This window comes from Erpetoichthys calabaricus, chromosome 3, assembly GCF_900747795.2.
Source record: "Erpetoichthys calabaricus chromosome 3, fErpCal1.3, whole genome shotgun sequence".
NCBI classification, from domain to species: domain Eukaryota; kingdom Metazoa; phylum Chordata; class Cladistia; order Polypteriformes; family Polypteridae; genus Erpetoichthys; species Erpetoichthys calabaricus.
The window spans coordinates 121,034,656-121,323,013 of NC_041396.2; the positions used below are offsets into that span (position 1 = coordinate 121,034,656).

General features: G+C 40.5%; 1 protein-coding gene across 1 annotated transcript; it reads right to left on the reverse strand.

Moving 5' to 3' along the window:
- Positions 1–42,252: 42,252 nt before the first annotated feature.
- Positions 42,253–167,984, reverse strand: LOC127527084 (cation channel sperm-associated auxiliary subunit epsilon-like). The gene is made up of 9 exons (XM_051924702.1): positions 167,313–167,984; positions 159,085–159,541; positions 132,519–132,591; positions 116,549–116,627; positions 97,540–97,592; positions 96,488–96,541; positions 76,695–76,794; positions 69,322–69,417; positions 42,253–42,414 (listed from the first exon to the last, which is right to left on the reverse strand). The coding sequence occupies exons 1-9, from the start codon at positions 167,724–167,726 to the stop codon at positions 42,253–42,255; spliced, it is 1,488 nt and encodes a 495-aa protein (XP_051780662.1). The 5' UTR covers positions 167,727–167,984.
- Between the last annotated feature and the right edge of the window lie 120,374 nt (positions 167,985–288,358).

Below are 288,358 nucleotides of genomic sequence, written 5' to 3' on the forward strand. Positions count from 1 at the left end.
GCAGCAAACATACAAGCCATAAAAACCTGGACACAAATAAATGCACATACACAGGCTTGGTCTGCAATAGAAGTAAAATCCTGTAGTACTTCTTTATATTCCCTGCTCTGCTCTACAATATATGAAAGTTATCGCAAATATACTAATAACCCAATTGTGCTTTACTCACTCAGAATATGGAATCAAATTAGGAAGCATTTTAAGATGGAAAATCTTTTATCAGTGGCACCTCTGCAAGGGAACCACCTCTTTCAACCTTCGCAAGTATATCCAGTTTTTAATACCTGGAAAACTTTTGGGATTAAAATGCTCAGAGATCTTTATATAGACAACATATTTACATCTTTTGAACAATTACGTTCAAAATTTAACCTCCCAGCTACACATTTCTTTTACTATCTTCAAATTAGAAATTTTGTTAAACAGAAATTGCCCGATTTCCCCCACCTTGCACCCTCCACAATGCTGGAAAAAATACTGCTCAATTCCGAGGAAACAAACACTATTTCCGCAATATATAAAATCTTATTAGAGTCCCTACCTTTCAAAGATCCAAGAGGACATTGGGAAGAAGATCTCTCAATCAATATATCAGAAAAGGAGTGGAAGGTAGCAAAGCAGAGAATTCACTCGAGTTCTATATGCGCAAAGCATAGAATTATTCAACTAAAAATTATATATCGTGCCCATCTGTCTCGCTTAAAACTGTCCAAAATGTTTCCAGGCCAGGATCCGACCTGCGAGCGCTGCAACCAAGCTCCTGCCTCACTGGGTCACATGTTCTGGGCCTGCACCAAACTAACATCATTTTGGACAAAAATTTTTAAGTGCCTCTCAGACAGCCTTAGTATCACAATCCCTCCTAACCCACTAACAGCTGTGTTTGGTGTCCTTCCAGATGGACTTGAATTGGAGAAGGACAAGCAAACGGTAATTGCATTCACTACACTCTTGGCACGCAGACTTATTTTGTTAAATTGGAAGAATCCTAATTCTCCTCTTATAAGTCAGTGGGAAACCGATGTTTTATATTATTTGAAATTGGAAAAAATCAAATTTTCAGTTAGAGGATCTGTACAAAATTTTTTCAAAACTTGGCAGGATTTAATCAATATTATTTTAGAATAAGAGAATTAACTATTATTGCATTTAACTCCCTTCTCCATCTCTTATTTATATAGATATTTACTTCTCCCCTTCTTTTGTCTAATGTTGCCTTATTAAAAAGCTTAAAGAAATTTTCCTTTAGCTAAGCTCTCCTTCTCAGGGGTGGGGTTTGATTTGTTTTCAAATTTGTTGGGTTATAAATTGATCCGTTTGTATGGAATGATTACAATGAAAATTAATAAAATAAAAATATTAAAAAAAAAAAATGCTGTCCTAGTGATCTGATTAATATGCGATTTAAAATTCAGATTACAATCAACGGTTACCCCTAAGCTTTTTACCTCCGATTTGACTTTTAATCCTAATGCATCCAGTTTATTTCTAATAGCCTCATTGTATCCATTATTGCCAATCACTAAGATTTTGGTTTTTTCTTTATTTAATTTGAGAAAGTTACTATTCATCCATTCTGAGATACAAGTTAGACATTGTGTTAGCGAATCAAGAGCTTTGGGGTCATCAGGTGCTATTGATAAATACAGCTGTGTGTCATCAGCATAGCTGTGGTAGCTCACGTTGTGCCCTGAGATAATCTGACCTAATGCAAGCATGTAGATTGAGAAGAGCAGTGGACCCAGGATAGAGCCTTGTGGAACACCATATAGAATATCATGTGTCTTTGAGTTATAATTACCACAACTAACAAAGAATTTTCTCCCTGCCAGGTAGGATTCAAACCAATTTAAGACACTGCCAGAGAGGCCCACCCATTGACTAAGGCGATTCTTAAGAATATTATGATCAATGGTGTCAAATGCAGCACTCAGATCTAAGAGGATGAGAACAGATAAATGGCCTCTGTCTGCATTTACCCGCAAGTCATTTACTACTTTAACGAGTGCAGTTTCTGTGCTGTGATTTGTTCTAAAACCTGACTGAAATTTATCAAGAATAGCATGTTTATTGAGGTGCTCATTTAACTGTATAATGACTGCCTTCTCTAGAATTTTACTTAAGAAAGGCAGGTTAGAGATGGGTCTATAATTTTCAAGAGCAGAGGGATCGAGATTATTTTTCTTAAGTAGGGGTTTAACTACCGCAGTCTTAAGACAGTCTGGGAAGACCCCCGTATCTAATGACGAGTTTACTATGTCAAGAACATTATCACTAAGCACGCCCTATACTTCTTTGAAAAAATTTGTTGGTATTGGGTCAAGGGCACAGGTGGAGGGTTTCATTTGAGAAATTATTTTATGTAAATCAGGTAAATCTATCCTAGTGAAAGACTTTAATTTGTTTATTATGGGGTACTGGGGTTTAGGAGGATCCTTAGTGTTGGGGAGATATACTATGTTATTTCTAATATCATTAATTTTTTGATTGAAAAATACAGCGATAGCCTCACAGGTTTTACTGGAAGTACTTAGGAGGCATTCCTTTGAGTTACCTGGGTTTAACAGATGATCAATTGTTGAGAATAAGACTCTGGGATTACTAGCATTGTTATTTATAATCTTAGAGAAATAGCAGCGCCTCTCAAGACGGACTGTGTTATTGTATTCTGTTATTTTAACTTTTAATATTTCATAGTCAATAGTTAGTTTAGTTTTCCTCCATTTACGCTCAGCTCTACGGCATGTTCTCTTTAAATCAGACACTCTTTGGGTCTTCCATGGTATAACAATGCTAGAAGATTTTTTAACTGTCTTTTCAGGTGCAACTAAGTCAACAGCAGCCCTCACTTTAGTATTAAATCTTTCCACCTTACTATTTACATTCTCCTCGCTATTATAGTTGGCACTATAAACGGACTGATTGGTTAGAATGTTTGAAAGTTTTAAAGCTGCTGATGAGTCAAAGAAGCGTTTTTTAACAATATGCTTCTCATGAGTGTTTTCTATCATTATTTCTATATTAAATAGTAGAAGAAAATGGTCTGATAGACCCGTATCAATGACCTGCTTTATATCAACTTTTAGTCCTTTAGTAATTACTAAGTCTAACGTATGACCTGCTTTATGTGTAGGCTGATTAACGAGCTGTCTCAAATCAAAAGAGTCCAGGAGGTTCATAAATTCTTTTACTTTCTGGTCACATTGATTATCTATATGAAAATTAAAGTCGCCGACTATTAAGAGTGTGTCATAGTTCGTAATTAAGATTGACATCAAGTCAGAGAATTCCTCAAAGAAAGACGCGTTGAATTTTGGAGGTCTATACATGGATAATACTAGAACGTGAGAATCTCCCTGAATAATAATGGCGAGATACTCAAAAGACTTGAATTTACCAAAACTGATAATTTTACATTTTAACCTGCTTGAGTAAATGTTTGCTAGTCCTCCACCCCTCTTTCCTTGGCAATCAGCACGAGTAAAACTGTAATCCGGAGGCGCAGATTCGATTAAAACAGCTGCGCCATCTGAGCTAAGCCACGTTTCACTTAGTGCAATAAAATCTATTTTTTTATCACTAATAAGATCGTTGATAAAAAACGTCTTGTTAGTTAAAGCTCTAACATTTAATAGAGCCATATTCAATGTTTCGGAGGAGCAGAGATGAATACTATGTGCGTTATTGATATATATATTGATATATGGAACAGGAAGCAGATCATAGAATGGTTGAAAATAGTTTACTGTCAAATAATGCAAAGAGTACGCGACACGTCTTTCCCCCTTATTCTTGGCTCATCAGGCGTACACACTCACTGCACTCGCTTACGGTAATCGAACCTCTGACGTCAGCGCTAGAGGGGCTTCGCAGCGGTGAAGTATTGCTTTTAAATTTTAATTAAGAAGAAAAGAAAACCTTTTTAAATTAAGTCTTAAAAAGAGGTGTAAAGATATTGACAATAAGCTACGCAAACCCACCAAGAAATGCAATCGTTTAAATCAAGGCGCGAGTCGAAAAACACCATCCCATAATATTAGTTAACAATTAACACATTTCTATATGTATTGTAAGCATACAATACAACTGATAATATGTTGCGCTTATTTATCTGGTGTACCGACATTTTTGCGCGTTTAACGTCTGAAATCTAACGTGGTTTGTGCCCTTCAGAATGAAAACAGTTTCCATTTACCTTTTTAATAAAAGGCGAGCTTTTAAGCCTGAGAAATCACCCCGTAAATGCACACGTTTAATTGCACATGTGTTAATATGTATCCTTACACAGTATTAAAAGACACTCAAAAATTAACGTCATTTACCTTCGTTCCCGCGTTTGACTCGTGCTGTAAATCTCTTCCTTGTTTTTAGTTCACGTGATTACGTAGGAGGCGTGATGACGCGATACGTGACTCCACCTCCTCCATTAGAGTATATGGACAAAAAAGAGGTTCCAGTTATGACCATTACGCGTAGAATTTCAAAATGAAACCTGCCTAACTTTTGTAAGTAAGCTGTAAGGAATGAGCCTGCCAAATTTCAGCCTTCCACCTACACGGGAAGTTCGAGAATTAATGATGAGTCAGTCAGTCAGTCAGTCAGTCAGTCAGTGAGTCAGTGAGGGCTTTGCCTTTTATTAATATGTATAGATATATATACACACATACAGACACATATATATATACATATACATATTTACATATCTACATATATATACACATATATACATATCTACATACATACACATATATCTATATCTATCTATCTATCTATCTATCTATCTATCTATCTATCTATCTATCTATCTATCTATCTCTGTATCTCTGTCTATCTATCTATCTCTGTATCTATCTATATCTATCTATCTATCTATCTATCTATCTATCTATCTATCTATCTATCTATCTATCTATCTATCTATCTATCTATCTATCTATCTATCTATCTACATCCCCGTGCTTTGCAGCGGCGAAGTACTGCTTTTAAATTTTTATTAAGAAGAAAACCTTTTTAAATTGAGTGAAAATCTACCAATAACAATTTGTTAAGGATCTGTTTTTTTGTGAAGCTGACTTCACACAGCCTCTCCGCTGTTTTATAAACAAACGTCATATAAGGTCTTCCTTTTTCGTTGCTTTGCCAACGGAAGCAGCCTTTTTATTTAATCCTGTTTTTACAATTGTTCTGTTTGTATATCACGTTGTCAGTTCAGCACTCCAGTTGTAATATGACCAAGCTGTGCAAGCACACTCTTGAGAATGCAACGTATAGTTGTACAGGAGAAAAGCAATCTTGCCTGAAATCAATGGCAACCTTTTGTAGGTCTATGAACTTAATTTAAACTTTAGGTTTACACGGTGCTTTCTTTCCAAAGTACCTGCACTCATGAATATGTCTGTATGCGTCAGTCGCTCAAATCCCCGCGGTTCGCACCGGCGAAGTTCTGCTTTTAAATTTTTATTAAGAAGAAAAGAAAACCTTTTAAAATTGAGGGAAGATATACCAATAACAGTTTGTTAAGGATCTGTTTTTTTTGTGAAGCTGCCTTCACTCGAGTGATCACTTCGAGCTTTAAGCCTGAGAAATCACCCCGTAAATGCACACGTTTAATTGCACATCTGTCAATATGTATGCCTGCAAAGTATTAAAAGACACTCAACAATTACACAGTATTAAAAGACACTCAACAATTAATGTCATTTACCTTCGTTCCCGCATTTGACTCGTGCTGTAAATCTCTTCCTTGTTTTCACTTCACGTGATTACGTAGGAGGCGTAATACGTGATGACGCGATACGTGACTCCGCCTCCTCCATTAGAGTATATGGACAAAAAACAGGTTCCAGTTATGACCATTACGCGTAGAATTTCGAAATGAAACCTGCCTAACTTTTGTAAGTAAGCTGTAAGGAATGAGCCTGCCAAATTTCAGCCTTCTACCTACACGGGAAGTTGGAGAATTAGTGATGAGTGAGTCAGTCAGTCAGTCAGTCAGTCAGTGAGGGCTTTGCCTTTTATTAGTATAGATTCTGCTCAATCCCAACAAGATGAATTCAGATGTAGGACACTTGTATATGTATTATAACAAAATGGCATATCCTCTTCCCTTACACCTCACTTTTATAACAGTTGTTCACAGCATAGTGCTAAAATGATTTTACAGCCTGGGAAAGGAAGACTGAGCCAAAATCTCCGGATACTGATTACTTTATGGATGGACATCTGGGACAACAATTTGGTTTACGGTCTGGGAAAAGATAGATTAAAGAATTTGAGCAAAATTCATCCATCATATTGACAGCCAGCCAATCAGGTGCATGCAACAATCATTTGTTGTGAAACCACGGCATGAAACTTTACAATAAATATGCCTTATTTTGAAAGCAACGTCAGAAGAAGAGAAACAGCAATGACAGAAGAGGGACGTCAGAGAACAAAACAAAGACACGTATGACCAGTTTTCATCCAATCGTCAGTTAACAGAATTTTCATGAACATCGATTGCTAAATCAAATGCCGCCTGGAACATTCATCCTTGACATCACTGATTCCTTGTCATCTGCAACTTTTTCGTAAGCTTTTTTCTAAAGACTATATATATATATCCAGACTTTTATATCAGTCTTATTTTCTATTATTCTTTTTTCCAGTGGTATTATTATTATCCCTGTAATAAATACCATGCTGCTTTTAACTTTCTATGCTTTGTCTTAATATCTATAGAGTGATTGAAGTAATAAGTTAGATTTCTTTGAGCACCTGGTGCAGCCAGAGATTTGCCATTACCTCTGTGCTGCGAGGTTTATTAAGGCAGCGAGTGAGAGCTCCACTCAATAGTAAGGAACAGTACATAAAGTAAGGTATTCTTGGGTGATAAATGGCCTATAGTCAAGGATGCCGAGCCTTTGTATATTTAAATGTATTCTTGTAGACCAAAAGTAATATTTAGGTCTGAGATATCATTAAAACATTGTATGTTGTTCATGCCAATAATGAGTAAGTCTCTTGAAGTGCTGAGTGACAGGCTGCATTACAGTAATCCCTCCTCCATCGCGGGGGTTGCGTTCCAGAGCCACCCGCGAAATAAGAAAATCCGCGAAGTAGAAACCATATGTTTATATGGTTATTTTTATATTGTCATGCTTGGGTCACAGATTTGCGCAGAAACACAGGAGGTTGTAGAGAGACAGGAACGTTATTCAAACACTGCAAACAAACATTTGTCTCTTTTTCAAAAGTTTAAACTGTGCTCCATGACAAGACAGAGATGACAGTTCTGTCTCACAATTAAAAGAATGCAAACATATCTTCCTCTTCAAAGGAGTGTGCGTCAGGAGCAGAGACTGTCATAAAGACAGAGAAAGCAAACAAATCAATAGGGCTGTTTGGCTTTTATGTATGCAAAGCACCGCGGCACAAAGCTGTTGAAGGCGGCAGCTCACACCCCCTCCGTCAGGAGCAGGGAGAGAGAGAGAGAGAGAGAGAGAGAGAGAGAGAGAGAGACAGAGAAAAACAAACATACAAAAATCAATACGTGCCCTTCGAGCTTTTAAGTATGCGAAGCACCGTGCAGCATGTCGCTTCACTAAGCAGCTGCACAGAAGGTAGCAACGTGAAGATAATCTTTCAGCATTTTTAGACGAGCGTCCGTATCGTCTAGGTGTGCGAACAGCCCCCCTGCTCACACCCCCTACATCAGGATCAGAGAAAGCGCAAGAGAGAGAAAGAGAAAAGTAAGTTGGGTAGCTTCTCAGCCATCTGCCAATAGCGTCCCTTGTATGAAATCAACTGGGCAAACCAACTGAGGAAGCATGTACCAGAAATTAAAAGACCCATTGTCCTCAGAAATCCGCAAACCAGCAAAAAAATCCGCGATATATATTTAAATATGCTTACATATAAAATCCGCGATAGAGTAAAGCCACGAAAGGCGAAGCGCGATATAGCGAGGGATCACTGTATTCCTAAAGCATTTGTGTGGTTTAAAGTTCTAAAGGTTAATCAGCGTGTGTGTGTCATTCATGGGGCACTGTTGTGGTTAGGGTCTGTGTGTATGCGTATAGCTATGTATGTGTGTGTTCATCTTAAAGTGCAACAGTAGACCAGCCCAATAACGAACTTGACGCGTACTCTTACCCTTGAGTAAACAGGTAAAGTGTAAGTAGAGGGAAATACTACAATAATATACTGCCATATCACTAAGGGAGGGGTATCACCTTTTTATATTATATCTATTGTGACAGACGACCGGCTATGGACTCCGGTCGCCACCCCCAGGCCGCTAGGAGGAGCCCTCCGGACAGCATATTTGTGCCCCGAGTTCCAGCAGGGCCTCATGGACTTTGTAGTGTTGTGACACAGCCCTGCTGGATACCTTGGGGGCCGCCAGGAGTCGCTGTAGGGGGGCTAGTGGGCTCTGGCATGCCCTATAACCCGGGAGTACATCTCAGTCACGTGACTGGAAGAAGCGACATGCTCCCGGGATGAAAAAAAGGACTGTTTGCCCTGACCCGGAAGGAAAACGGACTTGTGGGTTTGGCTTGGAACCACTTCCGGGTCGGGGGCTATAAAAGGACTATGGGTAAGCCCAGACATTGAGCTGAGCTGGGAGGAAGGTGGGCTAAGTGTCTGGGCGAGGAGGATTGTGTTAGTTACTTGAGAGAATTGTTTATTGTGTTTATGAGTGTGTGGAGGAGAGTGCTTGGTGCACTACTGTACAATAATAAAATAAAATATTGTTGTACTTTCACCTGGTCATCAGAGTGGTACCTGAGGGTTCGAGAGGTGGACAAACGCTTCATCTGCTACACTGGCGTAGTCGGCAGGAGACTCTGGCCGTCCGTTGGCAGAAACCTGCATTTAAAAATAAATTTCGTTGTGGCAGAGAACCCTAAGAAGGTCCCTCTAGTAACTGCGGAGGTGAAAACTCCACCCGCGACCAAGAGCGCTGCAGCTGTGAGCCATCCTCTACAGCAGGCTAAGTATGGGGAAGAAAACTGGGAAGAAAGCTGGAGTTGTCCAGAAGACTTCGGTCCCAGACCCAGTGGAGACGCTGTGGACTTACCTGACGGGCAGTGAGGAAGACCGGGAGCAGCTTAAGGCCACGCAAATCCGAGCAGGGCAGCAGTCGGAACGTTGCCGGATGGCAACTCCCGAAGATTACTACAGGGAGTTGGAGCGTGATCGCCAACGTTCCGAGGTATGTGCTGGAGCAATGCCCAAAACGCCGGGAGTATTTGTTTCCTGTTTTGCAGGGGCCTGTCTGCACGAAGCGGACAAAGAGCACGCCCGCCTCACACCTAGACAAGATGGCCGCGAAGAAAAGAAAGCAAGCCAGTCTAGGCATCCGCGGAAAGGAAGTCCATTGGCTGAGGATGTCCACGTGACCTCGCGCGCCGGCAACCAGGAAGAAGAGCAGTTGGGAGCCATCGGCGAGGCGAATACTTCCCCGACGCGTCTGCGCTCCCTGAAGGGGAAGGGGACCGCGAGCGAAGCAGCGCCAACAATAGATGAAGGTAAAGAGGGGCGGGAAGTGACTGTAGTGTCTGCAGTCAAAGCAAAAAAGGCAGACCGCAGCCAGCCGCGAGAGGCTACCCGTTCCTCTAAAGACTCCAAATCCCAGGAGCCCTTGCGAAGCCCAGCAGAGCACGTGCCAGGAGTGGACGTGCTCATTGGTTCCCGGTCGGCAGGTAAACAACATAAGGAAATGTACATACCTACGGCCGAATTAACTGAATATATGACTGTACGGGATCTCGAAGAGGTACTCGAGCCCGTACTGGGTTTCTTTCAGGGGATCGAGGACCTGAGGAGACGGTTGGAGGAGCTGGGAGCCACGGTCGAAGCACCGCTGAGGAGACTGCATGAATACCTTCGGCGGTTACAACAACAACAACAACATTTATTTATATAGCACATTTTCATACAAAAAGTAGCTCAAAGTGCTTTACATAATGAAGAAAAGAAGAATAAAAGACAAATAAGAAATTCAAATAAGACAACCTTAGTTAACATAAAAAGGAGTAAGGTCCGATGGCCAGGGTGGACAGAAAAAACAAAAAAAAACTCCAGAAGGCTGGAGAAAAAAATAAAATCTGTAGGGGTTCCAGGCCACGAGACCGCCCAGTCCCCTTTGGGCATTCTACCTAACATAAATGAAATAGTCCTCTTTGTAGTTAGGGTTCTCACGGAGTCACTTTATGCTGATGGTTATACAGACTTCTGGCTTTTAATCCATCCATCATTGTTGGAACATCATGGTGCTTTGGGTAGATGGTGGTGGCACAAGCCACCACCAATAGGACACCGGAAAAGGAAACAGAAGAGAGAGTAGGGGTTAGTACAAATTTTGAATGAATAGTTATTATAATGAATTGGATATACAGAGTATCAGGATTAAATTACAGTGAAGTTATGAGAAGGCCATGTTAAAGTAATGTGTTTTCAGTAGTTTTTTAAAGAGCTCCACTGTATTAGCCTGGCGAATTCCTACTGGCAGGCTATTCCAGATTTTAGGTGCATAACAGCAGAAGGCCGCCTCACCACTTCTTTTAAGTTTTGCTCTTGGAATTCTAAGGAGACACTCAGTTGAGGATCTGAGGTTGCGATTTGGAATATAAGGTGTCAGACATTCCGATATATAAGACGGGGCGAGATTATTTAAAGCTTTATAAACCATAAGCAGAATTTTAAAGTCAATTCTGAATGACACAGGTAACCAGTGTAGTGACATCAAAACTGGAGAAATGTGTTCAGATTTTCTTTTCCTGGTAAGGATTCTAGCAGCTGCATTCTGCACTAACTGCAAACGATTGATGTCTTTTTTGGGTAGTCCTGAGAGGAGTGCATTACAGTAATCTAGCCGACTAAAGACAAACACATGAACTAATTTCTCTGCATCTTTCGATGATATAAGAGGTCTAACTTTTGCTATGTTCCTTAGGTGAAAAAATGCTGTCCTAGTGATTTTATTAATATGCGATTTAAAATTCAGATTACAATCAACGGTTACCCCTAAGCTTTTTACCTCCGATTTGACTTTTAATCCTAATGCATCCAGTTTATTTCTAATAGCCTCATTGTATCCATTATTGCCAATCACTAAGATTTCGGTTTTTTCTTTATTTAATTTGAGAAAGTTACTATTCATCCATTCTGAGATACAGGTTAGACATTGTGTTAGCGAATCAAGAGATTTGGGGTCATCAGGTGCTATTGATAAATACAGCTGTGTGTCATCAGCATAGCTGTGGTAGCTCACGTTATGTCCCGAGATAATCTGACCTAATGGAAGCATGTAGATTGAGAAGAGCAGCGGACCCAGGATAGAGCCTTGTGGAACACCATATAGAATATCATGTGTCTTTGAGTTATAATTACCACAACTAACAAAGAATTTTCTCCCTGCCAGGTAGGATTCAAACCAGTTTAAGACACTGCCAGAGAGGCCCACCCATTGACTAAGGCGATTCTTAAGAATATTATGATCAATAGTGTCAAATGCGGCACTCAAATCTAAGAGGATGAGAACAGATAAATGGCCTCTGTCTGCATTTACCCGCAAGTCATTTACTACTTTAACGAGTGCAGTTTCTGTGCTGTGATTTGTTCTAAAACCTGACTGAAATTTATCAAGAATAGCATGTTTATTGAGGTGCTCATTTAACTGCATAATGACTGCCTTCTCTAGAATTTTACTTAAGAAAGGCAGGTTAGAGATGGGTCTATAATTTTCAAGAGCAGAGGGGTCGAGATTATTTTTCTTAAGTAGGGGTTTAATTACCGCAGTCTTAAGACAGTCTGGGAAGACCCCCGTATCTAATGACGAATTTACTATGTCAAGAACATTATCAATAAGCACACCCGATACTTCTTTGAAAAAATTTGTTGGTATTGGGTCAAGGGCACAGGTGGATGGTTTCATTTGAGAAATTATTTTATGTAAATCAGGTAAATCTATCCTAGTGAAAGACTCTAATTTATTTATTATGGAGTACTGGGGTTTCGGGGGATCCTTAGTGTTGGGGAGATATACTATGTTAATTCTAATATCATTAATTTTTTGATTGAAAAATACAGCGATAGCCTCACAGGTTTTACTGGAAGTACTTAGGAGGCATTCCTTTGAGTTACCTGGGTTTAACAGATGATCAATTGTCGAAAATAAGACTCTGGGATTACTAGCATTGTTATTTATAATCTTAGAGAAATAGCAGCGCCTCTCAAGACGGACTGTGTTATTGTATTCTGTTATTTTAACTTTTAATATCTCATAGTCAATAGTTAGTTTAGTCTTCCTCCATTTACGCTCAGCTCTACGGCATGTTCTCTTTAAATCAGACACTCTTTGGGTCTTCCAAGGTATAACAATGCTAGAAGATTTTTTAACTGTCTTTTCAGGTGCAACTATGTCAACAGCAGCCCTCACTTTAGTATTAAATCTTTCCACCTTACTATTTACATTCTCCTCGCTATTATAGTTGGCACTATAAACGGACTGATTGGTTAGAATGTTTGTAAGTTTTAAAGTTGCTGATGAGTCAAAGAAGCGTTTTTTAACAATATGCTTCTCATGAGTGTTTTCTATCATTATTTCTATATTAAAAAGTAGAAGAAAATGGTCTGAAAGACCCGTATCAATGACCTGCTTTATATCAACTTTTAGTCCTTTAGTAATTACTAAGTCTAACGTATGACCTGCTTTATGTGTAGGCTGATTAACGAGCTGTCTCAAATCAAAAGAGTCCATGAGGTTCATAAATTCTTTTACTTTTTGGTCACATTGATTATCTACATGAAAATTAAAGTCGCCGACTATTAAGAGTGTGTCATAGTTCGTAATTAAGATTGACATCAAGTCAGAGAATTCCTCAAAGAAAGACGCGTTGAATTTAGGAGGTCTATACACGGATAATACTAGAACGTGAGAATCTCCCTGAATAACAATGGCGAGATACTCAAAAGACTTGAACTTACCAAAACTGATATTTTTACATTTTAACCTGCTAGAGTAAATGTATGCTAGCCCTCCACCTCTCTTTCCTTGGCGATCAGCACGAGTAAAACTGTAATCCGGAGGCGCAGATTCGATTAAAACAGCTGCGCCATCTGAGCTAAGCCACGTTTCACTTAGTGCAATAAAATCTATTTTTTTTTCACTAATAATGTCGTTGATAAAAAACGTCTTGTTAGTTAAAGCTCTAATATTTAATAGTGCCATATTCAATGTTTCGGAGGAGCAGAGATGAATACTATGTGCGTTATTGATATAGGGAACCGGAATTAAGTTATTTTTATTAGCGCCGCTCTGTGTGTATTTTTTGTTTAATCTATGATCTGTTTTTACAGTTTTAATACATTGTTCATCTAAAGTAGTAACTTTAATTAAATTATTGGCGTTTATGCCGTATTGCCTAGATTTTCTATGTGCATTAAGATTGGTTATTACAGTATTTATGTTGCGCACTTTTATGGAAGATTTTTTTAAACAATTATCATGACCAAACACAGGAGTGGCATTTCGGAAGGGGTTAAAAGCAGAGATAGATAGTCAAGATAAACGAATTACCTTCGATATGTTTTCGGAGAGGACCCGGGCGCCGAAGCTGTTCGGATGCAGGCCATCTCGCTTGAAGAAACGCGGTCTTTCCCAAAAGAGGTCCCAGTTGTTAATGAACCCGATGTCTTGATTCTTGCAGAAGCCCTGCAGCCAGTTGTTTAAACCAAGCAGACGACTGTAATACTCGTTTGATCGTCTGACGAGAGGGAGTGGACCCGAGATGAATATCTTTGCCGATGGGGTCCTCTCCTTTGTGTCTTTAATTAATGCAGTGAAGTCTGCCTTGAGGATCTCCGACTGTCGGTGCCTTATGTCGTTTACGCCAGCATGTATAACAACGGCTCCAACTGCCCTGTTCTTGTAGATCGCCGGTGCACGTCTCGTCACATCTCGGACACGAGCACCGGGAAAACAAGAAACAAAAGATTTTCTATTAGGGCAAGTGATATTGAGGTTCCTAACAATAGAATCACCTACCACAATTACATCACCAGGAGCTGAAGGCGAACTGGGGACGCTTAGAGGGTCAAACCGGTTCTGGGATACGATGCTTGCCTGTGCCGATGGAGGTGTTCTGGCCTTGAACCCCCGCCTGCATAGCTGAAATACACCGAGGTCATCATCGGTGTCGCTCCTACGAGGCGCGGGGGTGAAGGTGACTTGCGCGGCACAACGCGGGGTTGATGTTACGCCGATAACAGATGGCGAGGACGGTTTATCCAACAGCCGAGCCTTCAGATCTCTGAGGTATCTTCGTCTGGACAGAAGATTCTGAATCTGTTCATCGAGTGCCTGGAGTTCCTCGACTACAGTTGCAATGCGATTCACCTCACTGTCGGCCATTGTCCGCTTCTGCTTTGCTTCCGCTTCCGCTTCGTGCCCTAGGAAAAATGAGAGAGAGAGAGAAGGTGAGGTTAGGCCGTGAAGCCCCGGCCTCGATTGATTCGGCGGTGCAGGTGAGTGAAATCTGCGCCGTATATCATAAGGGGACGCAGTGTGAATCGGCACTGCGTTTAATAAGTAGCGGCTGCCAAAGCACTGTGATGCCGACATTAGAATGTGGTACAATGACGGAGTGGTTGGGCAGCAATCCGATAGAACCGGGGCGGCGATATCAGACGCCGCTCCGGGATAACGCGGACCGTAAGAGCCCGACCCGCGTGATAAGGGGGTTGCCGTTGGTTACTGGAGGGGCGGAGGAAGTGCCAATCGAACCGGGGCAGCTGGATAGTGCTGTTACCCGGAGCGATGTGGTACTAATGACGCCGCCTCCAATAATATACAGGACAACGGGCGTGCAAACAGCAAAGAGGCTCTCTCTTTTCCATAGAGAGCCTCACGCTGTGCACAAGCCCCAGAGAAAGCAGGAGATCCCCGAATTAAAAAGAGGGTCTCCTGACAAAGTAAAGAAAAGGGCGGAGAGCAGCAAAGCGGCCGTTAAACCCTCCTTGGCGGAGGACAGGGTGGAGCTGACGGAATTCCCGAGGTGTTTCCGGTCTCGGGAGGAGAAGCCAACAGGAGGACGTCGGCGGTGCTACAACTGCCGGCAACCGGGCCACATGTGGCGTAGTTGTCCCCGGAGGACAGGGGAGCGGTGGAATTGCAGATACACCGTTCCCCCAAGGTTCGCTGGGGGATCTAGACAGCAGAACCACGGCCCGGATCTCGCGTCCTCCTGGAGGAGGACGTCCCTCGCGGGAATCAACGCTCCGCCCCACTGGTCGTCGCTAAGGGGGAGGGACTGTGACAGACGACCGGCTATGGACTCCGGTCGCCACCCCCAGGCCGCTAGGAGGAGCCCTCCGGACAGCATATTTGTGCCCCGAGTTCCAGCAGGGCCTCATGGACTTTGTAGTGTTGTGACACAGCCCTGCTGGATACCTTGGGGGCCGCCAGGAGTCGCTGTAGGGGGGCTAGTGGGCTCTGGCATGCCCTATAACCCGGGAGTACATCTCAGTCACGTGACTGGAAGAAGCGACGTGCTCCCGGGATGAAGAAAAGGACTGTTTGCCCTGACCCGGAAGGAAAACGGACTTGTGGGTTTGGCTTGGAACCACTTCCGGGTCGGGGGCTATAAAAGGACTATGGGTAAGCCCAGACATTGAGCTGAGCTGGGAGGAAGGTGGGCTAAGTGTCTGGGCGAGGAGGATTGTGTTAGTTACTTGAGAGAATTGTTTATTGTGTTTATGAGTGTGTGGAGGAGAGTGCTTGGTGCACTACTGTACAATAATAAAATAAAATATTGTTGTACTTTCACCTGGTCATCAGAGTGGTACCTGAGGGTTCGAGAGGTGGACAAACGCTTCATCTGCTACACTATATAGGTTCAAGTTCCTTAAGACACCACAATTACAAAAGAACTTATTCCAACCAGGGAGCTAGCGCCTTCTGCTGGATACACTAAGTTAAGAAGGGAGGTGATGATTAGTGAGCATCAGTATGGTTTCATGCCAGGAAAGAGCACCAGAGATGTGATGTTTCCTCTGAGGGTGTTGATGGAGAGGTATAGAGAAAGCCAGAACCAGTTGCATTGCATCTTTGTGGACCTGGAGAAAGCATATGACAAGGTGCCTTGAGAGGAGTTATGGTATTGTATGAGGAAGTCGGGAGTGGCAGAGAAGTTTGTAATAGTTGTACAGGATATGTATGAGGGAAGTGTGAAAGTGGTGAGGTCTGCCGTAGGAATGACAGATGCATTCAACACGGAGGTGGGATTACATCAAGAATCGGCTCTGAGCCTTTTCTTATTTGCAATGGTAATGGACAGGTTGACAGACGAGATAAGACAGCAGTCCCTATGGAGCATATGTTTCCTGACTACATTGTGATCTGTACCGAGAGTAGGGAGCAGGTTGAGGAGACCCTGGAGAGGTGGAGATATGTTCTAGTTAGGGGAGGAATGAAGGTCAGTAGGAACAAGACAGAATACATGTGTGTAAGTGTGAGGGAGGTCAGTGGAGTGGTGAGGATGCAGGGAGTACAGTTGGCGAAGGTGGATGAGTTTAAATACTTGGGATCAACAGTGCAAAGTAATGGGGATTGTGGAGGAGAGGTGAGAAAGAGAGAGCAGGCAGGGATGAATGGGTGGAGAAGAGTGTCAGGAGTAATTTGAGTAATTTGGAACAGACGGGTATCAGCAAGAGTGAAAGGGAAGGTCTACAGGATGGTAGTGTGACCAGCTATGTTTTATAGGATAGTATTAGGAATGAGTACATTAGAGGGACAGCTCAGGTTGGAGGGGTTGGAGACAAAGTCAGAGAGGTGAGATTTATTGGAAAGTGATCATATCCTTTTGTTGCTTCCTCATAGAATTCCAGCATGTTAGTAAAACATGTCCTCCTTTTTCTGAACCAATGCTGACTGTTCAGAAAAACTTCTGTACTTGCCATGTGCTGCTTTTATCCTTAATAGCTTCTTCCATTAATTTATCTGTGATACATGTTAAGGTTACTGGCCTATAGTTGCTTGGAACTACCCGGTCACCCTTTTTACATAACAGGATAATATTTGCCTTGTTCCAGTCCTTTGGAATCTCTCCAGTGCACAGTGACTTCCTGAAAATATGTGTCAAGGATACATGTATGTACTCGCTAGCCTCCTTAAGATGTCGAGGGAAAATATTATCTGGCCCTGGCGATTTGTTTGATTGCAGCCTACTTAATCTGAGCAGTACTTCTTCCTCTACAATTTCCAAATCCTTTAGTACCTCGTTTATTGCTTTTGAGGTTATCCACTTCCTCACTTGTGAAGACATCCGAAAATGCAAGTTTAGAGCATCTGTTATTTCATTGTCTGTATCTTTTAATTCGCCGTTACTATTTCTGATGCACTTGACCACATCCTTGACTGTTCTTTGACTACTAAAGCAAAGTACCATGATGTTCCAACAGTGAAGAATTAAAAGCCAGAAGTCTGCATGTCCATCATCATCAAGTTCTTCCGTGAGAACCCTAGACACAAGAGGACTATTTCATTTATGTTAGGTAGAATGCCCAGAGGGGACTGGGTGGTCTCGTGGCCTGGAACCCCTGCAGATTTTATTTTTTTCTCCAGCCGTCTGGAGTTTTTTTTTGTTTTTTCTGTCCACCCTGGCCATCAGACCTTACTCTTTTTTTAATATTAACTAATATTGTCTTATTTTAATTTCTTATGTTGTTATATTTTTTTTTATTTACTGTTCTTCATTATGTAAAGCACTTTGAGCTACTTTTTTGTATGAAAATGTGCTATACAAATAAATATTATTATTATTATTATTATTAAAATACTGAAAGAATCTCAGGGTCTTCTTTCGCCTTATCTGCTATATTCCTCTCCAACTGTCTTTTAGCCTCCCTGATATCCTTCTTAATGGTTGCCCTCATGTTCTCATACGCTCTACAATTCGCTTTGCAGTTATTAGTCTTACTAGCAAAATACCCACGCTTCGCAGCGAAGTAGTGTGTTAAAGAGGTTATGTAAACATATATATATATATACATATACATATATACATATATATACATATCTACATATACACATATCTACATATACATATATATACATACTAGCAAAATACCCGCGCTTCGCAGCGGAGAAGTAATGTGTTAAAGAGGTTATGAAAAAAAAAGGAAACATTTTAAAAATAACGTAACATGATTGTCAATGTAATTGTGTTGTCATTGTTATGAGTGTTGCTGTCTTTAATATATATAATATACACACACACAAACATATATATACATATACATATATATATACATATCTACATATACACATATCTACATATATATATACATATACACATCCACATATATATACATATATATATATATATATATATATATATATATATACACACATATCAACATATATATACACACATACATAAACACACACATATACATACACACACACATATATATATATATATATATATATATATATATATATATATATATATACACATATACATATATATATATACATATATATATATATATATATATATATATATATATATATATATACACACACAGACAAATATATATATATATAAATATTTACATATCTACATATATACACATCTAGATATATATACATATATATATACATATGTACATATATATATATATGTAATTGTGTCGTCATTGTTATGAGTGTTGCTGTCATATATATATATATATATATAGCAAAATACCCGCACTTCGCAGCGGAGAAGTACTGTGTTAAAGAGGTTATGTAAACATATATATATACATATACATATATACATATATATACATATCTACATATACAGATATCTCCATATAGCAAAATACCCGCACTTCGCAGCGGAGAAGTAGTGTGTTAAAGAGGTTATGTAACTATATATATACATAAACATATATACATATATATATACATATCTACATATACACATATCTACATATACATACGTATATATACATATACACATCCACATATACATATATATATACATATACAAATTTACATATCTACATATATATATATAAATATAGACATACATATATACATACATACATTCACATATTATATATATATATATATATATATACTGTATATATACATATCTACTTATTAGCTCCTGTATTTAGGATATAGCGGGTTGGATAATGGATGGATGGACATCTGTATGCATAGCCGTATTTGCCCGTTTTCATTTTTTTTCTTTCTTCAGTAATATTTCAGTAAACCCGGAGCTTGTCAGTTCAAATCCTGGTACTGACACCACTGTGTGACCCTGAGGAAGTCACTTCACCTGCCTGTGCTGCAAAAAACAAAAGTAATGTAACAAACTGTACCTCAGATGTTGTAAGTTGCTGGAATAAAGGCATAAGTAAAATAGATAAATATGTATTATACACATAGGAACTGTTGATTTATTTTCAGTTAAGTCATCTGCAGCAAACTTTTATAAATGAGGGTTTCTCATTTTTAGATAGTGCAAACTGTTTCTTCTTCATTGACGTTTTCTCTTGGAGAGCTTTTTTCTTTTCATTGAAAATTAAAGCAGCAGCTGCCAAAATATGTAGCCTTCTTATTAATTTTTCAACATTGTGTAAAATAAATGTATAAAGTAACATAAAAGGTTTAAATACTGGTTATCCTTTTACACTAAAATATTACTAAAGAGATACAAAAAAAGTAAAATGGATATGTTCTTTTTCTTTAAGGAGATTAAATATTACTGAAGAAAGAAAAAAAAAAATTAAACAGCCAAATGGGGCTATGCATACGAACTTAAAAGGTTTAAATAAAACAGAAATATATATTTTATTTTTACTTGCTTAACTTGTGGAGGGTGTATCCTGTAGCAAAGCCCTAACTTTTTTCGTGAAAGCCCGTTTCAGTCAATAAGTCTTAAAAAAACGTGTAAAGATATTGACAATAAGCTAAGCAAACCCAGGAAGACATGGAATCGTTTAAATCAAGTATCATTACATCTTCCTTTCTTAAAGAGAAGTAAGTCAGTACTTATAAGCTTACATATTTATATATAGACATACATACATATATATATATATATATATATATATATATATATCCGAAGCCGTGCAAGCACACTCTTGAGAATGCAACGTATAGTTGTACAGAAGAAAAGCAATGTTGCCTCAAATGAATGGCAACCTTTTGTAGGTCTATGAACTTAATTTAAACTTTAGGTTTACACGGTGCTTTCTTTCCGAAGTACCTGCACTCATGAATATGTCTGTATGTGTCAGTCGGTCAAATCCACGCGCTTCGCACCGGCGAAGTACCGCTTTTAAATTTTTATTAAGAAGAAAATAAAACCTTTTTAAATTGAGGGAAAGTATACTAATAACAGTTTGTTAAGGATCTGTTTTTTTGTGAAGCTGCCTTTACTCGAGTGATCACTTCGACCTGACTTGGTGGCCAACTATAAGCGTTACCTGGTAGGTAACCACCCATACAATCAGGTTGTGAATCAGACTACGAATGCCGTGAATGTAATTACACACTCACTGCACTTGCTTACGGTAATCGAACCTCGGACGTCAGCGCTAGAGGGGCTTAGCAGCGGTGAAGTATTGCTTTTAAATTTTAATTAAGAACAAAAGAAAACCTCAGAGGTTCGATTCCAGTAAGGGAGTGAAGTGAGTGGCTGGTTACCTACCAGGTAACGCTTATGGTTGGACAGCAAGTGACGTAACATCAGCCACGGTGCCTTCAGTTGTGAGAAGCAGATCATAGAATGATTGAAAATAGTTTTGCATTTACCTTTTTAGTAAAAGGCGAGCTTTTAAGCCTGAGAAATCACCCCGTAAATGCACACGTTTAATTGCACATGTGTTAATATGTATGCTTACACAGTATTAAAAGACACTCAAAAATTAACGTCATTTACCTTCGTTCCCGCGTTTGACTCGTGCTGTAAATCTCTTCCTTGTTTTTAGTTCACGTGATTACGTAGGAGGCGTGATGACGTGATACGTGACTCCACCTCCTCCATTAGAGTATGTGACTCCGCCTCCTCCATTAGAGTATATGGACAAAAAACATGTTCCAGTTATGACCATTACGCGTAGAATTTCGAAATGAAACCTGCCTAACTTTTGTAAGTAAGCTGTAAGGAATGAGCCTGCCAAATTTCAGCCTTCCACCTACACGGGAAGTTCGAGAATTAGTGATGAGTCAGTCAGTCAGTCAGTCAGTCAGTGAGGGTTTTGCCTTTTATTAATATGTATAGATATATATACATATACACATCCACATATATATATATATATATATATATATATATATATACATATACACACATATCAACATATATATACACATACATATACACACATACATACACACACACATACACATATATACATATACACATACATACATAGTGCGTTGTAACACGGGCTGTGATTGTTACATGGGAGGGAGACGACAAATCACAGCTTCCCGCCTTCTAATCGGGCCTGTGATTGGTGCTTTGACGGATGCCCAGATCCCACAGTATCTCCCCTTAGGAGAGGCATTAGGCAAGTGTAATTGAATAGCGGTGCTGCAAGTTTAGCTTTACACCTGTTTTTAAGGCTTATTGACTGAAAGGGGCTTTCATGAAAAAAGTTAGGGCTTTGCTACAGGATACACCCTCCACAAGTTAAGGAAGTAAAAATAAAGGTATGTATTTCTGTTTTATTTAAACCTTTTAAGTTTGTATGCGGGCGGTATGGTGGCGCAGTGAAAGGTGCCAGTTAGGAGACCCGGGTTCGCTTCCCTGCGTGGAGTTTGAATGTTCTCCCCGTGTCTGTCTGGGTTTCCTCCGGGTACTCCGGTTTCCTCCCACAGTCCAAAGACATGCAGGTTAGGTGCATTGGCAATTCTAAATTGCCCGTGGTGTGTGGGTGTGTGCGCCCTGCGGTGGGCTGGCACCTTGCCCGGGGTTTGTTTCCTGCCTTGTGCCCTGTGTTGGCAGGGATTGGCTCCTGTATTTAGGATATAGCGGGTTGGATAATGGATGGATGGACATTTGTATGCATAGCCCCATTTGCCCATTTTCGTTTTTTTTCTTTCTTCAGTAATATTTCAGCAAACCCGGAGCTTGTCAGTTCAAATCCTGATACTGACACCACTGTGTGACCCTGAGGAAATCACTTCACCTGCCTGTGCTGCAATAAACAAAAGTAATGTAACAAATTGTACCTCAGATGTTGCAAGTTGCTGGAATAAAGGCATAAGTCAAATAGATAAATATGTATTATACACATAGGAACTATTCATTTATTTTCAGTTAAGTCATCTGCAGCAAACCTTTATAAATGAGGGTTTCTCCTTTTTAGATAGTGCAAACTGTTTCTTCTTCATTGAGGTTTTCTCTTGGAGAGGTTTTTTCATTTCATTGAAAATTAAAGCAGCAGCTGCCAAAATATGTAGCTTTCTTATTAATTTTTCAACATTGTGTAAAATAACTTTATAAAGTAACATAAAAGGTTTAAATACTGGTTATCCTTTTACACTAAAATATTACTAAAGAGATACAAAAAAAGTAAAATGCATATGTTGTTTTTCTTTAAGGAGATTAAATATTACTGAAGAAAGAAAAAAAAACTAAAACAGCCAAATGGGGCTATGCATATGAACTTAAAAGGTTTAAATAAAACAGAAATATATACTTTATTTTTACTTCCTTAACTTGTGGAGGGTGTATCCTGTAGCAAAGCACTAAGTTTTTTCGTGAAAGCCCGTTTCAGTCAATAAGTCTTAAAAAGAGGTGTAAAGATATTGACAATAAGCTACGCAAACCCACTAAGACATGGAATCATTTAAATCAAGGCGCGAGTCGAAAAACACCATCCCATACTATTAGTTAACGATTAACACATTTCTATATGTATTGTAAGCATACAATACAACTAATAATATGTTGCGCTTATTTATCTGGTGTACCGACATTTTTGCGCGTTTAATGGCTGAAATCCAACGTGGTTTGTGCCCTTCAGAATGAAAACAGTTTGCATTTACCTTTTTATTAAAAGGCAAGCTTTTAAGCCTGAGAAATCACCTCGTAAATGCACACATTTAATTGCACATGTGTTAATATGTATGCTTACACAGTATTAAAAGACACTCAACAATTAACGTCATTTACCTTCGTTCCCGCGTTTGAATCGTGCTGTAAATCTCTTCCTTGTTTTCAGTTCATGTGATTACGTAGGAGGCGTGATGACGCGATACGTGACTCCGCCTCCTCCATTAGAGTATATGGACAAAAAAGAGGTTCCAGTTATGACCATTACGCGTAGAATTTCGAAATGAAACCTGCCAAACTTTTGTAAGTAAGCTGTAAGGAATGAGCCTGCCAAATTTCAGCCTTCCACCTTCATGGGAAGTTGGAGAATTAGTGATGAGTGAGTGAGTGAGTGAGTGAGTGAGTGAGTGAGTGAGTGAGTGAGTGAGTGAGTGAGTGAGTGAGTGAGTGAGTGAGTCAGTCAGTCAGTCAGTCAGTCAGGGCTTTGCCTTTTATTAGTATAGATATGCCTTATAAGCAGTTTTTTCCTTTACAGCTTCTTTTTTAAATCTTCATTAATCCACTGTGGAGTTTTTTTAAATTTCCTATTAAATGTCCTGCATTACATTATGTTACAGTCTGTTCTACTTAGACTTTTTTGCATCTGGTCAAAATTTGCCCTACTATTCAACTTAACAATTTATTCTTTGCATCTGCACTCTTACAAAATACTTAGAATTGTATTATATTATGGTCACTTGACCCTAGTGGTTCAATCACTTCTACACCCTCAATTCTATCCTGATTATTACAAAATACTAAATCTAAACAGGCTTCACCCCGTGTTGGTGCTTTAACATACTGTGTTAAAAAACAGTCACTGATTACTTGTAAAAACTCCTGCTCTTGTGCTCTTCCATCTGCAAGGTTATCCCAGTTAATATTTGGATAAGTCTCCCATGACTATAATATCTCCCTGTAAACTTACCTTTTTAATGTTACTTAAAAGATGTGTGTTGAAATTACTATCTGAATTGGGTGGTCTATAACACACTCCTAAAATAAGACTTCTTTCCCTAATATTTTCCAGGCAAAGCCACATGTCCTCACTAAGATGGGGCTCATCATCCAACTGAAGAGGACTTATATTTACAGTCATATGAAAAAGTTTGGGAACCCCTCTCGGCCTGCATAATAGTTTACTTTCAACAAAAAAGATAACAGTGGTATATCTTTCATTTCCTAGGAACATCTGAGTACTGGGGTGTCTTCTGAACAAAGATTTTTAGTGAAGCAGTATTTAGTTGTATGAAATTAAATCAAATGTGAAAAACTGGCTGTGCAAAAATTTGGGTACCCTTGTAATTTTGCTGATTTGAATGCATGTAACTGCTTAATACTAGTTACTTGTAACACCAAATTCGTTGGTTTAGCTTGTTAAGTCATGAACTTCATAGACAGGTGTGTCCAATCATGAGAAAAGGTATTTAAGGTGGTCAATTGCAAGTTGTGCTTCCTTTTGACTCTACTCTGAAGAGTGACAGCATGGGATCCCCAAAGCAACTCTCAAAAGATCTGAAAACAAAGTTTGGTCAGTATCATGGTTTAGGGGAAGGCTACAAAAAGCTATTTCAGTGGTTTAAACTGTCAGTTTCAACTGTAAGGAATGTAATCAGGAAATGAAAGGCCACAGGCACAGTTGCTGTTAAACCCAGGTCTGGCAGGCCAAGAAAAATACAGGAGTGGCTATGTGTAGGATTGTGAGAATGGTTACAGACAACCCACAGATCACCTCCAAAGACCTGCAAGAACATCTTGCTGCAGATGGTGTATCTGTACATCGTTCTACAATTCAGCTCAATTTGCACAAAGAACATCTGTATGGCAGGGTGATGAGAAAGAAGCCCTTTCTGCACTCATGTCACAAACAGAGTCGCTTGTTGTATGCAAATGCTCATTTACACAAGCCAGATTCATTCTGGAGCAAAGTGCTTTGAACTGATGAGACAAACATTTAGTTATTTGGTCATAACAAAAAGCGCTTTGCGTGGCAGAAGAAGAACACCGCATTCCAAGAAAAACACCTGCTACCTACTGTCAAATTTGGTGGAGGTTCCATCATGCTGTGGGACTGTGTGGCTAGTTCAGGGACTGGGTCCCTTGTTAAAGTCGAGGGTCGGATGAATTCAACCCAATATCAACAAATTCTTCAGGATAATGTTCAAGCATCAGTCACAAAGTTGAAGTTATGCAGGGGTTGGATATTCCAACAAGACTATGACCCAAAACACAGTTCGAAATCTACAAAGGCATTCATGCAGAGGGAGAAGTACAATGTTCTGGAATGGCCGTCACAGTCCCCTGACTTGAATATCCTCGAAAATCTATGGAATGATTTGAAGCAGCGGATCCTCCCTGCGTGAAGTTTGCATGTTCTCCCCGTGTCTGCGTGGGTTTCCTCCGGGCACTCCGGTTTCCTCCCACAGTCCAAAGACATGCAGGTTAGGTGGATTGGCGATTCTAAATTGGCCCTAGTGTGTGCTTGGTGTGTGATTGTGTTTGTGTGTGTCCTGCGGTGGGTTGGCACCCTGCCCGGGATTGGTTCCTGCCTTGTGCCCTGTGTTGGCTGGGATTGGCTCCAGCAGACCCCCGTGACCCTGTGTTCAGATTCAGCGGGTTGGAAAATGGATGGATGGATGGATGGATTTGAAGCAGGCTGTCCATGCTCGGCAGCCATCAAATTTAACTGAACTGGAGAGATTTTGCATGGAAGAATGGTCAAAAATACCTCCATCTAGAATCCAGACACTTATCATAGGCTATAGGAGGCGTCTAGAGGATTTTAAATTTGCAAAAGGAGGCTGAACTAAGTATTGATGTAATACCTCTGTTGGGTTGCCCAAATTTATGCACCTGTCTAATTTTGTTATGATGCATATTGCATATTTTTTGTTAATCCAATAAACTTAATGTCACTGCTGAAATACTACTGTTTCCCTAAGGCATGTCATATATTAAAAGGAAGTTGCTACTTTGAAAGCTCAGCCAATAATAAACAAAACTCCAAAGAATTAAGAGCGGTTCCCAAACTTTTTCATATGACTGTAAATTCTGTTTGGCATAAACAGCAACCCCACTTCCTTTTCTGTTCACTCATCACTTATTTTACACTCATCCCCATCTTTGTTATTTAGCCAGGTTTCCGTTGTTTCTATAATATCATAATTATGTTCTGCTGCATAGCTCCAGCTCACTTACCTTATTTTTACCTTATATCATTGCACATGAAGAAATGCATTAAAGTATGTATTAAACATGTGAGGGCACGGTGGCACAGTAGTAGCAATGAGCTGGTGCCCCATCCAGGGATTATTCCTGCCTCCCGCTAGAAGTTGTAATCCTTTGCTCTCTTGACACAACCTGTGCCACTGTGATACCACACACAAATACAATAAACAGGTTAAAATCTGAGTGGTTCATTAAGGGTAACAATGATAAAGCAGCTATGGTATTTGGAATAGATTGGTCATTCCGTGCACTGTTATACTGTTACAGAATGATTAAAATCTAGAGAATTAGATTTGTAAACGATATGCAATTAATTTTGGTGTATTTGATAAATCCCACATCATGGATGTGAATCTAAAAAAAAAAGACCACACAGAAATAGTAGCACTGCTTTGACGTTGGGTGCCGCCTGCTTGCAAAACCAAACAGAAACATGCAAACACATGGTGCAAGGCTGCCGTGAAAATGTGCGTAGCTTTATGCCAAGTTAGTTTTTGTACATCTCGAAGTGAACATGGGTATGCACCATTTACAGTACTGTGCAAAAGTTGTAGGCAGGTGTGAAAAAATGCTGTAAACAAAGAATGCTTTCAAAAATGGAAGTGTTAATCATTTATTTTCATCAATCAACAAAATGCAGTGAATGAACAAAAGATAAATCTAAATTAAATCAATATTTGGTGTGACCACCCTTTGCCTTCAAAACAGCATCAATTCTTCTAGGTACACTTGCACACAGTTTTTGAAGGAACTTGGCTGGTAGGTTGTTCCAAACACCTTGGAGAACTAATCACAGATCTTCTGTGGATGTAGGCTTCCTCACATCCTTCTGTCTCTTCATGTAATCCCAGACACACTTGATGTTGAGATCAGGGCTCTGTGGGGGCCATACCATCACTTCTAGGACTTCTTGTTCTTCTTTACGCTGAAGATAGTTCTTAATGACTTTGGCTGTATGTTTGGGGTCATTGTCCTGCTGCAGAATAAATTTGGGGCCAATCATATGCCTCCCTGATGGTATTGCATGATGGATAAGTATCTGCCTGTATTTCTCAGCATTGAGAACATCATTAATCCTGACCAAATCTCCAACTCCATTTGCAGAAATGCAGCCCCAAACGTTCAAGGAACCTCCACCATGCTTCACTGTTGCCTGCAGACATTCATTATTGTACCGCTCTCCAGCCCTTCGATGAACAAACTGCCTTCTGCTACAGCCAAATATTTCACATTTTGACTCATCAGTCCAGAGCACCTGCTGCCATTTTTCTGCACCCCAGTTCGTATGTTTTCGTGCATACTTGAGTCGCTTGGCCTTGTTTCCACATCGGAGGTATGGCTTTTTGGCTGCAACTCTTCCATGAAGACCACTTCTGGCCAGACTTCTCCGGACAGTAGATGGGTGTACCTGGGTCCCACTGGTTTCTGCCAGTTCTGAGCTGATGGCACTGCTGGACATCTTCCGATTTTGAAGGGTAATAAGCTTGATTTGTCTTTCATCTGCTGCACTAAGTTTCCTTGGCCAACCACTGCATCTATGATCCTCAACGTTGCCCGTTTCTTTGTGCTTCTTCAAAAGAGCTTGAACAGCACATCTTGAAACCCCAGTCTGCTTTGAAATCTTTGTCTGGGAGAGACCTTGCTGATGCAGTAGAATTACCTTGTGTTTTGTTGTTGTGCTCAATCTTGCCATGACATGAAACTGTCTTCCACAACCTCACCTTGGTAGCAGAGTTTGGCTGTTCCTCATCCAGTTTTAAGCCTCCTACACAGCTGTTTCTGTTTCAGTTAATGACTGTGTTTCAACCTACGTGTGACATTGATGATCATTAGCACCTGTTTGGTATAATTGGTTGATCATACACCTGACTATAATCCTACAAAATCCATGACTTTGTGCAAGTGTACCTATAAGAATTGATGCTGGTTTGAAGGCAAAAGGTAGTAACACCAAATATTGATTTGATTTAGATTTTTATTTTGTCCGCTCACTTTGCATTTTGTAAATCGAGAACAATAAATAATCATTATTTATATTTCTGAAAGCATTCTTTGTCTACAGCATTTTTTCACACCTGCCTAAAACTTTTGCACAGTACTGTATATATTAGGCCCCTGGCAAGCCTGAAATAAATATGCCAGTCAGAAAATGGATGAAACAAATATAGGCATGTTCATCACAATCCAAAGATAAAATTTGAAGCCTCTGTTCATTTATTGCAGTTGTGTATTAAAAAGCAAACAATTTCAGCATGTATACCACAGGTTGAAAACTGCTATTTTAACCCATTTACCTACATCAAGATTTTGGAGCAGTCAAAGAATATAATGTATTCCTTTTGCAAGAAAAATGCATACAAAATATAAAAAGATTGAATGTGCATTAACTTTTTATTCAGTAGATAATTGTTTTGTAGGTATACCGTATGATAAAAGCTGCAAAGAAAGTGACACATCAACATCAAAATCCACATACCATTTTCATAGTAATATATATTTAAATATGTTGTAAATAAATTATAAATCACTGCCTGGTTTTTAAATATACACGACAATATGGGCTTACCGTTGAATGTGAACTAACATTTTAGTTTTTCTAATCCCTCTACTACTATTAATACATATTGTTGAGTAACAGATTTCCTTTAGTTTCCAACAAAGCATCTATCATTTTTTACACACACATATAGAATATTCACAGTATGATCCTACACACTTTATTCATTATTTTTAACTATGACTAAATATTACTATATAAGACACATTCTGTTGGAAAAACAGTCAGATGATTCCTTCCCCCTCTTCTTTAATGAAGTAACTAGATATATTGTTGAGGGCTGGACAAAAGATATTCACTTTTTGATGAAAGGCACCCTACAGTGTTATTGCTAGAGATGTAAACATTTTATTATGCTAAATACATTTTGTCACAACTAAATATGGTATGTCAGTGGCACATGCAGGAAACACGTAACCAACAACTCCACCCCATGTGCAAGTAAGAGATACCAGTATTAGGTCAAATTAATAGATTTTACAATTAAGCAACCCTTAAAATAGGCATTTAAAAATTAACAAGTGACAGTAGCATGCAGTTAAGAAATCTCTTCATCTTTTTCATTTTCTGGCAAGGCCCGAGTTACATTTTCAGGGCCTATCTTCATAAACCAATAATAAGAGAAAACACCTGGAATGATCATAAATACTATTGGCCAGAGAAGAAGATTTGGTTTGTGGAACCTGCAAATGACACAGAAGAAATCAGTTTAAAACATAATACATCTACACCTGCTATATGAGGTCTTGATTATAAGATGTCCAAAAAAATTACAATGAAGTGATGGTAGTGGTAGTAATGCTGTTGCTTCACAGTGACTAACCTAAGTTCATTATCCATCAGGATATTTCTATATTGTATTATTAAAATGTTCTTTTGGGTTTCCCCTAGTCAGTTCTTCTCAACCAGTCTAAATACATGCTATTACAGCATATGGACTGGCAACTTTAAACTGTTCTAATGCATGTTGATCGTGAGTTTAGTTCTCACCTTGTCTAGAATGCATTGTGCTTTGTGGTGACTTATGATTCCTATGTAAAAATGCATCTTTATCTGATTTGTAATTGGAAGGTAATTATCATAGTAATCTCATGCATATTGGCACTGCCAAAGATTCCTAAACATTATAACCTTAGATCATGATGAAATAGAAATAGAAATTTTGTTAAAAATGCAGAAAAGTATATCTGAAAGTAAAATGATAGATAGATAGATAGATAGATAGATAGATAGATAGATAGATAGATAGATAGATAGATAGATAGATAGATAGATAGATAGATAGATAGATAGATAGATAGATAGATAGATAGATAGATAGATAGATGCACTTCATCCTTCAAAAAACCAGTTAGCCTGCTACTGGTCTCTGTTTCGTTTAGAGGTTCTGTCAAAGGCAGGAGGTTGTCATGACCTTATGCATCTCATCTGTCCCATAAATAAAACAATATTTCAGTTGGTTAAAAGGTTTATTTGAATGACAGGAATACTGGAGTCACCCAAAGCAAAGTTACAGTCAGAAGCAGGTAGAGTCAATAAATGCTGCTGTTAGAGTATGAAACAGTCCTCCAACAAGTTATTGGACAATCTATATGCAAGGATTTATTAAAGAAAATTTCACACCTGTAACGCCTACCACTTGAAACAATGTAATTTCAATCTTAAAGTGATTGCTCTATTTTAATAATACTTTCCCCTATTTTGATGTAACAATTGTCATAATCCTAGTTGTGGAGAGATGCCCTAATAGCACTTTACAAATACTGTATACTTTACAAAAAGTTGAAATTCTTCAATTTGAAATTTTTCCCATGTTTAATTACCTTCGAGCTCCATATGTCTCCACAGCAATTTCCACTGTCAGGTTGCAAAAGCTGAAAAGAAATGGTTAACTTGAATTTAGAGAAAAACATGTTATTATAAAACTAGGGTTATTTAAAACAGAGCAGTGATTGTAACTGGCAGTGCGTGCACAGCAAAAGTGAGACACTTAGAGTTTTAGATTTAACTTGCCATTTATAATCCCAACCTTCATAATTCATGGCCCAGCCATGTTGCTTCAAGAAGGATAGCCATTGGTAGGAGAAGTAATACACTGAGTGATTCCTAAACACAGACAAATACCGGTGTGACCTGGATTAACTCTGGGAGATGGAAAATGTGGTCACAAGTGTGCAGGAAAACTTGACAAAGAGGCACTCATTGTTATGCAATAAACCAATAAATCACAAGTTAATTTCAAGATCAGCTGCTGGTGAAATTAAGTTCTCCATTACTTGCTGCTTGCATTCCCAACATCCTTTGTTTGCATCCCAGCCATGTGTCTCAAGAGATGACAGCCACAGGGAGTGAAAGCAGCTTCCAGAGCAATTCTACAGCAGACTTAAAATGAAAATGATTGAGAACATCCAATAAACCTGCCAAATGACAGATATCAATCATCCAAAAAACCTGGGTACAGAATCTAGCTTTTGGGACATAGAATGTTACTTTTCTTGTGGGGGAACAGCCAGAACAGCTTGAATATTATCAGATATATATACAGTAGTTGGACTTGTCTCTAAGAACAGCATTAACTCTGCAATCAAAATTGTCAATCAAAGGTGGTCTTTATTATACTCTGAAATTGTCCCATGGGAGAAACTGCAGGCAGGTGTGGGGATACTCACAAGCCTACAAATGGGTTCTGTACAGTTGCTATTTATTCCAGCAGACAACAGGATGTTCTCAAAAGCATTTTCAAGTTGTAGAGGGGAAATATTTAACTGTATGTGGATATGCACCACATAACTAATAGAGCATTAAGCCTTGTGGTGGATTGCCGGCTTTCGATTCCAGTTCTCACCCCCAGGCCGCCAGGAGGAGCTCTCCCAACAGCGTGAACGTTCCCCGAGTTCCAGCAGGGCCTCATGGACTATGTAGTTTTTATACGCAGCCCTGCTGGATACCTTGGGGGCCACCAGGAGTCGCTGTAGGGGGACTCGGAGGCTCTTATGTGCCCTATAACCCGGGAGTACGTCATGGTCACGTGACAGGAAGATACGATGTGCTCCCGGGTTGAAGAAAAGGACTGTTTACCCTCACCCGGAAGGGATAAGGAACTGTGGATGGATTGGACAGGAGCACCTCCGGGTCAGGGTGTATAAAAGGACGATGGGAAATCCCAGACACTGAGCTGAGCTGGGTGGAAGGGTGGCAACGCGTCTGGGAGTGTGGAGGATTATTGTTATTATTATTATTATTGAGTATTGTGGAGAGGAGGGTGCTTTGTGCACAATTATTATTATAATTATAATTATAATTAATAAACCATTATTTGGACTTTTACCTGGTGTCTGACGTCTAGTCTGAGGGTTCAAGGGGTCACGGAGACCTCAATCTTTCACAGTTGGCGTAGTCTCGGCAGGATTCTCTGGCCGTCGGATTTGGCAGAGGACCTGAATTTAAATAAATTTTACTGTGGACAGAACCCTGAGAAGACGACGTCGTGACACGCAGTAACATCGCCTGAACCTACCTTCACCACGTCTGATATGGGGAAGAAGAAGGACAAGCAGAGCGACATCGCCAGCGGGAGAGCCACGCTCGTAATGGCTGACGCCCGGGAGGAGCTACGGAACAGCTGCTCAACTCGGGAGAAACCTCCATGTACAGACGATCGCTCTAAGGTACGTGCCGGGAATTTAACAAATAATCCATTTGAAATAACTCACTTTGTCCCGTGCATGTACCTTGGAAAAGATCACTTGGAGGCTCCGCGGGAAAGCGGGGATATTCCCGAAGATAGTGACACGCTCCTGTTCGAGCCAATGAGCAGTAAAGGCAACTTCCGCATGTCGACAGTCGGCGAGGAACACGTGATCGACCCTGGTGTGTTCTGGGAACGAGGAGGTCCGCGTCCCGCTGTTTGTGCCTTCGTCTCTGAAGAGACGGACTTGGACTTCCAGAAGGGAATGTGGGAGGCGATCGAAGCACTGCTCACCCCACAAGAAGGTAAGGAGGACCGAGAAATGGCTGATCGGTCTGCCAACAAATTAAAAAAGACAGACCGCAGTCCGCCGAAAAAGGCAACCCGGTCCTCAGATGAAAAAAACTCCAAATCCCAGAAGCCTCCGCGAAGCCCGTCAGAGCACGTGCCGACAGCGGGCGTGCTCATTGGCTCCCAGCCGGGAGGTTTGGCTAGTGATGGCTTATGCCTGCCTCCGGCTGAATTAAATAACTTTTTTGAGGTGCACGAGCTGGAGAAGTTGCTTCAGCCCATGCACAGTTTCTTACAGATTGTGGCAACAATACAGAAGATTGTTGGAGAGTTGGGAGCAGCAGCTGAAGCGCCGTTAAAAAAGCTGGATGAATACCTACGGCGGTTTGGTAGAGAGCGTCCCGTGTTATATGATTTGGCGGTACAAGTAGGAAATGCCGGTACCGTATATAATGAAATAGGGACGCAGTGTGAAATGGGCCCGCATTTGATAAGTAGCGGGTGCCAAACCACTGCGAGCCCTACACGAGAGTGTGGGATAAGGACAGAAGGGGCGGAGGAAGCGCCAATCAAACCGGAGCAGTTGGAAGGTACTGTCTCTCGGGGCGATAAGGTGCTGAAGATGCCGCCTCCTTCTAATAAAAAATCAAAGGGTGTTCAGACAGAAAAAGGGCTCTCTTTTACTAATAGAGAGACCCAAACTGTGGATATACCCCAGATTAAAAGGGTGGTTCAGGGAAATAAAATCTGTGCCGTACAGCATAAAGGAACACAGTGTGATCCGGCACCGTGTTTAATTAGTAGCGGGTGTCAAAGCACTGTGAACCCGACAATAGATTGTGGAATGGTGACTGAGTGGTCGGGTGAAGGTCCGATCGAACCGGGACAGCGGTATGGGACGGCTTCCCGGAGCGATACGGACCTCGAGACCCCGACCCACGTGATGAGGGAGTTGTCGCTCGTTACTGGAGGGGCGAAGGAAGTGCCGATCAAACCGGGGCAGCTGAAAAGTGCTGTTACCCAGGGCGAGGTGGTACTAATGACGCCGCCTCCTATAATGCGTAAAACAACGGGCGTGCAAACAGCAAAGAGGCTCTCTCTTCTCCATAGAGAGCCTCACGCTGTGCACAAGCCCCAGAATAAGCAGGAGACCCACAAACTGAAACACGGGTCTCCTGACAAGACAGAGAGAAGGGCTGAGAGCAGCAAACTGGCCGTAAAACCCTCCTTGGCGGAGGAAAGGGTGGAGCAAACATTGACGGAGTTCCCGAGATGTTTCTGGTCTCGCAGAGGGGGACAACCAGGAGGACATCGGCGGTGCTACAACTGCCGGCAACCGGGTCACGTGTGGCGTAGTTGTCCCCGGAGGACAGGGGAGCGGTGGGATAGCAGATACACCGTTCACCCAAGGTTCGCTGAGGGATCTAGACAACGGAACCACAGTCCAGATACCGCGTTCTCCTGGAGGAGGACGTCCCTCGCGGGGCTGGTCGCTTCGCCCCAGTTGGCTTCGCTAAGGGGGGGGAATTGTGGTGGATTGCCGGCTTTCGATTCTGGTTCTCACCCCCAGGCCGCCAGGAGGAGCTCTCCCAACAACGTGAACGTTCCCCGAGTTCCAGCAGGGCCTCATGGACTATGTAGTTTTTATACGCAGCCCTGCTGGATACCTTGGGGGCCACCAGGAGTCGCTGTAGGGGGACTCGGAGGCTCTTATGTGCCCTATAACCCGGGAGTACGTCATGGTCACGTGACAGGAAGATACGATGTGCTCCCGGGTTGAAGAAAAGGACTGTTTACCCTCACCCGGAAGGGATAAGGAACTGTGGACGGATTGGACAGGAGCACCTCCGGGTCAGGGTGTATAAAAGGACGATGGGAAATCCCAGACACTGAGCTGAGCTGGGTGGAAGGGTGGCAACGCGTCTGGGAGTGTGGAGGATTATTGTTATTATTATTATTATTGAGTATTGTGGAGAGGAGGGTGCTTTGTGCACAATTATTATTATAATTATAATTAATAAACCATTATTTGGACTTTTACCTGGTGTCTGAGGGTTCAAGGGGTCACGGAGACCTCAATCTTTCACAGCCTTTAAAGTGATCTTGGATTCGGTGCTTGGGAGATACCATCTACTGATTTTGTAGTCCTACTGGGAATTGGGGAATGTTGGAGCTTGCTTAAGATCTCAGTAGTGGAGGCAAAGTTAAGGAGCTGTAGCCAAAAGGTTGATTCTGCTTGTTAAGTGCTAGCAGGAGGGTCTACGGATATGACTGAGAGGTACACGCAGGACCAAAAGGTGGCAGCTGCAGTAGTGGCTGAATTAAAGGTCTGTGTGTTGTTAGGGTTTTTTTGTAATGAGGCTGAAAACGTATGTTATGACTCAGAAAGGATAGGTGAACTGTTGCCCAAAAAGAATAGTGAAACATTAATCTTAACTGAGGATATCATTGAGAGGTAAAAGGTGCACTTTAAGGATCTCCTTGACCTGTTAATTACCACTCATATTACAACAGCGCAGATGAGCAGAGAGCTGAGGAGACTTCGTGCCAGCAAAGCAAAGGGTCCAGATGGAGTATCGCCACGACTGCTGAAGGTCTGTGCATCAGAGCTGGGGGGTCCTCTACAGCGCATCTTCAACCTGAGCCTGGAACAGGGGAGAGTCCCGAGGCTTTGCAAAACATCTTGCATCACCCCAGTCCCAAAGGTATCACGTCCTAGTGAGCTGAATGACTTCCGGCCTGTTGCTCTGACATCACATGAGATGAAGACCATGGAGAGGCTGCTGCTTCACCACCTGAAGTCACAGGTTCAACACGCCCTCGACTCACTGCAGTTTGCATATCAGGAGAAGGTGGGAGCGGAGGATGCCATCATCTATATGCTACACTGATCCCTCTCCCACTTGGACAGAGGCAGTGGTGCTGAAAGAATTATGTTTCTTGACTTCTCTAGCGCCTTCAACACAATCCAACCTCTGTTCCTTAGGGACAAGCTGACAGAGATGGGAGTAGATTCATACCTGGTGGCATGGATCGTGGACTATCTTAAAGACAGACCTCAGTATATGCGTCTTGGGAACTGCACATCTGACATTGTGGTCAGCAACACAGGAGCGCCACAAGGGACTGTACTTTCTCCGGTCCTGTTCAGCCTATATACATCGGACTTCCAATACAACTCGGAGTCCTGCCACGTGCAAAAGTTCGCTGATGACACTGCTATCGTGGGCTGCATCAGGAGTGGGCAGGAGGAGGAGTATAGGGACCTAATCAATGACTTTGTTAAATGGTGCGACTCAAACCACCAATACCTGAACACCAGCAAAACCAAGGAGCTGGTGGTGGACTTCAGGAGGCCCAGACCCCTCATGGACCCCGTGATCATCAGAGGTGACTGTGTGCAGACCTATAAATACCTGGGAGTGCAGCTGGATGATAAATTAGACTGGACTGCCAATACTGATGCTCTGTGTAAGAAAGAAGGCTGGTGTCCTTCAACATCTGCAATAAGATGCTGGAGATGTTCTATCAAACGGTTGTGGCGAGCGCCCTCTTCTAAGCGGTGGTATGCTAGGGAGGCAGCATTAAGAAGAAAGATGCCTCACGCCTGGACAAACTGGTGAGGAATGCAGGCTCTATTGTTGGCATGGAGCTGGACAGTTTGACATCTGTGGCAGAGCGACGGGCGCTAAGCAGGCTCCTATTAATTATGGAGAATCCACTGCGTCCACTAAACAGTGTCATCTCCAGATGGAAGAGCAGCTTCAGCGACAGACTGCTGTCACTCTCCTGCTCCACTGACAGACTGAGAAGATCGTTCATCCTCCAAACTATGCAACTCTTCAATTCCACCCGGGGGGTAAACATTAACATTATACATAGTTATTGTCTGATAGTAATGCAGGTAAAAACAATCTTTAATTTAATATTGATTTTTTGTATCAGTATGCTGCTGTTGGAGTATGTGAATTTCCCCTTGGGATTGATAAAGTGTCTGTCTGTCTGTCTGTCTGTCTGTCTGTCTATCTATCTATCTATCTATCTATCTATCTATCTATCTATCTAGGGACCTGATCTATCTCAGTGGCTTAGGTTGCTATGATAATTAAAAAGTCCTGTAGTGTCAACATTGTGAGTAGGCAAGATTAAATCAGAAATGCTGAAAGTACTGGACATTATAGGGGTGGATTAGCAAATCGTTACAGGAAAAGTGTCTCAGAACTGCCAGACATGGGTGGTGTAATACAGACTGACATTATCCATTATTATGATATTGCTAAAACACAGATCCTGGCTTAAAAGCTAGGGAAAGAAACTTTTTAATGAAAGCTAAAATGTCTCAGTTTGCTAGATGGGGCCCCTCTGTTAAACGCAGATTCTTTGGTTTTCTGATAAGATGATCAATCACAGACCAAGTTAATCTCAGGTATAGCTCTCAGAGGTATAAACTGGAAGCCCAAGTTTTAAAAAGAACCATAAATCAAGGATGAGCAACAACCCAGCCACAGGGGATGCACAAACCAATGTGTTTCTTTATGTCAGTTCCATGCACGGATAAATGAGGAGACATACATCAGGAAGGGCATCTGGTGAAAAATTTGCCAGATCAATATGTGGACAAAAATACAGATTTCCTTACCAGATCAGTTGAGGTGCGGGTTAACAACAGCCACAACCAGTACTGTTAACCAACATCAGGGGTTGGTGGAAATTGGGCTACTGTTAGCCAAAGAAGGAGAAGAAAAGGAGAGAGGTGTGTCTGGAGGCAGAAGGAGAGGAGGAAGGAAAAGAGACTGGAGCTGAGGGTAGGAACTTTGAAGGTTGGCAGTATGACTGGTAAGGGGAGAGAGTTAGCTGATGTGATGGAGAGAAGAAAGATCGATATATTGTGCGTGCTAAAGACTAAATGGAAGGGGAGTAAGGCCAGGTGGATCGGAGGTGGATTCAAATTGTTCTATCATGGTATGGATGGAAGGAGAAATGGGGTAGAGGTTGTTTTGAAGGAACAGTATGTCAAGAGTGTTTGAGATGAAAAGAGTGTCAAGACAGAGTGATGATTATGAAGATGGAAATTGAAGGTGAGATGATGAATGCTGTTAGTATATATGCCCCACAAGTTGGGCGTGCGATGGATGAGATAGAAGATTTCTAGAGTGAGTTAGATGAAGTGATGGACAGTGTACTCAAGGGACAGACAGTGGAGATTGGAACAGATTTCAGTGGACATGACGGTGAAGGGAAGAGAAGGGATGAGAAGGTGATGAGTAGGTATGGTGTCAAGGAGAGGAATGAAAAGGGTCAGATGACAGTCGATTTTGCTGTGGTGAATATGTATTTTAAGAAGAGGGAGGAACATAGGGTGACGTACAAGAGTGGAGGAGGATGCACACAGGTAGATTATATCCTATGCAGGAGGATCACTGTGAAGGAGATTGAAGACTACAAAGTGATGGCAAGGAAAAGTGTAGTTAGGCAACATAGGATGGTGGTCTGTGGGATAATGTTGGAGATCAAGAACAGGAGGAGAGTGAAGCCAAGGATCAAATGGTGAAAGTTGAAAAAAGGAAGACTGCACGGTTGAGTTCAGGTAGGAGGTAAGACAGGCACTGGGTGGCAGTGAAGAGTTGCCATAGCAGGGCAACTACAGCAGAAGTGTGATATCTGAACAGATGAAGGAGGAAAAGGAAACCTGGTAGTGGAATGGGGAAGTTCAGGAGAGTATACAGAGGAAGAGGTTGGTGAAGAAGAAGTGGGATAGTCAGAGAGATGCAGAAAGTAGACAAAAGTACAAGGAGATAAGGCATAAGGTGAAGTGAAGAGAGAGGTGGCGAAGGCTAAAGAAAAGGTGTATGATGAGTTGTATGAGAGGCTGGACACTAAGGAGGGAGAAAAGGGAAACATGTGCAGCAGGTTAGGGTGATAAAGGACAAAGATGGAAATGTACTCACAAGCGAGGAGAGTGTGTTGAGCATCTGCTCAATGAAAGAAAGAAAGCGTACTTTGAGAAGCTAATAAATGAAGAGTATAAGAGAGAAATAAGGTTGGATGATGTGGAGATAATGAATCAGGAAGTGCAATGGATTAGCAAGGAGGAAGTAAGGACAGCTATGAAGAGGATGAAGAATGGAAAGGCCTTTGGTCCAGATTACATACCCGTGGAAGCATAGAGGTGTTTAGGAGAGATGGTCGTGGATTTTTTTAAACGGATTGTTTAATGGAATCTTTGAAAGTGAGAGGATGCCTGCGGAGTGGAGAAGAAGTATACTGGTACCGATTTTTAAGAATAAGGAGGATGTGCACAGCTTTAGTAACTATAGGGGGATAAAATTGATGAGCCACAGCATTAAGTTATGGGAAAGAGTAATGGAAGCTAGGTTAAGAAGGGTGTGATGATTAGTGAGCAGCAGTATGATTTCATACCTGGAAAGTGCACCACAGATGCAATGTTTGCTCTGAGGGTGTTGATGGAGAAGTAAAGAGAAGGCCAGAAGGAGTTGCATTGCATCTTTGTGGACCTAGAGAAAGCATATGACATGGTGCCTCAAGAGGACTTGTGGTATTGTATGAGGAAATCAGGAGTGGCAAAGAAGTATCTAAGAGTTGTACAGGATATGTACAAGGGAAGTGTGACAGTGGTGAGGCCTGCAGTAGGAGTGATGGATGCATTCAACATGGAGGTGGGATTACATCAAGAATCGGCTCTGAGCCCTTTCTTATTTGCAATGGTGAGGGACAGGTTGACAGACGAGATAAGACAGCAGTCCCTATGGAGCATATGTTTCCTGACTACATTGTGATCTGTACCGAGAGTAGGGAGCAGGTTGAGGAGACCCTGGAGAGGTGGAGATATGTTCTAGTTAGGGGAGGAATGAAGATCAGTAGGAACAAGACAGAATACATGTGTTTAAATGAGAGGGAGGTCAGTGGAATAGTGAGGATGCTGGGAGTAGAGATGGCAAAGGTGGATGATTTTAAATACTTAGGATCAACAGTACAGAGTAACAGGGATTGTGGAAAAGAGGTGAAAAAGAGCATGCAGGCAGGGTGGACGGGGTGGTGAAGAGTGTCAGGAGTAATTTGTGACAGATGGGTATCAGCAAGATTGAAAGGGAAGGTCTACAGGACAGTAGTGAGACCAGCTATGTTTTATGGGTTGGAGACGGAGACACTGACCAAAAAACAGGAGACAGGGCTGAAGGTGACAGAGTTAAAGATGTTAAGATTTGCACTGGGTGTGATGAGGATGGACAGGATTAGAAATTAGTACATTAAAGGGTCAGCTCAGGTTGGACAGTTTGGAGACAAATTCAGAGAGGCGAGATTGCATTGGTTTGGATATGTGCAGAGGAGTGATGCTGGGTACATTGGGAAATGAATGCTAAGGATAGAGCTGCCCTGCAAGCAGAATAGAGTAGGGCCTAAGAGAAGGTTTATGGATGTTTTTAGAGAGGACATGCAGATGATGGATGTCACAGAGCAAGATGCAGAGGACAGGAAGATATGTAAAAAGATGATCTGTTGTGGAAACCCCCTAACGGGAGCAGCCAAAAGAAGAAGAAGAAATCAAGGATGAGTAACACTGATAGACAGAACTTTTCACCAGTAGTCAACCAAGAGGATGGGCTTATGTACATCCACGAAGCCAATGAGAAGACCTCTATTCCTTCCTTTAGAAACCCTTGTAAGACTTAACTAATTGTGTCCCCTATCAAGCTTACTGCTTGATCTAGCTGTAACTTCTGCTGTATAGCAGTGACAGTAGTGCTTATAGGGAGTGGCCGTTAAAGTTAAAGCAATCTCTTCTACTCCAAAAGGTAACTGGGGGTGAACTGAAAAAATGAAAGACCGTCTGTAACAAAAGTTTGGATGAGAGATGCCATTAATTTAAATTTTGGTAAAAACAATAAGTACCCAAGCAGAGGAAGGCCATATATGAGAGGCCACACATTTGCCTTGCTAACAAAAAGGGCTAACTGATCACCAATTCACCCAGCAGGTGCAATTTTCTTAGCTACTGAGGATACTGTGTTTGTAAAACCTTCTAAGAGAAATTGCAGTGCTGCCTGCAACCAGAAGAAAGAAAGTGCACTGAAAAATTCTTCCATGTGTGTGTAGAGAAAGCCGACCACGAAAGGAACAAAGCATGCTCATCTCCACCATAAGTGCTACTTTAATTCTGAGAACTTATAAATTGTACTTTAACAGAAGCAAGCTAATCTATAATGGTATTGGTGACACTGTAACATGAAAACCTTCTGAATAATTAGTTATGGCTCTTAGGAGTTTCTTATCCTAAATTCAGTTTGGGTAGTGGAAAGACCGGGAAGAGAGCTTATTCCGGGTGTTACCTCCCCTGGATCACCAGATGGCAGCCCCCCTAGGTTTCAGCGTTGTCTCAGACTCCCAGAGGGCTCCATGGGAGTTGGAGTTTGCCGCAGCCCTGTTGGGTTCTGTGGGTGCCGCCAGGGGTTGCTGCAGGAACTGCTGAGCCCTTTGTTGCAGCATGTCTGCCACACCTGAAAATTCTGCCAGAAGAAGATCACACAGACACCTGGAGTACTTCCAGGTGGCCTATAAAAGGAGCAAGCAGCCACTAATATGGGAGCCAGAGTCGGGAAGTGGAGGACAAAGCTTGCCAGTAGGAGTGGAGGTGGAAGGAAAATGGAGAGAGAGAGAGAGATGAGAGAAAGAAGAAATGTGTGTACTGTGTCTGTGTTTTAACTGTGCTGTACAAGTGAGAAGCAGGGGAAGGTGTGTCCTACAAGGAAAAAGTAAAAAAATAAAAATGCTAAAAATGTGTGTGCAGAACTTGTGCCCTGAGTCTATCTGTCAGGTTTGGGCGGCAGGAGCGCATTCTGCAGGCCACAGGGTTATGTTGATTTTCAAGTCTAATGTTGCTTTACCACAAACATCTGTATATGTGAATGTGTCCAGTAATGGGATGACACCTCATCCAGGGGTGCCAGGACATGTTGCATCCTCCTGTGACTTGAAACTAGAATAAGAGAGTTTATTAAAAAAAGAAATAAAAATCCAAATATTTATACAGCCATGTTTGCTTACCATTAACCCAGGTACTGATCTACAACAAACAACTATGGAAGCACAAAGTAATAAAAATCTAGTGTGTGTACAAGATTGGAATGTTTTCATCTAGAGGACTGTGATTGTAAAATATTTTATGCCAAAGCTCACTGCTTATATAAAGGAGATTGACTATTCTGCCCATTTTTAAGCCAATGATGAAATTGGGCCTCTACTTGTACAGCTAAACATGATGTTATATTGAGATCAATTAAGGTATGGAATTTATTACTGTGCACAAAACATTATTTTTAGGACAATTCTATAACTTAAAGAAAGCAAAATAATGCCAAAGTAGAAATTTGTGCTTAGGACTACCTGTAGTTTGGATCTAGAATCTTGATGATAAAAACATAAATGGCATTGTGATCTTTTGGCCAAGTCAAATAGTTGTAGCCACTGCTATTCAGAATTTCATAAGGTTTAGTTAAGTTTCCAAAGGAGCCAGGTGTCAGCTCAAAGCAGCTTCTGTAATTCTGAGAAAAAAAGAACAATGTAAATTATTTCTATAGACTGCAAAAGTTAAAAATGATTAAAATCAGATGGCAGTTATTAAATTATTTATATAATTAATTAATAATTACAGGTCAGCTTCATTCTCTAGGTGTGAGTAAGGAGGACTCCTTTTTTTGCAAATTGTCTCAAAATATTATTTTTTATTTACAATACATACATTCATATATACAGAGGTGGGTAATAACGAGTTACAAGTACTCCGTAACATTTACTTGAGTAACTTTTAAAAAAAATTGTACTTCTAAGAGTAGTTTTACCGCACCTTACTTTTTACTTTTACTTTTACTTGAGTACATTTGTGAAGAAGCAATGCTACTCTTACTCCGCTACATTGGGCAACACTCGAATCGTTACTTTTTTTCCATTACAGTAATCCCTCGCTATATCGCACTTCGACTTTCGCGGCTTCACTTTATCGCGGATTTTATATGTAAGCATATTTAAATATATATCGCAGATTTTTCGTTGGTTCGTGGGTTTCAGTGGACAATGGGTCTTTTAATTTCTGGTACATGCTTCCTCAGTTGGTTTGCTCAGTTGATTTCATACAAGGGACGCTATTGGCAGATGGCTGAGAAGCTACCCAATCAGAGCACGTATTATGTATTAAATAAAACTCCTCAAATATATTGTGAGCATGGGGGCTGTTCGCACCCCTAGAGGATACGACCGCTCCTCAAAAAACGCTGAAAGATTACCTTCACATTGCTCCCTTCCTTGCTGGGCTTACTTGTGGCTGCTTTGTCAAGCGACATGCTTCCCGCACGGTGGTTCGCATACTTAAAAGATCAAACAGCACCTATTGATTTTTGATTGTTTGCTTTTCTCTCTCTCTCTCTCTCTCTCTCTCTTGCTCTGACATTCTCTGCTCCTGACAGAGGGGGTGTGAGCAGGGGGGCTGTTCGCACCCCTAGACGATATGGACGCTCGTCTAAAAATGCTGAAAGATTACTTTCACATTGCTCCCTTCCTTGCAGCTGCTTTGTCAAGTGACATGCTTCCCGCATGGTGCTTCACATACTTAGAATCTCGAACGGCACCTATTGGTTTTTGATTGTTTGCTTTTCTCTCTCTCTCTCTCTCTCTGACATTCTCTGCTCCTGACGCGCACTCCTTTGAAGAGGAAGATATGTTTGCATTCTTTTAATTGTGAGACGGAACTGTCATCTCTGTCTTGTCATGGAGCACGTTTAAACTTTTGAAAAAGAGATAAATGTTTGTTTGCAGTGTTTGAATAAAGTTCCTGTCTCTCTACAACCTCCTGTGTTTCTGTGCAAATTTGTGACCCAAGCATGACAATATAAAAATAACCATATAAACATATGGTTTCTACTTCGCGGATTTTCACCTTTTGCGGGGGGTTCTGGAACGCAACCCCCACAATCGAGGAGAGATTACTGTATATCTCTTATATACAGTATATTTCTCTTCTGGTTCGTCCTGCTACCTGTTCAAAAGCGGTCCCGCCCACACGCAGCTGACACAGCATTTCTCGATTGCTATTTATCCTCTTCCAAACCCTTCCCCACGCTGCCTGTGGCTCCTCTTCAAAACCGGTCCCACCCATACGCAGCCGACACGGAATTTCTCAATTCCTATTCCTGCTCTTCCAAACCCTTCTCCACACTGCCTGAGGCCTCCCATACACCCCCACACCGCTTTTCTCAATTCCTATTCCTCCTTCACACTATCGCGTTCCCCGCTCCTCTCTCATGACCCCATTGGTGTCACGTCACCACCCTATATCTAGCCTAACCACGTGACCTTTCACTTCAGCCATGTGTGCGCCTGGGAGTCTGTTCCGTAGCCTGCTACAGAAAGGTACTCTGTCGACCATTGGCATTGGTTTCGCTCCTTCGTATTTTCGTTATACTGCAACGGTTGTTTTCTAAGCCTTTGTTATAAAATGAACGACAGTATCTTCTCTGTCGATGGGTTTTTGTACAACGTCATCTCTATTCCGGGATCCAGCAACTGCCTGTTCCTATCAGTGGGTTATTTCTTGACACAAACGGTTGACAAAGGCAATGCACTCTCACTACAACATAGGGCAGTAGATTTCGTTGCATCACATTGGGACAGATGCGTCTTTCAAGAAGTATTTATTTCTTTTTGATTTCTGAATTCCTTTCTTACCGTTTTCCATTCCTATTCTTACACCGCTGTATGCTATGGCGGGCATCGGCTAGTACGCTATATTTTTGCCAGAGAGAAGCCACCAGTGGATCTACTGCATGACTGTTTCACCAATCAGACACAGCAACAATAATCACAAGACTCCATTTCACCAATCAGACGTAGCAACAATAATCACAAGACTCCATTTCACCAATCAGACGTAGCAACAATAATCACAAGACTCTGTTTCAGCAATCAGACTTAGCAACAATAATCACATGGCTCTGTTTCACAAATCAGACGTAGCCATGCAGTCACATGACCACACACAAACTATGGCAGCATAGCGGCAGAAACTCCTCACAGACAGCGGACAGGGAAAGAAAGAATACATGAAAAATGAGAGCCAGCTCCTGCTGAAGTTTAACCATGACTTCACTGAGTGAAGAACAAGCACGTTTTAACCAAACATGCACAGACACAGACAGTCAAGGTAAAGTGAAATTAAGTAGTTTGCACTGTTCAAACATACATGTTACCTACTGTAGGTATTGGCTTCAAAAGCTTTGTTGTGAAAAACTGAGATTTGGAACTTTGTGTTATTTGTGCATCTTTATTTTGTAAAGATGTTACTTATTTTTACTCATTTTTTATTTTATTATTTGGAAATAGCAGAATGTGCACATTATTTTATATTTTTGTCTGTCTTATTACAACATTTCTAAAAAATCAATCATTTATTATGTTCAGTTATTCAGTACTTGAGTAGTCTTTTCACCAAATACTTTTTTACTCTTACTTGAGTAATTTTTTGAATCACTACTTTTTACTTCCACTTGAGTAATATTATTTTGAAGTAATGCTATTCTTACTTGAGTACAATTTTTGGCTACTCTACCCACCTCTGCATATATATTTATATAATTTTAAAAATTACCTATTAGTGACAATTTTGCATTTTACTCATCTGAAGCTAAAAGCACACCATTACCTCAGTGTTATATGACTGTGGCTACATGCCCCTTTGAACTTATGCAAGAGAAGTAAAAATCACTGAGGATGCAGAGGTGTAGCTAGGGTTTTCAGCATCTGGGGACAACTGAAGATTTCGCGCCCCCTCCTGTTTGCCAAAATGCAATGGGGAAGGGAAAGAAAATTTAAAAATGGCGCCCCCTGGATGCTGCGCCCGGGGACAGATGATCCCCCTTGCCACCCCCGGCTACGCCACTGTGAGGATGATAAAGCAATCTGAAGTAAATACTGTAGATGGCTGTAATTTTTGCAACTATTTACAGCCCCCTTGTGTATACACATATTCTGCAGAGAGTGTTAAAATATGTAATGTTACATTATTGGACATTAAAATCAGTGAAGAACCCAAAACCATAAATTACTACACAAATTTGAGGCCCATCATTTGGGATTCACCCCCATAAACTACCCTACCGTACAGGAAGCTGCAGCCACTTTTCCTGCCCCTGTGACCAGCTGGCCACAAATAGTGGCCACTCCTCCATTTCCTAGCTCTCCTAAATGTCCATAGCACATTGTACCAAATTTAGAAAGAAAACAAATATCTACATCAGTTTCCAGCACTGGACATAAATTGGTCAAGAACAGTGTTGGAGAACATTACTTTGAAAAGTAATTTGGTTATATTACTTGTTTACGGAGGTAGGTCATTGCCATTGTCCGAGTACCATAAATTTTGCAAGTGCAAGTTGCATTTTGACTACATTTTACAAGTGCAAGTTACATTTTTAGCACATTTTGTAAGTGATAGTTACATTTTTGCGATCACATGCATTTTGGCAGCGTTCTGACATTGCATCGCTGACAAAATTTTTTGAGAGTGGAAGCAGCAAGGAAAAGGCAGGACTTTGTTCTTCTAGCCAATAGGGGTAGTCAATGCTAACCAGCTAATCCTGAGACACGCCTCCTTCCCCACCTCCAAACAGGAAAGCACATCTTTGACGCAGATGCATGATATAAAACATGGATTTGCTGCAGGTGCTGTATCCAACGCAGTTCCCCCTGGCAAAAATGTCAAAATCAAACCTCAAAAATCAGTGATGTTTCATAATCAGGGCTTGTACTAATATCAATATTAGACCATGCCCTTATCTACACATCATTGAAAGGTCAAACTTCTATGTTCTTAAAAAAAGGAAAAAAATAATTCAACTTTGCTCAGCCGCAGCAAGGAACCCATGACAAGGCACGTTTCTGCGGCTCATTCACAGATGACAATTGTACATTCAATGCTCAATTCTTTTAAGAAGCAGAGATTAGAATATGAACAAAGGGTCATGGAGATGTGTCATTATGCATAAAATGTGTATCATTTTACAGCGTTTTCTAAAACTTTTTTTGTTTCGGGACCTTTGTTCTCAAGTGTACAGCACACATCCTCCCAAATACAGATGATCACTAGTGGTGGGGAACAGGTAATATTAGCTTGTGATGTTTCACATTCAAATCTGATCAATTGCAAGTGTACAAATCTGTTCGTCACATGCCAGGAACAAGCAATCATTTTAATTATTTTTTTGAATTGAAAATAAAGTGTGGACCAAAACTGATGGTAGGTCATCAGATTTGGTCCCACCTATAATTTAATGTAGTACTAAGGAATAAGAAGTCAGTTGATACAAATTTTTATATGATTCTTTCCAGTCATTCCCCCAGTCTGCTGCTTGGAAATTGAACACTGGACAGCTAAAATTGTGCCACATTTAAACTGATTGTAAGAGGTTTTTTGTACCACTTTCCAATTTACTGTGCCCCTTCATCCAATCCATTGGGATGGGCACTCATTTCCATAGCCTGAGCACAGCTATAGAAATGAGTGCCCTTTATTGCTTGCATGATGAATACTAGAATTATACAAATGCCCAAAGTTTATTTTAGAAGATTGAATGAAGTCTTCTATATTACTGTCATGTCTACTGTGCCTTTTTGTCCCATCCACTCGAGGAGATACTTATTTCCTCAGGTGGGCCTTTGTGTGCCCCCTTGTCTTCGGCTTTCAGATTGAACACTGGTCACCTAAAATGATTTAAAATGTATTTTATAAGCTTGCTGAAATTGTACTACTTTTACTTTCAGTTCTACTGTGCCCCATTGTCCTATCCACTCGAAGGGACACTTTTCTACAACTGAGCCTTTGCTGTAGAAATGTGCACCCCCTGACTGCTGCTTACAAAATAAACACTAGACAGCTAAAATTGCTCAAAATGTATTTGAACAATTTTATATCACTTTCATTTCTACTGTGGCCCTCTGTCCCTTCCTGTTGAGGAGACATTAATTTTCATGGCTAGAGCCATGAACAAATACGTACAAATACGAGTCCCTAACTGCTGCTTTAAAATGAATGCTGGAATTGCAAAATTTTCCAAAGTCTCTTTTAAAAGTTCACAGGCACCCTTAATTATCACTTTCTTTTTCATTGTATCCCTCTATTCTGTCAGCTGGTAGGGATACTTATTGCAATGGCCGGAGGTAGCCTTTAGAATCCTATTTCTGTTCTGAAAAATCAAACTACAATATTGAACATCAAACTCTTCCAGAGTCTTTTTTTTAACTATGTCAAATTCTCTTAAATACAAAGAAAGGTGAGACAACTTTTTCCAAGATATATGCCGCTGTAGAGTAACAAAGAAGTCAAACTGATTAGGAAATCTTTTGATGACAGTTTGTTTAAATATATACTGAGTAAAATATCATTTTTCATCATCCTCACATTTCCAATTTGATATTACAGGATATATATTACAGGATATATATTACAAATATACATTTAAATTATAACCGCTGACAATTACTTATATATAAACATTTCCCCTGCAGTGGGTTGGCACCCTGCCCGGGATTGGTTCCCTGTGTTGGCTGGGATTGGCTCCAGCAGACCCCCATGACTCTGTGTTCGGATTCAGTGGGTTGGAAAATGGATGGATGGATATACATTTCCCAACAAACAACTTCAATGTGTACACATACTAGGAATTAAATACACAGATTCTGAAGTTTACATGAATGTTGAAGGAAAAAATGTGTGTTAGGTTCTATTCTATGGAGTTTTCATAACTTATTCATTATATCTTTTAAGGTTTCTTGATATCTTTTATAATCAGCTTTTTAAAATACTTTTTGAATTTTACTGCCACTTCATAGAATTAGAAACTTGACATCAACTCCCAACTTGTTCATTGTCAGTGTAAGCCTTTTTACATTTTTCCTGTGTCCATTAAGACAATTTCTGAGTTTCACTACCCATCTGAAAGACTTGGCATCTAGTTAGGTTCAGGTTTAAACTGTAATACAGTGAACATGTGTGACTGTGGCAAGCACTAGACTGGCATTTCTCGTTTTTTGTCTTCTAGTCCATGCCTGTGAACATCTTTTGCAGAAGGGGGGCTTGCATAGAGGATGGATACTACCAATTTTTAAGGCATTTTAAAACTAGTTACTAAAGATTTTTTGTATGTGTTTTGCAGTGTCTCATGTTGCAAGTGTTGGATCCATAGAGGAAGTCAACTTAAATAAATTTAAATAAATAAATTTAATATATTTTTTTTAGTTCCGGCGCCGCCGAGAGTGGCAGCGTTTTCAGCAGCTCCTTGTATGACTGTATGTGTATGTGTACTTTTCTACTTTTATTTTTCTCCTTTTTTTTTTTTTTTTTTTTATTGATCACTCCTATCACTTTATTTTATGTGGATTCGTTCCCTGGACACACTTACTTGTACAACGTGGGCATGGATTTTTACACACCGAGACTCGTCTATTCAAGTACTCAACTTCGAGCGCTGAAAACAAATGCCAGTGCCAGTGTGGTTCCCTATTTACCCGACGAGGTAAGAAGGCGGTATCGTGGCAGCAGAGACCGACACTAAGCTAAAAATGAAGCGGCTTGCGTGAAAGTGGTGTTTTAAGCCTTCGGTGCCTTCTGTGATTCTGGGAAATGTGAACTCAATCTCAAATAAGATCGACGAACTGGCTGCGCTGATGAAAAATGTCAGAACCTACAGAGAATGCAGTTTGTTGTGCTTTTGTGAAACGTGGCTAACTACCACCATCCCAGATGCTAACGTGGAACTACCCGGGTTTAGCACAGTTAGAGCGGACAGAGATGCAAGTACCTGCGGGAAGCACAAAGGAGGAGGACTCACTCTCTATGTTAATACACGGTGGTGTAACTCTGGACATGTTAACGTCAAAGTCTCCACTTGCTGCAGGGACATCGAACTGTTGGCCGTAAGTTTGCGTCCCTATTACTTTCCCAGAGAGTTTGGACACGTCATTGTTGTCATCGTGTACATCCCTCCTCGGGTGGACGTGGAGACAGCGAGTGACATCATCCATTCTGCTGTTGCTAAGTTACAAACGCAGCACCCTGAGGTGCTTGTGCTAATCGCTGGAGACTTTAACCATGTGACGCTGGACAAAACATTACCTGCCTTCTCCCAGTATGTGGACTGTAACACCCGGGGAAATAAGACTATTGACTTACTGAATGCAAACACTAAAGACGCATACAGCGCCACCCCGCTGCCTGCTCTTGGGAAAGCAGATCATAACCTGGTTTTGCTTCAGCCTTACTACAAACCAAAAGTGAGGGTCCTACCTACAACCACACGATCATTCAGGAAGTGGACCCCGGAGGCAAAGAAGGCTCTGAGAGAATGTTTTGGAACTACAGACTGGGATATCCTGCAGGGATCACATAGTGAGAACATTGAGGAAGTTGTTGACTGCACTACTGACTACATCAACTTCTGTATGGACATTGTAGTTCCAGTAAGAACTGTACGCTGCTATGCTAATAACAAGCCATGGATTACAAGTGACATCAAGGGCCTTTTGAGCCAGAAGAAAGGGGCTTTTAAAGGCGGTGATCAGCATGAGCTCAAGCATGTGCAGAAGGAACTCCGAGTCCAGCTCAGGGCAGCGAAGGAGCAGTACAGGAGAAAGCTGGAGCAGAAGTTGCAGAAAAACAGCATGAAGGAAGTGTGGGATGGGATGAAGATCATCACTGGCTGCAGCTCGAAGCGGGGTACCACCACCGAGAGAGACGTGAAGAGAGCAAACCAAATGAACAACTTCTTTAACAGGTTGACCACCCTAACCCACTCTCACTCTCACCTTGGAGTACTGCACCCTCCACACATCCTTCTGCTGATACCAGCATAGGAGAGACATCCCCACCCATAATTACAACAGCGCAAGTCAGCAGAGAGCTGAGGAGACTTTGTGCCAGCAAAGCAGCAGGTCCAGATAGAGTATCGCCACGTCTGCTGAAGATCTGTGCATCGGAGCTGGGGGGTCCTCTACAGCACATCTTCAACCTGAGTCTGGAACAGGGGAGAGTCCTGAGGCTTTGGAAAACATCTTCCATCACCCAAGTCCCAAAGGTATCACGTCCTAGTGAGCTGAATGACTTCCGGCCTGTTGGTCTGACATCACGTGATGAAGACCATGGATAGGCTGCTGCTTCACCACCTGAGGCCACAGGTTCAACACGCCCTTGACCCTCTGCAGTTTGCATATCAGGAGAAGGTGGGAGCGGAGGATGCCATCATCTATATGCTACATCAATCCCTCTCCCACTTGGACAGAGGCAGTGGTGCTGTAAGAATTATGTTTCTAGACTTCTCTAGCGCCTTCAACACAATCCAACCTCTGCTCCTTAGGGACAAGCTGACAGAGATGGGAGTAGATTCATACCTGGCGGCATGGATCGTGGACTATCTTAAAGACAGACCTCAGTATATGCGTCTTGGGAACTGCACATCTGACATTGTGGTCAGCAACACAGGAGCGCCACAAGGGACTGTACTTTCTCCGGTCCTGTTCAGCCTATATACATCGGACTTCCAATACAACTCGGAGTCCTGCCACGTGCAAAAGTTCGCTGATGACACTGCTATCGTGGGCTACATTAGGAGTGGGCAGGAGGAGGAGTATAGGGACCTAATCAATGACTTTGTTAAATGGTGCGACTCAAACCACCTACACCGGAACACCAGCAAAACCAAGGAGCTGGTGGTGGATTTTAGGAGGCCCAGACCCCTCATGGACCCCGTGATCATCAGAGGTGACTGTGTGCAGACCTATAAATACCTGGGAATGCAACTGGATGATAAATTAGACTGGACTGCCAATATTGATGCTCTGTGTAAGAAAGGACAGAGCCGGTTATACTTCCTTAGAAGGCTGGCGTCCTTCAACATCTGCAATAAGATGCTGCAGATGTTCTATCAGACGGTTGTGGCGAGTGCCCTCTTCTAAGTGGTGGTGTGCTGGGGAGGCAGCATTAAGAAGAAAGACGCCTCACGGCTGGACAAACTGGTGAGGAAGGCAGGCTCTATTGTTGGCATGGAGCTAGACAGTTTGACATCTGTGGCAGAGCGACGGGCACTCAGCAGGCTCCTATCAATTATGGAAAATCCACTGCATCCACTAAACAGTGTCATGTCCAGACAGAAGAGCAGCTTCAGCGACAGACTGCTGTCACTGTCCTGCTCCACTGACAGACTGAGAAGATCGTTCCTCCCCCAAACTATGCAACTCTTCAATTCCACCCGGGGGATGGGGGGGAATATTAACATTATACAAAGTTATTGTCTGTTTTTTACCTGCATTATTATCAATCTTTAATTTAATATTGTTTTTTGTATCAGTAAGGTGCTGCTGGAGTATGTGAATTTCCCCTTGGGATTAATAAAGTATCTATCTATCTATCTATCTATCTATCTATCTATCTATCTATCTATCTATCTATCTATCTATCTATCTATCTATCTATCTATCTATCTATCTAAAGAAAGCATACATTTTGAGGAGTTGTTTGCAGTGTTTTACATTGCACCATATTTTTCATTACTGTGTGAATATAATTTTTCAAGGGGATGACATCTACTATCTTAAAATGTAGAAGCAGGGCAAGAAGAGAAATATGAAGGTTGTTTCATTAGTTGAGGAGACAAAGGAAATTTACAGTATAAGAAAGTTCATGCCAAGAATATATAAAACTACTGATATTGTTTCACAAAGATATTACTGGCCTGGTTTGTACGTCGACATTAAAATTGATTAGATTTTCTGGTCATTCTAATCATTGTTTTTAATTAAAAGACTATAATAGTAAAACAGATTCAATAAAATGTTTAACTTATGGGTTGCAGTTATAGAAAAGTAGATTCTTAACGTTCACGATTTGCATATATTCAAAAGATAAGCAAAATGACACCTTTTATTGGCTAAGTAAAAAGATTACAATATGCAAGCTTTCGAGGCAACTCAGGCCCCTTCTTGCCTGAAGAAGAGGCAACTCTGGGTTGCTATTATAGAAAAGTAGATTCTTAATGTTCATGATTTGCATATATTCAAATATTCAAGGCCCTTCTGGGGCCTGAGTTGCCTCAAAAGCCTGCATATTGTAATCTTTTTAGTTAGCCAATAAAAGGTGTCATTTTGCTTGACTTTTCACTACATTCATAATGGCTAACACGGTACAACACCCTAGTACTACATATATTCAAAGATAATCATGAGCATATGTGAAAATAACCATTATAACACAGTGCTTGTTAGTATAGCAAGGGTTAAATTACAAAAAGACCCATGCCTGTATATTTTTATTTTTCTTATCAAGCTGGAAACCACCAACCTTAATTCTATACTTTCTTACTCTTGTTTTATTTCTTTTATTGTATGTATAGTTCGTGGATACAGCTGACTCGAATTGTATGATTGATTTGGCTTAATATGGACTCTGCTTTGACTGGGAACAGCTGAGTCTGTGGATCACGGGACGAGACCTACGAACATTTCTTTGTGACCTTCTCCATCACTATGTGCCTGCCCGCCCACTAAGGTCCTCTGATTCTGGCAATCTTGTTGTACCCCACACTAATCTACACTCCATGGGTGACAGGGCCTTCAGCTGTATAGCGCCCAGACTCTGGAATGACCTACCAAAATTAATCAGGTCAGCTGACTCCATGAATTCTTTTAAAAAACAACTCAAAACTCATCTGTTCAGGAAGGCTTTTAGCTCTACTTGACTTTATTACCCTTCTCTCAGTTTACTTCTCTGTCAAGATGCTCATGTAACCTGTATGTGTGTGTGCTAGACCATCAATTATGTTGTCTGTTTTTTTTTTCAGAATTCACTGTCTTAATCTTCTTTATTTATGTAGATAGATAGATAGATAGATAGATAGATAGATAGATAGATAGATAGATAGATAGATAGATAGATAGATAGATAGATAGATAGATAGATAGATAGATAGATAGATAGATAGATAGATAGATAGATAGATAGATAGATAGATAGATAGATAGATACTTTATTAATCCCAATGGGAAATTCACATTCTTCAGCAGCAGCATACTGATACAATAAATAATATTAAATTAAAGAATGATAATAATACAGGTGAAAAAAAAAAAAAAAACAGACAATAACTATGTATAATGTTAAATATTAACGTTTACCCCCCCTGGTGGAATTAAAGAGTCGCATAGTTTGGGGGAGGAACGATCTCCTCAATCTGTCTGTGGAGCAGGACAGTGACAGCAGTCTGTCGCTGAAGCTGCTCTTCTGTCTGGAGATGACATTATTTAGTGGATGCAGTGGATTCTCCATAATTGATAGGAGCCTGCTCAGCGCCCTTCGCTCTGCCACAGATGTTAAACTGTCCAGCTCCATGCCAACAATAGAGCCTGCCTTCCTCACCAGTTTGTCCAGGCGTGAGGCGTCTTTCCTCTTAATGCTGCCTCCCCAGCACACCACTGCGTAGAAGAGGGCGCTCGCCACAACTGTTTGATAGAACATCTGCAGCATCTTATTGCAGATGTTGAAGGAAGCCAGTATAACCGGCTTTGTCCTTTCTTGCACAGCGCATCAGTATTGGCAGTCCATTCTAATTTATCATCCAGCTGCACTCCCAGATATTTATAGGTCTGCACCATCTGCACACAGTCACCTTTGATGATCACTGGGTCTATGAGGGGTCTGGGCCTCCTAAAATCCACCACCAGCTCCTTGGTTTTGCTGGTGTTCAGGTGTAGGTGGTTTGAGTCGGACCATTTAACAAAGTCATTGATTAGGTCCCTATACTCCTCCTCCAGCCCATTCCTGATACAGCCCACGATAGCAGTGTCATCAGCGAACTTTTGCACATGGCAGGACTCCGAGTTGTATTGGAAGTCCGATGTATATAGGCTGAACAGGACCGGAGAAAGTACAGTCCCTTGTGGCGCTCCTGTGTTGCTGACCACAATGTCAGACGTGCAGTTCCCAAGACGCACATACTGAGGTCTGTCTTTAAGATAGTCCACGATCCATGCCACTAGGTATGAATCTAATCCCATCTCTGTCAGCTTGTCTGGTTTGTACAATGCTATATACTGTATACGCTGCCGTTCTTTACTATATTCTGTAAGTGCCTTGAGCATGGGAAAGGTGCTATATAAATAAAATGTATTATTATTATTATTATTATGAGTGAAGGTCACGCATGTAGAGACAAGCAGAACCCCCCTTTTTTCCAGGTGGCAAATGTGAGCTGAGGACTAGAGATAATGGTGGCAGGAACTGGACAGGTTCAAGGTGGGGAGAGGGCCTGCCATGTGGGCATGATGGATAAGAGAGAGTGCTACGTTCATTAGTAAGTATTGGTGGACTAATTATAGGCAAGACCAAGACAATGGGAAGTTGAAGTCAGATAGTGAGTGAGGTAAACCTTTGATAAGAACTGTAATAAATGAAAGGTAGCTGAATTGCTAATTTCTGAGTTCATCTGACCTGAGACTGTACATCACACAATAAAGGTCTCCGTGTGCCTTCTTTGATCAACGTGTTTCTAGCACAACAGATTCTTGGTGACCCCTGATGTGTTAGCAAAAAGCTGCTTTGATGATCTGGAGGTGGGGCGGGGATCTACGAGACAGACACAGATGGTGGCCACATAAGAAGGTAAGTGATATTTTGCTAAGAATTGTTTGTGTAAGTTTTAAAGAGATTCCGCCTCTCTGTCTGAAGCACCATGATAGCCTTTCTAATAAAGAACAAAAAGACGAGGAAGGACTGAAGGATGGGAATGCAGAATTGAACCAGAGAGTCGACTGTGAAGCCGCACAAGCTGAAAGTGTGTTACTGAATGACTGTGAATCTGTGAGTGTGTGTAAAGAAAAACTGAGAACTCAAGTTTTCAGAACTGGTGGCTACTGCTTTGCCTTGTGAGGGCAAATATCTGAACTGACCAGTTGCAAGACCTGCTACTGCTCTGTTGTGACAACCACGGGGGTCTGTACATGTGGGCAAAAAATTGCTAGAGTATCATTTTTGGTGCAATCAGACCACTCTTCCAGTAAATTGTGCTTGGGCCAACAAGTTGCAGGAGGCTGCTGTGCTCGAGCCGATCTTGTTAGAGAGTGTGCTGGAGGTGTGTGTGTGCTGAATCCTTATTGTGTTGAGGCCCCTCTGTACTACGTTCTTTCAGGATCATCAGTGAAAAAAACGTTTGTCATTAGTAGTATGGTCTGGAGAGGGCTGAATCGAGACAGGTGGTGTGAATGAGATAGTGTGAAACTGACTAGTGCAGGGAAAGCGCAGGGAAACATAGACAAGAATAGGGCTAGTGTAGTAGCTTTAGAAAAATAGATAGGTGAGCATAGGATAGAATAGGGGTTATGGATAGAATACGGGTTATGGAGTATGCAAGGAAACAGTAATTAATTGACAGAATGTAGATTCTGCACAGATATAAATGTAGCTTTGCATGTAGGGTTGAGTATACATATACTGTGTCATAGGCTTGAATAAAATATAATTTTGTATGCAAGCAAGTGTCAGTGTAGCCCTAATAATGAGCATGAACTGATGGTATAGGGTTTTAGGTTAATAATCATTAGATTACAAAAGCACCTTGGTGAAGTGTAGGCACATATATACAATATCTTAAATGCCCCATCATAAGGAATGATTGAGTGCATAAGCACCACTGTCTCTCAGTGGTAGTAAAATAAACCACAAGATCAGAGACAAGTGTGAGTGTGGATAAGCTCTGGGACCCAAGTAGTGGGTAATGAGAGATGCAGTAAAGTAATTAAGCACATGACAGGTGTGAGTGGGATTTTGTAATCAAGTCTTTTTCATGGAGACACATTGAGAGATTTTTTGTTGGGACAGTGTCGCTATTTGGAGGGTATAGAAATTAAAAGTATGAAAGCCAAAGTAGTTCAAATACAATGAGCATAAATTGCAAAAATTATATTTATACTGTATATGAAAAAGAAAAATAGCAATTAAGAAGATTTGAGTAAAGCGGATAACACTGATATTGTAACCAGAGTGCATTTAGAAGGGATAGGTGTGTGGTGATTGCTCACAGTCAGTATAAGAAAGATCAGAGAGGGAGAATACACTGCAAAAATGCATCTGCAAAAACCTGAGGGAAGAAAAAAAAATCAAATGTGAGTTGTTTTGCTTGTATTCAGCAAAATCTGCCAAAGGAGTAACAAAGTTTAGTTTACAAGATTTCTTAAAGTAAATTTGATGGCATGATTTAAATACTTTCACTTGGCTAAAGGTTCATTTTTGTAATGTACTAGGATTTCATAAAATTATCAAGAAGCATAACTGAAACAAGCATAAGAAAATTTAAGTGCGAGCATATGGGAATTGGAAAAGTATTTTAAGCAGAATTTGGATAATAAAATGTAAGAGGTGTGTTGAAAGAGTTAACTCGTTCCAAATATTGGTGTTTCATGTTGGTCCCTATTGAAGAACAATTTGAGCCATATTTACAGTTTGCAGAGCAAAACAGCCTTGAGGGAGGAAGTAGGAGGAATGCACTAAAAGAAAAATTAAGCGATAGAAAAATTTGTGAGTATATAGACTATGTGTGTATGTGTAAATGTATGTATTTTTGTGGGAAAAGAATATAATCATATGGGACAAAAAGTATCGTATTTGGTTTTGGAGGTACCTGACGTTTGTATGTGTCTGTGCTGAACTAATTCAGTGTGTGTGTGCGTTTCTACTACATGCAAGCTATGAGGAGCAAAACAGGCCATAAATCATATATTTTTGTATGAAAACAATTGGTTTGCATGTGAATGCTATCGATTTGCGTGCATACTTAATTGGTTTGCATGTGTATAATACTGGTTTCATTCATATGAACCATATTGGTTCTTGTCCGTATATTATCGGTTTGTGCGTGAATTATATCCATATATATATATGTATATATGCATAGCACTGGTTTGCATATGAACTATATTGATTTGCGTGTTGTGTAAGAAACAGCCAGACACACAACGAAGGTTTGGGGCAGTCACCCATATAGTTTCTCTGACTGCAAAAGGCTTAGATGGAGCGTACAATGTGTACAGGCTAGAGTTCAAAAACAGAACTTAATATGTAAATATGGAGGATGAGGGGTTTTTATAGGTGGTTCACAGGAAGTGACGTCCTTGGGGCTGGGACAGGAAGTGACGTCCTTGGGGCTGGGACAGTAAAGATTTCTTGTGTTTGGGAAAAGAGAGGTTTAGTGCACCCCGCCGCCCCCTGGCCTGGCATGGAATTGCCATTTTCTGGTCCCTTTGGTTGTCTCCCAAGCACACGTGTGTGACAGTGTGTATATCACTGGTTCCAGTACGTTTGTTATTGGTTTGTGAGTGAACAGCATCAGTTTATGATGTTATCGGTTTGAACAATATTGGCTTGCATTCTGTGCCGGTCTAACAATGGATTTCTGTATGCATTATATTGATTTCATGCCCATCTTATACTGGTTTCATGTGGGTAACATGTCAGTTTTGCGCTTGAACTCTATTGGTTGAATGTCTGTACTATGTCGGTATCGCGTATGAAACATACTGGTTATGCATACACACCCATTGCAACTTTGTGTATGAACTATATTGGTTCTGTGTGAAAACTATATTGGTTGTTCATGTGATCTTCGGCAGCAATGGGAGGGGCAAGAAATAGGAACTCAAGGGCCGGAAGAGTCATGGAGTATGAAGAGAATCAAACAGGAGACGGATCTGCGTTAAAACAATGCTGCATTTTCTTTTTCACACAATATGTTTGTGAAAGGACTTGGTGGTAATTATTACTGTTTAACAGAATCTACCCTTGAGTCTGTAATGAACACAAGGCTGAAGTTAGGTACGTATTTGGCCATCTTCTTATTCGCTTCCAGGTCCATGTTTGCTTGCAACCAGCCACTGTACTTTTTCACACAACTTTTGAAACCAGTTATTTATTCCGAAGGCAAAATATCCTAAATTTATGACTGACACCTTTATCCAACATACAACATTTAGATACTACTGGTTACATTTCTTTTGCCCTGTGCCCCTGCACCACACAAACATCCATCCATCCATCCATTTTCCAACCCGCTGAATCCGAACACAGGGTCACGGGGGTCTGCTGGAGCCAATCCCAGCTAACACAGGGCGCAAGGCAGGGAACCAATCCCAGGCAGGGCGCCAACCCACCGCAGATCACACAAACAGGTGATGTGATTTGCTCATGGCCACACAGTGTCAGTATCAGGACTTGAACCTGCAAACTCAGGGTTTAAAAGTGCAAAGTCTTAACCACCCCGCCACAATGCTTGCACATCTACATGTGTATATTAATTGGCATAATATAAAGTTGTCCAGAACAGATTCCTTTGCTAAAGTTGAGTTCAAGTCCAAAATCTGGAATATTTATTTTTTTCAAATAATGGATCAGTTTGCAGATTAATGTACACACTGTAGAATATTTTGCCTTGCTGTTAATATAGAAGAAGAAGCTGGTTTGTGAATAAGTAGCTGACTGCATGCATGTATGTAGCTAGAAGTGAATAAAAAGCCTGCTGAATGTGTACCTAACTTCAGTCCCGTGATCACTTCAGATGTTAAAAATAATTACCAAGCCCTTTCACAAACATACAGTGGCATGAAAAAGTATTCAATCCCATTGGAAGCCATAAGAATTTTCTGCAAGACAAAAGATATGTACATGTATTTATTCATTATTAATTTATTTCAGTTTGTCTTTTCAGCTACTTTAATAGTTTTGTTTAGTTTACTTCAGCCATGGAAATTAGTATTCCCTCCAGGAGATGGGACTGAAGGTCACAGCAGACATGAAAGTGATTTAAAAGACTTTCTATAACCTTTTAAAATACATTTGGAAGAATTTTAGCTGTCCAGTGTTCATTGCCAGCAGTAGTCAGGGGGGACACATTTCTACATCTCTGCTCCAGCCGTGGAAATGCATGTCCCACCCAGTGATACAGTGGGATACAAGGATACAGTGGCATAGTGGAAAAGAAAATGATATAGAAGACTACCTACAATCTTTTCAAATCAATGTAAAAAAACACTCCAGTGGAAGGGATAGGTGACTGCCAAGTTGTCTGCCTGCCTAAGAAAAAGTAATCTCAGACGGAAGAGCACTGGAATTGTCAGCTTGAAGGGTCCTTTCATTGTATAGGCAGGGTCACCACTGATTTAGCTGTGGAATGACCAGTAGGGCAGAGGCAGCTTGATGGCTGAGGTCTCCAGGAATCTGAGCAAATCTGAATTGTATTATGTGATATCATCTACTCTTGTATTTTGCTCAGTACTTGTAATATTACTATTGTACTACCATAATGTATTGAAGATTACTTGTGTTCTATTCTGTATATTGTATTGTATTTAACCTTTTTTTTGACACCCACTGCATGAACAACCTACCTGGAAATGAATGTCCCCTCCAGTGGATATGTTGCAGTGGCATAGTAGAGAAGAAAATGATATAGAAGACTACCTACAATCTTTTAAAATCAATTTTACATAGTTAACCTCTCCAGTGTTTATTTTGTAAGCAGCAATCAGAGGGCACGCAATTCTATGGCTCTGCTCTAGCCATGGAAATCAGTGTCCCCTCCAGTGGATGGGATGGAGGGGTACATTAAACATGAAATTGATATAAAAGGCTTTCTACAGACTCTTAAAATAAATTCTGAACATTTTTAGCTCTTCAGTGTTCATTTTGCAAGCAGAAGACAGGGGGCACATATTTCTACAGAAAAGGCCAAACTGTGGCAATGAGTGTACCCGCTGGCGGAATGGACGAAATAGCACACTTGATATGAAAATGTTATAGAAGACTGACTGATAGGCTTATTAATATTATCCATATTACTAACCGAGAATGGTAAACCGGATGGACGCAGGGACATCCGGCCATGGGCCGTAGCCGCAAAAGACGTACTGCGCAAGCGCCCCCACAAAACCCCCCTTCCAAGCAACGGACACCGGATGCAAAGCAACGTAAAATAAGAAATGAGGCGCCCATAGCACACAGAAAAAAGGAGTCAGACGCGAAACGGAACACACACAAAGAAGAGTATTGAGACCCACGACACACAAATGAGGCAACGCCCCCTAGCACAAAAAAAAAAAAAAAGAAGTCAGACGCGAGCGCCACACAAACCCATTGGACACAAAACGGGACAGACTACGGACATAGCACATGAAACATACACAAAAAGCAGGATTCGGACCCACGACCACACTAACATAAATAAGAAATGAGACACAAAGCACCATTACTAAACGAACCGTCCGTATTAAATATACGTCATCTGAACACATTCAAATTGTGCAGCATAGGTCGATCTCATTACACTGATGCACTATTAACCGTTCAACCACAGAGAAGGCTCCATATTAATAGTGAGTGCGATGCTGCCTCCTTTACATTCATATCCTGCATATCTACAGAAGCTTCGAACTGACGAAGTACCTGAAAGTAGAAACTTTATGAACTGCATTACATCCTACAATAGTTCATTTGCTTTTGCATCTAATGGCATCCACTCACTTACTCAACACCATTGATAAACTTCTACAAACGTTGATGATTAATAATATTCCCTTTGGAGGAATGGTACTTTTATTAGGAGGAGATTTTACACAGTGCTTAGCTATTGTTTCACATGTCATGCGCTCGGCTATTCTTCAGTCCACCTTAAAATACACAGACAATTGGCATTGCTTTCAAAAGAGTTACGGAGATATTTGGAACAACAATCTCATTACACCAAATACCCCTTTTAACACAACAAACTATATTCTGTCCAAAAAATATTAATGTTGATCACATTAATAACCAGGTCATTTCATTACTTCCTGGAGTGGCACAGCTCGGACCCACGACCACACTAACATAAATAAGAAATGAGACACAAAGCCCCATTACTAAACGAACCGTCCGTATTAAATATACATCATATGAACACATTCAAATTGTGCAGTATAGGTCGATCTCATTACCCTGATGCACTATTAACCGTTCAACCACAGAAAAGGCTCCATATTAACAGTGACTACAATCCTCCTTATTACTTATCCATATTTCTAACGCTGAAGAACAAACAAGTCATGAATTCACGCTCGAGTGACGGGACCAAACACACGAACCCGCATAAAAAAAAACAATACAGGTCGGTCGACTAACCGACATACAAAAACGGGCAAGGCTCAATACAAACAATTAACCCCATAAACTGCAATGGGCTTCTCACACAGCACAGGCAAATCGATTACAGCTCCAGAATAGCACGTCCCAAGTCCTGCACATACAACGACGCGCCTCTCAAACAGCACAGACAAAACATACACGTCAAGGACATAAACGACAGACACCTGCTAAACGATTGCGCCAGTTGGCTCACAACGCGTTCAATAATGAGTCCACTATTCATGAAAATTCATTGGGATTAATGAATGTCATTTGCAATCATTGTCATTCACTTAACTTCCCTAAAGAAACAACTGGCAATACAAGTAATGAATTTACACGTTATTGTCAAAAGGGTCAAATTTGACTGCCTCCTTTACATTCATGTCCTGCATATCTACAGAAGCTTCTAACTAACGCAGTACCTGAAAGTAAAAACTTTATGAACTTCGTTAGATCCTACAATAGTTCATTTGCTTTTGCATCTAATGGCATCCAGTCACTTACTCAACACCATTCATAAACTTCTACAAACGTTGATGAATAATAATATTCCCTTTGGAAGAAAGGTTCTTTTATTAGGAGGAGATTTTACACAGTGCTTAGCTATTGTTCCACATGCCATGCACTCGGCTATTCTTCAATCCACCTTAAAATACGCAGACAATTGGCATTGCTTTCAAAAGAGTTACGGAAATATTTGGAACAACTATCTCATTACACCAAATACCCCTTTTAACACAACGAACTATATTATGTCCAAAAAATATTAATGTTGATCACATTAATAACCAGGTCATTTCATTACTTCCTGGAGTGGCACAGCTCTTTCTAAGCTCTGACAAAGTTGACTCTGATGACGACAATGACCATTTTAATTTCCCCTTAGAATATTTGAACACTATTAACCCAGCCAGATTACCACAACACAATCTTAACCTTAAAAATGGAACAATAATCATGCTATTAAGAAACCTTAACACTAAACAGGGTTTATGCAATGGTACACGTTTAGTCGTCAACACCATGCCACACAATGTTATTAAAGCAAAACTTCTTACAGGATCACATGCTAACAATACTGTTCTAATTCCTACAATTACCTTACAACTTCTGACCTGGAATTACCTTTTACACTTAAATGGCGACAGTTCCCCATTAGACCTGCCTTGACCATGACCATCAACAAATCACAAAGTTAGCATCTACCTCTCTGACCCCGTTTTTGGACATGGACAACTTTATTTGCTTCCTATATGCGTCATCTACACCTTCACACTATGCTATATCTCATTCATACATCACGCTCTTTGTAAATTCACAACACCAGGGGTTGGCGAGCGAAGCGAGCAGGGGGCGGAGCCCCCTAGTTAATTACTACCCAGTGTTCATTTTGCATGAGATCACAGTAGATAAGGGATGCTATAGGTTGTTTTCTACAAGTTTTAAATACATTTGATCAGTTTTCCATGAATCAATCTCCCATGAATAACTGTGTATACGAGTTTTATAGAATAATGACACCTGCAGTGAAAATTAGATTACTCCCCAATTTAAAGGGGTGAAGGGGTGGTCATGACAGGGAAGGGATTCTGTTCTATTGATAGAACTTAAAGTATTTCAATCAAACAGTTTTAATCACTAATATGAAAGATGTAAAATATGAGTTCAAAAACAAACCCACTGTTGTGGATTTTTTGTCCTCTTTTTATCCCCAGGATCAAATGCCTCCTTAAATGCTCAAGAGCAAGGGATCAATTATAGCATGAAAGTGGATTACTATATTTATTTTAACAATTTCTCTTTTAGATGCCTTTATAGAGAGTTATTGGGTGTCAAGTAATGAATTATCATTATAATTGATTTTACTAAATCTTATTTTCTGTTTTTCTTTGTTGATGAGCTCCTTTTGAAGAATTTATTTCTAACAGAACATATAGTAAGCATAGAAAATGACTGAAAATACAACTAGCAAGTGGCATTCTTCAATACCATTTTTACAAAGTTTACTGTCTAAAATCCATCATTCCAGAGCACACTGATAAAATGACAATAACGTGTAAAACACCTGTGCATGAGGAAGCAGCAGGAAGACAGCAGCATGTGCATGTTTACCAACAGACAGGATACGTTAAATCAAAAGAGAAGGTGTATGCAAAGGTGCGCAAACAATAGCTGCAACAATCACACCTTAGTGTGCCTGTACCAGTTCAGAAGGGACACTGATTTCCATGGGGCACAGATATCTTCATAACATGTACTGAATTGGATACAATAACTGTTCGGCCTGAGACAACTTTATTATGCAGCTTTTAGTGTTCCTTATTTTAAGCCAAAAAATAAGAATAGCTTCCCCTGTTAAAAAACAGTGTTTTGAGCCATGCCTCGTTTAACTTATAAGCTAAATTATTTCAAGCAAATGTAACATTACAAAAGCCCAGAGACTTAAAAAAATACCAAAAAAGGTAATGTATTAACACAATTTTTTACTAGGGGGCTCTGGAATTATTACATATGCATAATAGAACTATTTTACATTACAGTGAGTAATTAACCATAGTAAAAATTAGTAAAATGTAATAAATTGAAAATTATGTTTCATGTTGCATTAGAGGTATTTGTTGCATTACTGTATATGTTTTTGTTCTGTTTGGCTTTGAAATTAACATACAAATACTTTTTAAACTTACACTTTTACTGTAAAACTTCAGTAAAAACAATATTTGGAATTAACTTTTCATCAATATAACATTGAATTTTGATTCCGTTTTTGAAGTTACATCATGACAACGCAATGTATAACTGCCCGTTAGTGAATATCATTTCTTTCTCTCTAATAAATAAACCGACTTTTTTGAATGTTTGTCCCTGTGATTTGTTAATTGTCATAGCAAAAGCTATTCTAACAGGAAACTGTAAATGTCTTAATATGAAAGGCATATCAAGATCTCCTTTGGTGTCTAATGTTATCTGCGGAAGATATACTATGTTATCTTTCTTGTCGCCTGTTAAAATTTTACATGTCAGAATTGTTTGACCAATTTTTAATACAACTAATCTTGTCCTATTGCATAGCCCATCACTCATCCATAAATTATGCAATAACATTACGATACATCCTTCTTTCAACAGTAATTCGGCCGGTGGAGTAGATATTCTACAGGATATTGTAAGCTGATGTTTTCATCTTCCACAACATCACCACCAACTGTTTCAGCATAGTCTATTGATATGCATTTAACCAATGTGGTGTGTGACCGATCGACAATTTTCACGTTAATTCATTTTAATTCATCATTTCTTTGTGCTACGATTGCCTGTGTACTCATTTCTTCTGTTGATAACCCTTTGGCATGAAAGTCTTCAATAAGATTTGGATATAACAAGTCTTCTTTTATTTATTCTTTTCATTTAAAGTGAGGAAAACGTAAAAAATTATAACAGCTGAGAGAGCAGAAACTGTGTCTGACAAAAGCATTCACACAAATGAGAGTTGAGAGGACCGTGGATGTGGGCCATTAACCTGAAATGGTTTGGAGGAGGGTGGGACCTGACAAAATCTCTTTTAAATAGTCTTGCCTCATGGAACTTGAAAAAAATCTCTTGGCAATAGTCTTGTCTCGTCTCAGGATTTTCTTTTATAATAGAGCAGGGGTGGGCAAATTCAGTCCTGGAGGGTTGCAGTGGCTGCAGGTTTTTGTTCCAACCCAATTGCTTAATAAAAAGCACTTATTGCTCAAGTAACACTTCTGCTTCACTTTAGTTGTCTCACTCGTTAAGATTTTGAACCCTTATTGCTTATTTTAGTCTTAAACAGCTGTAGTCTCGGTTTTTGATTGCTCCTTATTAGCAATAAGATGCAAATGACAAAAGAAACCAGCATTTCTCCATTTAGCTTGTTCTTGTTTCCATTTACACCTGTGTGTATTTATCATGCACTATTGGGTTTAATTAAATACTTGGAAGGAAAGTGAAGAGAAAAAAGTGAAGTACTGAGAATAACTCATCTGTTTTAGACTTCAAATCATTTGGATGATATCCTTAGAAAGGAAAAAAATCTAGGATATGAGAATAACTTGACATGACAGAGTTAAAGCACTAGCAAGCCATGAAATTAAATAATTGACAAGGATTTTTTTTTTAATTAAGCAACTGGGTTGGAACAGAAACCTGCAACCACTGCGGCCCTCCAGGACTAAATCTGCCCACCCGAGATTAAGTAATACAGGTATTTTTCCTTCACTAAAGTAAGTCTTCCCCTCCTCAAACCGCCACCTTACCGTGGTGGAGGGGTTTGCGTGTCCCAATAATCATAGGAGCTCTGTTGTCTGGGGCTTTATGCCCCTGGTAGGGCCACCCAAGGCAAACTGGTCCTAGGTGAGGGATGAGACAAAGTGTGGTTCAACAGACCTCCTATGACGAATAAAAAATTTGGACAGCGTTTTCCCTCGCCCGGATGCGGGTCACCGGGGCCCCCCTCCAATGTCTCAGGAGGGGGAAGCAGTGCAGTGTCAACACTGTATATGGTGGGGATGGTGCGCTGCTGACCTCGACTCGGGACGTTGTGGGTCGGTGGGGGGAGTACTTCGAAGACCTCCTCAATCCCATTAACATGCCTTCCAATGAGGAAGCAGAGCCTGGGGATTCGGAGGTGGGCTTCCCCATCTCTGGGACTGAGGTCAACGAGGTGGTCAAAAAACTCCTTGGTGGCAGGGCCCTGGGGGTGGATGAGATACGCCCGGAGTTCCTCAAGGCTCTGAATGTTGTAGGGCTGTCTTGGTTGACACGTCTCTACAACATCGCATGGACATCAGGGACAGTGCCTCTGGATTGGCAGACAGGGGTGGTAGTCCCCCTCTTTAAGAAGGGGGACCGGAGGGTGTGTTCCAAGTACAGAGGGATCAAACTCCTCAGCCTCCCTGGAAAAGTCTATGCTGGGGTCCTGGAGAGGCAGGTCCATCAGATAGTCGAACCTCGGATTCAGGAGGAACAGTGTGGTTTTCGTCCTAGTCGTGGAACAGTGGACCAGCTCTACACCCTTGGCAGAGTCCTGGAGGGTGCATGGGAGTTTGCCCAACCAGTCTACATGTGTTTTGTGGACTTGGAAAAGGCGTTCGACCATGTCCTTCGGGAAATCCTGTGGGGGGTGCTCCAGGAGTACAGGGTACCGGTCCCCTTGGAAAGGGCTGTTGGGTCCATGTACAACCGGTGTCAGAGCTTGGTCTGCATTGCCGGCAGTAAGTTGAACCCGTTTCCAGTGAGAGTTGGACTCCGCCAGGGCTGCTCTTTGTCACCGATTCTGTTCATAACTTTTATGGACAGAATTTCTAGGCGCAGCCAGGGAATTGAGGGGGTCCGGTTTGGTGGGCTCAGGATTGGGTCACTGCTTTTTGCAGATGATGTTGTCCTGTTTGCTTCGTCAGGCCATGATCTTCAGCTCTCTCTGGATCGGTTCGCAGCTGAGTGTGAAGCGGCTGGGATGGGAATCAGCACCTCCAAATCTGAGACCATGGTCCTCAGCCGGAAAAGGGTGGAGTGCCCTCTCAGGGTTGGGAGCGAGATCCTGCCTCAAGTGAAGGAGTTCAAGTATCTCGGGGTCTTGTTCACGAGTGAGGGAAGAATGGAGTGTGAGATTGACAGGCAGATCGGTGCGGAGTCTGCAGTGATGCGGGCTCTGTATCAGTCTGTCGTGGTGAAAAAGGAGCTGAGCCATAAGGCAAAGCTCTCAATTTACCAGTCGATCTATGTTCCTACCCTCACCTATGGTCATGAGCTATGGGTAGTGACCGAAAGAACGAGATCGCGAATACAAGCGATTGAAATGAGTTTCCTCCGCAGGGTGTCTGGGCTCTCCCTTAAAGATAGGGTGAGAAGCTCAGTCATCCGGGAGGGGCTCAGAGTAGAGCCGCTGCTCCCCCGCATCGAGAGGAGTCAGATGAGGTGGCTCGGGCATCTGATCAGGATGCCTCCTGGACGCCTCCCTTGTGAGGTGTTCTGGGCACGTCCAACCGGGAGGAGGCCCCAGGGAAGACCCAGGACACGCTGGAGGGACTATGTCTCCCGGCTGGCCTGGGAACGCCTCGGGATTCTCCCGGAAGAGCTAGAAGAAGTAGCCGGGGAGAGGGAAGTCTGGGCATCTCTGCTCAAGCTGCTGCCCCCGCGACCCGACCTCGGATAATGGGAAGAGGATGGATGGATGGATGGATGGATGGATGGATGGATGGATGGATGGATGGATAAAGTAAGTCTTGCATTACGTTTCATGTTACTTTAAAAAGTAATCTGACTATGTAACATGCGTTACTTTTAATGTGTTATCCCGAGCATTGCTCAGCAATGGTGAAGGTGGCATACAGTTTGAAGAAAGATGGAAAACAAACCACTTTTGTAGAGTTACTTTCAGCTTGTACGTACTTTTGAAATTAAAACCTCTTTAAAGTTCTAAGTCAGGTCTGGTCAGGTTGCGGAGCATGCACTGAAGTGACCATCTATCTGCCGCAACCAGATGTTACGTGGGCATCCCCTTGGCCTGGTCCAGCTGCTCAGGTCCTCAGCAATGAGGATCCTGTGAGCTGGATCAAATGCGGGGAATCACACCACATGGCCATAGTGCTGTAACTGCCATAACCTAATAAAGTGGCCGGTGAGTGCATATTCCTTGTCGGAACTTTTTTCATCCAAAGAAAATGTTAATCTCACATTCTTATGAATAAAGAAAATCTTTTATAAAAATATTTTTGCAAATAGACCTTGTTTAAATCCTTATTATTAGCAAAGTTGATTCTAGGTATTTGCTTCCATTACAACCTCTGCTTTGTTTTTGATCTACCATCTATATAGATTGTGAATGATGTCATTCTCTGACAAATAATAAAAAATCTAATTTTGAGTTAGTCATCAAAGCCATGACACTCCTACATTGTGCTGCATTTGATTATTCTTTGGAACAGTTTAATAGGCTTCAGATGATCGTTCAGGTTTTTCAATGAATGGAAGCAGCCCACATTAAGAAGAACAACACTTTCTGAAGGCATACAAAAGCTTCCATCACTGGACTATGCAGATGTAAGTTTTGTTTTCAATAAACACAGTATGGATACTTTCTGACTTTACTTATATACAATATAATTGTCTGACAGTCTGTTGTCACCAAGTCAAAATTTCAGTTAAGCTACAACAGGCATTATAAGGGAATATTCTTCAATTATTTTCTTACATGTGGTCCCCAGACTTTGTCAGTTTGATCAGGTGAAAAGGCCTCAGTTAAAGAAATCATGGAATCCCAAGTTTGTGCTTCTTGAAGGCACTGAACCTGTTAAACATTAAATGATAACAAAAGAGTGTGTTAATTTGTTTGTAGTGGATAATAAAAAAATATTTAGTCTGAACTCAGTTTAGGTCTAATTTCAAGTTATGAGATTTGTCTTGAAATTAGATTCAAACCAATGCAATTAAATAATTAAAGTCCACCTAGAGACAGTATCTTATGACTCAGTCATCCAAATTGCGACACTCCCACATCGTACTGCACCTGATTATTATTTGGAACACTTTAGGAGGCTTTAGACAACAATTGTTTTGCTAAGGTTTTTGAATTGATGGAAACAGCGCCCACTGATAGAACCACACTTCCTGAAGGCAAACAAAAGGCATACAAAGATGCCATCATATACAGTGCTGTGAAAGAGTATTTTGCCCCCTTCCTGATTTCTTATATGTTTGCATGTTTGTCACACTTAAATGTTTCAGATCATCAAACAAATTTAAACATTAGACAAAGATAACCCAAGTAAACACAAAATGCAGTTTTTAAGTGATGATTTTATTTATTAAGGAAAAAAACTATCCAAACCTATATGGCCCTATGTGAAAAAGTAATTGCCCCCTAAACCTAATAACTGGTTGTGCCACCCTTAGCGGCAACAACTGCAATCAAGTGTTTACGATAACTGGCAATGAGTCTTTCACATCACTGTGGAGGAATTTTGGTCCACTCTTCTTTGCAGAATTATTTTAATTCATCCACATTGGAGGATTTCCAAGCATGAACCGCTTTTTTAAGGTCATGTCACAGCATCTCAATTGGTTTCAAGTCCGGACTTTGACTAGGCCACTCCAAAACCTTCATTTTGATTTTTTTAAGCCATTCAGAGATGGATTTGCTGGTGTGTTTTGGATCATTGTCCTGTTGCAGAACCCAAGTGCGCTTCAGCTTGAAGACATTCTCCTTCAGAATTTTTTGGTAGAGAGCAGAATTCATGGTTCCATCAATCACAACAAGTCTTCAAGGTCTTGAAGCAGCAAAGCAGCCCCAGACCATCACACCACCACCACCACCATGTTTGGCTGTTGGTATGATGTTCTTTTTCTGAAATGCTGTGTTACTTTCATGTCAGATGTAACGGGATGCAAACCTTCCAAAAAGTTCAACTTTTTTTTTTGTCAGTCCACAGAATATTTTCCAAAAAGTCTTGGGAATCATCCAGATTTTTTTGGCAAAAGTGAGACAAGCCTTTATGTTCTTTTTGGTCAGCAGTGGTTTTCACCTTGGAACTCTGCCATGCATGCTATTTTTGCCCAGTCTCTTTCTTATGGTTGAGTCATGAACACTGACCTTAACAGAGGCAAGTGAGTCCTGCAGTTCTTTAAATGTTGTTCTGAGTTCTTTTGTGACCTCTTGGATGAGTCATCACTGTACTCTTGGGGTCATTTTTGTAGGCCAGCCAATCCTGGGAAGGTTCACCACTGCTCCATGTTTTCTCCATTTGTGGATAATGGCTCTCACCATGGTTCACTGGAGTCCTAAAGCTTTAGAAATAGCTTTGTAACCTTTTCCAGACTGATAGATGTCAATTACTTTGTTTCTCATCTTTTCCTGAATTTCTTAAGATCACTGCGTGATGTCTTCCTTTTTGGAATATTTTGGCCTATTTTACTTTGTCTGAATGGTTCTATTTAAGGTCTGGCAGTAATCAGGCCTGGGTGTGGCTAGAGAAATTAAACTCAGCTTTCCAAAAAATTTGATTAACCACAGTTACTTCATGATTTAACAAGGGGGGCAATTACTTTTTCACATAGGGCCATGTAGGTTTGGATATTTTTTTTCCTTAATAAATAAAATCATCACTTAAAAACTACATTTTGTGTTTACTTGGGTTATCTTTGTCTAATATTTAAATTTGTTTGATGATCTGAAAAATTTAAGTGTGACAAACATGCAAAAAATAAGAAATCAGGAAGGGGGCAAATACTTTTTCACAGCACTGTACAAACAGATTTGAAGACATAACATTTGCTTTGGAACTCCTTTAAATTCCCATTATCTGGAAAATACTGTCACTAACAGAGTTTGTTCAACTTTGTATTACAGACATTTAAGTTTTATCCTGTTTACATTAACATAGTGTTTGTATTTCCAGCCACAGGGAAACAAGAACTTTCAAAAACATAATTGGAAGGATATCCTTGGGAAATAAATAAACATAATACTGCAACAATAAATACTCCCCAGTATGGGTATGAAGTGACTTACACCTTAAAATCTCAAAGATTTAAACCTATTTTCTTCTCTCTAATAACCAGATTTCCTATTGCATACAAGTTCTTGCCTTCTATATTGTCCTGCATCTCCCAACGCTGCTTTTGTTTAACTCTTGCTGGGGGTGATCATTTAAAAGTCACTGCAAGTTACTTTAATGACTAAAGTCGCTCCTGGTGTCTCTTCACCTCTTAACCCTTACATACGTACACTTAATAGAAGTAATATCTTTTTCCCTATTGTACCTGACACTCCCATCAATTTGTGAAGCTTAGCATAAATAGCCTGGTATTCCCCTGAATCCCCAACTTTCACAAACTGACTATAATACAAGGCTCAACGGTCACAGTTTGGAAGATGATATTGAGGACCCCATATCTGGCCTTAGTTTGCCATTCCAGTACTCAATGTCATGATCAGACTTTCATTTTTGGTTTATTATAATTTCTTTTTTGTTTTTAGGATTTTAGGGGGCAAGGAATCTTGCTGTCACATCTGTTTTTTGCTCTATGTGATGCAATGCTTATTATTTTTTTAATGTGGGCAGCCATTTTGAGGGTTATTGATAGTTGCTATGCTGCTGCTACTGTATGTATGGTCAACCAGAGTGGTCGGATGCATGACATCACTGGGTCAAAAATATAAAAGGTTAGTGTGGTGCACTTCCTGGTTTTCCTTTCCTTTGTTATTTTGTAAAGCTCTGCATAAAGGATAAGTTCAGTATTTTTCAAGTCAAAGTTACTTCTTCACAATCAAGTATATATTATTTTTTCACATGAAATTGCCTATTAAAGTGATGCATATTTTATAAATTATACAAAATAAATAGCATGTTCTTTCACTTTATAATGGAGCATATGGATACAGGGGTCGAATTATGAAGATGGCTTTAACATTTACTGAATACATCCATTTTTCAAACCAAAAATGTTATCAAGTATTGATCCATGTCTTGAGATTACACACATATTGCAAAACATCGTATCCATGTTGTCTCAAGAAGGTAAAAAGAAAAAAAGTTAAACAATGTTGTGAGAGTCCACCATTTTACAAGGAGACCGGAGTCAGTGTTGTGCAAGTTCACACCTCATAAGAACTAGCTCAAAGTTCAGTTCACACAGATTAAAATGAATAAATTCACGTTCATAGTTCACTGTTTCAATTTTAAACTAGTTCATGTTCAGTTCATTTTGTATTTTTTAAGGAGTGATAATAAATGACCCATGACTTTACTTTTTTCAATTTTGCATGCCTTATATTAGGCTATTATAGTGTTCTTGAATAAAATATAATAATTATGAAGACATTTTTATTTAAATACACTTTATTGAGTTATACCCAGCAACAAACACGTATAATTATATATGCTATTCTCCCGGTGAAAAAAAGAAATTAAATAGATGCAAGTATACATAAAAATTACCACTCTATTTCCAACCGTGTGACACAAATGGTGACTGTGGAACCAGCGTGCAGGTGAACTAACCTATTACACTGCCGGTCAAAATTTGCGTAACATATTGCATGTCCAATGGGGAAAAATATAAAGTGGCCTCGTGAACTACAACGTTTTCTTAAAAGTGAAAGTGGACCACGTGCTTGTGTCATTGGGGGTGCAGCTTAAGCACAAGCAGGCAGACACAGACAGTGCCTATTTGATTCTACTTTATTTTTTCCGAATAGAAATAAATGGCAAAACATTTGTACGAAATAAATATTCATAAAAATCCACTATTTGTGCTTATCCGAATACCGGATTCGGATTCGGCTCCACCCCTACATTACAGGGTAAGTCAAAGCGTTTAACCTATACCTAAACCAGATCCAGAATCTCACATAAAACTGAACTAGCTCACTTTCAAGTTCTTCACTTGCAAATTTGTTACATTAAGTTCACTAACAATGAACTTGCTTTTTTAAACTAGTGCATGCACAACACTAACCAGATTTGTGTCTCACTTCCCCAAGTGTGTCTTCCTCTGCGGCAGCCTTTCAGGCCAGTAAGACTGTTCTTGCTGCAGCCTATGGAAGGGTGAGGAGGTACTTGACTTTAGAAGTGTGGATTCACCTTGAAAAGTCATCACCATATACTGTTATTGGCATTATTGTCAGAGGGGGACATTTTTTATACACTGGGTGGTTCCATTAGGCACCCATTGTTGGGACTGGGGTGAGAAGTTAAAAGGCAAATTTCCTGGGTAATCCCGTTACTGATTGTTGTCATGGCTGTCTGCAGGATGTACTGTAGGTATTTGCTGCCTTGCAAAGGAGTCACCGCTTTGAAGTTTTTGGCTGGTTGAGTATACAAACAATACAAATTTGTGATAACAGAACTGCTCCTTCCTTGGAGGATGTTTGCATTTACCTGTCTTGGAAATTAACATGTCTGACAATGTTGGTTTCTAATCAGCATATCTGTACTCATTAATGGTTGGTAACAATACATTTTGTTAACTTGTGTTTTCATTAATTGTTAAACCCAGGAAATTTAGATGTGCCATTGTTTAAACCGATTGTCCAGGACTGACAACGGCAGGGACTGAAGGAGATTTAAACTTCTGGGCAGGAGAAGGCGAGAGGGAACGATTCACTGAGAATGCTGCCAAGATGCAGAGAGTACAGGAGCTCGCAGGCAGATGAGGGTACCTGGCTGGCACGACATGAGGCACAAGGACGGCAACACTTACTAAAAGGGAGGAATACAGACAGCTCCACAAGGAGATGCCGGTTGTGGGTCCAGTGAGAGAGGGAAGCCGCATGAAAGGACCAAGCAAAGCTGGTAGACAAGGCGTGCCTAGGTCACAGAAACACAAGGAGCCCAGAGTGGAAAAAAAGGAACGACAAAGAGATGCTGACAGGCATTCAACGATTTGACAAAACTTCTGTTGGGAAACGAGTGTCCGGTGAACAGAGTGCATCCGTGGACAGTTGAACGATTAAGTGTTGGGGTAACACAGTGCGCAAACAGGACTCTGCAGCACTAAAGGTTGTATCCTCCAATTCTTGTTTTTAACGGACTTTTAGAGTGTGGACTGTGTGCTTTCCTTTTTTAAAAAAAGGAATTTCGTACCTGATATTGTTAGATTTTTTTGTTATGTACGTTTATCTTTTGAATTTACTTTATTGTCTTGTGTAATAGAAGTTACTGTTGCTTTTCCTGAAATTACTGTTGTGTCTTTTATTGTGTGTTTACTCACCGCCCAATTTAAAGAACCTTGTGTGCTATTTTCTGTAAATCTCAAGAGTTTCCAGTCTCTTAATAAAACTGGGTGGTGTTAGATTTTCTGTGAGTATGACACCTGTCATATTATTGAACAGCCCAGTTGTGAACTGCTGTTTATGTTCTGTAGACAAATATTAACTAAAACAGGTACACTAACAATCACTTATTCTTTCAATGTCTGTAAGCTTATTTATTTGGCAAAGATACTCCCTGCTGTTGCTGGAATGATAACACACATATGTGCTTCAGAGAGAGGAGAGTGTGAATGCACGTAGCATTCAATCAAGAACTAAACCTACATTATTGGCATCCATTCAACAATTTAACCCACTTAATCAAAAGCTGGGTTGTGGGGCAGCTGGAACTTACACCAGCAAGTGTTGGGTGCAATGCAGGAACAATACCTAGAAAGTGTGCCAGTCCAAAACAGGCGAAACAAACACACACACAGGCCAATTTAGCAACACCTTTTCACCTATTTTTATTCAGGTTTAAGTTTAGTAAGTTCAGTACAGATAGTTTAGCAAAGGCAGAGCCGTCGTTTCTGCCTCACAGTACCAGGGTCTGCATGAGCTTTACATGTTCTCCATATATACATGCTCATAATATACCTAGGAAAATGTGATGTGCAGGTGTCTTTTATTAAAAATAAGGCTTTTATTAAAAATACAATCCAGTGTAATTAGTTAATTTCAGATTTACTGTTATTTGTATAAAGTACAATGAAACTTACATGGCTCCTTTCACTACGCAGCCACTTGGTGCAAATCTCACTCTGTAGACTCCAAAATAGCAACACAGTATGTAATGGGCGAAAAGTCTATCCTGTTACAGTAAAAATAATTATATGATTTGAGCGTGTATCTGTTGTTTGTGACAATCCATGGAAGAACATAACCACTGAAGAAACAGAATTGCAGAAGCAAAAGCAGGATTATAAGCAGAGCACTTGAAGCATGTTTGGGGTTATTATAGCTCCACCCATTATGGCAGCTGTGAACAGTGAAATGAAGAGGGAATACATTCTAACTCAAGAAAAAAAGTTCAAAGAATCTGTGAAAAAAGAATTATTTCTAGTTTCCTTTCATTATCACTAGGATATCTCAAAAATATGGAAGACATGTTTTCTTAAACTGAAACTTTTTTTTGCTTCAAAGCAGATGTCTTTGGCAGGTTTTACAGCTTTTGCCTATGGACTCTTGCACCATTCAGCCCCATTGTAAGATGCAAGAACAGACAAGGTATTCGTAAAATTTATAAAAAAAAACTTTATAACATAATTTTTCGGTCAATATAATATATACAATGACTGTGAACAAATAACTTTGACTTGAAAAATACCAAACTTACCTTTTAATGAATTATTACTGCCTCTTGACTAAGAATTTAAGTTTAATATTTTGGCTGTGGTTACTGTTTTTCAAATTTCTGTACCTGTCTATGATTTTTGTTACATGTATTGAGCCTTGGTTATTCGTTTCTCAACAGCTTGTTACTTTGGTTTCTATACACATCCTGGTTTCAATTAAAATCCGTGGCTGCACCTTGTAGTTAGCACACTCATCATTTAGGATTTTTTGGACCAGTTTTGCAGGCATATCCCATTCCTGTCACATACCCTGAGTTAATTGTCACATGATAATATTCAATTTTTACAATTTTAAACAATTAAAAAATTAAATGATAAAAAGTAACTACTACTAAAAAGATTTATTCAGACCTTCCAGTATCCAAAACAGAAACAAAACAAACAACAAAACAAAACAGCATGAGTCAAATTTTAATTCATTCTCCTGAATGCATAAAATGTACAGCAGTTGGCTACTACCTCCTTCATTGTGGCATTGTAGAAGAAGTCTCTACGCCCATTCTTTTCCCATACTACAAAATTAGCATCGACATGTTTTACGAAAGTATCACCATCATATCTGCACATGAAAAACAAAGAAAAATGATTACATCCAATACAAGAAATGAAAACTAGTCACAAAAACAATTCAAGTACTATAATAATTTAAAACTGCAGGTAATCTTCCAAAGGATATCACCTTTGTATACATCTAAGCTTCTACTCTTTGGCCACTTAATACTGAAATGAAAATCATAATAGGCTTTTGATGCAGTTTTTCCCTATAAACTCTTTTGGACCATTTAGATAGATACTGTAGATTTAGTAATACATTTCTCTAGTGCCCATCCCATTCCGAAAACACTTCACCAAAATCATAATACAATAATGAGAAAAAAAGCACAGAAAAGTATAAAATAAACACTGGATACAAAAATAACATCAACATTAAACACCAAATCAAAGAAAATACAGGAAACACAAAGCATCAAATTAAACTTGAGTAAAAATTCAAACAACTACAAGAAAGCCATCAAGAACAGCATTATTCATCATGCAATCAATGTATCATCTTTAGCATCTAGGCATAGAGAGTGAACTGAGAGTTAAGTTATTGTGAATTTATTCAGCTGATCTAATTTATTTAGACATTTAAAACACTAAAAAGCAGACAGCTAAGGACAGTGCCTTGATAATTGTAAAAAGCTCTGCTTTATTGAAAGAGAAGCAAATATCAATGTAGTGTTACCAACAGATAAGCCCAATGTGCAGACCAAAACCAATATGTGACCATGATAGTGAGAAGAAAAATTTGACATGCTGCACCAAGTCAAACTAGTCTAACAGGATCAAACTAGTCCAACAGGGGCAGGAATTCAATTGTAAGCTTACATGAAAGCCAATGTGGATATTAAAGTTCAATTTAAATTATTTTTTTGCAAAACACTGTTCACTGAGTGCTCTCAAAATCACCCACAAGTTTTCTGGAAGAGATAACTGAGTCAGTAGTTCAGTAAGACCAATATATAAGAGAATGATACTGTTATATATGTGCACTGTGTCATAAGTGAATAACAGGGTTCGATTATGCAGCCATGTGCTGCAGGTCTACATTTGTCAGAAGACAGTTTGATTGCTTTGGCTTGAGGGGTTCTGGAAGAAAATAAAAATGGAGTTTGGTGTTGCACAAAAGGGTCATCAGTCTCTCTCTTTCAAACATAATAGATAAGTATTGCAGGACTTGGATTTTGTCAGCAATTTTCTTTTGAAGTTCAGATCAGACCTAAGAATTACAGCCAAACTGCCACTGTGCCCTCAACTGGTGGTAGCTGCAAAGAAAACATGCTCAGAGGAAGTCATTTAATTTAGAGTTTTAAACTCTTCAATTTTTTGCCATCTTTGTATTAAACATAGCATACTGTGACAATAATTATTTCAGACAATACCAGTGCTTTACTACAAGTAGTGTCAAGGAAGGCAATATTAGTGGCTGAGAGTTCATTTGACACAGATCCATATCTGGAATTTGTTTCCAAATAACCTAAATATGGTACACTGCCAGTGTTGTGATTAAAGTCCTGAGCAGCATGGAATACTTCAGAACAAACAATGCCAATTTACTGATTAGCAACTTCCCATCAAGGTTTTTTTTAAATATTCCAGTTTGACCATTGGCTTTGGACAAAATATTTAACATAGGGATATTCATTGCAAAAGTACAGAAGTATAGTGGGAAGTAGTTAACCAAGAAATAGTAAAGCTGAAAAAAGGCAGAGCAACATGGTGGGGAGGGTTTAGTGGGAGAGCACAGGGTGAGTGCTAACAGCAATGCAGCTGGAAGAAACAAAAACCAATGCTATTGGCGATTTGATCTATTAAATATATGGGAAAATAATATACAGATGCAGCCATGAAAAAGATGTGGTTCAACCTTTAGTCACAGTATTTTATGTGCAGGCTACTGTGTTACGTGCTCGGCCAGCAAAAATGAACAAAAGGTGGCACTTAACTTTCATCACTGTTAGTGAGCCATTGCTTTATTTAATGTACTTTGTATACACTGAAATTTATTCAATAGAAAATTTTACAGCTACAAGGTCACTTGCTATAGTTATTTTGGAAAATGCTTTTAAGTGTATGTTCTACCTATACTGAGTTTATATACTTTATAAAAAGCTATGTTTTACATTTTGTCTGAATATTTGTGTTTTTTATCCCAGTGGAAACACACTTATTTTGTAAAAACCTCTTAAAGAAATATAACATGGAATTGCCAATTTAAAATAATGGATATCTATAAGGATCTAAATAGTGTATACCTGTATAGAGAGTAGATACTTGCCTAAAGTATTAATGCTAATTTACTTTCTTTGCAAACATGATGCTGGCTCACTCAGGTATTACTTTTCAAAGAGAAAGTTGTCATTATATGAAAACATAGCACAGAGGTTTAACTGATTATCTTCTGTTCCAAAAAGTTAGGATTTGACTCTCGTATGAAATAACCGTTTTTCTCCTAAAATATAAGTATTTCTTCTTTTAACAAAATATTAACCAAACAAGCATTTTAAGAGTAAAACTGAATAACATGAACACTATGTAGATTTTTGGCTTTAAAGTCATATTGTATCTACTGTATTTAAAATCAACAACAGCAAAGTCCATACAATTTAAAAACTAAAGAAACTAAATTATAACAGTGTTTATGATACATTAAGTAGCAGTTATCAATATCTAACAATTCAAACTTATTGCATTTTGTGTTTTCAAAGCCTTCACTCTCTAACAATTACACATTTTTAAACAGTTGTCCAAATTTCTCTATCATGGCCATTGACTTGGCATAAGCATTCAGTGTGGAATGATAAGCAACAACATAAACAACAACTATTATTATTATTATTATTATTATTATAATTATTATTAATAATAATAATAATAATACCCTGTTCATGGATTGTTACAGCCTTGCGCCCAAGACTTACTGGGATGGACTGCATTTTCTGATGACCCTGTTTTGGACAAGGGGATTTGGAAGTTGGATAAAGGAATGGATAATAATAATTATTATACTGGGAAAGCATGGGAAACAGAGACTCAAAAAAGATCAGCATGACAACAGGACTGCAATTTTAGGCTTTGAATGCATTGTTAATGGCTTTTTTAGTTTAAAGTACAAAAGTATCTCTCAAATAGGCTTACATTGAAGCTTGCTTTCTATTCACTTCAAAGTGTTAGTAATAACACTTGACAGATGTGGAAGAGGAACTTGGGGGTAAGGGCCTATACATGAATCATTGTTTGGGATCCATCTGGCTGTACTGAGGGAACTACTGAAAACTACAACATAATGTCAAATTTTAGGAGTACCTTAGACTTGAGCAGCCAATCCATAAGAACAGTATGAGCATGAGCTGAGGGTGAGAGTAAGAATTAGGTAAAAGCATTTAACTAGCATTCTATTCTGGCGTGCAAATTACAGAGAATCTCTTATCAGTAATTCAAAGAAAAGTTTATCAAAAGTCACTTTTGTCCAAAGTGACAGGTAACTTATTGGCAAGAATTTGCAAACATCTGAATCCAGGGTTTTTCAACATCAGGCTTCTGAATCATATAAGTGCAAAGAAAATAAGTAGCACATCGCTACTGGCAAAATTCAGTTTACATGCCAAGCCCCGTGTGTTCTCTGCATGGAGTTTGCACATTCTTTCCAAGCTTATATGGGTTTCCTTCTTTTAACTTCTTATATTCATTGCTTTAAGAACCCAGCCACAGGGAATGCACAAACCAGTGTGTTTCATCGTGCCGGTCCCAAGCCCGGATGAATGGGGAGGGTTACATCAGGAAGGACATCCAGTGTAAAATTTTGCCAAATCAATATGCGGACATGCGGTGGGTTGGCACTCTGCCCGGGATTGGTTCCTGCCTTGTGCCCTGTGTTGACTGGGATTGGCTCCAGCAGACCCCCGTGACCCTGTGTTCAGATTCAGCGGGTTGGAAAATGGATGGATGGATGGATATGCGGACAACAATACAAATTTCCATACCAGATCAGTCGAGTCCTGGGTTAACAACGACCACCACCAGTACTATTAGTCAACAGGGTGCTGGAGGAAATTGGGCTACTGTTGGCCGAAGAAGAAGAAGGAGAAGAAGAGGGGGGAGATGTGTCCGGAGGCAGGAGGAGAGGAGGAAGGTAAAGAGAGTGGAACTGAGGTCAGGAACTTTGAATGTTGGAAGTATGACTGGTGAGGGGAGAGAGTTAGCCGATATGATGGAGAGAAGTAAGGTTGGTATATTATGCGTGCAAGAGACTAAATAGAAGGGGAGTAAGGCCAGGTGGATCAGAGGTGGATTCAAATTGTTCTATCATGGTGTGGATAGAAGGAGAAATGGAGTAGGGGTTATTCTGAAGGAACAGTATGTCAAGAGTGTTTTGGAGGTGAAAAGAGTGTCAGACAGAGTAATGACTATGAAGCTGGAAATTGGAGGTGTGATGATGAATGTTGTTTGTGCATATGCCCTTCAAGTTGGGTGTGCAATGGATGAGAGAGATTTTTGGAGTGAGCTGGATGAAGTGATGAACAGTGTACCCAAGGGACAGAAAGTGGTGATTGTAGCGGATTTCAATGGACATTTAGGTGAAGGATACAGAGGAGACAAGGAGGTAATGGATAGGTATGGTGTCAGAGAGAGGAATGAAGAAGGTCAGAGGATAGTGGATTTTGCCAAAAGGATGGACATGGCTGTGGTGAATACATATTTTAAGAAGAGGGAGGAACATAGGGTTAGGTACAAGAGGGGAGGAACATGCACACAGGCAGATTACATCCTATGCAGAAGAGTCAATCTGAAGGAGATTGAATACTGCAAAGTGGTGGCAGGGGAAAGTGTAGTTAAGCAGCATAGGATGGTGGTCTGTAGGATGACGTTGGAGATCAAGAAGAGGAAGAGAGTGAGGGCAGAGCCAAGGATCAAATGGTGGAAGTTGAAAAAGGAAGACTGCAAGGTTGAGTTTAGGGAGAAGGTGAGACAGGCACTGTAGTGAAGAATTCACTACACTGTACTGATGTAGTGAAGAATTACCAGACAGTTGGGAAACTACAGTAGATGTAGTAAGGGTGACAGCAAGAAGGGTGGTTGGCATGACATCTACACAGAGGAAGGAGGAGAAGGAAACCTGGTGGTGGAATGGGGAATTACTGGAGATTATTCAGAGGAACAGGATGGCAAAGAAGAAGTGGGATAGTCAGAGAGATGCAGAAAGTAGACAAGAGTACAAGGAGATAAGGCACAAGGTGATGAGAGAGGTGGTGAAGGCTAAAGAAAAGGCGCATGATGAGTTGTATGAGAGGCTGGACACTAATGAGGGAGAAAAGAATCTGTACCGATTGGGGGAAAGATGTGCAGCAGGTTAGGGTGATAAAGGATAAATGTCAGAGGGTACACTTTTACATTTTTTTGTGCACTGGGTGGTTCCATTAGGCACCCATTGTTGAGACTGGGGGGTGAGAAGTTAAAAGGCTGTCTGCAGGATGTATTTATTTGCTGTACTGCAAAGGAGTCACCACTTTGAAGTTTATGGCTGGTTGAGATTTACAAACAATACCACGTGTGATAACAGAACTGCTGCTTCCTTGGAGGATGTCTGTATTTACCTGACTTGGAAATATTGGTTTCTAATCAGCATATCTGTACTTATTCATGACTGGTAACAATTCCTTTTTTTAACTTGTGTTTTCATTAATTGTTAAACCCCGGAAATGTAGATGTACCATTGTTTAATCTGATTGTCCAGAACTGATAATGACAGGGACTGAATTAGATAAAAACTCCTGGCAGCAGAAGGCGGAGAGGGAAGAGTCCACAGGAAACACTGCCAAGACACTCGGACAGGGCACAGGGGCTCGCAGGCAGACAAGTATACCTGGCTGGCACGACGTGAGGCACAAGGACGGCAACAATTACTTCCAGGGAGGAAGAGACAGCTCCACAAGGAGACACCAGTTGTGGGTCCAGCGAAAGAGGGAAGCTGCATGAGAGGACCAAGCGAAGCTGACAGATGAGGAATGAGGCGTGCCTAGGTCCCAGCCACACAAGGAGCCCAGAGTGGAAGAAAAAGGAACAACGAAGAGACGCTGACAGGGAGTCAACAATTTGACACAGCTTCTGCCGGGGAACAGAGTGCATCCATGGGCAGTTGAACAATTAAGTGTTGGGGTAACACAGTGCCCAAACTGGACTCTGCACCACTAAAGGTTGTATCCTCCAATTCTTGTTTTTAACGGACTTTTAGAGGGTGGACTGTGTATTTTCCTTTTAAAAAAAGGGAAATTGATTCCTGATATGTTTAGTTTTTGTTATGTTCGTTCATCTTTTTAATGTACCTTATATTGTTTTGTGTAATAGAACCTACTGTTGCTTTTTTCTAAAATTACTGTTGTGTCTTTCATTGTGTGTTTACTCACCGCCCAATTTAAAGAAACCTGTGTGCTATTATTGGTAAATTTCAGGAGTTCCCAGTCTCTTAATAAAACTGGGTGGTGTAGTCGGGTAGTTTAATAGTGTTTAAGTTAGATTACCTATAAGTGTGACCAGACACCTGTGACATAAAGATGGTAACGTACTCACAAGCGAGGAGAGTGTGTTGAGCAGATGAAAAGAGTACTTTGAGAGGCTGATGAATGAAGAGAACAAGAGAGAGAAGAGGTTGGATGATGTGAAGACAGTGAATCAGGAAGTGCAACAGATTAGCAAGGAGGAAGTAAGGACAGCTTTGAAGAGGATGAAGAATGGAAAATCCGTTGGTCCAGATGACACACCTGTGGAAGCATGGAGGTGTTTAGAAGAGATGGCAGTGGAGTTTTTAACCAGATTGATTAATGGAATCTTGAAAATTGAGAGGATGCCTGAGGAGTGGAAAAGAAGTGTACTGGTACCAATATTTAAGAATAAAAGAGATGTGCAGGACTGTAGTAATTACAGGGGGATAAAATTGATGAGCCACAGTATGAAGTTATGGGAAAGAGTAGTGGAAGCTAGGTTAAGAAGTGAGGTGATGATTAGTGAGCAGCAGTATGGTTTCATGCCAACAAAGAGCACCACAGATATGATGTTTGCTCTGAGGGTGTTGATGGAAAAGTATAGAGAAGGCCAGAAGGAGTTGCATTGCGTCTTTGTGGACCTGGAGAAAGCATATGACAGGTTGCCTCAAGAGGAGTTGTGGTATTGTATGAAGAAGTCAGGAGTGGCAGAGAAGTATGTAAGAGTTGTACAGGATATGTGCAGGGGAAGTGTGACAGTGGTGAGGTCTGCGGTAGGAGTGACGGATGCATTCAAGGTGGAGGTGGGTTTACATCAGGCATCAGCTCTGAGCCCCTTCTTATTTGTAATGGTGATGGACAGGTTGACAGACGAGATTAGACAGGAGTCCCCGTGGACTATGATGTTTGGTGATGACATTATGATCTGTAGCGATAGTAGGGAGCAGGTTGAGGAGATCCTGGAGAGGTGGAAATATACTCTAGAGAGGAGAGGAATGAAGGTCAGTAGGAACAAGACAGAATACATGTGTGTAAATGAGAGGGAGGTCAGTGGAATGGTGAGGATGCAAGGAGTAGAGTTGGCGAAGGTGGATGAGTTTAAATACTTGGGATCAACAGTACAGAGTAATGGGGATTGTGGAAGAGAGGTTTAAAAGAGAGTGCAAGCAGGATGGAATGGGTGGAGAAGAGTATCAGGAGTGATTTGTGGCAGGTGAATATCAGCAAGAGTGAAAGGGAAGGTCTACAGGACGGTAGTGAGACCAGCTATGTTATATGGGTTGGAGACAGTGACACTGACCAGAAAGCAGGAGACAGAGCTGGAGGTAGCAGAGTTAAAGATGCTAAGATTTGCATTGGGCGTGACAAGGATGGATAGGATTAGAAATGAGTACATTAGAGGGTCAGCTCGAGTTGGACGGTTGGGAGACAAAGTCAGAGAGGCGAGATTGCGCTGGTTTGGACATGTGCAGAGGAGAAAAGCTGAGTATATTGGGAGAAGGATAGAGGAAGGCCTAAGAGAAGGTTCATGGATGTGGTGAGAGAGGACATACAGATGGGTGTAACAGAACAAGATACAGAGGACAGAAAGATATGGAAGAAGATGATCTGCTGTGGCGATCCGTAACTGGAGCAGCCAAAAGAAGAATAAGATATTCATTGTTTGAAGGAATGAAATACTGCGTTAAGAGATTATTTAGTTTGTGCAAAAATATGAATGGTATATACATTATATGGATAAATATATAAAATATTGAGTTCATGTGTTTCAGACACACCCATTGACAGGTGCAAAGAACCAAGTACATAGCTATGCAATATATTTTAACAAACATTGTTAAAAGAATAGGTTGTACTATAGACCTCAATGACTTCAAACATGGCGCTGTCATACAATGCCAGTATGTGAAATGTCTGCTATGATAAATCTGCCCTGCTCAACTGTTTGTGTGATTGGTGTTATTATTGAGGGGTGTCTATCAACAACAGCTCTTCCACAAAGTTGTAGACCATGTAAATACACAGAGTGGACCTGGCAAGTGCTGAAATACATAGCGTTTAAAAATCACCAATCCTCTGTTACATCACTCACAACAGAGTTCCAAACTGCCTCTGGGACATCACTGCAAGAACTGTGTGTTGAGAGCTTTATGAAATAGATTTCCATGGCCTAGCAACTGCACACAAGTCTAAGACTTCCTAAACATTGTCTGGAGTGATGTAAAACATGTCAAGTTTGGACTCTGAAGCAGAGGAAGCGTGCTCTGTGTAGTGATGAATCACATTTCACTATCTAACAGTCTGATGGATGAATCTGAGTTTGGTAGTTGAAAGAAGAAGGCTACCTTACAGACTGCATAGTGCTTTCTGTAACATTTAGTGGAGAAGGGATAAAGGTATTGAGCTGTTTATTCAGGGTTTGGGTTAGGGCCCTTGTTTCCAGTGAAAGGTACACTTAATATTACAGCACACAAAGACATTTTAAACAATTGTGAACTGCCAACTATATGCCAACACCTTGTGAGAGACATTTTTCGTTTCAGCATGACAGTACCCCTGTCTACAAAGTCAGATCCATAAAGACATGGTTTGATGAATTTAGTGTGGAGGAACTTGAGTGGCCTACACAGCTCAACCTTATTTGAACACTTCAGGGATAAATTGGAGCACCAAGTGTGAGCCATATATTCTCATTCAACATTGGTACATGACCTTAAAATGTTGTTTTGGCTGAATGGGCACAAATTCCCACAAACATACTCTCTCATTCAACATTGGTACATGACCTTAAAAACGTTGTTTTGGCTGAATGGGCACAAATTCCCATAAACATACTCCAAAAACTTATGGAAAGCATATAGTGTAGGCTTCTATAGGCAGAAAGCAGCAGAGCAATTTATTATTATTGGAAAGTCCAACAAACTCATATTAGGGGTTTCCAAACACTTTTGGTCATATACTGTGTTTTTTTCTGTTTTAAGAGCAACCCTAAATTCCACCTGCAACACTCCCAAATAAAATCCATTGAAATTCAAGGAAATGTACAAAAAAAGGTCAAGGAATAAACACATAATTTTGAATTTCTTATTTTGCTGTTGTTCTGACCATTGTGTTCTTATATCATTTTCAGTTACAGGAAAAATGTTTTACAGTGTTTCTATTATACATTACAGCTATCTGCTACATGTTATGCTTGTATTACATTTTGTAGTAACTTACATGTCTAGCAATGGGAGAAAAGGAACCTTGGCATGAATCCTGAAAATACAGTCATGCCTAGTCCAGTCAAAGGTGGTTTCCTAAATATAAAGAAATAATATGGCATGTCATATTATATTCAAGAAGGTGCCTTCACTAGTCCTAGTTATCTTTGTATGGCATTTACTATAACTCTAATGAGTCAGTATATAGTGAAATTAATTTTCAAATTTTACTGCTTACCTCTAAAGAACCCAATTCAGAATGCTTTCAAAATAGGGGGTAAGTTACAACATTGCTGATGCTTTCAACATAAAATGGCTTTCAAGAATCACAAAATATATAAAATTAGCCTTCAGTATTTCCATTTTCACCATCAATACTTTATCACCATATTCATAGGAGATGATTTGTTAAATCTCACACAAATTACAAGTGTAAAATTACATGACACCAAAGCGCTATTGATTACTATACTCCTGGGTCTAAAATTCAATTTTTTCTGTCGTGTGAAGTGAATTTTGAGGTAAGTATTAAGAGACTAAAGGAATGTGAGCAGGTCTACAAAATATATTCTCAAAGGTATGGAAAAAGAAAAAGCTGAGGGATGTTGATTAACTGAAGAAATTTCACTTTGAATCATTTTTAGTGTTAACTCTGTCATTGTCAAGAAGAAAAAGTTTGGCACTACCAAGACACCAAGATTCTAATCAGGCTTTCTTATCAAAGTCTGTTTGCCACTATAGGAGGGCAACAAGAAGAAATTAATTACTTAAGAAAATTCTGTTAAAGAAAACTTCTCTTAAAATCTTAAAGGATAAGTTCAGCATTTTTAAATTTGAAGTTATTTCTTCACAAACATTATATATATATAATAAACTGTGTTCTAAAGTTAACCACTTTCTATAAAATTGAAAAATATCTTGCCTGCTCTGGCACTTTACTTTGAAGAGTACTGGGCACGGAGGAAAAGCTTAAAAACATTAGCAAATATGTCTATTTTTCAAGCCAAGACAGTATGGATCTATGGTTTCTGTGTGTCCAGTGGATGTTTGTGACAACAAAATGTATCAGGAAATAATCATTTTATTGCATATTCAAGCATTTTTCTCATGGCAACCATACAATTCCTATTTACTTGCACAACTTCTCATGTAAAAATGGAAGTACAGGTAAATCAAAACAAAAACAACATTGAGGTCCAAAACGTTTACTTTGATTTGTTCTTTTGAGAGTAGTACTAGGGTGTTGTACTGTGTTAGCCATTATTAATGTAGTGAGAAGTCAAGCAACATGACCCTAACCCTAACCCTAAATAAAAAAGATTACAATATGCAAGCTTTCGAGGCAACACAGGTCCCTTCTTCAGGCAATTTGTAACCTTGATTACAATGATTACATCTTGCCTGAAGATGGAGCCTGAGTTAAAAGCTTGCATATTGTGATCTTTTGTGATCTTGCATATTGTGATCTTGACTGTCTATGTCTATTCCTAACCCCTTCCGTAATGCTAATGCTTTGCTAGGACATGATAATTCTTTAACAAAGTCTTCTGCAAAAGTGCACTGCATTACTACTCTAATAACTAATCTCAATGCACGTAAAAAATCTAGGCAGTGCGACATAAACACTAATAATTTAATTACAGTTACACCTGTAGATGTACAATGTATTAAATCTATAAAAACAGATTATAGATTAAATAAAAAATATGCACAGAGCGGTGCTAATAAAAATAACTTAATTTCTATTTCAAATACCCATGACACACATAGAATTCAGCTCTGCTCCTCCGAAACATTAAATATGGTCCTATTTAATGTTAGAGCATTAACCAACAAGATGTTTTTCATAAACGATCTTATTAGTGATAGAAAAATTGATTTTATTGTACTAAGTGAAACGTGGCTTTGCTCAGATGGTACGGCTGTTTTAATCAAATCTGCGCCTCCGAATTACAGTTTTACTCGTGCGGATCACCAGGAAAAGAAAGGCGGCGGCTTAGCAAACATTTACTTGTGCCGGTTAAAGTGTAAAGATGTCAGTTTTGGTAAATTTAAGTCCTTTGAGTATCTTGCCGTTGTTATTCATGGAGATTCTCACTTTCTAGTATTATCCGTGTATAGACCTCCTAAATTTAATGCGTCTTTCTTTGAGGAATTCTCAGACTTGTTGTCAATCATAATTACGAACTATGACACACTTCTAATAGTCGGCGACTTTAACTTTCATATCGATACTCAGTGTGACCCGAAAGTAAAGGAATTCATGAACCTCCTGGACTCTTTTGATTTGAGACAGCTCGTTAATCAACCTACACATAAAGCTGGTCATTCGTTAGACTTAGTAATTACCAAAGGTCTAAAAGCTGATGTAAAGCAGATCATTGATATTGGTCTATCAGACCATTTTCTTTTACTATTTAATATAGAAATATTGATAGAAATATTCATGAGAAGCATATTGTTAAAAAACGCTTCTTTGATTCATCAGCAGCTTTAAAATTTACAAACATTCTAAGCAACCAGTCCGTTAATAGTGCTAAATACAATAGCGAGGATAATGTAAAAAGTAAGGTAGAAAAATTTAATACTAAGGTGAGAGCTGCTGTTGACATAGTTGCACCTGAAAAGACAGTTAAAAAAATCTTCTAGCATTGTTATACCATGGAAGAACCCAAAGAGTGTCTGATTCAAAGAGAACATGCCGGAGAGCTGAGCGTAAATGGAGAAAAACTAAACTAACTATCCACTATAAGATATTGAAGGTTAAAATAACAGAATACAATAACACAGTCTGTCTTGAGAGGTGCTGCTATTTCTCCAAGATTATAAATAACAATGCTAGTAATCCCAGAATCTTATTCTCTACGATTGATCGTCTGCTAAACCCAGGTAACTCAAAGGAATGCCTCCAAAATACTTCCAGTGAAACTTGTGAGGCTATTGCTGTATTTTTCAATCAAAAAATTAATGATATTAGAAATAATATAGTATATCTCCCCAACATTGCGGATCCTCTTAAGCCCCAGTACTCCGTTATAAACAAATTAAACTCTTTCACCAGGATAGATTTACCTGACTTACATAAAATAATTTCTCAACTGAGACCCTCCACCTGTGCCCTTGACCCAATACCAACAAGTTTTTTCAAAGAAGTATTGGGTGTGCTAATTGATAGTATTCTTGACATTGTAAACTCGTCATTAGATACGGGGGTCTTCCCAGACTGTCTCAAGACTGCTGTAGTTAAACCCCTACTCAAGAAACATAATCTTGACCCCTCTGCTTTGAAAATTTTAGACCCATTTCTAACCTGCCTTTCTTAAGTAAAATTTTAGAGAAGACAGTCATTATGCAGCTAAATGACCACCTCAATAAACATGCTATTCATGATAAGTTTCAGTCGGGTTTTAGAACAAATCACAGTACAGAAACTGCACTCGTTAAAGTTGTAAATGACTTGCAGGTAAATGCAGACAGAGGCCATTTATCTGTTCTCATCCTCTTAGATCTGAGTGCCGCATTTGACACCATTGATCACAATATTCTTAGAAATCTCCTTAGTCAATGAGTGGGCCTTTCTGGCATTGTCTTAAATTGGTTTGAATCCTACCTGGCAGGTAGAAAATTCCTTGTTAGTTGTGGTAATTACAACTCAAAGACACATGATATTCTATATGGTGTTCCACAAAGCTCTATCCTAGGTCCGCTGCTCTTTTAGATCTACATGCTTCCGTTAGGTCAGACTATCTCGGGGCATAACGTGAGCTACCACAGCTATGTTGATGACACGCAGCTGTATTTATCAATAGCGCCTGACGACCCCGACTCTGTTGTTTCACTAACACAATGTCTTACTTGTGTTTCTAAATGGATGAATATTAATTTTCTCAAGCTAAATAAAGAGAAAACAGAAATTTTAATGATTGACAATAATGGACATAATGAGGTTATTAGAAACAAACTTGATGCATTAGGATTAAAGTCAAGACGGATGTAAAGAATTTAGGGGTAACTGTTGACTGTAACCTGAATTTTAAATCGCATATTAATCAGATCACTAGGACAACATTTTTTCAATTAAGAAACATAGCAAAAGTTAGACCTCTTATATCATTGAAAGATGCACAGAAATTAGTTCACGCTTTTGTTTTCAGTCGACTAGATTACTGTAACACACTCCTCTCAGGACTACCCAAAAAAGAAATAAATCGTTTGCAACTAGTGCAGAATGCAGCTGCTAGAATCCTAACTAGGAAAAGAAAATCCGAGCACATTTCTTCAGTTTCGATGTCACTACACTGGTTACCTGTGTCATTCAGAATTGACTTAAAATACTGCTTATTGTTTACAAAGCCTTAAATAATCTCGCTCCATCTTATATATCGGAATGTCTGACACCTTATATTCCAAATCTTAACCTAAGATCCTCAAATGAGTGTCTGCTTAGAATTCCAAGAGCTAAACTTAAAAGAAGTGGTGAGGTGGCCTTCTGCTGTTATGCACCTAAAATCTGGAATAGCTTGCCAATGGGAATTCGCCAGGCTAACACAGTGGAGCACTTTAAAAAACTACTAAAAACAATACTTTAACATGGCTTTCTCATAACTTCAATTTAGTTTAATCCTGATGCTCTGTATATTCAATTAATTATCGTAACTATTCATGGTGGCTCTAAAATCCGTACTAACCCCTACTCTCTCTTCTGTTTCTTTTCCCGGTTTTCTCTGGTGGTGACCTGCGCCACCACCACCTAATCAAAGTACCATGATGTTCCTACATTGACGGATTAAAAGCCAGAAGTCTACATGACCATCATCATCAAGTCCTTCCTTGAGAACCCTAAAATACAAAGAGGACTGTTCATTTATATTAGGTAGAATGCCCAGAGGGGGCTGGGCGGTCTCATTGTCTGGTACCCCTGCATATTTTATTTTTTTCTCCAGCCATCTGGAGTTTTTTTTTTGTTTTTTCTGTCCTCCCTGGCCATTGGACCTTACTCTTATTCTAAGTTAATTAGTGTTGTCTTATTTTAATTCTTACTTTGTCTTTTTTTCTCTTTTCTTCATCATGTAAAGCACTTTGAGCTACATTATTTGTATGAAAATGTGCTATATAAATAAATGTTGTTGTTGTTGTTGTTTTTAGTTAGCCAATAAAAGGTGTAATTTTGCTTGACTTCATTTGAAAGGAAACCACCCCTCTGAAAAGTTGGTGTGCAGGACAACTAAGTGCTAGGCTTTCATACATAGCTGGTCTTTAATGGCTAAATCTCACAATACTGGTGTTTTTTTCTGTTCAAAAATGACATGTATAAACTACTTTAAAAGGCGTGTGTAATCACAAGATACAGATCAATACCTGACTATCTTGGCTTGTGTTTGGCAAGTTTTTAAGTTTTTCCTCCATGCCACGCAGACTATAATGTAAAGTGTCAGTGCAGGCATGATATTTTTTTTTAATTTAGAGAAACTTTAGCACACAATTTTGAGTGGTAAATGCATCTATAAGCATGTTTGTGAAGAAATGACTCAAACTCAAAGAAATTTGTCTAGAAGAAAAACTATTGTAACAATAGCTCCTTCTTGCGCCCGTCCCGGCACAGACTCACATGGAGGCACGTATAAAAATCAAAATAAAGATTTATTTTTCTTCACTTGTGGGGCATGTTTTCCCTGTGAACCTCACAGGCAATACACAGTCCCAAACAAGCACTGACCAAAACACGCCCTTCTGGCACCACCACTCCTCCTTTGAAGCTTCATCCTGTCCTCCCGACTCTAGCCACTAAGTGGTGGTGGCTGGCCCCTTTTATAGCCCACCCGGAAATGTTCCAGGTACTTGACCACCTGGTCCCAATTGCACTTCTGGGTGGGGCTGAAGATTTGTCCAGCCGGGCTGTGGAATTCAGGCAGCGCCCCCTAGCGGCCACACCAGCTCCCAACCAGGCTGTGGAGGACTCTATCTCCCATGGAACCCTGTGGGAGGTTGGGGAATCACCATCGGCCAGGGAGACTGCCACCAAGCGTCCTTGGGAAGGTATTGAGCTGCCCATGGCTGCTCCCTCAGAACATATGCAGCAGTGGCGTCCTGGCCGGGCATGGGACCCGGCCACCCGTCACACTGTATAACACTTGCGGTATTTTCTGAAATCTGCCCTTAGCAAGATTAAATAAATTTTTAAGCTACATTTTAGCACAATTTAGAACATAGGGTGGATTCTGAAAGCATTCAGACTTCTCCCCTTTTCTTCACATTTTGTGTGTTGCAGATTTCATTTTAAATGGATAAATTTGCCAATTTTGGCAATCAGTGTACACTCAACAATTCATAATGATAAAGTGAAAAACATGGGATTAGAGAAACTCTAGTAAATTAAACATCGATTTTAAGATGAAGTTTACAATGTTCTACTTTAATGACAAAATAAACTACGAGATTGAAGTGTAAATTTTGATATTAAAGTCATTTTGACATATTTTTCTTCATTGTGTTCATAATTTTGTTTCTTTTCTCTGTGCCCTAATATGTGACACTTTGATGGTGGGCTGCAATTTGCCTTTTCACCTCGTCTTTGACATCTGACCACTTCTTTTTTGTTTCAGGGACTATGCGACTTTGTGAACTTGACATTTTGAGTGCACACTCCATCCATTTCCTTTTGCTGCTCATACCACTGCCTAAGCCACCAAAACATATGTTTTTCCTTGCCTCCACTTCACTGAGTGGACCTCCACTTTCTTTTTCCCCATGCTTTTGCCATTCTTTTCACAAAATGCTGAATAAGGAGCTATTTAAATTGATTTATATATTGAAAGGGCCAGAATTCTGGGAGGAGTTGGAGTGGGTGGCAGGTGCATGCACATGTGTTACATTTCACGCTGACTGGGATTTACGGAGCGGAAGTTTGTGGAAGCTGGCTTACGCATGGTTTTGTGCATGTGACTTTTTTAAGCATACACACATTTTCACTTTTGTCCGTATGCCATGTTTTACTGTGAATTCTACACACGGCATTATACATGAGGCCCCAAAGCACCAGAACAGGAGGAGAAAACCAATATGCATAAACACATAAACACATGCATAAATCTCCCTGCGTCATCATAGGGGAAAAAGTGACAGTGGGGATCTTGAATGAAAAAGTGGAAGAGAAAGTGAACAGTGGAAATAACTCCTAAAATATTGCCAATCCCTCCCATTCTGTTATGCTTCCTATATGCAACCAAACAAATGATTAGCACAATTAGAAAGCACTGCAAAAACATAAAGGAGTTTCATGGTAGGGAAAATATGATATTGACACCTGGCACATTGAATGCAACAGCAGACATAGCACTCCAAGTAAAACCTATTCTGTCATCCCCACTGATCCATACTGTGATAAACATATAATGCAAAGGCCTTGAAAAATTAACAGTAGATGCCTGAAAGAGAAGAATTTTGAAAAAATAAACAATAATCTACAGTAAAATAGAACTACATTATAATACAGATGTCCAGCACTAGACTACATCCAGACCATCTATTTATATTATTAGTCTCAATTTCCAAAATGGTGCCACTTGGACATATTGAGGATTTTTGAAGGTCCCCAAGGATTACTGTGTGTAAAAATGTCCAGGATATCATTAGCAGGGTCAGAACTACAATGAAGGTAGACAGACACAAGGTCATATCCAGTTAGGCATGAAATCAGAGTCAAAGTAGAAGGGATAACCAAAAGGGGACATCATACTAAAGTCAAAGTCAGAAACATGCTTCTTCACTTGTTAAGAAGCCAAGCTAATAAAACAGAAGTCATTTCAAGAAAGGTTTTATTCACCGAGGGATAAAGATGTGTGAGATTGCTGCCATATTTATACCAGAAATTCAAATGATTTCACTGATAGTGACATTTATTGTCACTTGACGACACCTAAAATGCTGTCAAGTAAATAAAGAAAAATAAGATAGTAACAAATGAGCCGAATTAAAATGACACCCATTCTAAAAATTAATGATAAAATTGACGTCCACATGACAAAAAACCCTAAAGGATACTTTATACCAGGACCTTAAAGGCTAGAAAAAAACGTATATGAAGCCTGAATCATAACAGACATGGTTTTGAAGAGAAAAGATAAATGACTTTGCTGGAGTACCACCATAGAAACAAAAAATAAACTTTGAAGCAGGTATACATTTTTACTTTTTTGGACAAAAAGAAAATACTCACAATTATGTCATTTATGGGATAATGAAGGTATATCCTTAAAAAGAAAAGAGCAAATGATTAAAGGATGAAACACAATATGAAAATATAAACATATTGTTGTGATGTGAAATTTTGCATACAAGTTGATAAATATTTTGTATGTCTTTATTTGTAACTTAGACAAAGCAATGTAATTAGTGTTACATTATAGATAATAACAGCAATGGTTTGATGGTTTAAGAACCCCTTCCCCCCTTTTAGGAATGAGTCTCTTTGTAATTTTACGACAGGGTTGGGGGAAGTGCCTCAAACAACATTGGCTAATATTTCTCTGCAGGACTCCCAGTCAACCCCAACAGGAAAGCCAGACTGCCCAACTGCCAAGTTTTACCTTAACACATGGTTTGGAGGGCAGGTGTGAAGGTGTTCTATCCCCCCACTGGTCTGAAATATGGCTGTTTGGAAGTGGCTTGCATCAGAAGCCTTTAAGTACCATGACATCCTATTGGCTCTAGGGGTTGGACAGAAAACCTATAAATTTGCTTGCTTTACCCCACTCTCTCTCTCTTACCAAATTAATGAAAGACCGTCTCACACCATGAACTGAAAAGGACAACACAATGAAGAGCACAGCTTGGCAGCTATATTGAGACAGGCATGCGGCCTGTTCTGAAGAAAGCTGACCACAAATGTGGGCTTAACTAGAGACATTTTAAGTAACTAATATGTCTGTGTGCCGCCTAAAACTACACATCAACATTTATCAGGTTGTATGGTTGCCAATATTCAAATGTACCTTTCATATTGTTATTATTTATGAATATTATCAATAATACATTATTTAAATTGTAACTTAACTCCTGCTTGTATTTTACTACACCTAATTGCCTGAGGTTATAGATGTAGAAGGGAAGGTGGGGAGAAGTTATATGTTACAGTACCTTATAAACAGTGGTAAGTCTGGAAGATTTGAGGTATTCTGACAAAGGCTACATATTAATAATACAAAAGGAGACCAAGACAAAACACATATACATGCACACGCATATACATTTGCAGCTTTAAAATCTGGCCATGACATTGCCTTGGGTGGGCGACAGAATGCTGTTATTAGACAAATGTACTCACAATGGTAGTATGTGCTAGGAATAGAGCTGGTTACAACATTGAAAGCAAATTCATTAAAATATTATCTGAAGTTGAACCAGTACAAAAAACATGTGAGCCATTTACTTTTCATCCTTCAAGTGCAATAGTTGTCATTTCACTCTGCCCTCTAGCCCTTAGGAAGGGGAGAGAGAGGAAATACTGTCTGAGTAAAGTAAAAGTCAATAAACTCTATTGCTATGTAAGCAGCAAGCAGATGACTAAAAAGGTTTAAAGAAAAAGCCACGATCCAGGAGAAGAAAACAAGTTAGACCTTATTAAAGAAAACTCCATATTCTTATGCGAGTTACACATGGGGAAATAAGTCTTTTGCTTAGTAAGTAACACATAATAAATGAGCACACAAATAAACACAGAGGTAAATGTAATTAATGTTATTTTATGTTGATTTGAGCAACCTTGCTATGTCATGTTTTAATAGATTGGTACATGAAAATGATATTGCTAATTATAAATTTCTGTTAATTTGAGGGGCAAAGATTAAGAAAATGTCACTCAAATCATAGCTAATCAACAGAGGTCAAACCCAGGGAAATCATATCAAAAAAAAGGAAAGTCACAAATAAGCACTTTTAGGTACTAACTGATATATTTAATTGGTCAGCCAATATAAGACTACATTTTTCATATTATTTATCAACATACTATATTCTGAAACTGTCTCACCCTGGAATAAAATAATTTGTCAAATTTGTTCTTTCACATTTCAGCTCCCATCGCCTAAAAAGAAAAAAGAAAAGTTATAGGTTGAAACAAAATTAAAGCTTGGACATATACTTGTCAGCTCAGCACAACATTGTCTACATCATGAAGCAGAAATTTATATTTTCTCCAGTAAAACACTTCTTTGGAATGCTTAGTTTGACCCACATAATGCATAGGGAAATGAATCATACTCAGATGTACATCCCATGATTATTTGTGGTACGTTTCACACATCAAGGCTCTGGGGCAGTGGTCCAGCATAAAAGAGAAGTAGAGTTTTATAGGTTTCATACCACCAGCAGTATTTATGTATTTATATTAGTTTGCAGTATTTATGTATTTATATTATTTTATCATTATTAATCCCCTTGTAACTTCAGCGAACCATTATGAAATTTCAATTTAATTTTTATCTGCAACATGCACTACAAAAGCCATTAACCAATTCACAGTGGGCAGTCAGTTTCTCTTCCACTCTGTATTTTGGTTATTAATTTGGGGGCCCGTTAAGCTATGCCAATTTAAATTGACAGGTACCTTATATGACCATATTTGACCCTCGGTCCTATGATACAGATGAAACCTTTTTTTTTTGTTTATAATAATAATAATAATAATAATTCATTACATTTGTTTTTTTCCAGTCTATTATGCTAAAACTTTTATTCAACAGATGCCTATAATATGCTTTGAAAAATCTGAAAGCCAATATTAATGAATCATGTCCACATTGAGGAGAATAAATGTTGGCAATAAAATACTTGTGGATTTAAACACTACCATTTGACATTTCTTTCACTTTTATCTAAGCTGTTAGACAGGTGGGACAGTAATAAGTGGCATACCTTTCAAAAGCTCTATGTTTTGTGTATGATGACAATGGAATGGGAAGTGTATGGAAATTAAGTTTGCCTGTGTCTGAGTTTGATCCAAGAAGTATTCATCCAAAGAGAAATTAAGCTGGGAAAATTTGTGAACAGAACCATGGAATAAAGCACAACAGAAAAAAGTACCTCTGAACACGAAGATGTCTTCCTTTTGGACAACCAATATTGAAATACTTAACCTGGTGAAGAGAGATGAAAGTGAGTGTTAATGCAAAACCTTACATTAAAAAATCCCAAAATTCCTTGCCTCCACACACTGATGCACACACCGATGATTAACATGTTCCATCAAGAAATATTATTCTGATCTTGTGTCATTTTATTATTGCAAGCATCTCTTCACTTTCATAATAAGATAAAAGGTGATCAGAATCAGATTTGTGTTTATTCTTGGCATAATTAGTGTGAAAATGCTTTACCCTGAACTACTAGACATTTAAGTGTTGACATGTCGTAATGAACTATATACAGCAAGTTTTGTTGCTATCCATCCATTCATCCATTTTCCAACCCGCTGAATCCGAACACAGGGTCACGGGGGTCTGCTGGAGCCAATCCCAGCCAACACAGGGCACAAGGCAGGAACCAATCCTGGGCAGGGTGCCAACCCACCGCAGGACACACACAAACACACCCACACACCAAGCACACACTAGGGCCAATTTAGAATCACCAATCCACCTAACCTGCATGTCTTTGGACTGTGGGAGAAAACCGGAGCTCCCGGAGGAAACTTTTGTTGCTATACATATATTAATTTTTATGTACTAGTATTCTCCGGAATATTCTGGTATTCCCTATGAATCTTGTCTGGAAGAGCCACCATAGTTTTTTTAGGCAGGACCAGGAAACAACTGAAACACTGGCAGGTGTTTTATCCAATTCAGTTCCTCCTAAGTTTCATGACCAGGACTTGCACAGAAATGACTATGCCCTTCTCATTTTAAGGTCCAAATTTTATTCTTTAAAAAAAAAAAAAAAAAGTTATTTGCATTTACGAACGGTCCACACGCAGCATTGAGGAACCTGCCAGAACATGCGTTTCTGCAGCTCAATCATAGATGACAATTGAGCACGTAATTGTTGTTGATTCTGTTAAGAGACCAGGGGGCTCTGCTGGGTTTGGTTTACCAGATATACAATTTAAAGAGATTTTAAGTTTCATGGGAATTGTTACATAGGCATTATTTTCACTTTTACTTTAAAACTTTTGTAAAAACAATACTTGACCTTTATTTACAGCCCTGGCGTGGTTACATCTCTTTCTCACAGGATGTATAACGCTGCTCGCGTTGTGAAGGGGGTGCGGCTGAACACACGCAAGGAGAAGTGGTCGGATCATCTGCTGCTTTCTGCTGCTGGTGAGCTGCGTGTTTTGCTTGTCACTTGTCGTTGTTTTAAGAGCTGGGAGCACATGAAGCATGTCTGCCAACAGCAATCCAACAACTGCTAGGTTAGATGTCTGTGGACTTATTTTAAATGATGTCTCACTGCCTTGTCTTGCGTGACGTTGTAAAAACAATACTTGTCCTTTATTTCCAGCCCCATGCGTGGTTAAATCTCTTTCTTGAAGGATGTATAACGCTGCTCGCATTTTCAAGAGGGGGGGGCTGGTTGCGGCTGAACACATGCTAAGGAGATGCCACCGGATCATCTGCTGTCTTTCTGCTGCTGTCGCGTTGCCCGTCGATCATTTTAAAGCATGTACAGTAGCTGTCCTTTTGCCACTTCGCATCTCTGCCACTCTTGTTGTGAAGTAGGGGGTTAGGGTGGCTGAACACACGCAAGGAGAAGCGGTCGGATCACCTGCTGGGCTTCTGCTGCTGGCAAGCTGCGTGTTTTGCTTGTCATTTGTCGTTGTTTTAAGAGCTGGGAGCAAGTTGAAGTGTCTCTCACAGGACTTCAAATTGTCTTCCGAGAAGATCACGTCTCGTCTCCCTAGTCTCCCTCCCAAAGATTTTTTTTTATAATAGATAGATAAGAATATGAATGAAGAATCACGCATGTGTGCCTTTATACATAAAACATACCATTTTACAGCTTTTTCTAAAACATTTTTTTGCTCAATAGCTTAGTTCTCTTTTGTACAACATGCATCCTCCTAAGTGCAAACAATCGCTAGTGGAGGGGAAACAGAACAATTAACCTTTGATATCCCGAATTCAAATCTGATCAATTGCGAGAGTGAGATGGGTGCAGGTGCAGCTCCATTGGACAATCAATTGAATTGCAGGTTTCTGTCACTTGGTTTAAATAATTTGAGTCTGATAACCGTCCCCTAACCTGAATCTTAACCATCATTGGAAGTAGGCATTATCACTGCCATATAATGTGAAGCGACAACCTTCTTAATGGCATAGAGCATTTTGGTGAGAGTTTGCATTTGTTTGTCACATGCCATCAAGGTTTGAAGCCTTATAAAGATAGCCAGTAAAGCTTAATAATTAAAATGCCCTTTTATTACTTGTAATATTTTCAATGCATATATGTTAATAATTTCCACTTTTTTTTCCGATATGAAGTTTTAATCTCTATGAAACACAAAGTGTTATTAAATACAATAAACCCATGTCAATTTAGAGGTTCATACTCTGATAAACTTCAGTAAGCCTCCTTTTGTTGCTAATATTTTGTTCTCGAAAAGCATTATAGATGTGAATAACTTAGGAAAGACATTAATACAAAAATGTCACTCCTTAATTTTTGTTAAGTTTATTAAGTTAAGAAAACCAAGTTCTTACTAGCATATCATTTAATATTAATCACATTTGAAAATGCATAAAGTAAATTCTAACTGAAGTGTAATGACACCAGGATTATGTGTGGTTCAGTTACTCAGATAATTTACAAATTTAAACATAAAAGGGCACACACACTGACAGATGTGTAAAACATCTTATATCTCGAATAAATGAGGAAAAGGAAGTCAGAGTCAAATAATTTACTGTGGTTATTAACAGTGTAATATGAGCGCTATATAGCGCCCGACCCGGCACAGACTCAGGCAGAGGCACGTACTTAATAAACAGTCTTTTATTTCTTCTTCAGCCGTGGGGCACGCCTTCCCCGTGTCCCACAGGCCCAACACAGTCCCAAAACACTCACAAACCACACTTCTTCTCTCCACCTCAGCACCACCACTCCTCCTCAGGCTTAGTCGTCCTCCTCCTCCTCCCGACTCTGGCTCTCTCGAGTGGTGGTGGCTGGCCTTTTTTATACCCCACCCGGAAGCGTTCCAGGTGCTTGATTACCTGGTCCTAATTGAACTTCCGGGTGGGGCTGACGAGTCGACCAGCTGGGCTGCAGACGTCATGCAGCTCCCCCTAGCGGCCATCCAAGCCCCCAACCAGGCTGTGGAGGACTCCATCTCCCATGGAGCCCTGCGCCAGGTTGGGGAATCATCGTCCACCAGGGAGGCTGCCACCAAGCGTCCCGGGAGAGGTATTGAGCTGCCCATCGTGGCTCCCCCGGAACAGATGCAGCAGGGGCGTCCCTGCCGGGCATGGGACCCGGCTGTCCTTCACATGGCCCCTCCCTCAGATGAGGCTTCTGGGGCTCATCGGCCTGCCCCATGAGGGCCGGTCCTCTCCAGGATAGGGAGTCGGCATTCTTGGCTCCGCTTCTGCGGCCTGTGAAAATATAATCAACAGGTCTGGGGGTGCTGCCCCGACGTCCCTGCCACTCAGACGTCCTCACTGGACAACACCTCCAGACGTGGCCACCGCAGCCGCAGATATAGCACGCCCGACCCCCTCCAGTTCGACCCTTGCGGGCGTGGAAGCAGGCAGGAAACTCCTGCCCCTTAGCCCGCTCTGCGGAGGGCTTGCAAAGGTTCCGCCCCTCTGCAGCGTAGCCCTCCCGCTGCGTTAAACCAATAGGCTTATGCTGCACCTTGTTAGGAGTCCCTGACCTCTTTGTCCGGGTCCTCCTCTTTCTTTTGGGTGTAATGACGGTCTGAGTCCCCCTATGGGAAGAGGGGAGACCCCGTGCCGTCTGCACCCCTTTAGACGGCCGTAAGTCAGACGCGGGCAGTCGGGGCGGAGTCGTTTGGCAGCCGGCGTTCACCAGCTGCCTCTCCTCACGCTCTTCTGCCACGCCGTCTGTCATCACGGCAGCATCCTGTGTTGAGGGCGGAGCGGCCTGGCAAGCAGTACTAATCATCCCTGCTGCCGCTGCGCACCGCCTACCTTTCTGTCCGACCCAGGCGTCACCTACCTGCGTCGCTGCGTCCTGCAGGCTGGAGGGTGACGACCCACATGTCCGAAGCCAATCAAACAGTGCTCCGCACGGGCCGCCGAGCTTCTTCTCCAGCCCCTCCTTTGACTCCTGCAGGACCTGAAAGATTTTGAACAAAGACTGCAGGGCGAGGACAACGGATTGTACCTCCCCTGTAGCCCAGAAAAAGTTAATAGTTTCGGTCGGCAGTGGACTCAGGCTCCCCTTGTCCCCTTCCGCTGACCATGAGCCATCAAGGCCCTGCGGCATCTCCGCAGGCCTGTTCGGGTAATCTAGAGGCTCGGGGAGAAGGTCCGTCGGCCCCGCCTGCGACCTTTCCTCGGTGGGCAACTGACACACGCCCTCCCCCCCTTCACCTGTTTCCAAAAGGAGCTCCTGCTCCTTGGGCGGCGACACCACGTCGGGAAACTCGTCCGGGCTCTCCTCCTTCAGCTGTTTACTCAGCTCGAAGAGAAGACACAGCCCGGCCTCGCTCTCTCCCGAGGTCTCTCCGCCGTCACGCCACAGACAGACCTCATCCGGCCAGCAACGGGTGCTTCGCCCCTCGGCGCCTAGAAGGTAGGCTGATGCGTCACCTACCTCCGGCTGCAACCCGTGGTGTTGGTTGGCATGGCAGCGTCTGGCTTCTGTGCCTGCCCGGCTTTCTTTTTCCCCATTCTGAGCGGTGCCTGCAGCAGCTCCTTGGCAGCCTCAGTTGCGCTCTCTCGCTGTGCTGCGCGTGCCGGCTTGCGGCCGCTGCCGCGTGTGCGCGCCTCGTTGCGCTGTGCTCTTTCCTCTGGGCAGTGTGTCCTTGCCTGTAGCTGCGACGGGAGCGTGCTCTCCGAGCAGCTGAGTCGAGCACATGCCTCGCGCTGTTGTAGGTCGCTATGCCGGGTCTCTTCTTGAATATAGGTGCAGATTCCGGTCCAAATGGACGGGCCGGGATCCTGCCGGCTACGCCACTATAATATGAGCGCTATATAGCACCCGACCCGGCACAGACTCAGGCAGAGGCATGTACTTAATAAACAGTCTTTTATTCTTCTTCAGCTGTGGGGCATGCCTTCCCCGTGTCCCACAGGCCCAACACAGTCCCAGAACACTCACAAACCACACTTCTTCTCTCCACCTCAGCACCACCACCACCACTCCTCCTCCTCAGGCTTAGTCCTCCTCCTCCTCCAGACTCTGGCGTCCCGGGAGAGGTATTGAGCTGCCCATCATGGCTCCCCCAGAACAGATGCAGCAGGGGCGTCCCTGCCGGGCATGGGATCCGGCTGTCCTTCACAACAGACAAACAGGTCATCATTTTTGATTTAATGTATTAATAAAGAATAAGAAACAATTCATACATCTTTTAAAACATAAAAATAAAGGGAGAACCAAAATTGATAGGTAGGCCATCAGATTTGGTCCCCATTATGATTTAATGCAGTGGTAAGGAATATGAAATGAACTGATACATGTTTTAAAGCATTCAAGTGTCTCATAATATAAAAGCAATACACCTTCACTTTAATTCTTTTCTTTAACCTAACAATAAAGATGGGACATAAACTGATATGTATCAATAATGATTTTTTTTAATGATTTTTAATCCTTCATTTGCAATACACAATTTCTTGTATTAGGAATTTGACATTTTTCGCATACCACAACTTATCTTCTACAGAGTTTGAGGGTCAGAGTGCAGGGCCAGCTATTTATACAGTGCCCCTGGAGCAATTGCAGGCAAAGTACCATTACTTCTGTCATTGCTAGGATTCAAACTGGCAACCTTCCATTTGCCAGTCCAGATCCTTTAGCCAACAAAAAAACATTTTTTATATTATCTTTGTCTTTCATAATACAGTATATAAAGAACAAACTATCACTTTCTTTTTTTGCACTGAAAATAAAGGGGGGACAAAAACTAATAGATAGGTTATCAAATTTGGACCCCCTTGTAATTTAATGTAGCAGTAAGGAATATGAAATCAACCCAGCCATAGGGGATGCACAAACTAGTGTGTTTCTTCATGCCAGTCCCAAGTCCAGATAAATGGGGAGTGTTACATCGAGTCCCGGGTTAACAATGGTCACCACTGTTAGCCAACATGGTGCTTGCGGAAATTGGGCTACAGTTGCCCGAAGAAGGAGAAGAAGAGGGGGTAGACTTGTCTGGAAGAAAGAGGAGAGGAAGAAGGTAAAAAGAGTGGAACTGAGGGTAGGAACTTTGAATGTTGGCAGTATGACTGGTAAGGGAAGAGAGTTAGCTGATATGATGGGGAGAAGGAAGGTTAAAATATTGTACATGCAAGAGACTAAATGGAAGGGGATTAAGGCCAGGTGGATCAGAAGTGGATTCAAATTGTTCTATCATGCTGTGCATGGGAGGAGAAAAGGGGTTGGAGTTATTCTGAAGGAACAGTATGTCAAGAGTGTTTTGGAAGTGAAAAGAGTGTCAGACAGAGTAATGATTATGAAGCTGGAAATTGGAAGTGTGATGAAGTGATGGATAGTGTATCCATGGTACAGAAAGTGGTGATTGGACCAGATATCAATGGACATGTTGGTGAAGGGAACAGAGGAGACCAGGAGGTGATGGGTAGGTATGGTGTCAAGGACAAGAATGAAGAAGGTCAGATGATAGTGGATATTGCGAAAAAGATGGGCATGGCTGTGGTGAATATGTATTTTATGAACAGGGAAGAAAATAGGGTGACGTACAAGAGTGGAGGAAGATGCACACAGGTAGATTATATCCTATGCAGAAGAGTCAATCTGAAGGAGACTGAAGACTGCAAAGTGGTGGCAGGGGAAAGTGTAGTTAGGCAGCATAGGATGGTGGTCTGTAGGATGACATTGGGGATCGAAAAGAGGAGGAGAGTGAAGCCAAGGATCAAATGGTGGAAGTTGAAAAATGGAAGACTGCAAGGTTGAGTTCAGGTAGGAGGTAAGACAGACACTGGGTGGCAGTGAAGAGTTACCAGACAGCTGGGCAACTACAGCAGAAGTAGTAAGGCTGACAGTAAGAAGTGTGCTTGGTGTGACATCTGGACAGAGGAAGGAGGAAATGGAAACCTGGTGGTGGAATGGGAAAGTACAGGAGAGTATACAGAGGAAGAAGATGACGAAGAAGAAGTGGGATAGTCAGAGAGATGCAGAAAGTAGACAAAAGTACAAGGAGATAAGGTGCAAGGTGAAGAGAGAGGTGGTGAAGGCTAAAGAAAAGGCGTATGATAAGTTGTATGAGAGGTTGGACACTAAGGAGGAAGAAAAGGACCCGTAACGATTGGCTAGACAGAGGGACCGAGCTGGGAAAGATGTGCAGCAGGTTAGGGTGATAAAGGATAAAGATGGGAACATACTCACAAGCGAGGAGGGTGTGTTGAGAGGATGGAAAGAGTACTTTGAGAGGCTGATGAATGAAGAGAATGAGAGAGAGAGAAGGTTGGATGATGTTGAGATAGTGAATCAGGAAGTGCAACGGATTAGCAAGGAGGAAGTAAGGACAGCTATGAAGAGGATGAAGAATGGAAAGGCCATTGGTCCAGATGACATACCTGTGGAAGCATGAAGGTGTTTAGGAGAGATGGCAGTGGAGTGTTTAACCAGATTGCTTAACACTAGAATTACCAGAGCCTACGAAAAAACTCGTAGATCCGGCCCACCTTAAATCGCTTCTTAAAACCGTTCTCACCTCTCTGCCAGCGTCTTTTGTCATCTAAATGTACTGATAAAGACATGCTGCCAGCAGCTGGCTATTCCATCCCCCCACTGACTTAGAATGTAAACGAACTTTTCCCAGCTCATGCCTTGATTGATTATCTGGGAGTGAGTGGAGTTTTAGAATGGAAATAATAAATCGCTATTTGGAACACACGCATTTCATGTGTGTTGCGTTTCTGCAGTAATCTGTGTAAACACATTTTTAAAAGAGAAACGTTTTTTATATTCTAGTAACAAATGACAAAATGTAGGCATAAACTATATAATGTATGAAGCCTGAAGTCCAAATATCAAAGAAACACTTTCACAAAAGGTACAAAAAAAAAAAGCAGCCACCAAAAAAAGCTGCCTTAGTGTGGGACATTGACACCTATTTACTATGATTGTCGCCGTGGCGCAACAGTATCAGTTGCTGACTGGCAATCAGAAGGTCATGAGTTCGATCCTATATGACTCCCTTATGAGAAGTGAAGTGTTCTTATTTTTACTATTTTAGAATAAAAAGATACATTTGATTTCAGTCTGTAACAGCCGGTGTAATTTATGATATTTGCAAAGGTTAGCTTTGTTTTTTTGTTTTTTTATTCACTTTTCATTGTCTCAGTCGTGTTCAGGATCCTTCCCTAACCCATGTAAAAGTATAATAAAACAAGTGCACTTTTATTCAAGAATATAACCGAAGAAAAAAGAAAGCAAGTTACAGTAGGCGGTTGATATGACAGCTTGCGTGGTGCAATGCTAAGAACTGCTGATTTCCATTCCGTGCTATATAACTGTTAACTGTTAACATTTGAATCTGATGATTGCATATAGCGCTGTCTTATTCAGTGTGCGCAAGAACATGCAGGTGGCCAGTTGCTGAGTGCTACAACGCACATTTTAAAAAAGAAAGAGACAAATATATGGGAAGAAATCATTTTATGACGCGAATAGTACCAATCAGAAAACATCGTCGAAGTAATGCAATATTATTTGAAAACGAACAGCGTCAGGTTGGGTGTGAAGTTATACTGGCGCTGTTTGAGTCAGATCAGAAGCTGAATAAGCTGAACAAGCTCCTGTTCTGACTCTAAGTAAAAAGTATGAATTAATTAACAGAAATAACCGCGATCGACATTTTAAACAACGATTTACAGTGCATACCAATTTATAAATTTTATGTCCGTTTTCAGTAGTAAGCTGCTCTTTTGGGGGGTGGGGGTGGGGGTGTTAGAGCGTGTGAGCTTATTCAGTGCTGAAAACGGCAAATATAGGAGTGAGTAAGATCGAACCGGGAAATCTTGATCACACTTGGTTTGCGTCTGTACTTGCGCTGTTTCTTAGAGTCAGATCGGGGGTGGGGATGCTAGAGCGCGTGAGCTTATTCAATTCTGCTGGATCAACGCATATGTTGATCTTTTTTTCTTTCAGTAATAGCGCCAACATATCCACACCCGATCTGATGCTGTTCGTTTTCAAATAATATCTGCATGTCCTGGAGTACAAAAGAAACAGCATACAGCAACATGTGGGGACTGGCAAGATCGGGAAAAAAAATACACATTCACTGATTACAAACGCAAGATGTTATGCGAATGAATATGAATAATATGAATAATGTTGCATCCGTGCCACAAAGATTTCCGAAATGTACTATACAGGTCATAAAACGAATAATTCCAAATATCATATATACCTACGTCTGTGTTTTTTTGTTGTTTTGACATCATTCACCATAAGGTGCACTCTAATTCAGCATGAGCAGGAACACTCAATAAAACCGAATAAAAAAATCAAGTGACGGTGAGATACGAAGAAGGCAGATTCGCCAGTGTTTGTGTGTCAGCTTTTATCCCTCCAGATGAGAGAATGTCCAGTTCCATTGTCTCAAAACACCACTCACATCTCCAGTTATTCCGTTTCAAATAAAAAATAACAGTGTCAGATCCCTGGGGGGTAGTATGTATCGTGATCGTGATTTAGGGAGAATAAAAGTAAAAAAAAAAAACGGTAACTTTTACAAGTCCTATAAATGCACACCATGTGTTACAGACGCAAACCAAATGTATGCGTGTACTGTATAATATTAACAAAAAGAGGAGCTCACTACTGAAAACGGCAAATATAGGAGTGAGTGGGGATCGAACCGGGGACTCTCAATTACAAGTCAGCAAATTTTTCCGCTACGCCACGGAAGCTATTGTATCAGTCTTGAACCTTTTGTGGAAGTGTTTTTACTTGATCTTTGGACTTCAGGCTTCATACATTATATAGTTTATGCCTACATTTTGTCATTTACTACTAAAATACGTTTCTGTTTTAAAAATGTGTTTACACAGATTGCTGTAGAAATGGAACACACATGAACTGTGTGTGTTCCAAATAGTGATCTATTATTTCCACACTAAAACTCTAGCAGTTCAGTCACTCCCAGATAATCAAACAAGGCAAGAGCTGGGAAAACTTAGTGAACGCTCTGCGACGGTGGGGGATGGAATAGCCGGCTGCTTGCTGGCTCGTCTTAATCGGCACATTTAGAAGACAAAAGAGAGCTGCGAATGGTTTTAAGGTGGGCCGGATCGACGAGTTTTTTCGTAGACTCTGGTAATTCTAGTGTTAATGGAATCTTGGAAAGTAAGAGGATGCCTGAGGAGTGGAGAAGAAGTGCACTGGTACCGATTTTTAAGAATAAGGGGGATGTGCAGAGCTGTAGTAACTACAGAGAGATTAAATTGATGAGCCACAGCATGAAGTTATGGGAAAGAGTAGTGGAAGCTAGGTTAAGAAGGAAGGTGATGATTAGTGAGCACAAAGGAGTTGCATTGTGTCTTTGTGGACCTGGAGAAAGCATAGGTCAGGGTGCCTCAAGAAGAGTTGTGGTATTGTATGAGGAAGTCGGGAGTGCAGAGAAGTATGCAAGAGTTGCACAGAATATGTACGAGGGAAGTGTGACAGTGGTGAAGTCTGTGGTAGGAGTGACAGATGCATTCAATGTGGTGGTGGGATTACATCAGGGATCGGCTCTGAGCCCTTTCTTATTTGCAATGTTGATGGACAGGTTGACAGACGAGATTAGACAGGAGTCCCCCTGGACTATGATGTTTGGTTATGACACTGTGATCTGTAGTGAGAGTAGGGAGCAGGTTGAGGAGACCCTGGAAAGTTGGAGATATGCTCTAGAGGGAAGAGGAATGAAGGTCAGGAGGAACAAGACAGAATGTGTGTGTGTGAATGAGAGGAAGGTCAGTGGAATGGTGAGGATTCAGGGAGTAGGGTTGGCGAAGGTGGATGAGTTTAAATACTTGGGATCAACAGTATAGAGTAACGGGGATTGTGGAAGAGAGGTGAAAAAGAGAGTGCAGGCAGGGTGGAATGGGTGGAGAAGAAATTCCGAAGTAATTTGTGACAGATGGTTATCAGCAAGAGTGAAAGGAAGGTCTACAGAACGGCAGTGAGACCAGCTATGTTATATGGGTTGGAGACGGTGGCACTTACCAGAAAGGAGGAGACAGACCTGGAGGTAGCAGAATTAAATATGCTAAGATTTGCATTGGGAGTGACGAGGATAGACAGGATTAGAAATGAGTATATTAGAGAGTTTGCTCAAGTTAGACAGTTGGGAGACAAAGTCAGAGAGACGAGATTGCATTGATTTGGACATGTGCAGAGGAGAGATGCTGAGTATAATGGGAAAAGGATGCTAAGGATAGAGCTGCCAGGCAAGAGGAAAAGAGGAAGGCCTAAGAGAAGGTTTATGGATGTGGTGAGAGAAGACATGCAAGTGATGGGTGTGACAGAACAAGATAGAGAGGACAGGAAAATATGGAACAAGATGATCTGCTGTGGCAACCCCTAACGGAAGCAGCCGAAACGAGAAGAAGTAAGGAATATGAAATCAACTGAGATGTGCTTGATACAATTCTTGTATCTCATAATATCAAAATGACCAACTTTCATGATTAGTTTGAACTGGAAATAAATGGTGGTAGGTCAAGTGTTGTAAGCAGTTTGAATTCACTCCAAATCAATCTCCAAAAGACAAATACAGTAATACACCCCTCCTAATTAAAATCTGGTGTTTTGGATTAACATGGAAAGAAATATTAAATAATAAAGCAGTTTTTGGAGACCAACAACATTAGCGTAACATTTATAATGTAGACATAATTCTCATTCTCTCACAGTTCTCACAAGGTGCAAATGATTGACATATTAATTCTTTTAAAAAACAACTCAAAACTCATCTGTTCAGGAAGGCTTTTAGCTCTACTTGACTTTATTACCCTTCTCTCAGTTTACTTCTCTGTCAAGATGCTCATGTAACCTGTATGTGTGTGTGCTAGACCATCAATTATGTTTGTCTGTTAGGCTTTTTTTTTCTCTGAATTCACTGTCGTAATCTTCTTTATTTATCTGGTTTGTACAATGCTATATACTGTATACCCTGCCGTTCTTTCTTATATTCTGTAAATGCCTTGAGCATGGGAAAGGCACTATATAAATCCATCCATCCTCTTCCGCTTATCCGAGGTCGGGTCGCGGGGGCAGCAGCTTGAGCAGAGGTGCCCAGACTTCCCTTTCTCCGGCCACTTCTTCTAGCTCTTCCGGGAGAATCCCAAGGCGTTGCCAGGCCAGCCGGGAGACATAGTCCCTCCGGTGTGTCCTGGGTCTTCCCCGGGGCCTCCTCCCGGTTGGATGTGCCCGGAACACCTCACCAGGGAGGCGTCCAGGAGGCATCCTGATCAGATGCCCGAGCCACCTCATCTGACTCCTCTCGATGCGCAGGAGCAGCGGCTCTACTCTGAGCCCCTCCCGGATGACTGAGCTTCTCACCCTATTTTTAAGGGAGAGCCAAGACACCCTGCGGAGGAAACTCATTTCAGCCGCTTGTATTCGCGATCTCGTTCTCTCGGTCACTACCCACAGCTCATGACCATAGGTGAGGGTAGGAACATAGATCGACTGGTAAATTGAGAGCTTTGCCTTATGGCTCAGCTCCTTTTTCACCACGACAGACCGATGCAGAGCCCGCATCACTGTGGACGCGGCACCGATCCGCCTGTCGATCTCACGCTCCATTCTTTCCTCACTCGTGAACAAGATCCCGAGATACTTGAACTCCTCCACTTGAGGCAGGATCTCGTTCCCAACCCTGAGAGGGCACGCCATCCTTTTCCGGCTGAGGACCATGATCTCGGATTTGGAGGTGCTGATTCCCATCCCAGCTGCTTCACACTCAGCTGCGAACCAATCCAGAGAGAGCTGAAGATCACGGCCTGATGAAGCAAACAGGACAACATCATCTGCAAAAAGCAGTGACCCAATCCTGAGTCTACCAAACCGGACCCCCTCAACACCCTGGCTGCGCCTAGAAATTCTGTCCATAAAAGTTATGAACAGAATCGGTGACAAAGGGCAGCCCTTTGAAAACGGGTTCGACTTACTGTCGGCAATGCGGACCAAGCTCTGACACCGGTTGTACAGGGACCGAACAGCCCTTATCAGGGGGTCCGGTACCCCATACTCCCGGAGCACCCCTTACAGGATTCCCAGATGAACACAGTCGAACGCCTTTTCCAAGTCCACAAAACACATGTAGACTGGTTGGGCTAACTCCCATGCACCCTCCAGGACTCTGCTAAGGGTGTAGAGCTGGTCCACTGTTCCGCGACCAGGACAAAAACCACATTGTTCCTCCTGAATCCGAGGTTCGACTATCCGACGGACCCTCCTCTCCAGAACCCCCAAATAGACTTTTCTAGGGAGGCTGAGGAGTGTGATCCCTCTGTAGTTGGAACACACCCTTCGGTCCCCCTTCTTAAAAAGAGGGACCACCACCCCGGTCTGCCAATCCAGAGGCACTGTCCCTGATGTCCATGCGATGTTGCAGAGATGTGTCAACCAAGACAGCCCTACAACATCCAGAGCCTTGAGTAACTCCGGGCGTATCTCATCCACCCCCGGGGCCCTGCCACCAAGGAGTTTTTTGACCACCTCGGTGACCTCAGTCCCAGAGATGGGGGAGCCCACCTCCGAGTCCCCAGGCTCTGCTTCCTCATTGGAAGGCATGTTAGTGGGATTGAGGAGGTCTTCGAAGTACTCCCCCCACTGACCCACAACGTCCCGAGTCGAGGTCAGCAGCGCACCATCCCCACGATATACAGTGTTGACACTGCACTGCTTCCCTCTCCTGAGACGCCGGACGGTGGACCAGAATCTCCTCGAAGCCGTCCGAAAGTCGTTCTCCATGGCCTCCCCAAACTCCTCCCATGCCCGAGTTTTTGCCTCAGCAACCACTGAAGCCGCATTCCGCTTGGCCTGCCGGTACCTATCAGCTGCCTCCAGAGTCCCACAGGACAAAAGGGACCGGTAGGACTCCTTCTTCAGCTTGACGGCATCCCTCACCGCTGGTGTCCACCAACGGGTTCGGGGATTGCCGCCACGACAGGCACCGACCACCTTATGGCCACAGCTCCGGTCAGCCGCCTCAACAATAGAGGCACGGAACATGGCCCATTTGGACTCAATGTCCCCCACCTTCCTCGAGACGTGGTCGAAGTTCTGCTGGAGGTGGGAGTTGAAGCTACTTCTGACAGGGGGCTCTGCCAGACGTTCCCAGCAGACCCTCACAACACGTTTGGGCCTACCAGGCCTGACCGGTATCCTACCCCACCATCGAAGCCTACTCACCACCAGGTGGTGATCAGTTGACAGCTCTGCCCCTTTCTTCACCCGAGTGTCCAAGACATGTGGCCGCAAGTCCGATGACACGACCACAAAGTCGATCATCGAACTGAGGCCTAGGGTGTCCTGGTGCCAAGTGCACATATGAACACCCTTATGCTTGAACATGGTGTTCGTTATGGACAATCCGTGACAAGCACAGAAGTCCAATAACAAAACACCACTCGGGTTCAGATTGGGGAGGCCATTCCTCCCAATCACACCCTTCCAGGTCTCACTGTCATTGCCCACGTGAGCATTGAAGTCTCCCAGCAGTACGAGGGAGTCCCCAGAAGGTATGCCCTCTAGCACCCCCTCCAGGGACTCCAAAAAGGGTGGGTACTCCGAACTGCTGTTCACTGCATACACACAAACAACAGTTAGGACCCATCCCCCCACCCAAAGGCGGAGGGAGGCTACCCTCCCGTCCACCGGAGTAAACCCCAATGTACAGGCTCCAAGTCGGGGGGCAATAAGTATGCCCACACTTGCTCGGAGCCTCTCACTGGGGGCAACTCCAGAGTGGTAGAGAGTCCAGCCCCTCTCAAGGAGATTGGTTCCAGAGTCCAAGCTGTGCGTCGAGGTGAGCCTGACTATATCTAGTCGGAACCTCTCAACCTCACGCACTAGCTCAGGCTCCTTCCCCTTCAGAGAGGTGACATTCCACGTCCCAAGAGCCAGCTTCTGTAGCTGAGGATCGGACCGCCAAGGTCCCCGCCTTCGGCCACCACCCAACTCACACTGCACCCGACCTCCTTGGCCCCTCCCATAAGTGGTGAGCCCATGGGAAGGGGGACCCACGTTGCCTCTTCGGGCTTTGCCCGGCCGAGCCCCATGGGTGCAAGCCTGGCCACCAGGCCCTCACCATCGAGCCCCACCTCCAGGCCTGGCTCCAGAGGGGGGCCCCGGTGACCCGCGTCCAGGCGAGGGAAAACGCCGTCCAAATTTTTTGTTCATCATAGGTCTTTAGAACCACACTTTGTTTCATCCCTCACCTAGGACCAGTTTGCATTGGGTGACCCTAACAGGGGCATAAAGCCCCCTCCTCGAACCGCCACCTTATCGTGGTGAAGGGGTTTGCGTGTCCCAATGATCCTAGGAGCACTATATAAATAAAATGTATTATTATTATTATGTATGGAAAAAATATGAGAAATGATGGTGCATTTTCATGATTATGCTTTCATGGCTACCTTTAGAAGGCTTCAAACTTCTGATCAGATGATAAGGTTCGAATTCAGAACATCACAGGTTAATCATCCTGTTCCCCTTGTCACACTTGTGCACATAGCAGCCAGCTAAAGGGCTCAAACGTTAATTCCATGCCGGGCCGTTTGGTGGCAGAGTACACTAATCCTTTCTCTTTTATCTCTGCAGATCAAAAATGGGAAATTCTGCCTGGTACCAAGGACAGTACTTCTGGTTCCGGACTCAATGACTCCACGTCTGACTCAGATGACATCATTTCCGGTTCCAGGTTCGATGATGTTACTTTTGGTTCTAGGCCAGATGATGCCACTACCCCTTACCAATGTTAAAAACCGCCATAATTCTCCTGTTTGTCAGTTCTGTATTGGACTCTTGTCTGTTAAGACCTTTAATTCCTACTTTGCCATTTTTTAGGCCAAATTTCAAGTATATGGGGAGGCTGCCCCTGATCATTTGTACTTGGGAGGATATGTGCTATACGCCTGAGAACTAAGCTACCGAGATGAAAAATGTTTTAGAAAAAGCTATATATATGTATATTTTGTATATAAAGGCACATCTGCTTGATTCTTCAATCATATTCTGATCTCTACACTTTAAAAAGAACTGAGCATTGTACATGCAATTGTCACTTGTGTATGAGCCAAAGAAACGCGCATTCTCGTTTCCCAACGCTGCAAGCGGAACATTCGTAAATGTGAATAACTTTTTTTTTTATATTAAGGTAATACAATTTGGACCTTGCAATGATCAATACAGAAGGATATGGTCTAGTACTGATTTCTGTGCAAGTCCTGATTTCGAAATGTCACTGATTTTGAGGTTTGATTGACTTATTTGCCAGTAGGAAAGAGATGGACTGAATTGGAAACAACATCTGTTGAGAAAAGATTAGTGTTTTATTTACTTATTTTTATGGCTAGAATGAAGGGAGGATTGAAGCCCAGATCAAAAGAAGCTGTCTCAGCTAAACCCAGTAGAAATATGTTGAAAGGTTTCTGTGCCTGACGAGTTGGTGGAAGTTTTTGGCAAGTGGATTGATTATTAATACTTCCTTAAAGTTTAGCTGGCTGACCTGTGACAGATAGGTACTGGTGAGCTGTGCATTTCCAAACTTTGGTGACCCTAGCATTTTTTTTTTCAAAAATGACAGGTTATGTTATAATTTCTTCTGGATTGCTTTTCATTGATATAAGGACAGTAACAAACTGGACGTGTTATCGCTGTGTTGACCTATATGTGTAACAGATTTGTGTCTATAAATGTTTGATGTAATGCCTATGTCTGTTTCTTTCTCTGCAACCTTCTTTAAACTCAAAACATCATTAACATTACTGTTCTTTAGATTATCATTACTATTTTCAGATTATCATTTTGGGGAGCCCCTAAAAGTACAGTTCAACAGCAACATGGATTGCACTAATTCAAAAGAAACTGTTGCGATATGGCCTTTGCTGTTTCATAAATTTGTGTCGTGTGATCTTAAAGTTCTGAAACCATGCCAAACATTACCAGAAAGAAAAATAATTGTTGTCAGACCATAAAAGTATAGCATTGAATTCTAAACATATGGCCTTTTCATTTATTTACTAAATTTAGAAAATATACAGTACTGTGCAAAAGGGTAAAGTACCCAATTAGATAATTCACAAAAATATTTCTCTTAGATGGTTATTTTATGTGTTCTGGATTAGTGTGCCAATGGAAGGTAAAAATGTTTCTTTTGCAAAAATTAAAGCAATACAATAAGATATCTGAATTTACTTAAAGAAAGAAACTAACATAGTAATATACCAGTTTCCAGTTAACAAAGTGAGGTTTTTGTAGGCATATAACCCAGTGCTTAATTAATGAAATATATAAGCCAGTGATAAATATCGATGTGTAGGATGTACTACGAGTAAAGTGATTAACTTTTAACAGAAACACATGTGTAAAAGAAAAAAAAAAGACTGGTCAATAAACAACCATACTGAAAGGGCAAATTGCAATAGATGTAGCATTTTAAACCTTCAAATTTTATACCACGAGCAAATCAAGAAAACACAAGGTGGTCATTCTCCATCATTATTTCAGCAAATGAGAAACAAAATCAGAAGGTACCCAGCACTTCTATCAGCAGCCAATGGTACACATCCATCCACAGTCCAGAGAAGACTAAAAAGCCATTTCTCTGAAATGGTAATAAAGCCAGACAATTTAACTACTTTACAGGCAAAACACAAGGATTAAGTTTCAGAAAAATGGCAGCAGATGCTTTGGACTGATGAGTGAAATTTAAAACTTTTTGTTCTAACAGAAGGCAGATAGTCCACCAAAGACCTGGAGAATGGCTGTAGGATACAGTGAAGTAAGGTGGAAGTTTCTTGCAGGCTTGGGGATGAATTTCCACAGACAGATTTGCTGATTTGATCACAATTGATTGTCCTTTCACTGCTGAGAAATATAAGTCTGTACACTGGGAGAGCTGGAGATAATGTCCTTTGTATTCTGGGGCTTATCAGACCTGCAGTAAAAAGCATTCACTTTATCAGGCAGCTGGTGATTTACTGCAATATGGAGGGATGGTTTCCAATAATTTTTAATATTTGTAGTTGTTTCCAAACTGATGCATGGGCATTGGCTAAAAACTGATTTTTCAGCTTTTCAGAGTAATTCTTTTTAGCCAATCTGATTTCTTTTGTCAGTGTGTCATTTGCTTTTCTAAAGAGAGTTCAATCCCCACTTCTACAGGCCAGCTACCTTAGCTTGATGAAGATTCTGGAGTTTTGCAGTGAACCATGGTTTACTATTGTTAAATTTTAATCACGTCATGGTGGAGAAACATATATCTTCACAAAAGATAACATAAGATATTACTGTATCTTCTAGTTCATCTAAGTTAGCAGTAATATCTTCAAAGACACCCCAGTCAATATGCTCAAAGCAGACTTGCAGCTTCAGTAAATACATTGGCATAAAATCAAGCTTTTGATTGCTTAGAGCTCTGGCACACACAAATTTTTAATGATGCCAGTTAAACTTAACTTGAGTATTTAATTGAACTGTCCAAGTGACTGTAATTACATTTTCAGGATGACTTTCAGAGGGGATATAAAATATAGATAAAAACATCCACAGTCTAAACTTACTCAGTGGTAGTCCACAGCTCATGGCACCCATTCACATAATAACTGACTCTAAAAGCAACCCACCAATAAACCAAAAGTCTATTAATTAAACAGGAAGTGACTTCAGATCCATTTGTTAAGCAAAGTAGTAAAAACACCAAAAAAGACACTTATGAAGCACTACTTACCCTGTTTTCTGGTAAAGAACAAGTTATTCCAGAAATGCTGGGTACTATTTCAAAGCTGACTATGCCAGTTGTTTGGTTTCTTAAAAAGGATGACAAATATACACAGCAGTTAAGTATGAGCAGTACAGTTTATAAGGAGGTTACATTTTATCAATATCATCAGTTAAACTACGCTCTTATGTAAAACGTTTCATGTCTATTTACTGTACCTACTTGTAATGCAATCTACATTTTCATCCATATCACCTGGATATTAGGCTGATTAACAATTCTAAGCTAGCCTGCTGTGAATGAAGGGTTGTGTGACAGTTTGTCTTGTTATGCACTAGCACCTTTTCTAGGGCTTATACAAGTGTTGCAACCCAGGGCCTTTAGGATATTTCTCAGTCCATGCAACCTTTAATTTGAACTGTTTTTGTTAAAAGTAATACCATGGAATCATTTTTTTCTTGTACTGTTTCTTAACTACAGACAGCACTTGAGTCAGCCTATCAGTCACCTGATTGTAGCAGATTCCACATCATCTGTATATGTCTGTCTGTCTTAATATATATTGTTATATACAGACAGTGTGCAATCTGTTACAGCTGAGAGACTTATAGGTCAAATTCAGATTAACTTTCTTTGAAACAAAGTCATTCATTCCTCTTTATCTTAAATATCTTCCCATGTTTTCTACCAGAATCAGTGGGCAAAAATTTCATTTGTTTCACAGCATGAGATTTCTCTCAAAGGTAAACTAAAAAAGCAGCTTTCATTCTAACATAGCAGAGCAAACATACATTTTGAAGCCATTGACTTCCCCAACTACACACCGAATCAATTCTGAAGATATTACTTGATTAGTGCACTCATGAGTAGCGCTATAATACTGTTGCCTAACAACTACAATGCCCTGGGTTACAGTCTAGCATAGGTGCACTGTTTGCGGTGTTTTTTTGTTTCCTTGATTTCTAAAGCCAGGTTAAGCTTGTTTGGGACTCTACAGGCACTGTTTGATTTAGTATAAATGTGCGAATTTTTATTCATAGGCTTCTGAGGATCACCTGTCAGTTTGCAAAGCCCCAGAGTGGAAGGGGGCACCATCACTAAGTATGTTATCTCTGTTTCCCTCCATAGAAAACACTAAATGAGGGTAACTTAGCCCTGCTAAAAATTCTCCTGGAAACCCTGCCCTTTCCAGTCAAGCCCTATAAATATTGATGTACTCAGAAGGAGTGGTGTCAGAGGATAAGCAGACATCCTACATGATGGATGTCCCTAAAACTTATCTGCTCGACAGAGCCTTGACACTAGAGAAGCCTAATAGGGTACTAGGCAGTTACTATACCACCAAGCATCTGTTCTAGTTGTATTTATTGGACTCTGAATTTAACAGGATCACCCACTTCCCCCAACTTTTCAAACAGACTCCTCCATTCATTTGCCCATTGACAGAATTAATGAATGAACTCTAAGATTAAAAGTTTAGAACATTTCTATGTCAATTTAACCAGAGGTTACTTAACACATTAAAAACAGAAGAAAGTAAAAAAAAGCACAGAAGGCATAGTAAATATGTACTACAACTGGAACTGGACCCATTGCATGAAGATAATAAATGTCACCTGTGTACCTCAGAACTACAAGGTTCAAACGAGACAGGAACTAAAATGGCTCCAAAATGAATCAACATTAGTGACTTATTAGGAAAGTAGAAATAATATTCAGTGACAAAAACTGTAGCAACATTAAACCTGACATGAAAATAGAGAATACTAAACTCTAAAGTGAGTACACCAAATTAAAATTTTCCTTATGCACATTTTTAGACAGGGAACACCTCCAAACAATGCAGTGCATTTGAGATAAAGTAGTTGGAAAAGGTCATCAAAAAGGAAAGAACCTGGCAGAGCAGAAATTGTCAGTAGCCTCCATAGCCCGTTATAAATATAACCAGTTGTGTGGGTGACCTTAATGCAAGCTGGATACAACAGGAAAGGATTAAACCCAGCTTTTTAAGCTCTAACTGATGTTTTTGTCTTTGAGCTCCATCAGCTTTTCATTTATGGAGGGTACCTTCTCTTCCACCATATTAATCTGTTTTTCGTGATGGCCTGTAGCTTTTGTTAGTTTTAATGCCAAGCTCAGCCTAAAAGCTCAACTGAATGGAGTAATTTGTGACTTCCAGAAGGTCAGTTGTAATGGCCCTGACATTGCCAAGAAGTATTTCTATGTTAAAGCCACAAGCCCCAGCAGTCACACCTTCCTCCATGCTGGTGGGGGGTGGATTTTTTTTGTTGAGCTAGAGACCTGTTTGTGTGTTCTTCTCACCAGTTAGCAATGGAGTATACACTTTATACAGAGATGTTTTTTCCTTTGTAACTTCCTGTTTAGCTCCTAAATTAGCCTATTTAATTTTCATACTGCTCCTAAATTGTTGGACAGCGGAGAGAACAATTGGCTGTACCCTCCCCACTCTGGAACAAATCTACACCTCCCAATGCCGCAAAAAAGCAATAGACATTTCACAGGATGCATCACATCCCGGTCATTGCCTCTTCCAGCTTTTGCTATCGGGCAAGAGATATAGAGCAATGAAAACCACAACAAACTGCCTTAAAAACAGATTTTATCCAAAAGCAATCATTGCTAAGATGATGGCGCTCCCCAGAGGTTGATGTTGCGGAGCTCTCCAAGTTAACTTATTTCTTTTTCCTCTTCTCCTTCTTACTTTTTTGTGTTCTCTAGGATCGGGCGACCTTATTACAACTGAGAGAGTGCAGCCATATTGGACTTTTCAACGCGATCTTGCTGGAATCCCACCCTGAGCTAGCATGCTATGCTGACTCGACGCCAGGCCGGCCCCCGACAGGGAGCTCTTCTGAGAACTGGCCGAAGCGGAGGCGTGGCAGACAGGGAGGAGCTCACCGAAGGCTCTGGAGCTTGGTTAGAAATGGAAGGCTAACCCTCCCAGTCATATTGTTTGCAAACGTTCAGTCTCTGGAAAATAAAATGGATGGGCTCCACGCCTGTATTTCCACATAGAGGGACATTCAGGACTGCTCCATATTGTGTTTCTGCGAAATCTGGCTGAGGGAGAGGACACCCGATGAGGCCATAACACCAGACGGCTACACGGTCTTCAGGGAGGCTCGATGCGCTGCGGACAGCGGTAAGACTCGCGGTGGAGGAACGTCCGCCTTCATTAAACAATCATGGTGTACCGTCTGTAAGACCATTTCTAAATCCTGTTCTGAAAATGTGGAATCTGACTTTGAAGTTAAGGCCATTTTACCTGCCCAGAGAACTGCAATACATCATTGTGAGTGTCATGTATATCCCTCCCTCTGCTAAGGAGGAGGCTGCACTGAAGGAGCTACACGATATGATCCACGAGCATGAAAATTCATATCCTGGCACCACTGTTATCATTCTGGAAGATTTTAACCATTGCAATCTACGGAAAAACATGCCTAAACAGTTTGTGACCTTCCCCACTCGGGGAAATAAAACACTGGACCACTGCTACAGCAACATCAGAAATGCCTTTTCAGCTGAACCAAAACCTAATTTTGGAAAGCCTGATCACCTGGCGAGCCGGCTTAAACCAGTTTACAACAAAAGGCTCCAGACAAAGCCAGTCATAGCCAGGAATGTTAACACCTGGACTGATGATTCAAAAGTTAAGTCTGCAGGGCTGCTTTGAGGCCACAGACTGGAGCACTTTCAAAAAGGCCACTAACAATATCCATGAATACACAGAGACTGTGAGTGACTACATTAGCTGGTGCACATCCATATGTGCCCCTCTCAGGACTGTGCGTATGTTCCCCAACCAAAAACCCTGGTTTAATGGGGACATAAAACAGAAAATCAGGAAGCGATGGGAGGCCTTCAAGTCAGAAGATCAAGTGGAGTATAAGAGAGCCCAGTACGAGTTGCAGAAGTCCATCAGAGCAGCAAAAAGGGATCACTCACAAAAACTTGAAGGCTACTACCTCAACCACAACACACACAGCATGTAGCAGGTAATTCAATCTGTCACAAACTACAGGAGAACCACAACAACCACAGACGCCCGAGATGCCATCCTTCCAGACAGCCTTAACACCTTCTATGCCAGGTTCGACAGGCTGAACACAGATACACCCTCAAAGGCCCCCTGTGACCCCACGGACACTGCCTTTCAGGTGACACACACACAGGTCCTGAAAGCTCTGAAGAAGGTGAACCCCCACAAGGCTGTGGGACCCAATGAAGTTCCTCCGGAATGACCTCATCCTCAACACAGACAAGACCAAAGAAATAATACTGGACTTCAGGAAGAATCCTCCCCCTCTACAGCCTCTTATCATCAAAGGGACTGAGGTGGAGAGGGCCGACAGCCACAGATTCCTGGGACTGCAGGTTACATCAGACCTGAGCTGGACTCTTAACACCACAGCCACAGTGAAAAAAGCCCAGCAAAGGCTTTATTTCATTAGGCTGCTCAGGAAAGCCGGCCTGAACCATCGCCCTCTCACCCAGGCCAACAGAGGACTGATAGAGAGCTTTCTCACCACAGGCATTATTGTCTGGTATGGGAACAACACACAGGCAGAGAGAAAGGCTTTGCAAAGAGTCAAAGACTGCGGAGAGGATCATAGGGAAAAAACTTCCTTCTATGGACTCTATGTACGCACATCACTGTCGGAAAAGAGCTGAGGGAATTATCAGGGACTCACTCCATCCAGCTCACTCTCTGCTCAGACACAAAAACTGTATGTACAACTTGAGACACAGCAGAGCAAACGACATCATCACTCACAGAACAAGGTTCTTCAATAGCTTCTTCCCCGCCACAGTCAGACTGATGGCAAAACAAAATTACTGAACATGTGCAATAACCCCACACTACCTCACTTCACTTGTCATGTAAATGACGAGTGATAAATGTGCAATATTTTAACTGTGCAATATCTGCAATATAATTGTATTTTTTGTGTAGATATTATCACCTTTTTTATAGTGTTGGTATAATTCATATTATTCATTAAATTGTTTTATTGTTTATTTTTTTTAAATGTTTACTATGACTCTGAAAGAGCTCTGCACAAGAATTCCAGTGTGCTTTGACTGTTGGTTTTATGCACAAATGGCAAATAAAGAACCTTGAACCTTGAAGCCCTGAACTCAAATTAAACTGCTCCATATCATTCTCTCAATATGCAATATAGACCTTAAGTCAGTCAGTGCAATTTGTACATTTAACCAGTGCAATATGTATATAAATGGGGAGGGTTACGTCAGGAAGAGAATCCGGTGTAAAATTTTGCCAAATTAATATGCGGACAATACATATTTCCATACCGGATTGGTCGAGTCTTGGGTTAACAACAATCTCCACCAGTACTGTTAGTCAACAGGATGCTGGCGGAAATTGGGCTACTGTTGTCCGAAGAAGAAGAAGGAGTAGAAGAGGGGGGAGATGTGTCCGGAGGCAGGAGGAAGATAAAGAGAGTGGAACTGAGGTTAGGAACTTTGAATGTTGGCAGTATGACTGGTAAGGGGAGAGAGTTAGCAGATATGATGGAGAGAAGGAAGGTTGATATATTGTGCGTGCACGAGACTAAATGGAAGGGGAGTAAGGCCAGGTGGATCGGAGGTGGATTCAAATTGTTCTATCATGGTGTGGATAGGAGGAGAAATGGAGTAGGGATTATTCTGAAGGAACAGTATGTCAAGAGAGTTCTGGAGGTGAGTGTCAGACAGAGTAATGATTAAACAGCTGGAACTTGGAGGTGTGATGATGAATGTTGTTAGTGCAAATGCTGTGCAAGTTGGGTGTGCAGTGGATGAGAAAGAAGATTTTTGGAGTGAGTTGGATGAAGTGATGAACAGTGTACCCAAGGGACAGAAAGTGGTGATTGTAGCGGATTTCAATGGACTTGTTGGTGAAGGAAACAGAGGAGACGAGGAGGTGATGGGTAGGTATGGTGTCAAGGAGAGGAATGAAGAAGGTCAGAGGATAGTGGATTTTACCAAAAGAATGGACATGGCTGTGGTGAATACATATTTTACATATTAATGGTGGAATTTGAAAAAGGAAGACTGCAAGGTTGAGTTTAGGGAGAAAGTAAGACAGGCACTGGTGGTAGTGAAGAATTACCAGACAGTTGGGAAACTACAGCAGATGTAGTAAGGATGACAGCAAGAAGTGTGCTTGGTGTGACATCTGGACAGAGGAAGGAGGAAAAGGAAACCTGGTAGTGGAATGGGGAAGTACAGGAGAGTATACAGAGGAAGAGGATGGCAAAGAAGAAGTGGGATAGTCAGAGAGATGCAGAAAGTAGAAAGGAGTAAAAGGAGATAAGGCGCAAGGTGAAGAGAGAGGTGGTGAAGGCTAAAGAAAAGGCGCATGATGAGTTGTATGAGAGGTTGGACACTAAGGAGGGAGAAAAGAACCTGTACCGATTGGCTAGACAGAGGGACCGAGTTGGGAAAGATGTGCAGCAGGTTAGGGTAATAAAGGATAAAGATGGAAACGTACTCACAAGCGAGGAGAGTGTGTTGAGCAGATAGAAAGAGTACTTTGAGAGGCTTATGAATGAAGAGAATGAGAGAGAGAAAAGGTTGGATGATGAGGAGATAGTGAATCAGGAAGTGCGACGGATTAGCAAGGAGGAAGTAAGGACAGCTATGAAGAGGATGAAGAATGGAAAAGCCGTTGGTCCAAATGACTTACCTGTGGAAGCATGGAGGTGTTTAGGGGAGATGGCAGTGGAGTGTTTAACCAGATTGTTTAATGGAATCTTGGAAAGTGACAGGATGCCTGAGGAGTGGAGAAGAAATGTACTGGTGCCGATATTTAAGAATAAGGGGGATGTGCAGGACTGTAGTAACTACAAGGAGATAAAATTGATGAACCACAGCATGAAGTTATGGGAAAGAGTAGTGGAAGCTAGGTTAAGAAGTGAGGTGATGATTAGTGAGCAGCAGTATGGTTTCATGCCAGGAAAGAGCACCACAGATGCAATGTTTGCTCTGAGGGTGTTGATGGAGAAGTATAGAGAAGGCCAGAAGGAGTTGCATTGCGTTTTTGTGGACCTGGAGAAAGCATATGACAGGGTGCCTCGAGAGGAGTTGTGGTATTGTATGAGGAAGTCAGGAGTGGCAGAGAAGTATGTAAGACTTGTACAGGATATATACGAGGGAAGTATGACTGTGGTGAGTGATGGATGCATTCAAGGTGGAGGTGGGATTACATCAGGGATCGGCTTTGAGCCCCTTCTTATTTGCAATGGTGATGGACAGGTTGACAAACGAGATTAGACAGAAGTCCTCATGGACTATGATGTTTGCTGATGACATTGTGATCTATAGCGATAGTAGGGAGCAGGTGGAGGAGACCCTGGAGAGGTAGAGATATGCTCTAGAGAGGAGAGCAACGAAGGTCTGTAGGAACAAGACAGAATACATGTGTGTAAATGAGATGGAGGTCAGTGGAATGGTGAGGATGCAAGGAGTAGAGTTGGCAAAGGTGGATGAGTTTAAATACTTGGGATCAGCAGCACAGAGTAATGGGGATTGTGGAAGAGAGGTGAAAAAGAGAGTGCAGGCAAGGTGGAATGGGTGGAGAAGAGTGTCAGGAGTGATTTGTGACAGACGAATATCAGCAAGAGTGAAAGGGAAGGTCTACAGGACGGTAGTGAGACCAGCTATGTTAATTGAGTTGGAGACGGTGGTACTGACCAGAAAGCAGGAGACAGAGCTGGAGGTGGCAGAGTTAAAGATGCTAAGATTTGCATTGGGTGTGATGAGGATGGACAGGATTAGAAATGAGTACATTAGAGGGTCAGAGTATATTGGGAGAAGGATGCTAAGGATAGAGCTGCCAGGCAAGAGAAAAAGAGGAAGGCCTAAGAGAAGGTTTATGGATGTGGTGAGAGAGGACATACAGATGGGTGTAACAGAACAAGATACAGAGGACAGAAAGGTATGGAAGAAGATGATCCGCTGTGGTAACCCCTAACGGGAGCAGCCGAAAGAAGAAGAAGAATATGTATATGAAAGTATCATTTGTATATATTTGTAATGCACTCATTACTATTCTTTACTTGTTTTTTAACTCTTATGACTCAGCTTCAATTTCGTTGTTCCTTTGTAAAAGTGACAATGACAATAAAGATTTATCTTATCTTATATGTTAAACACTTTAATACCTGCCCCACATCTACCTCTACTCTTAAAAGCTGATCCTAATTTATCTGATTTAGGCTCTGCTGCATCTGCTCAAAATTTGCCTAACTAAAATTAAATTTACCTGTTTCATTTCTGAATAAGCACACTGTGAAATGTGTTCTATAATGGTCACTAGATCCTAATGGCTCAATTACTTTTATTCCCAGAATCCTAACCTGATTATTACAGAATACTAAATCTTAACAGGCTTCCCCCTAGTTGGTGTTTAAAATACAATGTTTACAAAGTCACTGATTACCTCCAAAAACCTGTGCTCCAAGGCTAAATCAAAACAAGAACAAGTCAGAGATCAAAGGAATGGTCATCATAGGTTTTAGGTATTGTACATTCAAATTCCTGTTCTAATATCCATTAATATAAAACTTAGATTCACATTAGCAACATTAGTTACAAAGTTAGAACTGTACCCTTTTGATTTGCTTTCAACCCTATTTCTTATAAAAAATTATCTATATGTATGGAATGATTACAATAAAATTAATAAAAAAAAAAAAAAAAGAACTGTACCCTCCTCACTATTCCACCAACAAAGCAAATCATGTCCATCTGAAAATTCATATTGGAATGAATGGGTGGGATTATGTGATAACATGGGTATCAGATAGTTCAAGCGTAGAGAGCTCCATTCACATTTTGAACAGAATCCAGAGTGATGAGATAAAACAGTTATATATAATCACCAAGTCAATGTTACTTTGAGGAAATTCAGTGAATAGAATTGAGCTTGTTATCCTGAATGACCTGTTGTTGTGAAAATTCTTCTAATATACTAAATAACAGCTACTCCAGGCAGAATAATTCTCTGAATGCTGATTATATTAAACAGACTAAAGAGTTGTGCCTGCTGTCTAAAGTATTAAGAAAGTAGAAAAAAAGGATTTCTTACATGAGCTCTGAATAATTCTTCACATTTTCGTAGTTGTAAGGGGGCCACAGTGTTACAGTCTGAAAAAAAAAAATATTATCTCTCTCTCTAAATATATATATATATATATATATATATATATATATATATATATATATATATATATATATATATATAATTTCATAATTCACAGCAACTTCTTGACACAGCACCCATACATCAAACCTCACGTATTTCAAAAAAAGGTCAAGGAGAACAGCTCATAATCAAAAAAACTGGTTTCTTACTTTGATAAAAAGAGATGGTGCCTGTTAATTTCTATTAGTATATCCCCATACTACTTCTAGCAATTCATACTTCTAATGGAGATTAATAATTTAACATTTTGATTGTTTAATTGTCATTTGCAGAATGAAACAGATATTTAAAAGTAAAGAAATAGCTTTTGGGTGGCGCAGTGGTAGCGCTGCTGCCTCGCAGTAAGGAGACCTGGGTTCGCTTCCCAGGTCCTTCTTGCGTGGAGTTTGCATGTTCTCCCTGTGTCTGCGTGGGTTTTCTCCCACAGTCCTTGTTGTATTTAATGAAGACTTTTTTCTATTGGATTTTAATCTCCACTTCACTTCTGTTTACAGAGATCGGTTTGTAGCGTGCATTGTTGCAATGTTACTTTTCTTGGTTGTTTATTAAATTACGGATTTTTCAAATGTTCATGTGTTTCCGTGTTTTTCTGTGTGCTTAAAACTCATTAAAAAAAGTGTTTACAGTGAGCAGTTCGTAAGGCTATTGCATGAATTCTTGCAATGTTACTTTTCTCTGTTCAAGGTTTTCTCAGTGTTATTCAATGTTTTTACATTTAGTTTACTATTACACTGTGCATTCTATGGTATAATTAACTATTTTTGTGCTTAAAAATCTTTAAAAAAATATATTTACATTCAGTTCGTACGGTCTGGAATGAATTAATTGTATTTACATGCAATCCTATGGGGGAAATTTCTTCGGGTCACAACCAAATTGGGTTATGACCAGAGTTTTGGAACGAATTATGGTCGTGACCCAAGGTTCCACTGTATTATCCAGGTTGTATTATTTTGTAACACTCATTGTACTTTATTTTTTTTGGGCATATTATATTTAATACATGAATAAAATGTTATGGCTTTGTTTATTTGCCTGGGGTTACAGATGTAAAAAAATACTAAAATATTATAATACAATAGCATCCAATCCTGACAGTAAGGTATGATTATGGGATTTAGGGCATTTTGTTATTGTCTACATAAAAAAAGAATCCGAAAGGGAAAATAGTGTCACCTTAGGACCCTACTATGACATAATAATATATTATATCAAGACAAGCAATGTTCCCTCTAAGGTGTATACATTTGCTAATGTGTACAACATTGTCCAGTAGCACACAAAGTTAGTTTGGAAATCCACTTCTCACGAGTTGCTTAAAGTTTATAAAGGAGGGATAACACAAAGGTAAAGCTTGGCTAGAAAACTCATACCTAGAAAACAATTATTAAAACCTGGTATGGCTAGAAAGCTCATTGGCAAATCCTTTGAAAACAAACATTAAAGTGACCCAGTTAGTTTTTTTTCTTTTGTTGGGCAAGTATTCATTTTGAAGTAACAATATCAAATTTATCCAAAAATTAAGATTCAAATACTCACAAAAAATGTGAGTATGATCTTTTGAAAGTAACAATATATTTTAATATATCTATATGTAGGTTAAATATTCTGGGTGTTATATATACTGCTGTATGCTGTTTCTTTATTTTTAAAAAATTGTTACTGTTAATCTGCGGTGGGTTGGTGCCCTGCCCAGGATTTGTTCCTGCCTTGCGCCCTGTGTTGGCTGGGATTGGCTCCAGAAGACCCCTGTGACTCTGTATTTGGATTCAGTGGGTTGGAAAATGGATGGATGGATGGATGGAGGTTAATGTTAATATTTTATTTTTTTTTGCTTGCAGTGCATCAACAAAGCATGAAGTGCTTCTGGCTAATGCCCAATTGCTTAAATAAGCAGGTGAAACCCACAGCCTTCAAAATAATGTAACACTTGAAAATGCTACCTCTTTGTAAATTTTTCAATCAGTCTCATAAAAAATGCAGTTGATGGAAATAGATTTGCCTACTGTGGGTTACAGCAAAAAAGTAATTTGATTAACCTCAAAAGTCAGCTTCAACCTAAGATAAAGGTGACATAAGAAAATTCATGTTTGTTAAACAGTTATGGGGATTTGGGCTCAGGTCAGACTCAAGTAACAAATTTAATGACTTTGAACATGACTCGAAAAAATCAAAGAGACTTCCAACTTGACTTTTACTTGAACAGCAATGACTTCCACTTGGACTTTGACTTCCACCTTGTGACTCATGAAGAGTTGATGTCTCCAGGCTGGCTTATACTTGACGCACCTACATGGGATGCAAGGCCTGTGTCACAAAAATGATGACAGACATCCACAAGTGGCTGGTGTACACTGGGTTCTCACCACATGATACGCTATATATCCAAAATGGTGAATTTATATGAGAGGGTGTTTACGTCAGAGGAAGAATGGTGAATAAAGGACTGAATATGATGCAATAGGTCATCAAAGTGCAAAACAGTCCTGCAAAAATATCTGAGAATATTATGCTTGCCCTTCTTTACCACATTTGTGGTAGTAGTAATAATTGTCATAACTATTCTTCCATCAGCAGAGTCTCACTTCCTATGCTGTGATATTGCTCAGTAGGCGAAATTGTCCAAAAACTGTCACCTATTGAGTAAGAAACTATCAATGTGTCAATTAAACGGGCACCAGAAGTATGACTGTATTTTGGTTACTTTGCATTGCGGTCATCACATCGGTTCAACATGGTAAGTATTAACAAGCCCTAAGTTAAACTCATTTGCACGTCATTGTTTAAATGAAAGCAAGCACAAAGGGCTGGAAACATGCTCCCAAGGATTATCATCCTAATTTACAAAGACTACTGTATTATCAAAAGAAAGTATAAATCATGTAGGATAAAATCACAGATGGAAATGTTAACAACCTTGAACTTTGTTTACCATTTGAGGCTACGCAAAGAGCAGTAAGTTTGGTTTATGTAATAATTAATATTAACAAACCAAAGATAAGTAAGAGCTAAACTGTAGATTGGTAATTGTGAAATTAAAAATTAAATTTGGTTTGTAATTTGTTCTTTGTTTTCCTTCATGTTTTGATTACTGCCTTTATGTTTGCCACTTTCATGTTTTGAACACCCTAACTAACCTGGTAGACATCAGAGACAGTTTTATTAACCTCTATGTTTTTATTGTTACTAGCCAACCCGCGGCGTAGCATACGCCGCATAATTATGTATTGATGGGTGAACACTTCCTGAAAGACACAGTTGTCCAAATGGGGTTGGTTTTGAGGATACGACTGTAGGTGAATGAAAAGATGTAACTCTGGAGAGGGCAACATACAATACAACATTTTACACGCTGCATACAGTGATTCACATCGAAGTATAGACACTGCTAAGACCATGGAATACCCCTCGCAAACTGTTTTACATGCTGCATACAGCGATTCGCATCCGCAACATGATTTTTCTTAGATGGTCCTGTCACATCCACCCTCGCACTCGAAGCATACACACTGTCTGGTCATGTACCCGGTCGCAAGAGAAACTCACAGAGACCCGCCCACCAACTCTAAGACCATGGCGTGTAAAACAGTTTACGATGGTGGACGCGGTCGTGCGTCATAACCAAAAAGAATACAGTGGAACCTTGGTTCACGACCATAATTCATTCCAAAACTCTGGTCGTAAACCGATTTGGTCGTGAACTGAAGCAATTTCTCCCATAGGATTGTATGTAAATACAATTAATCAGTTCCAGACTGTATGAACTGTATGTAAATATATATTTTAAGTTTTTAAGCACAAATATAGTTAATTTAACCATAGAATGCACAGCGTAATAGTAAACTAAATGTAAAAACATTGAATAACACTGAGAAAACCTTGAACAACAGAGAAAACTAACACTGCAATAGTTTGCGTTATAGCGCTACCAACCGCTGGCTAAAAACACTTTTTTTTAATGAGTTTTAAGCACAGGGAAAAAAATGAACCATTTGAAAAAATCCGTAATTTAATAAACCACCAAGAAAAGTAACATTGCAACAATGCACACTACGAACCGATCGCTGTAAACAGAAGTGAAAACAAAATCAAGCCCAGTGCATTCTTTAACTGCCTTCCTACCTTATGAGTCCAGCCCCCTCTCTCTCGCCCTGCCTGTGTGTGTGCGTCTGTATCTCTCTCGCACTGCCTGTGTGTGTGCAGGTCTCTCTCTCGGGCTGCCTGTGTGTGTGCGTCTGTATCTCTCTCGGGCTGCCTGTGTGTGTGCGGGTCTCTCTCTCGGGCTGCCTGTGTGTGTGCGTCTGTCTCTCTCTGGCACTGCCTGTGTGTGTGCGCGTCTCTCTCTCACTCTGCCTGTGTGTGCCTCTGTCTCTCTCTGGCGCTGCCTGTGTGTGTGCGCGGCTCTCTCTCTCTGGCTGCCTGTGTGTGTGTGTCTGTCTCTCTCTGGTGCTGCCTGTGTGTGTGCGTGGCTCTCTCTCTGGCGCTGCCTGTGTGTGTGCGCGGCTCTCTCTCGCGCTGCCTGTGTGTGTGCGTGGCTCTCTCTCTGGCACTGCCTGTGTGTGTGTGCGGCTCTCTCTCTGGTGCTACCTGTGTGTGTGCGTGGCTCTCTCTCGTGCTGCCTGTGTGTGTGCCTTTGTGTCTCTCTGGCGCTGCCTGTGTGTGTGCACGGCTCTCTCTGGCGCTGCCTGTGTGTGTGCGCGGCTCTCTCTCTCGCGCTGCCTGTGTGTGTGCGCAGCTCTCTCTCTCGTGCTGCCTGTGTGTGTGCCTGTCTCTCTCTCGCACTGCCTGTGTGTGTGCGCGGCTCTCTCTCTGGCGCTGCCTGTGTGTGTGCCTCTGTCTCTCTCTGGCGCTGCCTGTGTGTGTGCGCGGCTCTCTCTCTGGCGCTGCCTGTGTGTGTGCGTCTGTCTCTCTCTGGCGCTGCCTGTGTGTGTGCGCGGCTCTCTCTCGCGCTGCCTGTGTGTGTGCCTCTGTCTCTCTCTGGCACTGCCTGTGTGTGTGTGCGGCTCTCTCTCTGGTGCTACCTGTGTGTGTGCGTGGCTCTCTCTCGTGCTGCCTGTGTGTGTGCCTTTGTGTCTCTCTGGCGCTGCCTGTGTGTGTGCACGGCTCTCTCTGGCGCTGCCTGTGTGTGTGCGCGGCTCTCTCTCTCGCGCTGCCTGTGTGTGTGCGCAGCTCTCTCTCTCGTGCTGCCTGTGTGTGTGCCTGTCTCTCTCTCGCACTGCCTGTGTGTGTGCGCGGCTCTCTCTCTGGCGCTGCCTGTGTGTGTGCCTCTGTCTCTCTCTGGCGCTGCCTGTGTGTGTGCGCGGCTCTCTCTCTGGCGCTGCCTGTGTGTGTGCGTCTGTCTCTCTCTGGCGCTGCCTGTGTGTGTGCGCGGCTCTCTCTCTCGGGCTGCCTGTGTGTGTGCATCTGTCTCTCTCTGGTGCTGCCTGTGTGTGTGCGCAGCTCTCTCTCTCGTGCTGCCTGTGTGTGTGCTTCTGTCTCTCTCTGGCGCTGCCTGTGTGTGTACGCGGCTCTCTCTCACGCTGCCTCTGTGTGAACCGAGGTTCCACTGAGGTTGACTAATGAAAAGTCAATGTGGCTCAGAGGTACATGTGGAGTCTAGCAGAGACAAACGTGAATGACGCCCGGTGTTGTGAGTTGCTGCATCCGAGTTGGTGGGCGTGGCTCTGTGAGTTGTCGTCGTATCCAATGGTCTTAGAGTTGGTGGGCGTGGCCGTCTTGCGTACTTTCCATGGGTGGCTACTTGTCGGCGGCTTAGTGAATTATATATATAGATTCTGATTACATCAATTCAATGCCATTCTGCTTATGTGTTTTTCATTGTAGATTTTTTTTGCAAGGGTGCAGCCATTTTCTGCTTATACTTGCTATAATGTTGTGTGGTTGCTAAATAAGACTCACAACATCATAGCATTACAATATTTATTAGATAGCCATAAACATTAACTAACTTTAAGCACGTAAAGGAGAGTTATTGCAAAAGACTAGTGCTCCAGAAATAAATCAAATTATGGAAAAACTCTCTTTCTTGTTTCGTTTTTACTTTGGATTTTTGTGAATATATTCTAATGAATAATATTTGTCTGGAACCTTGCTAACAACCATTACAATTCCTCAGGTTTGCTCTTTAGTGATCATTGCTACTCAAAATATAAATCTATCCAAAAGATCATTTAATAAATCCTACTGAACATGACACAAGAAGTCACAACTGACCAAGAAGTGTAAAATTTCACCTGATAGGTATTTGTTGTTTTATTTTGTTATATTCTATATTGGGAAATTCTGTCTTTCTCTCTTTGGAAATCAATGATAAAGTTGATACCTACATAACCTTCCACAGTCTTTCTCATGGTACACTGGCAACAGGAATCACTTACCACATTTTTAATGTAATATTGATTTTGTGTTCTGAAACTTGTGCTGGTCTCCATATGAAGCATATCCTTCTTATTGTTAAATATTTTAATTTCAAGTCCTGCACTCCTCACATATGAAATCTCAGCCCAAAAGGACACCATTTCTGACTTATCAAGATAAAAGACAAAGGCATCACTGCTGTAGTGAAAATAAACATATGGACACAGTAGTATCCCTGAGGAAAAAGAGTTTTTGATCTCATTCTTCAGAGGGTATATTTTAGTCTCAATTATACCACGAAGAGGTTCAATGAAACTAATATAATTATCTGATCTCACATAGACAATCAAAGGAGGTGTAGAATCAGCCCATTTAAGAAGTTCATACAGCTCTGTCATGCCATACTTGCAGTGATAAAATCTGTTTGTAGTTGACTTTACCAGAATGTTCATTGAAGAATCTGTAGAAAAAGAACAAAATAAAAAGTAACAAAGTCAATTTGTGTCTGCTTCAGTGAAAACTATTGTATATGTTGTCTTAAGGGTGAATGTAGGTGTGAAGATTAATGTGCTATGTGATGAAATGGTGCCACATTCTGGAGAAGGTTCCCTCAACAAAATCTGGCTTCATGGATCCTTTTATTAGTGGAGAAGGATAAGTAGAGAATTGGTTATGAATCTGTAGCTAAAGGTTTAACGTGTGACCATTCTGATCTTGAGTTTTATTTCATCTTACATTGTTTTACTTAAGACGGGAGAATGGGGCCATGAACAGACACAGCAGAAGCAAGCTGACAGGGAGAATACAGATGAAGTAATAATAATAATTCTTTGCATTTATATAGCACTTTTCTCACTACTCAAAGTGCTCAGCAATTGCAGATTAAGGGCCTCGCTCAAGGGCCCAACAGAGCAGAGTCCCTATTGACATTTACGGGATTCGAACCGGCAACCTTACAATTGCCAGTGCAGATCTCTAGCCTCAGAGCCACAGATAGGGACAAGGTGAAAACAGATAAGGGAAAACAAATCCAACCGCTCAAGAAGTAGTAGTAGTAGTAGTAGTAGTTGTTATTTATATAGCACCCTTCACAGACAAGGGTCACAGAGCGCTGAACAGCAATACAATACAAAGCATAACAAATAAAACAGAACATAAACATTACCAATAAGATAACAAACAAAGAGGAACTACTCAGCACTGATTAAAAGCCTGTTTAAAAAGAAATGTTTTCAGTGTTTTTTAAAAGAATCAACAGACTCAGCTGCGCGCAGTCCATAAGGCAGGCTATTACACAGTCTTGGTGCTACGGCTGCATTTTGGACTAATTGAAGACGTGAGATAGAGGACTTGCTCAGACCCGTATAAATAGCATTACAGTAACCAAGTCGTTAGGAAACAAAAGAATGAACAAGCATCTCCAATTCTGACTTTGAAACAGCAGTTCTTAGTTTAGAAAGATTTTTTTAAATGAAAGAAACACGCACGGCTGACTGATCTTACATATGAGTCTAGCATCAAGGAATGGTCAAAGATGTAGACTCGACTTAATAGCAGGACAGACAGAAGATAATTTTAAGATAATCTCAGAATGGAAATCAGGAGGAGCAACAATTAGTACCTCAGTCTTTCCTGAATTCAACTGCAGGTAATTACTGCTGAACCAGTCAATAACCTGACACAGACAATCAACCAAAGTGACCAAAGTATTAATTTGATTGTGTTTAAAAGAGAAATAAAGCTGTACATCATCTTCATAGAGATGATATGAGGTATCCTTAAAAGAATTAAGAATCTGTGATAAGGGAATAATATATAATGAAAAAAGTACAGGTCCAAGAACCGAGCCCTGTGGCACTCCACATGTCAAAGGAGCAGAGTCGGATGAAAAGCCAGACAAATAAGAGGAGAACCAGTCCAAAGCACAGCCAGAGACACATAACAGCTCTAATCTATTAATAAAGATTTGATGGTTCATTGTATCAAAAGCTGTGGTAAGGTCTAACAGTACAAGCACAAAGTACTGGCCTGCATCAGCAGCAATTAATAGATTATTGAAAATGTTAAGAAGAGCTGTTTCTGTAAAAAAACCGAAAACCAGATTGAAAAGAATCAAAGAATCACTGCTCCTCTAAGAAAGCACAAAGAAAGGCTAAGAAGGCTATCAAAAGGTGCTGGTGTGCACCCTGTTGGGTGATGGTCAGTCAATATATGGTCACGGGCTGTTGTCTGCTTTTAGAGTTTCCCCATGTTAGCAAAGAATGAATCCCATGTTTGACAAGTGTATGTTCCAAAGACTGTGAGAACAGTTTATTATTGTGAGTGTCAGCAGATATTAATTAAGATATTAAGAAGCTAAGTGTATTGAGAGACTGAGACGTACTGGAAATTGGAGACTGTGACTTACTGACATCATCCTTGCAAGTTTAAGTGCTGAGAGTTTTGTGTTCTGAGGTGTGAGTTAAATAAAACATAAATCTTGCTCGTGAAAATTTTGCTTTTTTTTTTGGTTGCAGCTAAAGAACACTGCACAAATTTTTAAAGCTTTTTTCAATTTTCAAGATTCAATGCTTTATTGTTATGTGTGCAAGTACAGGTACCGAGTACAATTAAATACACCACAGACAAAATAAATTCAAAAAGTGGCAGAAAATGTAAGTGCAAGATAGCAATAGTGGAGGTGACAAGAGAACTGATTATTCATGTAGGGAGCCAAGTGCCTGTGATATTGTGTGCTGTTTTCATCACATGCTGTGGAGCTTTACGATCCTTAACTAAGCAGATGCTGTACCAGGATGTAATGCATCCTGTGAAGATGGATTCCACTGTACACCTGTAGAATCTGAACAGGGTTGTAGATGACATCTGGGCCTTCCTCATTTTCCAGAGGAAGTAAAGGCATTGTTGGGCTTTCTTAACTACTGCTGCAATGTGACTTGACCATTTAAGGCCATCAGTGACGGTCACCTTAAACAACCTGAAGCTGCTAATCTGTTCCACAGCCTCCCCTCAGATGTAAATGGGATGATGCACTCTCACCTGCTTGCGGAAATCCATGATCATTGAGGGTGAGGTTGCTGTCCTGGCAACATTCTGTGAGGAGTCTGACCCCCCTCTCTGTAAGCCATCTCATCGTCCTTGCTGATCAGGCTAATTATGGTGTTGTCATCAGCAAACTTAAGGATGGTATTAAAGATGCACTTAGCCATCCAGTCAAAGGTAAAGAGAGAGTAAAGCAGGGGACTCAGCAGGCTGCCCTGTGGGGTTCCAGTGTTGATGATGACGATGGACAAGTTTTTTCCACCAATACGCACATGCTAAGGTCTGCCAATGAGGAAGTCCAGGACTCAGTTAGTGAAGAGCTGAGTCACAGACACAGGAATTTAGCAATGAGCTGGGATGGGATGACGGTTTTAAATGCAGAATTGTAGTCCACAAACAGCAGCCTGGCTTAACAGTTCTTGTTGTCTAGGTGAGAACAGAGTAGTATGAAGTACTATGGAAATGGCATCCTCAGTGGATCTGTTGCAACGGTAGGCAAACTGAAGGGGGTCCAAAGTGTTCCAGCACCAGCCTATCAAAGTGCTTCATGGCTATGGAAGTAAGTGCCAATGGGCAGTAATCATTAAGACAGTCTGTGTTATTTTTCTTTGGTACAGGAATGATAGATGTGTTTTTGAAGCAGGTGGGAGCAGGTGAAACTCTCAAATATGTATTAAAAATGTCCGTAAACACAGCAGCTAGCTAGATGCAACATGTTATTAAAATGCGACCTGCAACTCTGTCTGGGATGGCTGCTTTGCAGATGATGACTCAGGAGAAAGTCCTCCGCACATCATCCTTGGAAATCCTCAAGCTTGAGTCTTGCGGTGCTGTGGGCTGAGTCAGTGAGCTCGAATTGGGTGAAAAACATGTTCAGCTCATCGAGGAGTGAAGCGGTGCTAGTTGTAGCCACATGTGTCCTGGATTTGTAATCCGTAACTGGATGCCCTGCCTGAGAGTTCAGTTTGTGAGCACACTGGGGCTTTGCATGTGTAATGGCTTTCCAAAGATCATAAGTAGTTATATGCCTGGTGTTTCTGTCAAAATGATTTATGACCTTTAAGCCCCGCCCCCTCTGGGCTGTCATTAAGCCCCGCCCCCTTTGAAACTGTCAAGGGGTTTTTAATGGATGTCTGCCCCTTCCTTGAATCCGTCCCCCACCCATCTCCCGAGGACAAGTCTAGGCATGTCAGGGTCGTCGACATGTGCCCAGGTATGAAGGACCTGCCTCTACCTCGGCTCCCGGTCAGGCAGGCCCTGATGACTGGCCCCTTTCACTTCCTTGCTCACTCCTCCCGATGACAGGCCCAGAGCATGTTCCAGCTGGAGCAATCTACCTTATAGCCTTTCCTGCCTCTACTGTTTTGGGTAAGAACTCCTGTATCTATCTATTACTTTAAATATCTAAACTTTGGTTTAGCACTTGTAAACCCTTTTTTATTTTATCTAAGTCAAGCAGAGAAAGACCCCAGACAGTCTTTGTGCTGTCCATGCTGTTAGCAGGAACGGGTTTCCCCCACAGTTGAGGTATGAGAGCGGAGCAAGCAGTCTCTGTGTGTGATGCCCCAGGGGGCCGAAGCTCCAGGCGTACAAGCCGGCAAGTGGCTCTCTCTGTCTACACAGCAGAGTACCTGGGTCTCTAAAAAGCTGACAGTCTCTGCGCCCCTGTGAGCAGGCACGTGTCAAGAGCTGTAAAACCCCTCCTGCTGCGTTCTGCACAAGCATCCTTATCAGCAGCTGGGTATAGCTGCAAACACTATGAGCCCGGAGCTCCGCTAGATACAGCCACAGGCTGGGAAACTGACAGCCCCCTAACCCCTCCCTGCTGTGTTGTGTTGCGCACTCGAGTACGTACTGTTTAGGGGCTGAGTTCTGCGCAGGCACTAACTGTCCTATAGCTGTAGGATATACCGCTGGGGAAGCCTTTGTGAGTTCGTTTGCAATCTCACACCCCCAACCCCTTGATGGCTGCCCTTCTGTCCATGATATGTAAAGGTTGTACACAGTTAAAAGGATTTTAAAAATCATACGCAGTTAAATAATAGACAACAGGGACCTTTTATAGCCATTTGAGACGTATAAAAAATCTATCCTTGCCTTTATAATTTATATAAAACAATCCCTTTTTTCATACCCTTTTAAATATAGTTTGATATAAGCCTTGTAAAAATCACACAGACGTATGCAACAGTTCCCTTTTAAATTGCGTATAAAAAGCTATCCTCGGGTGTATAATTTATATAAAACGGTATTTCCAATACATATATCAGCTGGCCCTAAGGAAACATATTGTGGAAGCAAGCGTTTAATTGTCTAAACTTTAGATTGCCTTCAACATGCAGTCATTCTGGGGATAGAGAAAGGCGCTTTAAAACAATCTTTGGCAATCCACGCTTTCTAAAGCACATCGCCAACAGCTCTGGCAGCCTGAAGCTAAGGGGGTGGGAGTTCACACTTCAGCTGTTAGTCCGGCTCAATCCTTATGATGATACAAAAGATGTTCATACATAATTACTTTAACATAAGTTCGTATCTTCCAGGTTCAGTTTAAAACTAACTAACTTAAAGTGAGGCCAGACATTTGCTAAAAGAAATCTACACATAACAAAGGCTCCTTTTTTAAAAATATCAGACTTTTTGGTGTCCGGCCAAAGGTTTAGATGTAATTATTGTTCATACAGACCATTCTGCACAGAGCATCGACAGTCAATATAACGGTAAGACCTATTCATGATTATTATAAGCGTTAAACGGGCATGTTTTAAAACGGAGGGGCTGAATCCTTATATTTTATCCTTAATATTTCCAAGTTGATTCTCCGGTAATTCCCTTTTAAAAATGAAATTTGTTTACAATGTGTTTGAGTACTTGTGTAGGAGCGTGAGCGCGCTCGTGTGTGTGTATAAATTGTAGCATTTTAAATTTCTATCTACAGTAATCCCTCGCTACTTCGCGGTTCACTTTTCGCGGATTCGCGACTTCGCGGATTTTATATGTAAGCATATCTAAATATATAACGCGGATTTTTCGCTGCTTCTCGGGTTTCTGCGGACAATGGGTCTTTTTACTTCTGGTATTTGCTTCCTCAGTTGGTTTGCCCAGTTCATTTCATACAAGAGATGCTATTGGCGGATGGCTGAGAAGCTACCCAATCAGAGCACGCAGTTAAGTTCCTGTGTGCTGCTGATTGGCTCAGCGACGGAGTGCTGCATTAAGCAGGACGTCTCATCTCACTCATTCAGCATTAACGTGCTCTTGCTACTGCATTCAGGGGATTATCACCTTCATCATCATCATTTTTACTGCGCAGCATATTCATCACCATCATCATGTCATATATAGCTACGTGTACTTCGCTATACAGTAAGTGTAAACTTATCTATCGATTTCATATTGCTTAGCAGTTGTCCCTGTTATTAATAGAGTAAAGGGTGGGTTGTAAACAATACAGGGAGGGTTTAAAAACATCCAAATACATGTTAAATAATTAAATAAATATGGTGTCCCTACTTCGCGGAAATTCAGTTATCGCGGTCGGCCTTGGAACCTATCTCCCGCGATAAGTGAGGGATTACTGTATCTGCATGTACGACGATTAATGTACAATGTTCATAGGACTGAAGCAAACAATATTAGTTTTTTTTTCTCTTACCGAAACGGACTTTACAATCAATTAAGTTTTGTCTCGGCGTCTGAAAATTCAAACTTGTTCTCTCTTCTGAGAATATTCAGGCCTGGTTTAAAAGTGCAGGCCGGTTGTGTAATAGCTCGGACACCCTGAACAGGGACCCAGGAATTTATATCACGGCGAATGCTTAATAGACATAATGCAGTTGCGGAGCACAAATGTTTATCAGAAGCGGGATTTGAAACCACACTGGCATCTGTCCCTTGGATTTTAAATCCAAAGCCTTAAACAGATCGGACCTCTGGGGATAGAGAAATGCGTTTTAAAGCACTCTTTGGCAAAGCCTTTGGGAACAATTCACACCTCACAGGCAACAGTTGTGACCAGGCTCAGGCCAGATCATGATCTTTAAACCCAGGTCAGATCATTCGGGGGTCAGTGTTTTCTGTACGGAACCGCCTGTTTTTAAAAGTCTGAGATAATGAAACATTTTTTTTTTTTGCCTTATAAACTTTAATTTGGATAGCCGGTTGGAGACAGCCTCCAAGGATGAACAGGGACCAGGACCTTACTGCAACTGTGTTTTCATTCCTCTAAATGAAGTGTAATTATTTTAATACAGCCTAATAGTCCCAAAGTTCGGATGATTTTTAGACGTATCAAGTGTATTGTTGAATAATGGGGTAAATGAATAGTATAAGATGTACCTGTATGTATGAGATTATATCTTAATACACAGGGAACCTGAGACCTGGTTGTCTGTTTTTATTTGCGTCTTTGAAAAGTTTGTATGTATACATTTTTCTGTGGTACCTGTTTATTTTTTCATAAAGGTCAGGTATCTTTGTAAGACGCTCGTATAAAGTTTAACTTTTGCCTCGGCGCTCAAGTCACTACGTTCGAGTATGAATTTCATTTGTTTATCCAGTTCACGTTCTGTAGCGCTTAAAAGGTCGGGGTAAGCCGGGGCTTTGTTGCCATTGAACCATTTGCTGTTGAGGGACCAGGCACATCTTTTGCGTATATTCATATTTATCCTCTCGAACCTATTAAACTAGTAATGAAAGGAATGGCCGCACTTATGATGATTTTTAATTTTTTGCTTAGCTCATTTCTATAACAGAGGAGCCTTTTGACAAAGGAAAACTCTGTAAATACACTTGTGCATTTAAACTGAGATTTATAAGAAAGCAGGTTTCTACCTTAACCTGGTTACACACCTTATCCCAGTTTTGTACGTGCATTTAAAAGCACTCACTGTTACACTAGCACAAAATGTTGATATTTTCTGTCTACTCAAAAACTAAAATTAATTCTATTAACACAGGTGATAATTAAAAAGTTAAAAACAGAAAAGCCCAATTATGATTTTTGTTTTGTCATTGGGAGGGTCCTAGGGTGACGCTTCTCCCCTTTATACTCTTTCTTACGTAGACCTTAACACATATTCTTACCAAAATAGTTAATCACTTCCCAATTCCTGCAACCTCAGGTAATTAGACAGAGCTCCATAACAGGCAGGAGAAAAAGAAAAGTATTATAGGTCAAATACACAGTGCCATAAAACAAAAGAAAAATAAAGTGTGAACACCACACAACCTGGTATTGCTAGATGTTTCGTTTTTTTCCAGGTGACCCATTTTTGTGTTGTTTGAGGTATCAGCCATAAGTCAAGATCTTTTTTAGTCTTTTTTGATCAGCTTTTATACTGATTTTATAAAGCTAATTTAGGTATGATGCGGTCATCCTGTCTCCAAGACAACTTTATCTTTATTACATTTAAATTTCTTGTCTCTGAAAATTCATTCATAGCTCATACGCTTCTGCTCTTAGAGCCAGGAGACTATAGTGCGATGTTTTGTTTAACTAGAGGCAAGGGTTGCGCTCTTCTGCACATCCGAAGTTCATTGAACTAAAATCATGTTTTTAAAATCAGCAGCTTTAGCTCATGCTAGTGACCTCATAAATGGAAGCCAACAGCTCAGCACGCTTGTATACCTCACAAAATAGCAGAGCTAATTACTCTTTCTGCTTAAACTAATTATCAAATATTCAGGTAATTCTTAATTAAACACTAAAGCATTAGTGAACAAAATACATTTTCAGTAGCCAAGTAAAATGACCAGTTGCTTTAACATGAAAATAAAGCATCTTTAGAAAATAAAGCATCTAAAAGCATCTTCATAAAGGTCCAATTTTAAAACATTATTAGAAAAATCCTTGTTTCCAAAAGAGTTTTGCCCATTTTTCCAACAGGTTTCTTGACTGATCTTTGGAATCATCAGTGCCTTTATGATCACATCCACAACAAACATAGCATAAAACTTAATTTCTGTACTGTACTCATTTTAAATGATAATAGCCAGTATGAAGTCCCTAAAGGAACTGGAGACATCCGATATCTTCTATCATATATCTTTTTTTTGCAAGCCCGAGTAATTCAGATTCTGCTCACAACACAAATGTACGGTTATTTTTCTCAAATAGCCAAATCTTTGTCATGCTAATCATGAAAAAAAATAAATAAATAAAAATCAGATTTTATTCTCATTACAGTTTATTTGCATATTTTATTATACCTACTTAACTTTTATCGACATTTATCTTATCTCTATATTTATTTTTCTAGTATCAGAAAGTAGTTTAAGTTAATTTGTTTTGGGTTCAATAGATGTATTTTTCATATTTTCGATTCTTGTTTTCTTTTTTTCACATCTTCACGCCCCCTAGGTGGGGCCCGCCCCGCAGTTTGAGAACCACTGTTGTAGGGGGTTATTTGTAAAACACTCTGTGGCACTTCAACCTAAATTAGATTCCCTCGGTTATTCAGCTGTCCACCGGTGTTCCATTTTTGTTATAAATTGTATTTAGTCTCTCTTTATTTACTAAACATTTTATACGATGATTAGAAAACAGTTATCTTGTTCAGGCTTTAATTTAAATCAGCATTTTCATCAACAGGTTATAACCACTTGGTACTCAGGGTGCTTTGTATAATACAAAGTTTTAGAAATTCTGTTAACGCTTGGTAATAGCCTTCCATTTTACATCAGTTATGAGCCCCTGAAAAATAAGAATGGTTATAGTATGTTATATGAGACTATACACTACAGGGCTGACGATTAGGCTTATTTTGGACACGTTAGGCAAATCAGGAAGGAAAATGTTTTAGTGAATAGTTACATAATATCTATTATAGGTGTTAACACAAGGATTAAAATTTTACTAAAACTGTGAGGTTTATTCTTTCTTTTAGGTAGTCTAGGTTACACAGGACATATATTGTTTTTGAAAATGACCAATAAAGTACCATTTGATTTTTAAACCCTAACCCCACAGAGTGGCTCTAAGAGCAGAAGCGTATGAGCTATGAATGAATTTTCAGAGACAAGAAATTTAAATGTAATAAAGGTAAAGTTGTCTTGGAGACAGGATGACCGCGTCATACCTAGATTAGCTTTATAAAATCAGTATAAAAGCTGATCAAAAAAAAGACTAAAAGAAAGATCTTGACTTATGGCTGATACCTCAAACAACACAAAAATGGGTCACCTAGAAAAAAACAAAACATCTAGCAATACCAGCTTGTGTGGTGTTCACACTTTATTTTTCTTTTGTTTTATGGCACTGTGTATTTGACCTATAATACTTTTCTTTTTCTCCTGCCTGTTATGGAGCTCTGTCTAATTACCTGAGGTTGCAGGAATTGGGAAGTGATTAACTATTTTGGTAAGAATATGTGTTAAGGTCTACGTAAGAAAGAGTATAAAGGGGAGAAGTGTCACCCTAGGACCCTCCCAATGACAAAACAAAAATCATAATTGGGCTTTTCTGTTTTTAACTTTTTAATTATCACCTGTGTTAATAGAATTAATTTTAGTTTTTGAGTAGACAGAAAATATCAACATTTTGTGCTAGTGTAACAGTGAGTGCTTTTAAATGCACGTACAAAACTGGGATAAGGTGTGTAACCAGGTTAAGGTAGAAACCTGCTTTCTTATAAATCTCAGTTTAAATGCACAAGTGTATTTACAGAGTTTTCCTTTGTCAAAAGGCTCCTATGTTATAGAAATGAGCTAAGCAAAAAATTAAAAATCATCATAAGTGCGGCCATTCCTTTCATTACTAGTTTAATAGGTTCGAGAGGATAAATATGAATATACGCAAAAGATGTGCCTGGTCCCTCAACAGCAAATGGTTCAATGGCGACAAAGCCCCGGCTTACCCCGACCTTTTAAGCGCTACAGAACGTGAACTGGATAAACAAATGAAATTCATACTCGAACGTAGTGACTTGAGCGCCGAGGCAAAAGTTAAACTTTATACGAGCGTCTTACAAAGATACCTGACCTTTATGAAAAAATAAACAGGTACCACAGAAAAATGAATACATACAAACTTTTTAAAGACGCAAATAAAAACAGACAACCAGGTCTCAGGTTCCCTGTGTATTAAGATATAATCTCATACATACAGGTACATCTTATACTATTCATTTACCCCATTATTCAACAATACACTTGATACGTCTAAAAATCATCCGAACTTTGGGACTATTAGGCTGTATTAAAATAATTACACTTCATTTAGAGGAATGAAAACACAGTTGCAGTAAGGTCCTGGTCCCTGTTCATCCTTGGAGGCTGTCTCCAACCGGCTATCCAAATTAAAGTTTATAAGGCAAAAAAAAAAAAAATGTTTCATTATCTCAGACTTTTAAAAACAGGCAGTTCCGTACAGAAAACACTGACCCCCGAATGATCTGACCTGGGTTTAAAGATCATGATCTGGCCTGAGCCTGGTCACAACTGTTGCCTGTGAGGTGTGAATTGTTCCCAAAGGCTTTGCCAAAGAGTGCTTTAAAACATAGTTCTCTATCCCCAGAGGTCCGATCTGTTTAAGGTTTTGGATTTAAGATCCAAGGGACAGATGCCAGCGTGGTTTCAAATCCCGCTTCTGATAAACATTTGTGCTCCGCAACTGCATTATGTCTATTAAGCATTCGCCGTGATATAAATTCCTGGGTCCCTGTTCAGGGTGTCCGAGCTATTACACAACCGGCCTGCACTTTTAAACCAGGCCTGAATATTCTCAGAAGAGAGAACAAGTTTGAATTTTCAGACGCCGAGATAAAACTTAATTGATTGTAAAGTCCGTTTCGGTAAGAGAAAAAAAAACTAATATTGTTTGCTTCAGTCCTATGAACATTGTACATTAATCGTCGTACATGTAGATACAGTAATCCCTCACTTATCGCGAGAGATAGGTTCCAAGGCCGACCGTGATAACTGAATTTCCGCGAAGTAGGGACACCATATTTATTTAATTATTTAACGTGTATTTGGACGTTTTTAAACCCTCCCTGTATTGTTTACAACCCACCCTTTACTCTATTAATAACAGGGACAACTGCTAAGCAATATGAAATCGGTAGATAAGTTTACACTTACTGTATAGCGAAGTACACATAGCTATATATGACGTGATGATGGTGATGAATATGCTGCGCAGTAAAAATGATGACGATGAAGGTGATAATCCCCTGAATGCAGTAGCAAGAGCACGTTAATGCTGAATGAGTGAGATGAGACTTCCTGCTTAATGCAGCACTCCATCACTGAGCCAATCAGCAGCACACAGGAACTTAACTGCGTGCTCTGATTGGGTAGATTCTCAGCCATCCGTCAATAGCATCTCTTGTATGAAATGAACTGGGCAAACCGACTGAGGAAGCAAATACCAGAAGTAAAAAGACCCATTGTCCGCAGAAACCCGAGAAGCAGCAAAAAATCCGCGTTATATATTTAGATATGCTGACATATAAAATCCGCGAAGTCGTGAATCTGCGAAAAGTGAACTGCGAAGTAGCGAGGGATTACTGTAGATAGATAGAAATATAAAATGCTACAATTTATACACACACACAAGCGCGCTCATGCTCCTACACAAGTACTCAAACACATTGTAAACAAATTTCATTTTTAAAAGGGAATTACCGGAGAATCAACTTGGAAATATTAAGGATAAAATATAAGGATTCAGCCCCTCCGTTTTAAAACATGCCCGTTTAACGCTTATAATAATCATGAATAGGTCTTACCGTTATATTGACTGTCGGTGCTCTGTGCAGAATGGTCTGTATGAACAATAATTACATCTAAACCTTTGGCCGGACACTAAAAGTCTGGTATTTTTAAAAAAAGGAGCCTTTGTTATGTGTAGATTACTTTTAGCAAATGTCTGGCCTCACTTTAAGTTCGTTTTAAACTGAACCTGGAAGATACGAACTTATGTTAAAGTAATTATGTATGAACATCTTTTGTATCATCATAAGGATTGAGCCGGACTAACAGCTGAAGTGTGAACTCCCACCCCCTTAGCTTCAGGCTGCCGGAGCTGGTGGCGATGTGCTTTAGAAAGCGTGGATTGCCAAAGATTGTTTTAAAGCGCCTTTCTCTATCCCCAGAATGACTGCATGTTGAAGGCAATCTAAAGTTTAGACAATTAAACGCTTGCTTCCACAATATGTTTCCTTAGGGCCAGCTGATATATGTATTGGAAATACTGTTTTATATAAATTATACACCCGAGGATAGCTTTTTATACGCAATTTAAAAGGGAACTATTGCAAACGTCTGTGTGATTTTTACAAGGCTTATATCAAACTATATTTAAAAGGGTATGAAAAAAGGGATTGTTTTATATAAATTATAAAGCCAAGGATAGATTTTTTATACGTCTCAAATGGCTATAAAAGGTCCCTGTTGTCTATTATTTAACTGCGTATGATTTTTAAAATCCTTTTAACTGTGTACATCCTTTACATATCATGGACAGGGCAGCCATCAAGGGGTTGGGGGTGTGAGATTGCAAACGAACTCAAAGGCTTCCCCAGCGGTATATTCTACAGCTATGGGACAGTTAGTGCCTGCGCAGAACTCAGCCCCTAAACAGTACGTACTCGAGTGCGCACGCACAACACAGCAGGGAGGGGTTAGGGGGCTGTCAGTTTCCCAGCCTGTGGCTGTATCTAGCGGAGCTCCGGGCTCATAGTGTTTGCAGCTATACCCAGCTGCTGATAAGGATGCTTGTGCAGAACGCAGCAGGAGGGGTTTTACAGCTCTTGACACGTGCCTGCTCGCAGGGGCGCAGAGACTGTCAGCTTTTTAGAGACCCAGGTACTCTGCTGTGTAGACAGAGAGAGCCACTTGCCGGCTTGTACGCCTGGAGCTTCGGCCCCCTGGGGCATCACACACAGAGACTGCTTGCTCCGCTCTCATACCTCAACTGTGGGGAAAACCCGTTCCTGCTAACAGCATGGACAGCACAAAGACTGTCTGGGGTCTTTCTCTGCTTGACTTAGATAAAATAAAAAAGGGTTTACAAGTGCTAAACCAAAGTTTAGATATTTAAAGTAATAGATAGATACAGGAGTTCTTACCCAAAACAGTAGAGGCAGGAAAGGCTATAAGTTAGATCGCTCCATCTGGAACATGCTCTGAGCCTGTCCTTGGGAGAAGTGAAAGGGGCCAGTCATCAGGGCCTGCCTGACCGGGAGCCGAGGCAGAGGCAGGGCCTTCATACCTGGGCACATGTCGACGGCCCTGACATGCCTAGATTTGTCCTCGGGAGATGGGTGGGGGACGGGGTGAAGGAAGGGGTAGACATCCATCAAGTCTGCTCTTGACAGAAAGGAGAACCAATCAGGTGGTTAAGGGGCAGGTTCAAGAAAGGGGCAGACATCCCTGCGTGTACGCCTGGAGCTTCGGCCCCCTGGGGCATCACACAAAGAAAGTCTGCTCCGCTCTCATACCTCAACTGTGGGGATAGAGTGAAAACCCGGGCCTGCTAACAGCAGGGACAGCGCAAAGGCTGTCTGGGGTCTTTCTCTGCTTGACTTAGATAAAATAAAAAACCGTTTACAAGTGCTAAACCAAAGTTTAGATAGGTATTTAAAGTAATAGATATTTTAAATACATGAGTTCTTACCCAAAACAGTAGAGGCAGGAAAGGTAGATCGCTCCGGCTGGAACATACTCTGGGCCTGTCATCGGGAGGAGTGAGCAAGGAAATGAAAGGGGCCAGTCATCAGGGCCTGCCTGACCGGGAGCTGAGGCAGAGGCAGGTCCTTCATACCTGGGCACATGTCGACGACCCTGACAAGCCTAGACTTGTCCTCGGGAGATGGGTGGGGGATGGGTTCAAGGAAGGGGCAGACATCCATTAAAAACCCCTTGACAGGTCCATGGGGTAAACAGGAGGTGGGGGCGGGTTCAAGGAAGGGGTAGACATCCATCAAAAGCCCCTTGACAGTTTCATGGGGGTAAACGCGGTGGGGGCGAGTTCAAGGAAGGGTCACACATCCATCAAAACCCCCCTTGACAGGTCCCGGGGGAGGGTTCAAGGAAGGGTCACACATCCATCAAAAGGGGCGGGGCTTAATGACAGCCCAAAGGGGGTGGGGCTTAAAGGTCATAAATCATTTTGACAGAAACACCAGGCATATAACTACTATCATACCTGCTCTTTTTGTATGCCTGCATATCTCCGGAATGAAATGCACTACTGCGCTCAGGGGTTCTGCCATCAGACCATGGATTCTGGTTGGGAAATACGCATACAGACTTTATGGGCACATTAGCCTGATGAAGCCTGTGACAACTGCTGCATACTCGTCCAGATTATAGGAGGACTCTTAGAACACATTCCAATCCACAGATTCAAAACAATCTCTAAGTTTCTCCTTTAATGCCAAGTTTCCAACAATGCACCTCTTGCAGGGCCGGTTCCGTGCACTTCAACTGCTGCTTGTAAATAGAAAGGAGCAGCACAGAGCAATGATCTGATTGTCCAAGATTCGGCTGCAGGAGCGAGTGGTACGTGAGCTTGTGTGCAGTATAGCAGTGATCTAGTGTGTTAGCCCCCCCTGGTGGGACTGGAGATATGCTGGTAATATTTGGGGTAAACCAACCTGAAATTTATTTTGTTAAAGTCCCCAGTGATGATGACTAGTCCTTTGTGGGGGGGTAGGAGGGGTGTTTTCACAGACCGTAACGAGGCTATACAATTCCTTAAGTGCAAAGCTTGTGGTAACTTGTGGGGGGATGTAAACAGCAGCCATAAACACAGCTGAAAACTCCCTAGGAAGGTAGAGCAGCTGGCACTTAATGAGCAGACACTCTAGGTCTGGTGAACAGCTTTGTGAAATGGCTTCCTTATCCGTACATCACGTGTTCTTGATGAGGAAGCATACCCCATCATCTTCCCAGAGGAGTCTGACCAGTCAATGCAATAGATAGAAAATCTGTCCAAATCCAGCATGGAGGCAGTGAATCATGTTTCTGTGAGGCAGAAAGCACAACAGACATTGAAATGAAATCTATCGCAGAGATCATCCAATTTGTTATGCAAAGACGGAGCATTGGCCAGGGGAATGCTGGGCAGTGAAAGTCGCAGTCCTCAGTGTTTTGTCCTCGCTTGATCCTGGCATGCCAGCCATGTTTTCTTCTCTGCATCCTTCAGGTGTAGTTGGGTGAGTTGCTTCTGCCATGATGGTATCGGGTTATAGCAGTGAACAGCTCCAAATCAATAACTTCAAAAGTGGCAACTTGTCCCTTTATTTTTCCGATCTTTACCAATGTTCTATGGTCGTACAAAATAAAATAGCTAACAGAGAGTGCAAACAGCGAAAGTAACAGAAATACAGGCACAAAAATGAGACAATAAAATAGCGAACAGGGAGTGCAAACAGCGAAAGTAACAAATACAGGCACAAAAATGAGACGTCTACGTGGAGCAACACAAAAAATGTTCCATTTTTCTGGTGCATTCTTCAACTGAATAGGGTATGTTTCATTTTTTTATCTACAAAGGGGCAAAAGGAGCGTTTCATGGAGCATTTACTTACTAGTTACTTGTACTAGCGATAGCTGAAGCTGGCAGCTGACAACACAGATTCCTTGGTGGGAAAAAAGTCAAGGCATATAAAGAATAACTGGTTAGAGCACCATATAACTTTCTTACAGTAAAGCGATAATGCTAGTAACAAAGCAAGGGCACACATATTCATAAGTAAGAAAGTATTCATTTTAGGTACAGGTAGGTGGCTGACTTTAAAGTGGTTAAGAGAAGGGCTCCACCATACGTACATAGGCACCTATCACCAAGGCACCCACCAGGCACAAGCAGCTGTAGAAACAGACAAGAGAATAAGGAAATAACTAGCAACAGATAGTCAGTAAGCAAGTTTTCTTAGTAAGAAGAAAAAAGTGTCTTACTGGATTGAACGTTTCTTAGTTGTTAGGAAAGTAGAGCAATTAAGAGGACAACAGCATCAGAGTTAATTAGTACAAAGGAAATAAACAGAAATGGTATTAGTGAAGAACTTTTAGTAAGGAGTAAGAGGGGCACTAACTTAGGAGAGCAGGCAGTTTACTTCAAAGAAAGACAAACAGCAAACAGTCAAAGGGGAGAATATTACAGGAGCTTAAGGAGTAAAATAACTGTAGCAGTTCTTTAATTTACTTTTTTAGCTTTAATTTGTTTAGTTTTACAATGTAAATTAAGTCATATAAATGTGATAAAAAATTTGAGCAGTTTTAGTTATCAAAAGTCAAATTTTAATAATGAGGCAAGTTGCCTGTGCCTGTGCCTATCGGCAGGGCGACTCCTCTGCTGCGAGGCCCGTACAGGATAAGCAGAGGAGATGTTAGTTTTAAGAAAGATGCACCTGGCTTTTAGAAAAGGACAGTTTCCTGCCAGATGGTTTTTGTCCTTGTTTTTAATTGATTTATGTGTTGGAATTTTAACCTCCACAGTTCACTTTTTATCGGATTATTTATTATGGATTTTGCACTGCACTTTTGAACATTATTTGGATTTGTTTCTTTTAATAAAAGCACTGAGCACTCTTTCACCTTCCCCTTGCTTTGTATGGTTTCCTCATTTGCTAGGCTCATCCCTTGGAAACGTTATTGGCAGTGGTGGGTTTAGAAGGCTCCCGGTGGGACCCAGTAGCATGGGACTGACCTACATCTTCACAATTCCCCAAGGAAGAAATGGACAATGAATGTACTGTTTCAATGACTTTTCTTTGCCCTGGATTTGTATATATAAATGATATATTACAATGTTTAATGGGAGTGAAACCTGCATTTTATAGCAATATATATATTGTGATTGTGGCACAGCTTCAGCCACCTCAACTACAGAGAAAACACCCTCTTATACAGTGTTCCTATGCTAAAGAAAGAAACTCACTGTCAGAATGGAAGTTGTCAGTTCAGCAGCTGCATTAGTGCATAAAGCACACATCGCACATTAATTCAAGTCTTTAAAAGTCAGTTCAGTCACCAGTTGTCCTGTGCAAACTGCCTCTGACCTGGCCCCTGCTCCTGCTGTGCTCTTTTCTCTCCAGCTGAGTCCTCTCGATGAAGACACCTACAAGTTCATTTAAACTTAAGCATTGGAGTTGCTGTAATAGATACATTACAGACAACTTGTTTGTTTTGCTGTGATTTTGAATCGAATTTGAATCAAGGCACCATTGCTGAATGAAAGTGGAGTGCTGTTCCTGAAACATTCAGGCCTGGGACATGCTACAAAAAATTACTCTCTTTGATAATCCTGAATGCTTCATGTATTGCTTTGAGTGCACGGCTGTTCTGATGCATGGGGAAAGAAGGAACGGTGCTGCCACTATAGTCCCAGTTTTCACTGTCACTGCTCAACAAGCTGTCCAGAATGTCCCTTTTGACAGGATTGATGATTATGACCTCTTAAAAGATCCTTCTTTGCACTAGCACAAGTTCCTTCACTAAGGGCTACAAGTTTTGAGCCTGCCAAATTGATCCTATAAGAGACAGGTTCCGTATTTGGTGAATTTCATTGACGGCTGATTCAGGGTTGAATCCTTTGAATGTATTATAGAGTAAGTTGCTATAGATGTTGTGCTGGCCAGGATAAACCAGGGTCTTTGTAAAGAGATGTTCAGGAATGATGTCAAGGGACTGACTGCTCTGATGAGGAAGCTTGAGGCCACCCTTGCCATACACCAGCTACTGCGGTACCAGTTTATCTTGCACTCAGTTTGTTAAAGGTTACTTCTTCTTGCACTCCCCAATCACGGCTTGACTCACCATCTTTTCATCCCAGAGCAACCTTCTGCACCGAATCTGCCCGTCAGTTGAGTTCAAGCTCAAGATCCTGGGGCTCCTGCAGTGTCTTGGAAAATCATCAGCCAGAGCCAAAGATGCAATTATGGGACATCTGCAACTTTATCAGATTGCAGATGCATCCATTCCAGACAGCCTGACTACATCACAAGAAAGTGTAGGTGCATGTGGACATTTGGCGGACGGCTGGAGCTCTTGCCAGGCAAGGACACACCTATAATGGAAGGACTGGGGGAGAGGGCATATGCAGGGAATTACCTCCCCAGAATGCTAGAGGGCAGCCCCCCTAGGTTATAGAGGGGTCAAGGGTTTGGAACATGGTAGCTCAACGCTGCTGGGGCCTGTGGCCAGCACCAAGGGATTCCCACCCTTCGGAAGTGCTGCCTGAAGAAGGTCATCGAGCACCTGGAGCACTTTTGGGTGCCCTATAAAAGGGGCCAGTCTCCACTATTCCAGGAGCCAGCATCGGAAGGATGTGGACAAAGCTTGCCCGGAGGAGTGGAGGTGGAAAGATTAAAAGAGATAGAGAGAGAGAGGAAGAGAAGAGGAAGAAGAAGAGAACTGTGGTGCTGTGTTTATACTATATTGCTGTTGGGGAGACAAGACAAAAGTGTTTCTCCATCAAAATAAAAATGTGTGCTGTGCTGAAACCCGCATCTCTGCCTGTCTGTATCGGGGTTGGGGCATCTGGAGCACCCTGGTGGTCCACACACTGTATCTCAGACTGTGTTACTTCTTGTTAAATTCTGGGGAAGAGCATGCAAGGTTTTGACTTGTGGTTTCAGACACTGTGGTTTCAGATACTTGTCCCAGCCTATGTTGGTCTGGAAATAAAATAGCCAGCTCCCTCAAATCCTTAGGAACTGCAAAGTGCATGTTTCTTTTTTAACACTTTGAATGTGCATGGCAAGTTAAGTCAAATCTCATTGAGCCTGTAGATGCAGCTAGCTTGCCTGTGAGCTTTGCTGCCACATCACAGTTACCTACTACTGTATAGTGCTGCGATCTAGTGGATAGTTATAGAATTCTTTTTTTTTATTTTTAGTGGCAATAGCTTGAGGAAAATAGTGCTATAAATAGAAAGTCCGTAGTTATAGTATAAAGCTGCTGCTGTTTTGAAACAACTTGATTAATTGTAAGATGAATATTTTAATGATAATGACGGTGATTGAGATAGTGACAATCAACTGGATGATGTAAAACTTGCAGACTCTTATCACTGATGGGGATCATTGCCCCAAAGGCGTTTCTTCATCATAAGGCATCAAAATTGTCACAACTGTCAGGACAGCAGTACATGGACATTCTACCACCGAGTTCAGATGGATCTACCCGAGAAGTGATAGCTTCCACCCCAAGCATATAAGGTGCTCCATTATTTTCAGCCAAGCAATACAATACAACCTTATTTGCTTAGACCCGACAGACCGGGATGAACAACTGTAGGAACTTAGACAAGATTTCATCAGACAAGGTTATACCCCCAAAACAACAGATACTCAAATAAGAAGAGCTACTGCGTTACCCAGAGACAACCTTCTGGAATATTAAAAAAAGACAACAAGAACCACATCCCCTTTTTGTCACCTATAACCCACATCTTGAATTATAAAAGAACTTCAGCCAATGCTACACAATGATGAAACACTGAAAATGTATTTCCAGAACCTCCCCTCCTGGCATACAGACAACTGCCAAACCTGCAGCAACTAATTCTCTGAAGCTCCCTAAGTGAACCAACAGTATATGGCACAACTCCCTGCCTACAGAAAAGATGTTAAACATATGTCCACATTTATAATACAGACCATGTAGTTATGCAACACTGCCGACTAGAACATTGCATAAAGGGATCATTTTCCTGCAGATCATCTAATTTGGTCTTCCTAATTCTCTGTATGAAATGTCCTGACACTGCACTCTGTGTGGGAGAAACTGGACAAACAATCTGCCAGAGAATGAATTTACACAGGTTCCACATCAAGCATGGCAACATAGATGTTCCTGTAGCAGCCCACTTCAACAGCCATGGACACTGTGAGAGGGACTTTAAAGTCACAGTGCTTATGGACAACTTCAGAACACATGAAAAAAAGATGAAAAAAATGGGAAGTTAAACTCATGATAAAATTTAACACAACATGGTTTAAATACAGACAAAAGTTTCATGGCCAGATATGAGGATTGTTTGCATCTCTTGGACTGACACAGACAACCTGTCTACAGAAGCACATTGTATTGAAAAACTCATCAGAAACTTCAAAAGACTTTGCTGGACAGTTATCTTATCCAAAGTTATTGCCTATACATCATTCTCCTCTCTTGCTTAATGGATCTTAGCCTGAAGAGGTCTATTAATGTTTTACATTAAGATGTCTCACTTGAAGTTTTTCCAAAGTTTTATCTGTCCTGGTGTCTATATAAACACAGGGGACTCCAGTTTCTGTATTACATCTTTGCCTGAAGAAGGGGCCTGAGTTGCCTTCGAAAGCTTGCATATTGTAATCTTTTTAGTTACCCAAAAAAGGTGTAATTTTGCTTGACTTCTCACTACATTCATAATGGCTAACGGTACAACACCCTAGTTGCTTTCTAATGGAATTTGAGCAGAGGGAAAGTTAACAGAACACTGATCTGACAACCAGAATATACTAGATCCAAAATGACTAAGGAAAATATAGGTGTCTTATTAAGTGAATATTCTAGTTTTGTGTGCAAAGCTGAACTTTGACTAGCAATATACTTTGTTTTGGTAAACTATTAAATAATTAATAATTACTGCACATCGCTTTTATGTTTTCCACTGAATTGCAAAGTGTGTGACTTATTTTCTCTGAGCTGTCCTTTTCATCAGTCCTTCATGTGATTCAGGAGAAAGCATTTAAATTTAACAGAACTAACCCATGTCAAAAACATTCTTCAGTAGAACACTGACTTTCACATTTGTAATTGCTATTTTGTTATGTTGTATTGAATTTGAACTATTATAGTCTAAAATTAAAACAAGTTGGATTAATGCATATATGTGTAGGAAAATTTTACTGCGTAGAATATTAATTGGAGTGCATTAAAAATAAGAATATATATTATGAGACAACCAAATGGTATATTCTCTGATTATGCTGGAGAGTTAATATTATGCCTTGAGTTTAATTATGGTTAATTCTATAGTTTGCATGAGTGCTTGAGTGGGTAATTTAAGAATAAACCTGAATAACAAATTGAGCAAAGAAAAACAGTTTTCTTAAGAGAATTCATGTTAAAGATAAACAACTATTCTGAAATTGCTGTATTACTTCTAAATGTAGTAATTGCCCTTCTAAAATCCATCTTTACTTCAGTGAAGTATAATAAACCCAATTTATGTTGATTTTCACTCAGTTTTTTAATATTGTGTAAATATTCAAGTGATAGGCTGAATTGTTCACTTATTACGGTGCCGCAGTGGGTAGCGCTGCTGCCTTGCAGCTAGGAGACCCGGGTTTGCTTCCCAGGTCCTCCCTATGTGGAGTTTGCATGTTCTCTCCATGTCTGCATGGGTTTGCTATGATTGCATTATTCTGTAGTGTATTTATGTTATTTAGACAAAGCCTCGCACCTTCTCATTATTATAAAATGTTCTTTTACTTTTGGCACTTGAGAACTTTTGTAAACAGATACTTTTGAAATTTTAATCAGTACGATTAATAGAAATACTTCAGTGAAAGTAAAAATCTGATGAAATTCTTCTGTCTTTTACTCAACTATCCTTTCTGAGTACTTTTCACAGCTCTGCTTGAAAGTCTTCAGAGATCATCCATATAAACTTAAAAAAAATGTAATTCACTAAAGAAAACATCTGGAACAGTGGCCAAACTATAAAGCAATGCATGGTATTCATAGTCCATATTCATATGGTTGAATGTTGTTTTCCACTTGTCACCTTCTCTGATGCATATCAAATTATAAGCGCTGCATAAGTCTAACTTTGTAAAAATAACAGATACCATTACTTGATTAAGCAGTGAAGAAATAATAGGAATAGGGTAATTATTCTTTAATGGGATTGAATTAATCACAAACAATATTCATTTTTTTCTAAATGTAATACCTTAACCTGAACACTAATACGTGGAGTAACAAATTTCAAAACACTGTGACCAATAGGATTGCTATCAATTGACAAACCTCATGGTTACATTTATTAACAGGATTTGAGAATTTTTTAAAACATCCACTAGAGTAGAACCAGTACATTTTTTGCAGCTACTGAGTTTTTCACTGCACACAACTCTTGTCCATAAACATTCATCTAGACTCACTCTTCCCATTGTCAAATAATGAGGCAGAGATGCTGAACATCACTTTCCTCTGCTCTAAACCATTTGTAAACTGATGCTTGAGGTAAATTTGCATTAATATTTTTTTTCTCGTAAAGCCGCCGTCCATATTTAAGCACCTGAATATTCCTGTCTAAATGGAATATTTGATTTACTACTGTGCCATTGAAGTGTGAGACTAAAATAGTATGTTTGAGACTAAAAGAGTAAGTTGTATGGCCTGCCACTTCAGTTCAGTTTTTAGTTATTTTATTTTACAATTAAACCCCTTCATTTCAGGATTTCCAAACTGGATGGTTTAAGTATTTTGCAAGGCAGAAGTTGTTTTGAGATTCTGAGAAAGCAAGTTAAAGTTGTAACCAAGCAAGCAAGAATTTAACAAACTAAGCCAAAGATATGACAAAAAACTGTAGTGAAAGATGAGACCAAGTACATCAAAATCTCTTTGGTTTCAAAATTGTTTCTGTCTCTTGACTCTTATTTAATGTCTGTTACTTAGCCAAAATGACAGACATTAAATTAGACACAAAGAAAAACAGAACATTGGATCTTTCAGTAAATCCAAACCTGGACATCAAGGAAGTCTAAGGGGCTGACTTTTATCATTCTTGGCCTGTTATTTCATGTCACCTATGAACCACATAGCAATTGTTAACATTAATATCCCAAAAAGGGGGTGCCTAAATAAAACACAAAATGGCACTGCAAAAATAAATAAGACAAGAAAAGAGGGTTTAAACAAAAATAAATGTTAAAATTGGATTCCCGTGTCTTAAAACTCCCCAAAAGAAAATGTATAACTTATTTGCAGAGCCCAAGGAAACCATTAAGAAAAAATAAAAGTCAGAGTTAAATCTTGGTATTATTAGCCATTACTCCAGTGCACTGTTAATAATTTCTGTCAGCTAATACTTAATTATGTTTTTAATTGTGCTAGCACAACTGAATTTTTTTTCTGATCAATAAAGCAAGCAAATTATCTTTCCTTGGGTTACAGTGTAATTACATTTTAAACCAGCTCAGGGTTTAAAATTGGACAAATTAAAATAAATATGTCAAGTAAAAAAGTCAATGTGTTGTTGATTTGCAAAATTAGACTTATGTCATACACACAGTATATAAATTACACACAGTACATTAAAATTAATTTACCAAATAAAATAATACCAGTCCCACTTTTTATAATGACTTTTAAGATACAGAAGTTCACACATTGTTCTCATCTCAAAAAAATCAAACAAACAATGGTATGCTGGAGTCTGGCCTGTCTGACTGGCATGTGACAGTTGTGATAATCTCTGATACATTCATCAGCTGACAAATATAGAAATATCTCTCTATTATAAAAAAAAATCTTGGGAGGAAGACGAGGGAGACAAGATGTGATCTTCTCGGAAGACACTTTGAAGTCCCGCAAGACTACTTGCACGACATGCCCTAAATACAAACAAATTTTCTGAGACACAAGTGAGATAAAAGGACAGCTGCTGTACAGGCTTTTAAATGATCGTCGCGCAGCGCAACATGCAGATCACGCAGCACGGCACAAGCGGTAGCTGGCTTAAAGGACAGCTGCTGTACAGGCTTTTAAATGATTGTCGCGCAGCGCGACATGTAGATCATGCAGCAGGGCACTAGCAGCCCCACGGGAGGGGGGGGGGGGTTATATATAACTCATTCACTACAGCTTTATTACTGGCAAATATCAAGAAATAAAAAATGAATGAAATGCAAATAACAATCTTTTTAAATTGTATATCCGGATAACCAAAACCGGGGGTTGGCGAGCGAATTTTAAAAATCAAGTACTGACAGCCTTGTGAAAACCCACTGTCCAAGATATTTAATTGGCTATGAACTGCCTAAATTGAAACTGCAACACATCCAGTTTAAAACAGTTCTGAGTTGAAAAAGTACAAGCGAAAATAACTAGGACAGAACAAACAAACTATACACACTGCCCTACTCAAACACAAGACTGTGGAGCTATTATGTGGGCAGGTGTTTGTTGGACAGCTTGAGGCCGGCAAACATATGAAAAAATGCTTTTCTACTGTTATACATGTTTTATTTACACCGGAGCGCTGTGTCTTTCAAACAGGAGCATCATATTATTGACTTCTTTTCAATAAAGTGGAAGGAGCAAAACTTTCTTGATGGCTTTTTAAAATTTTGAGCCATCATTGCTGGGCTAAGATCAAGGTGGCTACCTTTCAGGGACCTCTTCAGTGGTTTGTGCTTAACTTGGAAAAGCACAAACCAGAAATGCAACAAAAAGGGCAGCAATACACATGCTTACATACACCCTAGGGTATAAATCTTGTGGAGAAATATTATAAACATTTTAATAATAGTTTAAAATTTCTGGGGAAAGCTTGTTTCTTATTTTGCACAACATTGGGTGGGGGTGCCCCTCTAGCATTTAATAAGGAAACATCAATGTTTATATAAAAAACAATCATATAGTTTTCATGATTAGTAGTTTAGTTACTTTATGACCTATGAGTTATACCTCTCCCTGAATTTACTGCAGATAGCCCCAATTGATGATTTAAAATCATTGAGTATCTAATGTGGGAAATAGCCTGGACACAGACAGACGGACATTGTTTAAAAGTCCAACACACATTTATTTATAAGTATTAAAGTGCACAAACCCAGTGTCACAGCACCAATCACCCCAACAGTCCAGGCCAACCCGCGATCTGCCTCGTCTCTTCAGGCCGCCTCTTTCCTCTCCCGGACCTCATCCTCTTCCACCCGACTCCAGCCGTGAATGAAGGGAGGCGGCTCCTTTTATTGTACCCCGGATGTGCTCCAGGTGTGCTCCGGCAATCTTCCACCGACACGCTCCAGTGTAGCAGAAGTGCCGGCTGTATCCCCGGTGTCCCTGCTCCTCTTCCCCCCAGCACTTCCTAGTGTGGCGGAAGTGCTGAGGTCCAGGGCTCTCCAGGCATTGGGGCGCCCCCTGGTGGTGACCACGGGCCCCTCCAGGGTTGAGCTTCAAAGCTCTGTACCTGTGGCCCCCACAGTAACCAGGGCGGTCGCCCCCTCGTGATCTGGTGGTATCTGATTAAGATACTACAGCTATGGCACTGGAAGCAGGAGAACCTTCAGGCGCTCTTTACAAACTCAGCAAAACCTGGGCAGAATGTTTTCGACAATGCAAAGAAATCCAACTTTAAAAATGTCTTCAGCGCTATATGAGCTTTTACGCTGATGTTTTACTTATATTCCTGTCAAATTAGTAGTAAATCATGAATAGAGTCTGGGTAACTTTCAAATCACATTTTTTGATCGGACCACATATTGCATAGCATTGCTGGATCTTCTAAGTAAGTTTGACTGGAAACCATGTCTCTACTAATCAAACTATTAATCCTAATAATCAGCCAATCAGCCTTTTAACCCTTGTAAGGCAAATTTTTCTGCTCACTTTTCTGGGGCTTATCTGTGCCATGGATTAGATGTCCAGAAACAAATTGTGCTGAATATTGACATATTGATGGGATAATAAAAAAAATGCATATCTTTAAAACTCACTTTTCTTTTTCAATTTTTACTTGTTATCAATGTACCAAACCTAGAGAATTAATCTAACTAGCACAACACAACCTGCTAATACCATTGACCCCAAAAAGATCAGCAACAGCACAGCACAGAAGTTTTACGGATGTCAAATTATAAAATAAATTCAACACTGAAGTGTATTTGACTTTTTGTCTTTTTTGTTTCTGGGACCCTGTTGATTTTTGTGAACACACTGAGGATTAAGAGGATGAACTTCTTACCTGTGACAACCTGATGAACAGGATTGGAAGTCAGGGGTTCTCCAATCACCTCCATCTTTCCATAATCACTGTTGTTGTTATAACTGTAATAAATATTGTTGTCTGACCACAGCAAAGCAGACAATGACGTAGACTCAAAGAAAATCAAGTTAATGGGTCCACCACTCAGTATTTCAAATTTAGTGCTATAAAAAGCAGAAGTTAGTGTTGAGGTGTTGGTTACTTCATTGTAAATGATGAGACGTAATTGCTGATTCAATGCAGTTCCAGTCAAAATTGCTACCTCAGCAGGATAAGAAGCAAAAGACACTGTCAATATGATGGAGTCTTCTGGAATGTCGAAGGGACTTCTCAAGAGAGTCAACTCCACATTTTTGGTAAAATTATTCATGTTGTTTTCTTTGGCAAGGTAGAGAGCAGTATCTGTCCATACTGCCACTGTGCTTAATGTGTCACCCTAAATCAGAAGAAAAAAAAATACAAATTAGCACTTTATGTGCACTACCAATCAAAGGTTTTAGAACACCTTGATTTTTAAAGTTTTTCTTCAAAGTTAATCAGTGAAATGGTTAAAAGGTAAGCAGTAAACTGCCACAGGTTTAAATTTAAAGTTTAGGTTGGCAAAAGCCACCTACAGGGAACAACTAATAGGTTGCAACCTACAGATGTTCTGCAGCAATTAAAGCAAATGAAACCCTGCAAGTTGAAGCAAATAATTTGCACAGGTGTCCTAACAGTTCTTGATTATATTATAAAATCCTGTACCTGACGTTCTAATACATCAGCTTTCTTGAAGATTGTTTCAGTTCGCATGTATGCTGTGTAGTTAGACCTTCTCTTACAGCTTTAAACATTTTTTCTTAATTTCTTGTCTGATATTCTTACAGCTTAAAACAATGCTTCTTCATTTCTTGTCTGATATTAAAGGGTAATTTCTTCACAGACATTGTACGATAAGTAAAGCTTTTTTTAGAAATATTAAAAATACCATGTTCAAAGCCTTAAAATTTGCCAAATACCTCCACTTTCAAGCAGCAAATGTTATCATTTCAGAAAACATGCCTGTCTTTGTGAAAACAAAAAGAAACTAGAAATAATTATTTTATCACTGATTCTTGGAACTATTTTTCTTGAGGTAAGGAAACATTTCCTGTTTGCTTGTCTGCTCACAGCAGCCACTGTGTGTGGTGTTATGAAAATACCAACAAGCCCCCAGTGCCATGCTATACTCTGCTTATAATCCTAATTTGGCGGCAGTTAGATTTCAGCAGTTAGGTTCTGCCATGGCTCGATACAACAGACAGATGTGCGCTCAAATCATATAATTATTTGTACCTAAATGTCCCAAACTTTTTACCAGTTACATTCTATGTTGTTATTTTATATCATATACAGAGTGAGGCTTACACCAAGTGGCAATGCAGTGGAAAGAACACATTAAGAGTTTTATTGTGCTTTGTAAAATTCATAACAAATCTGAAGTGAAGTGATTACTTCACTTGCACTTACCAGTCTCAATAAATCCATTAATGCTCAGGTACAACATGTAAAAAGTATTCAGACTTTGATGCTGTGACACTGGAATGACAGCTCTGCACAACCCCACTGACTTTGTTAAACCATCTGTACTGAACTAATTAAAAATTCAAACTGATTAAGCTTTTGTGAAATGATGTTGCTAAATTGGCCCCTTTGTGTCTGTGTATTCTCACTGTGTCTGACTGGTGCCCTGTTCAGATGTTGTTCCTTCTTTGAGCCCGATGCTTGCTCTGCTCTTTGCAGAAAACATACACTCCCACATATTGAAAGAGGAGAGAGAGGTTAGGAGCACACGCTGATACAGCGCATTACCGCACCCAACACACGACAGACCAACTCAGGATCCCAGATTAGGACCCAAGTGCAGCCATGCAATGGGTGACACCTCAGCACCACACTAGTTCAGATGGAATATAGATGGAATATATACGAGCAATTGCAGGTTAAGGGCCTTATTTCAATGGCACAATGAAGTAGAGTCACTTTTCACAGTGATTACACTGTAATTTTGAAAGACCAAAACCAATCTGGATGCTGCAGTTTCTCTGAGTTTGTGATAGAGCAAACTGAATTCCCACAAAACAATTATTGACTTTCTTCAGAACATTAGAAAATTAGAGCTGATCAGGCCATTCATCCCAACAAAGATTGTCACTCCTGTCCACTTAATTCTTCCACAATAACATTACTTCCAGTTTTAAAGGTCCCTATAAATTTATAAGTCTATGGTTCTCTGTGTGAAGAAACAGGTTTGCACAAACTATCCTAAACAAGTTTCGAACTGTGTTCCCATGTTCTTGTTGAACTCATTTTAAAGTAGCAGTCTCAATCCACTGTGCTAGTTCCATTCATAATTTTAAATACTTCAATAATGTTTCCTCTTAATCCCCTTTTGCTTAATATTTCTTAATAACTAATCCCCTGTAAACATGGAATCAGTTTAGTTGGTATTCTCTGGAATGGTTGTAGTACTGCTAAGACTTTTTGTAGCCTGGAGACCAAAACTAAACACAATACTCTAGATGAGGTCTTAACACCAATTTGATTGTATCCTTTGGTTGTTTCCTTGTATCGCCTCTTAATCTACTTTCTCCTCTGTTGTATGACATAGTGAGCATTCCCCATTCTGCTAGGTTTAAATGGCACACCAGACCTGTTAAGAAAGCGGATTTAACAAGGATACAGACATCCAGCTGCACCTTCCCCCACTTGCATTCCAAACTAAGTGACTCCAGCTTGTACCAAGATCTGCCAGGACTTGATGTGATAAAAAGGTGTAAATTAGAGTTCCACTGGCATCTCTCCAGAGGCCCCTTTAAAGACTATTTGAGCTAGAAGGCACGAAATTGGCTGAAGCCAAAGACAAAGACCTACAATCGAAAGGATGGCAGCTGAGATGGCCAGAGGAACTCGCCTATTAGAAAAAAGTGATTCTGCACCTAGAAGTGACTTTAATCCAATCAGGAGAAGGTTCAACCTTCCTTTAAAATCACATGCACCCCGTCTCTCAAAGAAAGTGAAAAGAATCAAAGAATTGCAGAGAATGGGAACAATATATACTGTAAAAAACATTTTTTATACTTGTTCACTGCTTCTCAACCATCTCCACACTTAAAAAGCTTATCCCAGGCCATCCTGCTTAGACTTTGATGCATCTGTTCAAAATCTGACCTACCATTATAGGCACATGAGGCTTTTGTATCATCTTAGAGGAGCCACCAAGATAGTTGCCAAGGTTAAAAATGTAGTTAAAAAAGTAGATGAGCAATGACCTCCCTTCTAGAAAGTGGAAATAAACTAATGGGAAAGCCCAAACACCCCTCCTTTAGCGGTGCTAAAATCAATAGAAGAGTCTTCAGATCACCCCTATTTACAGGACAATATTCAGAATACTGAGAAAAGCGCTATATAAATGTAATGAATTATTATTATTATTATAATGAGAGAGTCAAAAGGAGTCAGAAAACACTGGTGCCACTCATTGATTGGATGAAGCTATGCATATTATGCATATTAAAAGTAAGATGACATGATGTATTGGATGAGGTAATGTAAAAAGAAAAGCTTAAAGGCAGATGAATTGTTCACTCAATGGACTGGGACATTTGTGCATACCTGTGTACAAATAAAGAATTGTTCTGCATTTTCATCTGGTCTCTGTGAATGACTTCTTTGAAAACAAGTTTTTCCACAACATTAACAAGTAATTTTCCAAATGCTTCCCTAAACCTTCAATGCCTTTTGTTTCTGTGCTGGCGAAAACGAAAAAGTCAAAGACCCTTCTAAATGGAAAAAATGCTGTAAAAAGTCCTGTATGGCTCCTTAGTAGCAACCAGAAAAGCAAAGTTATAGGAGCAAAATTTGTTGTTTGAGTATTTCACACCTCAACACAAAAACCTAAGCACTACTTCCACTTCCACTCACAAGGATGATGTCAATCACTGTTTCCTCCAAACTTGTTATGCATTCTTAATGCATGATGAGTTGTTCCTGGTAAGGATATGGTAATTAAAGAACTTGTTTGAGTGAATAAATTCACTTGCACTTACTAGTCTCAATAAATCCATTAATGCTCAGGTACAACATGTAAAAAGTATTCAGACTTGGAATGACAGCTCTGCACAACCGTACTGACTTTGTTAAACCATCTGTACTGAACTAATTAAAAATTCAAACTGATTAAACGTTTGTGAACTGATGTTGCTAAATTGGCCCCTTTGTGTCTGTGTATTCTCCCTGTGTCTGACTGGTACCCTGTTCAGATGGTGTTCCTTCCTTGAGCCCGATGCTTGCTCTGCTCTTTGCAGAAAAAATATACTCCCACATATTGAAAGAGGAGAGAGAGGTTAGGAGCACACACTGATACAGCACATTACCGCACCCAACACATGACAAACCAACTCAGGATCCCAGATTAGGACCCAAGTGCAGCCATGCAATGGGTGACACCTCAGCACCACACTAGTTCGGATGGTATGGAACAATGTGAGGTTTTTTATGGTGGAGTGGATGGCCTACATGGATGCAGATTAATGTCATACCCAGGACGGACCAATTGCAGGTTAAGGGCCTTACTTCAATGGCACAATGAAGTAGAGTCACTTTTGGCATTTATGGGATTTGAACTGGCCACCTTCCGATTGCCAGTGCAAATCCCTAATTTCAGAGCCACCACTCTGCCTTAGTATGCCTTACTATGCCTTTTTCAGTCTAGTCTAGTTGTCTACAAAACAGAGACAGCAATTTACCATTGGGCATCAACATTCAATTAATCCAATAATGGTACCTGGATGTGACTTTCCAAGGTATATCCATCTCATTGCGGTCCAGTACCTCCTTGTTCCACAAGTTGCAGTGAGGATGAGTAACATATGTTAGTGAGGCATACAGCTGGTCTTCTTTAAAAATGGCTCAGTCTCACAGCAGAGGTGTGATCATAGCAAAATTAACTTAAAGAGTATCAGTATTTCGTTTGAGGCATAGGGAGGAAACACTGAATTGCATGATAGCAGAGGGCAGAAAAGACCTACAGTGTTTCTAGCATACCGTGGTGGAATGAGCCTGTGGCTAAAAGTGCTCCAAGACAGATCTTTGGGAATGGAGGGGATTTTCATTAGGGCATCCAGTTTGCCACCATCCTCTCTTCCACGACAGCTTGTCCAAAAATGTGTCCAGGGTTAGCCCAGTAATGGGGCAGGTTTTACTGGTAAGTTTCTTCAGCCATTGTGCATCATTTGAGCTCAAGTTTCTTCCCCAGGAGACTGCTTTGCATAGAACAATAGGCCAGGATTAGCCCAATAATGGAGCTGACTTTACTGATAAGTTTGTTGAGTCATTGTTTGCAATATACGTGTAATCTCAAGATGCAGATCAATGCCCAATGACATTTTTTGCTTGTAAAATTGACATTTTCTGTAAATTTTAAGACTTTTCTTTATAATGAGACCACAGTATCCACAAGCTCTATTATAAAACTCAAAAGAGGGCTAGTTATTTTTCTAAGTTTATAAAACATGCTTCACTTTAGAATGCAACTTCATGTGACAAACAAACTTTTATATACCATGATTGTGAAGAAAAAACTTTAACTTGAGAAATACGAAATTTAATCTTTTAAGCAAAATACTTTTTTAGTACAAGCTAAATACTTAGATTTAAATGGAAAAATGCATATTAACTGTATAATCAATGGTAACAGTCCTTTGAGATCATAGCCTTAGAAATCTTGTTAAGTGAATATGCCCAAGATAATAAAATTTTTATTTGAAAATACAGTATATTGATCTAACTACAGTATATAATCAGAGAGTCCCTAACATTTCTATTACCTTATTTGGATTATGGCCAGGCATCACATCCCCCTCATGAAAACATCATCCTGATAGAAAATCAGTATGAAAAACAATAGTCTTTTATAGTTTCTGGTAGAGATACATTACAGCAGGGTTGATCTTTCACTAAAATAAAATACATGGCCAGACTTTTTTGCTTAATGGTGCTACACACAGTAAAGTTTCTTTAAAAATGGATTTCCTTCTTTTGTGGAGATTCTCACAGCAAAGTCGCCATACAGTATGTTGTCACTGCTTAAATACATTTTAATTTAAGTTGGGCTAAATATATTATTCAGGTATAAGTACAGGGCCTCCAGCATCCTATGGTTGCAGTAACTTTTACTGTAGTTACTGTATTTTGTTATTTTTAGAAATGAATATAGACGGTGGTGTCAACGTCCAGGAAGTGAAAAATGTGGATGACAGTATGTGGGACTCCATGGAAGGAACCACTGGCAGCCATGCATGGTTGTGGCATTGCAGGGCAGTCTACAATGGAGACAGCAGATGGCATAAGCTCTGTAACAACGGCCCAAAGATGCCCCACTCCTCGATTGTTACAATACTTATCCATATTCCACTTATACTATATCCTGTGGCAAAGGACAATGTATCTACTTCATTAACGGATACATTCTGCATTAATTTTGATTTACATGGGCTAGAAGATGCAAGGGGAAATGTTACTAATGTTGCATCCTCCATATACAGTGGAACTTTGGTTCACGAACGTCTCGTACACGTACAAATCAGTTTACGACCAAAAAGTTCGCCAAACTTTTGCCTCGGTTCACAACCACACACTCGGTATACGAACAAGCCAGTTTCCCTTTCGGTTTGTGCGCGCCGATGATTTTCGCACGTGTTACATTGTTCTCGGTCAGACGTGCGTGCTTTTGCTGTGAACTCTTTGTGCTCTATTTCATTTCCCTTTCCGGTTCGTACGCGCAGATTACTGTATTTAAGCACGTGTTCAGCCTCTCCCTGTTCATTGTTCTCAGTTAGTCGTGCGTGCTTTACCTGTGAACTCTTTATGCTCTACAGTATTACGTGTGATTTTGCAGTTAACCAAGATTTCTAAGCACTGTAACCTCCTCTCCACCCAGTTCCTCCTCACTTCATGCCCAAACTCGACTCATGCAAGGTTAGTTTTCTTGGTGGTTTATGGTTAGTTTTTGTATTACAGATTTTTCAAATGTTCATTTTTTGGTTCGTAGCGTGAATTGTTGCAATGTTACTTTTCTTTGTTATTTATTAAGTTACGGATTTTTCAAACGTTCATTTTTTTTCCCCTGCGATCGGGTTGTAAGGCTATAGAGCGAACTGCTGCAATGTTACTTTCTTGGTTGCTTGTGGTTGGTTTTTAAATAAAGTTCGGATTTGTTCAAATGTTCCTTTTTTTCCCCTGTGCTTAAAACTTATTAAAAAAAATGTTTATACAGCGATTGGGTTGTAAGACTATAGCGCGAACTGCTGCAATGTTACTTTCTTGGTTGCTTGTGGTTGGTTTTTAAATAAAGTTCGGATTTGTTCAAATGTTCCTTTTTTTTTCCCATCGGGTCGTAAGGCTATAGCGCGAACTCTTGCAATGTTAGTTTTCTCTGTTGTTCAAGGTTTTCTCAGTGTTATTCAATGTTTTTACATTTAGTTTTCTATTACGATGTGCATTCTATGGTGTAATTAACTATATTTGTGCTTAAAAATCTTAAAAAAAATATATTTACATACAGTTCGTACCGTCTGGAACGGATTAATTGCATTTACATTCAATCCTATGGTGGAAATTGCTTCGGTTCACGACCAAATCGGTTTACGACCAGAGTTTTGGAACGAATTATGGTCGTGAACCGAGGTTCCACTGTATTGTAATTTATGCATTATTATAAATTACAATATAAATAATTTACTGTATATAAATATTATAAATTGTAATCAAATGACAAAAAGCATGTCTCTTTCATAACTTTCTTATTCCAAACCAATCAAACAAACTGAAAGATAATACATGACCAATATTACCTTGTGTATACTTACAAATATGAGCATTTCATTTTTTTATTGTAGTTGTAATTGTTCTTTTTGTAAGAAAATAAGCTTAACATAATTTTAAAAATGTAAACATTAGGCATAAAGTAAAAACAGTTCACACAAATAATTAGTGCATGTGTATGTGTGTGTATGTGCTGTTAATATTAAACAAGCATCTGGACTGTTGTGGTCATGTCTAGCTTCATTCATCACCTGTAATTTCATTTAACATGAATATTCTGATTTTAATTTGAAAACAAGACCATAAACTGAATGAATATTTTGTAAATTTTATGTTAGATATAGTACAATCAGAGTCATACTCACTATAATTGGATAATTCTTCCAGCACCTGATCCTTGATGTGATTCCTTTGACTGTATTTTTAGGAAGATTCTGATCAATTTCAAGCTGAAGCAATTGCCACTCCTGTGTTAGAAGGTATATTGAGCCATCAATGAAGAAAAGAATGTTCTCTCCTAAGAACGCAGCATCCTTGATTGTGGCATCACTAGTGAAGATGACTTTAATTTCTTCTCTGGTCTCAAAGCCATCATTTGTTAAGAAGCTACCACGATCTGTCATTAGAACTGCTTTGTTATAATAACAACAGTGCCACACCAGTTTTTCTGAGGGATTTACTACCAGATATACTGGTTTTGTAGCAGCAGCTGGAGGCTTTTTGCTCTCGTGCATATGGAAGATTTCAGTGACAGGAGCGATGTAGCAATTCATAAACATAACAGTGGACTGACGCACCTTGATAGTGGTTATAGAATTGATATCATTCAGTGAGGTCTCCCAAAACCTACATTGAAACAAAACAATAGAAGAGCTTTTTTCAAGTATGAACCCAAAGCAACTGCATCAATGCTTAGTGATATTGATTTACAGTTCACTAGAAATTAATAAATGTTGGACTTTATACTCTTCTTGACTTGTTTAGAAGCTGGAGTGCAGTGTGTAAACAGAGGTACCATGCTATGCATCTCACTAAGACTAGGTGGGATTCTTTCATGACAAAAGATTTAACAGGACATTAGAAAAGATGCAAATGATGTGATGCAGAATATAAAATGCCATGTTCTCTTTATTTATAAATGGTAACATGCAAATATCAAATAGAAATGAGAAATGCAATAATACACCATCAATACAGTACTTGTATGTGGTGTAACTTTGTTTTTGTGATTAAGTTTGGTGTTGTCAAACATCTTTAAATTTAGTGACAGCCCACAAAAATATGTAAAATTAAAAAGTGTGTTTCTAATTCTGTAAATACATTTGACTGCCTGTAAGAAAAATCTGTTAAATACAGCAACACTACAAATCAATCTTCATGTAATGGAAGAACGCAGCTGATCATTTGTCTTGTATGTGTCTGTCAATTAAATATCAGATCAACCCACACCAGGCCATTCACTTTCCACTCACTTTCCATATCAAATGTGATACCATCTCTTTTTTTTCCTGTTCAGGACACTGCCTCTTCTTCACTTATTCATCCACTCTCACTGGTATACAGTGATTTTGGTGCCAAAGATGTCCGAATGGTTTTATATTAAGTTTATGGTGCTGATTAAGAATATGACTTTGGTTTTGCTAGATTGGCTCTAGTTTCTGAGATATTTAATAGTTAATTAATTAATTAACGCAACACATCTGAAAAGCATTCAGAATTGCAAGAATATTTTTTTTAGTTACAACTGGTAAGTAAACAGTCTAACATCATACAAAAAGAAATTAAAAATATCTAACAGTGGCAGGAAAAAAGTTATGTATGATTTGATTCATTAATACAATATTAATTAGTTATTAATTGTTATTAATGTCAATGCTTCAAAAAACACTGTTTATGCAATTTCCTTTTATGTGTGTCATCAGGACAATCACGTTGGAGACTCCAACAGTAGTCTGCCATCATGTGTATGTTCCATCTGCCTTGATATCTCTCCTCCATCACCTTCATATCCTGGTGGAACCTCTCGCCTTATTCCTCGCTAAAGTCTCCAAGATTATCTGGAAATCTGTTTAAATGGCTATGGAGATAGTGCATCTTTATGATCATATTAACTCCCAAATTTCTGAACTTAGCAAGCATATCTTGCACCAATTCTTCATAATTGTCTGTTCTGTGATTACCAAAGTAGTTCTTCACAACAGAGATAAAACTCTTCCAGGCCGAAGCCTCAGTGTCATTCATGCATTTGGTAAAATTGGAATCGTTCATGAGTTTACGAATCTGAGGACCATCAAAGATTCCAGCTTTTAGTTTTTCCATGCTCAGTCCAGGGAATGATCTACAAATGTACTTGAAGCAACTACCCACTTTGTCCAAAGCCCTAACAAATTGCTTCATCAATCCTAGCTTAATATGAAGCGGTGGGAGAATGATTTTGTTCTTGTCCACGCTTGTTGATGATATTCGCAGTGCCAACAATCATTTCTTCCCTTATAGGCCATGACATTTTTGTCCAATGATCTTGCTTTGCCCTGCTATCCCAGAGGCACATGAACCATGGGTATTTTGTGTATCCAGATTGCTGTCCAAGCAAGAAGTTCACCATCTTCAGATTAACACAAATCGACCACTGATGTTCATGATAACGGATTTTCTGTAATACGATTTTTTACATTTTCATATTCTTCTTTAAGTTTTGTTGAGTGAGCAATGGGAAGAGACGCATAACGGTTACCATTGTGCAAGAGAACACATTTCAAGCTTCTAATGGAGATGTCTATAAAAAGCCACCAGTCTTCTAGTCGAAATTCTGTTAGTCCTATTTGAAGTACAATTCCTGCGATATCATTGCAGGATACAAATTCTTCTTCTTGGCTGTAATTTTAACTTCCGTCTATACTGCTTTCAGATCCAGCACGATTATAATACGCGCTGCCCTAGTTGAGACGCAGCAAAAGTAGAAAATAAATAAACAATCCGGGGAGTGAGTGACCAACACTACTTTTCTACAACACCACTTCAAATTATGGAGACACACCAGTTAAAGCAGGGTCAAGTCAAAATGATTATTGAAAGTCAATACACATTATCACCATGACAACAACAACAACAACAAAAAACCTTATATGCATAATATCGCGCTGCAGCGCTTCCCATCCCCACACAAATCACAACACAAACACTAGAAAACATACATTACTAATTAAGAATTTGAACAAATCGTGGGGAATGAGGCGCCGACCATATCTCTTATTCCGGGAAATGTATTGATTAACTGTTCCTAGTGCTGGTCCGTCAAGTCCTCTCCCGTATGCCTTCCTCCCTAAAGTAAAAATAATTTGACTGGCAATGAACCCAGGTTCACCTGACGATATCCAAGAGGTGTTAATCCTTTCCCTTGTGCCTTTTCCTGTTATGGCCTCCTCCTCTCTCCTCGCTCTTCTTCTTTTTTCCTGCCACCTATTTACATACGGATAGCTCCTCCCCGTACAGTCTGTTGGCCCTCCAAGCCAGGTGCGCCCCTCCCTCTGTATAAAGGGCCGGCCCTAAACATAAAGGTAGACCACTAAAACAGGTATGGGAAAAGGTACAAACTTACAGGTACATACACATATTCCGGTCGACCGTTACACGTCTTTATAAGCTTTCGTTCATTAAATCCGGATGCTAAAAGCTCAGATGCTTGCTTGGACAGATGAAAGTCTCGAATCAGGTCATTGAGTTCTTTTTGGCTTAATGGTTGAGGCGTCGAAGAGCTCCTCTCAAACTCACTTCCACTGCTACTACCTGCCATACACTCCAATCCCTGCCTCTCTTCAGAGTCTGACAGTGGCTTGTTTGGTAGTCTGGTAAACACTGGTATGGGAACGTCATTGCCATGTGGAACAGGTCGTCTTGCTGATTCCAAATCAGGATAATCCCACCGAGCTTTCTTGTAACAATTAAAGCCTTTAATCTTTACAACACAACAATAACAATCGTCATGGTGTTTTTTCAGTTCTCTCCATACCATTGGCACACCAAAGTTTAAACTTTTTCTTTCACATTTTGTCCACTGTCGTAGGTGCTCCACACATGTTTTGCAAACCATATGTGGAGCCCAAGACTTATCCTGGTCTCCAAGCTGTACTCCAAAATAAGCCAGGTATACTCGATGCACAAAGTCTGTGATATTTCTTTGTTTTTCAACCATGTACTCTCCACAGATGTAGCAGAATACATCAGGATTGTTGATTCAGGCTCTTCTTGATGAAGTCATAATTTTTACATGTATTTATATACTTATTAAGACAGAACTTTTTGGGTATAAACCAAGACTGGGTTGACAAACTTATACTGTAGCTGACTTCTTTCCTCTGCAAATTCACAGTTGAATTCTATCTTCAAAAAGTCGCTTTTATAGCATTGTAGGCCTACAAATTGAAATACAAAATAACTTTATGGGATATTTCATTACCTAAGACACTGTTAAAGAGTCAAAAGACAGACCAAAAGCTATTGCATTTGTTATCACACACAAGTTGCATTGGGGGAATGCATTATTTTCATGGATGTCCATTATCTCAAAAACTAGAACCAATTCAGCAAAAGTAATGGGATTTTTTTAATTCAGCACCCTCAAAATACCCTAAATCCATTCAAAAAGCCTTGGCACCTGAAAAGAAAATGTTTTTTGTAGACCTGCGTAATCAGTGGTGCTACTCATGTAGACCGTCAATTGTTTCTGCTGCACCCGTCATTTGCATAAACTCCAATATCAGTGCAGTGCAGTGCAGTGCAGTCAATGAACATTTGCATAACTACAGTTTTTGCACTGAAATATTGATGTATCGGGTCAAAAATTTGGTTCTGGACATAGTCTACTGTCTTCCACTGATTAAATAAAGGAGCTGTGCAAATTTTGTCAGAGACTGGTCCAACAGTGTGGGTTTGTATACTGGACATACACATGTATATTGTCACATGTTTGATTGGGAAACAACCTAAGAGCTTATCTGATTGTAATTCCAGCCCTGATCGAATGTTGGCACTGTTGCCTAATGTTTCCCCTTTTTTGATCTGCAGATCAGATTATCGACTAGACCCATGTCTGGAAAGATGTTTCCACTAACAAACATTAGTTGTTTTGTTATTTTTTTTCCATCTATTATATGGAGTTTGCCTACAGGTGCCCCAAATCTTTATGCTCTGTCATTTTTGTTAAAATACATATTTGTATTATACGTATATAAACTATTACGGACGGCCAGATATGCGCAGGGCACTGCCTTCCCCGGAGAACTAGATACCAGCCCCCCAGGCATTGAAGCAGTACCTCGAATTCCCACAGGGCTACATGGGAGTTGGAATTTGGCACAGCCCTGTTGGTTTCCATGGGGGCCTACTTTTCCGGGCTTCCACCACACCTGGGAGTGCTTCTAGACCTTGCCTACGAACTATCTGGAGTACTCCTAGGTGCAGCATAAAAGGAGGCACCTGCCTTCATTCAGGGAGCTAGAGTCGGGAGGGAGAGAAGGACACTTGCCAGGGGAGTAGTGGAGGTGAAAAGAGAGAGAGAGAGAAGTCCTGTGGACTTTGTTTATTGTGCTTTTGGTACACTGTGGTTTCCTAGGAAACTCTATTTGAAGTGTTTCCCCTGCATATAGAAAGTGTGTGTTGTGCTGAACTTGTGTCCATGCTGTCTATATCAGGTTTGGAAAGCTGGTGCACCCCCTGGTGGCCGTGTAAACTTTGTGCTTGAAAGTTTGTGAACCCTGTAGAATTTTCTATATTTCTGCATAAATATGACCTAAAACATCATCAGATTTTCACTCAAGTCCTAAAAGTAGATAAAGAAATACCAGTTAAACAAATGAGACAAAAATATTATACTTGGTCATTTATTTATTGAGGGAAATGATCGAATATTACATAAGTAAGTACACAAGTTCTATAAATGATGCCCCAGGTGCAGAAGAGTATTAATACCTTTAGGGTAACAGAAGAAAAACAGGAGATAATAAGTTTAGGATTCAAAGACCAAGTTCAACATGATTGATTTGTACAGTGTTGGTCAAGAGAAATTGCATTCTTAATGTTAACAGAGGTTAATGTAAAGGTCAGCAGAAAAATGCGTTATTTGATTGGTTGCTTTACAAACAAAAAATCTGTGTCAAGATTATAAAATAAGTGATATACCACCTATGGAATTTTAAGCTCATCTACAGTATGAATGTAATGAGGACATTTCCTGCCCAGGAAAAATGCTCCCCTGGATTGTTAAAGATCTTACAACTGCATTTTGCTTTTTCATTAATCTTCTTCAATTGTTTTCATTTGAAAGTGTAAGAAAGCTAAGTGTGTTGCTTCTGCCATAGGCACTGGAGAGGCATATCGTTTTCAGTAAGGCTACAATTCTTAAACAATATAAAGGGATTGTACATTCTCTGTTGGATGCAATCCCGGGAAAAAAAAATCATTACCTCTGTAATCCATGTCTCTCACCTTCACCCATTAAGCCATCTTCAAATGTTTGGTGACATGGGAAGCTGTTGGGCTTGGCTTCAAGAGTGCAACGGGATGGATATGAAGTAGTATATGGAGTTCAACATCTGCAATAAGATGCTACAGATGTTCTATCAGATGGTTGTGGCGAGCATCCTCTTTTACGCGGTGGTGTGCTGGGGAGGCAGCATAAAGAAGAGGGACGCCTCACACCTGGACAAACTGGTGAGGAAGGCAAGCTCTATTGTAGGCATGGAGCTGGACAGTTTGACATCTGTGGCAGAGTGACGGGCGCTGAGCAGGCTCCTGTCAATCATGGAGAATCCACTGCATTCACTAAACAGTATCATCTCCAGACAGAGGAGCAGCTTCAGCGACAGACTGCTGTCACTTTCTTGCTCCACTGACAGACTGAGGAGATTGTTCCTCCCCCACACTATGCGACTCTTCAATACCACCGGGGGGGGGGGGGGGGTAAACGTTAACATTATTCAAAGTTATTGTCTGTCTGTACACCTGTATTGTTATCACTCTTTAATTTAATATTTTCTTTATCAGTATGCTGCTGCTGGAGTATGTGAATTTCCCCTTGGGATTAATAAACTATCTATCTAGTAGAGATGAGTAGATTAGTAGCAAAATATATATACATGCCAGGGATTGAAATTACCTTGCACTTAAATGCATTTTTTCTGGCAATACATTACGGACACAGTCACTCCAACTGTTATAAATCTGGATGTAAGCAAGCTTTTTTCGTTTTCTATTAGAATATATGCTTTATCATCATTTATCTTATGACTAGTATGTTTCTCTAATTTTTGTGTCTCTGTCCTGAATAGAATCTCAGACATTCTGATTTTAAAGTCAATATTTATGTATACAGTAATCCCTCCTCCATCGCGGGGGTTGCGTTCCAGAGCCACCCGCGAAATAAGAAAATCCGCGACGTAGAAACCATATGTTTATATGGTTATTTTTATATTGTCATGCTTGGGTCACAGATTTGCGCAGAAACACAGGAGGTTGTAGAGAGACAGGAACGTTATTCAAACACTGCAAACAAACATTTGTCTCTTTTTCAAAAGTTTAAACTGTGCTCCATGACAAGACAGAGATGACAGTTAAGTCTCACAATTAAACGAATGCAAACATATCTTCCTCTTCAAAGGAGCAAACAAATCAATGGTGCTGTTTGGCTTTTAAGTATGCGAAGCACCGCGGCACAAAGCTGTTGAAGGCGGCAGCTCACACCCCCTCCGTCAGGAGCAGCAAGAGAGAGAGAGAGAGACAGATAAAAAAATCAATACGTGCCCTTCGTGCTTTTAAGTATGCGAAGCACCATGCAGCATGTCACTTCACGAAGCAGCTGCACAGAAGGTAGCCAACGTGAAGATAATCTTTCAGCATTTTTAGACGAGCGTCTGTATCGTCTAGGTGTGCGAACAGCCCCCCTGCTCAATCCCCCTACGTCAGGATCAGAAAAAGTCAGCGCAAGAGAGAGAGAGAGAGAGAAAAGTAAGTTGGGTAGCTTCTCAGCCATCTGCCAATAGCGTCCCTTGTATGAAATCAACTGGGCAAACCAACTGAGGAAGCATGTACCAGAAATTAAAAGACCCATTGTCCGCAGAAATCCGCGAACCAGCAAAAAATCTGTGATATATATTTAAATATGCTTTCATATAAAATCCGCGATAGAGTGAAGCCGCGAAAGGCGAAGCGCGATATAGCGAGGGATCACTGTATTGCATTTTTGAAGAACTTAAAATTTAATTTTATATATCCGATCATCCTGTCATGAGTCTTAGTTCCCACTGGCATGTACTCAAAGGTCATGACATCATGGAGTCAATTAGATGAGGATTAAAAGGCCATCTTCAATCCTTCTAAGCCTGCAGTTTTTGCCTTCCCAGTTTTTGTCTCTGAACTCGGCTTGTTTTTCAGCTTTGCATTTCTTGTTTGTTAACATAAAAATATTATTATCACCTTGTGGGGTAGAACGTTATCATTCACACCAAAATTTAAGTAAAGAAAATTATCAACAGTGGTAAGTGGTAAGCCAGTATATCTAATGACAGTAATGATTACAATAATGATTTTCGGCACTTACCCAGATGCATAATTAAACTTCACATTAGCCCAGTTGGTAGGAGACAGGACAATTTCTGGAATTTGTCCAAGTGATCTGAACTGTCTGGTAATAAAGGCAGAATTCTAAACAAAAATAAAGAAAGTTAAACTTCAGAACTGGCAAAATGTCAGCAACTTTGACTGAGGCTACACATCTTTATATATATAAAATCCAATGTTTGTCTGTATGTCTGTCAGCTTTTCACGAGAGAACTACTTAATGGATTTAGATTGGGTTTTTTTCTATAATTTGCTTGAACATTCCGGCTGATTTTGCGACTTCTCTCATCACGCTAAGTATCATAATTCCCTTGCAGGAGCGATTTATTTGTGTCAATCTGAGACAGAGGCTGCGGGCTGAGGGGAGGGGGAAGTGTGACGTTTAGAGTGGGGAGCCAGGCGGGGTCCTCCTCACTGATGCGCCACGTTTTCAGAGCAGGCCTTGCTTCCGCTTAGCTAGCGATACCTGTTTGTTTATTGATTTTTAAAGTTTTGTCCTGTTTCTCTACTACGTGGGTGGAACTGTGGGGGATGGCTAATTTTGAATAAAGCAAATGTGAATAATTGTTTATAATTATATTTACGTGCAATTTCTTGTATTTGGCAAAAATTCCTAATGCACAGTAGAATAAAAAATATATATCCATATTACCTTCAATCCTGAAAATGTATGACATACTAATTTGATCTATTATTGATATAGGCACATTGCTGGAAATAAAAAATCTTTTAAAAATAAAGCTAAAAACATTTGTCTTTTTCTGTAGTTTGAAAAATGTGATCATGGTGTTAAAAGAACCAAAATCCTTGCCAAATACTTTGACATACAGACAGTCACTTTGAGGGAATGAGAGGGTTAGAAGAAGGGAATACTGTTTGCAAGGAGCTGACACACCTCCCAGGGCATGAGTGGCAGGAGTAAGGTTTAGGATATGGTAGAAGCATGGGATGCAAGTGATTAGGATAAGGAGACTAAAGGCCATGGACAGTGGTGACAAGTGAAGCTAAACAGTCAAAGCTTCCTGTAGCAGCTAATCTAGGCAAAACAACAGGGCAGTAACAAACAACTACTTTTCATTTTAATTTTACTGCTCTGGAGGTGTTCTCCATACACAAAACTAGCCTCCTCTTCCCACCCCATTCATTCAGTCCCATGAGTGAACTGAATGATATTAATGTTAGAAAAAAAGAAAAAAATCATTAGTTTTGTGATTAGTAGTCCATGGCATTGGTCAGACTTTAAATAAATAATCATGACCCATCAATGCATGATGGCACCACACTGGGGTTAATTATGGTGCCTGGCTTATTACGCATTCAAATGCGAATACAAGCGGATCAGGCAGGTCCTCAATTCATGCCTTGGAGTGGGCGGAGTGTCACACATGCATCCAATCAAGGTAATATAAGGAGCCTGCATGACAGACCTGGGGCATTAGATGAAAAAGGAAAAGAAACAGAACAGCAGAAAAGGTAAAAGGACAGAAAAGAAAAAAGTGTAAGATAAAATGAAGGATAAAAAGAGAGGAAAGAGAAAGAGACAGAAGGGAGAGAGTATATGACAAAGAGAACGAAGGCTGGTGGTTTGGGACAAGCCTCAGGGCAGCAATAGTCTGAGGCTAAGGAAGAGCCACTCCTAATGAGCTATTTCTAGGGAGGGACTTGATATGTGGTGTCTCCTGCACACACCGAGGGACAGGCAGTAGGAGATGTGGGTGGGTCAGCGTGGTGCCCTTGGGTTGCTGAGGGCCCAGCAATGGGGACCCAAGCCAGGAATCGATGGTGGACTGCACCTGTCAGTAAGATGTCTCCTCTTGCTGTGAGATCCGCAGAAGGTAATCCAGGGAGACATTGACTAATGGAAGGAAGTATTGGGGCTCACATTTTAAAAGGAACTGCCTGTAATAAGCTGTGTTAACTTCTGTTTTATGTATAATTTATTAATGGCTATTTAACTTTTTTATGGATTATTTATTTATTTATTGAGGACAATGCATGAAGAGAACAGTGTACCAATGGCAGAGCTACCAATTGTATATTCTCTGGCAAATGCCAATCGAGCTGCACAGTGATGAGCTGTGAGTACAGGTCCCACTGGAGGACATCAGGCCCTTATGGAGTCTATTTCTGACAGTTTGGTCAGAAACATGCACATCAGTATCCAGCTGAAGGTCATTTTGTAGGGTTCTGGCCGTGCTCCTACTGTTCCTCCATGCATAAAGGAGCAGATACTAGTCCTGCTGCTGGGTTAATGCCCATCTACAGCCTTCCAGCTCTCCTTGTTTAACTGTCTGTCTCCTGGTATCTCCTTCGCATTCTTGAGACTGTGCTGGGAGACAAAGTAAACCTTCTTGCAGCGGATTGTATAGATGTGCCATCCAGCAAGAGCTGGACTAGCTGTGTAACCTGAATCACCTGTAGAATCCATCAGGATGGATAAGGAGAGAGCAATTGTCTGCAGACACCACCTGCAAAACCATTTCCTTACTGGGGTGTCTTCCTGTTGCCTCTCCAGTGCACCTGTTGTCACTTTCATTTGCACCAAAGCAGATGAAGTTGTTTCACAATTGTTTATGCTTCCCAACTGGACAGAATGATATCCCTGACTTGGTATTTGACTGTGATGATTTAGTTTTGACTTAATTTTTGGAGCAGTATATATACACACTATGGTCTTAACACACACCAGAATTACTTTAAAGAAAGAAAATGTTTGACTTGGCAGTCACAGTCACAGTGAGGCATTATGCTTTTGGTAAAAAGAAGCATTATTAGCATTTCTTGACACATTTTTCCTAAATAATAGTTGGCAGAGATTACAGTGTTAATGTGTCACAAAGAGGATGTGCAGCTTTTTTCTTAAGGGTACCCAGGTTTTTTTTTTATTCTCTCCTTTGCTCTATCTCCAGGGGTTCCAGAGTCCGTGCTATAGGCCCACAGGTGGGCCTCTCTTGAAGTGTTGTTACCAGCCCAGCAAAGAAGAGAGCAGAAAATTGCACTAGCCATCAAAGATTTCTAGAATATATGGAGGATGTCACTTGCCACTTTAAAGGAATGCAGTCTCCATTTCTTATATAGTTCCTCTGTGTTCTGAGACCATTCCAATCTGTCATTGATGTGGACCCCAAATACTTGTAGGAGTGCATCATCTCTACCTCCATTCTCTGAAGTGACTGGACATGGAGGCTTTTTAATGCAGCTAAAGTCAATAACCATATTCTTAGGTTTGCTGATGTTAAAATGCTATTATCTTTGTATACAGTCTTTCTCATCCCCCTTATCAATACATCCCATAAGTGCAGAATAATCTGAGAATTTCATGACATGACCTGGTGTTGTATTTGTAATTGGAAGTGTAGAGACGGACAACCACAGGGGATGCATAAATCAGTGTGTTTCTTCATGTCGGTCCCAAGGATGATGGTGGCGATCATAGGTGAGGGCAGAGCCAAGGATCAAATGGTGGAAGTTGAAAAAGGAAGACTGCAAGGTTGAGTTTAGGGAGAAGGTGACACAGGCACTGGGTGGTAGTGAAAAATTGCACTGCACAACAAAGGTTTGGCTGTTGGGTGTTTCTGATAGATTTTTGGGTGCTGATCATGAATATCACATCAAAATTTAACCATCACGTACCATTTCAGAGAAATCTTCAGTTTTTTCATGATTTTTTCTTATATTTGTATCCAAACTTTTTTGCTCCTGTAAGTGACTTATCAACAACGGTTTGTGCAGCCTGGGCATGTCCAGGCATGGAATCAGGCCAGGTTGAAAGCTGTTCTATGGAAGTTGACATCCTGGGCATGCCTGGGCATGTCTAAACGAGCCGATCCTGCTCATTTGGTTAATATAGATAGTCAGTGTGTATTTATAGTATCAGTATAGTAAAGTATAGTATCTGTAGCAATATAAGTTAGACGTTTTGGTGTCGGGCAATATGTCTCGTCAATGTCGTAACAGCCACGATACATTCTGCTATATCTGTGGTGAATATACACTTGCGCCTCAGAGACGTTGGATGACTGCTCTTGTGAAGAAAGCTTATCATCTGTATTTCAGCTGCAAAACTGGTGATTAAGACAAGGAATGGGCGCCTCACATTTGCTGTGCGACATGTGCTGTCAGTCTGAGAACCTGGCTCAGAGGCACTCGAAAGACGATGTCATTTGCTGTTCCGATGATATGGCGAGAACAGAAAGACCATGTGACGAACTGTTACTTCTGTTTGACTAATGTGTCTGGTTTCTCTGCCAAAAACAAGAAGTCAATTGAATATCCTAATCTGCCACATGACGACAGTCTTCCAATTCCGAAACCGCCCGAGGATTGGACCATAGATGAACCAGATGAAGAAAATGCAATGCAGGGTACTGGCAGTGATATTGACCCAGATTTTGAAACATGCTCATCAGGTGATCCACATCTGATAACACAGTCCAAATTGAACGATTTGGTCAAAGATTTGGGTCTGTCAAAAGCAAAAGCTGAGCTGATGGGTTTGAGACTGCAGGAATGGTGTTTGTTGTCACCAGGTACGAAAATTTCTGTGTTTCGAGGCCGACATCATGATATAACCAATTTTTTTGCACAAGTCAACAGTCTCTGTTTCTGCTGTGACATTGAAGGATTGTTCTCGGCCTTGGGTTGTGATCACAACCCGGAAGAGTGGTGTCTCTTTATTGATTCGTCAATGTTAAGCCTGAAAGCTGTTCTGCTACACAATGGCAACGTTTATCCTTCAGTACCTGTTGGCTATGCAGCACACATGAAAGAAACATATGATAATATGGAACTGTTGCTGAAGCACGTCCAGTATAGCAGGTACAACTGGAATACCTGTGGGGATCTTAAAGTTACTAGGACTGCAGCTCGGCTATACAAAGTACTGTTGTTTCATCTGTGAATGGGACAGCCGTGCCAAAGAGTTGCACTATTCTCAACAGAACTGGCCACTCCATAAAAAGTTAGTTCCAGGACAGAAAAATGTGGCACATGAATCGCTTGTCGACCCAGCAAAGATATTTTTGCCTCCTTTTCACATAAAACTGGGACTCATGAACAATTTTGTGAAAGCACTGAACAAGGAAGGCGAAGTTTTTCGTTATTTAAGACAGATGTTCCCAAGAATAACTGATGCCAAGATTAAAAAGGGCATTTTTGTTGGCCTCCAGATCAGACATGCTATGAGTGACAAGCGAGTTGAAGATCTGTTAGTTGAGCCGGAAAAAATTGCCTGGAAAGCCTTCAAAGACGTTGTTGACAATTTTTTGGACAATTACAGAGCCCCAAACTACATTCAGCTGGTAGAGAAACTACTCAAAGCATACAAGACAATGAAGTGCAACATGTCACTCAAGATTCATTTCCTCCACTCATACTTGGACTTCTTCCCCGCAAATTTCAGTGCTGTCAGTGACGAACACGGTGAAAGTTTTCATCAGGACATTGCTACGATGGAGAAATGATACCAGGGCAACTGGAATCCATCAATGCTTGCTGACTACTGTTGGACACTGCAACGTGATGCACCAGACATTGAATACAAAAGAAAATCAGGAGCAAAACACTTTTAATTCTGTTGAATTTAATAGCTTATGTGAAACATGACTAAATACATTATTTGTCAGTAAACATATAAATGTCTATTTCCCAGAGTTCTTACATGATGCAGTAAAACCAAAACTATATTTGTGCATATATATTTGGTCACAATCAGCAAAAAATTTTCAGGAAGCAAGACTTTTCAAAAAAATTGTTGTGCAGTGTTACCAGACAGTTGGTAAACTACAGCAGCTGTAGTAAGGGTGACAGCAAGAAGGGTGCTTGGACAGAGAAAGGAGGAAAAGGAAACCTGGTGGTGGAATGGGGAAGTACAGGAGGGTATACAGAGGAAAAGGATGGCAAAGAAAAAGTGGGATAGTCAGAGAAATGCAGAAAGTAGACAAGAGTACAAGGAGATAAGGCGCAAGGTGAAGAGAAAGGTGGCGAAGGCTAAAGAAAAAGCGTATGATGAGTTGTATGAGAGGTTGGACACTAAGGAGGGAGAAAATGACCTGTACAGATTGGTTAGACAGAGGGACCGAGCTGGGAAAGATGTGCAGCAGGTTAGGGTGATAAATGATAAAGATGGAAATGTATTCACAAGCGAGGAGAGTGTGTTGAGCAGATGGAAAGAGTATTTTGAGAGGCTTATGAATGAAGAGAACAAGAGAGAGAAGAGGTTGGATGATGTGGAGATAGTGAATCAGGAAGTGCATCGGATTAGCAAGGAGGAAGTAAGGAAAGCTATGAAGAGGATGAAGAATGGAAAAGCCGTTGGTCCAGATGACATACCTGTGAAAGCATGGAGGTGTTTAGGAGAGATGGCAGTGGGGTTTTAGCCAAATTGTTTAATGGAATCTTGGAAAGTGAGAGGATGCCTGAGGAGTGGAGAAGAAGTGTACTGGTGCCGATATTTAAGAATAAGGGGGATGTGCAGGACTGTAGTAACTATAGGGGGATAAAATTGATGAGCCACAGCATGAAGTTATGGGAAAGAGTACTGGAAGCTAGGTTAAGAAGTGAGGTGATGATTAGTTAGCAGCAGTATGGTTTCATGCCAGGAAAGAGCACCACAGATGCGATGTTTGCTCTGAGGGTGTTGATGAAGAAGTATAGAGAAGGCCAGAAGGAGTTGCATTGGGTCTTTGTGGACCTGGAGAAAGCATATGACAGGGTGTCTCGAGAGGAGTTGTGGTATTGTATGAGGAAGTCGGGAGTGGCAGAGAAGTATGTAAGAGTTGTGCAGGATATGTAGGAGGGAAGTGTGACTGTGGTGAGGTTTGTGGTAGGAGTGACGGATGGATTCAAGGTGGAGGTGGGATTACATCAGGGATCGGCTCTGAGCCCTTTCTTATTTGCAATGGTGATGGACAGGTTGACAGATGAGATTAGACAGGAGTCCCCGTGGACTATGATGTTTGCTGATGACACTGCAATCTGTAGTGATAGTAGGGAGCAGGTTGAGGAGACCCTGGAGAGGTGGAGATATGCTCAAGAGAGGAGCAGAATGAAGGTCAGTAGGAACAAGACAGAATACATGTGTGTAAATGAGAGGGAGGTCAGTGGAATGGTGAGGATTCAAGGAGTAGAGTTGGAGAAGGTGGATGAGTTTAAATACTTGGGATCAACAGTACAGAGTAATGGGGATTGTGGAAGAGAGGTGAAAAAGAGAGTCCAGGCAGGGTGGAATAGGTGGAGAAGAGTGTCAGGAGTGATTTGTGACAGATGGATATCAGCAAGAGTGAAACAGAAGATCTACAGGACAGTAGTGAGACCAGCTATGTTATATGAGTTGGAGATGGTGGTACTGACCAGAAAGCAGGAGACAGAACTGGAGGTGGCAGAGTTAAAGATGCTAAGATTTGCATTGGATGTGACGAGGATGGACAGGATTAGAAATGAGTTCATTAGAGGGTCAGCTCAGGTTGGACGGTTGGGAGACAAAGTCAGAGAGGCGAGATTGGGTTGGTTTGGACATGTTCAGAGGAGAGATGCTGAATATACTGGGAGAAGGATGCTAAGGATTGAGCTGCCAGGCAAGAGAAAAGACATGCAGGTGATGGGTGTAGCAGAACAAGATGCAGAGGACAGAAAGATATGGAAGAAGATGATCTGCTGTGGCAAACCCTAACAGGAGCAGCTGAAAGAAGATGAAGAAGAGAGGGAAGAGAAAAAGAAACAGGACTGTTCCCTGTGGTGCTTCAGTGTTCCTCACATCTGTATCAGAAACTCAGAATTTGAGTCTCACAAACTGTGGTCTGAACAAAACAGATAGCAGAGTACATTATCCAGAACATCATAAACTCATTTAGCTACATACCTCTCAGTTTACCCATAAACAAGAATGGCTGGATATTATTGAAGGCACTGAAGAAATCAAAAAACATAATCCTCATAGTGCTTCCAGCTTTGTCGAGGTGAGAATAAGCCTTGTGGTGTTGATAGATAATTGCATCCTCCACTCCAATCTTTATTTGATAGGCAAGTGGGTCCAAATGATCTACCACAAGAGGACCAGCCTCTCAAATGGCTTCATGTTGTGAGACGTAAGTGCCACTGGTCTGTAGTCTTTTGGTGAAGAGGCACCTGCCTTCTCTGGAACAAGAACAATGCAGGATGTTTTTCACAGCAGCAACACTTTCTGGAACCTTAGGGATAGACTGAACAGGTGACAGAGGACACCACAAAGTTGGTCAGCACGAGCCTTAAGAACCCAAGGACTGACTCCATCAGGTCCCATAGCTTTTCCTGTGTATAGCTTCCTCAGTTGTCTCCTTACTTGGTTTTCAGTAATGTCAAAGTTTAACTCAACACCGGCCATTCCAGTTGACGTGGTAGGAGTTGTTGATGTAGTAGGGATGGTATAGGGAGCCTGGTCATTGAAAGAAGGTGGTAGTGGGAGGGAAAATCTATTTAAAAATTGGTTCAGGGCATTAGGGCATTCAGGGCATCCCTCTTCTAGCACCTGAGCACTGAATTACTTAAGTCCAGTTATTATGCCCAGTCCATCCCAGACATCTTTTATGTTATTCTGAGGGAGTTTGTTTTCTATTTTAGTTTTGTAAGCTTCCTTTCCTTCACTCAGGTTTTTTTCTTTAGCACTCAACTAGGGGGCTCCGCCCCCTGCTCGCTTCGCTCGCCAACCCCTGGTGTTGTGAATTTACAAAGAGCGTGATGTATGAATGAGATATAGCATAGTGTGAAGGTGTAGATGACGCATATAGGAAGCAAATAAAGTTGTCCATGTCCAAAAACGGGCTCAGAGAGGTAGATGCTAACTTTGTGATTTGTTGATGGTCATGGTCAAGGCAGGTCTAATGGGGAACTGTCGCCGTTTAAGTGTAAAAGGTAATTCCAGGTCAGAAGTTGTAAGGTAATTGTAGGAATTAGAACAGTATTGTTAGCATGTGATTCTGTAAGAAGTTTTGCTTTAATAACATTGTGTGGCATGGTGTTGACGACTAAACGTGTACCATTGCATAAACCCTGTTTAGTGTTATGGTTTCTTAATAGCATGATTATTGTTCCATTTTTAAGGTTAAGATTGTGTTGTGGTAATCCGGCTGGGTTAATAGTGTTCAAATATTCTAAGGGGAAATTAAAATGGTCATTGTCATCATCAGAGTCAACTTTGTCAGAGCTTAGAAAGAGCTGTGCCACTCCAGGAAGTAATGAAATGACCTGGTTATTAATGTGATCAACATTAATATTTTTTGGACATAATATAGTTCGTTGTGTTAAAAGGGGTATTTGGTGTAATGAGATAGTTGTTCCAAATATTTCCGTAACTCTTTTGAAAGCAATGCCAATTGTCTGCGTATTTTAAGGTGGATTGAAGAATAGCCGAGTGCATGGCATGTGGAACAATAGCTAAGCACTGTGTAAAATCTCCTCCTAATAAAAGAACCTTTCTTCCAAAGGGAATATTATTATTCATCAACGTTTGTAGAAGTTTATGAATGGTGTTGAGTAAGTGACTGGATGCCATTAGATGCAAAAGCAAATGAACTATTGTAGGATCTAACGAAGTTCATAAAGTTTTTACTTTCAGGTACTGCGTTAGTTAGAAGCTTCTGTAGATATGCAGGACATGAATGTAAAGGAGGCAGTCAAATTTGACCCTTTTGAGAATAACGTGTAAATTCATTACTTGTATTGCCAGTTGTTTCTTTAGGGAAGTTAAGTGAATGACAATGATTGCAAATGACATTCATTAATCCCAATGAATTTTCATGAATAGTGGACTCATTATTGAACGCGTTGTGAGCCAACTGGCGCAATCGTTTAGCAGGTGTCTGTCGTTTATGTCCTTGACGTGTATGTTTTGTCTGTGCTGTTTGAGAGGCGCGTCGTTGTATGTGCAGGACTTGGGACGTGCTATTCTGGAGCTGTAATCGATTTGCCTGCGCTGTGTGAGAAGCCCGTTGCAGTTTACGGCGTTAATTGTTTGTATTGAGCCTTGCCCGTTTTTGTATGTCGGTTAGTCGACCGACCTGTATTGTTTTTTTTTATGCGGGTTCGTGTGTTTGGTCCCGTCACTCGAGCGGGATTGTTTTGTACCCGTGAGCGTGAATTCATGACTTGTTTGTTCTTCAGCGTTAGAAATATGGATAAGTAATAAGGAGGATTGTAGTCACTGTTAATATGGAGCCTTTTCTGTGGTTGAACGGTTAATAGTGCATCAGGGTAATGAGATCGACCTATGCTGCACAATTTGAATGTGTTCAGATGATGTATATTTAATACGGACGGTTCGTTTAGTAATGGGGCTTTGTGTCTCATTTCTTATTTATGTTAGTGTGGTCGTGGGTCCGAGCTGTGCCACTCCAGGAAGTAATGAAATGACCTGGTTATTAATGTGATCAACATTAATATTTTTTGGACAGAATATAGTTCGTTGTGTTAAAGGGGGTATTTGGTGTAATGAGATTGTTGTTCCAAATATCTCCGTAACTCTTTTGAAAGCAATGCCAATTGTCTGTGTATTTTAAGGTGGACTGAAGAATAGCCGAGCGCATGACATGTGAAACAATAGCTAAGCACTGTGTAAAATCTCCTCCTAATAAAAGTACCTTTCCTCCAAAGGGAATATTATTAATCATCAACGTTTGTAGAAGTTTATCAATGGTGTTGAGTAAGTGAGTGGATGCCATTAGATGCAAAAGCAAATGAACTATTGTAGGATGTAATGCAGTTCATAAAGTTTTTACTTTCAGGTACTTCGTCAGTTCGAAGCTTCTGTAGATATGCAGGATATGAATGTAAAGGAGGCAGTATCGCACTCACTATTAATATGGAGCCTTCTCTGTGGTTGAACGGTTAATAGTGTATCAGTGTAATGAGATCGACCTATGCTGTACAATTTGAATGTGTTCAGATGACGTATATTTAATACGGACGGTTCGTTTAGTAATGGTGCTTTGTGTCTCATTTCTTATTTATGTTAGTGTGGTCGTGGGTCCGAATCCTGCTTTTTGTGTATGTTTCGTGTGCTATGTCCGTAGTCTGTCCCGTTTTGTGTCCAATGGGTTTGTGTGGCGCTCGCGTCTGACTTCTTTTTTTTTTTTTTTGTGCTAGGGGGCGTTGCCTCATTTGTGTGTCGTGGGTCTCAATACTCTTCTTTGTGTGTGTTCCGTTTCGCGTCTGACTCCTTTTTTCTGTGTGCTATGGGCGCCTCATTTCTTATTTTACGTTGCTTTGCATCCGGTGTCCGTTGCTTGGAAGGGGGGTTTTGTGGGGGTGCTTGCGCAGTACGTCTTTTGCGGCTACGGCCCATGGCCGGATGTCCCTGCGTCCATCCGGTTTACCATTCTCGGTTAGTAATATGGATAAACAGACTAATCAGTAAACACAATTCCTAACCTTCACCTTGACATAGAGAATAAGGAAGTTAACTAAATAATAATGATCCTTTGGTTTTTTATTTGACAACAGTAAATGCAGAGAAAAAGCATTTTTTTACAATTACAAAGCAGTCCTACTACTGCACATATTAGTTTTGAGCTTTTGATATGTTTTAGTTATTCTTAACAAATTCTGTGCTACTTTTATTGTGTTTGGAAGTTTATTCTGACATTTATGGTAGTAAGAATTACACTCCAAGTACAGTTTTTGGTACAAATGTTAAATTTTATATACTGTAACTAAAGCATAAAACAGAATTTAAAGATGTAAAAAATTCTGAAAGACAAGGTGTCTGCTGTTTACTTTTGTTAACATATTATGATTATAGAATGAGGTATGATAAAGCTATGAACAGTGTAGCAGTAGAGCGTATTAGTGCTCCCTTGAACCATCAGGTACCACTCCAAACACCAGATAAAACTATAAGTATTATTTATTATATAATAATAACGTGCATAAAGCACCCTCCACTCCACACTACACATACAAGTACAATAATCAATAATCACTAACAATCCTCCACTCCCAGACGCGTTGCCACCCTTCCTCTCAGCTCAGCTCAGTGTCTGGGCTTTCCCAGAGTCCTTTTATACTCCCTGACCCGGAGGTGTTCCTGCCCAACAGTCCACAAGTCCTTATTACTTCCGGGTCAGGGTAACAGTCCTTTTCTTCAACCTGGAAGTACATCATTTCTCCTGTTCACGTGACCAGGACGTACTTCCAGGTTATAGGGCACATAAGAGTCCTTGAGCCTCCCTGCAGCTTCCTCTGGTGGGCCCCACGGTGTCCAGCAGGGTTGGGTATAAAAACTCCACTGTCCATAATTCCCTGCTGGTCTTTGGGGCACTCCCATGCCACAGGGAGGGCTCCATCTAGCGGCACGGGGGTGCTGGCCGGGATAAACACCCGGCCATCTCCCACAACAGTTAAATCAAAGTAGAAGATGACTTGGTTTAAAAGAGAAAAACAACAGCAAGCTTTGTGAGCTGAAAGTCTTTCCGTTTCTTTTTCACTTCATTCTCCACAATATGCTGTGTTAAAACCTGTCACACCTACATGAAATAGATAACCACTATTGAATTTAGACTTCTACCTCACTGGCATTTACAAGGCAGAAGTGGAGCAACAAAATTCATGAAATGAGATAAAAGTTGCTTTTCTTGTTCTATCACATTCATTTTTACCATGTTGGTACTTTGAAAATGCTTTGTAAAATGATAGAGCAGACTCAACTCGTGATCTGCATTGTTCCAAATAAAAATGTGGCTTTATTAACAAAACATTAAATAATGCAATCTGGTAACAAAGTCTTTTCGGACTGCCCTGTGGAGGCTCAATTTTGAATGTTTTAATTGCTCCAGATTCACTGCAGTTCTAACCTATGTGTCATCTGTTGTGAATGTGATTGTAAAAGTGCAAATGCCTAGTTCTTACTGTACATCACTATGACAACATTTATTATTACAGTAACCACATCTATGCAGAATAATCTATTTTTGTTCAATTTTCTGTCTACTGCATGCTGCAGTGATGTCACTATCACCTGCACCTGATCACATCAAGCACATACACACTTATTAAATTTGGTGTTACACTATTAGTTTAGGGGACTTTGGTTGATTTAAGTCATTCTCTTGCACGTGTTTAGAAATGCCAGCAATAACATTTTTAATTATTATCTATTAATGAAGAATTAAATTAGATTACACATTCCTGTTATCTACAGACCCTACCTGTGAAGGCTTTATGGCAGTATAGTTGACCTCTGAAGGATCTGCATTTGCTACATCGACAACCCATATTTTTAAATCCTGAAATACAAAAAATAAACACTATGGTAAAACAAATTTTAGTGGTCAAACATTTACCAATGATGCTGTGATGCTGCTGTGATGTCACTGCCTTTCCTCGACAATAAGTCCTTTAATTTAAACTAAATAATGATTCTCTGTTTTGTAATTAATTACCTAGTTTTATTAAAAAGCAAAAATTACAAAAGAACAGGAACAATTATGAAAGAATATGAACAACTGTCTGATTCCACACAATACTTTAATAAAACTTTTCACTACAAATATATCTTTGACACAAACTTAGTCCTTAAGTGGCTTGGTTCTAGTCTTACTGCCTGAGGTCCTGTGGGCATGGTTACTGTCCTGAAAGTGCTAGGAGGTAATCACTAAGCAAAATAAAAATCAGTCAAGAATCTGCTTGCACACCATGTTTTATTTTGTAGGTCAGTCGTCACTGTCAAAAAGTGGTCTGGGAGTCCACCTGTTTCTGCTTGAGTGTGGTCCAAAAGTCCAGCTGCCCCTGCAAGAAAGTGGCCAATAATCCAGTCACCCCTAAATGAAAGAGCTCCAAAAGGAGCACAGTGCACAACAAAACAACTTAAAGGTCTGGCTTCATCACTTCCACAGCTTCTTTTTCAGGTCGGGGCTTTGACACAGCACTTAGATTAAGAAGCAGTCTTTGGGGGTCAATCCATACTATCTTTTAGGAAGCCTTATATTCCATTTCATGAATGCTTTGATGGTTAACTTTTCACCAGTAGCAAAAAATGTACTGTAGTTTTTTGATAAAGCCAAGATTTAAATTATGATTTTGGTACTGGTTGGTCCTCCAGCAGAATGTGTTTTAGGTCTTTATGATACTAAACACTCCTTTTGAAATGTGTTGTTGGAGAAGCTGAAAAACGTTAATGATAATTTTGATTATCCTGAAGTGGTAACCAAATGATTACTGTAGTATAAATGAGTACATAGTAACATTCAAGATGTTGCCTGCTAATAGAATGAACCAGCGGTAATTTCAGCTTTTCATGGTGGTCTTTCTGAAGATCTTAAAGATGACATAGCAAGTAATGAAAAAGAAAAATCTTTGGATGAAGTAATTAGTTTAGCCCTAAAGCCTGTAGGAATGACACTATCTGAGAAAGAAAGAAAGAAAGAAAGAAAGAAAGAAAGAAAGAAAGAAAGAAAGAAAGAAAGAAAGAAAGAAAGAAAGAAAGAAAGAAAGAAAGAAAGAAAGAAAGAAAGAAAGAAAGAAAGATTTTGAGTTTTAAATATACCTTTTATTAAACATTATCAAACAATACAAAAGACAACACAACATCAAAAAAGAGAACATCCTACATAAACTATGACTGAGTATGCTGCCGTAATTTCATAATAATTCATTCACCAAAAAGAAAAAAATAATAATTAATTCACAGAGCAAAAACACACTCCTCATTAACAATTTTACAAATTGCATTCATTACACACCACTGTTCTATAAATGTTTAAAAATTGTGGGCCATCCTATAAAACTTGAAATCTAAGAAAATTCTTATTTTTAATTGTGCCTTAAAGAAAGCCAACAAGTTAATTTTAATTTTTTCCTTCCTAGCGACATAAATGACAAGCTTAGCCTGGCCCAATAAAAAATTTGCTAACCTGCTAACATTCTTTTTTGCTCTCACGTTAGCAAAATAAATAGGTGCTGATTATTAAAACAAGCACCTAAAACACTAAAAACACTGCCGAGTATAGATAAATGAGGTTGAAGCCTAAAACAGTAAAGAAAACAGTGAAAAACAGTCTCTCTTTGTCGGCAAAACGGACATATATGTGAGATGTTGGAGTTAATTAAAGACAAAAAAGAATTAACTGCCACAATCCTGTGAACAATTCTCCATTGTAGATCGCCAGTTCTCTTATTCAATGGTGGCCTGTACAGACTGTCCAAAATGGGACCGACACACTCCAAATCCACACCCCTCCACCCCCACCCTGGTTTATCCCTCCAGGGTGTATCCAGGTATCTGCATAATTGGGACTGGTATTGATGAGAAACGTATAGAGTAAAAATCAATGGCAAATGCCCTAATTTCCAGCCCAAAAAAGTACTTGGTTGGAGCATCACTCTCAGTTTCTGCTTGAAATCGAGCTCTAACCAAAGCACCTTGGACTTTATAATCAATCAGTTGCGCAAGGGCAGCCTTTCTTACTTTCAACATGTCCAGGTGCTCACTGCCCATAGAGGAGTCAAAGTCCTGCTGGAGTGCTGCTATCTCTTCATCCAGTGCTTTCATTGAATCATTTAAGCCTCCATGTGACATTTAGCGTATACTGCTGACAGAACTGGCGAATCTGCACTTTACCAACATCCCACCACTGACTCAAAGAAGAGAACTGATATATCCTTTCACACCACCGTGTCCAAAAGTACCTAAAACAATTTTTAAAATGGGAGTCCCGACATAAAAAGTTGTTAAAATGTCAATGAGAACTTTTTGACTTTAAGGATGACATAAGAACATTACAGGTAATCATTGCATGATCAGAAAAATTTGTGGGCACAATGACACTGTTTGCCTGTTGCCCCTATTCAGACTCCTCCATACATCCTTCAATTCATATTGCTCAATGAGCGCTTTCAGCTTTCTAGCAGATTGTGGGTGGGGCTCTGCATGATTTCTGTCCAGTGCATAATTAACGGTGCAGTTAAAATCCCTATCTAAAAACACACATTCATCCAGGTCACACTCTGATAAAGTATGCTCAAGACATTTAAAAAAGTACACTCTTTCTCTGCCAATTGTTGGAGCATAAACGTTAATAAAAAGCAACTTGCTATTTTCTAAGTCAGTCTTTACTTTAAGCATCCGCCCCCTTATCACTTCGCAGGCAGACACCGATGTCAGACACACTTGCCTGGATATACCAATGGCAACACCAGAGCATTGCTGCCACTCAATTTGTAGAGCACTGTCGCTGTGCGTCTCCTGCAGGTAAGCCACTGTTTAGATGCTTCCCTCTCAGGAAGTCACATACTTTCGCTATCTTAAGAGGGCTCTTACAATTGGCAACATTAAGACTCCCAATTTTAAAATCGCACTTTGTTAAAATTGACAATGAAACCAAAAAAAGTACTATAATACCATTGAGTAATATAAAAAGTGCAGAATTTTCAGCCATTATTAACAAGTTAGCAGAGGCACGTAACTTTCTTAAAATACAGTACATCTAAGCATGCACCGCTCCTTGTCCATAAAAACCTCAGTATCCGATCTTTGCTACAATAACCGTTTAACAGAGGAAATAAATAATTTAACATCTGGGAAAAAGTTCTGTACATTCACTCTTTTCCCCTTTTTTCCAATCAAAAAGGACCTAATTCTATAGAATTCATATCCTTCTGTGGTGTCCTGACTACTTTCTGACACCACAGAGTAATCAGTTAAATAGCTGTCCTCCCTGTAATCTTAAACCAAGGACGCTTCCGTGTGAGCCACCCATGCAGTCTCTTCAAAGCTTCTCTTTTTAAAAGCAACTTGTTCATCTGCCCTACAGTGTCTTTTAACAGCCTTTGGTGTTTTGAAAGTACTGTTGGAGCTGATACACTCCATGTCTGTATCGCCTCATGTGCTTGGAACCACAGATTCATTAGCAGTGTCCGATACCTCCAAGACACCCGACTCAATAGCAGTGTCTCCCGGCTCTGATACAGGGGGATCCTGATTGTCATTATCCCTATTCAGTTTGGGATTGGCATTAAGCCAATCACTGATCAATTGAACCAACGCAGTCCAGAGATCGCTCTGCTACTACCTGCGGTGATATCAAATGCAGACGCCTTCTCTGCTGTATCTATATGATCCCCACCAGGGATGGGGGGATCATATGGGGGGGGGGGTCGGGGGTTACATCTGGGGTCAGGTGTTTACTTGTATCTGCAGCCTTATCAACATCTGTGCAATCTCTGGCTACATGACCAGCTTTACCACATTTAAAGCATTTCATCGGCTCCAAGGAGACAAAGATAATATATTTGTAACTGTCCACTTGGAACCTCAATGCTATGTTTAACTCCTCTGCTGTATTTTTTAAAATCATTAAAACTTGCCTCTGAAAAGACATCACATGTTTCAACTGGGGTGCTTTACATCCTAAAGGTGCGAGATTAACTGTCCATAGTGAGATAGCTCTCTTTCAAGGGTCTTGTTAGAAAGAAAACGAGATACATTAGATGAGGTAATCTTTTTTGCTGGAGTTGTAAGAGGCATTATGGGAGTTAAGGTAATTCTGATAACAACTCCATTTTCTACCAATCTATGAATAAAATCTGTTCCATCTAACTGCTCATTCTTGAGGCTAAATGAACATTGTCACAGCCTATCACATTTCCTACAGTCAACACACATTCTTCTAGAGAACAGGTCACTTCTGGCATTAGCTTCACTCCATGTTGTTGGGTGAGCTTTTCAAAATCCCCGTTCCGACAAAGGGACCCGTCCTGAGGAGGTCATTCTGGCCTTCCTCAGAATAAACCACTCCAACAAAAAGATAAACTGTACAAGAGGGGTTTCAGGGACCTCTGGAAATGCGCTAATTCGCAGGGTTTAGCTAACAGAAAGCTGAGCGCAGGAGTCATGGTCAGATGACTGGTGATGTGAGACTGTTGAATTCCAGTATTTTATATTTATTTAACGTAAAAACACAACTGAAACAAAAAACAAACAAACATGCTGTAGATAAACCAATATGGCCGAAAGAAAAGTCTGTCGTGAACAGGCAACCACTTCTGGTTGAGGGCGTGATCTCATGAAACTTTCTTACATAAACAGTTAGAGACAGAATATCAATTAAGAACAAAAAGCAGGAAAAACACAGTAAAATCACAAACTTTCAAACTCTCCTGTTCTCACTCTCACTTTCTCAGACAATTCTACTACCTCATTGACTACAGACTTGTCAATGATGAAGGAGATGGGGAAAACTTAGGGTTTTAGGGTTCATACTTCACGCTCAGAACACGTACGTGCACGCATCATCGCTACCACGCATTCCCAGCATTCATTTGACACTTACTCTGAGCACGTCATCAAAAATTAATGTGACGCATCTGCAAATTGCTATTCCAATTACCAGCAAAAAATTGGGGGGCGCAGTATGATCAAGTTGGAACATGACATCACAGTTTCTGTTTACTATCATCATATGACATCAAACTGCTTTGGAGATCCCACAGGATCAATGTGCATGCTTTGATGTTTGATGAATGGTTCGAGGTGGTGAAGCGAAATGCATTCGTGGTGCTTTTATATTCAAGAGTTGCATATTCCCCAATGCAATGACTCAATACATTTTAAAGGACCATCTTCCGTGCCGTCTTTTTTTTTTCTGCACCTTCATAACAGCATCAGAATGTATGTTAGGATATTTGAGTTACAGAGAAAAAAAGGGACACAGTTAAAATGTCTTTTTGTGATTAAAGTGGAAATTTCGGTTTCTGTACATTGTGGCAAGGTGTCCTTGAAATTTAATTGATGTTTCAGGCAATTCACAACACAGCAAAGCTGAATGTTTTCTCACCGTGATGATAACTCACACTGACACCTGGAGGAATCTTCTAGATTTATGTAAAGTATGCACGTGAGAATAAACAGTACACTGCATGAAGTATAAACTTAGAAGTCAAGAGTAAAGATGTAGAACTATAGCTGGCTTGCATTTTCACAGTGATGTGAAAAAGTGTTTACCCTTTTCCTGGCATCCACTATTTTGCATATTTATCACAGTGAATGGCTTCAGATATTTAAAAAAATGGAATATCAAAAAAATGGAAATTGCTAGCTAATGTATTTTAAGTAATAAATATAGCCAAAACCTTTTTATTAAGACCACATGACCTATGGATGTAGAGGAAAGCCCACCGAGGATGTTCTGAAAGTTCACTTGATTTCCCCCTTTTGCACTACTAATACTCATATTATAAGAATAAAAATATATCAAGTTTTGCCTTCTGTTTCATAACAATGCCAACTGGGTTGATAAGGACTCATGGACTGGTCCCTAACATGACGGAAGATGTGGCACCAACTTGGGCCAGAGGTTTTTAACATATCTTCTTTTTGGCAATATTACATATCTTCTTTTTGGCAATGTTAAGACCGTTGTTGCCCAGAAGCTGGCAGTCATAAATGACTCCATTCAAAAGAGCTTTCAGGTTGAACTTGCCAAAAATTGCCAAAAATTAGTAGAAAATATCTACAGTTATAAAAACTATCCAAATCTAAAGGCTATTACAAAAAACATATTCATTATGAAAACGAAAAAATGATAGAACTCGAACAAAGTGCATTACTCACATTGGCCCCACCGGTACTATGCCTCTTTGTAGAATCCTTGGGTACCGCTGGTTTCAATTTGTGTCGAATGAGCTGTTGCTCATGGAGTCCTGCATGAGGCACATTACCTGCATTGTGAGGGAATGTCAGTTATGGCACTACGGCCATGTGGCACGATTCCCAGAGGGTGATCCGGCTCATAAGATCCTTATTGTTTTGGACCCGAGTGGCTGGACCAGGCCAAGGGGACACCTACATAACACCTGGCTGCAGCAGACAGAGGGTCATTTCCTGAGGGTGGGACTGGACTGTATGTCTGCCTGGGGGGTTGAGAACCAGGATCCTGAGCTATTTCATTGTGCGGTGGGTGCAGCAATGCACTGTACCAGTACATGCTCCCCAACTTGACCTGATTATTATGATTATTATAATCTACTATATAATAAAAACACCAAGGTCTCTGTGTGCATCTAATCATTCAGAGCAGTCTGAATGGTCAGTTTGGTTTTGCTGAAACAATTGAAAGAGGAATTGCAAGTGTTAAGACACATGAGAAGGACAAGGGAACACTGAGAGAAACACAGGAAACCAGACAGGAGGTGAGCATGGCACCTCAAAAATAATGACACTGAGAACCAGGCTTAATGGAAATGCGCATAAGAGGAGTGCTGGTTAAGAGAGGTTCAGATATATGCTGAAAATGAGGAAAGGTGCCGAGGTTGCACATAGGGCAAGAGATAGCAAAAATTTTTAAATAATTGTTTTACCTGTCTTTGAGAGGTAGTTATAATGTGATATAGGCCATATTGCCCACCCCTATAATCAGTACATCACTCTGATATATGCTTTTAATGATATACATATATGCTATTTTTGCTATTTACATATTTGTGCACCTAGATTTATTCATTTATTCACATCTTTAAAAATATTTGCTTGTAATAGGGAAATTAGATATGATATGAGATTTGCTACAATGCTCCTTCAAATGAAAACATCTAGAATAACAAGTAAAAATAATAGGTTTGAATGCACAATGGGAGGTCTGAAAATTTAAAGTACACCTTCTGAGAAGGATTTAGGAGACGTAGCAAACTCGACATCTTCCAGACTTGTGTCCAGAAGTCATTAAGAAGGCTAACAGAATGTCTGGTTATAGAGCACGATGTGTAGAGTACAATGAGGAGCTTTATAACGTACTAGTGAGGCCTCATGTGCAGTACTGTATACATAGGATATAGGAGAGCAAGAAAAAGTACAGCGACTAGACTGATTCAAGGGCTACATTGTTTGAATTATAAGGAAAGATTAAAAGATCTGAGCCTTTTCAGTTTAAGCAAAATATTAATAGGAGGCATGATTGAAGTGTTTAAAATTATGTAGAGAATTAGTACAGTGGATCGAGACTGCTATTTTAAAATGAGTTCAGCAAGAACACGGGAACACAGAAACTTGTTAAAGGTAAAATTTACACAAACAGAAAGTTTTTCTCTACACAGACACCCATAGACACATGGAATAAATTACCAACTAGTGTGATAGACAGTGGGACTTTAGGGACATTCAAAACTTGACTTGATGTTATTTTAGAACTAGGTGAATAGGAACGGCAAGCTTTGTAGTGCTGAATGACCTGTTCCTGTCTACATTGTATTATTGTTCTAATGTTCATGATTATCCACTTTTGATTAGGCTGTGTAATGTTTCTAAATGGAAGACTCTTACAGTGGGAATTAATCAATTATTAATGACAGAATGACAGAACTAATGCCTTCAATAAAAATGTGTGGTAAATATATCTTGAACTGGAGTACAGTACTTTAAGTAAAAGTTCGATAAAATTCACTACAGACTGTACTAAAATAGAAAAGTAGCATGTGTACAATGAATTACCACATGCAAAGCACTGTCTGCAAGGTCAGACTGTTATACCTGTGTGGATAGCGCTTTGAGTACTGAGAAATGCGCTATATAAATGTAATGAATTATTATTATTATTATTATTATTATACAGTATGAGAATATTGAAACAAACTACACAAGAACAGGCCTGAATTATCAGCCCAGCAAAGCTCGCTAGTCCTATCCACTTAATTCTTCCAAAATAACATCAAGTCCATTGTTTATTCAAACCTAACATTTTTATTTCCTACATGTAATATTTTACATTTGCTTACATTAAATTTCATCTGTCACAAATCTGTCTAAGCCTGTATACTGTTCCTTTGTAATGATTCAACTGATTCTGTATTATCTGCCAATCCACCTAGCTTGGTATCATCTGCATACTTAACCATCTTGTTACTTATCTTCCAAACCAAATCATTTATATATATTAAAAATAGCAGTATCCCTAACACTGACCTCTGTGGAACTTCACTCTTAACATCAGCCAATTCTTATAGGGTTTCTTGCACCATAACCCTCTGTTTCCTGTGTCTGAGCCAATTTTGCACATCTATACAAACACATCCCTGAACTCTCACTTCTTTTAGTTTGATGGCCAACCTTTCTTGTGGCACCTTGTCACCTAGCAAGTAAAAAGTGTAATGAACAGTAATCAGAGAAAAATCACACAATGAATGTACACAATGAAAAAACAAGACATGTTATTAATCAACCTGTAAAGGCTTTCGGCAGTTTATCAATTATCTTGAGCCATTTCACCAAGAAAGACATAAAAGCTGAAAACGCAGCTAGTAACAGTCAATAAGCTTGCATTCACAGCTGACTTTTGAATGCACTAATAACTGAGAAAGACTAGAAGATGCATTTGCTGGTACTATAGCCAGAAAATCTGTCCAGCAAGATACAAGAGCTGTTTAGCCTTGCCAAGATCAGCCTGTGCATTACTTATAATTCACAAAACCCTGTGAATTCGTCCCATCAGAGTGGGTGTTCTTAACTGCCTACGTGCCAGTTAACAGGCTGTGCATATGTCTATCAAAATCCCCACTTTATCTTAATACACATACAGTACATATATTGTTTATCATTAATCTAAAGAAACATTTTGTGAAGTTTTGGCACTCGGATTTAAATCAAATTCTTATACACATATTGTGTGAATAAAACATTTTTGGTAATGTATCAATTTTCTATATTACTTAAAGAAGTTGTTTTTTTTAACCATTAATGTTCATTATGTGATTGAATGGCAGCGACTAATAATTATAATTTGTGATCATAATTTTCATTCCAAATTAGGAGGCTAACCACAGAAAATACAGGGACATAGACAACATACAAGTTTTTTTTCTGGAACATTATGATCCACAGTGAAATAAGGAATTCTAATTTTAGAAAATAATTGACTAAGATGATAAAAAGAGCAATCACCATGCCACGCTACTCACTGTTTGTTTGTCTCAGTAGTTTAATTATATAGTGTTGTTATGTGGAAAATTAATCAAGTCATGTAGCCTCTGGTTGAATTTTTCCAAAACAAGTCACTTGGGACACAACCAAAGGGCCAAGACCTGAGTAACAGCACCATGGCTATTTTTCCTAATTCTGCTCACTAAACCCAAACCAACATTTGTAGTCAACTTTTATTTTTTTTGAATTTCCAGTGTTTTCTACTTTAGCCGCAATTTTGACATGTGAATATTTGTTTGGCTATTAATAGGCTGTAGTGGGGTTATACAAGATGTCAATTGTGTTTGTTTAATGTTTTTAGGTTTTGTGTTTTGTCTTTTGACTTTTTTGCATTTAAAATGTACATATAGCTAAAAAGGAGTTTCCTTACTACAAGGATGGCAAAGACATCACCGAGCAATGTGATACTTTAAAATCGCACTGTTTAAATTCAGGTTTTCCATCATTTTCATTATTTGGGACTTGGCCAGCTTTCATCCATTTCTCATCTCTACAGTTTCCGTGATTTCATTGGACTTTTTTGTAAACATGAATGCTTGTTTATCATTTTATAATTTATATGTTTCCTGGTTAAGATAAGGGCGGTCGGGGCCATATCAGGTTTTTTTTTCTTTTCTCTAACACTGTATATATTTGCACATGCATTGGGGTTGGGGAATACAGGGTTTTTCTGTGTTATATGTCATTCCTTTTCCCATATATTCATTTTGTTTTACTTACTGAACCTTTTATCAATGTCTATCTTATTTGTTTTTACTGTCCATTGGGGAGCATGAGTGAAGGACGGGTAAGGAGCTAAAGGGTAAGTACGGTTTGACGTGGCTGAGTTCGAACTACACTCCAGCTCAGTTGGAGTGTGTAACTTGCCGCCATTGGAGTGTGAGCACGATTGTTGCATATTGGTGTCCTTTGATAACTTGTAAGACATCCTTACTGATCAAATCTCATATTTACTAAACCGTTAAGATCCCCACTACCCAATATTTGTATCATGTATTTTTTGCAGTAAGAGCAGGAGGACTCCAGTTATACCTTTCTTTTAGATCAAATGAAGTTTCTCCGATGTTGTCTTTAATTAGTTGTGTTAGAAAAAATAGAAATGTTAATTATTGGAGGGAATGATGCTGATCGCAACAATATTTTGTCATCATTTAACTCATTTGGAATCACCATTAATTTTACTGAATCAGCCCTCAATCTAGGAGTTATCTTTGACTCTAGCATGTCATTTAAAGCAGACATTATAAAGATGTCCAAATCATGTTTCTTCCATCTTAAAAACTAGGGGACTCTGCCTCCTGCTTGCTTCACTCGCCAATCCCCGGGTGGACGCTATGCACTAGCCTCTTTGTGGCTCTGCCGCTCGAGTATGGGGAAGCGGATGTGCAATTTAAACAGATTGTTATTTTCATGGGAATTGTTACATATGCATAATAGACATAACTATTTTATGTTACTGGGAGTAATTAACCATAATAAAAAAAGTAAAATATAATAAATTGAAAGAAAATTATGTTTCATGTTATTTAAGTGGTATTCATTCCATTATGCATTTTCATTCTGGCTTTGAAATTAACAAGCAAATACTTTTTAAACTTACACTTTTACTGTAAAACTTCAGTAAAAACAATATTTGGAATTACCTTTTCATCAATATAGCATTGAATTTTGATTCCGTGTTTGAACTTACATCGTAACAACGCAACATATAACTGCCCGTTAGTGAATATCGTTTCTTTCTCTCTAATAAATAAACCAACTTTTTCGAATGTTTGTCCCTGTGATTTGTTAATTGTCATAGCAAAAGCTATTCTAACGGGAAACTGTAAACGTTTTAATACGAATGGCATATCAAGATCTCCTTTGGTGTCAAATGTTTTCCGTGGTAGATGTACTACATTACCTTTCTTGTCGCCTGTTAAAATTTTACATGTCAGAATTGTTCGACCAATTTTGAATACAACTAACATCTTAACATAAACTAACATCTTGTCCTATTTCATAGCCCATCACTCATACATAAATTATGCAATAACATTACGATAAATCCTTCTTTCAACAGTAATTAGGCCAGAGGAAGACCGGATAGTGTTAATGGTTGTAGATATTTTACAGAATATTGTAAGTTGATGTTTTCATCTTCTGCACCATCATCACCAACTGTTTCAGCATAGTCTATTGATACACATTTTACCAATTTGCTGTGTAACCGATCAACAATTTTCGAGTTAATTCCTTTGACTTCATCCTTTCTTGGTGCTAGGATTGCCTGTGCACTCATTTCTTCTGTTGATAACCCTTTGGGATGAAATTCTTCAATAAGATTTGCACATAATAAGTCTTCTTTTATTGGGAACTTAAAGTGAAGAAAACATAAAAATTTATAAGAGCTGAGATCGCAGGAACTGTTTTATAAAAGTATTCACTCGAATGAGAGGTGAGAGGACTGTGAGTGTGGGCCGGTAATCGGAAATGGTTGAGAGGAGTGCATGACTTGAAAAAATCTCTTGGCAATAGTCTCATCTCAAGATTTTCTTTTATAATAGGGAGATGTTGGGAAATTAAGGCGCATTCTAAATAAGTAGGGTTCTGAGAAATTAATTCATGCATTTATTTCTAGTAGGATTGACTACTGCAATGCGGTGTTCACCGGATGCTCAAACTGTTCTTTTTACAGCTTCCAGTTAATCCAAAATGCTCCTGCAAGAATTATTACAAGAACAAGAAAATACAGAAACATAACTCCAGCTCTTAAATCCTTACACTGGCTCCCGGTTACATTTAGGGCAGATTTTAAAATCCTACTTTTAACATATAAAGCCTTAAATGGCCAAGGTCCAGCTTACTTATCTGAGCTTATCATGACTTACAAACCAGAGCGCACATTAACATCTCAAGATGCCGGTCTGCTTATGATTCCAAGGATTAACAGTGCGAGGTCGAGCTTTTAGTTACAGGGCCCCTAAATTGTACAATGGTCTGCCTGCTACTATAAGAGATGCCTCTTCAGTCTCAGCTCTTTATCCCAGAGCTTTGCTGTGTCTTTCCCTTTGCTTTCTAGAAACTGACAGATTTCAAAATCCTACTTTTAACATATAAAGCTTTAAATGGCCAAGGTCCAGCTTACTTATCTGATCTTATCATGACTTACAAACCAGAGCGCACATTAACATCTCAAGATGCCAGTCTGCTTATGATTCCAAGGATTAACAGTGGGAGGTCGAGCTTTTAGTTACAGCGCCCCTAAATTGTACAATGGTCTGCCTGCTACTATAAGAGATGCCCCTTCAGTCTCAGCTCTTTATCCCGGAGCTTTGCTGTATCTTTCCCTTTGCTTTCTAGAAACTGACAAATTTCCTCACGCAGCTCGAAACATCTGTTCAGTACTTTTCCTCTGCTTAACCATCTCACCTCTGCGTATTCCAAACAACACTCCTCCAGAAAAAACTTGAACTGGCAGTGATTCAAACCTTTAGCTCTTATAAAGTTAACTACTCGTGTTATGGTGCTCATAACATGTTCCATCTTCAGGGCTTTGCCACACAACGATTCCTGATGTATGATGCAGTGATAAACAGTTAGCTCACCTGCACAGTTCTCCCCCCACATCTTCTCCCGAATCCTGGCCACTAATCCACTCTTTTGACTGCACATCGCTGGCGCACCATCTGTTGTTAGTCCCACAAGTTTATCCCAAGGTAGCTTCATTTGAGTTACACATTTGGAAACTTCTTCAAAGATTTCTTTTGCTGTGGTTGTGCTAGGCATTGATTTTAATCCCAAACATTTCTCAGTAACGCACAGATTTAAATCCACTCCACAGATGAAGACTGACAGCTGGGCAGTATCAGATATGTCACTGCTCTCATCCACAGCAAGGGAGAATGCAATTAAATCTTTTCCCTTTTCCATCACCTGTTCATGTAGATTTGTGGCAAGATCGTATGCACGATCAGCTACTGTGTTTCTGCTAAGGCTCACATTTAAAAATGCTTGCCTTTTATCTGGGCACACGATGTTGCAAACTTTGAACATGCACTTTTTGACAAACTCTCCCTCATTAAAGGGCCTGGCTGATTTTGCAATCTCTGCTGCCACAATAAAACTAGCCTTTATAGCAGCCTCACTTTGTGATATGGCTTTTGTGAACAGTCTGTCATGAAACCAAACTTCTTTTCATCTCCTCTACTTTCTGCCGCTTTTGCGCTCTTTCCAGGTCCTTGTACTTGTTTCATTTCATAGTGTCTTATGTTATATTCTTTGGTTATAGCTATGTTTGCTCTACACACAAGACAAACAGGTCTGTCCTTTACATTTGTAAACAGATATTCTGCTTCCCACTTTTCTAGAAAGCTTCTGTTTTCCACCTTTCTTTTGGCTATTTTTGGGAGGGGTGGCCCGAAGTGACTGGTAGCATGAGGTCACTAATGAAGTCAACAGAGGAGGGGGCGCTTGTGGGTTCTGATTGATGTGCCAATGCACCAGTAGAGCATTCTGGGATTTGCAGTATTAGTGTTGCATGTGCTGCCTACCGGCGGGCCAGCTCTAATAGACATTTGGTATTTTCTCGCAGGCCAAATATAATTACACTGAGGGCCAGATTTGTCCCGCGGGCCTGAGTTTCACATCTATGCTCTACTCCATATATGGGGTGCTCTCGAGGTACTTACACGTTTCCCCCTTACAGCTATCATATATCCTTCCTGAAGTTAGGAGCCAAATATTCAACAAAATAAATCCTCAATTTTGTGGATGAGGGCAAGGCATATCTGGCCATCTCACCAATAACTGATGAAGAGCTTTTAGGGCTGATCAGCACATTCCTCCAAAGGCCTGTGAAGACCTGGTAGCAGGCCTGTAAAAAAGACATACTGTAAAGGGCTGGAGCTCCTTCCATAAGGCACTTCTATCTGCCTTCCTCCCAGAAGACTGTGAAGTAGAGCTTGAAACAAAGATCCACTGCATGGTTCAAGAGCCTTCACAACCCATAAGAGACTTTGCTTTTGGATATTGTGCTTTGTGTTTAAAGTGGTGGCCAGACATGATGGAAGATTAAATCGTCCACTGCATACTTAATTCCTGCAACCCTCTCTTGGCTAGTGGGCTCCAGGGGGTGGTGATGTCTGTGGAGGATATGGTAAGGGTGGGGTCACAAGTGGAACAGGACTAGGTAAAATCCAAAGGTTACTGGGCTAGAGCACGGGCCAGTAAAAAAGAAGCCCAGTCCACCAATGTGGTCCAAGCCAGAACTTGCTGGACTGAAGCAGATCTCATAGTCATACAAATTAAGACTCCCCATCTGGCGGTCCAGGTGCAAGTGAGAAGTTGGATGGTGAATTGATACAGGTAGCCATTATACTCTCATGAAGAAGAATATTTGGCAGAAAATGGTCTGGCCATCTGAAGAATTGACATCAGCCTCGTCAGTCAGGTTTATTTTGGGTGATGGGAGTGAACACACTGCCATTGACAGAGTCCATACAACACTCTGGGAGACAGAGTTATGTGTCCTGGAGGATTGGCACCTATCTATTCCATTGCTTCTCGGACTGGATTCCCTCATCACTATAGGAATGACAATACAGTTCCAACTGAGGAAGTATTCATTGTCTGAGAGTTTGGTACACAGGTTTCTACAGAAGGACCCGGGGAACCTACACAAGGCATATGAGTTCTAGGCTGCTGAAGAGGCCTCGGATGCAGATTTGGCTGAAGCAAATTTGTGAGAACAACCATCTGAGGTAAAATGCCAATGGCTGGGTGTGTGGACCAGTTGATTAACTGGGATCAAGAGTTCACCCATTTTATATATACTAGTGATGAGGTCCCCGTTTGACATCATTCATATTGGGTCTCACCTCAAAAGCAGGCCATTATTAAAGAGAGTGTGGCAAAGATGCTTGCTGAGGGCATGTTGGAACTCTCTTCTTCATCCTGGGCTGCACGTGTGGTTTTGGTAAAAAAAAGGAAGATGCGTCCTTCCATTTTTGTGATAACTATCGGGTTCTGAACAGCAAGACTCACCAGAATGTGTACCCCAAGCCCCTGGTACATGATATTCTGGAGTCCCTGCACAGATCCTCCATCTTTTCCACCTTGGATCTCCGCAGTGGTTATTGGCAGATTCCTATGGAAGAGAGGAGCAAGCAGAAGACAGCAGTAATAACCCCGGAAGGCTTGTTCCATTTCAGTGTCATGCCTTTTGCTTTAAAAAGCACTGGAACCACACTGGAACCAGTTTACAGAGGCTAATGGAAAAAGTCCTTAAGGAACTGTTGGGACGGATCTGCTTTGTATATATCGATGATGTCATCATCTTCTCTCCAGCCACAGAACAAAATCTCCAGGGGCCTCATGCATAACACCGTGCATAGAATTCACACTAAATCATGGCATATGGACAAAAGTCGAAATGTGTGTACGCACAAAAGAATTCAGATGCAGAAAACTGTGCATAAGCCAACTTCCACACACTTCCATTACATAAACTCCAGTCTACGTGAAATGTAACGCTCGTGCACATGCCTGCTGTCACTCCTCCCAGAATTACGCCTCTTTGAATATGCAAATCAATATAAGTATTCCCTTAAGTTCAGCTTTCTGTGAAAAGACAATGGCAAAGGCATAGAGAAAAAAGTATTTACTGAGATACAAAGCAGGTCTTACAAAGAAGTACAGTAATATTTTATTTCTACTGCAGCATTGTGTATACACATCAATTTGTGTCAATTTCCAGGTCTTTATAGCTTGTATATTTGCAACCCAGCTATAAAATTGAATGTTAGGTAGTGCCATGTTACCTTCTACTTTAGGTCTTTGCATCTTCGCCTTGTGAATGCATGGACGGCTCAAATTCCCAATAATGAGGATATAAATTAGTCTAATTTCTTAAAGAATGATTTATTAATGTATATAGGGATGCTCTTAAATAGAAAACAATGCTTGGGAAGGATGTTCATTTTGACAGTATTGATTCTCCTTGCTAACGTGAGATGGAGGGTAGACCATCTTTTCACATCTTGTTTGATTTTTTTCATGCTGTTATCTTATAATCCCCTTTACCCAGTTGAGGTAGTACCTATTGGGACGTGAATTTACCTTGGTGACAGATCATGCCGCTCTTCAGTGGATGACCGTACATCGGGAATCTAACCCTCGTGTCACCATACGGCTTTTAGACCTTCAACCTTACAGGTTCAAAGTCATTTATCGTAGAGGTTCTTTGCAGGCCCACGTTGATGCCCTTTCTCGTATCTATGATCTCTCGGTGCAGGCTGCCCAACCTGATAAGTCTGGGCTGAGTAGGTGGGTCATGTCACACACGTGCTCTTAGGAAGCAGCCAACAAGCCCCGAAGTGAGTGAAACATTGCCAGATGAAGGTTGATTTATGGTTCTAACATCTCTATTTCCTTTCATCAGACCAAAAGAAGAAAAGTATTCCAGTACACTTACTTCACACACTTCCGAGTTCACAAGATGGCCACCAAATGTCACTACCTCATCCTATTCCAACTGATTACGTCACTTCCTGTCTCCCACTGATGACGTCACTTCCGGCTCCATTTTGATTACATTGCGTCTGGTCTTCTGAAGATGACATCACTTCCTGAATACCATAACTTTCAGTCTCCTTTTCGATGACGTCACATCCGTCTTCCAGTTACGTCATCTTCTACCACATCATTTCCACCAGCCATTTTGTTCCATTATAAAAACACCATGTCTGTATTTCTTTTTGTCAATTGCTGCTTGAGTATATTGATTGCTATTTTTTCAATTATTTCTTTACTTTGTCCATTGGACATTATACGGGGATGGTTTCCAACTCTTTTCTGTTGTGGAAGTCTTTTTGTTCTACGACACTACATAACAATCAAAATATGCACACACTTCACAGATAAATTATATACTTATGTACTCCTGTACATGTACTCTCAAATTTTCTAAGCTAGCATTACAACCATGAGTATTTAATGAATATACTGGCAATAACCTATGCGTTTATGCAGTTTATGCAAACAGAAAAGTGTGGTGAAAATCAAAATAAAAGTTATTCCTGCCTTCCTCTCTGATCTGGATTAAGCAGGTTACAAAATGACATATATAGCTTTGCTATATAGCCATTGTAATGTGGGAAGCAGAACATGGAAGATTACCAGAAAAGGTGACCTACACTGCTCAAACTTCCAAAAAGAACTGAGATTGACAAAAGATGCTGGACACCAAGGCTTCTTTATACAACATTCACTATATGATTGTAAGTATATGGAGGGTGCCCCACCCCCCGAAATGATTAAGTTTAGGTGTTTCAGCTGCACCCATTTTACCAGATGCATAAAATCTACCACAGAGACATGCAATTTCCATTAAGAAACACTGGCAGCTGAATGGGTCATACTGAACAGTCTAGTGACTTTAAATGTTGTATTGTCCAGAGTGGAGCGCAGCTAACCACTATGTTACCATACCACCAAGCTCCACAAATATCTTACTCTATATTTTAATTTTATGAATTGATTAAACATCCCTGTAATTGTTTGCAGCTGTGTAAAATCCAAAATAAAAACACTATATTTTTCTGTAAAAACTACATCACCTTTCCTCAGCCTCATACTAACAAGATTTTAGCTCAACAAATACATTTAAAGGAAGTGTGAAACTAAACAGCAGAGGATAAAAATGTAAAAAAAAACACATGATTTAGTGAGCATAAATAGATAACTAATATATTTAGGTAATATTATAAATCTCTACACATAACAGAGTATACTGAAGTAGCAGGAAATGTGAATACCTTTCTTCATAAATTAGAATTGCTACAACTTATCACATTACTTGTAGAGGAACTCAGTAACAAAGGGAATAGTAAGGGAAGGAATGGTAAAAAAAACTCTCTTTTTGTGGATGGTATGATCACTAACCCAATTGTATCATTGCTGATGTTATTAAATTAGTTAAGTTACTTTTACTTATTTTAGGATTTACAGTTAATCTGGACAAAGATGTACTCTTTTCAGTTAGAAGGTTATTCACTGATAAATTTAGAAGAGTTAAAGATCTTTTTAAATGATAAGCACTAAACATAAGCATTAAAGGAAAGCATTAAACAAGATGTCAATAGATATTCAATTCTTCATCTCTCTCTAGCAGGCAGTGTTAATATTTAAAATGAATATCCTTCTAATATTTTATCCCCATTTCAGAACATTTCTATAATTATTGATAAATCCTTTCTTAAAAAACTCCATTATCAGCTTGTATATACTGAAGGCAAAAATAGTACCTTGGTGCTGCCTCACTTACAGTATACTACTGGGTTGTGAATTATTGTAATTTTGAAAATGGAAAGAGGTCAGTGCTGAATGCACATCTGTCTGATTGGATCTGGAAAGAAAGTCATATTGTCCCTCACTTACTTAAAATATGGAACCAATGTAGAAAAACAATTGAAGGAAAAGCCACTGCTGACCACTCAACTATACAGTATTGGAAGATACTAGGCATCAAAATCTTCAGATATGTTCAGATTGATAATATGTTTGCACCTTTGGATCAGTTGTACTTTAAATGTGGAATTCCTTCAATACAATACAATATCTTTCTAATTAAAAGATTCAAACTTTGAGAATTTGGCAAGCATTCCTAATCTACCACTGATACTCATGGTCAAACATATTTTTACTAGTAAGGAGTAGAATATGGTGCATTTCCAGTCTTTATCAAATACCATCACCGTGCTAGACCCCTGTTGGCAATGCTGTGCAATTTGTGCAAAACATGCTGTAATTCAGAGTAGAATAGTTCATTTAAAATATATCAGGAATGGTGCCATAGTTTGTCAATGACACCTAGCAACTCCAGCCTCCCACAGGTATGTGTTTTGTGACTGTCCAAAATGAAGGTCCTTTTTGGAAAAGGTTTTTTTTTATTTGTCAGATAATTTAGGATCTCTCTTACAGCAGTTGTAAGTGCTATGGTGGACCCTTGCCCACCCGGGAAGCCATAATGGAGGGACAATATTAGAAGAGGCATAACCCTGGATTATTATCCCAGTCAAGGGGAGAGATTAGTACATGGACTGGGAAAGGTTCTCTTAGTACAATAGATGGCAGTGCTCCGCTAGCATGGACCCAGTATGGACACCCACAAGAATCAATATGATTCGTATTCCTGAGGGTCAACCCTGTTGTGGTCCTTGGGTGCCACCAGAGGACACTGCAGGGAGAAGGACTACCTGTTTCACGAGGCTTCTGTTTGAGCTGGAAGTGTTTCCAAGTATTTCCAGGTTCAACATAAAAGGAAGCTATCCAACCTCCTCCTGTGGTATCAGAGTTGGGAGGCAGAAGGCAAAGTTCACCTTGAGGAGAAAAAGGATTGCTGTGAATTGTATATTGTGCTGTGAACTGTAAAAAGTTATTTGTGGAATTAAAAATGTTAATTATGCATCTGGGACTGTCATGGTGTGGGGTTGTATATGGGGTTTTAGGGCTCAGTAGCGCCTCTTGACTTTCACACAGTCTTTGGAGTTATTTGTGACAGCCTTAGGCTATATAGTAATAAACTGACCATTAAACACTAAATTGTTAGCATCTCAACTAATTCTGCTCAATTGGAGGAATCCTAACTTAACCCCTGAAAATAAATAAGAAAATGATAATGTATATTATCTAAACTAGAAGAAATTTAATTTTCTTTCTTGGAAGTCTACACACCTTCTGCAAAATCTGACAACATTTAATTAATGTTATTCTAGAAAAAGTCTTCTGTGTCTCTACTCAACTCATATTATAATTAATAAGAGGTTGTATTAAACAGTGGACCAAAGCTAAAAATGTATTCTAACCAATGTTAAAATTTCCCTAAGTTACTAAGATCCCTTCCTTCTCTTCTTCCTCCTCATCCATCTTCAGATAGTACTTCTAGTATTTCTAGCTTCATGTTGTAACGGCAATGATTGTTTATTTTCTATGTTCCCAGGCTGAAAACTTTGTAATGGAGTATTGTTGTAAACAGAATATGAGGCAAGTCTTACCAAGGAATTCTCCAGAGTTTTTGTAGAACTGAAAAGAGAAAACACAACAAGCAGATATTATATATAGTAATGCATAGCAAACTAATTAATGATTTTAGTTTATTTGATTTATAGTTTATTTTATTTCACTGATTTGCTAAACTTCTCAGGGCAGAATTAGTCAGTAACCTTTCTTATGTAGCTCCTTTCATAAAGTCTATTATCATTAAGCAATTTCAGTTAGAAGACACCATGTTTTCTAGTGTTTCATGAAGAACTCATGTTTACTAAGCTTGACTTTGTCTTCCAGTTTAATTTGCAATCGTGATGATCTGATAAATTAACTGCTAATCAAAATCAGAAAATTGACCTTTTAGATGAGAGGTGATGGGGAGGACAGTTGGACACTGCTCAAACTGCCAAAAAGAACTGAGATTAGCAAAAGATGCTGATTACTAAGGCTTCCTTATGCAACATGCACTAAACAACCATACATATATGGAGAATCACCCCAAATTATTGAGTTTAGGTGTTCAGCTGCACCCATTGTTAACAGGTGCGTAAAATTTAGCATATACAGTAGACATTTAATCTCCATTAAAAAACACTAGCAGTTAATTGTGTCATACTGAATAGTTTAGTGACTTTAAATGTGGTATTGTCTGGAGTAGTGAGCCAGCACAGCTCACCACTATGTTACTGTGCCACCATGTTCCACAAATATCATACTCTATATTTTAATTGCATGTATTGATTATGCATATCTGTCATTGTTTGCAACTGTGTAAAACCCAAAATAAAAATACCAATTTTTCTGTAAATACTACATCACCTTTCTTCAGCCTCATACTAACAAGATTTTAGATCAACCAACACATAAAAAGGAAGTGTGAAACAGAATAGCAGAGGATAAAAATGTAAAAAAGACAAAATTTAGTGAGCATAAATACCTTTCTTCATACATTAGAATTGCTACAACTTACACTACTTGTAGAGGAACTGGACAAGCCACTGAGCCCTACTGAAATTTAGGATGCTATAAATTCCATTATTCATTAATACTTGCTATGTTTTAAAAAACATTAGATTACAACAAGGGGGCTTCGCCCCCTGCTCGCTTCGCTCGCCTACCCCAGGCGTTTTGAACCCGTGCCCGCTGGGCAGCCGTAGTTTCAGACGTGCGTTGTAGGAGCTTGCGTTGTTTTGAACCCGTGCTTGCCCTGCTTCTGCGGTTTGAGACGCGCGTTGTAGGCGTGTATCCGTCAGTCAAGCTCGTTCGGTTTGAACCCGTGCCTGCTTTGCCTCCGCAGTTTCAGACGGTGGGTCGCGTTCGGTATTTTGTACGATCCCAAGCAGCACATTATTCCTAACTTCACTCCGCAGTAGTGCCACGCACAATATGGCGGTGACGCCTGCGCCTTCACTACGCAGTAGTGCCACTCACAATATGGCGGCAACGCCTGCGCCTTCCGTATTATGTCAGGTTTTACCATGCTGTGTAGGCGCCTTTGCCTTTCATACTTTTCCGCGCCTACCGACGTGCGATGTAGGCGCCTGCACCTTCCGGGTCTGCCTCTGCTGTGTGGTGTGGACGTTTAACTGTCGTTTTTTCTGCTTTTATATTCTGTATCTCGCTGTGCATGTGTTTCGTGCCTAGGTTTTTTTGAAGCTGTTGCATTCCAGTTTTCATCATCTGTAACCTGCTCTCCATGTGTTTGGCCCCGTTCTTTAACCTCTTTATGACGTTTTACTTTGTTTCCAATTCTGTCTTTTATTTCTGACCTCGCTTTATCCTGCTTGCGGCATGTCAGACGGTTCATAGTCTCTCCCGTTTCACTCTGGGGAGGGGGGCTTTGTGTGATGCCTGCGCACTATGTCTCCTGCGTCCACAGGCAGGTCCCTGCGTCCATATCCGGTTTACCATTCTCAGTTAGTAATATGGATATTCTACCCCACATTCAAGGCCATGTGTTGACCACTGTCTTTCCTAAGAGCATAAAGACCCTGCGGAACATGGATCTTATAAACCAATAAAATAAATAATGATGTTACAGTATTGGCAAAGGTTCTACCAAAAACAGAAAAGTGCCCCTTATAATAATATCACAAGACCAAATTGTATTTATTAAAGGCATTGATTTACTATAATCAAATATTCACTGCTTGCTGAATGTACATTCCCTTCAGCAAACCAAGCTCCTAGAAGTTTTACTGTCATTTGATGCAGAAAAGCAAGTAATTAACAGGGATTTCTCACTAATCTTTAAAAATGGGGTTTGTTCAGGTATTGTCAACCTGGGTTATACTACTTGCAAGTACAATTTAAACTATTATTTTTTCAGTAAGAAGGAAATACCCATCAAGGCTGTCCACTATCTCCCATGCTATTTGCAACTGCTTATCGAACCACTGGCCATTTGTCTTCAGCAAAACTTAGTAACAAAGGGAATAAGTAAGGGAAGGAATGGTAAAAACCTCTCACTGTGGACGATATGATCACTAACCCAAATGTATCATTTCCAATGTTATTAAATTAATTAAATTACTTTTATAAATTTTAGAATTTATAAGTAATCCGGAAAAAGGTATGTGTTTTCCAGTTAAAAGGCTTACCACTGATAAATTTAGACAAATTAAAGATATTTTAAATGATATTTGATGGTGTCGCAGATGGCCAGGGCCTTACCTGGCCGGGACGCCTAAAAGGACCGGAAGGTGGCGGGAATAGCTTCCGGGCCACGAGAGAGAAGTTTCAAACTCGTTGAGACCCGTGACCACCGCCAGAGGGCACTTTAAACCTCGTGGGACCCGGATATTGTTACTTCCGCCACACTCAGCAAGATGGTAGAGGAACCTGCCAGGGACGCCCGGAGTGCTTCCGGGGCAAAGGGCAGCACTTCCACCACACCAGGAAGTGCTGCCGGATGGACGTCATCAGTCACCTGGAGCTCATCCGGGCAGGAATAAAAGGGGCCGCCTCCTTACAGTCAGGGAGCCAGAGTCGGGAGTGGGAGTAGGACAAAGCTCCCAGGAGGAGAATAAAGGCAGCCAAGGACTGAGAAAGAGTTGAATTAGTGGTGATTATTGCTGTGTGCATTGTGTGCTGTGTGGAGCTGTGTTTATTAATGTTAAATAAACGTGTGGATTTTATAAAGAAGTGGTTTCCGACTGGTGGTGTCTGGGCAAATCTCACAATGGAAAGCACTAAAAAAGATGTTCAATTTTTCATCTCTCTCTAGCAGGCAGTGTTAATATAGTTAAAATGAATTTAGAACAGATAAGATCAAAATATTGATTATCACATTAAAGAAAGGGCGGCACAGTGGTGGTGCTGCTACCTGCGTGAAGTTTGCATGTTCTCCCCATGTCTGCGTGGGTTTCCTTCGGGTGCTCTGGTTTCCTCCCACAGCCCAAAGACATGTAGGTTAGGTGCATTGGCAATCCTAAATTGTCCCTAGTGTGTGCTTGGTATGTGGGTGTGTGTGTGTGTGGGTGCCTTGCGGTGGGCTGGTGCCCTGCCCAGGGTTTGTTCGTGCCTTGCTTCCTGTGTTGGCTGGGATTGGCTCCAGCAGACCCCTGTGACCCTGTGTTAGGATATAGCGGGTTGGATAATGACTGACTGACATTAAAGAAAGTACAGTACAGCAATAAACTAAGAACCATGATTATGAGGAGTCATCCGGAGTATGGAAATGCAAACAGTCCTAACTCCTTTTTTCTTCACTCTGTACACCTCGGACTATAAATATAACACCATGCCACTTGCAGATATTCTCAGATGACTCTGAACTTATTGGGTGTATTGATAAATAACTGGTCATTGACTTGGAACTATTGGAACTACTTAAGAAAAGGCAAAGCAGACTCTTTTTTTCTTAGGAGACTGTGTTCTTTTAATGTGGGTAGTGACATCCTCCACATCTTTTACAACTCTGTAATGGCCAGTGCGATTTTCTATGTTATAGTGTACTGAATTTTGTAACATCACTTCAGGAGAGGCTCACAGAATTAATTAATTAATTAAAAGGGCAGGCTCTGTTAGAGAACAAACTCTGGAACCCTTTGAGATAATAACAAAGGAGAGAATTAAAACAAAACTGAGTGCCATTATGAAAAGTGCTGCACATCCTTTCTCTGACACAGTAACAACGAGTTCTGTCAGCCAATGAATTATTCAGCAGAAGTCAAGAAACACTACTGGAGCTCCTTTACACCAATAGCAAAACACCTGCATAATACCTCACTGTGACTGTAACTGCCAAGTCAAAAGTTTTTCTTTTAATTTTTAATATTTTTTTAGCCATTCTGGTCAGTGTTGAGACTGTAGTGTTTGTACTGTAAACAGCTTCTGTAAAAAGCCAAATTTCCCCATGGGGACAAATAACATTCTATCTATATGTTGTGAAGCTAAACTTTAGACAGTTGAGAAAAAAGCCCATAGGCTGCAGAGACAAATATCTTCCACTGAAAAGTAAAGTGAAGCTGCTTTCAAGAATTCAAACATTTTCTAGATGTAGTTACATTATTTTATTTTGTTGTTTTTATTTTCTTTTATTATATAATTTTCAAACTCCTGTTTTCAGTTACCCATATTGTTACATGGGTCACACTATAATCAGTTCCTTAGAAGAACAGACTATAGAACAAATCGTATACATGTGAGATATTCCTACTGGCTACAGTTCCATCTGTTTATCCATCCATCCATTTTCCAACCCGCTGAATCTGAACACAGAGTCACGGGGGTCTGCTGGAGCCAATCCCAGCCAATACAGGGCACAAGGCAGGAACCAATCCCGGGCAGGGTGCCAACACACCGCAGGACACACACAAACACACCCACGGGCCAATTTAGAATCGCCAATCCACCTAACCAGCATGTCTTTGGACTGTGGGAGGAAACCGGAGCGCCCGGAGGAAACCCACGCAGACACGGGGAGAACATGCAAACTCCATGCAGGGAGGACCCGGGAAGTGAACCCAGGTCCCCAGGTCTCCCAACTGCGAGGCAGCAGCACTACCCACTGCGCCACCCCATCTGTTTATTGAATCTGTTATATTTAATTTTTTCTGGGATGATGTGGAGTACCAAAATTCATCCCAGCAAGATCAGGCAGGAATGGACATGTGCCAATCCATCACAGACCACACTCACACATTCATAAATACACACACACACACACTCGCACTCACACACACACACAATGTAGCATACATTACCTAGAATTACTAAACAACTTACCTTACATGTCATTAATATGTAGGAAGAGAGCAAGAGATGAATGACCATGGGAAAGGTCATGCATATATTTCAGGAATAGAAAAAAAACATCTAGTTTTCTGGAGATGCAAGACAACAGCATTAACTACTTGGCAACTGTGTTGCTATTCTTACATATAATAATATCCAATATTTGTATTCTTCCCTTAATCTGCATCTTTATGTGCATGCTAGTAGCCTTCTATTTATGTGTTTCTATTGATCTGACAATAGGCATTACATAAAAAACATAAAAAAATATCAGGAAATGCATACACAAATAAATGCCTACCGATTGTCAACAGGAACTTGCAGCACATACCAGGAGAGGCAAGAAAAACGGTCAGTTACATGGATGTATCTGGATAATTCAATGGAATTCTGAAAAAAAAAATCAAAAAAGCAATAATATTATTGAAAATAGTCAGTATACTTTATACATTATGTTTCTTGAAATGTCTGTAGTTATTCTACAATAGCAGCGCTGGCAGTGGTGTCATTTAGCTTTTTTTATCAATTCAAGATATCCTGTATTTTAAGTAACCTGAGAGGGATTAATTTCAAGTGTATTAAAAATGAGCAGGAAACCTAGGTCAGAAAGAGATGAAAAGGTAGGTAAACTTTCACTAAAATCTAAGTTGGACTCGAGTTCGTGATTCAACCTGACACAGGCTGAACTGGAAGAGATGGGCAATGGAATGGATCAGCTAGGACTATGATGCAGCATCTGCTCTAGCTGACAGTGAATGTGAGAGTGAAACTGCAAGTGAGGCGAGCAATGACAATCTGTTGCTTTCAAGTGGTATATCTGAACAGAGCATGTCCTCTTTATCCCCGCTATCAAGTACTACCAATACCCCCTGTGAGTCAGCAGCCTGTACCAAAAGGGGTGACGAAACTCTGCATTTGGCACATGGAAAAGATGGAAACAAGCTGTCTGAGCTGACAGCATTGATTACCACACTCAGGGTAAACATAAATGATGTACAGAATGCTGTAAAGGATATAAAGAAAGATAGGTAACACAGAGCAGAACAGACAAGCTGAATCAGAATATAGAAGACCAGGAGGTACACTTAAACAATAATGATGATGTAAACTAGTGTCCTTAGACGTAAAAATATTTCTGTTTGTTCAGGAGACTATTTAACATCTGCAAAGTTAAGATCAGCGAATCTTTCTTCAGCAACAGATGCCACACAGCTGTTGGACTCCACGACCCTGCCTAACATCCAGTCCATGCAAGCATTGAACAGGGTAGGAGCAAGAACACACCCGTGATGAATGCAAGAATCGACTGGGAAAAATGCAGATGTTCTGTCTCCACTCTACTCAGCACTCTGAGTACCAATGAACAGTCGACCATAATATCCAGCAACTTCGGGTGATCCCACAAAGTCTCAGGGTGTCCCACACAGCAGTTCAATTAACTGGGTCAAACGCTATACAAAAATAGACAGTGTTATCACCTGTAGTTGCCACAATCCAGGCGATACGTCCCATTTTCCACTCATTAGGGGCAACACCCATCTCCATATGGAAGCAAAGATTTCTTGCAATGGCAGTAGGACAGCCTTACTACCAGCTTGGAGAACTTCACCCCGGATATCACAGATCCTTGCAGCCTTCCCTACCCTCAGCTGGTTGAGCACCCTGTTCAATCTCAATGAGATTGGGTGGTTCACAGCCAAATGGAGGATCAGCCTCAAGAACGATGGACCCAGAGATGTCCAATATCCTAGCCGAAGGATAAGCTTTAAACAGCTGCTCAAAGTAGCCAGCCAAGAGGGTCACAACTGAAGCATCATCAGTAAGGACTATTCCACCACCTGCCCTAACTGTGACTCTCTGAGGAACAGATTCAGATATGCATAATGCTTTGATTTCTCTGTAAAGAGAATGTGGGTCACTAAACCATAGATGGCGTTTCACTTGCTCACAGATTATTCTAATAAATGCCTAATAATCTGCCTTCAGAGCCCTCACAGCCGTCCTTCTCAGTTCCCAGTACAAACTGGAGTTGCCATCAAGCCATGTGCTGCAACTCCTCACAATAATATCCAGAATGCCCTGCAAAATTAAATATGTCCTTCTAGGAGCACCAGCAACACCAACACAACCCTTAGCTACCTTCTGGATCTTGTCACGGAAAGTCTCTGATATCAGTCTGTAAGTTCCTCATACAAACTGCGTGCAAACTCATTAGAAACAGTCTGATCTTGGAGTCTAACCAAGTCCAGCCTCATTCTCCTAGTAGGTGATAGCCTACTGGGCCTAAGCTAGATCTTCATAGTAGCAACAACATGTCTGTGGTCAGAATTCACAAACTGGGCACTTCTGTAGACCCTACAATTCTGTAGGAACCTCCAGAGTCTTCCTACAAGGATGTGATTGATCTTCTTTACTACAACATCAGTATTGGAGTACCAAGTCTAACATGTGGCTTAGGGCCCTGAAACCAGGATCCAGAGACCCACAGCTCCTGACCTTTTGCAAAGTCAAGGAACATGGAGCCACTTTCACCATGGTCACCAGACCCATGGGGACCGACACAAACCTAATAGCCAGCCTTGTCAGTGCTAGTGGTTGCACTGAAATCACCCATGACTAGAGGAGTGTCATCTCACAGGCACCCTTCAACCACCAAGCAAAGTTGTGTATAGAATGTAGTTGGAGCATACACTGAGACAAAAGATGAAGGTCCTAGAGAGTGCCTGAGTCTGATAAAATGTTCATTGAAAGGAGTGACACTGGACACCATCAGAAGGAGCTGATCCACCACAGCACCAGCTACTCCCTGAATATGACAGCCATCAGAGTGACCAGACCAATAGAAGGTGTACCCACCTACAGAGATCTGGCCAGTCCCAGGTCTGTGTACCTCAAAGAGTGCTGCCACTGAAATGCAGAGCTTAAAAAACTCCTCTGACAACAGAGGAAGATGATCGTCATGCTGGAGAGACAAGACGTTCCATGTGCCTACCTGGATGGGACTCCTCAAATTAGGGCCCAAGGGGAGCCGTGCAGCAGGCAATGGCTCAACACCATACCAATTTAGATCCCCAATAGGCCTGACCTCATTGACTCTCCGCAAGTTTTGACTATTGAAGGGAAGAGGCTCCCAAGGGCTTTCCTCCATCCTCTTCATAATGCAAGCGGGTTTGTTGTCGGCTGCTGCAACAGAAGTAATCCTATGGAGAGCAGAAAAGAGTCCTGTCTGCCATTTCAGAGCTGTGCTAATTTTTACGGTGGGCCAATTCTGCCACCAACCCCCAAGTTTTTCCTGCAAGTTGGAGGACCATTTTCAGGGCAGAATGCAGCTTAATGTCATGCCCTGGACTCCTTATTATTCTCCTTAGTCATAATACCTGGCAATAATATGAAATCAAGGTTCCAGCTACTTTATGAACAAACACACAACTTCTACTTAAGAAAATGTCCTCATAGGTCAGAAGCCGTGTCTCTCTGACTAAACATTGTAAGCTCAAATGTCAGAGGTCACAATCACTATCTGAAGTGAACAAAAATATTCTACCACCTAACTGGCTTAAGTGCTGAAATAGTATTTTTACAGGATACTCACTTAAACAAGTAAGGACCAATTTTAATTGCAAAGAGATTGGATCAGCCAAATTTTTCACTCCAGCTATAAAAAGAAAACCGGAGGTATGGAAATCTTAATAGATAAAAAAAAATCTCATTTGTAGCATCAGATGAAGTATCAGATCCTGAAGGGCACTATGTTATGGCAATAGGTAATTTATTCAGATCTAAAGTAATTTTGATAAAAATTTATGCACCTAATGTGGATGATAGATATATTATCTAAAATGTACTTGCACCAACTCCCAATATGACCACTCTTAAAATTATAATAGCTGGAGACTTTAATTGTGTTTAAATCCAGAAATTGATAGATCATCAACTACAGTGGCTTTAGAATCTAATACCGAAAAATCATCATAACTTATCAGACCCACAAAGATTCTTAAATCAAAATTCGAGACAATACTCCTTCCTCTCACCAGTACATCATAGTCATTCAAGAACTGATTATTTCTTTATCAATAGTAATTTATTGCCCACTCTGCCCCTCTGATCTTGGAGCATCAATCCCTATACCCTACAAATTCATTTTGCAGCTGTTGTCTTAACCACCTGTTGTTAACAGATGTGAACATTACAGAATTCACTTCCAAACAAGCTGATTATTTTTTAGAGGCAAATGCATCCTCAGAGGTTTCTGCAGGAATATCTGGGAAACTCTAACAGTGTTTTTAAGAGGACAGATTATTTCATATCTTTCTCATAAAAGTAAATTAACTCAATCAACGAGATCTCCAGAATAAATCAAGAATATGCTAGGTCTCCACACGAAGCACTTTGAAGGAAAAGGCAGGCTGTACAATCAAAATTTAACCTCTTGACAACAAAAGAAATGGGACAACTCCTTTAAATCTTGATATAATGATGAAGACACAGAGAAGCTAATAAGATCTTAGCTCAACTAATCCACAAGCAGGAAATTTGCATTGCAATAACAATTGGAGATAAAATCACTGACCATAAATATATAACCTACACTTTTAAGGAGTACTATAAATCCTTACATTATACTCAGTTTAAAGAAGATAAGGCAAAATCTAAGGAGGTTCCTGATGCAATACAAATATCACAGGTAGATACTGTTAGTGAAGTGGAACTGGACAAACCTTTGACACTCTCAGAGCTACTGGATGCTATATATTCACTCCAAAGTGGGACAGCAGCAGGTCCTGATGGCTACACAGTGGAATTTTATTTAAAAATTCAACTAAGTTAGCTCCACTATTAATAACAAAGTTTATAGAAATTAAACAGCAAAATTCTAACTCAAACTTTTCAGCAAGCACTAATAACCATCAAATAAAAATAAGGATTTATTACAATGTGTATCATACAGACCAATCCTTCTTCTGAATAATGATATGAAGGTATTCTGCAAAGTTTTAGCTACAAACCAGATTTATTTATTATACAGCGGCAGACACTATGCTTCTAACCTTCGGTGTCTGTTTAATTTAATATACTCACCCATAAAATGTAACACACCAGAGATCTTATTATCTTTGGATGCAGAAAAAGCCTTTGACAGAGTTAAACTATTCACCCAATTGCACAAACTAGGGTTTGGTCGAAATAAATGTACATGGATAAAATAACTTTATACCAGTGTAATTATCGTAAATATACCAGTAGTCCAATTGTCCATCGATCACTCAGACTATAGAAGCAATGTAGGATGTACTTCAATGCAGAGAAGCTTTTATCTTTTGCTCCAATACACAATAATCACATTTTTCAACCCTCTCAGACCTATACAGTATTTAATCTCTGGAAAACATCCAGGATTAAAACACTTAGAGAACTGTATATAGATAATGTTTTTACGTGTTATGAACAATTATGCTTTAATTATTATTTGTTAATAATTAAATTAATTATTATTATTTAATTATCAACAATTATACTTTCCAACAATGCATTTTTTTAACTACTTTCAAATCAGAAATTTTGCTAAAAGAAACCTACTCAATTTTCCACACCTCCCACCCATTTCTGTTCCAGAAGAAATACTGACCAGTCTTGAAGACTCAGGTAGCATCTCAACAATATATAAAAACCTCAAAAGTCTCTTTCTTTCAAAGAAAGGTGTTGTGATGTGAAATTTTGCATACAAGTTGATAAATATTTTGTATGTCTTTATTTGTAACTTAGACAAAACAATGTACTGTAATATTGGAGTTACATTACTGATAATAACAGCAATGGTTTGATGGTTTAAGAACCCCTTCCCCCCTTTTAGGGTAATTTTACAACAGGGTTGGGTGAAAGTGCCTCAAAAAAGTTTGGTAAGTGTTTCTCTGCTAAAGTCTCTCTCTCATACCCCACGGGAAAGACAGGCTGCCTAACTGCCAAGCTTTACCATAACATATGGTTTGGAGGGCAGGTGTGAAGGTGTTATATTCCCCCATTGCTCTGAAGTATGGCTGTTTGGAACTGGCTTGTATGAAAAGCCTTTAAGTACCACGACCCCCTATTGGCTCTAGGGGTTGGACAGAAAACCTATAAATTTGCTTGTTTTACCTCACTCTCCCACTTTTACCAAAGTGACGAACGACCATCTCACACCATGAATTGAAAAGGACAATACAATGAAGAGCACAGCTCGGCAACCATATTGAGACAGGCAATGCAGTCTGTTCTGAAGAAAGCTGACCACAAATGATGCCTTAAATAGTCCGGGTGCCACCTGAAACTACACATCACCATTTATCAGGTTGTATGGTTGCCAATATTCAAATGTACTTTGCATACTGTTATTATGTCTTATATATATTTCTCTTCCGGTTCGTCCTGCTTCCACTTCAAAAGCGGTCCTGCCCACACGCAGCCGACACGGCATTTCTCAATTCCTATTCGTCCTCCTCCAAACCCTTCCCTACATTCTTCCAGTGCCATTCCTGCAACAAAACTTTTCAAACGTGAACCTCACTTGTTAAACACAAGAAAAGGCATTCTTCCCAACAACTATATGAGTGCCAGAAATGCAATAAGACGTTCACTACGCAGGATTGTCTGAATAAACACAACAAAACTCATTCAAAACTCTTGCAATGCGGCATCTGCAAAGCAACGTTTCCAAACCAACGCAGTCTCAGCAGACATACACACAATCCTCTTCCCGTTACCACAGGTACTTCTTCACCTAATTCCTGTCTTCCCATCCAAGAGTACAACATTGGGACTCCAGACCAGCAGTGCAACACTGTCATGCACTATACTGGCCTGCTGAGTGTAATATATCCAACAAGTACTCGAAGTGCTGCCACAATGGTAAAGTAGCTTTACCACCTTTGCGGGAGACACCTGTGTCTTTACAACAGCTTCTTACACAGCAAACATCAGAAGCTAAAAATTATCGTGAACACATTCGAGAATACAACTCTTCTCTAGCGTTTGCTTCCATGGGTGCACAGGTAACTCAACCTCCTGGCCACAGATCATACTTTTTTAAAATACACTGGCAAATTTATCACCAAATCTCTCCACTATACGTTAACACTCCTACCTCTCCAGGATATGGACAGTTATGTTTTTGACACAGTGCAAGCTACTGAAGTACACTTACAAAATAAAGCAAACTCTGCATGCAGCGAAAATTTACTTCTCCAGCTAGATTCTATCTATCTATCTATCTAGATTCCATGTTCAGAACCATCAACCCCTTCGCTAAATCATACAAACACATGCATGAAATCGCTCAGTCCAATCCAACAGCATCTGTACGAATGGTTTTCAAGCAAAACCCTAGGCAGGATTTACGACGATACCATGCTCCGACATGTCACACCGATGATGCAGCGATTTTCGTCAGAGAAGATGGCGAACCACGTGCAGAATGGGACATTTGCATCTATCCCATAGGCAACTCCTGTAAATAGATTTCCACGCTCAATATGAATTGCGAGCCTATGGTTTACCCACTTTTATTCCCTTACGGAGACATTGGCTGGCACAAAGATTTACAACATGTTCCTGATAAAAGAACCGCCAATAAGGCTTACTCAATGCCAAGTTTACGCGTACAGATTAGCAATGAGGAATACATTTAGTATTCTGCACTCTACCAGCAAACTATTCCAACAGTACGTCGTAGATGCGTATTAAAACAGAGGGCACGTGTCTCATCTATCTCAGATTACATCAACAAGATCTGTGCATGGAACAATACAAAGGACTATCAGGCGCACTGCAAGCAAACGCTGAAAATAACAACATACGTGTACCGTCCACATTTCCAGGAAGTCCAAGATACTTGCAACAAAACTATCAGGATGCCATGGCCATAGTATGTAAATTCGGAAAGCCTGATTTATTTATCACTTTCACATGTAATCCTGATTGGCCGGAAATTCTACATGCACTGTTGGATACCCAAAGACCAGAGCACAGACCTGATATTGTAGTACGAGTAGATCTTTCGACTCATTATCTGTCGTCTCCACCAAAACACCTATTCACAACTGCGTCTTTCAAGAAGTATTTATTTCTTCTTGATTTCTGAGTTGCTTTCTCACCTTTTTCCGTTCCTATTCTTACACCACCGTATGCTACGGCGGGCTTCGGCTAGATTATGAATATTATCAATAATACATTATTTAAAGTGTAGCTTAACTCCTGCTTGTCTTTTACTATACCTAATTGCCTGAGGTTATACATGTAGAAGGGAAGGTGGGGAGAAGTTATATGGTACAATACCTTATAAACAGTGGTACGTCTGTGAGATTTGAGGCATTCTGACAAAGGCTACATATTAATAATACAAAAGGGTAATTTCAATAATAGAGTAATATATTTCTCTACCAAGACAAAACACTAGCGTACAGTGGGAAAAAGATCTTTAAATTAATATCTCAGAAAATGAGCCATGCATAGATTACACTCTAACTCTATATGCACAAAGCATTCAATAATTCAACTTAAAACCTTTCATCTATCACATTTATCTTGTTCCTAGGGTAAGATCCAACCTGCAAGTGTTGCAATTTAGCTCCAGCCTCATTGGGCCTCATGTTATGTGAGTGCACCAAATTAACATCATTTTGGACAATAATATCTGAATGCTTATCAGACAGCACTGGTGTCACAATTACTTGTAATCCATTAACAGCTGTGCTTGGTGTACTCCCAGATGAGCTTAAAGTGGAGAAGCACAAATTGTAACTGCATATGCAACACTACTGATAGACGTATCTTAATTAACTGGAAGTATCCCAACCCTTCTTTTATAAATCAGTGGATAACTGATGTTCTATAGTATTTGACAATGGAAAACTCAAATTCGGGTGGCACGGTGGCGCTGTGGTAGCGCTGCTGCCTCGCAGTAAGGAGACCTGGGTTTGCTTCCCGGGTCCTCCCTGCTTGGAGTTTGCATGTTCTGCCCGTGTCTGCATGGGTTTCCTCCGGGAACTCTGGTTTCCTCCCACAGTCCAAAGACATGCAGGTTAGGTGCATTGGCGATTCTAAATTGGCCCTAGTGTGTGCTTGGTGTGTGTGTGTGTCCTGCGGTGGGTTGGTGCCCTGCCCGGGATTGGTTCCTGCCTTGCACCCTGTGTTGGCTGGGATTGGCTCCAGCAGACCCTCGTGACCCTGTGTTCGGATTCAGCGGGTTAGAAAATGGATGGGTGGATTGAAATCAAATTCTCACTTAGAAGATCTGTTCAAATTTTTTTTTTAAATATGGCTAGATTTAATTAATACAATTTTAGTATCAGCATTTCTAACAGGGGAAAGGACAAAGGACATTCTCCCTTTTTTCTCTCTATCTAGTTTTGCTCATGCTCTTGGCTCTTCTTTGGATGCTGTTTAGTGGTTGGTAACTTAGGCAACTAAGTGTCACCCTTTATCCTGTTCTGTACCAGGCAAAAAGTTAAGCTTAGTTTAAAAAAGGCAAGTTTACAGGGGGATATTGTAGTCATGGAGGACTTTAACTACCCAAATATTACCTGGGTTAACGTTGCAAATAGCGGAGCACAAGAGTAGGAGTTTTTAGTAACCAATGACAGTTTTATTAACACAGTACATTTAACAACCAACATGGGGGATTGCCTGTCCAGACTTAGTATTTTGTAATAATCAGAACAGAACTGAGGGAGTACAGGTAAATGAAACACTAGGGTCAAGAGACCATAATAATACTATTCTCAGTGTTTTGAGAAAGTGCAGATGCAAAGTCTAAAACTGTTAAGTTTAACTTTGGAAGGTCAAATTTTAAGTAGTTGCAGCAAAGTCTTAAGAGAATAAACTGGGATAAACTTTTAAGTGTGGAGACAGAGGACGAACAGTGGAACAGGTTTAAAAATATTTTACTGTACATATAATATAGGAGAAGTGAATACCTTAATTTGTAATAAGTTGGAAATGTAAAAGAAAACTCTACAGTGGGTTAATAAGGAGTTGATAAAGAAGCTGCAAAGGAAAAAAAACAACTTTACAAGGTGTAGGAGATTAATAATGTCAGTGTGAAACATAGGGAATAGTAAAGGGGTATTAACAATGGGGAAACACTGGGGAAATTCTGAAACACTGCAAAATGACAAATATATAAAGGGTGACTGGACAGACCTAGGCAACTATAGGCCAATAAGCTTAATGTGCACCACAGGGCAAGAACAGGAATGCTGCCGAACAGTCAGCATGGATTCAGAAGAAGATGGTCATGTTTTACCAACATGCAGGAATTCAATGAGAAAGCCAAAAAAGGATATGATCAAAGTGGAATATATGATATTTATTTATCTTGACTTTCAGAAACTATTTTATACAAAAGTCTGATCATGGTATACAGTGAATAAATTTTACTAATTGTCACTCAATGCCTAGAGCAAATGTTTGAATTATATGCCTTATTTTTCAATTTGGCTGTCACAAGCCAGCAATACATTAGATCAGTGTTTCCCAACCTCGGTCCTGGGGGCACACTGTGGCTGCAGGTTTTTGTTCCATCCAGATACCTGACAACACTGATCTCATTTAATTAGCTGGTATTATTTATCTTTTATTCTACTTTCAGAAAAGCATAGCAACATGATTTTTACATTTATAAGACATTTAGAAATATTTATGCTTTTGCTATAGATTTATATGCTTAACTCTCTTTTGTTGATTTCATTATATTTTGCCCTTTCTCTGTGCAGCTTTTCCCCTTCGTTGTATCTTATTAATAACAATTAAAAATGAGCAGAGCAGACACACTGGCAAACAACACTGAACAACTACTTTAGCATCAGACCCACTAATTAGTAAATAATGGATTAATTAAACAATTAGATCACCTTAAAAAGTAGAAGTTGAGAATCAAGATGAAAATATTGTTAAAAAGGAAAAAATACATTATTTCCATATAACTGCTTGGTACATACAGTGCATCCGGAAAGTATTCACAGCGCGTCACTTTTTCCACATTTTGTTATGTTACAGCCTTATTCCAAAATGGATTAAATTCACTTTTTTTCCTCAGAATTCTACACACAACACCCCATAATGACAACATGAAAAAAGTTTATTTGAAGTTTTTGCAAATTTATTAAAAATAAAAAAACTGAGAAATCACATGTACATAAGTATTCACAGCCTTTGATCAATACTTTGTTGATGCACCTTTGGCAGCAATTACAGCCTCAAGTCTTTTTGAATATGGTGCCACAAGCTTGGCACACCTATCCTTGGCCAGTTTCACCCATTCCTCTTTGCAGCACCTCTCAAGCTCCATCAGGTTGGATCGGAAGCGTCGGTGCACAGCCATTTTAAGATCTCTCCAGAGATGTTCAATCGGATTCAAGTCTGCGCTCTGGCTGGGCCACTCAAGGACATTCACAGAGTTGTCCTGAAGCCACTCCTTTGATATCTTGGCTGTGTGCTTAGGGTCGTTGTCCTGCTGAAAGATAAACCGTCGCCTCAGTCTGTGGTCAAGAGCGCTCTGGAGCAGGTTTTCATCCAGGATGTCTCTGTACATTGCTGCAGTCATCTTTCCCTTTATCCTGACTAGTCTCCCAGTCCCTGCTGCTGAAAAACATCCCCACAGCATGATGCTGCCACCATCATGCTTCACTATAGGGATGGTATTGGCCTGGTGATGAGCGGTGCCTGGTTTCCTCCAAACGTGACACTTGGCATTCACACCAAAGAGTTCAAGCTTTGTCTCATCAGACCAGAGAATTTTCTTTCTCATGGTCTGAGAGTCCTTCAGGTGCCTTTTGGCAAACTCCAGGCGGGCTGCCATGTGCCTTTAACTAAGGAGTGGCTTTCATCTGGCCACTCTACCATACAGGCCTGATTGGTGGATTGCTGCAGAGATGGTTGTCCTTCTGGAGAGGACCTCTGGAGCTCTGAAAGAATGACCATCGGGTTCTTGGTCACCTCCCTGACTAAGGCCCTTCTCCCTTGATCGCTCAGTTTAAATGGCCGGCCAGCTCTAGGAAGAAGTCCTGGTGGTTTCGAACTTCTTCCACTTACGGATGATGGAGGCCACTGTGCTCATTGGGACCTTCAAAGCAGCAGAAATTTTTCTGTAACCTTCCCCAGATTTGTGCCTCGAGACAATCCTGTCTCGGAGGTCTACAGACAATTCCTTTGACTTCATGCTTGGTTTGTGCTCTGACATGAACTGTCAACTGTGGGACCTTATATAGACAGGTGTGTGCCTTTCCAAATCATGTCCAATCAACTGAATTTACCACAGGTGGACTCCAATTAAGCTGCAGAAATATCTCAAGGTTGATCAGGGGAAACAGGATGCACCTGAGCTCAATTTTGAGCTTCATGGCAAAGGCTGTGAATACTTATGTACATGTGCTTTCTCAATTTTTTTATTTTTAATAAATTTGCAAAAATCTCAAGTAAACTTTTTTCACGTTGTCATTATGGGGTGTTGTGTGTAGAATTCTGAGGAAAAAAATGAATTTAATCCATTTTGGAATAAGGCTGTAACATAACAAAATGTGGAAAAAGTGATGCGCTGTGAATACTTTCCGGAAGTACTGTACTGTATATTTTTTTTACCAAACTTAGTTTTCTAATTTCAGTATTGTTCCCAAAACAAAGAACTTCGGAAATAACACATCACTTAATTAGCCCAGGAGTCCAATTAAAAACAGAAGCTGGTTGGAAGAAAAACCACAGTGTGCCCCCAGGACCGAGGTTGGGAAACACTGCATTAAATGACTTCTAGTCAGGGGACTGTGGTGTCAGAATTGACAACTACAGCTTCTACAGCTTCTAATCTCATTGCCTTGAGAATATCAGATTACATGATAATGTACTGCAGGGGATAACAAACTGCACCACTCTTTGAGGACTTTCCAAAGTATTGCGAACTCACTTTTCCCATCAGCCAATAACAAGCTGCTTGACATTGATGGCAGTATATGAAGATTTTCACAGGTATGATGAGTTCAGCCACAACATCTGCCCTTTTATCCCTTTTTTGCATTCTGTGGTTATATGTAAAACACAAGACATCAAACAGATTACCCCGTTTTTGAAGTGCAAAACACCCACATTCCTTTTTCCCTGTACCTGTAATATATTCTTTGTACTTACAGGAAAGCACTTATTGGTTGTCTGCTCTTACATATCCCTATGACTTTGAATAAAATCAAACTAATTGGAGTTGCTAGGGATATCAAATTATACGACTTGACCGTGGCACACCAAAATTATATAAATAAAGTTTGCGACTGAAAATCATTGGAAAAATCATGTAGTGTGACAGGACTTTACACATAGTCAAGAAATATGTGACCAATACATCTTTACAGAAATAATTCAAATTAAACAATTTATAATTGTGTACTCATCATAACTACATAACAACTACAGGAAGATAATAATTAAGCAGAATAGCTATTTCCTTATAGAAGCTTTATTTGCCCCATTCTGTTATTAAAATGGAAATTCTGAAGTTTAATATTTTACATTAATATAGGAGTTCATTATAACCCTTTTACCAGGGCTTGATTGGGCATTATTTTAGATAAATTACTTTTAAAAAAATAAACTTATTTCATAAATCAGCTATTGCATGTTTTTTTTTTCCTGTCACAAATATCAGTAGTTTGCTGTGAATATTTAAGATGATAAACCAAATAAAACATGGCATATTTGCTTTACTATGAATAAGGAATATTTTTAACTAATTTGTGTTTAACAAACTATTTTAGAAACTAGCAAAATACCCGCGCTTCGCAGCGGAGAAGTAGTGTGTTAAAGAGGTTATGTAAACATATATATACATATACATATATATACACATCTACATATACACATATCTACATATACATATATATACATATATACATCCACATATATATATATATATATATATATATATATATATATATATTATATATATATATATATATATATACACACATCAACATATATATACACATACATATACACACATACATACACACACACATACACATATATACATATACACATACATACATAGTGCGTTGTAACACGGGCTGTGATTGTTACATGGGAGGGAGACGACAAATCACAGCTTCCCGCTTTCTAATCGGGCCTGTGATTGGTGCTTTGACGGATGCCCAGATCTCACAGTATCTCCCCTTAGGAGAGGCATTAGGCAAGTGTAATTGAATAGCGGTGCTGCAAGTTTAGCTTTACACCTGTTTTTAAGGCTTATTGACTGAAAGGGGCTTTCATGAAAAAACTTAGGGCTTTGCTACAGGATACACCCTCCACAAGTTAAGGAAGTAAAAATAAAGGTATATATTTCTGTTTTATTTAAACCTTTTAAGTTTGTATGCGGGCGGTATGGTGGCGCAGTGAAAGGTGCCAGTTAGGAGACCCAGGTTCGCTTCCCTGCGTGGAGTTTGAATGTTCTCCCCGTGTCTGTCTGGGTTTCCTCCAGGTACTCCGGTTTCCTCCCACAGTCCAAAGACATGCAGGTTAGGTGCATTGGCGATTCTAAATTGTCTGTGGTGTGTGGGTGTGTGTGGGTGTGTGCGTCCTGCGGTCGGCTGGCACCTTGCCCGGGGTTTGTTTCCTGCCTTGTGCCCTGTGTTGGCAGGGATTGGCTCCTGTATTTAGGATATAGCGGGTTGGATAATGGATGGATGGACATTTGTATGCATAGCCCCATTTGCCTGTTTTCATTTTTTTTCTTTCTTCAGTAATATTTCAGCAAACCCGGAGCTTGTCAGTTCAAATCCCAGTACTGACACCACTGTGTGACCCTGAGGAAGTCACTTTACCTGCCTGTGCTGCAAAAAACAAAAGTAATGTAACAAATTGTACCTCAGATGTTGCAAGTTGCTGGAATAAAGGCATAAGTCAAATAGATAAATATGTATTATACACATAGGAACTATTCATTTATTTTCAGTTAAGTCATCTGCAGCAAACCTTTATAAATGAGGGTTTCTCCTTTTTAGATAGTGCAAACTGTTTCTTCTTCATTGAGGTTTTCTCTTGGAGAGCTTTTTTCATTTCATTGAAAATTAAAGCAGCAGCTGCCAAAATATGTAGCTTTCTTATTAATTTTTCAACATTGTGTAAAATAACTTTATAAAGTAACATAAAAGGTTTAAATACTGGTTATCCTTTTACACTAAAATATTACTAAAGAGATACAAGAAAAGTAAAATGCATATGTTGTTTTTCTTTAAGGAGATTAAATATTACTGAAGAAAGAAAAAAAAAACTAAAACAGCCAAATGGGGCTATGCATACGAACTTAAAAGGTTTAAATAAAACAGAAATATATACCTTTATTTTTACTTCCTTAACTTGTGGAGGGTGTATCCTGTAGCAAAGCCCTAACTTTTTTCGTGAAAGCCCGTTTCAGTCAATAAGTCTTAAAAAGAGGTGTAAAGATATTGACAATAAGCTACGCAAACCCACCAAGACATGCAATCGTTTAAATCAAGGCGCGAGTCGAAAAACACCATCCCATACTATTAGTTAACGATTAATACATTTCTATATGTATTGTAAGCATACAATACAACTGATAATATGTTGCGCTTATTTATCTGGTGTACCGACATTTTTGTGCGTTTAACGGCTGAAATCTAACGTGGTTTGTGCCCTTCAGAATAAAAACAGTTTGCATTTACCTTTTTAATAAAAGGCGAGCTTTTAAGCCTGAGAAATCACCCCGTAAATGCACATGTTTAATTGCACATGTGTTAATATGTATGCTTACACAGTATTAAAAGACACTGAACAATTAACGTCATTTACCTTCGTTCCCACGTTTGAGTCATGCTGTAAATCTCTTCCTTGTTTTCAGTTCACGTGATTACGTAGGAGGCGTGATGACGCGATACGTGACTCCCACTCCTCCATTACAGTATATGGACAAAAAAGAGGTTCCAGTTATGACCATTACGCGTAGAATTTCAAAATGAAACCTGCCTAACTTTTGTAAGTAAGCTGTAAGGAATGAGCCTGCCAAATTTCAGCCTTCCACCTACACGGGAAGTTGGACAATTAGTGATGAGTGAGTCAGTCAGTGAGTGAGTGAGTCAGTGAGGGCTTTGCCTTTTATTAGTATAGATATATATATATATATATATATATATATATATACATATTACGATTGTTATAGTTCTCTTTGTATACCACGTTGTCAGTTCCGCACTCCGGTTGTAATATGACCAAGCTGTGCAAGCACACTCTTGAGAATGCAACGTATAGTTGTACAGGAGAAAAGCAATCTTGCCTCAAATCAATGCCAACCTTTTGTAGGTCTATGAACTTAATTTAAACTTTAGGTTTACACGGTGCTTTGTTTCCGACGTGCTGCGTTCAGTCAGTTCACGTGAGCCGCTCTCTTGTGTGATTTTGCGATGTCCACGGCTTTATTTAATGTTAGCTAAGACCCGGCACTTCAAAGTTTCTCGCTACAGCAATTTTAACTCCGTTACAAAGTGATCCAAATCTCATTTATACCTCGTGTCTTCTCATTAAACTTGTATCTCGTGAATATGGTATTGCAAACGGCAGCGGGAGCGTTTCTATAAACTTAATTTAAACTTACGGTTTACACCGTGCTTCGCTTCTTATTGTTTCGCTGCCTTCTCAATTGTGTAATGAATGTTTTCTTCAGCGCTCTTTGGGTACGTACTGCGTTCACAGTCAGTTCACGTGATTACGTGGGAGGCGTGATGACGTGATACGCAACTCCGCCTCCCACGGCCAGTGAGCTGCAGTCCATTACAGTATATGGACAAAAAAGAGGTTCCAGTTATGACCGTTATGCTTTGAATTTCGAAATGAAACCTGCCTAACTTTTGTAAGTAAGCTGTAAGGAATGAGCCTGCCAAATTTCAGCCTTCCACCTACACGGGAAGTTGGAGAATTAGTGATGAGTCAGTCAGTCAGTCAGTCAGTCAGTCAGTCAGTCAGTGAGTCAGTGAGGGCTTTGCCTTTTATTAGTATAGATACAAGGTTGATATTTGATATACTGCTAATAGCTAGACTAATTAAATATAAAATTCAAGCAACAAATGCAAAAATAATTTTGAGTAATTATTATAATAAGTTAATATTAAAAATCTCTTTCAGTTAGGGTTAGCAGTCTACTTTGAGAGGGTGTGTAGGATAGCTTCCTATTTTTGTAAAGTTATCTTAGATATGAGTAGTACTAATATGGATAAAGAATACAGGTGTTTGTGTTTTAGTGTTGGCAATATAGCAGAGAATCTAAAATTATCAAAAATTATGAAAAACAAAAATAATTTCACCTTCCTCAACTCCATATTAGTTCTGGAAGAATGTGGTCAACCAATCTTAAATAAACCTCACCCACAATTTGATGTTTTGATGGCAAAATTCTGAGAGCACTAACAGACATCATGTACCTCTGCTTGGGTATTCTTTATGCTTGTTCCATTTCCTAACAAAAATGGGAGCATTTTAAAACTTTCTCCAAATATTAGGATTTCAGAATCCCCACAGTTCTTCTTCACAATATTATAAGCAAAACACAGGCTATGATGTTCTGCTTTTCCAGGTTACACAATAACCCACTTCATAGAGATAATAAAGCTGTTTACTTACAACTGAGGAAATTGGCTTCACCAGGTGGGACCCCACACTTTGGCACTTCAAGATGGTGGGGTTTGAACTGTAAGGAGAGTAAAAACTGGAATGAAAGCACAGCACGGTCATCCTGACATAGCTGAATAGGAGTTTAAAAAATTAATTTTCTTAAGATTATGCACAGTTGTTCCTGATATTTAAATACATGACCTGTAAGGAAAAAAAGAGTAAAGTTGGCCTTTAAACCTGCTAATGTGAGTTACAACAGGGAGAATGAATACAAAGAAACTTGAATAAAGTATTAGAAGAAACTAGTTTCATGCTTGCAAGGCTTGACTTTGTACCTCTGCCTACATGCTGTCAGTGTAGGTAAAGGTCTCTTTGTATAGTAAATACAGAAGTAACAAATATACGCATTACAGAAATAGAAATTATTTTCTAAATAGAAATTATTTTCTAAAAAAACAATGTGTTTAATGCGTAAACAAAGTTAATTGGCAATCAATGTGTTTTAACGTTTAAATAAAGTTAATTTCCAAAACAGTGATTTAGCTGTGAAAAAATGACAGTAAGGCCTAAAAACGTATCTGAGTCTCCATACACGTTTATGTGAAAACAGCTATGGATTGATTTTACATCTCAAAAAAAGGAGTGTGTAAGATTATGCCATATACAGACCACTGTAGTGATGTTATGGTTGTGTGGCCATATATGGAAGATGGGTTGATAATGCCACTATATGTTCACTCAACTTACATTGGTGTACATGAAACTTTTTTTACTTTTTGTATATTAATATTAATTAACAAATTAAGTACATGTCAAGGTCAAAATATTCCTAGTTATTTTTTTTCCTTTCATTGTTCACTTTTTTGTCTTTTGTATATTCCATACTATTTAACTACAGGGCAAATTCATTTTTACAGTTTGGTGTTAAAGTAGATGTTCTTAAAAATTTTATTAACACTTTATTCAAGATATTGCATAATATACTTGTGAACAATTATGAAAGTAATTTTCAAAAGGGAAGTTTTGTATTCATACTGTGTTGCCTGACTCACTTAAAAACAAATCATTAAGCACTTGATGTTAAGTAGTGAAGATTCCATAAGTTGCTTATACCTTTAACTCACACTGAATTACTAATCAAGAATCTACTGTTACAAAATGCTGAAAAATGTACAGTAAATAACAAAAAAAGTAAATACAAAATGCCTTTATTGAAGTGTGTGCAAATGCTGTTTTAATACAAAAGGGAAGCTTAGAAATAACCTTTTGTGGTTGGGAGAGAGCTAATAATTTAGCAAAGAAAAGCATGTCATTTTTCAGCTAAGTAAACTGTAAAGGCAATAATAATAGCACATATTGGACACATTACAATAGGTTAGGTTGCCTGTTGAACTTCTTTCATCCTTTGTAAAGGCTGTTATCTGCTATGGCTAGCTGCCTGCGTATTTTGTCCAGAATTGCTTTGTGGAATCATATTAAGTCTGGGTGACCTGCAACCATTAAATTGATGTCACATGAATTATAGTGCTGCATTTCTAAATAAGTTAAAAACTCTTTGTTAAAGAAAACATTTCTGATGATAAATTGGAATGCTAAATGCTGTGCCTTTCAGCCTTTGCTTTGGTACACAGCAGAAATTAGTTATTGGTGTTGTAGAGCCCATTGATAATGCACAAATACCCGCTTTATTGGTCTTACACTTGTACACTTTAATGGCCATACACTGCTTATACTTCATCAGTTACTACTTAGGCTGTAGTTGCTTGTCTTTGGTGTGTTTGCACAAATATAGTTTTGGTTTTACTGCATCACGTAGGAATTATGAGAAACAGACATTTATATGTTTACTGACAATAAAGTATTTAGTCACGTTTATGTTTCGCATAAGCTATTAAATTCAACAGAATTAAAAAAAAGTGTTTTGCTCCTGATTTTATTTTGTATTTAATGTCTGGTGCATCACGTTGCAGTGTCCAACAGTAGTCAGCAAACATTGACGGATTCCAGTTGCCTTGGTATCGTTTCTCCATCGTAGCAATGTCCTGGTGAAAACTTTCACCGTGTTTGTCACTGACAGCGCCGAGATTTGCGGGGAAGAAGTCCAAGTGTGAGTGGAGGAAATGAATCTTGAGTGACATATTGCACTTCATTGTCTTGTATGCTTTGAGAAGTTTGTCTACCAGCTGAATGTAGTTTGGGGCTCTGTAATTGCCCAGAAAATTGTCAACAACATATTTGAAGGCTTGCCAGGCAATTTTTTCTGGCCCAGCTAACACATCTTCAAACCACTTGTCACTCATTACATGTCTGATCTGGGAGCCAACAAAAATGCCCTCTTTGATCTTGGCGTCAGTTATTCTTGGGAACATCTGTCTTAAATAACGAAAACCTTCGCCTTCCTTGTTCAGTGCTTTCACGAAATTCTTCATGAGTCCCAGTTTTATGTGAAGAGGAGGCAAAAATATCTTTGCCGGGTCGACAAGCGATTCATGTGCCACATTTTCTGTCCTGGAACTAACTTTTTACGGAGTGGCCAGTTCTGTCAAGAAAAGTGCGACTCTTTGGCATTCACAGATGAAACAACAGTACTTTGTATAGCCGAGCTGCGGTCCTAGTAAAAGAGCAACAACTTTAAGATCTCCACAGATATTCCAGTTGTACCTGCTATACTGGACGTGCTTCAGCAACAGTTCCATATTCTCATACGTTTCTTTCATGTGTGCTGCATAGCCAACAGGTACTGAAGGATAAACGTTGCCATTGTGTAGTAGAACAGCTTTCAGGCTTAACATTGATGAATTAATGAAGAGATGCCACTTTTCTGGGTTGTGATCACAACCCAAGGCCGAGAACAATCCTTCAATGTCACAAAAGAGACTGTCAACTTGTGCAAAAAAATTTGGTTATGTCATGATGTCGGCATCGAAACACAGAAATTTTCATACCTGGTGACAGCAAACACCATTCCTGCAGTCTCAAACCCAGCTGCTCGACAGACCCAAATCTCTGACCAAATCGTTCAATTCAGACTGTGTTATCAGATGTGGATTGCCTGATGAGCACAGTTCAAAATCCGGGTCAATGTCACTGTCAGTACCATGCATTGCAGTTTCTTCATCTGGTTTGTCTAAGGTCCAATCCTCTGGTGGTTTTGGGAATTGGAAGACTGTCGTCATGTGGCACGGGTCTCATTGCTGACGGCAGATTAGGATATTCAATTGATTTCTTGTTATTAGTCAAACAGAAGTAACAGTCCGTCACATGGTCTTTCTGTTCATATCATCGGAACAGCAAACGGCATCGTCTTTCAAGTGCCTCTGAGCCAGGCTCTCAGACTGACAGCACATGTCGCACAGCAAATGCGAGGCACCCATTCCTTGTCTTGATCACCAGTTTTGCAGCCGATATACGGATAAGCTTTCTTCACAAGAGCAGTCATCCAACGTCTCTGAGGCACAAGTGAATATTCGCCACATATATAGCAGAATGTATCACGCCTGTTACGACATTTACGAGACATATCGACCGACACCAAAACGTCTATAGCATCAAGCTTACTTACTGTTATATTGCTACAGATACTATACTTTACTATACTGATACTATACACATACACTGACTATCTATATTAACCAAATGAGCAGGATCGTTGTATGCAAGCCACCTTTATAGCATGCTGAGAGAGTGTCAAGCTCGTTCAGACCTGCCCAGGATGTCAACTTCCACAGAACAGCTTCCAACCTGACCTGATTCCATGCCTGGACATGCCCAGGTTGTACAAACCGTTGATGATAAGTCACTTATGGAAGCGAAAATGTTTGGATACAAATATAAGAAAAAATCATGACAAAACTGAACATTTCTCTGAAATGGTATGTGATGGGTAAATTTTGATGTGATATTCATGATCAGCACCCAAAACTCTATGAGACACACCCAACAGAGTTCAAGAAGCACAAACTTTGTTGTGCAGTGTAATTGAAAAGTATTGTTATCATAAGGACACACAGTGAAGATTAGTACAAAGAATAATATTACCTTTATATTTAACAATACACAAAATAATAATTCAGAATTTAGTGACAGAATTCAAGATGCTTATAACTCTATTGATTAAAAAAACCTAAATCTGGAGCCTGATGGCAATAGCTGAAATTTAGGAGAAAGATGATAGCTACTGTGTGACAGAAGTTTCTAACCTGTTTGTAATACTGTTAAATTTGACAATGTTGTTAAGAAGTTTTATATCAAACCAAAATATAAAAGCAAATGTAACAACAGATTCAATAAAGGACTTATTAAAAAGTGTCATTATGCTTTTGTCCATTTTATAACAATTGAATTTTGTAAGAAGGTAAGAAAGCTCCTTTTTCTGTCAGGGGGTAAGAGTATCCCCATAATTTAATTATTCAGTCTCCTTTTGAACAGATAGCACAGGTTTGGCCGTTGCATTGCTAGAGTTGGTGGTCTAACCAAGGTTTCAGGAGCTTCATGTGGTACACACGTTCCCTTGGATGCCAGTTGGGCTGGTAAAGTAAGTAATCCATGAGCCCCTTGCAGTCTAATATTTCATATGGGTCCTGCCAGTGGGCCAGGAGTTTAGAGTGTGTGGTTCAGAACCATCACCCTGTCTCCCAAGGAGAATTCACAAAGCTGGGAGCCCCTGTTGTAGAGCAGAGTCTATGTGGACTGGACATCCTTGAGATGCTCCTTCACTAGAGGACAGAGTCGCTCTAGTATGTTCTGAGATGGTGCGTCTGCTTCCTTTTCCCAGCCTTCTCTATGTAGGTCAAGTAATCCCCTAGGTTATCAACCATTCAGTAGCTCAAATAAGGAGATCCCCATAGAGGCCTGTGGGACTTTGTAAAAAGCAAACAAGACAAATGGTAGAAGCTGATCCCCGTCTTTCCCATCTGTTTGAGTGTTTAATTAAAACACTCATTCTGCCCATCTGGGTCGGTAAATGGATGTCCTGAGTTACTTGATACAGAGCAGTTTGGTGATCTTCCTGAAAGGTGTACCCTGGTCTGTAAGGACTTCCTTGGGGATACCAACATGTGAAAAAAAACCTTACCAGATTCCTGGTAATAGACATAAGATTTAGCCATGCATAGGGATACAACCTCTAGGTATCAGGTGGTATAATCAACAAGGACGAGGATGTATTTATGACCCCAGGCTGAAGGTTCAACTGGAAAGACAATGTCCAAACCAATCCGTTGAAATAGAATGTCAATTAGGGGTAACAGCACAAGACAGGCACAGTCTATTTATTTGTGTGAGTTGATAATCCAGGTCAGGCCTGCAAAAATAGCATACCTCCTCATAAACGTCTGGCCAACAGAAGCACATCATGTTCAACTCCAGGGTTTTTTTCAGTGCCTAAGTGCTCCCCAAGGAGGTGAACATGCGCACATGTTTCACACCCATAGGGGCATGGGACAAAAAACTGGCTTCTCTCCTCACCTTGATGGTTAGTCACTAAATACAACAGATAGTGAGGCCAGGACAGTGTAGATCCATCTGTGGGTTGACCGTCTACTGTCACTACTGCATTCCTTCAGAGAGGCATTGATAACTGTTTAAAGGACGTGGGCAACAAGCGAAACTGAAGCTGTAGCCCGGTGATTGGGTTGAGGTGGCTTCAACAGGCATCCCAGGTTTGATGTTCAGGAGAGGTGTTACCGGGTCTTTAGCACCATCATCACTCAGTGGCAGATCCACAGGTTTCACTGCGTTATATATAGAGCCAATCTCTTCCCAAAAATTACCCCATATACTGTATAGAGGCCTGGGCAACACCACTATACGCAGTCTCTGTAAGGACCCTTGTATTAATAACCAGTAGACTGCAGTGGAATGAAGATGGGCCCTCTTTCAATCATATTGTTCTGATAATAATAATTCTTTACATTTATATAACGCTTTTCTCACTACTCAAAGCGCTCTCCACACAGGGAGGACCCGGGAAGCGAACCCACAATCTTCTTACTGCAAAGCAGCAGCAGCACTACCACCGCGCCACCTGTGAGAATTAAATGGTATGACATAGGATAGGACATAACGGCTCACAACAATGTATGTGTTGCATAGAGGGCATGGACTGTGTGTCCATTCAACTAAGCCACACCGGTGAAAGAAACTGTGAGATTATTTGCCATGGTTGCAGGACAGTATCTTTCTTTCAAAGCCCAACCACATTTCATCGGGCCATCCCCTCGATGACAGTATGTCTCTGCTCTCCGCACAGGTAGCAGCTGATAAACACTTCCTTTTTCAAGGGGACATCTTGATCTCTCTAGTGCCAAGATCTGTCCTCTGTGCTCATGTGAGGTGGGATCAGCAGCAATCCTCCAAACACTCAGTATAACTGGTCACCCAGTGCAACTCAATTAACTCCGCAAGCTCCTCTATGTCTGCCCACTTTTATCTTCAGCTGGGATAGCCAATATGATCTGGGAGAGCATGGAATAGAAAGTCAGCTGTTGCTATTTCAATGATTCCAACAAATTCTCTCCAGTACGGAGCCAACAGGCCAATTTGCTCCAGAGGTAAGTGTTGGGCCTGGCTGGCAGATGTAAGGCCATACTTGGCAAGGATCTTTCATTTGAGCAGCTCTCCATTCCTTCAGGTCATAGTACTGAATGTGTGGAATAGGGCCAGGAGATGAGCTCAGTTGTGCTATGGCCAATGTTGGTGGGTGGCTATCTGCTCAAAAACGTAGAGGAAGGTCTTAACAACATTGTGGGGTCACATTGGGACTGACAGCTAAGCGGGTTCTTGGCCACGTCTTAGGCATATGTCAGGCTCATGTGAGCCTCAGCATCAACCATCTCGCAATGATGAACCTGAAGCTGTGCGATATGATCCATGAGCCACTGCACGAGCTCTTCAAGATTCCCGGGATCTGCCATCTCCTCAGCCTAAATCCTACTGACTGCACCACCTGTGGCCAGGTACAGAAATGACAGAAGACCTCAGGATGATTTGGGGCACCAACTATGTCATCCCATTTAATGCACACACAAAAATAAAACTAACATCTGTCTTGGCATTGCCTTGCCCCAACTTCAGGGTAAAGGCAATAAATAACAGAAAAAAAGTGTTTAAAGGTCATTGAGCGGTCCAACTAATGGCACTTCTTTCTTGCAAATGACGGGTCCTTCCAGGAGTACGGTGGCTTTGATTTTGTGGAAGCAGAAGGGACAAGACTAGGTGCCCTCACTGGCTAGATTCTCTGCACTATGATGAGAGAAGGAGGAGACAGTGTTAGTGGCAGGACCCCCTTGTGGTGCAGCAAGTCATTTTATATCTTCACAGAGCCTGTGAGGAGATCAACAGACGTGTCTGTGTGACAATATATGTACAGGTAGTCATCAACTTATGGCCACATTCAGTTGCAGCAGACCAGTCAAAAGTCGATCTGAGCATAAGACGGACCGGTATATGTATTCAAATCTGGCTTTATGTATAGTACTGTATAATAAGTCCCTTAAGTCATATTGTTTGTTTTATATACTTTTTTATCCTCATTCTTGTGATTTTCTATCTTTTTTTCTTTAAATTATTCTTTCATTTTATTAGTTTCTTTCATTAATTACTTAATTGCTTCATGAATCCTTTTTTTGTCTGTGTTATGTTACGTCATTAGTGTGAGCCTCCCCCAGTGTTCATTGTGTTAACTGTGAGAGGAGGATTTGTACTGGCAGAGTATGAGCACTCTTATGCTTTCTGTTTTAACATTTCAGCCTGTTAATAATAAACATTAACAGATAAAGGAGTTCAGTGTGGTTTCATTACCCCTTCATGGCAGTTTGCACGAAGCGACATCATGCAGAAGCTCCAGAGGATAATGGGATTCAAAGCCAAAGTACAGCAGTACACCATGTGCAGCGAACAACAGTTACAACAAGACACCTGCAATCATTCGTATCTTTTCTATTACATAGTCAAAGTAATTGAAAAGATGAGAGATCACTGGCTCATCCTTAGAATGAAAAAACACTTCTGAAGATGCAGTTTAATAGCACTATCATGAAATACAATAAAAATACAATATAATATGATATTACCAGTGAGAATCATGATGTTCCAAGTGACAAGGGCATAAAACAACCTTACTACTGCTTCTACAGTTTATCAGGGGATTTATTATATATACAGTGCATCTGTAAAGTATTCACAGCGCATCACTTTTTCCACATTTTGTTATGTTACAGCCTTATTCCAAAATGGATTAAATTCATTTTTTTCCTCAGAATTCTACACACAACACCCCATAGTGACAACGTGAAAAAAGTTTACCTGAGATTTTTGCAAATTTATTAAAAATAAAAAAATTGAGAAATCACATGTACATAAGTATTCATAGCCTTTGCTCAATACTTTGGCAGCAATTACAAAATGTGGAAAAAGTAATGCGCTCTGAATACTTTCTGGATGCACTATATATATGTTATAATAAAAGAAACTTGGGTCGAGACATGATCTTCTTCGAAGACATTTTGAAGTCCCGCGAGACTACTTGCATGGTAGACACTTTTAAGTCCCAATAGATACTAGCACGAAAGACACTTTGAAGTCCCGCAAGACTACTTGCGCGTCACACCCTACTTAAAAAAAAATTTTTCAGAGACACTTTAACATCCCGCAAGACAAGGAAGTGAGACAAAAGTAAAGCAGCTGTACAAGCTTTTCAATGATCATGCACAACATGCAGCATGGCACAAGCAGCACCTGGCTTCAAGGACAGCTGCTGTACAGGCTTTTAAATGATCGACGCACAGCACGACATGCAGATCACGCAGCATGAATGAATGAAAATGAATGAAATGAAAAAAACATTCTCTTTAAATTGTATATCCGGTTAAACAAACCAGGGGGTTGGCAAGCAAAGTGAGCTCTCTAGTATATATATATATACTGTGTATATATATATATATATATATATATATATATATATATATATATATATATATATATATATATATATATATAATGTTGGCTTTCTGGATTTTCAGTTGTTTAATAGTTGTACTAGTGATATGCAGAGTGATGAGCTAAGTGAGCTGCATAATCCTTTAAGCTGTATTACTTGAAACTGGATGTTGTTAACACAGGAAATCCCACTTTCAGATAAATGTCAAAAGTTGAGCCTAGTGACTTTTTTGCCTTTTCTGAAGGAAGATGTTTTTCAAGTACATGACATTCTTTACCACATGAGAAAGATCATCTAACATTTTATGTAGCCACATTATGTGATTTTTGACAGTAATGACTTTAAAACAGTGTATAATAAGTAACACAATTACCAGCTTAATCTCAAGTAAAAGAGAAAAAACTCAAATCAGAATAGCAGTGGTATAACATTGAACACAATTTCTCCAGGCCATCCTCAGACTGTACGAACGCCTGAAAACATCCAAGCTATAAGGGCACTAATTTTGCAGTCTCCAAGACATTCAGCACACAAACATGCTTCTGCCTTAGGCATTTCCAACACATCTTTGAGGAGGATTTTGCATGAGGACCTTCATTTCCAGCCATACAAAATGATGGTAGTACAGGAATTCACTGAGAGAGCCTGGGAGAGCCATAGAGAGTTGTGAGCGAACATTCTGCAAACCGTTCATCAAGATGCCATCATCATGTGCAGTGATGAGGCACATTTCCATTTGAATGGTTGCATAAATAACCAAAACTTTTGCTATTGGCCTGAAACCAACTCTCATGAACTTCATCAGAGACCCCTGCACAGTGAGCATGGTACAGTTTGGTGCGCCGTTGCAAAATTTGGCATTGTAGGCCCTTACTTTTTTGAGGAGGGGGAAGCAACAGTCACTGTCACTTCAGAACGTTACATTGAAATGCTAGAGAACTTTTGGGACTGCAAGAACTGGAAGATGTGGATGTGGTGGTTGCCTGGTTTCAACAGGATGAAGCAACATCTCATATGGTGCGGAGATCCATGCCAAGTTTCATGGGAGGTGTTTCCATGGAAGCCGATCTCCCTGTGCATCAATGTTGGGTAGCCCTTCACGTTCACCTGATTTCATTCTGTGAGATTTCTTCTTGTGGGGCTATCTCAAGTCGAATATATACATACACTGACCTCAAAACCTTGAAGTCCTCAAGGACGCTATTTACCATGAAACTGCCGCTATGCCCCTTGAAATGGCCAAACGAGTCATGCAAGTGTTCAGTAATCGTCTCAAAGAGTGTATCACTAATGATGGCCACCACCTTGAAGACATCATTTTTACAAAAAAAAAGAAAAAAAAATCTATTTTGTATACCGTTTCTTGTGTCATAATTATTTATTTTATCTTGTAGCGTTTTTGTAGAATACTAGGGGATTTTGCCCCCTGCTTGCTTTGCTCGTCAACCACCCCGCCTGTGCTATGCGCCAGCCACTTCGCGTCACTGCCGCTCGCGTATGTGGATTTCACTTTCACCAAACAACAAATCTTTTAATTCTCACAGAGACGCTTCTTCATTGGGAAGAAACACTACTTTTCCCCAATGGCAACACAAATTAGACAATCTAAAAGTCTCCGGACTTAAAGTTTAAATCCGAACAATATATTTGATCTCTTTTCGCTGTTCCATTATTTCACTGAGTAATAATGTCCGTTTGTTTGCAATAATGTGATCTTTACTATCATTTTTTGAGATTTTCAAATTTTAGTACTTTCATTATCTCTAACCTGCTCTACATGTGTACCACACCAACATTTTTGAACCTCTTTACGATGTTCTACTTTGTCTTTGTCTTTTATTTCTGGCCCTGGGTGTGGTTAAATCTCTTGGCACAAAGTCTTGTCTCACAGGACTTAAAAGTATCTCTCTGAAAAAGTCACACCTCATCCCAGGCTAAAAAGTCTTGTCTCATCCCAGGATTTTTTTATATAATAGAGAGAAACGTATGAAATGTGGTACTTCTTTTTGGCTCACCCTGTAGAATAGCCAGACCCAGGAAGGATATACTTTTGTTGTTTTTCATCTGATTATGTCTATTTTGTGTTATAACATTTGTTTATTTTTTTCCTATAGTTATTTTAATTTTGTAATAAAGGTGTCAAATTTAGTATCTTTGCTCTTTACTTATTTATGCAGCACCAGAAAACCTGTTAGAATTATAAACTGGCACAATTTTTTATTGAAAAATAAAAATATCCATCAAATATATATTTACTACCTAAATCAATTTTGTTTAGCCATGTAAAGGAGTCATCTTCAGTCTCCCCACTTTATGCCTTGCTCTTGTTGTAACACAAAGCATGTTCAAGGAGTATTATGAAAGGGCAAAAAAGACAAAGAGACAGTTGATCCAAAAATGAGACATAGTCAGATGGAGCAAGGGATCAAAAATGTAAGATCAGAAAAAGTCAGAACTCAAAAGGGGAAAGACTAAATCAGAAGTCAGGGGCAAAACAAAATCGAAAACAAAAGAAACAAACCTAGTACTAGGGCCTAGATGAATTAAGAAACTAACAAAAATACTTGACAAGTTTAACAGTAATTTTATCCACCAAAGGATATTTCATGAAGTGACCAATGCATCTACAAAAGTGTTGTCACTGTGTGTCTTCAGTATGTTGATTGCAGTTACGTGACATCCAAATGCTGCTGTATAAATAAAACTGTCAAACTTAAATTAAAATAAAAATAGACTACAGAAATCAAAATCCTCACAAAAAATGAAACATACAAAAATATCATAAGCCTTATCCAAATCAATAAACATCATATGCAAACATTTCTGTTTTTCTTGAAGCTTCTGTATGATCTGTCTCCATACAAAGACTGTTAACAGTCTCTGGCAAAAAACCAAACTGCTCCTCTACATCCAGGCAAGACTATCTGGCTCAGAGGTAAAAGGTGCGGTTGACCTAGCTGACTGAAGTGTCTCTTCGATAAACTCAGGTAAATCATTCACAACAGCACTCGCAAATTTATACAGCAAAATATATTTTTTCAGGCTCAGAGACACAAATCATTTGGTTCAAACAGCCCAAAGAGGACATCAGCTAGCAAATCACATTCCTCAGGTTTGTACAAAATTACAAAATTGAATGGACTAAAGAAAAGGGACAACTTTTTTGGAAAGGGTGCACATGGATATATCTGTTAGTGTCCAGAAAGTGCTATGAAAGAAAGGCATCCACCCCTACACTTATTTCGTTCACTTCCACCTTGGAAATCAATCCATCTTGTTCAAATTGAAAATACAAATTACTTGGTTAGTGGAGGTTGGGAGCAGACATGAATTTGCTTTTCAAAGCATTAAACATCTGCCGTGCTTCTGAGGTCTAATTCCCCACCACCTCCCCTGGTGAGACTGGTAATTGGAATAATACAACTAACTAATTTTCCTAATGAAATGTCAATAAAAATTGGCAAAACCCACAAAACAATGTGCGTGCTTTATACAATTTGGAGGTTTCCAATTCACAGTAGTGATAACTTTTTCAGGAAGCATTTGAAACCCTGTACCGGTGATTTCCATGGAGAACTACAGACTACTGGTAAAACTCACATCTATAGCGTAACACATTACACTAATTACAATAGCACCTCTCTTATGTGAGTAATATGTGAATTCAATGCTATTAAAATAAGTTCAAATGTTATGTAAACCAAATTTAAATCAATTCTGAGTGGCCCAGCAGATCATAAAAAATCTTATAGATTGTAAGCACTGTACAGATCAAGCTTTGCAATAACAGAAAACCCAAAAAGCCGGCAGAGCTGAGAATAAAGGAGGAGTGTAATTGTTCTTGGGATATTTATTTTAAATCATGGTAATCAATGCACAGCTTGAGAATACCACCTTTCTGCAAGATGAAAATATTCCTGCTGCGACTACACTATTAGATTGATGAATGAATCCAGAAGCAACATTTTCATGGATGTAATTATCCATAATGTAAGCTTACACTTGAGGTAGTGGACAAGTCTTTCCCTTACATAAGTCTGCTCCAGATAAAAGGTCTATTACACAGTTATAAGAGCAATGGGGTGGGAGAAAGAGTGGCTGCTTCTGGCTAAGCCTATCTTCAAACTTAGCTTATGTATTAGGCAACATGCTACCAATACACAGTAAAGTGAGTGTTAAATTGTGAGCTGTAAGACATTATTGAAAACACTATAGACACCAAACGGTTAATTCCTTAACCTTAGAAGAATGTTTTATTAGTCATGGTAAACCCAAAATAATCTGAGGGTTAGAAGATGGTAAAACAGAAAATGAAATATTTTCAGAATGGAGACTCCCTCCCAATTAATTTAGTAAAAGTCACAAATTTCATTAAGCGATCCCCTTCATATTGATATATCAATATCTCTCTATTATAAAAGAAAATCTTGAGATGAGACAAGACTATTGCCAAGAGTCCCATCCTCCTCTCAACCAATTCAGGTTAACAGCCCACGTCTACGATCCTCTCACCTCTCGATAGTGTGAATGCTTTTGTCAGACACAGTTCCTGTGCTCTCACCTCTTATAAAATTTTACGATCAAATTGGTTAAATGTGTATCAATAGAGTATGCTGAAACAGTTGGTGGTGATGTTGTGGAAGATGAAAACATCAACTTACAATATCCAATAGAATATGTACAACCGTTAACATTGTCCGGTCTTCCACTGGCCGAGTTACTGTTGAAAGAAGGATGTATCGTAATGGTATTGTGTAATTAATGTATGAGTGATGGGCTATGCAATAGGACAAGATTAGTTGTATTCAAAATTGGTCAAACAATTCTGACATGTAAAATTTTAACAGGAACGGTAATGTAGTACATCTTCAGGGGATAACATTAGACACCAAAGGAGATCTTGATATGCCATTTGTATTAAAACGTTTACAGTTTCCCGTTAGAATAGCTTTTGCTATGACAATTAACAAATCACAGAGACAAACATTCAAAAAAGTTGGTTTATTTATTAGAGAGAAAGAAATGATATTCACTCACGGACAGTTATACAGTGTGTTGTCACGATGTAACTCCAAACACGGAATTAAAATTCAAAGCGATATTGACAAAAAGTTAATTCCAAATATTGTTTTAACTCAAGTTTTACAGTAAAAGTGTAAGTTTAAAAAGTATTTGCATGTTAATTTCAAACCCAAACAGAATGAAAACGTGTAACGCAACAAATACCTCTAACGCAACAGTTTAGATAGAGAGATAGACACTTTATTAATCCCAAGGGGAAATTCACATACTCCAGTAGCAGCATATTGATAAAAAACAATATTAAATTAAAGAGTGATAAAAAAAAGCAGGTAAAACAGACAATACCTTTGTATAATGTTAATGTTTACCCCCCCCCCCAGGTGGAACTGAAGAGTTGCATAGTGTGGGAGAGGAACAATCTCCTCAGTCTGTCAGTGGAGAAGGACAGTGACAGTAGTCTGTCGCTGAAGCTGCTTCTCTGTCTGGAGATGATACTGTTTAGTGGATGCAGTGGATTCTCCATGATTGACAGGAGTCTGCTCAGTGCCCGTCGCTCTGCCACAGATGTCAAACTGTCCAGCTCCGTGCCTACAATAGAGCCTGCCTTCCTCACCAGTTTGTCCAGGCGTGAGGCGTCCCTCTTCTTTATGCTGCCTCCCCAGCACACCACCGCGTAAAAGAGGGCGCTCGCCACAACCATCTGATAGAACATCTTCAGCATCTTATTGCAGATGTTGAAGGACGCCAGCCTTCTAAGAAACGAAAACGCAACGAATACCTCTAATGCAACAGTTTATTATGTTTTACTATGGTTAATTACTCACTGTAATGTAAAATAGTTAGTTCTATTATGCATATGTAACAATTCCCATGAAAATAACAATCTGGCGCAGTGGATACTGCCTCGTAGTTAGGAGACCTGGGTTCGCTTCCCGGGTCCTCCCTGCGTAGAGTTTGCACATTCTCCCCGTGTCTGCGTGGGTTTCCTCCGGGTGATCCAGTTTCCTCCCACAGTCCAAAGACATGCAGGTTAGGTGCATTGGCGATTCTAAATTGTCCCTAGTGTGTGGGGGTGTGTGTGTGTGTATGTGCCCTGCGGTGGGCTGGCGCCCTGCCCGGGGTTTGTTTTCTGTCTTGCGCCCTGTGTTGGCTGGGATTGGCTCCAGCAGACCCCCGTGACCCTGTAGTTAGGATATAGCAGGTTGGATAATGGATGGATGGATAACAATCTGTTTAAATTAATTAAATTGTACATCTGCTTTCCCATATACGATCGTCAGAGCCGTGAAGTGGGTAGCTCATAGCGCCCGCCCAGGGGTGGTATCCGTCAATAAGGGCGCGCACAAAAAGGCGACCTTCAAAAGGGCGACCTCAATTAGGCGCGGCGAATAAAAGCGCACATAAATAAAAGCGATCTTCAAAAGGGCGACCTCAATTGAGCGCCGAATAAAGGCGCGCGTAAATAAAGGCGAGCTTCAAAAGGGCAACCTCACTTGTGCGGCGAATAACTGTGCGCATAAATAAAGGAGTGCTTCAAAAGGGTGACGTCAATTGGGCGCAGCGAATAAAGGCAAACGCAACAAAATTATTACAGAAAATTTATTAGATAAAGGCAATGATTGAACATATAAAAAGGTGAAAGCAAGAATATTAAAACATCCAATTAATTAATGCATGAACTTCTAACGAACTACTTCTAACGAACTATTTCTAAAGCTCTCTATAATATCGTTGTTTTCAAAATTACAGAAAATTAGATTAAGGCAATGACATTTATTCGGCGCTCAATTGAGGTCATCCTTTTGAAGCGCTCCTTTATTTGCACGCGCATTTATTCGGCGCTCAATTGAGGTCGCCCTTTTGAAGCTCGCCTATATTTACGGGCGCCTTTATTCGGCACTCAATTGAGGTCGCCCTTTTGAAGGTCGCCTTTTTGTGCGCGCCCTTATTGAATAGAACCCCCGGGGGTTGGTGAGCAAAGCGAGCAGGGGGCAGAGCCCTCTAGTAGGTAATATGAATCAGTACTTTTAACTGCTTAATTTCCAAACCATTCTCTATAGAAAGAAAATTTCCTGCAGCCCCAGAATCAATAAATACCCATCTTTCTTCATTCATTATTAAAATCAGTAGTAAAAGATTAGTTTAAGAAAGATTAATTTGGTTTTGATTACAAATGCCTGCCTCAGTAACCCTTTTATGAGGTGGACTCTTTAGTTCCCCTGCAGCTTAGGGCATACAGCAACTTGGTGATCAGGTTCTCCACAATAAAAGTATAGCCCAGAAGAAGCTCTCTGTTGGCTTTCTTGTGGGCTAATGTCTGCTTCCCAATTTCCATTGATTCTTGTTGTTCGACAGTCATGGAACTGGGTTTTTTGACTGTTTGATATCTTCTAAATATCATGATCAAAGTTGTAACAACTCAACCCAAATCCACAGGTAAAGTTTTGAATGAAATAATAAATTATTGATTTTTGCCCTGGTAAGCTTTAATAAGGCATTACAAGCTGTGTGAGTCCAGTCAGGGGTTTCAAAATTAATGCCTGCCTTGCAAGGTTATATATTTTGGGAATGCCCTAAACTCAAGTCATACTGGGAAAAAATGTGCTTTTTTATTGTCAGCTAGTTTCAGATTTATACTTAGTCTAAATCCTCTAAAAGTTTTATATGATGTAATCCCAGATAAAACATTGCTCTGTCATGAAAAATATACTGTGATATGTTACACTATATTCCTTGGTTATCATCTTACTCAGTCTAAAAAATCACCTTCCGTAACTTATGGGAAAAAGGGCATCTTATTTTCTTAAAATTAGAAAGGATTGAATTTTTTTTGTGTGGAACAGTGTAGAGCTTTTTCAGAATTTGGCAAAATAAACAAACACAGCCTTTCTTAAAGGGGAAATGTCATGTTTTTCTACCTTTTAATAGCAAAAAATACTCTTTCATGTGGGAGCTTTGAAAAAAATCACCATGTAAAACACTGTCTTCATATAACTTGCCAGAGAAGATATGTTTCTTTAAATATAGAAAGCAACACTGAATATTGGGGGGTTTATTCTCATAGCGCTCCAATTCAGGAAAAGGAGAAGCACTGATATTGATTTGATTGCAATTTTTAATCATTGTATTGTGATTCATAAAATTCTTAAATTAAAAGTAAAAAGGTGACGTCAATAGCTTTGTTGAGTAGTGAAAAAGTAAGTATACCACATGAAAATTGTTGACTTTTTAACATAGTTGAATAAGCAAACAGAAGATTTTCATGCAAATAGTGCATGTAGATACAGGTTACTGTATATACTTGAATAAAAAAAACATGGAAAATTTCATATCAATAGATGTAATGGTTTACTGGGGGAAAAAGTAAGTACACCCTTGGTCTCAGAAAGTTATTTTCTTTTTTACTCTTTTAGCAAAGGTTACTTCTTGTAGGCATTTTGCATGACTGCCCACCAGCCTTTGACATTGACTCAGTGAAATTTTTCACCACTCCTCTATGCAAAATTGCTTAAGTTTTATGTTCATGGGTTTTCTTTCATATAGTGTCTATTCCCTCAAACCCCCCAAGATTTCAACTAAATTAAAATCAGGGCTTGACCAGACAAGTTCATAACTCTCTTATTTTTTCTGTTTCAGCTGTTCCTTGATGTATTTGTTAGTGCGTTTTGGGTGATTATCATGATGAAAGGTCCAGTTCCAGTTCAACTTTAGCTTTTGAACAGATGTCCTTACATTTTCCTAAAGCACTCTTTGATCTAATGCAGAATTCAAAGTGAACTCAATGACTGCAAGCTACCCAGGCCCTGAGAAAGCCAAGCAACCCTAAACAATATCATTTCCACCACCATAATTCACAACTGGTGTGAGGCTCTTGTGAAAAGCTGTCTTCGGTTTGCGTCAAACATGTCTACAGTAATTATGGCCAAACAACTCTATCCATAATTCATCTTTCAGGGCTGAATGTTCCAGAAGGCCTGGTCTTTGCTGCAATGTTCTTTTTGAAAAGCAAAGGCTTTCTCTTGACACAACTTGCATGCAGATCAAATATGTGTAATATATCTCTGATTGCATGCATTTTGCATCAACTTTTGTAAGAGATACCTACAGATCCTGAAATGAAATCTTGGCGACTTTATCAATATCGGACAGTCAGCTCTTGAGTTGAATTTTCTCTTCCAGCCAATCCTGAGTAAATTAGCATTTAACTGAAATCTGCTTCACTTTGAGATGATTTAAGTCAGGGGTAGGCAACGTCGGTCCTGGAGTGCCACAGTATGTGCAGGTTTTTGTTCCAACCCAGTTCCTTAACGAGAACTCAATTATTGCTGATGAAGCACATATTGCTTAAGTGACATTTTAATGCTTCATTTTAGTGGTCTCGCTTGTTAAGGTTCTCCAACCTTAATTGCTTATTTCAATCTTAAACTGCTGCATTCAGTGTTTTAATTGCTCCTTATTAGCAATAAGATGTAAAAGACAAAGCAGCCAGCAGTTCTCCAGCTAGCTTTTTTCCAATTACATCTGTGTGTGTTCATCATGCACGGTTTGATTTAATAAAACACTTAATAGAAAAATGTGACAGACTGAAAATGATCCGTTTTAGGCTTCAAATCATTTGGATGATATCCTTGGAAAGGAAAAAAATCTACGATATAAAAGCCTTACATTGCACAGACTAACAAGCCATAAAATTAAATAAGGTCTGAGATTGGCAATGATTGGTTTCTAATTAAGCAATTGGGTTGGAATGAAAACCTGTAGCCACTGCGGCTCACCAGGACCGACATTGCCTACCCCTGTTTTACATCTTATTGCTAATAAGGAGCAATTAAAACACTGAATGCAGCAGTTTAAGATTGAAATAAGCAATTAAGGTTGGAGAACCTTAACAAGCGAGACTACTAAAATGAAGCATTAAAATGTCACTTAAGCAATATGTGCTTCATCAGCAATAATTGAGTTCTCATTAAGGAACTGGGTTGGAACAAAAACCTGCACATACTGTGGCACTCCAGGACCGACGTTGCCTACCCCTGATTTAAGTTACAGTGGAATGATTAATTTCAAATAATTTGGCAAATTTTTTAAATCCCTTGCCGGACTCATAGGCTTCTACAACCTTCTTTCTGTGGACCTGAGAGAGCTCTTATCTTTGGCATGATAACATTGCACACATTTAAAGAAAAGAGAACACCAGACCCAAGATATCTGTGGTTTAAATAAGCAGGTTTCCACCTAACCTAATAAAGTTCTAATCATTGGCTCCTAATCTTGAGCAACTGATTATAATTTTAGGACTTTGAAGTGGTGATAAATGTAGGCCTGTTCTTACTAAAATCCAGTTTCCAAATTAGATCAGTCTCAATTGACACCAGTCAGTCTTCCCTGTTCCATTTTAGATTTAAGTCTATTCTTCACTAGCCTTAACTTGGAGAAAGATCATTCACGACTTGTGATTGTAACATTTTTTATTCTCTCACTCTAACATGCTGTAAAACCTCTGGAGTGGGAAAAATGCCTTTAGTGTTTTTCAATTCTCTGAGCTGGACAATCGGCTGTATACGCGCAACCATGCCTTGAACAATAAAAAACACAAAAGAATAACCACTAACAATATAAAAAAAATGCTTTAAACTAGCAATAATTGAAAAATGCATACACAGAACTTTGTGAAACTAAATCACAATAGTATAGCACAAGTGTTTTTTTTATCTCTGTGCTCTCAGTTCCTACTATTAACAGTCTGTAAAGCAAGGATCAAATCAGATCAAATCAAATCAGAATCAGTGTTTTTGTTATGATTCATTTTTTTTATTTTTGTAGCTTTTCCTGGCTGGATATTCAGTAAGTATTAGGGCTCTCAGAATGTACATCACTATTCTAATATAATTTAAATCTATGTGAAAAAAATCTTATTTGAAGAAAAACTTTACATGTAATTGTAAATGAACTTGCACTAATTTTGGCAGTGTGTTACTCCAGAGACAGTACGCTACAATACTTTGCATTTTGTTTTTGTTTTGCACTTCACTTGATCAACATTTTTATCATTTTTAATTGTTAATTTTCATCATCTATATATATAATTCACTAAGCCGCTGCCAGAGCAAGCAAGACACCCATGAAAGCACGCAGCATAAGCAAGACACCCATGAAGGCACGTAGGAAGGGGCGTGGATTCAGTAAGCCGCCGACAAGTAAGACACCCATGGCGCATGCAGGAAGGAGCCACGCCCACCAACTCTAAGACTATTGGATACGACGACAACTCGCAGAGCCACGCCCACCAACTCGGACGCAACGACTTGGAAAAAACGCCGTCATTTATGTTCGTCTGTGCTACAGCACACATGGACCTCTGAGCCACGTTGACTTTTCGGTTACGACACACAACTGCGTGCACCATCGCAAACTATTTTACATGCTATATACAGCAATTCGCATCCACGACAAACATGCGTCTTCTTAGATGGTCCTGCAGGAACACGGAAGACATTTCCCCACCCATTACCAGGCGGTGTGTATGCTTCGAGAACGAGGGTGGACGCGGCAGGACCATCTATGAAGAGGCTGTGTATCGATATATATAATTCACTAAGCCGCCGCCAGAGCAAGCAAGACACCCATGAAAGCACGCAGTGCTTTGAAAGCAGTCAACTCACAAAGCCCAGCCCATTCACCGCAATGTACTGGAGTGTAAAACCATCACAACTACCAGACGCTGTCTATATCTAAGAAGATATATAGAAACTCATTATTCCCTGGCACGCGTCCACCCACGCTCTCAAGGCATTCACAGTGCCTGCTCATGTGCTCGAATGCAACAACTTGCCACACACAAATCTTGCTTAATTTGACTCAACACGAGAAACCTCACCCTGCCCAGACACGGAGAGGATTGACAGATTGATAGCTCTTTCTCGATTCTGTGCGTGGTGTTGCATGGCCGTACTTAGTTGGTGGAGCGATTAGCCTGGTTAATTCTGAAAACGAATGAGACTCCCTCCTGCTTAATAGTTACGCAATCGCCAAGCGGTAGGCGTCCAACTTCTTAGAGGGACAAGTGGCTTTCAGCCACGTGAGATTGAGCATTAACAGGTATGTGATGTCCGGTACTGCACGCGCACTACACTGAATGGATCAACGTGTGTCTAACCGGCGCCGACAGGCGTGGGTAAGCTGTTGAACCCCATAATGAGCACCGGGGCTTGCAATTGTTCCCCACAAACGAGGAATGCCCATTGAGTGCGGGTCATGCGCTCCCTCTGAATACGTCCCTGCCCTGTGTACGCACTCCACCCCCCATCCACCATGGTCGGGTGACTTGGTGGATTACATATAGAAAAGCAGCCGGAACCGCAAAGAACAATGAAAGGACAACGTGGCTCAGAGGTGCACAGACGACAGCGACTCAGGTGAGGAGTTGGGGGAGGGCACATGAGCAGGCAGTGCGTACTGAACGATGATTGTATGTTGGTTTGTAGCGTGCATTGTTGCAATATTACTTTTCTTGGTGGTTTATTACATTACGGATTTTGCACATGTTCAATTTTGTCCCTCTGCTTAAAAAACATTAAAAAAGCTGACAAAAAGTGGCCGACAAATTAAATGCGTGTGCATTGTGCTTACTGAATGCAGTGTTACGGATTTTGCAAATGTTCATTTTTTTCCCTCTGCTTAAAAAACATAAAAAAAGCGGCATGATTATGCGGCGTATACTACGCCGCGGATTGGTATGCAGCGTGTAAAACAGTTTGTTTGTCGCGGATAATTTGCCTTTTACTTTAACACAAAGACAATTTCCTGTTAGATTTGCCTTTGTGATGACAATTAATAAGGCACAGGGCCAAACTTTCAAAAAGATATGCATGTATCTGCCAAAACCAGTGTTCAGTCACGGACAGTTGTATGTTGCTCTCTCCAGAGTTCCATCTTTTCATTCACTTACTGGTATGCCTGCAGGAACACGTGCACCGAGCGACACACACACACACACATACAGGCGCACGTGAGAGAGAGCAAGCGCTGGACACATATGAATAATAATACTTCATTACATTGATATACCGATGTTTTCAGTATTCAAAGCGCTATCCACAAAGGGAGGAACCAGAAAGCGAACCCAAAGTCTTCCATAGTCTCCTTACTGCAAAGCAGCAACACTACCACTGCGCTACAAGGCAGTTAAAGAATGCACCGGGCTCGATTTTGTTTTCACTTTTGTTTGGACAACTGTGTCGTTCAGGAAGTGTTCACCCATCAATACATAATTATGCGGCGTATGCTACGCCGCGGGTTGGCTAGTCATTTATAAAACAGACAGATGTTTGTACCACACTGCTCTGGTTTTTGGTTAAAGGCTGTACTAACAACTGATTATAAACATGTCTCCAGCACACTTAACATTAATTTTGCCCCTGTTCCAGTTCCGTTTCACTCATGAACCTGAAATCCCAGATTTGCTGTTGTTTTACATTAAAATCGTTAAATATTCATCATACCAAACAATAGCTAATTTATTTCTTCATTAAACATAATAGGAAGTAACTGTTATATTTCTGATTTTCCTTTTATTATAAATGGTTTAAAAAACAAACACTTCAAACGTCATTTTCAGTGTCAGGAAACAACCTCAACCAACACATATCTTTGGCTTGACAAATTATTTGTAAACCAAAACCAAATGAGCAGTAAGTATTAAGGTTACCCGTGTATGTTATTCTTTGACCACTGACACCTTGTTCTATAATGTATCAAATCAGTGCTTCAGTTACCTTGAAACAAATTTAACAGAGAGACGAGAAAAGTAAGTAAAATAAAGTAGGAGCCTTACCAAATTATTTAATTATTTACCAGCATTGCCTACATTACTCTATTAATTAACTTTTACTCTATTAAAGTTAACTTCCGGCACCGCCGAAAGTGGCAGCCTTTTCAGCAGCTCCGTGTATGACTGTATGTGAATGTGTACTTTTCTACTTTTATTTTTCTATTTTTATTTATTGATCACTCCTATCACTTTATTTTATGTGGATTCATTCCCTGGACACACTTACTTTTACAACGTGGGCATGGATATTTACACGCAGAGACTCGTCTATTCAAGTACTCAACTTTGAGCGCTGAGAACAAATGCTAGTATCGGTGTGGTTCCCTATTTACCCAACGAGGTAAGAAGGCGGTATCGTGGCAGCAGAGCTGGCACTAAGCTAAAAATGAAGCGGCTTGCGAGAAAGTGGTGTTTTAAGCCTTCGGTGCCTTCTGTGATTCTGGGGAATGTGAACTCAATCTCAAATAAGATCGATGAACTGGCTGCGCTGGTGAAAAATGTCAGAACCTACAGAGAATGCAGTTTGTTGTGCTTTTGCAAAACGCGGCTAACTACCACCATCCCAGATGCTAACGTGGAGCTACCCGGGTTTAGCACAGTTAGAGCGGACAGAGATGCAAGTACCTGTGGGAAGCACAAAGGAGGAGGACTCGCTCTCTATGTTAATACACGGTGGTGTAACTCTGGACATGTTAACGTCAAAGTCTCCACTTGCTGCAGGGACATCGAATTGTTGGCTGTAAGTTTGCGTCCCTATTACTTGCCCAGAGAGTTTGGACACGTCATTGTTGTCATCGTGTACATCCCTCCTCGGGCGGACATAGAGACAGCGAGTGACATCGTCCATCCTGCTGTTGCTAAGTTACAAATGCAGCACCCTGAGGCGCTTGTGCTAATCACTGGAGACTTTAACCATGTGACGGTGGACAAACCATTACCTGCCTTCTCCCAATTTGTGGACTGTAACGCCCGGGGAAATAAGACTATTGATTTACTGTATGCAAACGTTAAAGACGCATACAGTGCCACCCCGCTGCCTGCGCTTGGGAAAGCAGATCATAACCTGGTTCTGCTTCAGCCTCACTACAAACCAAAAGTAAGGGTCCTACCTACAATCACACGATCATTCAGGAAGTGGACCCCGGAGGCAGAGAAGGCTCTGAGAGAATGTTTTGGAACTACAGACTGGGATATCCTGCAGGGATCACATAGTGAGAACATTGAGGAAGTTGTTGACTGCACTACTGACTACATCAACTTCTGTATGGATATTGTAGTTCCAGTAAGAACTGCACGCTGCTATGCTAACAACAAGCCATGGATTACAAGCGACATTAAGGGCCTTTTGAACCAGAAGAAAAGGGCTTTTAAAGGCGGTGATCAGCATTAGCTCAAGCGCGTGCAGATGGAACTCCGAGTCCAGCTCAGGGCGGCGAAGGAGCAGTACAGGAGAAAGCTGGAGCAGAATTTGCAGAATAACAGCATGAAGGAAGTGTGGGATGGGATGAAGATCATCACTGGCTGCAGCTCGAAGTGGGGTACCACCATCGAGAGAGACGTGAAGACAGCAAACCAAATGAACAACTTCTTTAACAGGTTTGACCACCCTAACCCACTCTCACTCTCACCTCGGAGTACTGCACTTTCCACACATCCTTCTGCTGATACCAGCATAGGAGAGACATCCCCACCCATAATTACAACAGCGCAAGTGAGCAGAGAGCTGAGGAGACTTCGTGCCAGCAAAGCAGCGGGTCCAGATGGAGTATCGCCACGACTGCTGAAGGTCTGTGCATCGGAGCTGGGTCCTCTACAGCGCATCTTCAACCTGAGCCTGAAACAGGGGAGCGTCCCGAGGCTTTGGAAAACAAATTGCATCACCCCAGTCCCAAAGGTATCACGTCCTAGTGAGCTGAATGACTTCCGGCCTGTTGCTCTGACATCACATGTGATGAAGACCATGGAAAGGCTGCTGCTTCACCACCTGAGGCCACAGGTTCAACATGCCCTCGACCCCCTGCAGTTTGCATATCAGGAGAAGGTGGGAGCGGAGGATGCCATCATCTATATGCTACATCGATCACTCTCTCACTTGGACAGAGGCAGTGGTGCTGTAAGAATTATGTTTCTTGACTTCTCTAGCGTTGTCAACACAATCCAACCTCTGCTCCTTAGGGACAAGATGACAGAGATGGGAGTAGATTCATACCTGGTGGCATGGATCATGGACTATCTTAAAGACAGACCTCAGTATGTGCGTCTTGGAAACTGCACGTCTGACATTGTGGTCAGCAACACAGGAACGCCACAAGGGACTGTACTTTCTCCGATCCTGTTCAGCCTATATACATCGGACTTCCAATACAACTCGGAGTCCTGCCACGTGCAAATGTTTGCTGATGACACTGCTATCGTGGGCTGCAGCAGGAATGGGTAGGAGGAGGAGTATAGGGACCTAATCAATGACTTTGTTAAATGGTGCGACTCAAACCACCTACACCTGAACACCAGCAAAACCAAGGAGCTGGTGGTGGATTTTAGGAGACCCAGACCCCTTATGGACCCCGTGATCATCAGAGGTAACTGTGTGCAGATGGTGCAGACTATAAATACCTGGGAGTGCAGCTGGATGATAAATTAGACTGGACTACCAATACTGATGCTCTGTGTAAGAAAGGACAGAGACGGTTATATTTCCTTAGAAGGCTGGCATCCTTCAACATCTGCAATAAGATGCTGCAGATGTTCTATCAGACGGTTGTGGCGAGCGCCCTCTTCTACGCGGTGGTGTGCTGGGGAGGCAGCATTAAGAAGAAAGACGCCTCACGCCTGGACAAACTGGTGAGGAAGGCAGGCTCTATTGTTGGCATGGAGCTGGACAGTTTGACATCCATGGCAGAGCGACGGGCGCTCAGTAGGCTCCTATCAATTATGGAAAATCCACTGCATCCACTAAACAGTGTCATCTCCAGACAGAAGAGCAGCTTCAGCGACAGAGTGCTGTCACTGCCCTGCTCCACTGACAGACTGAGAAGATCATTCCTCCCCCAAACTATGTGACTCTTCAATTCCACCCGGGGGGGTAAACGTTAACATTATATAAAGTTATTGTCTGTTTTTACCTGCATTATTATCAATCTTTAATTTAATATTGTTTTTTTTTATCAAGTATGTGAATTTCCCCTTGGGATTAATAAAGTATCTATCTATCTATCTATCTATCTATCTATCTATCTATCTATCTATCTATCCATCCATTTTCCAACCCGATGAATCCGAACACAGGGTCACGGGGGTCCGATGGAGCCAATCCCAGCCAACACAGGGCACAAGGCAGGAACCAATCCCGGGCAGGGTGCCAACCCACCGCAGGACACACACAAACACACCCACACACCAAGCACACACTAGGGCCAATTTAGAATCACCAATCCACCTAACCTGCATGTCTTTGGACTGTGGGAGGAAACCGGAGCGCGCGGAGGAAACCCACGCAGACACGGGGAGAACATGCAAACTCCACGCAGGGAGGACCCGGGAAGCGAACCCAGGGCCCCAGATCTCCCAACTGCGAAGCAGCAGCACTACCCACTGCGCCACCGTGCCGCCCTCTATCTATCTATCTAATTAATAATAGGAAAAAGCTCATGATGCTCAGAAAAACTGGAAAGAAGCCTGTTCTTGATTTTATTACGGGGACACTAATCTAACAACACCTTGATATGTCAAGAAGGAAAGCAATATATTTATGGTGATTGGAATAAAAAATGTTTTAGTTTACACCATCGTGATTAATTTAAATACTGGTACAGGTTCAACATGACCTAGCTTTCATTGATGTATCAATGTAAAGGTTATACTTGACTAAGCTATTCTTTAACTCACTTTGAATGACACAGGCAACAACCCACTTCCCTAAAGGGGTACATTCTTTGTCATTTGTAGCAGCATTGAAGTTGTAGCTACTGTATAATTTCTTCCTTATTTTCCCTGCAAGGGTTTTTTTTTTCTTTTTCTATTTTCTTGTCTTCTTAAGAAAGTCAAAGCTAGGGGCTGTCAAAAATGGTATTTAAACCCCATTGAGGCATTCCTTATGTGATTTTGGGCTATACAAGAAATAACTTGTTGTTGTATGTGGTCCACAATATGACAAGATGTAAAATGATGCTTAACAATTATTTTACAATATTCAAATGTATTGCATTTCATAAATTTAGGATTTTAACAATATTCACTTTTGACAATGAAAAATAACTCTTTGACTTACAGATTTCTAGAAGCATGAGCAATGCAGCCATGGACATCTTCTATTTTAACAGAGCCTTTAAATATAATTCACTTTTCAGAAAATTGTAAAATTTCAAATAACAGCAATACATTGCTTTCCTGTGCATTCCATGCTGTATGTATATCAGTTGTGTATGAAGACAGCTACTTCTTTCCAGTCTGAGGTGTCTGAATGATTTTGTAGTGTCACATAGTCATAATATGGGATGCAATTGATCTGGATAGATCTGAAATTTAGACATTTTGCAAAAATAATTTCAGCTGTTACAAACATACAAGAATAACTGTGAAAATCACAGATACCGTATGATACAGAAGGGACCTCCTGTGAGCCCACTACCTGCAGAAGGAATAGGGCCGGGTGCAGTATGTTCTTGGCAGCGATCGAAGACAGAGGCCTTGGTGGTCTGGAACACAGACATACAAACTGACTCTTGGGAGATGGAAAGTAACCTCTCTTTGGGGCGAATGACCCAGAGTTAGTGGGTGATGCAGAGAGGTAATAACTAGATATAGTTGGGCTCACATCAACCCACTTGCTTGATTCTGGAACCAAACCCCTCGAAAGAGGCTAGACTCTCCTTTACTTTTGAGTTGCCCCAAGGGAAAGGCATCAGAAAGGAGTGGGCTTATTATTGTGTCACTGCCTGGTTGATGGCATATTGGAGTTTGTCCCAGAGAACAAGAAGGCTGCCTCTGCATCGCTGAAGGTTGCTGATGGGAGGACTCTTGACTGCCATATGTGCCCATGCACCAAATATCAGTTCTGAGAACCAGGCTTTCTTGGAGTCACTGGAGGGGATCCTGGAAAGTGTCCCAGATGGAAACTTCATAGTTCTGTTGGGAGACTTCAACACCCACATGGGTGATGATGGAGACACCTGGAGAGGCGTGATAGGGAGGAAGAACCTCACTAATCTAAACCCAGGCAGTGTTTTGTCATTGGACTTCTGTGCTAGGCATGATTTGTCCATAACAAGCACCATGTTTGAATATAAGGTGGCTCATAAGTGTCCTTGGTACCAAAGCAAAAATCTATGATTAATTTCATAATCATATCATTAGATTTGCAGCCATATGTTCTGGACACTCGGGTGAAAAGAGGAGCAGAGATATCAAGTGATCACCACCTAGTGGTGAGTTAGATCAGATGGTGGGGGCAGCGCCTAGACAGACCAGGAAAGTTCAAGCAAGTAGTGAGGATGTACTGGGAAGACCTGGGGTTGGGGCCTTGTCCAGAAGTCTATCAACTCCCGCATCCCTGGGGAGGCTGAGGACACAGAGTCTGAATGGGCCTTGTTCAAAGCCTCTATTGTGGAAGTGTTCTAATAAAACGTCCAGAAAAGGCCTTAGATGACCAGTAGACCTACATGTACGCTTGTGTGTATGCAGAGTGGTAAAATATAGATTTTGTTCTGGATCTGGTAAAGGCTGGTAATATAGGGATATTTCATGATTTTATGGGGATCTCTCTGAAAGAATCCGAAACGAATCTCTACAATTAACTTTTGCTATAGTGCACTTGGCAAAGTTACGACGGCGTGACAATATTATTAGGGATTTAAGTGAAGATTGCAATTTGGATAATAAATTACCATTGTTAATAAGACTAAGAGATGCACTGAACTGAATTTCCTGGGACTGGCACAGACGACTGCAGTGCCAGGGGCATGACAGGGGCCCCAGGCCCAGAGCCCGACAACAAAAAAAAAAATTGTAAGTCGGGGCCAGGTTGGGGCCCAATGCGGATGCGTAGTTCACATATGCTTAAGAATGTCCTTGACTGGACAGATGAATACTGGAAAAATATAAACTGGTCTGATAAATCTTGATTTTTGCTGAGGCACACAGATGTTAGGATCAGAATTTGTCTCCAACAGTATGAAACCATGTATCTAATTTGCCTTGTGTCAACAGTCCAGGTTGGTGGTGATGGTGTTATGGTGTGGGGAAAATTCAATCATTCAAAACTTGAACGCCACAACCTTTTTGGGCATTGTTTCAGACCATGGGCATCCCTTCATGGACACAATTTACCCATCTTCTGTTAGCTACTTCCAGGATGATAATGCACCATGTTACAAAGCAAAAGCTGCTTCAGACAGGATTCAGGAACATTACAGTGAGTTCAGTGTTCCTCAGTGGTCTTCCAAGCCACCAGATTTTAATCTAATAGTATACATTTGGGATGTGGTAGAATGGGAGATTTGCAGCGTAAATGTACAGCTGAAAAATCTGCAGTATTTGTATAATGTAATAATGTCAACATGGACCAGAATCTCAAAGGAACATCTAGTGGACTCCATGCCATTATATATTAAGGCTGTTATGAGAGCAAAATGATAGCCTACTCAATATCAGCATAGTGTTCCTAATAATTTGCTCAATGAGTGTTAAGTAGCACACTTTGCTGGATGAATACCACCACTTTGCACAGTTTCTCTTATCTTGAATTCTTGTTTCTTTATGTACAGTATCTAATAGTGCTTTCACTAATACCAAACATTTGGCCAACAGCTGTGTACCAATTTCTTTCATATTTATCTAAAATCTTTTTGTTGATAAGCATTACTTTCTTCTCTCTTTGTGGTATTCATGCTCCACTTTCTAAACTTTAAGTCAAACCCATGTTAGCAAAAAGTGGTATTAAATTGACACATGTAATGGAAGCACACATGCAGGGGAAAGTGTAGTTAAGCAGCATAGGATGGTGGTCTGTAGGATGATGTTGGAGATCAATTAATGATACTTAAATTATATTATATTAAGTACAAAATCTGATCTGTGTCTTCTCACCGAAACCTGGCTTAGTAAATGTGACACTGTCCCCCTAGCTGAGGCGTCACCAGATGGATACTCGTTCCTTCATAAGTCTAGAGATTCAGGTCGAGGAGGGGGCCTTGGAATAATTCATTGTAACAAAATGCAAATCACTTCTAAAAATTTAGGCAACTTTACATCCTTTGAAGCATTCATTTTAAATATTAAAACAGATTCCAACACAATTATAGTGCTAGTCTATAGACCACCAGGGCCGTATACATTGTTCATGTCTGAATTTAGCAACCTTTTATCTGACTTGGCTATAAATTATGATCACGTAGTACTGATGGGAGATTTTAATGTACACATTGATGTGGAAACTGACACTTTTAGCAAATGTTTTACTTATTTGTTAAATTCAGTAGGATTTTGTCAGAATGTCAAAGGTCCAACTCATAATCATAACCACACATTAGATTTAATAATAACTTACAAAGTTGAAATTCAAAATTTAATTATTACTCCATTAAATGAAGTTATTTCTGATCACTACTTAATTACATTTGATTTAGTCCTGCCCTTGCCAACACACTCCCAGATTAAAACAAAGACAGTGCGACATCTAGATTGTAATTCTGCTTCAAAATTTATAGATACTTTGAGTAAGTCGAGTGTAATTGTGGAAAACCATTTAGATCAGTTAACATCAAATGTAAACACGGAAAACAATTTAGATGAGCTAACATCACATTATAATGTGACCTTGAGAGATGCTCTGGACACAGTGGCACCCCTTAAAACAAAAATGATCAAAGCACATAGAAACTCTCATTGGTTTAATGAAAACACTCGAGCTCTTAAATTAGAGTGTTGAAAACTGGAACGCAGATGGAGAACAACAAAGCTACAGGTCTTTCAAATTGCATGGACAGAGAGTGTTAATAAATATAAAAAAGCCCTCTTTAAAGCTCGGTCAGAATATTATTCTACATTAATAGATAGCAATAATAAAAATCCTCGGGCACTGTTTAGAACAGTGGCTAAATTAACAAATGGAAATTCAGATCAACAGTGCAAAATACCAACAGACATTAGCAGTACAGACTTTATAAACTTCTTCAATGAGAAAATTTAAAATATGAGATCCCAGATCTCTGCATCACAGTACAAACCAAATACTAGCTTAGCAGACCCTGTCTCACATTGCACTCAGCACTTTAGTAATTTTAATCCTGTAACTGAGCAGGAAGTCTTAAGTTTAATTTCTAAAATGAAGCCCACTACTTGTTCCCTAGATCCAGTGCCAACAAAACTAGTAAAAAGTGCAATGGATGTTCTTGCAGCGCCTATCCTAAACATTATCAATAGTTCATTATTCCATGGCACAGTACCTGATGCACTAAAAGTGTCAGTCATTAAACCATTACTTAAAAAGTCAGACCTTGACCCACATATACTAAATAATTATAGGCCTATTTCAAATTTACCGTTTCTCTCTAAAATACTAGAAAAAGTAGTCGCCAGTCAGCTTCAGACACACCTTACGCATTACAATTTATTTGAGAAATTCCAGTCTGGTTTTCGCACTGGTCATAGTACAGAAACGGCACTAACACGGGTTGTAAATGACATTCTGATATCCTCTGATGAAGGAAACTCCACTGTAATTATGTTGTTGGACTTAAGTGCAGCATTTGACACCATCGACCATTCTATTTTACTGCACAGGCTAGAAAATGATGTTGGGCTTACAGGCACCGTGCTCGCTTGGTTTAGTTCTTACTTATCAAATCGATTCCAATATGTACAGAAATGTGCTGACAGTACTCCATCATTATACACAGAAGTTCAATATGGTGTCCCGCAGGGCTCAGTACTAGGACCTTTACTGTTTTCACTTTACATGCTTCCACTGGGATCTATCATTAGGAAACATAATGTTAATTTTCACTCGTATGCAGATGACACCCAGTTATACCTTTCATTTAAATCAAATGAAGTTTCTCCAATGTTGTCTTTAATTAGTTGTGTTAGTGAATTAAAGGAGTGGATGAATAAGAACTACTTGTCTTTAAATACAGATAAAACAGAGATGTTAATTGTTGGAGGGAATGATGCTGATCACAACAATATTTTGTCATCATTTAACTCAGTGGGAATCCCAGTCAATTTTACTGAATCAGCCCGCAATCTAGGAGTTATCTTTGACTCTAGCATGTCATTTAAAGTGCATATTACAAAGTTGTCCAAAACATGTTTCTTCCATCTTAAAAATGTTAGGAAATTAAGGTGCTTTTTAAATAAACAGGATTCTGAGAAACTAATTCATGCATTTATCTCTAGTAGGATTGACTACTGCAATGCGGTGTTCACTGGATGTTCAAAACTGTTCTTTATACAGCCTCCAGTTAATCCAAAATGCGGGCTGCGAGAATTATTACAAGAACAAGAAAATACGAACACATAACTCCAGTTCTTAAATCCTTACACTGGCTCCTGGTTAAGTTTAGGGCAGATTTCAAAATCCTTCTTTTAACATATAAAGCATTAAATGGTCGAGGTCCGGCTTACTTGTCTGAACTTATCATGACTTACAAACCAGAGCGCACATTAAGATCTCAAGATGCCGGTCTGCTTATGATTCCAAGGATTAATAAAATAACAGTGGGAGGTCGAGCTTTTAGTTACAGGGCCCCTAAACTGTGGAATGGTCTGCCTGCTACTATAAGAGATGCCCCTTCGGTCTCAGCTTTTAAATCCCGGCTGAAGACTCACTACTTCAGTTTAGCATATCCTGACTAGAGCTGCTGATTAACTGTACAGACTGCATCTCTATTGTTAGTCATTAGCACTTAAACATAAGTAACATGACAGTTATAATTGTATACTAACCCTCACTTATTCTGTTTTTCTTCTCGGTACTCAAATGTGGCACTTGGTGCCATGGCCCACCTGCCAAGTTGTTTTGCCTGCCTAAGGAAAAGTCATCCCAGATGGAGGATCGCGGGAATCGTGGGAAAGAGGGGTCCTTTCATCGGATTGGCTGGCCCAGCACTGTTTCAGCCGTGGAATGGCCAAATGGGGGAGGCAGCTTGAAGGATGAGGTCTCCAGGACTCTATACAAATCCAAATCTTATTATGGGATATATCATCTACTGTTAAATTCTGCTCTGTACTTCTAAAATTTATATTTTTTATTTCTTACTATATTGAGAAATTGTTCTGTTCTGTGTACTGCATTGTATTGTATTGACCCCCTTCTTTTGACACCCACTGCACGCCCAACCTACCTGGAAAGGGGTCTCTCTTTGAACTGCCTTTCCCAAGGTTTCTTCCATTTTTCCCTACTAGGTTTTTTTTTGGGAGTTTTTCCTTGTCTTCTTAGAGAGTCAAGGCTGGGGGGCTGTCAAGAGGCAGGGCCTGTTAAAGCCCATTGCGGCACTTCCTGTGTGATTTTGGGCTATACAAAAATAAACTGTATTGTAAACTGTATTGTATAAGAAGAGGAAGAGAGTTAGGGCAGAGCCAAGGATAAAATGGTGGAAGTTGAAAAAGGAAGAATGCAAGGTTGAGTTTAGGGAGAAGGTGAGGCAGGCACTGGGTGGTAGTGAAGAATTACCAAACAGTTGGGAAACTACAACAGATGTAGTAAGGGTGACAGCAAGAAGGGTGCTTGGTGTGACATCTGGACAGAGGAAGGCGGAAAAGGAAACCTGGTGGTGGAATGGGGAGGTACAGGAGAGTATACAGAGGTAGAGGATGGAAAGAAGAAGTGGGATAGTCAAAGAGATGCAGAAAGTAGACAAGATAGATAGATAGATAGATAGATAGATAGATAGATAGATAGATAGACAGACAGACAGACAGACAGACAGACAGACAGACAGACAGACAGACAGACAGACAGACAGACAGACAGACAGACAGATAGATAGATAGATAGATAGATAGATAGATAGATAGATAGATAGATAGATAGATAGATAGATAGATAGATAGATTCACATACTCCAGCAGCAGCATACTGATAAAGAACAATATTAAATTAAAGAGTGATAACAATGCAGGTATAACAGACAGATCTCCTCAGTCTGAGCAGGACAGTGACAGCAGTCTGTCGCTGAAGTTGCTCCTCTGTCTGGAGATGATACTGTTCATTGGATGCAGTGGATTCTCCATGATTGACAGGAGCCTGCTCAGTGCCCTTCGCTCTGCCATGGATATCAAACTGTCCAGCTACGTGCCTTCCTCACCAGTTTGTCCAGGCGTGAGGCATCCCTCTTCTTTATGCTGCTTCCACAGCACACCACCACGTAGAAGAGGGTGCTCGCCACAACCGTCTGATAGAACATCTGCAGCATCTTATTGCAGATGTTGAAGGACTCCAGCCTTCTGAGGAAGTATAGTCGGCTCTGTCCTTTCTTACACAGAGCATCAGTATTGGCAGTCCAGTCCAATTTATCATCCAGCTGCACTCCCAGGTATTTATAGGTCTGCACCCTCTGCACACAGTCACCTTCAGAGTACAAGGAGATAAGGCACAAGGTCAAGAGAGGGTTGTCGAAGGCTAAAGAAAAGGCATTTGATGAGTTGTATGAGTGCTTGGGCACTAAGGAGGGAGAAAAGGACCTGTACCGATTGCCTAGACAGAGGGACCAAGCTGGGAAAGATGTGCAGCAGGTTAGGGTAATTAAGGATAAAGATGGAAACGCACTCACAAGCGAGGAGAGTGTGTTGAGCAGATGGAAAGAGTACTTTGAGAGGCTGATGAATGAAGAGAATGAGAGTGAGAAGAGGTTGGATGATGTGGAGATAGTGAATCAGGAAGTGCAACAGATTACGAAGTAGGAAGTAAGGACAGTTATAAAGAGGATGAACAATGGAAAAGCTGTTGGTCCAGATGACATACTTGTGGAAGCATGGAGGTGTTTAGGAGAGATGGCAGTGGAGTTTTTAACCAGATTGTTTAATGGAATCTAGGAAAGTGAGAGGATGCCTGAGGAGTGGAGAAGAAGTGTACTGGTGCCGATATTTAAGAATAAGGGGGATGTGCAGGACTGTAGTAACTACAGGGGGATAAAATTGATGAGCCACAGCATGAAGTTATGGGAAAGAGTAGTTGAAGCTAGGTTAAGAAGTGAGGTGATGATTAGTGAGCAGCAGTATGGTTTCATGCTAAGAAAGAGCATCACAGATGCGATTTTTGCTGTGAGGGTGTTGATGGACAAGTATACAGAAGGCCAGAAGGAGTTGCATTGCTCTTTGTGGACCTGGAGAAAGCATATGACAGGGTGTCTCGAGAAGAGTTGTGGTATTGTATGAGGAAGTCGGGAGTGGCAGATAAGTTTGTAAGAGTTGTACAGGATAAGTAGGAGGGAAAGGTGACTGTGGTGAGGTTGCTGTAGGAGTGACGGATGTATTCAAGGTGGAGGAGGGATTACATCAGGGATTGGCTCTGAGCCCTTTCTTATTTGCAATGGTGATGGATAGGTTGACAGACGAGATTAGACAGGAGTCCCCGTAGACTATGATGTTTGTTGATGACATTGTGATCTGTAGCGATAGTAGGGAGCAGGTTGTGGAGACCCTGGAGAGGTGGATATATGCTCTAGAGAGGAGAGGAATGAAGGTCAGTAGGAACAAGACAGAATTCATTTGTGTAAATGAAAGGTAGGTCTATAGAATGGTGAGGATGCAAAGAGTAGAGTTGATGAAGGTGGATGAGTTTAAATACTTGTGATCAAAAGTACAGAGTAATGGGATTGTGGAATAGAGGTGAAAAAGAGAGTGCAGGAGGGTGGAATGGGTGGAGAAGAGTGTCAGAAGTGATTTGTGACAGACGGATATCAGCAAGAGTGAAACTGAAGGTCTACAGGACGGTAGTGAGACCAGCTATGTTATATGGGATGGAGATGGTGGCACTGACCAGAAAGCAGGAGACAGAGCTGGAGGTGGCAGAGTTAAAGATGCTTAGATTTTCACTGGGTGTGACGAGGATGGACAGGATTAGAAATGAGTACATTAGAGGGTCAGCTCAAGTTGGATGGTTGGGAGACAAAGTTAGAGAGGTGAGATTGCGTTGGTTTGGACATGTGCAGAGGAGAGATGCTGAATATATTGGGAGAAGGATGCTAAGCATAGAGCTGCCAGGCAAGAGAAAAAGAGGAAGGCCTAAGAGATGGTTTATGTTTGGCTGATGCATAAAGGTTATACTTATACACTTCTACAGTTGGAAATACTTGTTTTATGTTTTTTTAACAGTAAAAGTTTTTTCATTGCAGAGGACTTATAAAAGAGGATTATTATTTTACCTTATTTAAAGTCATATGTAATCCTAAGTATTTTTTTGAAAGATTTAAACATGTAAATTATTGTACATTAAGTTAAGGCATACATTTTGTTGACAGTAAAGTCTAACACTGTACATCTATAATCGATTAGTGGAGTATGACATAAGAGCATCAATGCAAGGTTTCTGCATCTCATAATCTTGCAAACTGACCACTAATGATAATCAGTTACCAATATTTGTCAAACTACTTGCCACTAGTTGCTTGTGCATGATTTAGTCCAAGGTTTCTAATTTTTGTTAATTTTTTTTTCATTCTTGTGTTGTGTTGTGCATCTTCACTCCTTTATTTCACATTTTGGATCCTTTGTTGATATGGGTAACAAGAGATGTGTGCCCTATTTGCAAGTGTGTTGTATCATGGCAGACATCTTTTTTAAGAGAAAGTCATGTACTTGTGATTCTATTTAAGGATTATTTGACATTGTTTTACTTACTGCTTTAAGCTTGTGTAGTCGATTTAATTTGGCTGCTGATTTCTTAAACCACTGTCACACAATACCTGCTCTATCCGTTTAACTCCTCTAGCTTTGTCGAAGAAAGACCTCCATCTCAGTTTAGTAAATATAGTCCACTTTTTTTTTAAAGATCAAATCATTCATGACAGCTTGCATTTTTAGTTTTATCTCAGTTAAAATTATTGGTAAGGGTATTGCTTCTGTTAATCTTCAACTGGATTCAATAAATGGATTGAAAATGTAAAAAGTGACAAAGAAGCTAACCTTTCATCATCAATCTGGCATGTAGAAGGATAGTCCCACTTAGTAAATGTAGCTAGACCTTTGTATTCAAGAAGGATCTGCAAATTGATATAAAAGGTTAGACAATATTAATTGAGTTTAAATCATTACATTTACCATATATTTCAAATAGACTACATACATTTAATTAGTCATTCTTAAACCTACTCAATTTTAAAGTTAAATTTAATTTTGAGAAAGGAGACTTGCTTTTCAGAGGCTTGAACACATATTACAAACAGCTACAAACTTTTCTTTAAAAAGAAAGAAAAAAAATTATATTATTTTCATTCTTTACAACAATTCTCTTTCCAATTCACTTTCTAGTTTTCTATAGATATTTTCGCTTGGTAAATAGTAATTGCAGCATGGAATTAAAAGACCTTTTAGCCTGGTCTTCTGATGATAAATGCAAACAACTTACAGATGTGTTCACTGTAAAATCTTGCTTTTTGTAGTTGATGTTCCTATACCTGTAATTAGAAGAGGGAACATTACTTTTCTTATATACAAATTTTGTTTTCATTATGATTAATTGTAGGGAGGGGGTAGCAAACCCAAGATAGGAAAACAGTTCCTGTGTAAAACACAATCCATGTTTGCCTGTGATTCAGCAAATGGGTACCGGCCCATTTGTGGTAACACTTTGCATTAAGTGTCCCTAACTATGCTATTCTTACTGTATACTTAACCTGTATGGTTACAGTATATCAAAGTGTTCCAACTTGTACTTATTGAGTAACACAATGTAATGCTATAGATAAGTAACCAATTGTAATTGTTACTCCATAGTTCATATAATGTACATACTGTCATGCATGTGTGCCTGGGGACCAACTTCTGGGCTTTGATGAGGTAACTGATACCATTCTGGGACAAGAGGGGGCACTGGCGCTATCTGCATTTTCTTTTTCCCCCATAGTTATGAGGAGACAGTCAAGGAGGATGCCTTGCCCCTCCCACAGCACCTGGCTCTGACTTGGAAGCATTCCATTTTGACCCTGCCTTCATTGAGGACAGAGCTCCTGCTGTTGGAACATTATTTTGAATGTTTTGCCTGGCTGCCTTGTTTAAGCAAAGAGCACTCTTTTTGTATTGTTTTGCTTGTATAAATTAAATTCCTTCTGGCTTTCCTTGATCTGCTCACCCACTCATAATTTGATGTGGTCAGCAGTATAACCAACCCAACAGGCCTTACTGACCGTGTCCAGCAGCTCACTGAACAGGTAAAGCAGCTGCAGTTACAGGCAGCTGTGCAATGAACAGAGCCAGCAAAGGAGGAAGCGCGTCAAGAGGCAGTAGAAGTACAGTTTTTGGATAGCTCAAAACTTTTATTTACTAATTTTGGAGAGAACCTCAGCCCTCCAACAGTGGCTCTGTCGGAAGTCTGCACAGATACTGGCCCTGTCTTTGATATGGATGAGAGTACTGCGGATGATTATCTGACTCTGAAATAATAAATACTGACAATGTATGGCTTAACTCAAGATTGCCAAACCCAGTGCTGCCACAACTGGCACTTTGGCTCAGAGAAACCAGCCTGGGCTTAGGCCTTTGTCATTTGGGAAACACTGGCTCGCTGGCTGTGCCCTTGAAATATGTGCCAACAGATATGGAAGGCATTTTGGAGACAATTGAATGTCACTACACCTCTCTACAGTCCAAGTGGCCAGAGAAGAGAAGACACTCATGTGTGGCTCAAGTCTCCTGTCCTATGAGGCGAACAGACTGATCACCACCCCTCCTTCAGTGTTGCAAATGTAACAAGCTGGAGCACCTAGTGATGAACTGACCCTGCTTAGATGAAGAACCGTATGATGGAAAAAGGGCCCATTGTTCCTATATTCACGACATCTTTCAGGAATGCCATATCACATTGTGCTGGTTGTGACGTCAAAGGTAGATCTGCAGAATTGTGGTGGTGATGTTGCTGCACCCACACTATGCCAATGTACTAGTAAGAGACTTGCTGCAGAGAAAAGGCAACAAGGGCACACTGCAGCCTGAACACGCTTGAGAGCATAGCCTGGACATGGATGACTTGTTTTTGGTTTGGCAAATGTTTCATCTCCTGGTCCTCTTCTCACCTTCAGGCAGAACAGAATCATGGATCACATCATGAATTAAGACAGTCACAAGGGAAGGTGGTGGAAGTAAAAAAATTAAAATAGCAGAGCAGACAGGGCCACAAGGGGGAGCTTAAGGACCACAAGCTGTGGCTCAAAAAGTCTCCTCAGCTAAAGGGGACCTCATCTGCCTTGGTTTAAAGGGATATGAAGTACTGAGGGTTTCTCAATTCAATCAGTTTTTATTAGTATTCAATGTACAGTCTCAAATATATGCCACAGATAAAGAGAAAGGCATGCATTTTATGACCTTACTTGATGGCAAACATCTAATATGGGTTTAATCCCAATATAATGCTAAACATCCTAGTATTTATTCTTTTGAGGTTTTTCTTAAGGATTTCAAAAGAATTTTTGATGTATCAATTAGAGCTGAAGTAGAAAATAGATTATTGGAGTTTAAACAAGGCAACATGAGCATAAGTGACTATCTGATTACTTTTCAAACTGTTGCAGCAGACGTGGGGTGGCTTCAATGTACTTTAATGTTATTATTTCAAAAGGGAATTTGTTCTGATATAAAGGATGAGTTAAAAATAGAAATGTGGCAAATCCATTAGAGGATGTGGTGAATTTAGTGGTACACATTGGAACATAATTCACAGAAAGAAAGTGGGAGTTGAAACATGAAAAAGTAACTATACCTAATGTAACTGTTAAATACAAAGACCTGGAGGAACCTATGGAGTTAGGTAAAACAGGTGTGTCACAAAACACAATGATCTAGAAGAGTTACAGAAACCCTCTGCTTTTATTATAGTATATGGTGTTCATATGGTGGCAGATTGCCCCAAGTTAGCAAAGAAGCATTGAAACTTGACTATTCTCTTTGATGTTGCCTATTAAGCTACATTAATATTCTTCCTTAAGCCCTTATTGACTCAGGAGCTGCCGAGAATTTTAGCAGCACCCATCTTATAGAAGAAATGCACCTCACTTCAATTTCTCTTGAATACAGGCTTTGTAATTATTGTTTATTGATGGAAAATCTTTGGGTTAATATATGCTGTAACGTGATTCTTCCTTTACGTCTAAAGATAGGGATGATAAATTCAGAAATTATTCATTTTTTTTGTAATTTCTAGCTTTCAGTCCCTTATTTTATTAGGATGATCTTGGCTGAAAAAACATAATCCAGTAATCAACTGTAAAACTATATATACAAGTCTATGGAGTTCTCATTAGTTATCATCCTGCCGTAGGAGTACAAAACCACCCCATTACAGTTGGATTCTATAAACATCTTACCACAACACCATTAGTCTCAAGCTATGAATGATTACAATAGAGAAAATTTAACAGTTTTATCCAACTGTCTAATAGTCTGATTGGCGCTGAATTTTTATTTTTGTCAAAAAGAAAAATGGGCATCTTTGACCATGTATAGTTAACTGTAAATTGAATAAAATTACCCATTACCTTTAATCTTGTTTCTTCTCAATGAAATGAGTGAGTCAACCAATTTAACTAAATGTAACCTAAGAAGTGCTTATTATTTAATTAGAATTTGTGTCAACAAAGAGTGGAAGACCACCTTCAACATCACCAATGAGCATTACAAAGTCATTGTATTGGGACTGGCAAATGTGCTGGCAGTTTTCCAAAACTTTGTAAATGATGTCTTCCATGATTTACTAGGTATTTTAATATAACACACTAGTATACATCGATGATATTCTGATCTTTTCCACCGTAATTGAAAGTTATGTTAAAGATGTTAACCCATTTATATGTAAAATCGGAAAAATTTGAATTCCAGAGATAATCAGTCATTGTTTGGGCTGTGAAATTACTAGGATGTATTTAAGCATGATAAAGTAACTGCTGTGCTTAACTGAGAGGTTCCAAACAGTGTAAAACAAACTCAAAGATTTCTTAACTTTTCAAATGATTAGACATTTTATCAAAAAGTTTAGCACCATTATTTTACCAATTACTTCTCTAACTAAAAAGGTGCATCAGAAATTTTCTTAGACTCCAGAAGCACAGCAGTCTTCTGATAAACTGAAGCAGTTGTTTAATATGGCTCCACTTTTTTGCCATCCAGATCCTACTTAACAGTTTGTAGTTGAAGTGGATGCATCCAGTATTGGGGTTGGGACAATACTATCACAGAAAGAAGACTAGTCAGAATGACTGCATCCTCGTGCATATATTCATGAAAACATACGTTAGCATGATTTTGCTAATCAAAACCTTCTATGATGAATGAAAACTTTGGATGGCGTTTTCCCTTGCCCGGACGCAGGTCACCGGGGCCCCCCTCTGGAGCCAGGCCTGGAGGTAGGGCTCGATGGCGAGCGCCTGGTGGCCGGGCCTGCACCCATGGGGCTCGGCCGGGCACAGCCCGAAGAGGCAACGTGGGTCCCCTTTCCCATGGGCTCACCACCTATGAGAGGGGCCAAGGAGGTCGGGTGCAGTGTGAGTTGGGTGGTGGCCGAAGCCGGGGACCTTAGCGGTCCGATCCTCGGCTACAGAAGCTGGCTCTTGGGACGTGGAATGTCACCTCTCTGAAGGGGAAGGAGTCTGAGCTAGTGCGCGAGGTTGACAGGTTCCGGCTAGATATAGTCGGACTCACCTCGACGCACAGCTTGGACTCTGGAACCAATCTCCTTGAGAGGGGCTGGACTCTCTACCACTCTGGAGTTGCCCCCAGTGAGAGGCGCAGAGCGGGTGTGGGTATACTTATTGCCCCCCAACTTGGAGCCTGTTCATTGGGGTTTACCCCGGTAGACGAGAGGGTAGCCTCCCTCTGCCTTCGGGTGGGGGGACGGGTCCTAACTGTTGTTTGTGCGTATGCACCGAACAGCAGTTCGGAGTACCCACCCTTTTTGGAGTCCCTGGAGGGGGTACTAGAGGACATACCTTCTGGGGACTCCCTCGTTCTGCTGGGAGACTTCAATGCTCACGTGGGCAATGACAGTGAGACCTGGAAGGGCGTGATTGGGAGGAATGGCCCCCCCGATCTGAACCCGAGCAGTGTTTTGTTATTGGACTTCTGTGCTCATCACGGATTGTCCATAACGAACACCATGTTCAAGCATAGGGGTGTTCATATGTGAACTTGGCACCAGGACACCCTAGGCCTCAGTTCGATGATCGACTTTGTGGTCGTGTCATCGGACTTGCGGCCACATGTCTTGGACACTCGGGTGAAGAGAGGGGCGGAGCTGTCAACTGATCACCACCTGGTGGTGAGTTGGCTTCGATGGTGGGGGAGGATGCCGGTCAGGCCTGGTAGGCCCAAACGTGTTGTGAGGGTCTGCTGGGAACGTCTGGCAGAGCCCCCTGTCAGAAGTAGCTTTAACTCCCACCTCCGGCAGAACTTCGACCACATCCCGAGGGAGGTGGGGGACATTGAGTTCGAATGGGCCATGTTCCGTGCCTCTATTGTTGAGGCAGCTGACCGGAGCTGTGGCCGTAAGGTGGTCGGTGCCTGTCGTGGCGGCAATCCCTAACCCGTTGGTGGACACCGGCGGTGAGAGATGCCGTCAAGCTGAAGAAGGAGTCCTACAGGACCCTTTTGTCCTGTGGGACTCTGGAGGCAGCTGATAGGTACCGGCAGGCCAAGAGGAATGCGGTTTGGTGGCTGCAGAGGCAAAAACTCGGGCGTGGGAGTAGTTTTGGGAGGCCTTGGAGAACGACTTTCGGACGGCTTCAAGGAGATTCTGGTCCACCGTCCGGCGTCTCAGGAGGGGGAAGCAGTGCAGTGTCAACACTGTATATGGTGGTGATGGTGCGCTGCTGACCTCGACTCGGGACATTGTGGGTCGGTGGGGGGAGTACTTCAAAGACCTCCTCAATCCCACTAACATGGCTTCCAATGACGAAGCAGAGCCTGGGGACTCAGAGGTGGGCTCCCCCATCTCTGGGACTGAGGTCACAGAGGTGGTCAAAAAACTCCTTGGTGGCAGGACCCCGGGGGTGGATGAGATATGCCCAGAGTTCCTCAAGGCTCTGGATGTTGTAGGACTGTCTTGGTTGACACGCCTCTGCAACATCACGTGGACATCAGGGACAGTGCCTCTGGATTGGCAGACCGGGGTGGTGGTCCACCTCTTTAAGAAAGGGGACCGGAGGGTGTGTTCCAACTACAGAGGGATCACACTCCTCAGCCTCTTTGGAAAAGTCTATTTGGGGGTCCTGGAGAGGAGGGTCCGTCAGATAGTCGAACCTCGGATTCAGGAGGAACAGTGTGGTTTTCGTCCTGGTCGCGGAACAGTGGACCAGCTCCACACCCTTAGCAGGGTCCTGGAGGGTGCATGGGAGTTTGCCCAACCAGTCTACATGTGTTTTGTGGACTTGGAAAAGGTATTCGACCGTGTCCCTCGGGGAATCCTGTGGGGAGTAGTCTGAGAGTATGGGGTACCGGACCCCCTGATAAAGGCTGTTCGGTCCCTGTACGATCGGTGCCAGAGCTTGGTCCGCATTGCCGGCAGTAAGTCGAACCCGTTTCCAGTGAGAGTTGGACTCCGCCAGGGCTGCCCTTTGTCACCGATTCTATTCATAACTTTTAATATTCCCAATACCAGCATGCAGCTCCTGGTTGCCAAGGAAGTTGCATAGCACAACACTGTGCCTTGCATAAGCAGTGCAACCTTTTAAATCTGGCACAAAGATTCATTTGTTATTCATGAATGGGATAAAAACTCTATCAAACAAAACACATATTCTTTCTCTATTTTTCGATTTTCAGTTCTAATGTTTCTCTCTCTGCCTTTGATTTCTGGTGTTCTGTGTTTGGTCTTTAAGATTTCAGCTCATTTCTGGTTTGAGAAATGTTTCATCTTCTGTTCCCTTTCTCGCCTTCAAGCCAATCACCACTACAAAATACTACACCTGACATATGGGGACCATCATCTGGGCCTATATCAGACCAACTACCCGCTCTGCAGCTCCAGTTTTGCTCCCTGCCCTTCACTTTCTGGCAAGTGCAGTGGATTATTTTGCCAGAAATGCTGTAGTGTCTGTCATTGAGCAACTATCCAGTGACTCCTTGCCGTATTTCATGCTGGTTAAACACCTATTGTATCAGGTGATGGATCAATGGACGAGAAGCAGAGCCAACCCCTGTTCCTGCGGACTCTGTGACCTGGCTCACATCCACCTTTCAGGGTCTTATCTGGACTCTGAAACTTCACTCAAGAGATTTTTTCAAGAGATTACCTGGACTCTTGAAAAATCTCTCAAGAGAATCACTAATAGATTTTATTGGCCTGGCTTACATGAAGCGGTGCATCACTTTTGCATGTCTTGCCCAGAATTACAACTAACTTAATACCCCAGGGAGGAGACTGGTCTTATTTGTTTCGGTATATGGAGGTCTGAGACGGATCTCTACTAGCAGCGGTGTTATTTTTCCTTTTTTGTTTTACCATCCTGAGGTATCCTGTATGAACTCAACCTGAGGGGCTTCAATTATATGCAAGTATTTATAAGCATGAGTGGCAGAAAAAAGGCTCAGAATGAAATGGAAAAGACAGCTAAAGCTTCATCCAAGCTTAAACAGGCCTCAAGTTCAAGTTCAAGTTCAAGTTCAAGGTACGGCCTTTCAGAGACTGACCTGGAACAGATATGAGAAAGATGAATTCACACTGCAGCATTGCCTCCCACCAAAAGTGAAAGTGGGAGCGAAAGTACATGTGAGTCAGGCCAGGAGAACTCGTCGATTCCAGAAGGTTCATTGAAACTGAAAATGGCCTTACTTTCCATGCTGTCAACAACTGGGCTGCTACTTCATCCACAGAGCACAGAGAAATGAACAGTCCGAGCTGAATCTAGCAATTACCATCGCAATAAATAACGCACTCAGGGGGACATAAATGAGATAAAGAGTATAGAAAGAAGATTACAAATGATATAATGAAAGATTTAAAGGACATAAACATGACAAATGAGAAGCAACTTCAGGATATTAAAGGCTTGGAGAAACGTTTAAGTAATCACTTTGAGGCAACCTTTAAAGGTATGCTAGAAAAAAATTGAGGAAAAATACAGGAAAATGTAAGTAAGTTTGAAAATAGATTTAGAGCACTTGCTGCTCAGCTTGAAGATGTTAAGCAAATGTTCACGACTCGTATTGAAATAGTTGAACAATTGGCTTCTGCCGCTGATGAAAAAGCAGTGGCGACAAAATCCGAATGCAAAGTGCTTGGAGACAGATTGGCTGTGCCAGAAGACGGATATAAAAGAAATAATGTCAGAATTGAAAACAAAGCCTAAACCCAGTAAAATTCAGCACTTAAGTATTCTCTCAAATAATTGGAGAGAATTTCAAATCAGACACAGATATCAGCAGCTTACCGCAAACGTGGATCGAATGCCTCAAAACCTAGAAGCCTCATTGTACATTTTAATAAATTACAATGTAGAGAAAAGTCAAGCAAAATGACACCTTTTATTGGCTAACTAAAAAGATTACAATATGCAAGCTTTCAAGGCAACTCAGGCCCCTTCTTCAGGCAAGATGTAATACAGAAACTGGAGTTCCCTGTGTTTATATACACACTAAGACAAGAAACAACATTGGTAAATCTTTAAGTGAGAAATCTTAAATGTAAAAAACTAATAGATTCCTTCAGGCTAGGGTTCATTTAACAAGAGAGAAAAGAACAATGTATGGTCAAGATCTTTGAATAAGATAACTGTCCAACAAAGTCTTTTGAAGTTTCTGATGAGTTTTTCAAAACAATATGGGTCTGTAGACAGGTTGTCTGTGCCAATCTGAGAGATGCAAGCAATCCTCATATCTGGCCATTGTGAAAGATTGAGGCACCGTCGTCCTCTTGAACCCTCAGACCAGACGTCAGACACCAGATAAAAGTCCAATATGACTTTATTTTATCAATAAACAGTGTACAAAGCACCTTACACTCCACAATACTCATATAAATAAACAATAATCAATCAATAAACCAATCCTCCTCTCCCAGACGCGTTGCTACCCTTCCACCCAGCTCAGCTCGACGTCTGGGATTTCCCATAGTCCTTTTATAGTCCTTGACCCGGAAGTGTTTCACCCTCTCTGTCCACGTGATTAAGAACACTTCCGGGTCATATAAAAACTCTTCTTCACCCCGGAGGAACGTCGTTTCTTCCTGTCATGTGATCATGACGCACTTCCGGGTTATAGGGCACATAAGAGTCTCCAAGTCCCCCTACAGCAACTCCTGTTGGCCTCCAAGGTATCCAGCAGGGCTGCGTATAAAAACTACATAGTCCATGAGGCCCTGCTGGAACTCGGGGCACGTCCACGCTGTTGGGAGAGCTCCACCTGGCGGCTTGGGGATGAGGGCCGGAATATTTAGCCGACCACCCACCACACCATAAAACTCTTGTCTCTATTCAAACCATGTTGTAATGTATTAAATTTTAGCATGAGTTTAACCATTCTTTTCTCTCTTGCTGTGTTTTGAAGTTGCCCATAAGCACTGTGACTTTGAAGTCCCTCTGACAGTGTCCATGGCTGTTGCAGTGGGCCGCTACAGGAACATCTGTGTTGCCACGTTTAATGTGGAACCTGTGTAAATTCATTCTCTGGTGGAGTGTTTGTCCAGTTTCTCCCACATAGAGTGTAGTATCAGGACATTTCATGCAGAGAATTAGGTAGACCACATTAGATGATCTGTAAGAAAATGATCCCTTTATGTGATGTTCTAGTTGGCAGTGTGGTATACCTATACGGTCTGAATTATAAATGTGGGCACATGTTTTACATCTTTTCTGTAGGCAGGGAGATGTGCCATTTTCTGTTGGTTTACTTAGGGAGCTGTATTACATCTTGCCTGAAGAAGGGGACTGGGTTGCCTCGAAAGCTTGCATATTGCAATCTGTTTAGTTAGCCAATAAAAGGTGTCATTTTGCTTGATTTTTCTCTACATTCATAATGGCAAACACGGTACAACACCCTAGTACAACAAATTAGAATCTAAACTAAATATGAAACAATAGATTATATTTGAAAATAATCGCATTCGCATTTTCCCTGATTTTTCACATTCAACAGCTGCTAAACGTGATGTATTTTACAGCATCAAGCAGTGTTTACAGAAACCCAAAATCAGATACAGCCTCTTGTATTCTGCTAAACTGAGGGTATTCAAGGCAAGTTCTACATTTTTAGTTCTCCAGATGAAGCAAAAAAGAGCTAAAGATATTGATCCAAACACTTTTTGAAATACGATCATGAGTCACATTGTGTCCTGGCAAGGCAAAGAAGATTTCACCTGCAATTTGGCCTATTCGCAATGAGAACTTTGCTGTAATTGTATATTCCATTTCCTTCCGTGCATATTTAATAATTTAATTACGATTATAACTATACTTATAATTTATACTTATGTGTTGTCACACATGCGCATGGGAAACAGCTGAAGGGCCTAAACACTAGTAATTCTACTCCACGCCAGGGGGCGGCGGAGTGTACTGACTATCTCTCTCAGTCCCTTGCAGACCTTTCCCGGGAAATCCCACCTCTTGCCGGCCCCAAGGATGACGTCACTTCCGGACACGAGGACGCCACTCCCAGTTCCTGCAACATTGACGTCATTTCCTTTCCAGGCCTTTAAAACTGCCATCTTGCCTCAGTACAGGCAGTTCTGTTCTGGACTCTGAACTATACACATCGTGTACAAAAAAAAGCAATTTTGCAGCCAAGCATATTATACAGGTGGCTGCCCCAACTCTTTATGATGTCTCTGACTCATTCTTGTGACAGTGGCGTAGTCGGCAGGATTCGACTTTCCCAGAAGAAACCGGGAAGGAACCTTGGATATACTCAGGTAGGAGAGTACCGGGGCCGTGTTTCCGGGTGGGTGGCGTGCTCAGCGGTCCGGAGCGGCACGGTGCAGGCTTCGCTCCCACCAGGGGACAACGAGCCCCTAGTCCTACACAGGGAGAATGTGGAGGAGACCCACCGACGTGGGCTGGTTCCTGGGGGGAAAACAAAAAGGGCTTACTATGTTCTCTCAGAGGAGAGGACTGAGCCGCCCATTGGGACCAAGGTCCCAGAGACATATGGGCTATCCCCAGACCAGCAGGTAAAACACCTACAAGCTTGGAAATATGATCCGGAGAGATCAACCCGGGTGCAAGCTTATGCTCTCTGGGAGCTAGTGGCTCAGTGGCTGAAGCCAATTGAATTAAACACTAGGCAAATTGTGCAGCAGGTGGCCTGCTTTATTTTACTGAAAGGTCTTTCCAATAATTTTGGCCAGCTAGTCTGGGGAGACTTTCATTCTATGGACGAGCTAATAGCTCACGTAAGATCTAACCCAGCCTCACAATCTGTGAGAGCAGAACAGTCCTCTAGTGGACTCCGTAGGGATTATGTCCCACTGTATAAGTCTCTTCCATATAAACCGAAGCCTGTCCCGATGTCCCCGGGGCGCGGGGTCATGCGGGAGCATGGAGGGATGTGGGTGGAAGGAGGGAGGACAGTTATGTGCACTTACAGTGCATCCGGAAAGTATTCACAGCGCATCACTTTTTCCACATTTTGTTATGTTACAGCCTTATTCCAAAATGGATTAAATTCATTTTTTCCTCAGAATTCTACACACAACACCCCATAATGACAACGTGAAAAAAGTTTACTTGAGGTTTTTGCAAATTTATTAAAAATAAAAAAACTGAGAAATCACATGTACATAAGTATTCACAGCCTTTGCTCAATACTTTGTCGATGCACCTTTGGCAGCAATTACAGCCTCAAGTCTTTTTGAATATGATGCCACAAGCTTGGCACACCTATCCTTGGCCAGTTTTGCCCATTCCTCTTTGTAGCACCTCTCAAGCTCCATCAGGTTGGATGGGAAGCGTCGGTGCACAGCCATTTTATGATCTCTCCAGAGATGGTCAATCGGATTTAAGTCTGGGCTCTGGCTGGCCACTCAAGAACATTCACAGAGTTGTCCTGAAGCCACTCCTTTGATATCTTGGCTGTGTGCTTAGGGTCGTTGTCCTGCTGAAAGATGAACCGTCGCCCCAGTCTGAGGTCAGGAGCACTCTGGAGCAGGTTTTCATCCAGGATGTCTCTGTACATTGCTGCAGTCATCTTTCCCTTTATCCTGACTAGTCTCCCAGTCCCTGCCCCTGAAAAACATCCCCACAGTATGATGCTGCCACCACCATGCTTCACTGTAGGGATGGTATTGGCCTGGTGATGAGCGGTGCCTGGTTTCCTCCAAACGTGACGCCTGGCATTCACACCAAAGAGTTCAAGCTTTGTCTCATCAGACCAGAGAATTTTCTTTCTCATGGTCTGAGAGTCCTTCAGGTGCCTTTTGGCAAACTCCAGGCGGGCTGCCATGTGCATTTTACTAAGGAGTGGCTTCCGTCTGGCCACTCTACCATACAGGCCTGATTAGTGGATTGCTGCAGAGATGGTTGTCCTTCTGGAAGGTTCTCCTCTCTCCACAGAGGACCTTTGGAGCTCTGACAGAGTGACCATCAGGTTCTTGGTCACCTCCCTGACTAAGGCCCTTCTCCCCCGATCGCTCGGTTTAGATGGCCGGCCAGCTCTAGGAAGAGTCCTGGTGGTTTCGAACTTCTTCCACTTACGGATGATGAAGGCCACTGTGCTCATTGGGACCTTCAAAGCAGCAGAAATTTTTCTGTAACCTTCCCCAGATTTGTGCCTCGAGACAATCCTGTCTCGGAGGTCTACAGACAATTCCTTTGACTTCATGCTTGGTTTGTACGCTGACATGAACTGTCAACTGTGGGACCTTATATAGACAGGTGTGTGCCTTTCCAAATCATGTCCAATCAACTGAATTTACCACAGGTGGACTCCAATTAAGCCGCAGAAACATCTCAAGGATGATCAGGGGAAACAGGATGCAATTTTGAGCTTCATGGCAAAGGCTATGAATACTTATGTGCATGTGCTTTCTCAATTTTTTTATTTTTAATAAATTTGCAAAAACCTCAAGTAAACTTTTTTCACGTTGTCATTATGGGGTGTTGTGTGTAGAATTCTGAGGAAAAAAATGAATTTAATCCATTTCGGAATAAGGCTGTAACATAACAAAATGTGGAAAAAGTGATGCGCTGTGAATACTTTCCAGATGCACTGTACGAACCCCCTGGCTACTGGTCATACGGGAGTGGTAATAATCAATGGATTTAAAGTTACAGCCCTTCTAGACTCCGGCAGCAACATCTTTATTGTTGATTGCCGTTACGTACTACCGTGACAGTGGACGAGAAAAAAGATCAGTATCCGGTGTATACACGGCGAAACACGTTTATATAAAACTGCCCTGTGTGTCATAAGCTTTGAGGGGTTAGTAAAAAAGTTCTCAGTGGCGGTCCACACACACCCACCTTCTCCTGTGATCCTAGGGTGGGATTGGTCTGACAGTAAATGCGATGTACTGATAACTACTCCCCGTAACCCTGTAGGCCTAGTCATAGAAGGGACAAACCCGACTCAGGCTGTTTCCACACCGTGTAACTTGCTGGGGGAGAGATATACGGGAGACTCCGAGGAGGACGGGGAGGCTCCTGGGCCGTCACACTTAAACACATTATCAACCCAGGCCTCGACGAGTCTGGAGGACTCCCCACCCCTTGAGGTTCTGGACCCTCTCTCCGAAATACTATTTCAATTCAAAAAAACACCGGCGTCTTTCAGGAGAGAGCAATGGAATGACGACTCCCTGAAGTTTGCTAAAAATGCAGTCGTGCTTGTCAATGGCCAACGCACTCATCAGCCCATGCCTCGCAGCCCTCACTTTGTACTAGACAACAATCTGTTATAGCGAGTAGCTGATCATGAGGGCGGGGTGCGGAAGTTGCTGCTAATCCCATGAACCTACCGGCGGCAGGTTTGCGAGTTAGCGCACGCCCACCTCCTGGGAGGCCATTTAGGCACCGAAAAGACTTTAGAGCGGATTAAGCTCAGATTTTATTCGCCGGGAATAAATGAGGAGGTTCGCCGTTTTTGCATCTCTTGTCCAGAATGTCAATTACGGCAAATTCCTAGGAGGGACCGCGCTCCTCTCGTTCCCCTCCCCCTGATTGATGTTCCCTTTGAGCGAATTGGGGTTGACATAGTAGGACCTCTGGAGCCCTCAGCCCGAGGACATAAATATATATTAGTCCTTGTAGATTATGCTACCCGATATCCAGAGGCGGTTCCGCTGCGCTCTGCCACTACTAAAGCTATCGCACGGGAACTAGTGGGTGTATTTGCACGTGTCGGGGTCCCTAAAGAAGTCCTTATGGATTAAGGAATGCCCTTTACCTCGGCGACGTTCAAGGAAACCAAGTTACCAAAGCCAAGTTATTCAAAATAAAGCACTAAAGGACCGCGGTGTATCATCCTCAAACTGATGGTCTTGTCGAGAGGTTCAATCAAACTTTCAAGCAAATGCTGCGCAAGGTGGTCAGCGCAGACGGGAGGAACTGGGATCAGCTCCTCCCCCTCGTGCTCTTTGCTTATCGGGAAGTCCCACAAGCCTCTACGGGGTTCTCTCCGTTTGAACTGTTGTATGGACAACAACCCCGAGGATTATTGGATGTTTTAAAAGAAGGATGGGAAGGAGAGTCTCTTCCCTCTGTCAATATATTAGAGCATATCGCGCAGTTACGCAATCGATTCGGAAAAATCCGACCTATTTTAAAAAGTCACATGGAAGAGGCACAAGCAGCACAGGCCCACTATTATGATCGTGGCACGGCTCTCCGGGAGTTCCAACCGGGGGATCGGGTCATGGTGTTGATCCCTACCTCGCATTCTAAGTTGCTTGCCCATTGGCAAGGCCCGTATGAAGTTAAGGAGAGGAAAGGACTCGTCGATTATTTGGTGAAACAACCCAATCGTCAGCCGAGCGAGCGGTTATATCATGTCAACTTGCTGAAGCCGTGGAAGGAGAGAGATCCCGATCCCTCCTCCGCTCAGCCCCACTCTTTCTTTGCTCAGAATGACAGCCTTAACTTCGGTCCCGACTTGAATGCTAAACAGAGACAGGAACTCGAGACAGCGATCTTATCCGTTCCGGAGGTAGTGAGTGAGCAACCCGGAAGGACCTCTCTGATTGCGCACGACATAGTGACAGAACCCGGACTTGTCGTGCGAGAACGCCCATATTGTCTTCCCGAAGCAAAGAAGGCAGAAGTGGAGCTTGAGATCAAGCGCATGCTAGAACCAGGTGTGATTGAGGAAAGTTATAGTCCCTGGTCCAGTCCAATTGTCTTGGTCAGTAAGCCCAACGGGAGTTGGAGGTTTTGCAACGACTTCCGTCAACTGAATCAAGTCTCCCAGTTTGATGCCTATCCAATGCCTCACGTGGACGACCTCCTCGAGAGGCTTGGACAAGCGAACTTTTTGACCACATTTGACATGACAAAGGGGTACTGGCAGGTTCCTTTAATGGACTCCGCGAAGGCTAAGACCGCGTTCAGCACTCCTAGTGGGCACTGGCAGTACAGGGTCCTCCCATTCGGGTTACATGGGGCTCTGGCAACTTTTCAGCGTCTGGTGGACAGAGTGCTCCGGCCTCATAACTGCTTATTTGGATGATGTTGTCATCTATTCCAGCACATGGAAGGATCACATGCGGCAGGTGGAAACGGTATTGCGGACACTGGGTGAAGCCGGGCTTCGAATTAACCCAAAGAAGTGTTTCTTTGGATTAAAAGAAGCTAAGTATTTGGGCTACCTGGTGGGTCGTGGTGCAGTGAAGCCACAGTGCTCCAAAGTTAATGCCATATTAAACTGGCCCCGTCCGAATACCAAGCGACAAGTGCAGGCTTTTCTCGGGTTAGCTGGGTACTACCGCCAGTTTGTACCCCGGTTCTCCGAGAGAGCAGCACCCTTGACAGACCTAACAAAGAAGAGGGCCCCAAACCACGTTGTATGGACTGACAAGACTGTCGTTGCATTTTGTGACCTAAAACAGGCCCTTACGTCAGCACCCATATTGAAAGCACCCAACTTTGCACTTCCTTTCATACTCCAGACGGAGCAGGCCTGGGGGCCGTGCTGAGCCAAAGTGTCAATGGTGTTGAACACGCCGTCATGTACCTGTGCCGGAAACTGCTGGATCGGGAAACCAGGTATGCGGCAGTGGAATGGGAGACTCTTGCGATAAAATGGGTGATTACACAGTTGAGGTACTACCTCTTGGGCTGTGAATTTACTCTGGTGACGGACCATGCACCCCTCCAGTGGATGGCCCTTCACAAGGAGTCAAGTCCGCGGGTCACTAGGTGGTTTCTTGACCTCCAACCATATAAATTCTCGCTTGTTCACCGGAAGGGTTCTCTCCATGCCAATGCGGATGCTCTCTCTCGAGTCCACGACCTCTCGGACAAGTCCGCCCAACCCGATGGGTCTGGGCTAAGGGGGGGGCCTTGTCACACATGTGCGCATGGGAAACAGCTGAAGGGCCTAAACACTAGTAATTCTACGCCAGGCGAGGGGGCGGCGGAGTGTACTGACTATCTCTCTCAGTCCCTTGCAGACCTTTCCCGGGAAATCCCGCCTCTTGCCGGGCCCAAGGATGACGTCACTTCCAGTTCCTGCAATGTTGCCGTCATTTCCTTTCCAGGCCTTTAAAACTGCCATCTTGCCTCAGTACAGGCAGTTCTGTTGTGGACTCTGAACTATACACATCGTGTACAAAAAAAAGCAATTTTGCAGCCGAGCATATTATACGGGTGGCTGCCCCAACTCTTTATGATGTCTCTGACTCATTCTTGTGACAAAGTATATATATATATATATATATATATATATATATATATATAGATATATATATAGATAAATATATATATATATATATATATATATATATATATATATTTACGTATGTGTGTATATATATTCCTGAAGCTGTTACCCATAATACCTGCAGACCTTAAATTACTTGATTACCACAACATAAGGTCTTAATTAGACCAAGAGATAAAACCAGACCCTCCATCAGGGGCACCTGTAATAGAAATTTAGCTCAAATTAAAACAAAAAATATACTACCAGTTCAGAAAGAAGTATGTATTTTTAAATGCTACTTAGTGAATATTCACTTTCTTGGAAGCTAAGCTGTTTTGGTAAATGATATTATATTAAGTACAAAATCTGATCTGTGTCTTCTCACTGAAACCTGGCTTAGTATATCTGACACTGTTCCCCTAGCTTGGGCCTCATGCATAACGCTGTGCATAGAATTCATACTAAAACATGGTGTATGGACAAAAGACAGAAATGTGTGTATGCACAAAAAAAATCCAGATGCATAAATCTCTGTGTATACCAACTTACACGTTCTTCTGTTACATAAATCCCGGTCAGCGTGAAAAGTAACGCACGTACATGCACCTGCCACACCACCCAGACTCCTCCCAGAATTATGCCTCTTTGAATATTCAAATCAATATAAATAGCCACTTATGTTTTGTGTTCTGTGAAAAGACAATGGCAAAAGAAGAATTTCAGCGAATACCAAGTAGAGGCAAGGAAAAACTTACTATTTGTTGGTTTAAGCAGTGATAAAACCAACAAAAGGAAGTTGATCGAGTAACAGAGAATCTTGAAAGTTCAAGTTCAGAAAGTTGCAAAGTTCCCAAAGTAAATAAGAAGTGGTCAGATATCAAAGTCGCCATGAAAAGACGAGTCGCAGCCAACTGTCTGAGTGTCATATGGAAGTGTATTAGGGTACAGAGAAAATATAAACAAAACAGGGACACAGTTGTAAAAAATGTCCAAATGTCAACTTTAATCTCGAAATGATCTTACCTGGAAGTTTATTTTTTCATTAAAGTAGAATGTCATAAACTTCATCTTAAAATCATTTCATTTACTGGTTTCTCAGCTAAAAGCACATATGTTTATTTGATATTTGGACTAAAGTCTTCACACAATATACACTTATCGCTATTATTAGTATAACATGGAAAAAGTTTCTGTTTTAGGTATGTTTTCAGCATTTCCTGCATTTCTCGCATTTCCTTTTATCCTACACTTACCCAGATCTTTGTAGACATGGAACACACATGAAATGCATGTATTCCAAAAAACGATATACTGTATTATTTACCTTATACAACTCCAGGGACTCCACATGCAGATAAGGAGCCTTGGCTTGAGCTGGGAGAACTTTTTGTTCATGAGCTGAGCTCCATCAAGGTGGTGGATGGGACAGCAGGCTGCTTGCTGCTTGTGCTGATCGATGCATTTACAAAACAAAAGACGCTGATGGTAGAGGTGTGAAGGGATTTAAGGTGGGGTGGGATTACAAGTGTTTTCATAGGCTTCAGGAATTCTAGTGTTAAAAACTCAGACCTAGACCCACACATATAGACCCATTTCAGATTTACCCTTTCTCTTTAAAATACTTGAAAAAGTATTCACCACTCAGCTTCAGTCACACCTTACCCATCACAATGTAAGAGAAATTTCAGTCTGGCTTCCACACTGGTCATCGTAAAGAAATGGCACTAACACGCATTGTAAAAACATTCTGATAACCTCTAATAAAGGAAACTCCACTGCAATTATGTTGTTAGACTTAAGCGCAGCGCTTGACATCATTGACCTTTCTATTTTACCGCACAGTCGGGAAAATAATGTTGGGCTTATAGGCACTGTCCTTGCCTGGTTTAATTCTTATTTATCAAATCAATTCCAGTACGTACAGAAATATGCTGACAGTACTCCATCATTATACACAGAACTAAGATATGGTGTCCCGCAAGGCTCAGTACTGGAACCTTTACTTTCACTTTCACTTTACATGCTTCCACTGGGATCTATCATTAGAAAACATAATGTTAATTTTCACTCATGTGCAAATGACACCCAGTTATACCTTTATTTTAGACCAAATGAAGTTTTTCCTATGTTGTCTTTAATTAGTTGTGTTAGTTAATTAAATGAGTGGATGGAAGAGAACTACTTGTCT

Bases quoted from the DNA above. Each gene is read 5' to 3' on its own strand.
- LOC127527084 (XM_051924702.1), bottom strand. From the start codon at position 167,726: ATGTTTATGAATTGCTACATCGCTCCTGTCACTGAAATCTTCCATATG. The intron at 116,628-132,518 runs GTATGAACTTCT...ATCCTTTTTAAG, and splicing joins AAGTATGGCATGACAGAGCT to AAACCAAACAACTGGCATAG. The intron at 76,795-96,487 runs GTGAGACAGTTT...TTTCATGTGCAG, and splicing joins ACAAATTATTTTATTCCAGG to ATATGATGGTGATACTTTCG.